The sequence below is a fragment of the Prionailurus viverrinus genome, chromosome B1, assembly GCF_022837055.1.
Source record: "Prionailurus viverrinus isolate Anna chromosome B1, UM_Priviv_1.0, whole genome shotgun sequence".
Lineage (NCBI taxonomy): Eukaryota > Metazoa > Chordata > Mammalia > Carnivora > Felidae > Prionailurus > Prionailurus viverrinus.
The window spans coordinates 142,859,908-143,148,265 of NC_062564.1; the positions used below are offsets into that span (position 1 = coordinate 142,859,908).

General features: G+C 37.4%; 2 protein-coding genes across 9 annotated transcripts; one reads left to right on the forward strand and one right to left on the reverse strand.

Annotated features, from left to right (window-relative positions):
- Positions 1-1,633: 1,633 nt before the first annotated feature.
- Positions 1,634-120,903, forward strand: CNOT6L (CCR4-NOT transcription complex subunit 6 like). Of its 7 annotated transcripts, none has more exons than XM_047855548.1 (12): positions 1,634-2,191; positions 46,068-46,189; positions 49,272-49,458; positions 50,693-50,778; positions 72,864-72,953; positions 84,093-84,161; positions 87,175-87,332; positions 89,392-89,546; positions 101,781-101,932; positions 105,929-106,156; positions 108,321-108,523; positions 113,496-120,903. In XM_047855548.1, the coding sequence occupies exons 2-12, from the start codon at positions 46,078-46,080 to the stop codon at positions 113,706-113,708; spliced, it is 1,653 nt and encodes a 550-aa protein (XP_047711504.1). In that variant the 5' UTR covers positions 1,634-2,191; positions 46,068-46,077; the 3' UTR covers positions 113,709-120,903. The 7 variants fall into 7 exon arrangements, with proteins under 7 accessions (XP_047711504.1, XP_047711500.1, XP_047711501.1 ...); XM_047855544.1 differs by lacking the exon at positions 1,634-2,191 and adding an exon at positions 2,356-2,480; XM_047855545.1 differs by lacking the exon at positions 1,634-2,191 and adding an exon at positions 2,431-2,551.
- A 135,524-nt stretch (positions 120,904-256,427) lies between these two features.
- On the reverse strand, positions 256,428-262,747 carry CXCL13 (C-X-C motif chemokine ligand 13). Of its 2 annotated transcripts, XM_047856381.1 has the most exons (4): positions 262,638-262,747; positions 260,675-260,807; positions 257,783-257,863; positions 256,428-257,262 (listed from the first exon to the last, which is right to left on the reverse strand). In XM_047856381.1, exons 1-4 carry the CDS (start codon positions 262,699-262,701, stop codon positions 257,238-257,240), a joined length of 303 nt encoding a protein of 100 aa, XP_047712337.1. In that variant the 5' UTR covers positions 262,702-262,747; the 3' UTR covers positions 256,428-257,237. The 2 variants fall into 2 exon arrangements, with proteins under 2 accessions (XP_047712337.1, XP_047712338.1); XM_047856382.1 differs by lacking the exon at positions 256,428-257,262 and having other exon boundaries at positions 257,779-257,863.
- Between the last annotated feature and the right edge of the window lie 25,611 nt (positions 262,748-288,358).

Consider the following 288,358-nt stretch of genomic DNA (forward strand, 5'->3'; position numbering starts at 1 on the left):
ATTTGAAGCATAAATCTTTGAGGATATGCCATCATTACATTTTTATTTTTCAAGTGTTTACTTCCCTCTTTTCTTCAACAGTTGGTAGTATTTCTCCTTGGGGAAGAGTGTGTGCCAAGGAGAAATGCTGTGGCAAAGTGCCATTCAGGCAGGTTTACTATTCTGGGCTCCTGAAGTGATTTGTTTCTTTGTTGCTTACAAAGTCAGAGATAACTATTCATATATATCAGCCTAGACTGAAGATGGTTGGCAATGAGTGAGGTTTCTTCCAGGATTAAGGCCATTTTGACATCTATCAAGAAGATGGAATGGGAGTGCTAGAGGGAAATAGAAACTTAACACAGGTGGAAAACAAAGAGTAGCCCACAGTCTTCTATGTCTTAAGGGGCTTCTTCAATCACTTTCTGGTGACAAAAATGAAAGTGGTGCAATTGTTCTTTTGCAAAGGTGGACTCTTTTGATGTCTGATCACTTCTGGCTAAATGATTATTTGTATTTACCACATCTTTCCCCCAGGAGATGGAGGCCTTTGGCATTCAATAATAAGGCCTAATTAATTGCAATCAATACAACATGCTTAGTATGCTAAACAACACATATTTTTTTTTCTTTTATTTTTCTGGAAATAACACACATTTATTGGGAAAAATATACTCTACACAGCTAATATACCCTTATGCTGCTTAAGTACACAAGTCTGGAGACTGCATTGAAAGATCGTGCAAAACTGCAATAGCACTGTTCTGCCTCTAGAGTTGGTATAATTTTTGGACTACCGGTGGTAAAAGCAGAAGCTGACCCACAAAAACATAATTAAACCCCAGAAATTTAAAATGTCAAGGCCACATTCACCAAGTAAACATTCATCTTTCTAGTTTACATTTGATGTTTTCATACCGTAGGGGGCACTGCCAAACAAACGTAATTCTATCGCGAGAAGGGAGAATTAGAAAATAAATACAACGGGGGTTATCGCAGAGCGTCACACGTTCTTTTATTTACTTTTCGCGACAAAACTTAACAGATGTTTTACTTTAAAAACAAACAAACAAACAAACAAACAAACAAACAAACAAACAAACATCGAAGAGGTCAGGAACCCTTTCCTTCCGTCACTTCATCTCACCTGGAGTCTCATTAGCTCTCCAGACCAGCGCTCGGCCCCGCGGTCAGGCAGCCTCTGGAGAGCATTCAGTAAACGGCGCGGAATCCAGGCACGAACACAGGGTGAGGAGGGTTCGCCAGTCTCTTCCCCACCATGGTTTGTGGACGTGGATTTTTGATACCTTACCAGTCTTCCCAGCTCGTCACTCAAGCCAAGAAAAGAGAATAAAAAAGCAATAAGGGTAAAGAAGAAAACGGGTAAGACTCCTGGCAGCCGCGCGCGCACGCGCGCCAGGACGAAACGCGGAGACTAGGAGGCGGGGCCGAGGCGCCGGGCTGGAGCTCCGCCTCCTTCCCCCTCACCCCCCCCCCCCCCCCGCGCAGGGGAGTGACTGACTCTCGCCAGCCCCTCCACGTCAATCAACCCTCCTCCTTCTCGCACTCTCTGCACCTTGTTATTAATCTCAATACCGATATCGCGCGGACGCCTCTCCCCCGGCCCTCGGGGGTGTGAACGTGTGTGAGCGAGAGCGAAGGCACCGAAAGCTAGCGTCTCTGTGCAGCAGCCTCGGGCCCGGCAGCAGCAGGCGCAGCTTCAACCCCCGCAGCGGCGACAGCCCCAGCGCCAGGAGGCCAAGGCCAAGGCCAGGCTCTGCGCCGCTCTCGGAGTAATTGCCGCGGCTTCAGAGGCTGCGGGGGCGCAGCTTCCTCCGGCGGGGGGCCTTCGCGTCGGCGGCCGCGGCCGCGGGGCCTCTCCTGAGTGCCCAGGGTCACCGTCCCCGAAACCCGGCGGCGCGGCCCTTCGTCCCCCTCCCCGCCCCCAGTCCGTCTCCTCGCTCCGGTCAGCAGCAGTCTTCCTCGCCGCCGCCTCTGCTGTTCCTCCGGCGGCCCGGCCCGGCCCGCCCGCCCCGCGTCCCCTCCGGCCGGTGCCTCTCCCCCCGGCGGGCTGCCTGCATGTCTTTGCTGCCCTCAGCCCCGCCGCCACCGCCGCCGCCGCCTCCCCCGCCGCCGCAGCACCAGCACCAGCAGCAGCCGCCCCGCCGCCGCCGCCGCCGTCGCCGCCCGGACCCCGGCGCGCTGAATGCAGGTGAGGAGGGGGCAAAGGCCCTCCGCGACCCCAGGCCCCGTCGCCTTTGCTTGCCCACCCGCCCGCGAGCCAGGTCCGGGCCCTGCCTGTCGCGGCCGCTTCCCTTCGGGGCGGGCGGGAGTGAGGCCCGCCCGTGGGTGTTTGTGTTTGCGTCTGCGGCCGCGGCTTCGGAGGGGAAGCATCTGTGGGGGCCTGGTGCGCGCGCGCGCGTGTTTGTGTGTGTGTCTGTTTCCCCTGCCGCGGGGAAATGGCTGCTGTTGCTCCTTCTGGGCCAGAGGAAGAGAATGAGGTAGAGTGTTTTTGTGCCTCCGAGTAGAATCGAGAGTGTTGGGAAGAGGAGCGCGTCCCCGGGGAAATGAGGTGGGAGAGGGACAAATGTGCGTGTGGGTGTGCGAGTTGGGACCCTGGCCGGCGGGGAGGCTGCCTGAGGACCCAGAGCGAGTGGGTGTGTGTCGGGTGTGGGGCTGACCCGTATCGCTGTCGGAGGCGGCGAAGGTTCCGGGGTGTGTGTTGGGGGTGGGGGGCGGGGGGTCAGCGCCCAGGGCCCTGGACTTTGGGGGTGGATTTCGTGTGTCTGGGACCCTCGAGTGGCGTGCCTCCCCCTACCCCCATTTTGTGGCTGAGGCTCCGGTGCCTCGCAGGTGAGCGCTGCTCGGGCTTCGACCCGGCCGGGGAGGGTGAGTGTGTGTGCGGCACACGCACGGCAGCCAGGCCGGGAGAGCTGCGGGTCGGGGCCGCGCCGCTGTTCCCGGGCCCGGCAGGAAGCGCGCCGGCCTGCAGCGCGGCCTAACCGCCTCGGCGCCCGCCCGCCAGCGCGCCAGCCTCCCGCCAGCCTTCTCGGACGCCTCCCGGGACGCCGGGCCCGCGGGGGCCCAGGGCGCTGCCTCGGGCCTGGGCAGGTGAGGGTCGGAGGCGGGACGCGCGGATTGCCGTCGCCTCGGCCGCCTCCGCGTCTGCTGAAGGGAGGCGAAGGCATATTTTGGCGTTCGAACTGCAAGCTCTTCCCCTAGCCGACGGTGGGACCCGAGGGAAAGTGAATCAAAGCAGTAAATCTGGTGAATACGCGGTGTCCAGATCCCTTCTCTTCATCTTTCCCTGAAGGCTGGGTGGAGGGACTAAGTGCACATTTTCAGTCTTCGTTGCCTGTTTTTTTCGTGGGTAAGATATATGTATGCATCTTTTTAAGATAAGAATTTTCTTGAGAGGCGGGGGCAGAAATGGAAGCTGGCTTCCCTGTTCTGTGGTGTTGGTGAGATTGGATCGATTTTGTACGTTTGAAATTGTTTTATCCTGCCTCCTAGGGGGAAAGGCGTGTACACGCCGAGCCGAGGAGGTCGGTGAGGAAGAGGAAGTTACTGTAGCTGTCATCGTCCTATTTAGCTTATAGGCTGTTTAGGTGGGTTGTTTTCAGGGAGTTTAGCTAAGCAGTTTGCACACGTTGGAAGCACAGTACTACATTTTAGGAGATACTACCTTATTGTCTCTACTTATCTTAATTGCCAATCAAGATAGTCGCTTACAAACAAGTTTTCGCTCAGTCTCTCAAACCTAGATCAAACAGCCTTTATTTGCTTACCCAGTGGGTGTTTCTGGAAGGCTGTTTTGCAGAATGGAACTGTAAAGCTCAACCTGCAAAGAGGTACACAGTGCATTTTAGACCCAAATATAAATTCGTATTTGGATAATTACTTGCTGATTTATTTTACTGCACCCTCTTTTCGTTTGCAGTTAGTTAGCTCATCTAGTTAAAGCCCTATGGATAAAGTCATGATATAGATTTGATCCTCGCAGACCATGCTGTATATAATGGCCAGATAGCTCCATTTCTAAACCTGGTTTCACAAAGAAATGTTCCAGGCTGTTCACTGGGAGGGAAGAAAAGGAGTGAAGGAGAGCTGTTTTCTAAGACCATTGCAGGAAAAACAACACTTGCAGTTAAATGGAAAAAAGGACTTGTTTTACAGACCTCAGAACTCTGGCTGTGCCCTATTTCTTAGCAGTTTCACCTTAGCAAGTTACCTAATGTCTGTCAGCCTCTGTTTTCTCATTTGTAACAAGGAGATAATACATTTATAGTAAGGATGTCCTGAGGGTAGGATGAGAAAACTTGTTGCGCACATAGTAGATGCTTAGTTAAATATTCTTCTTCCTGCAGCCCTGATTGTGGGCATTGAAACACATGTTTAAGTACAAATGCCCATTTGGTAACTGAGAACAATATTATGTAACTGTAAGTTAAAAAATCACAGTAGAACATTTCGGAGTCCTTCGATATACATAAGGTATATATAAACAACTCTTGATGTTTTATTTTGTCTTTTTCCTAGAAATAAGACTATCATTAAAGTAGCCTACTACATTAGTTTATAGAGGCTATCTAGTCATACTTTTTTTCCCTAGTATTTTTGAATAGGCCATCGCAGTTTCATTACTTTTTATGAATTCTTACTATGTAGCCCTGGAAATAGTACCTTAAGCTGTATACAGCACATACATGCTCCCATACAGTCTAGCATTAAAATGGATCAAGGAATCAGAGTTTACCTTTATACAAAAGTGTAAAATTGCTGTGTAATTCTTTTAGTTCATGTTGACTGATTTGGTAAACAAAACCCTCTTGGAATATTTTCCTGAATAGCTTAAGGAAAAATCCTCAATCAACTTTTAATAGCTTTCCATTTTTATTATTTTGTGTGGAGTCGTAAATGTGTTTTTCATTTCATTTTAATTGTATTTTGGTGGGAAAAAATGATTTGCAATTTAAGGTAAAGGCAATGGAGAAGTTGAAAGGATTTTTTTTTTCTTTTTTTCTTCTTCTTTTTTTTTTTTTTGGTGAGGGCAGGGTGAAGAGGATGTTGAGAGAAGTTTCATTGGTTTAAGTTTGTAATATCTATTTACTAATGCAGGGCTCCCAGTTAGGCCTTATTTATATTTATATCAGCAATGCTAAGATTAAAAAAAAACTAGTATAGTTCCAAAATTTCAACACTTTTGTGAAGGAGAGTAGAATGCAAAATATCATGGTTTTGTTAAAGTGTGTCTTATGGTTGTGTGTGCATTTACAGTGAACAGAATTAATCTGCCATATGGTTATATTTAAAGGAAGAATTAATTCTTCCTTAAGCATTATGAATGATAATAAAATGAGTAAATATACTAAAACTATAATTTTTAATACTTTAAAAACAATGAAATAGAAATTAATTTTGTCCTTAACTAGGGCAAACATCTGATATTACAAATTAAACATTATGAATTACAGTGTTTTAAAAACACTTCATAATTTTTTAATTTGAGAAAATTGAGGAAAACCTTTTTTGTTTTGGCTTTTATATTTTTAATGTTTTAAAATTTATCTATTAGATTTGAATCAGTTAACATACAGTATAGTATTGGTTTCAGGAGTAGAATTTAGTGATTCATCACTTACATATAACACCCAGTGCTCATCCTGACCAGTGCCCTCCTTAATGCCCATCACCCATTTTAGCCCATCCCCCCAGCACCTCCCCTCAAGCAACCCTCAGTTTCTTCTCTTTATTTTAGAGTCTCTTATGGTTTGCCTCCCTCTCTGTTTTTATCTTATTTTTCTTCCCTTCCCTTATTTTTCTCCCTTCTTCATTTGTTGTGAGGGAAACATTTCTTGGTAATCATGAAAGTACTGAATATTAAGACGTGGACAGTAAAATTTATTAACAGTGGAACTGCTCATTCTATCGTTGTTTAAAGTAATTATGTTACAACAAAACCAAGGTGGAAAATTGTTTTAAAATTTAATGTTACTTAAATGGGCTTCTAAACAGTCTTTCCAAAACATCCCTTATAAATGTCTTTAATTAGGGGGAATTGAAATACTTAAACTTGTGCACATATTACTTTGGATAATGTTAAGTAGAGTAATAAATACACCAGAATTTCAGTGGCTTCACACAAGTAAGTTTGTATTTTGCTCACGTGTAACAGTTCTGTGCAGGTGCTCCTGGTTAGCAGACTTGTTGCTTTCCTCTGTGTGGTATTTGAGGGACCCTGACTCCTTATATCTATAGATGGTTCCACCATTCTTTAGGGCCTTGGAGCCCTGCGTGTTGCTTACTGGCCATTTAAGAACTCCCAGAGTTAGTGACCAACATCTGCCCACATCTGATTGGTGAGAAGTTGTCACAGAGCCTTATTGGAATGCAAGGGAGATGGGAATGTAGTCCCCAGATGGTGGACAGCTTGGGGCATTTCATGATGTTGTTTTAGATGGTAGCATATATTTATGAAATTCTGTCAAAAAGGTGAGTTATAATACTTAAAAATTGCTTTCCATCTTCAAAGAGTAAAATTGGGCCCGGTGGGGTGAGAAGGAAGGAGTTAAAGCCACAAGAGGAGGAAGAGCTCTTTTCTATGAGGACTTTGAATGACAAGTGAAATCATGCTATTTAAAGAGAGAAATTTCACAGAGAACATAACAATTGGATTTTATAACCTTTAGTAGGTCTCTCCTTTACTGTCTAGTTATCTACTCATTGTGGTCTACTGGGTTCTGGCTGTTGGAGCTTTTTTCTCTTTGTACTTTGAAATCCGTTGAATTTCAGTTTCTGGGTTATAGTTTCTTGGCAAACAGAGTTTTGAATTTTTACTTTCTATTAGGATAAAATATTATTATTAACTTTAAGGAAATTTTGTGGACCTTACTATGTTTTACTGTTTGCTGTTGCTGTTTTTGTAATTCTAAAGTCATCTTAATATACGTGAGACTTAACCCTGAAAGAACAATAAAATCATCAAATAAACAACAAAGGTTTAATTATTAACTTTGTGCTCATGTTTCATGATGAAGATATTACAATTTTCTTTAACTGCACTAACACTGAGCCTTTTAAGGGAATTTTATCTCTAGATAACTTTAATTTTAATTGAATTACAAGTTACTCTTTCATTACTTAGGATTATTGTAATGTGAAAACTTAGTGCTGTGTTCTCCTTCACTTATTTTTATTTTGAACAGTTTGGTTAGGGATCTATAGGAGTTTTGGAAGGAAGGAAGACTTTTGAGTAGTCTTGTTAACTTCTCCCTGGTACAAATTTTTAATATTTTGCATTTTGAAAATTTAAGCCCTTATTTGAGGGCCCATTCTGTATCCATTATTATACTTGATTCTAAAGAGAAGTATGAAAGAACTAGAAGAAACCCTTGCAAAACTTGTAGGTTATGAGTAAAGGAGATAAAACATAGGATTTAGTTATTTCAAAACATTTAATGAACAAGCCCAAGTCACTACAGTATAAACTGTTTGCAGACATTCTGTGAAGGAGTAACATGAAATGGAATGGTGGGTGGGTCAGGGACTACTTAAATTGAGAGAATTTTTTTGGTAACAGCTTTTTTGAAATAGAATTCACTTACCATAGAAATAGCCCATTTAAAATATATAACTAGTAGTGTATTGTATATTCACAGTAGTGCAGCCATCACCACAGTTTTAGAACATTTTAATCACCTGAAATACAAATCCTGTATCCTTTAAAAGTACCCCCCCCCCCCCCCCCCGCCGTTCTCCCATATGCTTACTTCTAGGCAATCACTGATCTGCTTTCTGACTATATTCGCCTATTCTGAACATTTCACAAATGTAACTGTAGTGTAATATGTGGTCTTTTTCTTTATTTATTTTTTTTAACGTTTATTTATTTTTGAGACAGAGAGAGACCCAGCATGAACGGGAGAGGGGCAGAGAGAGAGGGAGACACAGAATCAGAAGCAGGCTCCAGGCTCTGAGCCATCAGCCCAGAGCCCGATGCGGGGCTCGAACTCGCGGACCGCGAGATTGTGACCTGAGCTGAAGTCGGACGCTTAACCGACTGAGCCACCCAGGTGCCCCAGTATGTGGTCTTTTATTACAGGCTTGTTTCACTTTGTTTTCAAGGTTTCATTCATGTTATAGTACTCATTCTTTTTATGGTTGCATAATATGCCTTCATATGGATAAATACTACATTTTGTTTATCAGCTAATGGACATTTGGTTTGTTTTTACTTTTTGGCTATTATATAAGTAATTCAGGTATGAACATTCATACACAAGTTTTTGTGTACATAGTTTTTAGCCCTCTTGAATATATGCCAAGGAATGGAATTGCTGGATCGTATGGTACCTCTGTGTTTGCTTGTTTTTAAGTTTTTTAAAAATGTTTATTTTGATAAAGAGCACAACAAGCAGGGGAGGAGCAGAGAGAGAGAATCCCAGCAGGAACCGTGTTGTCAGCACAGAGCCTGATGCCAGGCTGGAATTCACAAACTATGAGATCATGACCTGAGCCAAAATTAAGAGTCGGATGCTTAACCAACTGAGCCAATCATGCACCCCTTGTTTTTTTTTTAAAATTTTACTTTTTAAGTAATCTGTACACTCACTGTGGGGCTCGAACTCACAACCCCGAAATAAAAAGTTGCATGCTCCACTAACCAAGCCAGCCAGGCACCCCATGGTGCCTTTATGTTTACACTTTTGAAGAACTTCTGTTTTCCAAAGCACCCTTACTGTTTCACATCCCTACCAGCAGTGTAGGAGGGCTCCAGTTTCTCCACATTCTTGCCAACGTTTGTTATATCTGTCTTTTTGATCATAGCTTTCCTAGTGGGTGTTAAGTAGTATTTCATTGTGGTTTTGATTGCATTTCCCTAAGGATGCTGTGTCTTTTCATTTGCTTATTGGCCATTTGTATAGCTCTACCTATCATCTATCATTTATCTATGTACTTACATTTGAGAGATGTGTATTCAAATCCTTTGCACATTTTTAAATTGTTATTTATCTTTTGATCACTGAGTTGTAAGAGTCCTTTGTATGTGTAGAAAGTAGTCCTTTATCACATACATGATTTGCAAAAATTTCCCCCATTCCCCCATTCACAAAAAGTGTCTTTTCACTTTCCTGATGATGTCTTTTGAAGAATAAAATTTTTAAGTTTTGATGAAGTCTAGTCTAAGTTTTTGTTGCTTGTGCTTTTGGTGTCCTATCTAAGAAACCATTTACTAATCTGAGGTCATGGAGATTTATCCTTCCGTTTTGTCCTAGGAGTTTTTTTTAATTTCGGCACTTACATTTGATTTTTGATCCATTTTGAGTTGATTTCTGCATATGACCTGGTGTAGGGAGTCTGACGTGGATATCCAGTTGTCCCGGTACCATTTTTTTGCCCATTTAATTGTCTTGTTATTCCTCTCAGATCAGTTAACTATAAACATGAGGGTTTATTTCTGGACTTACAATTTTATTCCGTTGATCTATTTGATTTTCCTTATACCAAAGTACTGTCTTGACTGCTATATCTTTGTTATTGGGAAAGTGTGAGTCCTCCAACTTTGTTCTTTTTCAAGTTTGTTTTGGCTATTTGGGGTGTCCTTTATTTCCATATGAATTTCAGAATCTCCTTGTCAATTTCTATAAAGAAGTCAGCTGGAATTTTGACGGAATTTTGTCAAATCTGTAGATCGATTTGGGGAGCATTGCCTTAACAATACTGTCTTCCTGTTCACAAACATGACATCTTTCCATTTATTTAGATCTACTTTGATTTCTTTCAATAATATTTTGCAGTTTTTAGAGTCTAGGTTTTATACTTATTTTGCTGCCTTTATTCCTGAATGTTTTGTTCTTTTAGATGCTGTTGTAAATGTAAATGTTTTATCTTTGGGTTCATTGCAAGTGTATAAAGATACAATTGATTTTTGTCTATTGATCTTGTATCTTGTAACCTTGCTGAACTTAATAGGTCTAATACTGTTTTAGTTCATTACATAGGATTTTCTGTATAACAAAGGTCATATCACCTGTAGAGATAGTTTTTACTTCTTTTTTAATCTGGATGTGTTTTGTTTCATTTTCTTGTCTAATTATCTCGGCTGAAACCTCCAGGACCTTGTTGAAAAGAAGTGTCATGAACAGATACCTTGTCTTGTTCCTGATCTTGGGGGAGAGCATTAAGTCTTCCACTATTAAGTATGGTGTTAGCTGTGGGGTTTTAATAGATGTTGTTTGCTAGGTTGAGGAAGTTCTGTAACCAGTTTGTTGAATGTTTTTCTCATGAAGGGATCTTGGGGCATTAGGGTTGTTTTTGAGGGAAATACGGAATATGAATTACAAAAGTGAAGATACTGTGTCCAGTAATGAGGGCCTAGCTTTCCCTACCCTCTTTTTCCTTCTTCCTTATTTCCTCCCCTCCCTACTCCTTTATGTTCTCTAATGTCTTCCCATTGACCCATATGCACATTTGGAGGGTTCTTAATCCTTTTCTGAAGATTTTCTGAATAACTTACATCCTTGAGGAGCAGTGGAGAATATTGTTTCTTTTGAAAAACATTCAGTAAAAATGGGATGTTTTCCCCTGATTACATTAATAGCTAGTTTGGTGGGGGATACAAGAAGCAGAGAGAATACTGAATCATAAATGAAGATCTAATCATAGAATTAAAAAGATGGGAATAAACTTTTGTGATATCAAGGGTATGGTGTTTTTTGTTTTTAAGAGAGAGCGAGCATCCCAAGCAGGCTCTATTTTGTCAGCACAGAGCCTGACATGGGGCTTGAACTCACGAACTGCCAGATCATGACCTGAGTCGAAATCGAGAGTTGGATGCTTAACCAACTGAGGCACTCCAGCATCCCAAGGGCATGGTTAATGAAGAATTCCATGTTTACTTTGAACCTGGTTGTTACCAGACTTTTCCCCCAAATATTTCAGCATGAATAGTTTTGTTTTTGTAAGTTTTCTAAAAAACTTGATAGCTTTCTTAGGAAATTTTACTCTGCAAAGTAAGGTTATGTTTCAGTGATGTGATTACCCTTTAATTTTTGGGACTTCAATTGTATTTATATGCAGTTAAATTCTGATTCGGTAAATACTTTTTATTTTATCTATTTAGTTTAAAATTTTAATGTTTATTTTTGAGAAAGAGCACAAGCTAGCAGGGGAGGGACAGAGAGAGAGAGAGAGAGAGAGACAGAGAGAGAGAGACAGAATCTGAAGCAGGCTCCAGGCTCTGAGCTGTCAGCACAGAGCCCAACATGGAGCTCCAACTCACAAGCCATGAGATCATGGCCTGAGCTGAAGTTGGCCGCTTAAGCACCTGAGCCACCCAGGTGCCCGTCAATAAGTATTTTTTAAAAATGTTTTTTCTCTGCATGTTATAAGTCTCAGAAGTTAAGTAACTTTGGGTTTAGCCAAGAATCTTCCTGTTTACAAGTCAGAATTGCAAAGTGGTGATAGATTTTTTGTTTTGTATTCTCTTTTGTATGTAGTAGGATACATTTCATTTTTTTAGATCATGTTAAAATCTCATTGTAGATAAAAATTTATTTTTAAGTTTTTTGAAGAAATAAGTGGTTTACTTTGTTGTGAGAGACTCATCATTCATACTGAATAGATACCAGGTAATTTGAGGCTGTTCGTATGTATTTATTAATAATAGAAATTGGTGACACCAAGTAGAAGTTATAGCACTTTATCTTTTATCTTTTTCCCCCAAATTAGAGTCTCTAAATGAGTAGTGTAGATCAGAGTTCTATAATACTAATAACTATTAAGAGAATAGAACTAAATTTAGGATATACCAACTGTAAATGTCTCTTTATACAAAGACTTTCTTGAGATCTTTATATATTTATGGCTGTGTGACTATAATGCTTATATTTAAAGGAAAACCAAAAAAACTGGCATGAATATGTTCTGTTATAGGTTCATATTATTAGTTCAGTCTTCTGCAACTTACGAAATAATCTATTGTGAATAATGTACCAAATGATAATGTTGAAACAGTGTAAAAATTTTAATCACTTTAAAGTATAACTTACTAATAAATAAGAAGCTTCTACTGGCTATCAGCTATTGTATTCAGGGTTCTGGGTGATAGAAAGTTTGGAATAGTCTCTTCTAGGAAATGGAACAGATATTTATTGAGCTACTGAGTACTAAGGTTTGTGAAAGCCATCCGCTTCCCTTTAAGTGTGTCATCTAAATTCGTTTTCGTGAAATTTCTGTGTATTAGAGTATGATTCTTATTCTACAGGTGGTTAATAATGTGAACCCTTGGATCCTTTACTTCCTAGCTCTTGGGAAACTTACTTCTCCATGCTTCAGTTTTCTCATCTGTAATGAGGAGATAATAATAGCTCTTTCTTACAGGGTTGTGAGAATTAAATCAAGTAATACCTATAAAATTTTTTTTAATGTTTATTTACTTTTGAAGGAGAGAGAGAAAGAGTGTGAGCAAGGGAGGGGCAGAGAGAGAGGGAGACACAGAATCCGAAGCAGGCTCCAGGCTCTGAGCTCTCAGCACAGAGCCCAGTGTAGGGCTTGAACCCACAAACCGTAAGATCATGACCTGAGCCTAAGTTGGATGCTTTACTGACTGAGCCACCCAGGCTCCCCTCCCCTCCCCCCCGCCAAGTAATACCTATAAAGTGCTTAGAATAGTATGTGGCACATCTGTAGTAACAAAACAAAACTAAAAACAATATATGTTAGCCATTACTTTTTTTTTTTTTTTAATTGGGAGCCATACAAGTTAAATAACTTGACTCCAAAATGCTCCAAAATAAAATTCCTCTTTTATTACTTACACATATAAGGGATTTACGTAAGCAATTTATTTACGCCCAGATGAATAGTGAGTATAAGCAGTATATGCTAACTGACAAAAACTATTAAGTGCAATAACATACAGAGTACATATGGGTTGGTAATCTACAGGGATAAGGAGGAGATAGAAGTTGATCTCACCTTTATGGCTAGGATAAGGAAGAAAAGGAAAATGTAGTAGAACACTGCAGCATCCATTTTTGTTCCTTTAACTTCTATTCCTTTGTATACGTCATCACTAGAGAAATCCTTGAAAAATTCATTTGGCATTGCTTAAATCCCGTTCCTAAAATCCTTTAGTAATAGTAATAGTTACTATTTTTTGGTTGCATACTATGTGCTAAGGGACTTATATAGTGAATATCTTGGCTTTGTGGGTCACATTAAGATCTCTGTCCTATATTCTTTTTTTTCGTCGTAGTTCTTTATTCTTTCAACAGTCCTTAAAAATGTAAAACCATTTACTGCTTGCAAACCAAGCTGTAGTTTGCTGACCTCTCTGCTGGGAGATTTACATGATTTCTTGTTAGAATCTTGGCAAAATTGATATTATTAATCCCTATTTTATAGTTGAGGAGACTGAAGCTTAGAGAGGCAAATTTGATGAAATTCATTTAGCAAGGAAATGACAGAGCTCAAATTCAGATTTAGGTCACTGGAATTCCTAAACCTGTGTGCTTTCCAGGATATCCTGCTGCTGCTTATTTCTTTTAGAAGAAAGTGGAGATTTCATAGGATTATATGTAAGACCCATTATGATCTTATCCTTGTGTACTTCTCCAGTTTTATCATTTATTACTCCTCTCTCCTGAACATATTCCCTAGACTTGCCATGTTGAGTGACTGATAGCCCAGTTTATGGTTTGCATGTGCCTGTAGTATCGTACACTTTATGACTTTTTTGATAATTCACCTTAGATAGTTTCTACTCTAGGAAACCTTGCCTGATGATTGTTCTAATCCTTGCTTTAGGCCCTTTCTGTGCTTCCGTAGCATCCTGTGCATTCCTTTTTCATAATAATTTACCGGGTTGTCTTGTATTTACCTAGTTTCTGTTTCTACTTTTCTATTAAACTGTGAGTTTTTAAGGGCAGAAATACTTCACTTTGTAGCCCATGTGTTTATAAGGGTTAAATTCCTCCTGTGTATCAGTGTACTGAGTGTTTAGTATATATTAGGGGCTTAGTAACTGTTTACTAAATAAATGAATAATGGCATTGCAAATGTAGAAATTACATCAACAAATACATAGTAGCAGGCAGACAAGTCCAGGTTCAAGTAGGAAAGAGAAATTTAGTTAATTTCTGGTTAATTTCCCTAGCTTCAGTAGAAACAAGGAGGCTGATAAGGCAAATTGGAACATGATTATTAGGGAGGGGTTTGAATGCCTAGCTAGGTAAGGAATTTTAGTTTTATCCTAGGTTCAACTCTGGAGCAACCAAGTGGTTTTTACATCTGTAAATTGAGATTCTCTTATTAATGACTGAATTTTGTTATAACGTTTTTTAGATAATACTTCTAGGGCATAGCTATATATTACTTTTGATTACTCATAATTATCAATACCACTGTTAAACACATTCAGAGCATTGGGTGTTTTGAGCAGGTTGGTGGCAGGTTGAAATTATTTAAGAAGTTATCTGGTTGAGGTATGCAGAATCATTTGAAGTCAGAATGGGAGGAGGGAGGCTCTTTTTTAAAAGAGTTAAAATGCAAAGTGATTAAGTCAAGAAATAGATCTGTGTCAGTTGGGATAACTAGAGCTTTTAATAAAATGACACTGGTGATTGAATATGAAGGAAGAAGTCAGATGACTGAGAAACCAGAAGGAGGAGACAATTTGGGGAAGAAAATTATGAATTCAGTGTTAGACAAATTGATTAAAATTGGAATGATTTCTATTTTTGCCTGGATTTAGGCCCTAATTGCTTTATGCCTGAGTAATTAGAATAGCCTCATGATTGTTGTCCCTTTCTGCCTCTAATGGATGAGTGGTATATTTGGATACGGGTGGATGTTTTTGGTATAGACCCTTTTGCAGAAGGCTGTAGAGCCTTTTTAGAACAATGATTTTAAGCGAATAAAAGAAAATAAGATGAAAAAGGAACATGTTATATTAAAATACTAAAATATATGAAAACATTTGTGATATTGATATTGTGCCTTTTTGTCAATACATTTAAATTACAAGATCTAAATAACTACTATAATTTTGAAGTAGTGATATATATAGGTGATATCTCGAGATATTTGTAATAACTAATAACTTACGTTAGTGACCAAAATTACAGGTACTGCTAATATCATGGTAGGTGTTTTAGCTCAAATTGAAAGAGGTACTAAATTTTCATTAGAGATGAGTAGAAGTGGTGATGTAATTTTTTTTCCAGACACCAGGTTAGTAATCTTTGCTTGTATTATGTTCTGGTTTCAAGCTATTTGTGTATTTTTGTCATAGTACTATGCTATTTTTTTTTTTTTTTCAGGTGGCAACATTTTTTCATGTCTGCTTTTGGAAATAATATGTGCTCCCTAGATAAAAAAATGATACTGAAGACCATAATTTCCTGGTCATCTTATCTCATGGGAGATCAAAGACTGTTGGTAGTATGAACTGTTTTCTGTTTCTAGGCAATATGTACAATATATAACCACATAAACGTCCATAACTTACATGATTTTTAAATTTGCTTTCTGATTTAACAACGTATTATGGCCATTTTTTTGATCAGTAGATCTGCCCCATGCTTTTAAAAAAAATACAGCATTTTTAAAAAAGTGAGATACCACCATATTGCAAAAATCACTATTTTACAGTGTATACTTCAGTGGTTTTAGTATTTTCACTGTGTTGTGAACCACCACTGCTGTCTAATTTCAGAACATTTCCATCACCCTCAGAAGAAAACCTTATCCCTGTTAGCTATTCCTGTTTTCCTATTTCTTCATCTGTTGGCAATTACTAGTCTGCTTTTTCTCTTACGGATTTGCTAGGCATTAAATGTAAATGGAATCATACAATATGTGAATTTTTGTGTCTGGCTTCTTTCACTTAGTGTAATGTTTTAAAGATGATTTCATGTAGTAGCATGTAATAGTACTTCATTACTTTAAAAAAATTTTTTTTAAATGTTTATTTTTGAGAGAGAGAGAGACAGAGACAGAGTGTGAGCATGGGAAGGGCAGAGAGAGAGGGAGACACAGAGTCTGAAGCAGGCTCCAGACTCTGAGCCGGCAGCACAGAGCCTGATGCGGGACTTGAACCCACGAACTGTGAGATCATGACCTGAGCCTAAGCCAGACGCTTAACCGACTGAGCCACCCAGGCGCCCAGTACTTCATTACTTTTTATGGCTGAATAATATGCTGTTATATGGGCATATCATATTTGGCTCATTCATCTATCAACTGATAGACATTTGGGTTGTTTCCACTATTTATATTATATTATATTATATTATATTATATTATATTATATTATATTATATTATACTATATTATTTCAACTATTATAAATAATTCTGCTCTAAGCATTTATTAACATATTTTTGTGTGGACATAGGTTTTCACTTCTCTTGGGTATATACCTAAGGGTGGAATTACTGGATCACATGGCAGTTTGATTTTAATTTTTTGAAGACTGACAAACTTTTTCACAGCAGCTGTGTCATTTTACGTTTCCACACATTATGCTTTCTGATGGATGAATTGTAATCCATTTTATTGATGTGCTATAATTCAGTCCCCTACTGACTGGTAAATTAACTAATTTCCTTATTTTTGACAATTACCAACACTAATGCAGAGAAAAGACACATAAATGTACCTTCACACTTTTTTAAAGGATAAATTTCTAGAAGTGAACTTGCTGGATTACAATGATTACACATTTAAAATTTTGAAATATCTTGTTGGGTTACCTTTTAGAGATGTATAAAATTATATTCCCATCAGTTGTGTAATGGGATGCCTGTTTCCCCAAACTCTTATTCATGTTATTAATCTTTGCTATTCTAATAATAAAGTCATACACTTTAAAAAAAAATGTTATATTTCTGTTTACCTTTCTTTTGGCCAATCTTTTGTGATTTGCCTGATTATGACCTTTACTTCCAATTTTTCTGTTGGGGTGTTGACATTTTTTTCTTATTGATTTGTAAAAGCTGTTTATATTTTAGAAACATTGCCTCATTATCCATTATAAATGTTAGAGATTTTGCTCCAGTTTCCTCTTGATCTTTTGACTTTATGACTTAGCTCTTTGCCTTACAGACATTAGATTTTTTTTTATATTGTTTAATCTGCCATTTTTTAATAGTCTTTACTTTGTTTAGAAAAGTCTTCTGCACTCCAAGATTATAAGATTATTCTGCATTTCCCTGCAGAAATGTTTTACTTATTTGTTTATTTATTCCTCTATAAATGTTTAGAATTAAATTTGTCATGTTTTAGTAGAGGAATCTTGGATTTTGTGGTTGGAGTCATCCATATTCAGATTTCAGTCTAGTCACTTACTCAGTGAGGTGTTGGATGTTTCACAACTTCTCTGTACTTCAGCTTTCTCATAGGCAAAATGGGAATTAATATGTAGTTTTAATTTTAGTAAAATTAAATGTGATAATGTGTACAAATAGTCTAGCACAGTATCTGGACACAAACTGGCATTCAGTGCATGTTTTCTTATCTCTCCCACTCAAGTCTATCTTCTTCAGCCTATTTATAATCTGATTCAGAAGATGAGGGAAAAGTTTCAAAAGTAGAGGGTGGTCCTCAGTTTGTAAAACCAGAGAAATCATATAGGATGAGCTGACTGAAAAGAGGGTTGAAAATTGATTTAGTAATTTTGAAGTCATTTTAATAAAGAACATTTTTCATTTGAGTGATGAGAGGCAGCCATATTTTAATAGAATGAAGGCTAAAGCCATTCAACATACACTAAGGATGATTAAGAGTGTATGCATTATCCTCATTATATCTTTGAGAAATAGTTGTAACTCTTGTTTCTTTCATTGTTAGAATGCTGGTAAGAGGACAGGGATAGCAATACTAATACATATATAAATTGTAGACAAATTTAGGCCATTTTTACTATTAGTTGAAATTACAGTACTTGTAGCACATTTCACAGTGAATTCATCAAACCAGTCAAGAACTACCTCTCTATTTGGATTTTATTCTTAGTACCCCTTTTTGGAATTTACACACATTCTTTCATTACAGTTATTTGTAGGGACCCCTGGGTGGCTCAGTTGGTTAAGTGTCCAACTTCTGCTCAGGCCATGATCTCATGGCTCAGGGGTTTGAGCCCCGCATCGGGCTCTGTGCTGACAGCTCAGAGCCTGGAGCCTGCTTCGGATTCTGTGTCTCCCTCTCTTTCTGCCCCTCCCCTGCTTGCACACCATGTCTCTCTCTCTCTGTCTCTCTGTCTCTCAAATGTAAGTAAACATTTAAAAAATTGCAATTATTTGTAAACAATGTTATATATCCTTTGTGCAGTGCAACTTTAAGTGCATTTTAGAAAGAGAGGGGAAATAAATGTTTACAATACAGTAATCATTGTTTACATTTTCTTCATCTTTCCTAGACTATAAGATTTTTAGGGCAATGAACACAGTTCTAATAATTAAAAATAATGGATTTTTGACAGTTGTTTATAATGCAGGAGTTTTGACAAATGTTTATAAAGCATTATACTGTTTTTTTATAAAACAGCTTCAAAATAAAGTTTTAAATTGCTAATAAAAATGTTCATTTAGATTTTTCTCGAATGGAGAAATAATAGGTGTGCATTATGTGTAATTGGGTTTTAGAAAGTGGTTATCAAATTCTATTCCTTGATTCTGGGGTAACTGCCTGTTCCTAGTATGTTGCAAGTATACGGTCCTCATTTTGTTAGCCTCAAAACAAGAAGGAAATTCTGTATTGGTTAGCTTAGGAGGAAGGTAATGAGTTTAAGTAACAAAACAGGAAATTTGTTTCTCTGTGACCTTTAATGAGTTTGTGAGGTTGGCATTTTGACTACAGGATTGAAATTCAGAAGAGTTTTATATTTAGTTTGCTTTGTTGCTTTTGCAGTTATCTACTTGTCAAGGAGAAAAGTAGGAATCCAAGTTAAAGACTGCTACCTTTGTGGGGAAATGATGAACAATACTCTTCCTTCTGCTGACAAAATCTAGGTATCTGTATTTTATAATGGCTGGTTTTTGCTTTTACATAGGGAGGGCCAAAGTATCCTTTCCTGGAATCAAGCTTGACTCAAAGCCTTTGTAAGTTCTCTTATTTTTTATCCTTTTAAGCAACTATTTTAGGAACTGTTTTAAAGCTGACACCCCTTCCCTTCCGACCTTTTCCGCTCAGTACAAAGCACCACTTTCTTGGCAGTAATTTATATGAGTGGAGTGGGTACTCTCCTTAGGCATTTTTTCCTGCCAAAAAGTTAAGGATTAGCTCTATTGTTTGATGCTATCTGTTTTGGATCAATGTGAGTCAGCGTTGGCCCTGCCTTTTAAATTCTTTCATAATAAGGTGCTGGCACTTTGGAACCCTTTCCTTGATGGAGCTTTTCTTTGTGCCTTATCAAGTTTTAGAGTTTGGTTACTAAGGCTTTTCTGTTTTATTCCACTATTTTTAATGGATTCTTGTATTTACATATGGCTTTTCTAAATTATACACCCTGGTTTTCAGGTATGTTAAACTAGTTTTAACACCTTTAAGTGTGTATCTTGCTGAGTATATCTAATGACGAAGCATTGTATTATTTGATTCAGGTCAAAAGTGTGAGATAGTTTGATTACTCCCAGACTTTCATTGTTAGTCAAGATTTAATTAAGTTATTTTCTAAAGAAATAGAAAAGCTAAAATAATTAGAAGAGCTATTCAATATGAAGAGACATTCATTAGTTAAATTTTTATTGATACTATCAGGTTTAGTTTTCTAGTAACAGAAACCAGTTTCTTGAATAAGTGTTTATATTTTCTTGATGCAATGCAGCATTCTTAGTTCTGCACAGATGATTTTTTGCTTACATACACTCAAGACATTACATTTGTGAAATATTAAATTCTTTGGTTTTACATACCACTAGAGAGGCAGAGCCTGATATTGGAAGGTAGGAGAAGGAAAAAGGTGATTTTATTTCCTATGAAGTATTAGAATGTTACTTGAGGCTTCCCCCACCCCCCACTTTTAAACATGTTGGCTGAGTACAGTTTTTCTAATGGATTTGTCAACTTTGATAAGAACTCTCAATCGTTGATATGCTTACTTTTTAACAATGTGGCTTATCTAGGTGATCTATAATCTTTTTACAGATTACAGATGCCCTTGCATCTTGTCTCAGAGTCTGAACATATTTACTCTTTGTTTTTAGCAGCAAACATGTTTTCATTTCTGGTAGGTTTGAAGACACAGACTGTGTTGTGGATTCTTGTTTACTCACTTTCAGATTGCACAGTCAATTGATTTAGGAGAATACTTTGGGCAGTACTTGTTATTGATTGGCAATTTTAGGAGAATGCTTGAAGTAAATTTTCTGATATTGTAGGCATCCTTGTGAATATAATACTCTTGCTTTTGTTTTTTCTCTCTCCCACTTAACTTTGGTAGGTATACTGTAATGAAAAAGAGAAATTCAAATGAGAATTTGCACCAGTCAGATACAGTGACCTTTGATGATCAGTATGCTAAGGAGCATGCTGGAGAATAGACAAATGACTTTGCATGTTTATCCTTGAACACATGCCAGATATATTGGATAGATCTGTCTTGACTACATAATAGCATCTTAAGTACGTAACAGGGTGGAAACTTTGTTCTCCATCTGTGGCTTTTTTCTTGCTTATCTGGATATCTTACAGCTTCTAAGAGGGATGTGAGTACTATTGGAGTTAGGCTGACAGTGAATTTAGAGGATAAGACTACAAATAAAAAAGTTCCAAGCCATTTATTTATTTATTTTGTATCTGTGTTAGTGACAAAGTAGGAAATGAAAGAAAGAACTGCTAGCGTGAGAATTTGTTAGAGAAATGGGAACATGGTTTCTCTTGTGTTATCTCTAAGTTTGTTGAATGGTCAACTGCACAGTAATAGGTGTTAAGTTTGTTCTTCCCATGCCAGAAAAACAAACTGTTCTGAGTCACTATGTAGTCCATTCAGGTTACGTGGATTTAAGGTGTTAAGAGTATGATAGTAATAGGATTTCGGTATTCCTGGGTCTCTAGCCATAATATCATCTATCCATCTATCTTTGGGGTTTCTGAGGGGGCTATTCATATGAAAAAAATGAGAATTGAATTCTCAACTTTTTAATGTAGAAATTGTGCTGGACTATTTTAAAATCAGGACCTGTTTGGACCTCCTATGCTTCTATCCTCCCTGCTTCTAGATCAGTTTTTTAAAAAATCAGTTTCCCTAAAGAATCAGTTTGCTTAAATTATTAAAATTGTTTTCTTTTTTTTTTTTTTTTTAACAAAATTTAAATCTGGTGTAGTTAACATACATTGTTATGTTTCCGGTATGCGAAATGGTGATTCAATAAAAACTGTCTTCTTTTACTCAGCAAAATTATTTTGAAAGTTTTTCATGTTGTCATGTGTATCATCAGTAGGTCATTCCTTTTTATTGCTGAGTGATATTTCATTCTTGTATTTACTACATTTTGTCAGCCTGTTTGTAGACATTTGGGCTGTTTACAGTTTTTGGCTATCATAGGTAAGAACATTGGAGATCAGTTGAGTCTTTGGACATATGTTCTTATTTTTCTTGGGTAAGTATTTAGTACTGGGATGTCTGGGTCTTACAGGTATATATTTAACTATTAAAGAAGCTGCCAAACTGCTTTCCAAAGTTTTACTGTTTTTCCTTATCTTCAGTGTATGAGAGTTCCTGTTGCTCCACATTCTTACCTGTCAGCCATTGTAATATTAACCATTCTAGCAGGGGTGTGGTGGTACCTCACCTTTTCTGTTTTATGGATCATGCTTTTCTGTTATTTAAGAAATTGCTGCCAGACTTACAGTCATAAAGATTTTCACCTGTGTTTTCTTCAGGATGTTTTATAATTTTAGCTTTTACTTTTACAGCCCTCCTGTTTCTCTAAAACAGACATAAGGAAAACTCCTACAATCTAGAATAGTTGTGATTACTAGTGAATTAATAATACATGTAAATTAATACATGTTACATATTTTGAGTTAATTTTTGAATGTGGTGTGAGGTAAAGGTTGAGGCTTATTTGTCTGAATATGGCAATCTGATGGCTCTAGCCCTATTTATTAAATATTATCCTTTCCCTTTAGAATTGTATTGGCAACTCTGTTGAAAATTAATTGACCTTATACCTATGAATTTACTTCTAGATTCTCTTTTTGTTCTCAAATTGATCTGTTTACCTTTATGCTAACTTGTTGCCATGATTATTGTGGCTTTGTAATAACTCTTGAAATCATGTAGTATAAGCTTCTAATTTTCTTTTTCCTTTTCAAAGTTGTTTGTTCTAGGTCCTTTGTAGTTCTATGTAAATTTTATAAATTAAGAAAAAAATTTTTTAACGTTATTTATTTTTGAGGGAGAGACAAAGACAGAGCATGAGCAGGGGAGGAACAGAGAGAGAGGGAGACACAGAATCTGAAACAGGCTCTAGGCTCTGAGCTGTCAGCACAGAGCCCCACGAGGGGCTCAAACTCATGAACTGTGAGATCATGACCTGAGCTGAAGTCTGACACTTAACCCACTGAGGTACCCAGGCGCCCCTATAAATTTTTTGTAATGTTTATTTTTGAGAGAGAGAGAGACAGAGATAGTGCGAGTGAGCAGGGGAAGGGGCAGAGAGGGATAGAGAGAGAGGGAGACAAAGAATCTGAAGCAGGCTTCAGACTCCAAGCTGTCAGCACAGAACCCCATGCAGGGCTCGAACCCACAAACCCTGAGATCATGACCTGAGGCAAAGTCAGATGCTTAACGACTGAGCCACCTGGGTACCCCTCCATGTAAATTTTAGAATGTCTTGTCAATTTCCTTTTTTTTTTTTTAATTTATTTTTGAGAGACAGAGCGTGAGTGGGGGAGGGGCAGAGAGCAAGGGAGACACAGAATCCAAAGTAGGCTCCAGGCTCTGAGCTGTCAGCACAGAGCCTGACATGGAGCTTGAACCCACGAACTGCGAGATCAGGATTTGAGCTGAAGTCAGATGCTTAAGCCACCCAGGCACCCCTGAGCTTGTCAGTTTCTATAAAAACTACCTGCTTGGATTTGATTGAAATTTCATTGAATGTATAGATCGATTGGGGGAGAATTAACATCTTAACACTGTTGAATCTTCTGTTCTTTGAAGATGATGTATGTCTCCATTTATTTAGCTCTTTACTTTTTGTCAGCGTTGTACTTTTCAATGTCCAGATTTTGCACATCCAGCGTTGTAGTTTTCAATGTCCAGATTTTGCACATTTTTTTTAATTTGAATATAATTGACACATGATGTACATTAGTTTCACGTGTACAGCCTAGTGAGTTAATGAGTTTTATACTATGTTTGCACATCTTTTATCCAGTATTGTATAACTTTTTAAAATTAATAAAACATTTTTAATGTTTATTTGTTTTTGAGAGGGAGAGAGAGCGAGCATGGGCTGGGGAGGGGCAGAGAGAGAAGCACAGAATCCGAAGCAGTCTCCAGGCTCCCCAGCTGTCAACAGAGAGCCCGACCCTGGGCTCCAACTCATGAACTGTGAGACCATGACCTGAACTGAAGTCAGATAGTTAACTGACTAAGCCACCCAGGCGCCCCTCCAGTATTGTATAATTTTTGATGTTATTATAAGTATTAAAAAAAATTCAGCTTCTGATTGCTTGTTGTTTGCATCTAGAAATAAAATAGATTTTGGGGGTAATTCTGTCTTGTTTCCTGCAACCTTGCTGAATTTATTAATTCTAGTATCTTTTTTTTGTAGATTTTGTAGCATTTTCTGCATATATGCAGTCATGTTGCCCGAGACCAAAGATGCGATTGATTCCTTCTTCCAATCTCAGTGCCTGTTACATCTTTTTCTTGTCTGATTGTGTGGGCTACAGTATTCAGAACAAAGTTGAATAGAAATGAGAGCAGTCATCTTTGCCTTATTCTTGATGTTGGCAGGAAAGCATTTAGAACTTAACTATGAAGTATGATATCTGTAGCTTTTTAATAGATGCCATTTATCAGACTATGTTCCCTTTTATTTTTTATTATTTTTTATTTTATTTTTAAAAAATTTACGTCCCAGTTAGTTAGCATATAGTGCCACAATGATTTCAGGGGTAGATTCCTTAATGCCCCTTACCCATTTAGCCCATCCCCCTCCCACAACCCCTGCAGTAACCAACCCTCTGTTTATTGTCCATATTTAAGAGTCTCTTATGTTTTGTCCCCCTCCCTGTTTTTATATTATTTTTGTTTCCCTTATGTTCATCTGTTTTGTCTCTTAAAGTCCTCATATGAGTGAAGTCATATAATATTTATCTTTCTTTGACTAATTTCACTTAGCGTAATACACTCCAGTTCCATCTACATAGTTGCAAATGGCAAGATTTCATTCTTTTTGATTGCTGAGTAATTCCATTGTGTGTGTGTGTGTGTGTGTGTGTGTGTGTGTGTGTATATATACATACCACATCTTCTTTATCCATTCCTCCATCGATGGACATTTGGGCTCTTTCCATACTTTGGCTATTGTTGATAGTGCTGCTATAAACATTGGGGGGCATGTGTCCCTTTGAAACAGCACACCTGTATCCTTTGGATAAATACCTAGTAGTACAATTGCTGGGTCTAGGATAGTTCTATTTTTAGTTTTTTGAGGACCCTCCATACTGTTTTCCAGAGTGGCTGCACCAGCTTGCATTCCCATCCATTTTATTTTTTAAAAGAGAATTCTTTGATCTTAAATAGGAATGCTGCTTGGATTTTTCCAAATGCTTTTTAATCTAAATGTAGGTGGATTGTATTGATTTTTTGGAATGTTAGCCCTTGTATTCCTGAGATAAGCACCACTTGGTATGATGTATCATCCTTTTATATATTACTAGATTTGATTTGCTAAAATTTAAAAAAACATTTTATGTGCTGTCTGGTTTTGATATTAGATAACATTCACCTCAACTCTATGGAAGAGCTTGTAGAGTATCCTACTGTTCCTTCTCTAAAGGCTATCCAAGGTTGAGAACCACTGGACTATAGATGATCATCTATTTCCTTCTATTTCCAAAATTTTAATTCTGTTCTCATATAATAGGAGGTATACATGCTCATAAAGAACAGCTTCTATGTCTTATTATTTAATGAATGACCTCTTTGGAGATGGATTATCAGTAAGTTTGACACAGAGCAAGTTTGATGCTTGATTTGAATTTTTTAGTGAAGCAGAATTAACTCCAAGGAACTGAACATCTATAGGAGAGGGAAGTCAGGATTTACTATACTTAGTGGAATGCTAGAGTTGGTTTGAGCTGGTTTGAAAGAACCAGTTGTTACTATTTTGTTGTTAATTTTTCAGGAATTTTGCAAGCCAGTTACTGAATCCAACCTATTAAAAAGTTATTGACATAACAAAATTAAACCATATTAGAAGCAAATGCTGAAAACTCATAATTTCCTACTTATTTACTACTAATAATAATTTTGAGGTTATTTCCTTCTGAAATACAATATAATGATATGTTACTGGGCATCCTGTTGACAGCTTGAAATCTGCCTTTCAAAATTTGGAAATTTTGTACCACAAATACACATGGGGGTGTATGCACCACAGAAATAGGAACATGCTACAAATAGGGTTTAATTTGTTGTTGTTTCGGAACATGAGGAAATATTAATAATCCAGCTTATCTTTTTTCTCATGTACCATTACAAAATCAGTTATCTACTTGGGAATGAAGTAAATCTCTGCAAATTATAAAATAAGCATTTTACACTACACATTCTTTCTTTTTTTCTTTTTTAAATTTAAATTCCAGTTAGGTAGCATACAGTTTAATATAGCTTCAGGTGTGCAATTTATTTTTTTTCAAATTTTTATTTAAATTTCAGTTAGGTAACATACAGTGTAATATTAGTTTCAAGTATAGAATTTAGTGGTTCATCACTTACATACAACATTCCGTGCTCAACACAGCAAGTACCCAGCTTAAACTTTAATATGCTCTGAGTCTGTTGTGAATAGCACAAAAAATTAGGTAAACATTCTTGCAGTAATAGACAACCGTTGTCAGCAAAGAGAGTGCTCATATTTAGCAGCACCCATGACCTCTACTTACTAGGTGCCATTAACACCATTCCCCCAAGTTGTGACAACCAGAACACCAGACACTGACAAATATCCTTTAATGAACAAAATCACCGCTAGTTGAGAACCACATTTTTAGACAGGATTTCAGTGTGTGCTATGAGACTGCAATTTGTCATTTTAGTATTTCTTGGAGTCATGATAGTTGCATTAATCAGTATTTTTTAGACTGCCATGAGTTTTATGCAGATCTTTCTTACTTTCATGTTAGTACAGCTGCTTGATTTAGTTGTGCCTTCTAGATTGGTCAATTGGTGACTGCTCAAAATGATGGCTAAAAAAAAATTCTTTCTTGCCTGTATATGGGCCGGGGGGGGGGGGGGGAGGGGTAGAGAGAGGGAGACAAAGAATCCCAAGCAGGCTCAGCACTGTCAGCACAGAGCCTGACTCTGGGCTCGAACTCAAAACCTTGAGATCATGACCTGAGCCCAGATCAAGAGTTGGACACTTAACCCGCTGAGCCACCCAGAGCCCCCTTTTCTTGCCTGTATAGATGCCATGGATTTATGGATTTAGGCATCTAGGGACATTTTCAGTGGATAACACCAGGCCTCAAGGTTTTGGTCATTACACTTTGGTTTCAAGAAGAAGAGACAGGGAAACACACACTGATGATTTTACTTCTTATAGCGTGCTCAGAGGTGGTTGGGGAAACAAATATTTTCAATCTCAGGAAAGAAAATTATTATATATTTTTTCTTTAATGTTTGTATTTGAGAGAGAGCGAGTGAGCAGGGGAGGGGCAAAGAGAGAGTGAGACACAGAATCCAAAGTAGGCTCCAGGCTCCCAGCTGTCAGCACAGATCCCGACGTGGGGCCAGAACTCAGGGACTGCGAGATCATGAACTGAGCTGAAATCAGTTATTTTATTTGAGGAGTATTTTATTTGAATTAAAATTATTGAACTGAAGAATAAATACAGTGTGAAGTGTTATTGGTAGTATGTTTTTAAAACATGCTTTTAGATACAGTGTTTATGATTCAGATGTCTGTATTCTGGGAAGAATATGGTTTTGAATCTCTAAATTAAAAACATCTAGTATTTCCTTTAGATGCAGTTTGCTATATCAACATTTTTCATATTATTTTTTTTAATGTTTATTTACTTTTGAGAGACAGAGCACGAGCAGGGGAGGGGCAGAGAAAGAGGGAGATACAGAATTTGAAGCAGACTCCAGACTCTGAGCTGTCAGCACAGAGCCCGATGTGGGGTAGGGAGTCTTGAACCCATGAACTGTGCCAAACCCATGACCTGAGCCGAATTTGGATGCTCAACCTACTGAGCCACCCAGGCGCCCCTCATAATAACATTTTAAAAAATACTCTCACCCTCTCTCTGCTCCTCCTTCATTCATGCTCTGTCTCTCTATGTCTCTCAAAAATAAGTAAAAGTTAAAAAAAAAAATAAAACAGGCCGCCTTGGTCACTCAGTTGGTTAAGCGTCCAACTTTGCTTCAGGTCATGATCTCATAGTCCGTGGGTTCAAGCCCCACATTGGGCTCTGTGCTGACAGCTCAGAGCCTGGAGCCTGCTTTGGATTCTGTGTCTCCCCCTCTCTCGGCTCCTTCCTCATTCATGCTCTGTCTCTCAAAAATAAATAAAAGTTAAAAAATTTTTAAATAAAAATACTGTTACGCATGTATATGAGTGATCTATAGATGAAAAATATCCTTCATTCATAGCTTAAATAATGCTCAAGGAAAATCAGGTTAATTTCTGTAATCAAAATATTGGAAAAAGCTTCAGGAAAATATTATGAGTGCAACAGATGAATAAACCTTAGAGAAATTATATGCCACAGTATTACTTCTACGGTTTTAGTCTTTTAGTAACTATACATTTTGCAAAAATGCTTAAATATACTGCCTTTGATCAAGGAAAATATGGATGTTTAAATGGACAGTGATCTCTTTATGTAACTCATTTTGTGACTGTAAGTTTAAAATTACCTTCTTTTTTTTAATATGAAATTTATTTCAAATTGATTTCCATGCAACACCTAGTGCTCATCCCAACAGGTGCCTTCCTCAGTGCCCATCGCCCACCACCCCCCAGCCATCCCCCATCAACCATTAGTTGATTCTCAGTTTTTTTAAAATTACCTTTCTTAATTGGTAGAATTTCTTTTATTCATCTTTGCGTTTTTTAGACTACAAAATTGTTATTTATCTTCATATTTTGCAGGTGTCTGTAGGTAATATATAACTTTCTCAGTATTGATAACATCCTAGATTATTAGAATTATGTCAGTTTTTTTTTTTTAAGTGCCACGTGTGCATGATAGGGGGAGTGGCAGAGAGAGGGAGAGAGGATCCCAAGCAGGTTCCTTGCCGTTTGCACAGAGCCCAATTCTGGGCTCCCACAAACTGTGAGATCATTACCTGAGCTGAAATCAAGAGTTGGGCACTTAACTGACTGAGCCACCCACGCACACCTGTCAAAGATTATTTTTAAAAATGTGAAAGTTTCACGTGTATCTTCAAATATGTCAAAACCTTTTTAGTTTATAATTAAAAATAATAATGAAATACTGCACACCTATTAGAATGGCCACAAGCCATTTGCAGCATCAAATGCTGGAGAAGGTGTGGAGCAACAGGAGCTCTTTCATTGCTGGTTGGAATGCAAAATGGTGCAGTCACTTTAGAAGACTGACAGTTTCTTATAGAACTAAACATAGTCTTACCATATGATCCAGCCAGCAGTCATGCTCATTTGGTATTACACAAAGGAACTGTAAACTTATGTCCACACAAAAGTTTGCACACAGATGTATATAGCAGCTTTATTCATAATTGCCAAAACTTGGAAGCAACCAAGATGTCCTTTAGTAGGTGAGTGGATAAATAAACTCTGGATAAATAAACTCATGCACATTCAGGTAGTGAAATGTTATTCATTGCTAAAAAGAAATGAGCTATCAAGGCACAAGAAGCCATGGAAGAAGCTGAAATGCATATTACTAAGTGGAAAAAAAGTCAGTCTGATAAGGCTATATAATGTATGATTCCAACTGTGTAACATTTCTGGAAAGGACAAAACAGTGAATGCAGTCAAAGGATCAGTGATTGCCGGTTGTTAGAGAGGAGGGAGGGATGAGTAGGCAGAGCACAGAGGATTTTTAGGATAGTGACATTATTCTGTACAGTGCTACAATGGTAGATACTTATCATTATAGATAGGTCAAAGCCCATTGGATGTAAAATAGCAAGAGTGAACCCTATTGTAAACTATGAACTTTGGGTGGTGATGTGTCAGCAAAGGTTTATTGATTGTGACAGATGTACCGCTCTAGTGGTGAACGTTGATAGCGGGGGTGGGGGGGGAGGATACTGTGTGGGGGACAAGGAGTATACGGGAACCCTATTTGCTGCTCAATTTTGCTGTCAACCTGAAACCTCTCAAAAGTAGTTTATTAAAAAGTCCTTTCTTCCTATTATAATAACAATATATTGTCAGCATAGAAAAGTTAAAGAATATAGCTAAATAAGAAAAATAAAAATTACCCACAATTCTATCCTTCTTTCTTTCTTTCATTCAAGTTGGTACACATTTTGTGTATACAGGTTGTTTTTGTTACAAAGATGGGATTATGGTATATGTAATTAGTTTTTGTTTTCAGTTAGCAATACCTCTTGTATGCTTTCCCACTTACATTAGTGTTCAACAATTTTTAAAAATTGAATTAGTACCCATCTACAAGTGGAGAACAGATTGTTCTGGTTTTTAGAGAGATGCTTTTTAACTAAAAATAGATTACCAGTTTTCTGGTTAGGCTACAAAAAGTAAATATCCACACTATTACCAATCTAACATAGTGTTTCTATTTGGCATTATTGTAGAACTGTAGATTGGCACAAATGCTGGGCATATTAGAACCAACTGATAGATTTGGGGTAAACCTTATTTCTGTAGTATTTTATATCTTATGTAACTTTGAAAAACTGTCATTTAATGATTTAAATAATTCTATATTCTATTTAAATAATTCTATATGTTTAAGTAAATAATAGAATTTTAAGGTAGTTAAAGGAAACTTATAATAGGCTGTTACCAATATAAAAGTTACTGGTTTTATTAGAGGCTAGTTCTTTTAAAAATTTTTTCTAATTTTTTTATTTTTAATATTTTAATATCGTTTTTTTATTTTTAATTTACATCCAAGTGAGTTAGCATATAGTGCTGTGATGATGTCAGGAATAGATTCCAGTGATTCATCCCCTATGTATAATACCCAATGCTCATCCCAACAAGTGTCTTCTCTAATGCCCTTTACCCATTTAGCCTATCCCCCCCACGCACAACCCCTCCTGCAACCCTCAGTTTGTTCTCTGTATTTAAGAATCTCTTAATGTTTTGTCCCCCACCTGTTTATATATTATTTTTGCTTCCCTTTCTTATGGTCATCTGTTTTGTATCTTAAATTCCTCATATGTGTGAAGACATACGATATTTGTCTTTCTCTGACTGGCTAATTTCACTTAGCATAATACCCTCTAGTTCTATTCACATAGTTGCAAATGGTAAGATTTCATTGTTTTTGATTGCTGAGTAATATTCCATTGTGTGTGTGTGTGTGTGTGTAGTACCTGTACACACATATATATGTATACAACCACATCTTCTTTATCCGTTCATCCGTTGATGGACATTTGGGCTCTTTCCATACTTTGGCTATTGTTGGTAGCACCATTATAAACATTGGGGTGTATGTGTCCCTTTGAAACAACATACCTGTATCCCTTGGATAAATATCTAGTAGTGCAATTGCTGTGTCATAGGGTAGTTCTATTTAAAAACTTTTTTTTTTTTTAATGTTTATTTGTTTCTGAGACAGACAGAGCATGAGTGGGGGAGGGGCAGAGAGAGAGGGAGACACAGAATCCAAAGCAGGCTCCAGGGTCTGAGCTGTCAGCACAGAGTCTGACACAGGGCTCCACCTCACAAACTGTGAGATCATGACCTGAGCCAAAGTCGGTTGCTAAACCGACTGAGCCACCCAAGCGCCCCTATTTTTAATTTTTTGAGGAACCTGTATACTGTTTCCCAGAGTGGCTGCACCAATTTGCATTCCCAACAATAGTGCAAAAGAGATCCTGTTTCTCTGAATCCTCACCAACATCTATTGTTGCCTGAGTTGTTTATTTTAGCCATTCTGACTGGTGTGAGGTGGTATCTCATTGTAGTTTCAATTTGTATTTCCTTGATGATGAATGATATTGAGCATTTTTTCCATGTGTCTGTTAGCCATCGGAACGTCTTCTTTGGAGAAGTGTCTATTCATGTCTTTTGCCCATTTCTTCACTGGATTATTCTTTAAAGCAAGGATATACAATAATTTGGTTAGAGTTGGGGCACCTTATGTGGCTTAGTCAGTTAAGCGTCCGACTCTTGATTTCAGCTCGGGTCATGATCTCAAGATTTGTGAGCTCCTCTGTCGTCGGGCTCTGAACTGACAGAGCCTGCTTGGGATTATCTGTCTCTTTCTCTCTGTCCTTCCCCCACTCATATTTTTTCTCTCTCTTTCTCTGTCTCAAAAATAAGTATTAAAAAATTATGGTTAAGGTTGATTTTACTAACATTGTAAAGAATATATAGCTTCTTAGTTACTATTGTACATATTTTTGTCACCATTCTGGAATGACTGGCATCACTTCCTAACCATCACTAGAGAGTGCTTTCTCATTTATTCGTTTCAGAACTGTCCCCTGAGACGTAGGGCTTTATTATTTGGTATATTTCTTGCACTCTAATTTCCCCCCCTTCAAAGAGAATCATGAGGAAACTGAATTTTACAATATTTTTTCCCCTTAAGGTAATTCATTTGTCTATCTTAATTTTATGGAACTGAATTGGTATAGCTCTTTTGCTTGCTATATTTGATGTATCCATATATAAAAATTAGTGTCTTTCACTGAATAAGTATTAATTTAGACATTTTATGCTTTTAATGTAGCGATTTATGTGTCAATGCAACTATAGTGTTTTTCAGTAAAAATGTGTTAATTCTGAAATATTTGAATAGAAATTTGGGATGGCCTAATAAACATTTCTAAAACTATAGCCAAGTATCACTGAGTAGGAATTTTAAATGAACTCTCAGAAGCATAAATTTTGGAGTTTGTTGCATTTCTTAGGTATAAAATCATTCTTTCAGATGGAATAATCTTAAGTCTAGATTTCTACTTACATGTATTTCATGTATCTCATATTTGCATTTCACATATGTTTTTCAAAATCTGATAGAAGGGATTTATTTTAAACTTAAAAGAATGTATTTGTTGTGAGAGAGACAGAGCACGCAAGCAGGGAAGGAGCAGAGAGAGAGAGAGAGAGAGAGAGACAGAGCACGACCCAAGCAGGGTCTGCACTGTGAGCGCATAGTCCTACACAGGGCTCGCTCTCATAAACCATTAGATCACGACCTGAGCCGAAACCAATAGTTGGATGCTTAACCAACTGAGGCACCCACGCGCCCCTAGAAGGGATTTATTTTAGAGCTAGAAGCTAGGCTAGTTGCCGACTCTAAAGAATCCTCTACTTAGAGATAGTTTAAGTGGATTCTCTTAATTTCAAAGAAGACTATGAGTACACATTTTAGAATTGGATCTTATGCTAATTGGATCTGTTCACTAGTAATTATAACTGTGGTTGCTGGAAAGCTTGGGTTAAATGTGATGGCAGTCAGTGCTGTGCTATGGTTTGCTTTTCTGCTGGGAAGTGACAATATTTTTATTTATTTTTTAAAAATTATTTAAATCCAAGTTAGTTAACATATAGTGTAATAATGGTTTCAGGAGTAGAATTTAGTGATTCATCACTTACATATAACACCCAGTGATCATCCCAGCAAGTGCCCTGCCCTCCTTAATGCCCATCACCCATTTAGTCCATCCCCCCAACACTCCCCCCCCCCCCAGCAACCCTCAGTTTGTTGTCTGTATTTAAGAGTCTCTTATGGTTTGCCTCTCTGTTTTCATCTTATTTTTCCTTCCCTTCCCCTGTGTCAATCTGACTTGTCTTTTTCTGATTTATTTCACTTAGCTTAATACATTCTAATTCCATCCACATTGTTGCAAATGGCAAGATTTCATTCTTTTTGATCTCAGGAAGTGAAAATATTTTTGTATTTCCTATAAGTACAGAGCTGTTAAGGCATTTATAATGCCTTATATTATCAGACTCTGTAGAATCATGGGCCCATTTGGAAGTGTGACTAGAAGAAATGCTACTGAGCAGAAGAAAGTAAAGAGGAATGAAAGAAGGCGGCAACCAAGACTGGTAGTATCATGTTTATTATTAGACTGTCTTATGGCTGACAGATTTATATTAGGAAAATGATCTATAGGAAAGAGTCAGGAAAGCAAAACAGAAATTTGAACTTTCCATGGTCTTTCCTCTGCCCTCCTATATACAACACCATATCTCCATACTTAGCATGATAATTTTTAGCCACCCTCAACTGCTTATAATCCCCCTCTCTTGTGTGTGTTTGAGACAGGGGGAGGAGGGAGGGAGAGAGGGAGGGGTTTAACGTTTCAAATGACCCAGGTCACATAAGCTCTAATTGGCATCTATTAGTCAATAATAAAGTTGACTTATTGTGACTCTTTGATATTAAGTTACCAAGAGTCTGCAAAATGCTATGGATTTGTGTGATTTTACTTGCTAGTCAATTGATGCTATTTTTAGGCTAACATATTTATAAATGCCTTGAGAAGTTAGGGATAGGGAAATCCTACATTCCTGTTAGTTTATTTTCCTTTTTTACTCTCTTAGTGGTTTTTGGATGGGAAAGGAGTTTTTCCCCCCAACTTCTGTTTTACCAAGAGACAAGAAAGCTTAAATTACTGTGTTTCCTGAGTGTATTTCTGATGGCAATATTTTTAGTAATTATAAATTAACAGGTATATATCTAGTACATAAGAAAAAAATTCCCTTATTCCTTTTTCACTCTACCCTCCTTCCACCCTAGCCCCTCGCAGCCATTTACCAGTGTTGTGTCCCATTAGTTTTGATTATTCTGAAATGTGCTATAAATGGATTCATACAGTATATAGTCTTGAATGAGTTGAGATGCAATTGACATTTAACATTATATTAGTTTTAGTTGTATGGCATAATGATTTTATATATGTGTATATTGTGAAATGATTACCATAGTAAGTCTGGTTAACATCCATCACCACACATACTTAGATGGTTTTTTTCTTGTGATGATAACTTTAAAGATCTAGATCTTTAAAGAAAAAAAAATATATATATATATATTTTTTAATTTTTTTTTTCAACGTTTATTTATTTTTGGGACAGAGAGAGACAGAGCATGAACGGGGGAGAGGCAGAGAAAGAGGGAGACACAGAATCAGAAACAGGCTCCAGGCTCTGAGCCATCAGCCCAGAGCCTGACGCGGGGCTTGAACTCACGCACCGCGAGATCGTGACCTGTCTGAAGTCGGACGCTTAACCGACTGCGCCACCCAGGCGCCCCGAAAAAAATATATTTTTTAAAGTAGGTTCCATGCCCAACATGGGGCTACCACTCCTGACTCTATAAGCTCAAGAGTCTCATGTTCTACTGATTGATCCAGCCAGGTGTCCCTAAAGATCTATTCTCTCAGCAACGTTAACATACGTAGCATAGTATTTAAACTTTTTTTTTTTAATGTTTATTTTTGAGAGAGTATGTGCTCGTGCACACAGAGAGGCAAAGAGAGAAGGACACACAGAATCCGAAACAGGCTCCAAGCTCTGAGCAGTCAGCACAGAGCCCGAAATGGGGCTGAGATCATGGGCTGTGAGATCATGACCTGGTGCTTAATCACCTGAGCCACCCAGGCACCCCTATATAGTACAATATTAAGTCTAAGGTACCATGTTGTACCTTATCCCCAAGACTTATTTTTTTAACTGGAACGTTATACCTTCTGACCCCCTTTATTCATTTTCCCTATCAGTCTGTTCTGTCTACAGTTCATTTTTAGTTTTTTTAGATTCCATTTATAAGATCATACAGTCTTTGCCTGACTTACTTCACTTAGCATAATGCCTTTAAAGTACATCCATGTTGTTGCAAATGAGAAGGTTTTCCTTTTTATGGCTAAATAATATTTCAGTGTGTGTGTGTGTGTGTGTGTGTGTGTGTGTGTGTGTGTGTGTATTTTACCACATTTTCTTCATTTGCTCATCTGCCAATGGATACATAGGTTGTTTGCATGTTTTGGCTATTATAAATAATGCTACAGTGAACATGGAGGTGCAGATATCTTGTTGAGATAGTGATTTTGCTTCTTTGGATACACACCCAGAAGTGGAATTGCTGGATCATGTGGTAGTTCTATTTTTAATTTTTGAAGAATGTCTGTCTATACTGTTATCTATAGTGGCTGCATCAGTTTACATTTCTACCAGCAGTACACAGGGTTCCCTTTTCTCTGCATCCTTGCTAACACTTGTTATTCCTTGTCTTTTTGATGAGAGCCATTGTGGTTTTGATTTGCATTTCCCTGATGATTAGTGATGTTGAGCCCCTTGTCATATATCTGTTGATGCTTCTTGGAAAAATATCTTCAGATCTCCTACCCATTTTTTAACTGAATTGTTTTACCTATTGAGCTGTATGGATTCTTTACATATATGTTGGGTATTAATCCCTTATCAGGTACATGATTTGCAAATATTTTCTCCCATTCTATAGGACATCTTTTCATTTTGTTAGTTTCATTTACTGAGCAGAAGGTTTTTAGTTTGATGTAGTCCCACATGTTTTTTGTTGCCTTCGATTGTGGTGTCAAATCCAAAAATCATTGCTAAGACTTGTGTCAAGGGGCTTCCAGGAATTTTATGGTTTCAAGCCTTACATTCAAGTCCTTAATCCATTTTGAGTTGATTTTTGTATATAGTGTAAGATGCACATCCAGTTTCATTTTTTTGCATGTGACTATTCACTTTTTCCAACACAGTTTGTTGAAGAGGCTCTCCTTTTCCCATTGTATATTCTTGGCTCCTTTGTTGTAAATTGATTATATATGTGGGTTTGTTTCTGGACTGTAGTCTGTTCCACTGATTTACATATCTTTTTATGCCAGTACCATGCTGTGTTGACTGCTAAGCTTTGTAATATAGTTCAAAGTCAAAGATCGTGGTGCCTCTAGCTTTGTCCTTCTTTCTCAAAATTGCCTTGGCCATTCAGGGTCTTTTGTGGTTGCGTACAGATTTTAGAATTACTTGTTTTATTTCTCTGGAAAAGTGGCCGTTGGAATTTTGATAGCGATTATATTGAATCTGTAGATTGCTTTGGGATAGTATGGACATTTTAGCAATATTCTTCCAAACCATGAGTGTAGACTATCTTTCCGTTTCTTTGTGTCATCAATGTCATAAAGTGTTTGTTGTACTCATCTTTCATCTCCTTGGTTAAATTTATTCCTAGGTATTTTATTCTTTTTGATGCAGTTGTAAATGGGATTGTTGTCTTAATTTCTCTTTCTTATACTTATTAATAAAGTATATAGAAATGAAATAGTTTTGTGTGTTTTGTGTCTTGCAACTTCCCTGAATTTATTAGTTTGGCAGTTTTTTGGTGGAGTCTAGGGTTTTCTATGTATAATGTCATGTCATCTGCAAACAGAATTTTACTTCTTTTAAAGTTTGGATACCTTTTATTTTTCTTGCCTAATTGCTCTGGTTATGACCACGAGTACTATGTTGAATTAAAGTGGCAAGAGTGGGCATCCTGTCTTATTCCTGATCATAGAGAAAAAGCTTTCAGCTTTCACCATTGAGTATATTTGCTGTGGTCTTGTCATACAGCCTTTATTATGGTGAGGTACATTGTACTTACTTTGAGTATTGTAATGATATTTTTAATTTCTCCCAATGCATTTGACATTCAACTATGTTGTGTTTATCATTAGTTTGGTCCTTTTTCTAACTGAGTAGTATTTCGTTGTATGACTGTACCACAGTTTATGTAATTGTCAATTGAAGATCATTTGATTTTTTTTCAAGTTTGGGGGGCTTATGAATAAAGTTGCTGCAAACATTTACATATAGTTTTTTGTGTGAACATAAATTTTTCTTTTGCTTGGGTATATACCTAGAGATGAAATTGAAGGTTGTATAAAAGTATGTTTAACTTGATGAGGAACAATCAAACTCTTTCACAGTGGCAGTACTGTTTTGCTTTCCACTAGCAAAATGTGAGGGTATGTATGGGTATATGTATGTATGCATGAATATATGTGTATATATATAAATATGTGTTTGTGTATATAAACATAAACACAAAGACAGGTATGTGTGTGTGATATCCTTGTTGGCCCTAGTATTGTATGTGTGTAGTGATATCTCATTGTCACTTGAGGTTGAATTTCCAAAATGCATATAGTTGAGTATTTTTCATGTGCTTATTTTGTATTTGAGTATCTTTGGTGAAGTGCCTGTTGAAATCTTTTGCCAATTTTTTTATTAGGTTGTTTTTCTTAAGATTTTGTTTTGAGAGTTCCTTTTATATACTGGAGTGCTTTTACAGATTTGTGTTTTGCAAATAATTATTCTCAATCCTGGGCATGTCTTTTCATTCATCTCTCTTTTTTTAATTTTAATTTTTTATTTTTTAATACTACATCCAAATTAGTTAGCATATAGTGCAACAATGATTTCAGGAGTAGATTCCTTAGTGCCCCTTACCAATTTAGCCCATCCCCCCTCCCACAACCCCTCCAGTAACCCTCAGTTTGTTCTCCATATTTATGAGACTCTTATGTTTTGTCCCCCTCCCTGTTTTGATATTATTTTTGTTTCCCTCCCCTTATGTTCATCTGTTTTGTCTCTTAAAGTCCTCATATGAGTGAAGTCATGTGATATTTGTCTTTCTCTAATTTCACTTAGCATAATACCCTCTAGTTCCATCCACGTAGTTGCAAATGGCAAGATTTCATTCATTTTGATTTCCGAGTAATACTCCATTTTATATGTATATATATATGCGAGTGTGTGTGTGTGTGTGTATACACATAACACACACACACACACACATACCACATCTTCTTTATCCATTTTCCTCCATCAATGGACATTTGGGCTCTTTCCATACTTTGGCTATTATTGATAGTGTTGCTATAAACATTGGGGTGCATGTGTCTCTTTGAAACAGCACACCTGTATCCCTTGGATAAATACCTAGTAGTGCAATTGCTGGGTTGTAGGTTCCACATTTGTGGAAAATCTATTGGCTGTGTGGTTCTATTTCTAGTTTCTCAGTTCTGTTCCTTTGAACTATATGTGTCTATCCCTTTTCATCCATACAAAACTGTCTGGATTACTATATCTTTATAGTAAGTCTTGATATTAGATAGTGGGTGCACCCAAGTGTATATATTTTTTTCAAAAGTATTTTGGCTATTCTAGATTTCTGTATATAAATTTAAGAATTAGCTTGTTGATTTTTACGTGGGGAAATATTTTGAAGAGGTAAAAGATGACTTAAACCATGAAGGGTGGATAGAATTGGGCATCCACTGAAAGACATGAAAATGTATATATCAGAGGAACTAGAAAACACAAGCTACACCAAAAAAGTGAAAGGATAAAAAGGGTTAGGGGGAAGAAATCATAGTCCTGGAAATATTGATGTGAAAATTTTGGTCTAATTATCTCCCATTTTCTGCAGGATAATTAGATTGTGTTCGATATATTTAGATAAGTGAGAGGCAGTAAGTAAATACAAGAGGCATTAAAGCATAGTGATTGTTAGCTAGAGACTAAGACCTAATTTGGAATGTAAGAGAAGAATTGTAAGCTTTTGTTGTCCAAATCAATTACTGATGAAATAAAATGAAATGTGCTAATTATTTTGAAATTTTGAAGTGATTGGTACATTTATAATCTCAGGTCTCCATTTTTCCTTTTATTATTTATGTTTTATGTTGCTTTTGCTGTGTTCTGGTATTCCACATATGAGGGAAAATTTCAAATGTGCGGAAAAGTTCTATTCTGATTCTCTCCCCCCGCCCCCCGCCGCATAGTGCTTTCTTTAGCTGACAAGTAGACTATGCCCTCACTGCTTTATGGAGTTAGAAGCTTCTTTTAGTTATCATTGTGGATTAACATAAAGCTACCTTTGGATTACCTTTAGAAAGAAGTATAGTAACCATTATGACATCTCATTTTCATCCATGTATGCCTATGCATTTTGTTTGGGTAGGTAACTAGTTTGGCTTGGAATTTGAAGTAGATCCTGAAGAATAAACTGAATAGAATGAAGACACATTGAATTCAAATATTTTTATTATTATTATTATTTTTAGTAATGTCTACACCCAATGTGGGGCTTGAACTCATGACTCTGAGATCAAGAGTTGCATGCTCATCTGATTGAGCCAGCCAGGCATCCTGAGTCTAAATATTTTTAAAGACCAAAAGAATCCTTGTTACTGTTATCTAATTACTTGGTTTCTCAGTAAGGATCATAGAATAAACAATGTCGCAGTGTTAGAAGAGTATTTGCTATCACCTTAAATTAAATGTACTTATAAGTGTTTAGCCTCATTATCTTTGGTCCATTCCCCAATATTCAAACTTGGGGCACCTGGATGGCTCAGTTGGTTAAGCATCCGACTTCTGCTCAGGTCATGATCTCACAGGTCCCATGTGTTTGAGCCCTGCATCAGATTCCGTGCTAACAGTGTGGAGCCTGCTTGGGAGTCTCTCTTTCTCTCTGCTCCTCCTTCACTTGTGCTTTCTCTCTCTCTCTCTCAAAAATAAACCTTAAAAAAAAAGTAAATGCTTCCCTGTATTTCTTTGAAAAAACAATAAAACAAAAACTTGCCATTCTTGTCCTGGGAGCTGTAGTCTCTCTACTTGTCATTGACCATTCTGTGGATTACCTATTACATTTGGCCCTTGAACACCTCAGAGGTTAGGAACACCAATCCCCCCATGCATTTGAAAATTCATGTACTACTTTATATTACCCTAATAATGGCCTACTGTTGACTGGAAGCTTTACTGATAACATGAAGTGTTGATTAACACATACTTTGCGTGTTATATATATTGTATTCTTATAATAAAGTAAGCTAGAGAAAAGAAAACGGTATTAAGAAAATCGTAAGAAACAGAAAATACATTTTCCGTAGTGTAAAAGATCTGCTTATAAGTAGACCTAAGCAGTTTTTTAAGGGTCAGCTTCACTACCCTTTAGTTGTACTCTTTCAGAATAGTGACAAGAGGGAACAATGCAACTACCTGATAAGGGGGGTGGGGGGGGGGGGAAGGTAGTAACAAGAAGTGCCAAATTCTTTATAGCACTATTTGGAAGTAAACTATATATTCTATAACTTTATTTTAAAGCAGTGCTATGAAAATGGTATAAGCTACGTGAAGCCAAGGATGTTGTTGGTCTTGTTTACTTTAGAAGTCCTAGTGCTTGGTGTAATACATGATGGTAGTAGGTCTACAATAAGTATTTGTTGAATAAATGTTAAACTGGTCAGAAACATGAAATTCCAAAAACCTGAGGTTATTTTTTTTTTAAAATAAAATGACTTTACCATCATAAAACATGGATTTTGCTTTGTTTTGTTTAGTGTTTAGAGTGAGAGAGAGTCATGAAAACTTTGAGGTTCTTTTTGAGTAGGCTCCACACCCAGTGTTGGGCTTGAACTTACAACCCTGAGATCAAAAGTCGGATGCTCCACCAGCTGAGCCACTCCGGTGTCCCAAGCTTTGGGGTTCTTTTTGAATGTTTGCGTTATTACCATATATGGACGTTAGCTAAATATGTCATTGCAGATAAATGCCACCAGAGAGGCCCTTGTATAGACCTGTAGTGGGAAATGCTGATGAAATCATTATCTCAGGGTATGTTTTAAGCTCTTAAGTGTCATCAGTCTTTATCACTATGATCCTGCTGTATGCAGTGTGATTTGCTAAGGCACTTTTTTTTTTTTTTTAGTATCTGCTGGTGAGCCCATTCAGGGAAGGTATAAATTTTATATGGCAATTACAATGATTAAGAGTTCTGTATAGTTAAATATTGATGAAGAAATAAAAACTTCAGAAATGCTGCAGCACAAGGGTTAGTTTGCTTTATTAAAAAAAGTTGAACTGGGGCGCCTGGGTGGCGCAGTCGGTTGAGCGTCCGACTTCAGCCAGGTCACGATCTCGCGGTCCGTGAGTTCGAGCCCCGCGTCAGGCTCTGGGCTGATGGCTCAGAGCCTGGAGCCTGTTTCCGATTCGGTGTCTCCCTCTCTCTCTGCCCCTCCCCCTTTCATGCTCTGTCTCTCTCCCAAAAATAAATAAACGTTGAAAAAAAAAATTAAAAAAAAAAAAAAGTTGAACTTAGATTTATTTTCTCAGAAAGCAAAATGGCCTTAATGCTTAAGACCAGATGGGAAGGATGGATATTAGGTAGGTAGGTATTCAATAAATAACGAATAATGTGTTATTTGGGAATAACCTTTGGGAATAAATGTCAATATAATACAGATTTATCTGAGAATGTGTAAAATATAATAAATCATAGACATCTTGCTCTAAAAGTTAAGCAGAAATATCTAGTGTGGGCTTAATTTTGTCTTCCTCTAACTTTGGGAACCCTGCCAGCATCTGTATTTCTGCCAAAGATTACTTTGCAGACTACAGTTGAGATGACCAGTTAATATTTGTATGGAAATAAATGTATGTTTAATGATTTTTATTTTAGAGTTGAGTTAGAAGTCTCTGATTCATTATGAAACATTCTTTGGTGCTTGTAGCATTCTTTCTTTCTTAGACTGAGTTCTAAGTAATAGTAATTGTGGTGTACTATAAACTTGGATAAAATGACCTTAAATTTGGACAGGATGTGAGAGGGAAACTTTGGTTTAATACCACAAGAACTTACATCTTTATATGTACTATACAGGCTGCTCTTTTTTTAAGTTGTTCCAGATGACCACCTATTAACAGAAGTCCAGTTCTAGCTTTAAAAGTTTGCTCTGATTTGGCTCAGATAGATTTTGTTCTGTTTGGGAGCAGGGAGCAGTTGTGTTATTTTATTAGCTTCAGATATAAAATTTGAGATTTGGGATTCTTTAGCAATAGTGTATTTGGATGTATTTCATAAATACTTCGTAATATGCTGTTCATTGAAACGACATGATATACAGGTATGTTACATTTTTTTGTTTTGGAAGCTCCATTTAAAATTTTTCTAGGGCAGGGGGCACCTGGGTGGCTCAGTTGGTTTAGCATCCAACTTTGGCTAAAGCCATGATCTCACAGCTCCTTAGTTTGAACCCTGCATTGGGCCCTGTGCTGACAGCTAAAAACCTGGAGCCTGCTTTGGATTCTGTCTCCCTCTCTCTCTGCCCTTCTCCTGCTCTCCTACTCTCTCTCAAAAATAAACAAACATTAAACAAATAAAATACAAATTTCTAGGTCAAAGTAGCTCTAGTGTTATATATAATATTGCTTGTAATTGAAAAAAAATTGAAATACATTTTCTATGAAGTTCATATTTTATAAGTTCATGTGAGGTTTTTCCTGTGGAACAGAAGGGAAACTAATGAAAATCTTCACTATGTGGTAGTGATTAATCAGCTTTCAATGGTGGAGACTAAAACTAGTTTACTTTTAGGATAGTTCATGTAGGAACTAAGAAGTCAGACATAATTCGGTTCTTTGGCCAGGACTGATGGTAACTCTCAGAAATTTTGCACTAGGATCTGGGAAGGTCATGTAGGTGCTATGCTAAGATCAAATGGATGGAAAGTGGGTGGCAGGTTTAAAGAAGTTTATGTAGTTAGCATTTGGGGAGCTATGTGGAGTATTTTTTATAGTGTTGAAATAGGGTCGAAGACTGGAAAGTTAGACAGGTTGTGTTGCCAAAGGGGCTTTTATTGTACTCTGTTACAAGATAAGGATACCCAGTATAAATTAGGTTGATGTAATGGGAGGATCCTCTGGGAACTGATGTAAGATGTTGTAAAAATTAGAAAGTCATGGAAAAACCAATTCAAAAGCTTCCTGTTGAATCAATTTGAAAAAGAATATAGGGAAAGGAATTAGCTGTTAGGCTTTCCAAAATAAAACATTTCTATTTTTTAGATAAAATGTATTCATCACTCAGTATTTAAGTCTTGGAATGATGTGTATATGAGACTGTTAGAAACCACACTATCGGTGTCACATTTAAAGAGTTAAATACATTTGAATTAGTATTTTATATTTTAATTTATTTTGAAATAGGTTTTTGAGGTATGTCTCCAATGTGCAAAGTTGGTGATGAGGAACTGAGAGGGAAAAAATAAAGCTGAATAAGAGGCTTTAATATTACCAATTTCCCAAATTTGAATTCTCTAAGTCTTTAGTAGCAATTTTGAAAACCTGATGTTTGAGACAGTAGTGATCACCAGAATTGAAGACTCTACTAAGTTGCTCGTTAATCAACCCAAAAGTAAAATGTTACCACTTTAATCAGACTATTGAAATCTATATTCATTTTTAATTAAGTGCTTGTATTTTCATTGGCTTCCTAATCAAATCTGGAAGAGATCTCTGACCCCTAATATGGCAGTATTAATATTACTTTGGTTTTACATGTAAACACTGGTAAACGTTTCATGGATTTGTTTTCCAGGAACAGATTTTATAAATTTTAGTGGATTTAGGAAGATGGAAACTTGTGAAAAATTAAAAAAAATCATTTTATATAGTAGATGATTTCAAGATTAGAATTAGAGGGCCAGAAGAGATGGCAATTATTGACCTATATAGATTTTTAAAAATATTTAGGGAAATTGAACATGTCGATTAATTAGCATTTCCTGGGAATAATTTTTAGAAAAGCATTGACTGAAGATTGGCTGTGAGATGGAAAAAGCAGAAGGAAGGTGGCAGATTTTAGTATTACAAAGCATATATTCATTCCACAAATACATATTAAGGGCCTACTATGTGGAAGGAACTATATAGCAATATAAAAATGATATGCCTCCACACAGAAATGACTGATAGTCCCCTTAAGGAACATACCATCCAGTGGGAGCCATTATTAAAAACCACATTCAGTTGACCTCTATGTTTTATGAAAACGAATTAGAATTTTGAAACATTTGTTTTGCATATTTTGCAGTCTTTATTTTTTACCCATCCGCAATGTAGTTCATGGATTTTGTAGCATGTTGTTTGTGTGTTTTGGCTTTCCTTAATCTTGTGTTTTTGCAGATTTTCATATTAGTATGCAGAAGTACTCACAGAGGTACACATTCCTCATGCACGGTAGAAATTCTGAAAATCTTGTTATCTAAAAATTTTATTTTTTGAAGTATTTTATATAGGCTGAATGTGGTATAAATCAAGTTTTTTTCCCATGGAAAATTATCATATTCTTTGTGCTGTATGAAGATCCTGGGGATATGTATGGGAAATAAAAGGGTCAGTATGAACCAACTTGTATGATAAGATTAAAGCAGAAGGAAGGGCTTAACCTGGAAACTTGGAAGCAGACTACTGTTAAACAGATTAACAAATCTGGAAAACTTTCTCTTTTTACCCCTTTTAAAAGAGGAAAGTGACTATTTTACCTTCAGAAATATGAGTAGATTATGGTGTAGGAAATTTTGATTCTGTTCTTATAAACTAGCTTTGATTTTTTTGAAACATAGAATACCACTAATTTTTCTTTATTCTCTGTATATAACAAATTTCAGACCATGTGAAAGTAAATTACATTGAATTATAAATTCTAAACTTTAGTTGGAAACACTCTCAGATCGAGACACTTGGTTTTGGGGTGTGTGTATGTGTATGAAATATGAACAAAGAGAACCAATATACTAATAACAAGGCAACTTACAGATAGCATGTAGGATTTTAATTAGGTTCAGGGCTTTGTCATTTGCTATTATTGCTATATCTAAACTGGATTTTATTTTCTGCCAGTTACCAAGCAGTAATTCTTGTGTTGGACTCCTTGAATGGTTACTTTCAGTGCCATTTGTCATATGCTTCATACATTGCACACTTGAGGATTTTTATATCTAGTTTTTACCATTTGTGATCAGTCAGTGATTATTTTGGCAGTTACATGAAGAAGAGTATATAATAATACCAGTTTCAATTCAGTGGCATGGACACTTCTGAGAGTGAAAAGGAATGATGCTGCCTAAGAACAACAGGTTAAACCAAGACAGGCTCATACTAAGATATCATTCTGTGTGATGCTTTTGACTGCAAGTGATGAAAAACACAAGCTAAACTAGTTTAAACAATAAGTAATATATATTGGTTTGTGTATGCAAAAAGCCCAGTGTTCGGGAGTCCTACGGGTATGATTTGGTGAGGACTCTGGCTTTGTCTATTTTCTAGACTCTGACTTCTGTGGCTGGTTTCCCTTATAATCGTTGGATGGTTGCCAGTAGCAATCTGGGCTATATTCTTCTATGATTAGCAGGGTAGAGAAGCCTGAATAGAATGCGTCTTAAGCTTCATGGTTATTAGATACATCTGAGCTAATCTCTGTGACAAGAGGAATGTCATGTGCTGATTGTCTTAAATACAAAATATTTGAATATCACCGAGGCAAGGAGGACAGGATTACTTTGATATTGTTAGAGTAGTCAAAATCCATTCAGAAAACTGGTGTAGGGTCTGTCTGTTTGGGAAAGCAAGACTGCTAAAGCAAGAACGGGTGGAAGTTCGGGAAGCAACTACAAAGTTCAATGTGAAATGCAATGTCTTTGCTTATTCGCATTTTCCCTTATGCATCTGTTACTGAGTTCCTGCAAGAGCCTAACATACTGCAGACATGTTTTCTTCTAGTGAGAATTTCTAGTATGAAATGACTTAGCCTGGCAAGGGAAAAGGAAAAGAAAATTTACATCCCATTTTTCTTTTTTTCTGTGAGACTGTGGTAATTGTTGATTATCCTTTTTTTTTTTTAAACAGACTAATAGGGATGCCAAAGGAAAAATATGATCCTCCAGATCCTCGCAGAATTTATACCATCATGTCAGCAGAGGAGGTAGCCAATGGGAAAAAATCTCACTGGGCAGAATTAGAAATCTCGGGTGAGTGGAATCTGAAGCGTTTAATCCAGGATATAATAACAATAATGAGCAAGAATTGAGTATTGTATTTATTCCTATGTTGTACATTTGTAATTAGATGAACTAATTGAGAAAATAAAAGAGTCTGAGTACTGGTGTTTAATTTACCTGTGACTAAATATCTTTTTCCTGTTCTTTCTTTTGAAATAATACCTTGAGCCAGAGTTGGCATCTGAAATTGAGGACATTGGGAGTTTAGTTTCTGAGTAACCAGGTTCTTTGATATAATAGATTTAATTTTGGCTATTGCAGAGTAATTATTTTTGGAAATTGAAATCTTTGCCATTTTCCTATCATCTTAGTGTTGGCGTAGTAGGAAGCTTAGAAGCTGTTGATTCCAAAAAATAACTGTATTACATGACCTTTCATGTTTAGGATTTGTTCAGATAGAATATGATTCCTAAAAACTTATAGTCCTAGTGTACTAGTGAGAAAAAAATCAGACAAACTCAAGCTGAAAAACTCAAACTGCAAAATACCTAACCTAGTAATCCTCAAAAGTGTCAAGGTCATAAAAAACAAGGAAAGACTGAGAAACTGTCACAGACCATAAGAGACTAGGGAGACATGATGACTAAATGCAAAATGGTATCTTGAATTGGATCTTATAACAAAAAGATGGAAAAACTGGTGAAATCCAATATAAAATCTGTACATTAGTAATGTACCAATAATGTACAAAAGTAATGTACTAATATTAGTGTCCTGGTTTTGACAAATGTATCATGATAATATAAGAAACTAACATTAGGGGAACTGGATGAGAGGTATACAGGGACTCTATATTATCTTGGTAGCTTTTCTATAAATCTAAAATTATTATAAAGTTAAAAGTTTATTAAAAATAGAATATAATTACTGTTTTTTGTTTATTAATTGGTATAATACAGATAATGTAGAATGTGATACCCCTGTGTCTCTCCCCCCCCCCCCCCGCCCCCCACAGGCTTTCATTGGGAAGCATTAAACCCACATTATAGTGTTAATAGCAAGAATTACCTGTATATTTAGCTTAAATGTAATCTGGTGGGTAAATGTTGGTAATCAGAAGAGTGAATATCAGCAGATCCTATTGCGCTAACCCAGGGTTTCTCAGTTAGGCACTGCTAACACTTAGGGCCAGACAGTTCTTTGTGGTTGGGGGCTGTTGTGTGCACTGTAGGTGATTTAGCAGCATTCCTGGTCTTTACCCACTAGATGCCAGTAGCACTCCTCTTTTTTTTTTTTTTTAAAGGACATTAATTTTAACTTCATTGTAGACATGATAATTGGAATTTTGAATTTTTTTAATGTTTATTTTTTGAGAGAGACAGTGTGAGTGGGGGAGAGGCAGAGAGAGAGCTGTCAGTACAAATTCCCACATGGGGCTTGAACTCACAAACTGTGATATTATGACCTGAGCTGAAGTCGGATGCTTAACTGACTGAGCCACCTAGGCGCCTCATGATATTGGAATTTTGATAATGAAGATAGTTCTCCAGCAGTTTGGGTCCTTAATATGATAGTTAGCCACATATATGTTTAAATATAAGTTAATATTAACATGTTAATATATTAAGTGTATATTAAGTTTAAAAGGCGAAAGATTTATGTGATCTGAAGAGAAACCAGAGTATATATTAAGTTTAAATACATATGAATATTAACATGAGATATTACCATTTTGTAAATAATTCCATTAAAACACACATGGGATAAAAGGTCGCTGTAATACATATCAGTGGACATCTTAGGGACTATAATTTACATAAATTATAATTTTTTAAGCTGAAGTATAGTTAACACACATTGATACATTAGTTTCAGTTATACAGCATAGTGTTTAGCAGTATTCCCGGCCTCTACCCACTAGATGCCAGTAGCACTCCTCTGGTTTTGACAACGAAGAATGTCTCCAGAGTCCCAAAGTCCCTTGGGGAATAAAATCAAAATTGCCCCTGGTTGAGAACCACCTGATTAAATCCCAGGTAAGACTTAAATAAGTTTCTTTCACCACAGCCTCTCTTCACTTGAACACTTTCTTTCCTATTAAAATACAAAATCCTAGCTGGCACCTGAGCCTGATAATAGATAGCATGAAGGAACCTGTGACAGAACCCTGGACAGATCTGAGCTTGAGTTGACTGCTTGATAGCTGTGAAAAGTAACATGGACCATTTGACATTTTGTGGCCTCTATACACCTTCCACTGCTCTTTTAATCAAGATCTGTTGTTTCGAATGTGATATGTAATTAAATTCTATTTTACTTCTGTAAAGTTTATAAAATGATCTTCATATAAATTATTAAGATAATATCCCACTTTACAGCAGCTGCAGTTAGGTGATTTGCCCAGATCTATATAGCTAGTAAGTGGTAAAAATCAGGATTCTGAGATAGGTTTCCTGAATCTTTTCTAGTCCATGTGCTACAATAGCTGTCAGATGCTGACTGACTGATAAAGCTTAATGTGTGACCATTTTACTTGAGTATGTTGCACTTAATGCAAAATCTTAAACCAGAGTTGTTGATTGTAGCATCGAAAGCTGGGAACAATATCTCTTTTATGGGTAAAATGGTTTTCCTAATGGTCATTCTGATGTTGGTTCTAAATCATCGTAATTACTCTTGGTAATTTAAAGTTTGTAGAAGAATCCAGGCCCAAAATATGGACAAACCTTGCACTATTATTTTTAGTGGAGTATGTAAGAAATACTTTTGTTAGGACTGTGCCTTAAAATAAAATTCAAGACTGTTCTGTCACAAAAGCTTAAGTCAGCCTGATGTTTTCCTTGAGAACTCACCATCACCCTGACTCCAGGGGTCTCCTTATTATGCCACATCTCATTTAATAATGGGGAGTTCATGAGAAATAATGATTAGGCAAAAGTGACATGAAATTAAAGAACAGGTAGGTTTGGAAGCAGTCAAATGGCATTAATAGAAAACTAACCTCAAAGATGCAGTATCTGTATATTGCAGTCTCTTCTACCACTTTTTAGTCCTTGGAGGTTAGTCTTCATCCTGGGCCTAGAATTTAATGCTTCAATATTTTGCCTTTTAGGTAGAGTGCGGAGCTTAAGTACGTCACTTTGGTCATTGACACACTTGACAGCACTGCACCTAAATGACAATTACCTTAGTCGCATTCCACCTGATATTGCCAAGCTTCATAATCTGGTTTACCTGGATCTGTCATCCAATAAACTCAGAAGTTTACCAGCAGAACTAGGAAACATGGTGTCTCTCAGGTAAGGAAATATTACTGATATGACTCACTATATAGAATTCTAAATTTACCAAATAAGAAAACTATGAGATATTACTCCTCTTACAGTAGGATTTTGGTATGCATTTGAAGATCAAATGATAAAAATTGTCTAAACAGGGCTTGAGGTGGCATCCGTTGAACATTTCCTTTCTTTCAATTTGAAGCTTTCTAAGTAGAAGTGTGCTTGTCTTACCAATTTCTTTTAACAGCCTTGAGGTGGGTTGGGATTAAAATATTAGGTCTCGCTTTAGGCTCAAGCATGTGATAAGATAATCATAAATAATTGAGAAAATACTCTGATCTTGTAAGTAAACTTCTGGGAACATACCTGTTTTATAAGGTGAAGTATACTTAAATGTCACAAGTCCTTAAGGAAACCTTAGAACTTGATAGTAAATGGATTTATTTCTTGTCATTTAGGGTTCTTTAAGAATTTCTTCATAGGAAAAAATTTTGTAGGTCCCTTAAGACCTTGTATAAATGTTTTCAGTGTAGGCAGGTATTGCTTTTCTGTGTTTATTTGCTAAGTGGTAATTTTTTTTTCCGGCTAAGTAGTGATATTTAAAATTGCTGTCATGTGTTTAAAATTAAACATTTATATTTTAGAATCTTATTCCTTATTTTCTTAAAGTACTTTTTAGTCATCTAATAATATGGCTGTTTATTTTTTCTGTAATCTGGCCAAAATTTCAAAATTATAAGCTTGGATCTTACCTATATTATCCTATTATCTGTATTATGCTTTATTTTCTGTGGTTATGTCCTATGTCAGTGATTGTTCATCATAGTATCTTAATGTGATTACAGTGTAATCAGTTATAAGAATTGATAAAGGTGATTGGTTGTTACATTTTTCTGTGGAGTATACTGGATTCAAGGATACTGGTTGTCTTTGGATACAAAGAATATCTGTCACTTTGATTTGGGTAGGCATTTGAGTGAGAGAGAAAAGGGAATGGAGTTAGCCTGCAAATGATATGTAGTTCTTGCAGCTTTAGTAATCTGTGCTGGAGAATGAATAAATTATAGAAACATTGTTAACAGTTGTAGTAGTTACACATTTTGTACGTTTTTTGGATTGAATGTGTCTTGCAAGTAAATATAACTCATGGTATGTTAGGGAAGGCTAAGAAAGTAATTGTAGATATTAATAACATTTGATATATTAAACTTTTTTCTTTTCTTTTTTCTTTTTTTTTTTTTTTTTTTAACAGGGAATTGCTTTTAAATAACAATCTGTTACGGGTTTTGCCTTATGAACTTGGTCGGCTCTTCCAGCTACAAACTCTAGGTTTGAAAGGTGAGTGATGTTAGAAGATGACAGCGTTAACACTCACTGAGTATTGAAGTGTTGTGAGCCTTTTAAAGACAATTTTGGTTACAATATAGGTAAGGTTTTCGCATAATTTTGAGAATGTAATTATACTTTCTCTTGAAAGTAAAGTGGTTCTTCAGTATCAAATTGAGCTTCAGCATTTCATCATACTGCCATCATTTTAACAAATTTGTATGGGGAAAAATTTTAAATATAGTTTATATTTAATTTTCTGTAAAATTCTTACATTTCTTAGAGGAGGTATTTTAAATTGACACTGTAGTTCCGCCTGCCACCCCACCTATAAAAGAATGACTTAATAGGGTAAACCCCAGGCAGAATATTCCATATCAGGTTTTGATAGAGTAGATAAAATTGCAGTGACATATTGTTTGTTATAAGAGAGAAAACAACAGTAAAGATGACCTATACCTAATGAGAATGATTGTTCTGAATAAAGTATATCAATCCAAGATAGATGTTCCTTTGATAATCTCATCTCAGGCAGTTTGGGATGAAAGTCATTCTCAATTCATATTAATACTGAAATTTGTTATAATAATCTCTTATGGCATAGCATAGGAGGAAGGGTTTATTTTGATGTTAGAGGACTAAATACAGATGTACTATATTGGTTAAATATTTTACTCTGTGCTCATGAGGAATGGACATTGATCAAAGCCTTATAAAGCAAACACTTCCTTATTTTATTTTCCTTCTTCAAAGACAATTTGAATCTCTGAGAACATGTTCTGTTTGCATTTGCTTATGTCATATAATGGAGTATTAAGAAAGAAGCTTAAATATGAATTGAAAGAATCCTGATATTATTGGTTGACATGACAGAAATAGTATTAGATTTCCTTGTATAGTTAATCTTTTGTAAATTAGATAATTATATGAATGGTATGTCTTGTGTTTTTACTCTCTCTGTAGGACTTTTTTTTTTGATATTTTTTATCCTATATGAAGAACCAGGGGATACTTATATCTAAAATATTTTCTTGAAGATTAACCCCAAGGCATTTCATATTTAACTGTTGGGACATTTCACCTTAATCTCTGTATGCTGAATCTTATTCTTATATGTTAGACTTGAAACAGCCATCCAGCTAGAATTGGAATGAGTGCAGTCTGTTCTTCTCTATTAAAAAATATTATGAGGGCACTTGGGTGGCTAGTTGGTTAAGCATCCAACTCTTGATTTCGGCTCAGGACATGATCTCATGGTTTAAGATTAACAGCATGGAGCCTGCTTGGGATCCTGTCTCTCCCTCTCTTTTTGTTCCTCTCCCATTTGTGCTTGTGTGCTCTCTTGGTCTCTCTCTCTCTCTCAAAATAAATAAACATTTAAAAAAAATTACAGAATGTCATTTTTTATAATCTTATTAGACTCATGAAGTATGAAATTCACACTTTTGTACTGACCGTAGTAATTTTTTTGTCTCTAAGAATAACCATTGCTTCTTTTAACATCAATTAGAACAGCCATTTTTGGGGCACCTGGTGGCTCAGTCGGTTAAGTGTCTGACTTTGGCCCAGGTCATTGATCTCATGGTTCATGGGTTCGAGCCCTGCATCAGGTTCTGTGTTGATAGCTCAGAGCCTGGAGCCTGCTTCGGATTCTTCCTTCTTTCCTTCCCTTCCCTTCCCTTCCCTTCCAGTCCCGTCCCGTCCCGTCCCGTCCCATTCTTTTTTCTGCGCCCCCCCCCCCCCCCCCGTCATGCTCTCTCTCTCAAAAATAAACAAACATTAAAAAAACTAAAACAAAAAAAACCCCTCAAAACAGCCATTCTCTTCCTGCTAATATTGATGGAGAGCACATCAGTGACAAATGAATAATTTACTGTTGAACTCAGTGGATTTACCCTTTGTACAATGTGATGTTCCTGAAAATCCAAATATTCCCTATCTTACTGTTTCATACCCCACTCCATATTATCTCATGTAGAGACCTATTCCCATAAAATTTATACTAAGCATCAACTGAATGAATCATTCTGAATGTCTGTTATCTCCTTTGTCCTTCATCCATTTTACTAGTTAAAATCTTAGTCTTCCAAACTACTGTTTTTGGCTGGCCTTTGATCCTAGTGTCCTTTTGTTTACTGATTCGCATTTGTTAAAGTCTCTTCTTAGACCTCTAGTCCTTCAAATTGGGTACCAGCTCTGCCTCGTGAACTATCACTTAGCTTTGTTCATTCCTATGAATAAGTTTCTTTTTATTAAACTTCAGTTTGTTCTAAGGTAAATACCTATCTGCATTCCTTTTCTCTTTGAAAATCTATTATTCTGGTAGAGTACCACTTTCTCTTCAGGTGATCCAATACAGAAAAGCCAAGGAGGTTTATTATGCTAAGGAAAATAGAAATAAGTCAGTCAAAGAAAGACAGATACCACTTGATTTCACTCATATCTGGGATTTGACAAACTTAACAGATGATCATAGGGGAAGAGAAGGAAAAATAAGAAAAACAGAGGGAGGCAAACCATAAGAGGCTCTTAAATGCAGAGAACAAGGGCACCTGGGTGACTCAGTCGGTTGAGCATCTGATTTCGGCTCAGGTCATGATCTCCTGGTTTGTGTGTTTGAGCCCCATGTCCAGCTCTGTGCTGACAGCTCAGGGCCTGGAACCTGCTTCAGATTCTGTGTCTCCTTGTCTGTCTGCCCCTCCTCCACTCACACTCTGTCTCTCTCAAAAGTAAAGAAACATTAAAAAAAAAAAAAAATTAAATGCAGAGAACCAAGTGAGGGTTGACGGGGGTGGGGTAAACAGGTGATGAGCATTAAGGAGGGGACTTGTCCGGATGAGCACTGAGTGTTATATTAAGTGATGAATCACTAAATCCTACTCCTGAAGTCAAGACTACATTGTATGTTAACTAACTTGAGAATAAAAAAAGAAAAGAAACCCAGAGCCATTTCTGCTATCTTTCCAAAGTTTGAGATGGTAGAAACAGGATTGGTTTAGAAACAGGAATAAAATGTCCCTAATGAATGGTAGCTTTACATTCTAAGGAAGGTAAGACTTGAAATTTCCTAATCTGTTTTAGTACTCATAAAATGGCACTGTGTTTCCAGAAAAGGGAAGGGAGTGGAATGGAGCATTTATTTCACTTAGGGTAATACCCTCTAGGCCCATCCATGTTTTCACAAATGGCAAGATTTCATTCTTTTTTATGGCTGAATACTGTTTCTGTATGTATATGCCACATCTTCTTTATCCATTTACCTGTCAGTTCTCAACAGAGGTTATTTCCAGATCTTGGCTGTTGTAAGTAATGCTGCAGTAAACATGGGGTTGCACATATCTTTAAGGTCAGTTGATTTTTTTTTAGTAGGCAAACAACATTGCATTAGTTTAAGGTGTACAACATATTAATTCAACTCTATATATTAAGTTGTGCTCACCTCAGTGTAGCTAGCATCTGTTACCTTGTAACACTATTACAATACCATTGACTATATTCCCTGTGATGTACTTTTCATTCTCCTGACTTACCTGTTCTATGACTAGGAGCCTTTCCTCTTCACTCATTTTGTCCATTGGCAGTTATCTGGCAGCCATCACTTTGGTCTCTGTATTTATAGGTCTGATTCTGCTTTTTGTTTATTCATTTGTTTTCTTTTTTATTCTGTATATAAGTGAAATCATGTGGTATTTGTATTTCTAACTTACCTAGGATAATACTTTCTATGCCTGTCATGTCACAAATGGCAAGATCTCTTATTTTTAATGGTTTAGTAATATTCTGTTTTATATATATATATATATATATATATATATATATATATATACACATACACACACACACACACACACACACACACACACACACACCCTGTCTTCTTTATCCATTCATCTATGGATGGATATTTGGGTTGCTTCCATATCTTGGCTATTTTAAATAATGTTGCAGTAAACATAGGATTGTATATATCTTTTTGAATTAGTGTTTTCATTTTCTGGTAAATGTGCAGAGGTGGAATTATTGGATTGTACTAGATTTCTGTGTAACTTTTTGAGGAACCTCTGTACTATTTTCCTGTTTAAAATTTTTAAAAATTTAAATCCAAGTTAGTTAACATATATGTAATAATGATTTCAGGAATAGGATTTAGTGATTCATTACTTACATATAACACCCAGTGCTCATCGCAGCATGTCCTCCCTAATGCCCCTTGTCCATTCGTCCACCCAACACCCCATCAGTAACCCTCAGGTTGTTCTCTGTATTTTAGAGGGTTTGTTTCCCTCTCTGTTTTTATATTATTTTTTGCTTCCCTTCCCTTATGTTCATCTATTTTGTGTCTTAAATTCCACATGAGTGAAATCACATATTTGTTTTTCTCTAACTTACTTCACTTAGCATAATACACTCTAGTTCCATCCATGTTGTTGTAAATGGCAACATTTCATTCTTTTTCATTGCCAAGTAATATTCCAGTGTGTGTATACATACATGTAAACACACACACACACACCACACCACACCACACCACACCACACATCTTTATCCATTCATCAGTCGATAGACATTTGGGCTCTTTCCATAATTTGGCTATTATTGATAGTTCTGCTATAAACATTGGGGTGCATTTGCCCCTCCAAATCAGCACTCTTGTATCCTTGGATAAGTACCTAGTCATGCAATTGCTGGGTGTAGGATAGTTCTATTTTTAATTTTTTGAGGAACCTCTATATTGTTTTCCAGAGTAGCGGCACCAGTTTGCATTCCCACCAGCAGTGCAAAAGCTTTCCTCTTTCTGCATCCTCACCAACATCTGTTGCTGCCTGAATTGTTCGTTTTAGGCATTATGACAGGTGTGAAGCAGTATCTCATTTTGGTTTTGATTATTTCCCTGATGATGAGTGATGTTGAGCACCTTTTCATGTGTGTCTTAGCCGTCTGGATATCTTCTTTGGAAATGTGTCTATGTCTTTTGTCCATTTCTTCACTGGATTATTTGTTTCTTGGGTAGTGAGTTTATGTTCTTTATAGATTTTGGATACTAACCCTTTATCCGATACGTGATTTGCAAATAATCTTCTTTCATTCGGTTGGTTGCCTTTTAGTTTTGCTGATGGTTTCCTTTGCTGTTTAGAAGCTTTTTTTTTTTTTAATCATCTCGATGAGGTCCCAATAGTTCATTTTTGCTTCTGTTTCCCTTGCCTCCAGAGACATGTCAAGAAGTTGCTGTGGCCAAGGTCAAAGAGATTGTTGCCTGTCTTCTCTACGGTTTTGATGACTTCCTGTGTTTCATTTAAGTCTTACCTATTTTGAGTTTATTTTGTGTATGGTGTAAGAAAGTAGTCCATACATGTCTTCTGCTTGTTGCTGTCCCATTTTCCCAGCACCATTTGCTGAAGAGATGGTTTTTTTTCCATTGAATATTCTTTCCTGCTTTGTTAAAGATTAGTTGGACATACATTTGTGGGTGTATTTCTTTGTTCTCTATTCTGTTCCATTGACCTACATATCTGTTTTTGTGCCTGTACCATACTGTCTCAATGATTACAGCTTTGTAATAATATAGCTTGTAGTCTGGAATTGTGATACCTCCAGCTTCGGTTTTCTTTTTTAGGATTGCTTTGGCTATTCAGGGTCTTTTCTGGTTCCATACAAACTTTAGGATTGTTTGTTCTAGCTCTATGTAGAATGTTGGTGTTATTTTGATAGGGATTGCTCTGTACTGTGTTCCATAGTGGATGCACTAATTTACATTCCCACCAACAGTGTAAAAGGCTTCTCTTTTCTCCATATCCTTGCCAAAACTGGTTATTTCTTGTCTTTAGATACCAGCCATGCTGACTGGTGTGATGTGATAGCTCATTGTGGTTTTGATATGCATTTCTTTGATGACTATTGATGTTGAGCATCTTTTCATGTGTCTGTTGGCCTTCTGTATGTCTTTGGGAAAATGTATTTTCACGTCCCCTGCCCATTTTTAATCAGTTTTTTTTGGGGGGGGGGTGTGACTTGCAGAGTACTTTGTATATTTTGTATATGAAGCCTTCATAGATACAGCATTTACACATCTTCTCCTATTCATTAGATTGCTTTTTTGTTTCGTTGATGGTTTCCTTCACTGTGCAAAAGCTTTTTAGTTTGATATAGTCCAGTTACTTAATTTTGCTTTTGTTTACGTTGCCTGAGGAGAGAGAGATTCAGAAAGATATTAAAACCAGTGCCCAGGACTTGACTGCCTTTGTTTTTCCTTTAGGCATGCTATGGCTTCTGGTCTTACATTGAGGTTATTAAACCATTTTGAGTTTATTTTTGTGTGTGGTGTGAGAAAGTGGACCAGTTTTATTCTTTTGCATGTACCTGTCCAGTACTTCTAATACCATTTTGGAACTGATTTTTTTTTTAATGTTTATTTATTTTTGAGAGAGAGAGCCCGAGCAGGGGAGGAGCAGAGACAGAAGGAGACAGAATCCGAAGCAGGCTCCAGGCTCTGAACTGTCAGCAGAGAGTCCATGTGGGGTTCGAACTCACAAACCGCCAGATCATGACCTGAGTTGAAGTCGGATGCTTTAGCGACTGAGCCACCCAAGGCGTCCCGGAACTGATGTTTTAATGTAGTATGAGGGGGTCTCATTTAGAGACTGATGTAATCCTGTTTTTGTTCTATGTGTATAACCAACCATCTCACTATCATTTAGTGAATAGTTCTCCCTTTTCTCACTGATCATCAAGAAAGTCATCTATCAGCTATGGTAGGGTCTGTTTTTGGATCTCCGTTTTGTATGTTCAGAAGTCAGTTTGTCTAACCTTGCACTAATTACTACATTGTCATAATCATTTTTATGGCTTTATATTAAGACTTTATATATGGTTTGGGAATTCCCTTATGTTTTCCTTTCACAGTGTGGTGGTAGTCTGGCTGTCTTCAATCCCTCATACATAAGAAATAATTTATTATAGTTCACCAAAAATGTTGTTAGAACTTTGGGGCTGCATTGAATATGTAGGTCAATTCAGGAAGAATTGACTTTATTTTTATTATAATTATTTTTTATCATTATATTTTAAAATATAATTTATTGTCAAATTGGCTTCCATACAATAATACCCAGTGCTCATCCCAACAAGTGCCCTTCCTCAATGCCCATCACCCACTTTCCCCTCTCCCCCACCCCCCATCAACCCTCAGTTTGTGCTCTGCATTTTTAAGAGTCTCTTATGGTTTGTCTCCCTCCCTCTCTGTTTGTAACTATTTTTTTCCCCTTTCCTTCCCCTATGGTCTTTTTTTTAAGTTTCTCAAGATCCACATATGAGTGAAAACTTGATATCTTTCTCTGACTGATTTCACTTAGATTAATATCCTCTAGTCCCATCCACGTTGCTACAAATGGCAGGATTTCATTCTTTCTCATTGCCAAGTAGTATTCCATCGTATATATATAAAGCACATGTTCTTTATCCATTCATCAGTTGGACATTTAAGCTCTTTTTCCATAATTTGGCTGTTGTTGAAAGTGCTGCTATAAACATTGGGATACATGTGCCCCTATTAATCAGCACTCTTATATCCCTTGGATAAATTCCTAGTAGTGTTATTGCTGGATTATAAGGTAGTTCTATTTTTAATTTTTTAAGAATCCTCCACACTGTTTTCCAGAGCAGCTGTACCAGTTTGCATTCCCACCAATAGTGCAAGAGGGTTTCCCATTTCTCCACATCATCGCCAGCATCTGTAGTTTCCTGAGTTGTTCATTTTAGCCACTCTGACCAGTGTGAGGTGGTATCTCAGTGTGGCTTTGATTTATATTTCCCTGATGATGAGTGACATTGAGCATCTTTTTATGTGTCTGTTGGCCATCTGGATGTCTTCTTTGGAAAAGTGTCTATTCATGTCTTCTGCCCATTTTTCACTGGATTTATTTATTTTTCGGGTGTGGAGTTTGGTGAGTTCTTTATAGATTTTGGATACCAGCCCTTTATCTGATATGTCCTTTGCAAGTATCTTTTCCCATTCTGTACGTTGACTTTTAGTTTTGTTGATTGTTTCCTTTGCAGTGCAGAAGCTTTTTATCTTGATGAGGTCCCAGTAGTTCATTTTTGCTTTTAATTCCCTTGCCTTTGGAGATGTGTTAAGTAAGAAATTGCTGTGGTTGAGGTCAAAGAGGTTGTTGCCTGCTTTCTCCTCTAGGGTTTTGATGGTTTCCTGTCTTACATTCAGGTTTTTCATCCATTTTGAGTACAGTGTAAGAAAGAAAGCAGTCCAGTTTCATTCTTCTGCATGTTGCTATCCATTTCTTCCACCACTATTTGCTTAAGAGACTGTCTCTTTTCCGTTGGATACTCTTTCCTGCTTTGTCAAAGATTAGTTGGCCATGCATTTGTGGGTCCAATTCTGGATTCTCTATTCTATTCCATTGGTCTATGTGTCTGTTTTTGTGCCAGTACCACACTGTTTTGATGGTTACAGCTTTGTAGTAGAGGCTAAAGTCTGGGATTGTGATGCCTCCTGCATTGGTTTTCTTCTTCAGTATTACTTTGGCTGTTCGGGGTCTTTTGTGGTTCCATACACGTTTTAGGATTGTTTGTTCTAGCTTTGAGAAGAATGCTGGTGCAGTTTTTTTATTTTAATGTTTATTTATTTTTGAGAGAGAGAGAGAGAGAGACAGAGCATGAGTAGGGGAGGAGCGGAGCGAGAGGGAGACACAGAATCCAAAGCAGAGTCCAGGCTCTGAGCTGTAAGCGCAGAGCCTGATGCGGGGCTTGAACCCACGAACTGGGAGATCATGACCTGAGCCGAGGTCAGACACTTAACCGACTGAGCCACCCAGGCACCCCTGCCGGTGCAATTTTGATTGGGATTGCATTGAATGTGTAGATTGCTTTGGTTAGTATTGACATTTTGACAATATTTATTCTTCCAATCCATGAGCATGGAATGTTTTTCCATTTCTTTGTGTCTTCTTCAATTTCCTTCGTAAGTTTTCTAAGGTTTTCAACATACAGGTCTTTTAAAGCTTTGGTTAGGTTTATTCCTAGGTATTTTATTGTTCTTGGTGCAGTTGTAAATGGGATCAGTTTCTTGATTTCTGTAAGAATTGACATCTTAATATATTGAGTCTTCCTATCTATGAATTTTGGCATCTTGTCCATTTATTTAGATCTTAGTTAATGTCTTCAAATAAAATTTTATAATTTTCTGCACAGCTTTTGTATAGAAATACAAGTACAAGAAATACTTGTATAGAAATACAAGTAAGAAAAACTGATTTATAGTAAAGTTTTTGCCTAATTCTCATCCTTCTTAAAATTTGCCTGCAGATTCCTTTGGGTTTTGTATGCAGGTAATCTTTTAATGTGCTGATGGTGGTTTTGTTTCAAAATCTTCCGTGCTTATTTCTGGGTATTTTACTATAATGTTGAGTAGAAGTGTTAATACTGGGTGGGTATGTTTCTATTCCAAATTTTAAAATAAATGCTTCTAATATTTTTCCATTAATGATATTTGCTTTATAATTTTTAGTTTTTTAGGTTTTTTTTTAGAAGTTTTCCTTTTTAAAAAAAATTTTTTTTTTTAACTTCTATTTATTATTGAGAGACAGAGAAGACAGCATGAGTGTGAGCGAGGGGCAGAGAGAGGGAGACACAGAATGCAAAGCAGGCTCCAGGCTCCAAGCTGTCAGCACAGAGCCCAACGCGGGGCTCGAAATCACAGATCACGAGATCACAACCTGAGCCAAAGTCGGACGCTTAACCAGCTGAGCCACCCAGGCGCCCCAAGTTTTCCTTTTTTTAACAAAAAGGTTTATTATTCATTTTTGAGAGGGAGAGAGACAAGCTGGGGAGGGGCAGAGAGAGAGAGAGGGAGACACAGAATCTGAAGCAGGCTCCAGGCTCTGAGCTGTCAGCACAGAGCTCGAAGTGGGTCTTGAACCTACAACCTGTAAGATCGTGACCTGAGCCAAAATCAGACACTAAACTGACTGAACCAACCAGGTGCTCTGAAGCTTTCTTCTGTTTCTATTTATGCAAGTGCTGAATTTTATTAAATATTTTTTTCATCGATTATGAAATGATTATTTTTCTCATTTCATAGGTTGAGTTAATAAATTATATCTGTACAGTTTTTACTTTTTATTCCTTTTAAATGTTTTGTTATGTAATCTCTACACCCTCTTTTGGGCTCAAACTTACTACGGTGTGATCAAGAGTCACATGCTTTTCTGACTGAGCCAGCCAGGTGCCCCCATCATTTCCAATTTAACTACCCTTGTCTTACTGTGATAAATCCACCCTGGTGCTTTCATATGCTGGATTTATTTTGATAATATATGTCAAGGACTGTGAAAGCTTGGAGATTTTTACTCTTATAAGCTAATAAGTTAGCCAATTATTGTTTCATGGATAGTGGCAGAAGACAGTGAGACTCCTGGGTCAGAGACAAAGAACATTATGACTTCAAACAATAAGATGGGCCCAACCAGCCACGTGCTGTGTACACAGTGAGTTTGCATTGCACCTGCGTAGTTCGTCTATCACTCCAGCACTTTGGAAGGAAGAAGCAAATACTGTAGCAGGCAGCAAAAAGCTAGTCCTGATTCCCCAAAGGGCAAAGAGTTACATGGAAATATTACTATGGTTGCCTTAACCTATCTAGTTTCCAGTATAGCTAGCTATAGAAACTGCTCAGTATCAGACTGATAGGCCTCAGCATCTGTCATACTCACCAAGAATGAAGAGGGAAGTACAGGGTCCCTGGTGGACTGCCTCTCTCCAAAAAATTTCTGTTAGGAATTTTAAACATATGCTCATGAGCAAAATAGACCTGAATAAGATTCTTCCTCTGTCCTCTTTGAAAAGTTTGTATAAGATTCAACTAACATGTTCCTTGAGATAATTCTATAAATTATTCTATAGAGAATAATTGTATAAAGCTGTCACTGCTAGGTGTTTCTTTATGAAACATTTAATTACCACCCCAAAAATTTGTAATTAGAAGGATCATTGAAGATTTCTAATTGTTAATGAGTCAGTTTTGTTGGACCATATGTGTAGTATTGGAATTTGTTTGCTTTTTAATTTTTCAAATTTATTTGTATGAAAGTGGTCATAATATATATTTTGTCCACTAGATCAAATTTATTGCTCAGATTTTTTGTCTTTACAAATTTTTGGCTATTTACTCTTTTAGTAATTAAGGTACTTAATGCTAAAATTTCCACTAAAATTGTGGATTTGTTCATTCCCCCATTAGTTCACCCAGCTTTTGCTTTATAGCTTTTGAGATTATTTAATTATGTATACTGTATACTACTATACCTTTTGGTGAACAGAACCTGATATTAGGTAGTGAGCCTCTTCCTCCTTTGTTAGTATTTTCATCTTAGTCTTTTTTTGTCTAATATTATAGCTGGGCAAATTTTCTTTTGGTTAATGTTTGTCTAATATATCTTTTTTCATCTGTTTACTTTTAACCTTTCTGTGTACTTATGCTCAGGTGTATCTCTTGCAAATAGTATATAGCTGAACTTTGTTGTTAATCCATTCTGGCTTTATGTTGTTTTTAATGTGGGTTCAGATCAGTTGCGTCACCTATATTGTAATTATGAATATTTTTGTGTTATACTATTCTACCTTTTGATATCACACCCCCCCCCCTTTTGCCTTTCTAGAAATATTTTTTCCTTTTGTCTGTATACTTTTATTGCTTTGGAGTTAGTATGTTCTATTTTTAGATGTAGCGATTACTCTTGAAATTATTCCTTAAGTATATTTTTGAAAAAATTAAATTTTCAGCAACTTTTTTACTAAGTTACAATTTATAGTAGTGAAATTCACCCCTTTGGTGAATGTTTTGGTGGATGTTGTTTGTTTATAGTTTCATAACCCTCATCACAATTGAGAAATGGAAGTTTTCTGTCACCCCTCACTTCATTTGTGTTGCTGAAGTCAACACCTACTCTCACCTACTTTCTATACTACATGGAAACACACACTGCGTAGCCTTTTGAGTCTGGATTCTTTCCTTTAGCATAATGCATTAGAGATTCATCCATGTTGTTGTCTATAACAGTAATTCATTTCTGTTGCTGAGTAGTATTCCATTGTGTGGATGTACAACAGTTTTTTATTCACAAATTGAAGGACTTTTGGGTTTCCAGTTAGGGGTGATGAGAAATAAAAGCCCTGTGTAAACATTTAAAGACAAATTTTTGTGTGAAACAAGTTTTTATTTTCCTTGGGTAAATACTTGGGGTGGGATTGCCAGGTTGTATGGTAGATGTATGCTCAACTTCATAAAAAAAAAATGGTTTTCTGTAAGCAGCTGTATCATTTTGCTTCCTCACCAAAACTATGGGAGAATTTTAGTTGCTGTGCATCATTGTCAGCACTTGGTATTATCAATCTCTTAATTTTTGCCATTTTAATAGAATGCAGGGATATTTCATTTATTTCTTTAATAATGATACAATGTGTCTTTTCATGTGTTTATATATCTTGATTCAAGTGTCTATTAACATTGTTTGCTTAGTTTTATTATTGAGTTGCTTTTTTCTAATTACTGATATTTAAGAGTTTATTATATATTCTGGATTCAGATCCTTTTTTAAAATAAGTGTTTTGCAAATATTTTCTCCTAATCTGTGGTTTGTGTTTTCTGTTTCTTTATAGGGCCACTCTCCAACTTTGTGATTATTTTTCACGTTTGCTTTTATACTTCTAGATGCTATACATTTCTACATAAATTATAGAATCAGCTTATTTTTGCAAAATATCCTGCTGAAATCTTTTTTGGGATTGTGATGAACATGTAGATCAGTTTGAGGAGATTGAGTATCTTAATCTTGAGATTATGTTTTCCAATCTGTGAATACAGTGTATCTCTCGCGTTTATGTAGGTCTTCTTTACTCTATTTCTTTAATGTTATATAGTTTTCAGCATGAATATCTTACAAACACTTTGCTATATTTGTACTTATTTGATATTTTTGGTGCTGTTGTAAATGATACTGCTTTCTAAATTTCCAGTTACTCATTGATATTGTAGAATTAAAATGCAACTGATTTTTAAATATGTTGCCCTGTCTCTTGCAACATTTGTAAACACCTACAAAATTCTGTAAATAGACACTGTTTCATTTCTTTCTTTCCCATACATAGTCTTTTAATTTGTTGCCTTGTATTGGCTAGGACAGTATAAATACATGTGATGATAGTGCACATCCTGGCCTTGTTCTCAATTTTAGGGAAAAGCACTCAGTCTCTCACCATTAATTATATCAGTAAAAAGTTGTCAGGTGCATAGGTGCTTTTTCAGGTTATATAAATTTCCTTCTGTTTTGCATTTGCTTGAAAGTTTTTATCATTGATGGAAGTTGAATATGGTCAAATACTTTGTGTACAACTTTTGAGATGATCATATAATTTTTCTTTAATTTGTTTATGTGTTGAATTATACTAATGATTTTCAGATGTTGAGCCAACCTCTGTTCCCATTTTAAAAACCACTTGAAAAAAAAAACCACTTGGTCTTTATGTATTCTTTTTAATATATTGTTGGATTTTATTTGCTAGTATTTTGTTCAGGATTTATACATTAATGATCATAAGACATATGCTGTAATGCCTTTCTTACAATGTTTTTTATTTGATTTCGGAATACTGGTGACCTCATAAGATGGGTTGGAGAGTGTTACTAACACTTCTAAAGTGTATTTTATTTGTTTATTTTGAGAGAGAGCATGCACAAGTGGGAGAGGGGCAGAGAAAGAAGGAAAGAGAGAGTCCCAAGCAGGCACTGCACTACCAGTGGGGAGCCTGATGCGTGGGACTTGATCCTTCAAATTGTGAGATCGTGACCTAAGCTAGAATTAAGAGTGAGATGCTTAAAGGACTGAGCCACCCGGGTGCCCCAAGTGTTACTAGCACTTCTATTTTCTGGAATAGTTTGCATAATAACATTTGTATACTGCTTTCTTAAATTATTGGTAGAATTTTCCAGTAAAACCATATGGTCCTGGAATTTTCTTTGTTGAAAGTTTTTAACTATTTAGTTTCTTTCATTGATAAAGGACATTGAGATTATCCCTTTCTTAGTATAACTACTCCAGCTCTCTTTTCTGTTTGCATGGCATACCCTTTTCTGTTCTTTTACTTTCATTCTATTTGTATCTTTGAATATATAGTATGTCTTTTATGGACAGTATATAATGGATTATTTTTTATTATTCATTCTGCTAATCTCTGCATTTTAACCAGAGATTAATCCAGTTACATTTAATGTGTTTGCTGATAAGGTAGGATTTTTGTCTGTCATTTTACTGTTTTCTATGTGTTAGGTTCTTCTTGTTCCTCTGTTCCCCAATTAATGCCTTTTTGGTTAAATGAGTATTTTCCAGTGTACCAATTTAATTCCCTTGTTTCTTTTGCCTATATTATTTTGAGTTATTTTCTTAATGGTTACCTTAGGGATTACAATAAAAATCTTAGTTATAGTAGTCTAATTTGGATTAATAGCAACTTAATTTCAATAATATAAAAAACGTTGCACCTATAGCTCCATTTGCTTCTCATTTATTCTATTATTGTCATAAATATTATCTTTACATATTATATGCCCATCAACATAGATTTATTATTATTGCTGTATGCAGTTGTCTCTTAGGTAGATTAAAAACACTAATTGTATTTATGTTATCTTCATTTATACTTATGTAATTATCTTTATTGGCATTCTTTATTTAATCATATGAATTCAAGTTTCATTTCAGCCTAAAGAAATCCCTTTAGTATTTTCTATAGGACTGATCTAGCCACAAACTCATTCAGTTTTTATTTATCTGGCAATGTCTTAATTTCTCCCTTATCTAAGAAAGATATTTTTGCTAGATATAAAGTTCTTAGTTGACATTTTTTTTCTTTCATCACTTTGAATATGTCATTCTTCTGCCTTTTGACCTCCACAGTTTCTGATGAGAAAATACAGTGTTAATATTATTGATTGTCTGTACATGATGTGTTGCTATTTTCCTGTTACTTTAAGATTCTGTTTTTGATTTTCTGTAGTTTTATTATAATTTGTTTAAGTGTGGATCTCTTTCACTTTATTCTACCTAGAGTTTGTTAAGTTTATTAGATGTGTATATTAATACTTTTCATCAAATTTGGGATGCTCCTGATTATTTTTTCAAATTTTTTTGTTCTTTGCTCGCTTCCTCTTCTGGGTTTCCCATCCTACATAATGTTGGTATACTTCTTGTATGCTGGTATATCTTTAATCTCTGTTCATTTATTTTTCCTTTCTCCCCCCCCCCTCCCCCCCCGTTCTCCCAGACTGTTATAACCTTAGCTGGCCTGTCTTTAAATTCACAGGTCCTTTCTTCTGCCTATCCACTACTACTCTTGAGTCCTTCTAGTAATTATTTTCATCGTACTTTTCAACTTAATAATTTCTGTTTGGTTTCTTTTTTAATATTTTGATTTTTTTAATGTTTTTATTTTTTCTGGATTTATTGAGATGTAATTGAGATATAACAGTGTAAGTTTAAGGTATACAGTGTATTGATACACTTATATATTGCAAAATGATTATCAGCATACTTGTAGCTAACACCTCCATCTCATCACATAATTACCATGTATTTTTTGTGTTGAGAACTTTTTAAGTTTAACTCTCTTAGCAAGTATATACTACAGTGTAATTAACTATAGTCACCATGCTGTATATTAGGCCCCCAAAACTTGTTAATCTCCTAACTGGACCTTTGTAACCTTTAACCATTATGTCTCCTGCTTCCCTCCCCCCTAGCCACTGGAATCCGCAAGTATACTTGCTATTTCTCTGAGTTTGGCTTTTATCCAGGTGTTTGCTTAATGTGATTCTTAATGATTTTACTAGTTTGAATCACTGAGATCTGCCCATCTTCAGAAGAATAACAGTCTGTATTATCAGGGTAGACAGTGCTTATAGGAAAATGTAGCAGTAACCAAGAGAAGAGATGAGGTTGCTTCATTCTTTTTATCTTCCTGATTCTGTTTCCCTGTGCTTACTCTTTTCTCAGCTGGAGGTGACTATCCCTGAAAATTCCTCAATTGTTCTTATGCTGTCAGAAGTGGGTTTTTTTGTTTTGTTTTTCCTGAAAGATTTTCTTAATGCATTGTGGTTCTTTAAGTGGCTATCTTGGTAACACCAAATGTTGTATGTCAACTGAATGATCTTACATGAGTATCCACATTTATTGTCAGAAGAGATGTGAACTTTGTTTTGGCCTAAATTTTAGGAAAGTCAGTCCCAAAGCTGATATAACAAACATGAAACCTGTCCTACTTCCTTCCTGTTCCTGCACTTTGCTGAAAAATAATAGAAATTATTGCTTTTTAAAATCTGTGTTTATTTACCTAGTTTTAGAAGAGCTACTTATTTTTTTGAGGTATAATTGACATACAGTAATACTGTTAGTTTCAGGTATATATCATAGTGATGTGAAATCTTTATACATTATGAAATGATCCCCATGATAAGTCATTACCATTGATTGCCATACAAGGTATTATATTATTGGCTGTATTCTCTATGATGTACATTACATTCCCATGACTTATTTTGTAACTGGAAATTTGCTCCTTTTAATCCCCTTCATCTATTCTGCCTGCCCTTAATCCCTCCCACCTCTGGTAACCAATAGTTTCTTTCTGATATCTGTGTGTTTCTGTTTTTTCTTTAAGTTTTATTATCCAAGTATACTTGACATACAATGTTATATTAGTTTCAGGTGTACAGCTTGGGGATTTGACAATTGTGCACATTACAGGATACTCACCACAGTAAATGTGACTCTCTGTCACCATACAAGGTTATTGCAGTGTTATTGACTACATTCCCTATGGTGTACTTTTCATCTCTGTGATCTCCTTGTTTTATAACGAGAGGTGTAACCTCTGAATCTCTTTCATTGATGTTTCCTACCACTCACCCAGCTCCCCTCTGGAAACCAGCAGTTCTTTGTATATAAAGGTCTGTTTTTGTTTGTGTGTTCTTCATTTCTTTCAGATTCCACATATAAGTTAAATCATATGGTATTTTTATTTTTGTCTGACTTCACTTAGCATAATGCTCTCTAGATCCTTCCATGTTGTCTTAAATGGGAAACTTCATTTTTAATGGGTAAATAATATTTCATTGCCTACCATACCAATTTTTTTTTATTTGTAGATGGATAGTTTCCATATCTCAGCTATTATAAATAATGTTACAGTGAACATACAGGTGCATATATCTTGTTGATGTTTTTGTTTTCTATTTGGTTACTTTTTGTGATTTTGATTTCTTTTTTGATATTCTTTGTTGAGACATCATTGTCATACTTTCTTTAGATATGGTTTTCTTTAGCTCTTTGAACATATTAAAATAGGTTTTGAAAGACTTGTAGTATAGTCCTCAGGTACAGTTTTTATTATCCTCAGAGACAGTTTCTATTCATTGTTTCCGCCCCCCCCCCCCCCCCCCCCCCCCCGTTATAAGACATACTCTTGTTTCTTTGCATCCTTTGTAATTGCATTAAGAACTGGGACATTTTAAATAATGTGGCAACTCTGAAATTATGATACCTCCTATTCCCAGGGTTATTTGTTGTTTGTTCCTTTAGTGACTTTCAGAACTAATTCTGTAAATTTCATATTTTTTTTATCATGTAATTATATTGAAATCTCTCTTCAGTTTAGTGTTCAGTTAATGCTTAGGCATAGATCTTTTAAAGTTCCTGGAACCAGTGAATCTTCCAATCTTGGCCACGTGGCTCTTTGTGTGTTTTGGGAAATGCTGTCAGTAATCAGCCAAGAAGTATACCACTCTGCCTTAGCCTTTACTTCTTACTTATGCACAGCCTCAAGATCAGGAAAAGGTGAAAGTACACTATTTTTTGGTCTTTCATAAGCATATGCAGAGCCCCCACAGTTATGGTCTCCTAGAGTACCTGGAATATGTCAGAGCTTTTCAAACTCTTTTTTTTTATTTTTAATGTTTGTTTATTTTTGAGCAAGAGACAGAGTGTGAGCCGGGAAGGGGCAGAGAGAGAGAGAGAGAGAGAGAGGGAGACACAGAATCTGAAACAGGCTCCAGGCTCTGAGCTGTCAGCACAGAGTCTGATGTGGGGCTTGAATATGCGAACTGTGAGACATGACCTGAGCCGAAGTTGGAAGCTTGACAGATTGAGCCACCCAGGTGCCCCTATCAGAGCATTTCAGAACCCTTATTAAGCTCTTATCCCAAGCTTTTCTTAAGCATTTAGGTTAGTCTGTTGTTTGCCTTACCTGTTTCTATGACCTCAGGCAGCCGTAAGTTAGCATAAGTAAGCATTTACCAGTAATGGTTTCCTCAAACATGCCTTAACACTCTCCACTACCCTTCATTCAGGTTGAAAGCTTTTAGCACTTGGCAAGAGTCAAGGAACCACTAGCAAAGAAGTCAGAGATAAATGACTAGTCATTTGAATGAGGCTTTGAAAGGCTGGAGCTCAGTTTTGGTTGCTTCAGTGGTTGCCAAGCTGCCCTGGCAGTGAGGGACCAGAAGTTATCTAAACCCCAAAAATTACTGTCTTCACTGCTATTCTGCCCTTTTGTTCTTACGAAGGGGCAAATTTTTGGAAGTTCTTAGTCTGCCATTTTTGGCTTCATTTTCTATCCATTTCTGTTTTCAGTGAGGGGTGGTATTTTCTGTCTTTCAAGGAATTTGTCATTTTTTTCTAAGTTGTTGAACCTAAGGACCTAAAGTTTTCTTAATATTCCTTATCCTCCTAATGCCTCAAGGCATTAAAGAGGGCTGTTTCCTAATCTTTAATTCTTGATATTGGTGAGTTGTGTCTTTTTTTTTTCTTCTGATCAAATGTAGGTTTATCAAAAATTTTTTGCCTCTTTTTCAAAGTATCATGCTTTAGATTTGGTAGTAGTCTCTTGTTTTTCTGTTATAAATTTTATTGATGTCTCCTCTTTGTTGTTCCTTCTTCCTATTTTCTTTGGCATTCATTTGCTCATTTTTTAGGTTCTTAATTTGGAAGTTAAGTCATTGCTTTTAGATCTTATATTCTAAAATAAAGCTTAATCCTATAAATTTCCCTCTAGACACTAACTTAGGTACATCATACAAATTTTGATGATGTATTTTCATTTTAGTTCAGTTAAATTTCCTTGTGACTTTCTCTTTGACCCATAGATTACTTAGAAGTGTATAATGTTTAATTTCTTTTTTTTTTTTTTAATTCTTTTAATGTTTATTTTTGAGAGAGAGAGAACAAGAGCGAGCAGGGGAGGGCAGAGAGAGGGAGATTCAGAATCCGAAGTAGGCTCCAGGCTCTGAGCTGTCCACACAAAGCCATTGAGGGACTTGAACTCACAAATCATGAGATCATGACCTGAGCTGAAATTGGCTTAACCAACTGAGCCACCCAGGTGCCCCATTGTGTGTGTGTGTGTGTGTGTGTGTGTGTGTGTGTGTGTGTGTGTGTGTGTGAGTGATGTCTAATTTCAAAATACCTGGAGTTTTTTTAGTTCTCTGTTGTTGATTTCTAGTTTTATTATGGTCAGTATGCTTTGGTTTTACTTCTTTTAAACGTGTCACAGTTTGTTTTCTAGTCCAGAAAATGGTGTCTTGGTAAATGTCTGTGTACACTCGAAAAGATCATGTATTTTCCTCTGTATGAGTAATATATAAATATCGTCATATCGGTTGACAGGTTTTTCTCATTTCCATCTCTACTGACTTTCTGTTTACTTTTTCTGTTGATAACTAGTGGAGGAGTGTTGAAGTCTTAAACACCATTTTGCAGTCTTGGGAGATACTATTCCACTCTATTCCAGCTTCCATTCTTGCTAATGAATTTTATTACCATTACCGTGTTTGTTTTGTTTTGTTTTTAAGTAGCTGGTTATTTTCCCCAAAGGGTTTTAAAGCTTTCTATTTACAATTGTCCTTCACAAGTTTGCCGTACAATGTAAAATGAAATCCTTTCATGTACTTCTTTTTAAATTTTTTTTTTCAACGTTTATTTTTTTGGGGACAGAGAGAGACAGAGCATGAACGGGGGAGGGGCAGAGGGAGAGGGAGACACAGAATCGGAAACAGGCTCCAGGCTCTGAGCCATCAGCCCAGAGCCTGACGCGGGGCTCGAACTCACGGACCGCGAGATCGTGACCTGGCTGAAGTCGGACGCTTAACCGACTGCGCCACCCAGGCGCCCCTCATGTACTTCTCGCTATACGTTGTGCTTCTTCTGTCAGTTTATTCATTCTTTAAAAATTATCTTGTGAAAGTTTGCAGCCTTTTTCTATTTAAGTAATGTGTCTTCTCACTTCTCTTTAAACTGTCTTTCCAACAGGACTTGTTTCCTGTTGGCTGCCGTATGTCAGAATCTAAATTTTTTTTCCAGTTTTCTTGTTTTTATCTCCTGTTGCCTTTGGGTTTTCCCAAAGGACTCCGAGCTTCTAGTTCTGTTTACCATAATCAGCTGTTATTATACAGAAACAATACTGATGTGATTGCATGATGTGGAAGGGGAGGAAGAGTCCCTTTTTATGATTAGTTTTATGATTAGGTCTCAGTCCCATTAAAAATGGGCCTGAATTAGATCTCCTTCCTGTTCTCTCCACCCCAAATTAGGCTAGAGAGGGCTGGAGTGTTGGGTATTTACCTAACATTAAATGGTAAAACTTCACCTGATTATACTCATAAAATAGTTTGCCTTGCATGCAGGACTTGTTAAGGAGAGCATTACTCTTCCTACCAGAAGCATAAGGGGAATTTTTATCCAGTCTTTATATTAAAAACCTGGTCGGTCTCCTGGAAGTAAAACTCAGAGAATGTTGGATATTCCTAAGACTGTGTTCCTTCTTGAGTTTTTAATTCTCTAGTTAATGTCTTCCAAGCCTCTGACAATTTGTCAATTATGATTTAACCTGTTTCAGCTATTACTAGTTCCATTTCTGGGCTGCTTTATCTGGACTTTAGCTGCCACTAGGCTGTGATTCTCTGTATGTGCCTGTTTGTGTTTAGGGCAGCAGTTTGCCTTATGATCTTAACTGTGGGGACAGAGTGACAACTTCCAGCTTCTTTCTTTAGATGTTGAGCTAGAGACCCAAGTCCTATTCTCTGTTTCTAGAGCTCCAACTTAATATATGTTAAGATTTTTTATTTTTATTTTTTTAAAGTTTATTTACTTAATTTGAGAGAGAGCAGCAAGCATGACCAGGGAGAAGGGCAGAGAGAGAGAGAGAGAAAGAAGAGAATCCCAAGCAGGCTCTGAGCTGTCAGTGTGCAGCCTGGTGAAGGGCTCAATCTCACAAACCATGAGATCATGATCTGACTGGAAATCACAAGTTGGACACTCAACTGACTGAGATACCCACGCACCCCAAGATTTCTTATTCTAACTCACATATTTTTACTGTTTCATATTTTATATCTTTCTCTTATTGATGCATTTTGGATAGTTTCTTTGAATGTATTTTTTCTGCTCAACAATTTTATTTTTAGCTATAATCTGCCTAACTCATTGACCATGATTTTTTTTGCTAGTACTTTGAGTATATGTACTAAACTACCCAAATATTTTAGTATGCACCTTGACTGACTGATTCATTCATTCATTCATTCATTCATTCATTCATTTATTTATTTATTTATTTATTGATGGATGCACCTTTTTAATGATATCATTCATTCTTTCTCATACAGGACTATTTGTCTTTCAGTTAGAATATTGTCTTCAAAGATAAACAGAACTTATAAAGGTTAATTCATTGTGCTGATTTGTGATAATACTTCAGAATTGACTAAGTTTAATATATATGTTTACATATATAGGTGGTTTTGGCAAACCAATTGTAGGTAGCTAGTATAAACAGTGAAATCTGGAAAGAAGTAACTTTTCTGAAATTTTTCTTTATGACTGTCTTAAAGTATTTCTTTAAATTCACATAATTTCTTAAAATTAATGTAACATTAAATACTGTAACATTCACTTTAGAAAATTAGTATTTTGTTTTATTGCATACAGTTGTCTGGTCCTAACAATTGCAAGTCTTACAGATTTTATTTTTGTATTCTGATTTAGGCAATCCTTTATCACAGGATATTCTCAATTTATACCAGGACCCAGATGGAACCCGAAAGCTACTGAACTTCATGCTTGACAATCTTGCAGGTAAGTCTTAATGACAAAATAGTGAACTCAACATGTATTACTGCTAGCTTATATGTCACATGTTGCTTAAGAGCATCTGACCTTTTTTTTTTTTTTATAACTTTTTACAATTTTGGAGTTACTATATTTCATGGTAGTGGGACAATCTTTTCATATACCGAGTACTTTCTATTTACCAAGCAATATGTTACGAGCTTTAGTTATATTATTTAATCTCTCTAAAGAACCTAGGAGGTAGGAATTTTTACTGGTTGCACAGATGCAAGTTCTGAGATTCAGAGAATAAAATGTGATTTTCCCAAATTACACAGCTGGTTAATGCTGGAGCTGTGAACACAAGATTCTCTTGATCACAGGTACATAGTTATTAATTGTAAGCAGATTACATGGATCCCACACACTGTACACATTTTTTTGTGAACAAAATTACAAGTTTGATTCACTACACATTCGGGGAAATTTTGCAAGCAGGATTTTGATTAAGAACACCAAATGTATCTGACTAAAATAGTTGTATTCCAAATAGAAATTTTTGTAATATAAGAAGTCTATTAAGTATTTGACTTAAAACTTGTTTTTGCTTAAGCACTCAAAATATGAGTAAATGTATAGATGCTTGAATTCAGATATTTTTCTTGGAATAATGTCTTTCTAAAATATAGAATCCCAAACAGAGACATCTAGATTCCAGCCTCAGGCCATCATCACAATATGTTGTCTATACTTTTTTTAATTATCTCCATCATAGAAGACACCTACGTAAAAATTTTTTAAAAATGGTGATATTTACAATAATGTAAAACCAAATTAATATCATCGCAAATATTTTTGGCTTATAAAAACTAAAGTCGATTGATGAGAGATAATAAACTTGAGAGGTTCTTTCAGTAACAAATTAAGACTAGCTAAAAGTTTAATTCAGCTGTATATATAGTATGTGTACACTAATTCCTTTTTGCTTTAAAAATACAATTCTCCTTTGTCAATATAGATGTAGCCACTTGACCCAGTCATATGGCATGTGTTGGGGTTTGTGTGTATATAATTTTTAAGGAGGTCTTCAGTGCTTTAGATACGAGTCATTGTTGGCATATATGTTGCAGACATCTTCTCCCATGCTCTTGTTTGCCTTTCCACTTTCTTAATTTGTTTTTTGATGAACAGAAAACATTTTAACATAATTGAATTTATTGAGCTTTTCTATTATGGTATTGCTTTTGTGTCCTTTTTAAGAATTTTTCCCTACCCCAAGCTCAAGAATATATTTTCCTATATCTAAAAACTTCATTTTGTACTTGTAACATTTAGAGCTATCATCTTCCTAGAATTGAAATTTGTATATCATAGGAGTCTATATTCATAACTTTTCCATTTGACTTTGAGCCTTTTATGGGAAAGACTGTCCTTTCATTACTGTATTTTAGTGCCATCTTTGTGATAAATTGTCATTGTATGTATGGGTTTGTTTCTGGGGTTTTGTATTCTCTATTTAATTCTGTCTTTATGATAATATAACAGTGTCTTTAATTATGGCATTTTTATAAGATATCTTAAGATTCAGTAGAGTAAGCCTTCCATCTTGATTTGATTCTAAAGTCTAAGCTAGTTTTGCCCCCATCCTTCTTTACCCTGTATTTTCATTAAAATTATTAGAATTGGCTTTTCAGGTTTCTCCCCTCCCCCAAAATATAGGAATTTAGGTTGAGATTATACTGAATCTATAGATCGCTTTGGAAAAAATTGACCTGTTTACAACACTGGATCTTCTAATCTAGCAGTGTTGAATATTCTTTCATTTATTGTGCTTTCTCTAATTTCTCTTGATATTGAGTTTTAGGTTTCTGTGTAGTATTCTTTACATTTCTTATTACATTTATTCTAGGTATTGAAGTTTTTGATGCTCTCATAAATGGTCTTTTTTTTTTTTTTAACGTTTATTTATTTTTGAGACAGAGAGAGACAGAGCATGAATGGGGGAGGGTCAGAGAGAGGGAGACACAGAATCTGAAACAGGCTCCAGGCTCTGAGCTGTCAGCACAGACCCCGACGGGGGGCTCAAACTCACGGACCGCGAGATCATGACCTGAGCCAAAGTCGGCCACTTAACCAACTGAGCCACCCAGGCGCCCCATAAATGGTCTTTTTGAAAATGAATCTCAGTAAGATTATTATTGCTCATTTATGGAATACAGTTGGGTTTTGTATATTTATTGGTATTCAGACACCTTGCTGAACACTTGAAAGTGCCTTTGATAAATACATATTCAGCCATTTCACTAAAATCTTCTTAATCCTAAGGTATTTTTATTTTAATTCTACAATTGTGTCATTGCACATAACAACACTTTCATTACTCTCTAATTCTTATCTTTTATTTCTTTTTCTTGCCTTATTGTACTTGCTAAGATCTTTAGTAGGTGCTAACAGTAGTGATAATTTGTCTAATTTCAAAATTTATTAGCTTTTTGAAATTATGATTAAGTATGGCATTCACTGTAGTTTTTATATATATCAGATTAAGGAAGTTCTATTCCTAGTTAGAGTTTTTCATTTTTTAATATGAACAAATGTTAAATATTATCAAATGCTTTTTTTTCTTAAGATGAGAATATGTTTTCTGGCCTTTATGCTGTTAATTTGGTAAATGCATTGATTTTAATGCTATACCACCTTTGTATTAAATTCAAGTAGGTTGCAGTATAGTATTATCCTTTTTATATATCCCTTTATTCAGTTAGCTAATATTTTACTTAGGATTTTTTGCATGTAAGTTTAAGTGAGATCGATCAATAATTTTCCTTTCTTCAATATTCTTGTCAGGTTTTAGTATAAAGATTATACAGGCATCACAAAATTTATTTTCTGTTAATTGGAAGAGAATATTTATGATTGGTGTTTCTTAAATGTATGGTAGAATACATCAGAGTCTGGGGTTTCTTTGAAGGAAGTTTTCAATTGCTGATTTAGTTTCTTTAATAACTATAGTACTGTTCTGATACTCCATTTATCAGTTTCTGAAAGTTGTATTTTTTGGTAATTTTCCCATTTTATCTAAATCTTAATTTTTTAAAAAAATCTTCAAATTTATTTACATGAAGTTCAGAATATCTTTTAATGTTTATTTGATAGTGTTGTCTCTTTTTCATATTCCAGATATTAGTTATTTGTGTTGCTTTTATTTACTTCATGCATAGTCTTGCCTGCAGGTATTTAGCAATATTTCTTTGGGGGAAAAAAAAGAGCCAATTTTTAGTTTTAGTAATACTCTTTTATTATTTTTTTAACATCAGTGATTAAAAATTTTTTTTTTTAATGTTTATTTTCAGGAGAGAGAGAGAGAGAGAGAGACAGGGAGATGGGAAGAGAGAGACAGAGAGAGAGAGAGAGAGAGAGAGAGAGAGAGAGAGAGAGAGAGAATGAGCCAGCGATCGAGCAGGGGAGGGGCAGAGCCAGAGGGAGACAGAATCCAAAGCAGGCTCCAGGTTCTGAGCTGTCAGCACAGAGCCCAATGCAGGGCTCCAACTTGACCTGAGCCAAAGTTGGATATTTGATGGGCCATCCAGGCGCCCCTGATATCAGTGTTTTTTAAATCTTTATTCCTTGGACTTTCATCTACTGTTATTTTTTCTAACCTTTTAATATCTAAATCATTAACTTTTATACTTTGTTTTTTTCCCAAAGTATTTATTTATAAATCTCTCTTTAAATCTGGCTTTTAGCTGCATTCTTCAGGTTTCAATTTGTATTGATTTTTTATCATTCAGTTCCGTATATTATCTAATAGCTCTCATCATTGTTTCTTAGATTAATCAATTAGAAATTTCCTTATTTCTAGGAGATGTTTTGTCATTGGTTCCTACCTTAATTCCATTGTGGTCAGAGAGTAATTTATTTAAAAAAATTTAAAGATTTTATTTATTAGGCGGCATATGCTTAATTTTTCTAAGTGTTATGTATGCACTTAAACAGAATGTACATTCTGTACTTATTTGGTGCTGCATTCTATATATATTAGTTTAAGTTTATTAATTGCCTGAATATTTCATACTTGATAATTACTGATTTTTATTCATTAGTGATAGCTGTGTTAAGATCTCCCGTTTTGATTATAGATTTGTTTATTTTTTATGTCTCTTGCAGGGATCAAAAGGATTGATTCTTTTATCATGTAATGGGCTTCTTTGTTCCTAGTATTTCTTTTTTTTTTTTTTAACTTTTTTTTTTTTATACGTTTATTTATTTTTGAGACAGAGGCAGAGCATGAACAGGGGAGGGGCAGAGAGAGAGGGAGACACAGAATCTGAAACAGGCTCCAGGCTCTGAGCTGTCAGCGCAGAGCCTGACGCGGGCTCGAACTCACAGACTGTGAGATCATGACCTGAGCCGAAGTTGGACGCTTAACCTACCAAGCCACCCAGGTGCCCCTGTTCCTAGTAGTTCTTATTAATTACATATAGTGAGGGTTTATTTTCACATATCTTATCTTTCTGGTTATTTGTAATGTTTACCAGCTCATTATGTACTTCTCATTACTTTATTAATATAGCTATATGAAAATAGCTATGCAAATTCTTTTTGGTTAAAATTTGCACAGTATATCTTTTTCTCTTATGTTTAATGTTCTGTTTCCTTATATCTTAGTAATTCTGTCTTATTTTGGGTTTATTTTTTTTCTTGTTTTTGAAGTGAAAACCTAGATTTTTTATTTTAAATCCTTTCTATTTATAAATCCAAGTATGTAGCATTATGTATTTCCCTCTCAGAACTACTTTAGCTGCACCCTGCAAATTTTGATATGTTGTATTTTCATTTTCATTCTGTTTAATGTGTTTTTTTTTAATTTCCTTTGAGACTTCCTCTTTCATTCATGGGTTATTTAGAATGTGTTGTTAAATTTTCTGTTCTTTCTGTTACTCATTCTTTGATTCCAGTTTGGGACCAGTTGGAAAACATATTCTGCATTATTTCAGTTCTTTTCAGTTTACTGGTGTTTGTTTCATTGTCTTGGCTAATGTTACATGGGTGCTTGAAAAAGCAAATATTCTGTAGTTGGTGGATTGTTCTATAAATGTAAACTATGTTAGTTGGTGGTGATGTTCCATTCTTCTATATCTTTTCTAAATTTTCTATCTAGTGTTCTTATTATCAAATACTGACATTATAGTGTTGAACTCCCCAACTGTAATTGTAGAGATGTCTGTTTCTACTTTCAGCCCTGGCAGTATTTGCTATATGTATTTGAAGGTACATTGTTTGGTGTATACATATTTAGAATTACTACATAGTCTTGCTGAATTGAACCTTTTATTATTAAGTAACAACCTTCTTTTTCTAGTATTTTCTTTGCTCTTAAGTCTGTGTGTCCGATGTAAATGTAACCACCTACTTTTTTTGTTGTTGTTTCTTCCTAGCATGGTATTTCTTTTTCCATTGTCTTTCAACTTTACTATGTTGTTGTATTTGACATAAGTTTCTTATAGACAACATATAGTTGAGTCATGTGTCTGCCCCACAAGAGTCTGCTGTTTTGTATATTTAGATCATTGCATTTTTAATAATTAGCAATAGAGGTCCCTGGGTGACTCAGTCCCTTAAGCATCTGGCTCTTAATCTTGATTTAGGTCATGATCTTGCATTTCCTGAGATTGAGCCCCCAGTCATGAGGCTCTGCACTGATAGCACGCAGCTTATTGGGATTCTCTTTCTCCCTTCCTCTCTCTGTACCTTCCTGTGCACGTTCTCTCTCTCTCTTTCTCAAAATAAATAAACTTAAAAAAAAATTATTGATATGTAGCATTTAATTGTGCCATTTTAAAAAATTGTTTTCTGTTTGTTTCCTGTATGTACTTCCTTTGTTTATCTTTTCTTGGTTTCCTGTGGGTTACTTAAATATTTTTTAGGATTCTCCCTTGTTTTATTTGTGCTATTTTTGAGTATATTGTCTTCTATAATTTTCTTAATGTTTGCTCTAGAATCACAGTATACATAGTGTAGTCAACTGATAAAGGTATTTTATCACTTTAAGTGCATTATCGATGCCTTCCACTTGTGTGCCTCACACTCCCCACTTTTATTAAAATATGTATTTTTTTTCTTCTACCTGCACAGAGTATCACACAGATGTTATGATTTTTGCTTCAGCCATCAGCTATGACTTAAGAAGCTCATGTGGAGAAACATAATCCATTATGTTTACCCCTGATTTTACTCATTGCTTGTTCTTTCCTTTTTGATGTTCTGGTTCTTCTGTTACCATTTCCTTTCTGTTTAGAGAACTTCCATTACCCATTTTTTAAGGGCAGTTCTGTTAGCAACAAAGTCTCTTGGTTTTTCTTTTATAACAATTTTATTTCCCCTTGATTTCTGAAGGGTGGTTTTGCTGGATACGGAATTTGTGGCTTGACCGTTCTTTCTTTTAGCACTTGAAAATGTGCCGCTTCCTCTGACTACCATGGTTTCAGAAAAGAAACCTATTGTTCCGATAGGTAATGTGTCCTTTCTCTTTGATGTTTTTGAGATATTTTTTTTTCTGTCTTTACTTTTCAGTCTATGATATGTCTTGGTGTGGATTTCTTTGGGTTTATTCTACTAGAAGTTTGCTCACCTTCTTGAATTTGTAGGTTTATGTCATTTACCAAATTTGAGACATTTTCACCATTGTCTCTTAGAATACTTTTAAGCCTATGTTGTTTCTCTTTTCTTCTTGACTCTGATGATATGAATTTTAGAGGTTTTGTCTCTCAAGCTCTGTTCATTGTTTTCCCACAGTTTATTTTCCTTTAATTGTTCAGATGGAAGAAATCTCAAATTACTAATTTTTTTGGTTTTTTAATTTTTCTTGCCCTTTCAGTGAGTTTTGTTATTTTTTATTATATTTTTAAGTTCAGTAATTTCATTTTGGTCATTTTTTAAAAAGTAGAACTTCTTTGGACTTTTTATTTTTTCATTTGTTTCAGCAGAATTTGTAATTACTTCTTGAAGCAGCTTTATGATAGCTGCTCTAAAATCTCTGTCAGATAATTTCAGCATCTAAATCATCTCTGTGTTGATCTCTGATGGTAGTCTTTTCTGCCTTAATTTGTGATAATCCTGGTTTTTGGTGTGACCAGTGATTTTCAGTTGTACTCTGGTTATCTTGAATGTTATGTTTGGAGACTCTTGAAGCTTTTATTATTAAAAAAAATTTTTTTTGATGTTTTTTTTTTATTTTAATTTTTTTTTCAACGTTTATTTATTTTTGGGACAGAGAGAGACAGAGCATGAATGGGGGAGGGGCAGAGAGAGAGGGAGACACAGAATCGGAAACAGGCTCCAGGCTCTGAGCCATCAGCCCAGAGCCTGACGCAGGGCTCGAACTCACGGACCGCGAGATCGTGACCTGGCTGAAGTCGGACGCTTAACTGACTGCGCCACCCAGGCACCCCTTGATGTTATTTTTTGAGAGAAGGAGACAGAGCAAGGGAGCAAGGGAGGGGCAGAGAGAGAGAGAGAGACACAGAGACAGAGACAGAGAGAGGAAGGGAGGGAGAGAGACAGAATCCTAAGCAGGCTCCAGGCTCTGAACTGTCAGCACACAGCCTAATGAGGGGCTTGAACTCAATGACTGCCAGATCATGACCCGAGCCGAAGCTGTTCGCTTAACCAGATGAGTCACCCAGGTGCCCTTTGTTCCTTTTAAAATCAAATGTCAATTTTAACAGGCAGTTGCCCAGTTTAGGTTTAGCATATGGGTTCTCTTAGCCCTTCCAGGCTCAGCTGACAACCTCAGTGTGGGCAAATTAGGCCCATTGCTGCTGGTCCCTGGAGGGGTGGGATGTGTTGGCTCTCTTGGGCTCTGGTAGAGAGATTGCCATGAGCACTTTGGATTACCACCGCCACTGAGTGTGAGTTTCTCATGTAATACTTGTTGCATTTCTCCTTTTTGGCTTCACTGGCCAGAGGAATCAGGATTTTTTTGCTGCCCTTACCCAGCTGTCTACCACCCATTGTGGCATGTATGGGAGATAAAAATGGGAGGATTACTGTTTTATCACATTTTAAGTATAATTCTGAGAGATTACTATGTTAACTCCTGTCTCTTGTATTCATGAGGACACTTATCTTCCATATTGATCCAAATTCTGGTACTGTTATATCTATTAAACAGTGGTTTTTTTTTTTTTTGATGGTAGCCCATATATTTCTGTTCTTTGTCATATCACTGACATTGCAGTTTCATCTTAGAAATTAATTTTAAGTATATGTCCATATGAGTATATCATTCTCCTTGTAAGAAATGTTAAAAATTCCTATTAAGACTAGAATGTTTTTTGACCATTACCTTTAATTCCATGTTCCCTCCATGTAAGTAAACACACTTGTAAATTGGGTGTGTATTTGTGTAGATATTTTTCTAGACATTGATATGTAAAAATTACACCAGTAGAAATGTTATGGTATTACTTTTCATGCGTGTTTTTAAAATGTTTTTTAATAAAACATTTTATCATTGCATATTTTCTAATTGTTTTCATTCAGTTTTTCTTATATATTTTTCTATTTTAGCACACATGTATCTATCCCTTTTTTCTTAAACTATACCATAAATTTCTCTAAAATGAATATTAGCCATTTACCCATGTTTTTGCTGCTATAAACAGCAGTGTAATGAGTATCTATTTGAATGCTTTCTTAAAAATTTTTTAAATGTTTATTTATTTTTGAGAGACAGAGAGAGACAGCATGAGTGGGGGAGGGGCAAAGAGAAAGGGAGACACAGAACATGAAGCAGGCTCCAGGCTCTGAGCTGTCAGCACAGAGCCTGATGCGGGGCTCGAACTCACGAGCTGCGAGATCATGACCTGAGCCAAAGTCAGATGCTCAACTGACTGAGCCACCCAGATGCCCCTAATGCTTTTGTTTTTTTTAACTTGTTTTATTTTTTATTTTTTTAAATTTACATCCAAATTAGTTAGCTTATAGTGCAACAATGATTTCAGGAGTAGATTCCTTAGTGCCCCTTACCCATTTAGCCCATTGCCCCTCCCACAACCCCTCCAGTAACCCTCAGTTTGTTCTCCATATTTATGAGTCTCTTCTGTTTTGTCCCCCTCCCTGTTTTTATATTATTTTCATTTCCCTTCCCTTATGTTCATCTGTTTTGTCTCTTAAAGTCCTTATGTGAGTGAAGTTATATGATTTTTGTCTTTCTCTGACTAATTTCACTTAGCATAATACCCTCCAGTTCCATCCACATAGTGCAAATGGCAAGATTTCATTCTTTTTGATTGCTGAGTAATACTTCATTGTATATATCATACCACATCTTCTTTATCCATTCCTCCATCGATGGACATTTGGGCTCTTTGCATACTTTGGCTATTGTTGATAATGCTGCTATAATCATTGGGGTGCATGTGTCCCTTTGAAACAGCACACCTGTATCCCGTGGATAAATGCCTAGTAGTGCAATTGCTGGGTCATAGGGTAGTTGTATTTTTAGTTTTTTGAGGAACCTCCATACTGTTTTCCAGAGTGGCTGTACCCCTTGAATTCCCATGAATGCTTCTTTAGCAGATAGGGCTGAATCCAAGAAATAGCATTGCTGGGTCATAGGGGATATGGATGTTTAAAAATTTAAAAGATGTCCTCCCAGATAGCCCTACCAATTTATATTCTTATCAGCCACATATGCAAGTATTCATTTCTTATCACCATCACCAACTCTGGATATATTAAAAAAATTTTTTTTGTCAACCTGGATAAAAACATGCTGTCTCATCTTTTTCCTGATTACTGGTGAGATATAGTGTCTTTTCATGTTTTTGACTCTTTGGATGTTGTTGGTGAATACTATGCATTTTACTTATACTGATACACTGTGATACATTAATTAAAATAGATTAGTAATGTTTTGGGAAGCACCAAAATGTCAACATCACCATACATGTTTTATTTTGAGGATTCTTTGATTTCTGAATTTTTAACCATTTGCTGATAAGGAACCCCAACAACTAGAAAGTACCTTGTTTACACTGCACTGTATTTATATATCGGGCTTTCCATTTTTTACATAGTTGGCCATGATTGTGGCATGGCACTCCTGGCAGGCATGATTGTTTTCCAGGATTCAGTATGTTGATCCAGCTGCCTGGTTTGTTTGCCATCTTATGATAAGCTTCATTTCTTTCCTGGCAAGATATGGAATATGCAAACTAATGTTTGTTCCACTCTGTGAAAAGTATGGAAGCTAAAGCAGGCATCGTTTAGGTAGATGTTGGAATACCAAAATGCTCAGTAAGGTGAAACTTTAAAAAAACTTTTTATAGATGTTTATTTATTTTTGAGAGAGATAGACACAGAGGCAGGGAGAGAGACAGAGCATGAGTGGGGGAAGGACAGAGAGAGAGGGAGACACAGAATCCCAAGCAGGCTCCAGGCTCTGAGCTGTCACTACAGAGCCTGACCCAGGGCTTGAACGCACGAACCGTGAGGTCATGACCTGAGCTGAGGTTAAACACTTAACCAACTGAGCCGTCCAGGCACCCCTTTAAAGTGAAACTTTCAAGATCTTAGATATTCTGGGCAAAATTACTGTGGCTGGATGAAGATAAGAGTGTTTTGTTTTAAAGGAACATATTTCTCAGCCACTAAATACCCTGGGAAATCCACAAACTTGAATCCAATTATCCTGTAATTGTGAATGTTCTTAAAAGGAAGAAGTAAAAGCGGTAGTTAAATCTTGGTGAATTTTCTCTCATCTGGTACTTGGGTAGCTTTTAGTTCCATGGTATTGATAATCATATCTGAGTAATTAATGTTTAACCAATGCCTTCCTTTTTTCTCTATAATGTAGTTCTAATCTCTTGCTTTGCATGGATGTTCTAAAAGAGAAAGTTTAAAATCAAGAAATGAAGGCTGTGTAAGTGGAAATGCCAATTAGGACTTTCCTAATGTTCTTTTCACATTTTCATTTGTGTATTTTCTTCATAGGTCTCCTTAAACTTCTTTTGGCTTCTTTATATTTCAGTATTAGAATTTTAAGTCAGTTTGTGGGGCATTAAAACTGAAGAGACAACAGAAGTTGATTTGACATTTTTAAGTAAATACTACTGATTTTAGAAGACATGAAGTTAATGTTTAAAATTTTTTTCCCTTCAGTTCATCCAGAGCAGCTTCCTCCGAGGCCATGGATTACATTAAAAGAACGAGACCAAATTCTGCCATCAGGTAATTTTTTTTATTCTTCCTTGTAATAAAGCCTTCCAATTGAGTAAATAAATAAATAAGTAAATCAGGCCTTCCAAATGACATCTTCACACAGGGTATTGGATGACTTAAAAAAAATGAATTTTCCTCTGAAATTTTAAACTGCTTCAGTACTTTATCTTTCTTGAGTGGGTAGAGTGGCAGCACTTGGGAGAGAATAATTTAGACTGAGTTTATATTTGCTATATTGGAAACAAAATACGATACCAGGCCAGTGGTATAGTGATGGTAGAAGGTAAGTATTTGAGCAATTCAAGGATATGGTTTAGCATTTTTCGAACTGCAGTATTGTAGAAAATATAAATTTTTTATGTCTTTGTAGAGACCAGTAATGATTTGACATCATTTATAGTGGTTCTTACTGCTTATTAGACATTTTATAATTGGGAATTCTACTTACAATAAGTTATGAATTATTATTTACCCAAATGCCTTCTTTTTAACCATAAGAGTATATCTAATTTTTCATTATATCTAATTTCATTTTTTAAATTAACAAATGAAAACTTTATTGTTTTAATACCAAGGTTGAACCAATCACTGAATACCAACACTTTAATAATTTTTTAAGGCTAAACCAGGGAACTTATTGTGTACTTTTTAAGGCCTTCTGTTTGTGTTGTGTGTTCTTTTTTAAAGTCAAAAGTATTTAGAAAAAATTATATGCTTTGGTATTGAGAAACATCTTCATGGTTCTGTTTGCATTTTAGTAACACTGAGAAATATCAGATCTACAGTACATTTCTGTGTCTTCCAGAGTGCCTCTTTAAAATTTTAAAATCTTTCTGTGCCTCTTTAAAAGTGCAGAGGCAGTAATTTTAAAACTACCACACTCTAGAGCCACAGTGTCAGCCTATTCTAGGAGCCACTGTATCCGGTGTTATCACGAGTAACACTTCTATTAACAGGATACACATAGATGATCTGAGTAAAAGGAAAACTTTAGGTTTTCTACAGACCCTTAACTTAGGTGGATTTATTTTGTTTAGCCTTCCTTAATGTATAATTAATTGTTCCCTTTATGATACTAAAAACACCATTTTTCTGGTTCTTCAAAGTAATCCCTTTTTGAGTATGAGTGAACATAATCTTGCAGTGAAGCTTTCCTACTACTGCATACCTACTTTTCCATTAAGAGAAAGAACAACAGGGGCGCCTGGGTGGCGCAGTCGGTTAAGCGTCCGACTTCAGCCAGGTCACGATCTCGCGGTCCGTGAGTTCGAGCCCCGCGTCGGGCTCTGGGCTGATGGCTCGGAGCCTGGAGCCTGCTTCTGATTCTGTGTCTCCCTCTCTCTCTGCCCCTCCCCCGTTCATGCTCTGTCTCTCTCTGTCCCAAAAATAAATAAATGTTGAAAAAAAAAAATTAAAAAAAAAAAAAAAGAGAAAGAACAACAGAAACATGTTTTTTGTCAGTTATTGAATTTTAAAAGTAATGCATTCTTGGGTTTTCCTTATTAAAAAATGAGTATGAATTTTTCTTGGGATGTATTGTACTTTTCTGAGTAGAATCTGAGTGCTAAAATGTGCCTTTTACTTCTGGTGAGTAGGGAGATGTGCATAACAACTTCTGACAGTTAAGGGTGATTTATAGGCACAAAACTATAATGATAGTTTTGGAAGAATGAGTCCCAGATAGTTAAAAAGGTAACAGTGTACAAAATGGCCACCAGTCAGATGCCCAGGGGTCCATTGAACTAAGTTTCTCTTAATCCTTTTCTCATCATCTGAATCTTTACCAGCTTCAGTCAAGTAGTATTACTCATTAATTGGATTCCTCATCTTTTATTTAAGTGTGTCATTCTCAAGAATATGGACTTCCCATTATAATCACCTGGGATGCTTTTTAAAAATATGAATATCCAGACCCTATTATACTAAATTAGTCTTGACTAGGATCTTGGGTACGAACACTTTTCAAAGAAAACGCTGGACAAAGTGATTCTAATGGACTGCCTGGATAGAGAATTACTGATAAAAATCAGGGCTTTTCATACTAATGTATATGTGAATCATCTGGGGATTTTGTCAGCTTATAGGTTCTGACCTAGTAGGGTCTTTGTGGTACCAAAGATTCTGCGTTTTTGAGTTCCTAGGTGATGACTGATACTCTTGCTCCTCAGAACACATTTTTGAGTAGCAAGGATTTAAACCTTGGTCTCCTATTAGTTTGCTCACAGTCCTTTTATATATAGTTCAAGGGCATTTTATTTTTAAAAAAAAAAATTTTTTTTTTTCAACGTTTATTTATTTTTGGGACAGAGAGAGACAGAGCATGAACGGGGGAGGGGCAGAGAGAGAGGGAGACACAGAATCGGAAACAGGCTCCAGGCTCTGAGCAATCAGCCCATAGCCTGACGCGGGGCTCGAACTCACGGACCGTGAGATCGTGACCTGGCTGAAGTCGGACGCTTAACCGACTGCTCCACCCAGGTGCCCCATGGGCATTTTAAAATGAAAATTCAATTTCGGAAATGAACGTATGATTTGTCAAAAAGGATTCTCACAACTAAACTTTGTCCATATATTTCTGGCTTAGAGCAATATGAATAGTAAGAGGCCCCCAAACATATTAAATAATGGGTATTTTGTTAATAAAAATTAATGAAGTTAGAGCCTTTTAATGAACAGAACTAAAATTTACTTTTGTTCTACTTGTACAGAGCTTTGCTCAAAAAATGTCAAAAAATTAGCATTCTGATTTAGAATTTGAATTTTTATTAAAATACATTTCCTAAAAATCTAAAATATGAACTATATGTGTAATTCTAGTAAAAGCTCTTTGATGTGATGGACTGCAATGAAATTTTAGTAGGTCCAGTGTAACAGAATTTTGCCCAGGGCATCTCGCAGTGCTGCCATTGGGGCAGGTTTGTGTGCCATGTGTGCTTGTGCAGGGACGCATATGACACCTCTCTGGAAAAAGTTGCCTAATTTTCTCCCTTTTCTCTTTTGTTTTTTTCCTCCCACTTCTTAGCATCATTCACGGTTATGTGTTACAATGTGTTATGTGATAAATACGCCACCCGGCAGCTATATGGCTATTGCCCGTCCTGGGCATTAAACTGGGAATACAGGAAAAAGGGAATTATGGAAGAAATTGTTAACTGTGATGCAGATATCATTAGTCTTCAGGTAATACTATAGAAATTAAATTTTCTGGGGGCACCTGGGTGGCTCAGTCGGTGAAACGTGTGGCTCGTGATCTTGGGATTGTGAGTTGGAGCCCCACGTTGGGTGTAGAAAAAAGAAAATAACGAAATAATAAAATAAAAAAAATTTTTTCTTAAAAGATTGAAACTTAAAGGTGAACTTAATCTTATTTCTGGGAGAGAGCCTGTGTTCAAAACAAAACTCAAATTATTTTGTCTTAAAAAAAAAAAAGGATAATTTTAATAAGGACATAAGACATTTCCACAGAGGAACTGTTTTGCTAAAGGCCAGTCATCCACTTAAATGCATTTACTCTTAAGCGAAAATTGCATCCATTATTCATGTTAATAGTTCATCTTATGAACACATCACTGGTATTGCTGAAAGAGAAAACTGCAGAAGGTTGTGTCTTTTTAGACACAGATTCTGATGGAATCTGTAAAAAAAAAAAAAAAAAAAAAATTGTCCACTGTTCCTTAATGACAAATATTATAAACATTAAAAAATATTATGCTGTAAATAATGCATTTTTGTCTTATTTTAAAAACCTTCTCTGAAATTTAGACTTTCCTGTTATAACATTTTATTATGATGAATTTAATTGAAGCAACACCTTTCTGTTGAGATGTGTTTTATCACTTCTTTTCAACAGTCAGCTAATGAATAGCCAAGGTTTATAGGTAGGGTTTAGTAATTTTTTCTTAGCAACTTTCGAAAGAATATTAAATGTTTATGAAGTATTTAAAAATTGTAAGTGTTATAATTTCGTGGCTACTTTTCAGCGTAGCCTGAGAAGAAAGGTATTACTTTTTAAATACTTGGTTTTTTTTTAAACTAGAATAGATTGAAAATTTATCTTTATGTTGTTTATGGTTTATATGACTTCCTGGGAAATAATAAAAATATTCAAAAATTAAGTTTTCTTGTAAACACTGAAAACTGACATAGAATTGGGGAAGGAAGCAATAGACAAAGTTGGCTTTGTTGTGGTTACTTAATTGTCCTCTTTTTATTTAGTATTTATAGTAATAATAGCCTCACATTCCTCTAAGTATAGTTTGAAAAATAAAAACATCATAATTTTAAAAAGTATTTTTTTATTGTAATAGTAATTCCATAGTCTAAAATCTTTATCCTAGAGAAATTGAATATTTTGAAAAAATAGAGTGATGGGAGAAAACACCTAATCTCATAATCCAGAAATCGTTGCTGTGTTAAAACTTATGAAGTGTTTGTTGTACACAGATATTAAATTTGCTTTCCTATTTATTTACAGATATATTTTCAAAAGTAAAGTTGAGATCATGCTATTGTATTTAATGCACTTTCCATGGTAATAAAATTCTTCAAAACCAATTCATTATATGAGTATACATTTATTGAGTAACCATTTGTTCTGCTGTTGAACATTTAGGCTATTTGTAAGTTTTTATTATAAAGTCATGTTATAAGCATTATAGATAAATCACTGTGTTCACATATTATTTAATTTGGAAAGATTTGTTAAAAATATTTTATGGGTCAAAGAATAAAATTGTCTAGCTTTATATAATATTGGATTAGCAGAGACAATTGGGTGATTGGTATTCAGTCACCTAAAAATTCCTTAAAGTAGAGCTTTTTGTTGATAGATCTTAATCTTCTCACTTCTAAGTATCATTCCTTTCTACCACAGTTGAGAAAGATAAAATTACCTCTCTATATAAAATTTACTATTCCCTCCTGCTTAATTTATAATATGCCCCGTTTTGCCAGATTTGAGGAATTAAAATATAGTAGAATAAACTCTAAATTGGGACTAAAGAGACTTGGAACCAACTAGCTGTGTGTGAACAAGAGAATCATGCAAACATTTCGAGTGCTTTCAGGTTTAAAAGCTGCCATTGTCAAATGGCTCCTGCTAGCTGTAAGGGAAGATAGATAATATTTGTTATGTGAATTATGCTAACTTAGTCATATCTCACTCATAATGCTAAACATTTTTATATCTTGATTAGAGTTTTCCTCTGTCATGTCGATGACAACTTTTCTTTCACCTCAGGAAGTGGAAACAGAGCAATACTTCACTCTCTTTCTGCCAGCATTGAAGGAGCGTGGATATGATGGTTTTTTTTCTCCAAAGTCACGTGCCAAAATCATGTCTGAGCAGGAGAGAAAGCATGTGGACGGTTGTGCAATATTCTTCAAAACAGAAAAGTGAGTTAAGGAAACAAATAATAATAGTATATACTTAATTTAATTATCACAATTTGAAATTGTCTTTGATTTAACCCTATAAAATGAACAAAAAGCTAGAAAGCAAGTGATGTAAAAATTAAAGCTGTTACATTTCTTAGGCTGTGTCTTGGAAATAAGAGTCTTTATTGTATTATTCTTTATTTTTTATTACCAAATTACACTAGAAATTTTGAGAGTTATGCTTGAATATGGGGTTATCATGTTTCTAAATATATTTTTATGAAGTAAATAGTTTTCATGTAAATAAAAGGTAGTGTAGTGCCTTTTAAGATTTGAAATGAGTGATGTGATTTTCTTTCTGTGATTTTTGTTTTGACGGCTTTCTCAGAATCATTAGTTTTATTAACCTTTTTCATCTTTTCCAGTTAACATTTCGTGTATTTAATCATTTACTAAATGTTTACTGAATATTTGCTTTGTGTCAAGTGCTGTGCTAGTCAAATTAGGCACAAAGATAGACATGACATAGTTCCTAATGTCACTCAGAGCTCTAGTAGGAAAGGTAATCATATAAGAAAATAAAAATAAGATATATATACAATAGAGATCTGCATAGGTAGGTAAGAGAGGATGGAAGGGAGACAGCTTATTTAAGGATTGATTGAGATAGGACAGTGGAGAGCAGTCATTATCAAACACACAGAAAACATGATTTGTGTTTTTTCAGAGCTGTTAATGTCATTGATTAAGTCAAAAGGTGAAAATGTTATGAATGTGCTTATTAAAATACATAAATTATCTTGTAGAAGCTTCTGGTTGTGAAGTTGTATGCATTAGATGTACGACACTGCATTCCCTACTTGAGGGTGCAGAGCCACAATCTGTCATCTTTTGAGTGCTGGCTGAGCGGCTCAATGGTTAGAGGCACATTCTTTAGTTATCATCTTAAGGAAAAGAGAAAAGCACATTTTTTGCCTCAGAAAGGCTGCTAATTTTAGAGTGGAAAATTGAAGGAATCTCCAATAGAAGACTGAAATATGTAAAGTCTGATAGAGGTTGAATCCCTTGTTTAATGATTTGGGTTTGATACATTGGATAGGGAATCATCTACTTATAGGATAAGCATATAGATGTTTGTTACTATTTTCCAGTGTTGTCTCCCTTTTAATAACAGTTGTAACAAAGCCAGTTACATGTTTTTATTGATAACAGGCATACTTAACTAGCATATTATGTTATTTTAAGTGAGTTAAGCGAATTTGAAGATACTTGCCTACTTTTTCTCATTTGTACCTACTTTCCTGTCTTTTCTGTGAATTTTTGTTTTTTTTCTGTGAATTTTTAATATATTTCATTTTGGCTAATCATTAGTGCAGAGGCCTGCAGTATTTGACTGAGGTGAGAATATACTAAATTCTTCTAGTTGGCTGGTGATTTTTTTTTAAACAAATTATAGAATAACAATAGATATTACTTCAATAATAATGCTAGGCCTTTTACTTTATTTTCTTTTTTTTTTTTTTAAGTTTATTTATTTTGGGTGGGGGGTGGGGGTGATTAGAAATGGAGACAGATGGAGAGAGAGAATCCCAAGCAGGATCCACGTTGCCAACTCAGAGACCGATGCTGGGCTCAGACTCAAGAACCATGAGATCATGACCTGAACTGAAATCAAGAGTCAGAGCCTTAACTAACTGAGCCACCCAGGCGCCCTTCTCTTATTTACTTTTTAAAGCACCCCTCAGAACTAGGAGTAGAGCTATATCATCATTTTTATAGGTGAGGAAACCAAAGTACCGAGAGTAGCCTGGCTTGATAATCAAAGCTTTTAACCATGGTGCTAAACTGAATCTTTAGGTTGCTTGTTGAGCTTCCGGTATTACTTGTACCTCTTATACAGTTACCTTATTTGGAAAAATTGCCTTGAATTTGATGTTTGTTATCTGTGTTCATATACACATTTCCTTGAGACACCATAATTGAAAAAAGAATACTGATAATATTGAGATAAAACATCAGGTTCTTTTTCCATTTGCCATTGTTTCTTCTGGAAGGAAGATAATATAATTTTTATTATTCCCTTCATAGTTTGAGAGGAAAATCTAAAATGCCTTGATAATTTACTAGAGGTAGTTAAGATTTGAACTAACAATTATAACTATTATCTAGGAAATGTTAAACAGTTAAGTATTTTAAAAATTGATGTTTGAATTATTAAAAATGCTGCAAATTAGTTAAGAGATGAACACATAGGGAATACTTAGGTGCAGCATTTGGTTTTCTTCCCTACTTCAACTCTTTTTGTCTGAATAATAAGTAACATGGATTCAGTAACAGATGAATACTTTGAGTATAATACCTTATTGTATTCTCTTCTGAGCAGTACCAAATACTGTTGATGTCAAATGAGCTAACTATCCAATGCCAAACTATCTGAAATTTAACACAAAGTATACTACCATGCTTTTATTCTATTCTTTCTTCAGATTGGAGAGATAGTACAGTGCTAAGAAAAGAATTTTTAAGCCAGGTGGTTCTCCTATTTATGTAGCTATATAATCTTGAATGAGTCACTTGCCCTTTCTGGGCTTTTCTCCTTTGTATATATTTGTATATTGCCAGGTGAGATAATTTCTTTGTATAGTTAACAAAACTTAAAAGTCAAATGGTAGTTGTAGGAAGAGTAGTTCCAAATCTCATTTGCAAAGTATCATTCTTCTAAAACCAGAATATCTCATAATGTTTAACCTTCATAGATGACAGCTTATCTCTTCATGGGAAATGGTGGAAGGTAGGTAACAATAAATAGAAACTATAGTTACTGTTTTTTACAAAATACTGTAATAAAAATTTGTTAACCCATTTTGATTAAATTGTATTTTCTGAGAATTGTAATACAATAAAATAGTCCTTGTGTCATATTCATTGCAGTTTAATTTAATCATTGGGGCTTCAGAAGGCACTTCAAGATTTGGCAGGACCTTTTGGTCAACATTATGAATGTTTTTCAGGTAGATGCATGGGGATACCAGAAACGAGAAATTTCGATTCATAAAAATGCCAAAAGTCAGCTTTTGGTTTGTCCTTTATCTCAGTAAATATTATCTTCAGCCCAAAGGATTTTATGAAACATATATACATATATGTGTGTATTTTGTTGTGTGTGTATGGAAAGACTGTTAATATAGGTAAGTTTTTAGACTCAGAAACTTAAATTTCCTTTTGCCATATTTTGTCCTCTAGCCTTAACAGTTAGTAGAAATGGGCTTGGAACCAGATACATAATTTGAAGAAATTGAAAATGCAGAAAAATGGAGATGAAACAAGATCCAGATAATGACTTACTTGCTGTTCTCGAAGTTAGCAGTTCTGATCTGAACAGTTTAGCTTTGTTTCACATCAGTGAGAAAGGGAAATATGAGAACAGCCATTTTAGAACAAGTGACCATTACTGTGAAGAGACAGTCTCTTCCAGTAGGATTTAGAACTAGGTTGTCATGGTGCGCAGTCCTTGCTGTATTGTCTGTGCTTTCTAACCTGCTTCCAGTCTCAGAGGTACCAGGTAAGGCCAAGTCTTCGCTTTTCCTTCCTATGTTAATACAGTAGTTTTGTGCTTGAGAAGAGGGCACCCAGAGGTTATAGTTTCATTCCAAAATGACCAATCATGATAATTCTATCTCACTGGTTTCTCATATACTGATTTCCTCTGTCCTAGGTGGTGGTTGCCTTAGAATTCGTCTGTGTGATTTTTAAAAAATAGATTGTGATTTCTAGTTTATAATGTTAACTCTCTCATAAATTTAGTCTGGAACATAAAATTACTGCTTGGTGCCACAAATGCCACAATAGAGATAATATAATAACTGCTTCACCTAACTTGAGAGATTTATCTTTCTATCTTTCTTTCTTTCTTTCTTTCTTTCTTTCTTTCTTTCTTTCTTTCTTTCTTTTAAATGTTTATTTTTGAGAGAGAGACAGAGACAGAGGCAGAGTGTGAGTGGGGGAAGGGCAGAGAAAGAGAGGGAGACACAGAAGCTGAAGAAAGCTCCAGGCTCTGAGCTGTCAGCACAGAGCCTGATGCAGGTCTTAAACTCACGGACTGCGAGATTATGACCTGAGCTGAAGTCGGACACTTAACTGGCTAAGCCACCCAGGCACCCCTAACTTGAATGATTTCTTATATGGCTAAAATGATCAAGAATGTGAAAGTGGTTTCAGTGTTTCAGAGTTGTACAAAGTTATGTAGGATAGTACATAATCTACTTTTCTTCCCTATTTATCCTGGTCTCTAAGCTTACCTTTTTTAGCAAGTTATTTTCTGGCACTCCCATGATTATTTAAAGGGACCCAAGAACATATTTTATAGCATCTTATACTGAATATACAGTAAAAACTTCCATTTGGTTTAGGTTTAGGAGTGCTGGAATATGATCCAGAAAGGGTCATAGTTTACCTTGCTGTGGTTATACTTTTGACCATGTACCTTTTGTTCCTTTTGGCTTGTAAATGAATTCAGGGAGGGAATATTACTCAGGTCTTACAGATTGTTTTGTTTGCTCATAGTTGGCATTCACTGTCTCTCTCTACCATTGAATTAATTACATCACAAGCCTATAAAATTACTTCTAGATCACAGGCTAGTAAGAAATTGAGTTATCTCTTTGTTCTGTTTGAAGGGCTGTTTTGGACATGTTCTTCCTGTATTTGAAACATTCATCCTAATAATCTATCTCAAATCATGTGAAAAGGTGGGGTCTTTGTTTTTTTATTATATCAGTCTTTATTGTATATGATCTCTCTTGTGCCCATTTGCCTTTCTGTAAAATAACACTTTCAGAAAGGTAAATAGAAGACTTCTTAGACTAAAATAAAGAAAATAGCATCAGGAATAAAGCTTATAGCATATGTGTACTAGGTATAGAATAGGAGTACTAAAATGAATTGAAATAGAGGCACATTTAAAAGTTTTTACTCATTACCAAGGCCTGATGGTTTGGATTAGTGAGTGGAAAGCAGCTATAAACCAGTGTGTTTTTTTTCAAAACATTTAATAGAAGGAATGAGGAAGACCTCTCTATATGTCAAAATGTCACCTGTATGTAAATCTGTGAGACAAAAAGTAGAAGCAGAGTGGAGTGCACTGGCTGTGTTTAGGGGGGAAATTAAGAAGTAAGGTAACCAATTAAATTGGTAAGGTAATTTGGATGGAAAATGGAGAATAATTTCTTATTATATTATAAATGCATTATAAATGTAGTATAAAATATGAAAAGAAGACAAGCTGTAGGAGACTATGGCTATCTTCACTAGTGTTGGAAATGTTCTTAAGGAAGGTTACCTAAAAAAAGTTCTTGAGCTACAAGAGGCACATCTTACTTAATTCTCACTGTGAAGAAGGAACTTTCTTTGGTTCCTTAGTTCTCAACTATCTCTTTGGATCTTCAGCTATTGGTGAAGTAGAAATGACAAAACTTGAGCATGACTCTGTCCTCTTTAGTATTTATAAGTGCCAAGGAAAGGAGTATTAGTTAGAAGGACATATATACTCTGTTTAGGAAAACTGGTTTTGTTTTTCTGAACTTTTTGAAACCAAAGACATTAAAAAGTTGATACTCCAAGAAGACTGGGAAGTTATAAAAGTCAAAAGTGAGGCAATACAATAATTAATTATACCAGTTGGGAAGAAAGTTTGGAGAGGTGGTTGGAAGCATGTAATAAACTAAATAATTGTTCAGGATTCACTTTTATTTATTTTTAAAAATTTTTAATTTTTGTTTATTTTTGAGAGTCAGTGAGCGAGGGAGGGACAGAGAGAGAGAGAGAGAGAGAGAGGGAGACAAAATCTGAAGCAGGTTCCAAGCTCTAAGCTGTCAACACAGAGCCTGATGTGGGGCTTAAACTCACGAACTGTGAGATCACAACCTGAGCTGAAGTTGGACACTTAACTGACTGAGCCACTCAGGTATCCTGTGGGATTCATTTTTAAATGATGTGGTTTTTTTTTTTTTCCAATGGAGGAAAGTCAGTAACTAAGCATGTATTTTTATTTCTTTATTTAAACACTTAAAAAAATTTTTTTAATGTTTGTTTATTTTTGAGATGGGGGGGAGGGCAGAGAGAAAGGGAGACACAGAATCCAAAGCCGGCTCTAGGCTCTGAGCTGTCAGTACAGAGCCTGATTTGGGGTTTGAACTCACGAACCAAGAGATCATGACCTGAACTGAAGTTGGACACTTTTAACCGACTGAGCCACCCAAGTGCCCCCATTAAAAAATTTTTTTAATGTTTATTTTATTTTTGAGAGAGAGAGTGGGGGAGGGGCATAGAGAGGGGGAGACAGAATCAGAAGCCCTGATAGCAGAGAGCCCAATGTGGGGCTCGAACTCATGAACTGCGACATCATGACATGAGCTGAAATCAGATGCTCAAACGACTGAGCCATCCAGGTGCCCCTCAAATGTGTATTTAAAAAAATTGTTTTTAACATTTATTCATTTTTGAGAGGGAGAGAGACAGAGAATGAGCCGGCGGGGGGGGGGGTTGCAGAGAGAGAGGGAGACACAGAATCTGAAGCAGGCTCCAGGCTCCGAGCTGTCAGCACAGGTCCTGAAGCGTGGCTTGAACGCACGGACTGGGAGATCATTACCTGAGCCGAAGCCAGACACTCAACCACCATTTGAGCCACCCAGGCGCCCCTCAAGCGCATATTTTAAAAAGAAGTTGATTGAGAGGCGTCTGGGTGGCTCAGTTGGTTAACCGTCAGATTCCTGATTTCAGCTCAGGTCACGGTATCACAGTGAGTTTGAGCCCTGTGTTTGGCTCTGCACTGACAGTGCAAAGCCTGCTTGGGATTCTCTCCCTCTCTCTCTGGTGCTCTCCCACTCACATGTATGCATGTGTGTGCACACATGCATTCTCTCTCCCTCCCTCCCTCCAAATAAATAAATTTAAAAAAATTGATTGAACCTGTGATCTTTGCCAAGAAGGTTAAGAAAAAGCAGAGGCTTGGTGAAAGCGTTAAGGCAACAAGGATATTTTAAATACCATGTACTGTAAAGAAGGGCTATTACCCATTGTAGGTTGTGTAATCACTAATTGAGGATCAAGACAAAAAAGAAAAAAAACACCGGGTTTACAACTTCTGTTTTGCTTTCATGATCTCTATTGAGAATTATCTTCAAAGTGGAAAGACCAAAGTAAGACAAGTGAAGAGGAGATTGGTAAGGCAGGAGAGTCAGTAAACTGACTGAACTAGTTAGGTTTCCATATCAAGATAATTACACCTTTAGGTACTAAAAGATCTTGCAGAAGTATGACTACAGAACTGGCATGGGTAATCTATTATGAATGTTGCAGTATAGAAGTTCTAGGATGTTGAAGATGAATAAACCATCTCATTTTTCTAAAAGATAAGGTAGTTTGGTGTTCCCCTGTGGAAAGGAACAGAGAAGAAATAGAATTGGGCATAGAGAACAGAGTTGTGTTGCAGGCCTGAACAGCCTCAGAGGACTCTGCCAGCTGTAGCTTTGGAGCTGAAATGACCTGTGAGAGTTAACCCAGGAAGGACCCAAATCCCCAAACCTTTATCTTTTGCTTTTGATATATAACTGTATGAGGGCCGCTCCTAGAAGTACTTGACCTTGGATGAAGTAGCTCTTTGCAGCTGGAGCAATTCCTGGACAATTGATGAGGAAACTGGGCAGTGTGTTTCCATAATCACTCCTTTGCAAAGTCTCTGCAAAGTTTAGGATCAATAGGTGTGAAGTACCTGTAAAAAGTCTTGATACAACGTTGATCCTCAGTAATGGGAAGCATGTATTATTTTTATTACTGGTTCTGTCTTATTGAGAATTTCGATTATTTCAGAGAAGACCAATACATACACATAAGATGTGTGAAAACCAAAAGATGGCAGGGATATTTAATCTTCTGGAAAAAAAAGAATGGAGTTTTAAAGGGCCTTTAAACAGTAACTTCTTGGACATCAGCCATAGCAACTTTTTTCTAGATAGGTCTCCTGAAGCAAGGGAAATAAAAGCAAAACAAACAAACAAACAAACAAACAAAAGCAAACCTGGGACTACATCAAAATAAAAAGCTTCTGCACAGCAAACGAAACAGTCAATAGAACTAAAAAGCAACCTATGGAATGAGAGAAGATATTTGCAAATGGCATATCTGAAAAAGGGTTAGTATTCAAATATGTAAAGAACTTGTACAGCTCAACACCCAAAAAACCAAATAATCCAATTTAAAAAATGGCAGAAGACAAGAACAGACATTTCTCCAAAGAAGTGCTACAGATGGCCAATAAGCATGTGAAATGATGCTCATTATCACCTATCAGAGAAATACAAATCAAAACTACAATCAGATATCACCTCACACCTGTCAGAATAGTTAAAACCAACAACACAAGAAACAACAGGTTTTGGCAAGGATGTGGAGAAAAAGGAACCTTTTGCACTGTTGGTGGAAATGAATACTGGAGTATCCAATGTGGGAAGTAGTATGGAGGTTCCTCAAAAAGTTAAAAATAGAACTACCCTATGATCCAGCAATTGTACTACTGGGTATTTACCAAAGAATACAAAAACACTGATTCAAAGAGATGTATGCACCCCTGTGTTTGGAGAAGCATTATTTATAATAGCTAAGATAGGGATGTCTGGGTGACTCAGTTGGTTAAGCGTCTGACTTTAGCTCAGGTCATGATCTTGTGGTTCGTGGGTTCGAGCCTGCTTTGGATTCTGTGTCTGTCTGTCTGTCTGTCTCTCTCCCTCTCTCTCTCTCCCCCTCCCCTTTCCCTGCTCATGTGCTCATGCTTGCACTCTATCAAAAATAAGCAAACATTACAATAGCCACTATATGGAAGCAGCCCAAGGTGTCTATTGATTGATGAATGGATAAAGAAGATACACACATTGGACTATTAGTCATGAAAAAGAACAAGATCATGCTACTTGCAATGACATGGATGGAGCTAGAGAGTATAATGCTAAGTAAAATAAGTCTGAGAAAGACAAATACCATATGATTTCACTCATATGTTGAATTTAAGAAACTAGCAAAGGGGAAGAAAAAGACAAACCAAGAAACAGGCTCTTTACTGTAGAGAACAAACTGATGGTTACTAGAGGGGAGGTGGGTGAAATAGGTGATGGGGATTAAGGAGTGCACTTGTGATGAGTACTGGGTGATGTATGCAATTGTTGAATCACTATATCATATACCTGAGACTTAACACTGTATGTTAACTAACTGGAATTAAAATAAAAATTAAAAAAGTCAAGTTCCCTTAATATGTGAGTGGGTGTACTAATGAACAGAAATTCAAGAAAGGGTACTCAATAGAAATGAAGTCTGCTACTCTTAGATTCTTAAGGGAAAAGAAAGAGGAAGGGATAAAATCATTTGAGGGTACAGAAAAATATTTATATGCAAAAATGTTCAATAGCATTGGTTATAATAGCTCAACTCAGAAATAATTTAAATGTCCACCACAAATCAGTTAAATAAATTATGGTGAATCTGTAAAGTGGCTTATATAATATAATCATATGTATTGATTTTGAATAATAATTTATAGGGAAGTATCCCTTATAGAATGTTTACTAATAAGCCAAAATATAAAATTAGAGAGTATTATCTTAATTATATAAAAATATTTGTATGCAAATGCATGGAGAAAAGTCTAGGGAATTATATTGACTTGTTAATGGGGATGTTTGGTTGCAGATAACTTTGAATTTTCTTTATATTTTTTCTTGCTCCCAAATCTGTACAATAAACATATGTAACATAATAATGTTTTCCCATTTGTTTTTAAGCACCTATAAAATGCAGGACTGAAGAGACCTGGTTTAAGAGCACAAAAGACCAAAATTAGTTCTTATTTGGCTTATAATTAATATGGCTCTCCCCAAAGTGCAGTTTCTGTCTTTATTAACAAAAATAACCATCGCAAATGAAGAAGGCACTAGTTCATTGAGTTGTTCAGGTGAACAGCCATCTCACACCATATGTCATATAAGGAGTTGGCCATTTCTTTTAGTAGAAAAGACATAATGGTGTGATATTTAAAGTAGTGTCAAGTAGAAGAGATTCTGGGTTTTAATCTATATTCTTTTAAAGAACATATCTAGATCGAGCTTTATTGGGTGAAAGATAGAGGGAAACAAATTTTAGTTGATGGCAGTTGAGGGCATTTCTAATTATTACATACCCTCCCTCTCTCACAGGTACCTGACTTCAGTAGAAGTAAAGTATTCCAGCACTAAAAATATTACTGTTAAAACAGGGTTTTCACACTTTCCTACAGAGCCTTGGATTCCTATAAATAAATCTTAAGAGTTCTGTAAATATTTAGAAGGTACTTCAAAAACTTAGTACAAATAATTAAACTTAATTTAAAAATAACATATTCACCCAAATATTTCAAATATCAAATTTTAACACCATGCAAATTAATAACATGTTTTGGATATGCTGCTTGATAGACTTGTTTTGGTGCAGACCTGAATCAGATTTTGCTTAGGTTAGGTTTTCTGAGTTCAAGGTCAATTATTTACCACTTACATCTGTGTGTCTCCGTGAATCAGGATGTTTCTTAATACTCTGCAACCAAAACAAAATACAGAAATAAGTTGGATACAGAGACTTCTACAAGACTATAATCATCAGTACCCTCTGATTTAAAATTTTTATATTTGTCAAAACAGATTCATTGTTTTCAGTGATTGATTTATTCAAACACAATACTATAATTTGTTTTATCTATGGGAATATTGCCAGAAATTGTTTGAAAAACAATATGGAAAACTGATATGGAGGATGGTACCTATAGAACATATTTTGAATCTGCCTTCTTCTCTTTATTTCTCTTGCCTTAGTCCAAGCCACCATCACCTGTCATTTATACAACCTCAAAAACTTTGTTTGGTCTCATAATTCCCACTTTAGCTCCTGTAATCCATTCTTTACTAAGCATCTGGAATGATCTTAAAACATATAAATTAAGTAATATGTCCTTGCTTAGAACCTTCCATTATTCCCTTTCCTCTCTAACATCATTTCATAGCCTTCCATTATTTCTTCCTTCATGTTTTAGGTAAAGATCACCTCCTTAAAGTAGAGGATGAAAACTATGCTCCCTTCTATCACTCTGGGTTAGAAAATAAATATGATCTGACTTTTTATTCTTCTCCATGCGTGAGACCTTCAGAATTGGAGCAGGGAGTGGAGTATCGTTTGTCTAGCACAGTGTCCTGCAGCATAGTAAGACTTTAGTCAATATTTTTAAAGAGATAATTGCATATTTCTGTTTCAAAGCTAGGAGGAAAATGGGGTGGTGTAGGCCTGTTAAAAGGACAGAGGTGTCTACTCCACGTAATACTTAGCAAAAAGTAGTATATTTAGTAGGTTTTGGCCATTTATAAGATATTTTACAAAACTGATAAAACTAGGCATAAAGAGTTTAAATGGCTTGACCCAAAATCATACTGCTATTAAATTTCAGTGCTAGACTCAATTCTATTAAATACTATAAGTCTACAATACTTAATTTGTAAGTAAAGAAAGAAAATACTGTTAGTGCAGAAACTGTAGTCCCAGAGGGAGCCATTTTTTACTTTATAGAAGCTGTTAACCCTGAACCCTTAAATAATGTAACTCCAGCTTTCTGGGAAAGATAGTAAAGTTGGCTTCTCCTTAGTTGAGATAAGGGTGTGACCCTGCATTTTCTTGACAAATCTCTTGATGTGGTAAGAATAAAACTGCAAACAGGGTACATAGATTTTACTCTGTTATTTCTCCTTAATTTGCTGATTCAGTTAAGGTTGTGTTCACCTTTAAATACCAGAAAGTTCTAACAATAACTTAAAGAAACAGAAGAAGGGCAGTTTTCTCACACAAGTCCAGATATGGCAGTCCAGAACTGGTTCAGCTACTTCCCAGTCCATAGTGGGCTGGCTTTTGCCTTCCTGCTTCTCACCACATGGATAAAGGTATAAAGGGCAAAGGGATATATATATATATATATATGCCTTCTTTGCTACACAGCACTTCTAAGAAAGTTCTTAATCTGACTTCTTACGTTTCACAGGCCAGAGCTGATTGCATGGCCCTTTGCAGATGGAAGATGACTAGGGAGACAGTAAATTGTATCTGTGTCTTGTGCTCCCTCATTTAATGCCTTTTAGTATGATAGTCCAAGTATCTAATATCATAATAATAATGTGTTGTGCCTTTTAGATTTACTTTGGTGCAGAAGCATACAGTGGAATTTAACCAAGTGGCAATGGCTAATTCAGATGGATCCGAAGCTATGCTGAACAGAGTGATGACAAAAGATAATATTGGTGTCGCTGTGGTATTAGAGGTCCACAAAGAACTATTTGGAACAGGTGAGTGCAGTTTAAAACGTTCTTACTAAAAATAAATACCATCCCATGCTTTCCCATCTTAAACAAGTGCACAGACTATTTATTGCACAGTTATTTTCTTGTCTTTAAGGAAAGTTAAGGGAGATGGGTGGGAAAATAACACTATTGTGTAAACCATCATATATTTCTAGAGATATTACTTAATAGGTAATTTCTAAAAAGGAAAGTCTTTAATATTGCAATTAATTCCAAAAGGTTATTTGAAGTAGGAAATGCTTTAGTTAGGCTGAATTTGGAAATTATGATGAGTTGGTTCTATTTCGCCATATTTTTAGCTTCTTGAGTGTGAAATCTTTTGTCTTTAAGGTTAAGCACTTGGCAAGTTTTCTCTAATTTCTTTGTTACATCTCAGTCATTGTCAGGGTAAAAGCAGGATCTTTTATCTACCTGGTACTTATCTTTTACATTTTAGATTATTTATAGCTTCCTTCAAAGTCAGAAACTCAATATGTACTTTGCATATCCAAACCTTTTTCCCCCTTTCTGCTGCCTGCCTTTGAGCATTTCATTGTTTACTTAACTATTATATTTTAGGCAAGAGCACAGAAAAGATGTAAGACCACATTAGGGCTTTATTTTTAAACTTTTTCATGTACTTACTGTAGAAGAAAAGATTTTTGCTTTGGGTATTGATTTGTATTATTCAGACCATGCTTGTCAGACCTCCTTTTCTCTGTTCTTCAGTTTATCCCTCATCATACAATCTTTGATACAGAATTAAAATTTTTTTCTTCTTTTTTTTAGCCTTTCCATTTTTACCTACTTATATGTCCTTTCCAGTCCCATTCTTTCAAAAGTTTGGTACCTCTTTGTCTGGTAATGTGAAAATTGAGTTTCTTTGGAGTTTTATTCTCCTTTTACTTTTCAGAAGAGTAATTATAAATTATACCGTAGACACTTTTCACATTTTGAAATATGTCTCATAGTCCTATGAGGGAATTTAATATTATAGAAGGTGTTCATGGCCCCTTTGTTTTTAATAGTTTTTAATTTTTAATATAGTGAACATTTAGTCTACAGCCAGAAGTGACACTATAAAACTTCCAGGAAAGAATGGAGCTTAGAGAATTTTTGCCACAAATTTTTATATTATGATCAAATTGCATTAAAAATGACTATTTCTATGTTTGTAAATCATGTATCTGATAAGGGGTTACTCTCCAAAATATATAAATATCTCATAAAGCTTAGTAGCAAAACAAAAAAACAAAAAACAATCAGGTTAAAATATAGGCAGAGGGTCTGAATAGACATTTTTTCAAAGACAGAGATGGCCATCAGGCATATGAAAAGATATTCACCATCACTAATAATGAGAGAAATGGAAATCAAAACCACACTGAGATAGTTATAGTAGTTAGTGTGTCTATTATCAAAAGGACAAGAAATAACAGGTCTTGTTGAGGATGTGGAGAAAAGAGAACCCTTGTGCACCATTGGTGGGAATATAAACTGGTGCAAATACTATAGAAAACAGTATGGAGGTTCCACAAAAATTAAAAACAGAACTACCATATGATTCAGCAATTCCACTTCTGGATATTTATCCAAAGAAAATGAAAATACTAACTTGACAAGATATATGCACCTTCATGTGTATTGCAGCATTATTTACAATAGCCATGACATGGAAGCAACCTAAATATCCATAAAAGATGAATGGATACAGAAAAGGTAGTATATATGCACAATGAAATACTATTCAGCTATAAAAAGAATATCTGCCATTTGTAATGATGAGTTGACCTTGAGGGCATTATTTTAAATGGAATAAATCAGAGAAAGAAATATTGTACAATCTCACTTATCTATGGAATTTAAAGAACAAAACAAATGAGCAGAGAAAACAAAACCAAAATGTCAATTGTACCTCAATTTTTTTTTAAATTTTTAATGTTAATTCACTTTTGAAAGAGAGAGCACAAGCAGGGGAGAGGCAGAGAGAGAGAGAGAGAGAGAGAGAGAGAGAGAGGGAGGGAAGGAGACACAGAATGTGAAGCAGGCTCCAGGCTCTGAGCTGTCAGCACAGAGCCTGATGTGGGGATGCAACTCACGAACCGCCCCCCCAGATCATGACCTGAGCCAACTGACTGAGCCACCCAGGGTGCCCTCAAATTTTAAAAAATGACTCCTTCTGCCACATATAACGGACACTTCCGTTACTTATTACTCAACATTGAAGATAATTATACCTTGGTGTAAGGTGAAAGGAAACTATCAAAATAGTAGACTAGAAAGTTAGGTCTTTTTCTACAGAGTTTATATTTTCAATAGAAAAATTTAAGAGACATTTGTATAGATTTTTTTTTCATAGTTTCAAGTTTTTATTTAAATTCCAGTTAGTTAACATACAGTGTAATGTTAGTTTCAGGTATAGAATTAAATGGTTCAGCACTTACATATAACACCTGCTTCTCATCACAATAATCGCCCTCCTTAATACCCATCACCCATTTAACCCATCCCCCCATCTCCCTTCTAGCAATCCTCAGGTTGTTCTCTTTATTTAAGAGTCTTTTTTATGATTTGCCCCCCGACCCCCGCCTGTATTCATCTCTTTGGTTTCTTAAATTTGGTGTTTGTCTTTCTCTGATTGACTTATTTCACTTAGCATAATACTCTCTAGTTCCATCCATGTCATTTCAGATGGCAAGATTTCATTCTTTTTTGATGGCTGAGTAGTGTAACTGCTGTATCATAGGATAGTAATATAGAAATTTTAATAGAAAAATTAATTTTGCATGTTGACTAATATTACATTAGTATAAAAATATATAAAGTGAAAAGGTCCATATCTCATTCATACTCTCTTGTTAATTTCTTTACTCATTACTACATAGAGACTGTATGTGTATAGTTATATTTAAATGTATCATGTCACACAAATTGAGCTTTGTGTTTTAAATATTTTATGGATGTCTTTATTAACTGTTGTTTATGAATGTTAACTGAGTTTAATTTTCACAATTTTTAATGTTTATCTATCTTGTCTCCCATTTCAAAAGGTAATGCTTTGACAACATTTAAAAAATTTTAGGTGGTGGGGAAGAACCTTAAAGTTTTCTGGTTGAATATCTCACTTTCCAAATGAACCTGAGTACCAAAAAAGTTATGTGACTGGCCCAACACCAAAGTAAATACTAAAAAAAAAAAAACCCAAGTCAAAAACCCAAGTGTCCACATTTTGAAAGCACATTACTCTCTAAGTCTCCTTTTTAAAATTTATTTGGGTGTGTGATATGAATTTGTTTTGGTAGGAAACTTCCTTCCTTACGTAATTTATATGATATATATATATATGGTGTTACTGCCTTTTATTATGACCTATCACTGATGTGCTCAGGGAATGCATGGTGAAGGAGTACTGGACAGTGGGAAGAATTTAAATTTAAGGTTTAGGTCATTCAAATAACTGAAAAGCTGCCTCATTAGGTAATTGTGATCTTTAAATGACAGAGATATTTAAAGTACTTCTTTACAGCAAGAACTCATCAAATGAAGTACTAGAATCAAATATTGATTATATCATGATACAATTCTTAACTTGGGCATATAGAGCAGAAGTTGGCAAACTTTTTCTGTAAAGGGCCAGATAATTAATATTTGGACTACATGTAGTCTCTGTCACAGTCTTTCCAAGAAATTTTTGTAGAAATTTTAAAAAATGTAAAACCAGGCTTAGCTCATACAGGCTGTATAAAAACAGGTGGTGGGCCAGATTTAGCCCATGGCTGCAGTTTGTCTACCCTGATCTAGAGGAGTAATTCCTATGTAGGGATTGCCAGAATCTTAGCACATCAGCTTCTAAAAACTACGTTTTGAGATAAAGGGGAAGATATACATTAATGGGGAAAAAAATAAGGAAGAGGCTATGGATTTGAGGGAGAAAACCTTAAGATGCTGCTCTTTTGATACATAAAACAACCTTCTCCTCCTTTTTCTAATGTTTAAATTTAGGTATGAAGCCTATTCATGCTGCAGACAAACAGCTGCTTATAGTGGCAAATGCCCACATGCATTGGGACCCAGAGTATTCTGATGTGAAACTTATCCAGACCATGATGTTTGTCTCAGAGGTTAAAAACATTCTGGAGAAAGCCTCTAGTAGGCCTGGCAGCCCAACTGCAGATCCTAATTCCATCCCGCTGGTGCTATGTGCAGATCTTAACTCATTGCCAGATTCAGGTATTTATAACATCATTTCCTCATTGCTTTCAGTTTTACTCTAACTTCTCTTTGGAGGACCAGCCACCTCCCAACTTTTGAGTGGAGAATTTCTCTGCTAAATTAGAGAGTGTATTAATAAGACTCCTGGGAAGATAGGGCATGGGGTTAATTGAGAGTTTAGTAAAGAAGCTATTTATAAAGATGTGGACAGGGTTAAGGGACACAAAACGATGGGCGATGCAGTACTCTACCACTTGGGGAATTTGAGGCCCTTTACCACACCTTCACCTAAAGGTTTGGAAAGTGGTGGGAACTGCTGTCACAACTTGGAAAATGTAGTTCTAAGGAGAGGGTTATGTAGTAGGAGCAATGGCTTTAAGTTATAACTGATGCTGTCAATCTCTGGCATCAACAGAAAATGAGTCAGGGGGAAATATATATCCCTACCTCACTCTACTCTCCTGCCAGTGCTGCCCATTGACCAAATGCAGCTAGAAGCTAGAGTTGGAGGGGGTTTGTAGTTGTTGCAAGTAAAAATCAGCCTCCTGGAGCACAGAGTGTAATGGGGAAGAGGCAACTAGGAAATATTCAGCAGCAGGAGCTATCTAAGTTTATTAAGGTTGGCCACATTTTAGTGAATTCATTAAGTGATATATGAATGCTGATAATAGGTGCAGAAGACTGACCAACATTCTCCTTGGATTTGACATTACTTCTTGAGCTCCACTAAACTACTTTATGTCCTAACTAATTTTAGATCTTTGCAAAAAAACTAGTTCTGCATTTTAGATATTCAAGTTCAAATGTAAAATGTTCAGTTATTACTATTTTGCTATTACTGAAGCATATTCTAAATTTTATACATTTTCAGTAAGCTATTTTAAATTGTTTAGATAATCCCTCAACAATAAATGTGAAAAAACCCAAATGCTTGCAATTGGAAATTCATAAAAATCACAAATCTAGAAAATAATCTACTTTTTTCCTTAGTAAATAAATGCTGAAATCATTCTCTTACAAATGTTTGTCTTTAGCCCCTAACCCAATTGACACCTTAACCATGCCTTCTTTGCTAAGTTCTGTTTTTTTGAGTTGAAATGCTCTCAAGTATAAGTTTCTCCCATCTCAGTTAAGCCAGTGAGCTGTCATTTGAAAGCACAGCACGATGAGCTGATTCTGGAGCCAGACTGTCAGAGTTGGATTCGGTTCTACCACTTAGAAGTGCAATCTATGACTAAGTTCTTTATTTTTAAATAAGAGGGGAATAATTTTATCCACCGCATAAAGCTGCTTGTGAGGTTTAAGTGTATAAAGCAGTGCCTGGCGTATAATAAATGCTAGATAAATGATCACTCCTTTTCACCTCTTCACAGTACTGATACTGTGTTTCATCATTTATTCATTATATGTTGTTATCATTCCTGATCACAAATAGAAAGAGATGGCTGACCATGTTCACTGATCATCATCATCATTAGGGTTGTGATATATTTTTCATTTTACTTATTAAATGGAAGCAATGTATTTTTGAATGCTTCTACTCTCTTTAGCTTTTTAGACACATCTAATATTTTTGACCAAGTAGTGTATCTGGAGTATATGATGTTCTTTATAGTATCAGACTGAAAGAATTCCCTGTAGCTCAAAATAAAGAATATTTCATAGCTGAAACTATAAATATTGAAATGTTGAAGATGCAAGATCTATTTTTGTTATAAATGATTTTTTATTATGTATGCTATATTTTACATACTCCGAAAGTTGATTGCATGGAACAGTTAAATACTAAAGAAGTAGTGGTTTAGGATAATATTCTAAAAGCCTTCAGAGTCAAAACCTTCTTAGTGAATGCCACCTTGGGCCCAGGAATCATCTTTAGCTTGAAGTACCATTAAGAAAACTGAAGATATTTCTGGGTGACCCTGATGCTTTGCTCCGAAGTAGGCAAATACCCTTCAGTTTGATTTAACCATAAGAAATTGTTGGTGTTTGTTTATTTTATTGTTTCTTGTTTTGTTTTGTTTTGTTTTGAACTGTCACAAAAAGGCAGTTGCATATGGGTCAACCTAATAAAACCACTCTGAACCTGGTACATCCACCTGACCACAAAATTTTGGTCACAAAGTCTTACATAACGTCTAAATGCTAAATGATAGTATTTCTTCCTTCTTTATTCTGCTAGGTGTCGTGGAATATTTAAGCAATGGAGGAGTAGCTGACAACCATAAAGACTTCAAGGAACTAAGGTACAATGAGTGTCTTATGAACTTCAGCTGCAATGGAAAGAATGGAAGCTCAGAAGGGAGAATCACACATGGCTTCCAACTGAAGAGCGCCTATGAAAATAACTTGATGCCTTACACCAATTACACCTTTGATTTCAAAGTGAGTGACTGCCTCTGAGCTGGTATAGAAATTATTTCAAATACAAACATAGGGCAAGGAAGGTCTATATTATTATATGCCTAATTGTATAATATTCAGGAGTTTTTATATTCTCTGTCTTGGCTAACTTTGTCCCTAAATGTAAGGAGGTTTGTTATTTTTCTTTTTTGTTATTGCTGACTTGAGAATTTTTTGAACCCTGATTTTTTCAAATTTCAAGTAATATTGATAAATAGCAAAAACTTCCAAAATGCTCACTTTGTGCCAGGCACCGTTAAAAGCACTTTGTTTAAAAAAAAATTTATGTTTGTTTGAGAGCAGGGGAGGGGCAGAGAGAGACGGAGACACAGAATCCGAAGCAGGCTCCAGGCTCTGAGCTGTCAGCACAGAGCCGGATGTGCTTGAACTCATGGACCATGAGGTCATGACCTCTGAGCTGAAGTCAGATGCTTAACCAACTGAGCCACTCAGGCGCCCCAAAGCACATTATATTTTTTAATATCGTTAATCTTCACCTGTCTATACCATCCTTAAATTTCAGTAAGAATCTAAATATTAAGCATCCTGATTAGTTAAGTTCATCTTGAATGAATATATAATATTCTCTTAAAAATTTCTTAGTACATTCCTTCGATGTCTTGGTTACCTTTAAATTTTCCAAGTTTCTTTGGAAGATGAGGTTACAGAGGGTTGTACTTAGGGTCTGATATATATCCATGTAGTCAAACTATTACCTTCCCAGGCAGGAGAACAAAAGAAAGATACCTTTGCAGAATAAGAAAAAAAAATTTAGAGGGCCCATTGTACAAGACAAATTGTTCTTTAGAAAACGATTGATTGTAGTGGTTTTCTGTAATCAGGTTTACTTTCCCTTTGCCAATTTATCTGATCACTGCCTGTAGCTGTTTTATTGTTTGACTTTCTGGCATTTCAGGCCATCTATACCAAAATCTTATACTATCCTGAAAAAAATGCAGATTTTAGAAAGTCGTTTGGTATTAGAAGCCTAGAGGGAATATAATAAAAATACCAAAGGAAATTTTCAAAATGGGCTCTTCACACCTCCAATAACTTTTTTTTTTATATTTTCAGTGCTTGTTAGCCACTTTCTAAGGAACAAATAGTAGGAAGAAGAAAGGAAATTTGTGTGCTGATGGTATTAGTCAGCTTTTGTAATCATGAAGTGGAGACAAAAATTGCTTAGAAGAAAGTGAATCTAATTTTAGTATTTTTATGTTAGAGCAGATAATACTATCTCTAGCGATAGTTGCTTTTGTTCAAATCACTCATATGCAGTGATGTGCTGATAGATATTTAATAACCAGATTTCTGTAAATTAGAAGCCCTAACTTGTGGTGTTTGTTGATTTCTGTGGTGTAAGTATTCCCACTATGGTAGATTTCAAGCTCCCAAATAATACCATTGAATTCAGAGTTGAGATGAAGCACTAGCCTACTATAGCACACCGCTGGTCTTCCATAAGCTTAAAGGAAACTTCTAGATTTAATGATACACAGTTTGTTATAAGTTAATTGTCATCTTTTTGACTGTATTGATATATGATACATCTCTGCCAGCACAAGCCAGAAAACCTAAATTAAAGTTCCCTAAAATAAGTGTTTAATAATTCTACAGCTTGTTTTGGCAAGTGTGTGGTTCAAAAGACCAAATCATTTCTAAGTCATCTAGGCTTTGATAGAAGTTATTTTTTCCTTGTCCACAAAGTGAAAATTTGGGTTATTAAACTAAGCCATCTTTCTTAATCTTCTGAATTGTTTTAAAATCCTTTGTTGATACTTCTTCAAAAGATTTTACGTTTTTAATAATTGTATCAAAAATCTTATTGGGGCGCCTGGGTGGCTCAGTCAGTTAAGCGTCCAACTTCAGCTCAGGTCACGATCTCGCGGTCCGTAAGTTCGAGCCCGCGTTGGGCTCTGTGCTGACTGCTCAGAGCCTGGATTTGTGTCTCCCTCTCTCTCTGACCCTCCCCCGTTCATGCTCTGTCTCTCTCTGTCTCAAAAATAAATAAACGTTAAAAAAAAAAATTAAAAAAAAAATCTTATTGAACCATTTGCACTGTCCAAAGACGTACAGGTAAAGAACCAAAGGTACATTACTCAGAGTGTTTGATGTTTGAATATGTAGGATAGGATGAGATGGAAGGACAGTTATAAATCTCTGAGAGACAGGCATGTATGGGAAGATAAATATTCTGGCTGGTTGGCTAGATCAATGGATGGGATGAGGGGGTGGGATAGGATGAGCAGAGAACAAACTGTAAGGGCATTCCTAACAGAGAATGAAGCTTTTATCCAAGTAACAATGAATGTTTCAATTTTATACAAAGCATTTTATACCATCCCAGTATTAAAGGCAGTCAGTAAAAATAGGTAATATCAAATATAAAAATGTTATGTAATTAGTATTACATAAAGATCCAAATACAGTATTCTGTCATCCCATCAGTGGATTGTTGTTATTATCATTATTTTTTACTTGGCTTAGCATTTGTTTACTTTCTTGGTCCTTGATGAAGTTAGAAATGTAGAAAAGTGATATTTAGAACTCAGATTCATTTAATCTAGAACTTACTTGGAACATACCAAAGGGTGGGTAAGCAGTTAGGAAAATTACTTGTAGAACAGGTGTCTTAGTGATAGCTAACAATATGCACCACAGACTGTGTGACTTAGACTGGATGTGTAAGATCAGGGTACTGGCATGGTTGGGTTCAGATGAGGGCCCTCTTCCAGGTTGCAGACAGCTGTTTTCTTATATCCTCACGTGACAGAGAGGCTGAAAGAGCTCTCTCTGGGGTCTCTTTTTATAGAGCGACTAATCCCATTCATGAGAGTACCACCTTCATGACCTAATTACCTCCCTAAAGTTTGTACCTCTTACTGCCATCACGTTAGGAGTTAGGATTTTTGTGAATTTGGGGGGAACAGAAACATTCAGACCATAACACCAGATTCATTGAATTAACAGCTTAATTCAGACTTTCTACTGCTGCTGCTCTTTCCCCATCAATCTAAGGGTGTGCCTGAACCAGTTAATGAAAAGAGGAAGGACAATTTTCATATTTTGTCAAGTAGTAAGTCTGAAGTCTTTCTCTGTTACATTATGAAATTTATAATATACGATTTTCTCTTTTATAAGACAATACTTAGCATAATGCTAGCTCATAAATTATTTTCATCATTTTTACTTTTTTTCCAAATATAGTTTTATAGACTTACTATAGTTTTTCCTAATACAGACTGTTTTCCCACATTGTAGCCTTTTTTAAAAACAAGTTTGAGTCAAAAAAAGATTAAAAATCATTAGTTTAGTAACCTACTTTGTAGATATAACAATGTGTAAATGTGCATACATATGTACAAATATTTGGGTGAGTTTGTAGATATGATCTTGCTAATAAGGGTTTTGATAAGAGCTTTTCCTCTGGATGTTTCAAACTAAGAAAATAGGTACAAGTGATACCTCCAATTAAATGCATCTGACTTTCTGGAGTGTTTAACATCTTTCTTGGGGCCTATGTTTGCAAAGGATTCTGCAAGTCTAGCAGCTGATGTACATAATGACACTCTAATAAAGTGATGTGGGAGGTTTATGGAACATAAGTGACAGAATATTTCATTTGTGTTTTGTTTAGTTTATAGTTGAAAGAAAGGATGGTCTCATAAATGCTAGTAAATCTACCCTGACCCTTGTTACCCTTTTTCCTAAAATGCCACTGCAAAATTAGGCATTAGCCAAAATGAAAGGATAATACCTTGTACTCACATAATTTCTTAACTATTCGACTTGGAGTGTTAATGGCAGAAAATCCTTGGATTCAAGTAGGTACCTTAATTTGTGGCAAGGTTAAGGTTTGTAAATGTTCAGCAAAGCCCTCTTCCTCAAAAGAACTATCTCCTTAATTTGGTCATGGTCATGTCAAAATCAACCTGAGGTAATTATTTCCAAATTTCATAATAAATTTTTTTCACCAAAAGTTTTTTCTTTCTTTCTTCTTTTTTTTCTTAAGTAGCCCATTTCACTGTGATAACCATTTAAAATATTGCTGGAACTCATTATGTATAGCATTTGTAAGTAGATACTTCCAGATCTGGAAATATTTCTTCATACTTGGGCTCAGGCTCTCTTGATGTGGATAGGAAGAAATTTGACTTTACTGTCTTGTCTCCACAGCCTGGGGCAATAAAAAGCACTTCAGTTTTAAAGCTTAATGATCAGACAAACCAAATAAATCATCTAGTTCTCAGAGACAAAACTGATATAAATATATAGGGCCCTGCTGAATATTTTTTGCTAAGGAATCCAAAATTTACAGTATATTTATAGTTGTGAAAATGAGTATTCTAAAGAACACATTAGAAACGTTAACTGTAGGTAGTATTTTGTAAGTATGTAGCATATCTGGGAAAGCTGAACTAGAACTGGCAAATCTGAAAACATGCTTTACCATGGCTTTGTGTGTTTGGATATCTTGATGTGTAGATAATGGAAAATAATGCCAATTAACATTAAGAGAATTAATTTGAGTCCTACCTTTTCATTATGCATTTATATTAAAACAGCTTATTGTAAATGATTTAGTGTAGTTCCCATAATGTTTATACTGATGGATTTAATTTCACTAACCTAAGCAAGACATTTTTAAAGATGCCTAGACATAATTTGGTGTGTTTAGCTTCTCAGTTTGCTTACCACTTACGCACAAATGCAAGGCTTTATGACTCCAGTAGGGCCCTGTATTTCCCTACTTAGCCGTCTTTATTTCATGTCCTACCCACTGAAGATTTGAGCCTTACATGACCCCATTGTCAAGACAACAGGTACTACAAGTACAAGTTACTCAGGTATTTGGATTTTACAAATTATGGATTGTTTTTTATATATCTTGAGTTACTCTTTTTTTTCTAAGCATATTTTTTTTCTTTTTTCTCAATCCCCAATCTCTTTCCAGGGCGTGATTGACTACATTTTCTATTCCAAGACTCATATGAACGTGCTTGGTGTCCTGGGGCCTTTAGATCCTCAATGGCTGGTTGAGAACAACATCACTGGGTGTCCACACCCTCACATCCCTTCAGACCACTTCTCACTGTTAACACAACTTGAACTCCACCCTCCACTTCTGCCTCTTGTCAATGGTGTTCACTTGCCTAATCGGAGGTAGTGGAGTACTGCCCCGCAAAGACGGGGGGATCTGTTGCTATGGACCTGTACAGTTGTAAATCAAAGTATGTAGGAGTGAAGTATGGCCATCCTTAAGCTGCTTCTTCAGGTTCCTTTCATTATGTGTTTGCTCTAAGATTTTGTACATTTTTGTGCATATTGGTATCATTTGGCACTAGGGCTGGAACCAAAGTATTACTTTCCAAATTTTTAATTTAACATGTTTTTAAATTGGACCTTTTTCATATTATCTTAGAGTCAGCATTTGTAATTAATAAATCACCAATTCAAGGCCCAACAAGTGTATTTGTTTTTCCAAAACAAATACTTTCTTTTGAATGGTTTCAAATCAACCATTTTTGTAAAAGGTAATTAAAAAGAACTATAAATACAACATTTTAAACTGAATGATGGCATGCCTTGCAGGAAAAATTTCTTGGATTTCTGTTTTCCATTATAACAAACTGGTTTTTGACTCCCCAAGTCTTTTGCACATTAACAAAGCACTTAAATTTGCTAGATCTGTACATAAACGATGATATAGCCTTTAACCATAATAAGAAAAATTGAGAAATTAAAGGTGGTTGCACGATATGCTTTCAAAATCAAGCATTTAACAGTACATGACAGTTGGGCAAGTGCTGGTTATTTTTTTGTTTTGTTTTGAAGAATCACTCTGTATTTTGTTCCTCTATTAGTTGTAACCTCATTAGAAGTATTAATTTTAAGCCTTTCTCTCCAGTTTATTTATTGGGGAACAGTGGGTAATTTCTACTGCCACATATCTTGAAAATAGAATTTTTTTACATTTAGGATGCCCACAAAATTAGTGTCCAGTATTTTTAATTATTCCCATCCACCTTTTTCTGCCTGGTTGTGCTAAAAAGAAACAGATATTATATGATCTGTACGATTTTTGCAGTTATAGTCAAATGTTAAAAAACAAACAAAAAAAACCAGAACAACTGCTGAATGAAAAGACCCTGATCAAAGTTTTAAAAGGGAAAAGTGATACAAATATTTCATGTGTTTCCCAAAGTAGGGCAAGTGTCTGCTGGTTTTGGCTTTTTGAGGTGGAAAAGATTTTGGAGGGAGAGAGAACAGGGAGTAGTTGAAAACCTCAGATCATTTTTCCTGACTCTAGTTGCCAAATGGCCATTATATGCTTTTAATCTTTGTTTCTGTTGTCTGTCAGGGTTGAATTAAGAAGCTACTGGTTTATTCCCAACTGTTGATGCTCTTTAGAAACTTTGGAATCCTTTTTTTGCCCAGGAGGGGCCAGTTGAAAATCTGTGACTCAAGAGGCAGTGATCGTAATAACCGTTTTCTGGGGGAAAAAATTGGTTGGCTACTTGATGTTAATTATGGCACAGTAACAGGAAAAGGTTGTGTCTGTGTTTTTAAGTTTTTCTTTATTCTGCTTTTTTGCTGCTATAAGAGTTTTCTGAAATTTATATTTTAAACTTTTCATGCACTTTACTGTTTCTAGTCTCAAAATGTGATATTTTTAATAAACAAGAAATTTTCCATTATGTGAATGAAATTTTAAAAGAAAATAGCCTATATTTGTGTCTCACTAATATATAAAGTACAGGTCAAATTTAAATTATTTAATTAGTTTTAAATATATACAATTTGTCTCCTCTTTCAAACCTGACATCGTAGGCTGTTTTATTAGTCTTAAATGATGCATTTCCTTTGGTCATTTTATACTAATTTCTTCCATAGTAAATTAATCAGGCTATATAATATTTCCCCTGAAGGGTAATTTTAGTGGGACGAGGGTGGTGGGATGATGTAATGTCGTATATGGGATCGCATCAGAAGGGTTCTGTAAAGCCTAAACTCCCTTTTAAAAGTGCCTAGTGATAGAGGCGTTGTTTGTCATCTTTTATAATTGGAATGTAATTGTAGTTGAGTGAAGTTTGATGTAAATAAAATATTCTTTTAAAAATGGTAAAGTACCAGAATAAACAAACAGAAACAAAGAAACAACCCTTAAGGTGACAGATTTTCCTCAATGTGCAGGTATCCCTTCTTATATACCTCAAACATTCAACATCTAGCCATGCAAATTGATTACCTGAACCATAGTACTGGAAAGTAGAATAGCATGAAAAACTTAATTTTGTGGACATTACCTTTTTTTGTAATCAGCTACTGTATGTTTTATTTTAAATCTTTTGTTTTGGGTGGATTTTCTGCTCTGGAGGTATATGCACTAACAAAACATTTTCCTCCTTTCATATACGCATGTTAATTAGCAATGTGAGCAATATTTCCTACCATACTTCACTCCCGATATTTTTTGAGATGTTTGTATAAAATGGAATTTAAAGTTCACTTATGATTGTATATGAACCACAGAGGAGCCCATTTATTAATAAAAAAAACTTTTTTAATAGTTAAATGTAGAGGGAAAAAATAAAAAAAAAATTGGGAAACATTGTAAACAGCTTAAGTTTATTTTGTGTATGATCGAGGCACTCTGTTGCAGGAAGGTGTGTAATTGGGTTCTCTCTGCTTCCAAATGCACTCTTTCAAACCATTCATTATCCTGTGTATTTTTAATGTGGTTTTAGTAAATGTTGGTAGTAGCTCTGTTGAAGTAGGTAATTGTGTTATGTTTTGGGTGGCACACACACTTGGGGCATGGTAACCCAAATTTCATGTGCACGGTTTCCCTTTAGCCCACTGCCCAGATTTCACACACTTTCACCCTTTGTTCCCTTTGTAAAAGGAGTGGTATCTGTTTTGAGCTGCCAATTCAGATGATCAGAAATGCTGCTCTCCTCAGTATTGTCTTGTTAAAACGCATGCCATTTGGAACTTTGGCAGTGAGAAGCCAAAAGGAAGAGGTGAATGACATAGGGTATATATTCAATGAAAGTAAAATATTTATGCTTATATACTTTCTAGTTCTCAGAATAAGTTTAATAAGCTTTATGCCATGGGGCTGCTGCATATTTTATGTGAAGTTAAGAGAAAATTTGGGCATTTTTAGGTTGTGATAATGTGTTGTGTTTTTTTTTTAACTGTTAAATATGATTTCTGATCTTTGTGTAAGAACTGGAGTGTTCTTTAAATTTATTGAAACAGTGTTTGAGGAAGGGAAAACTGCACTGTTTGCTATTACAACAGTCCTACAAGTGCATGTCAAGTCACCCACTCTCTCAGGCATCAGTATCCGCCTCATAGCTTTACACATTTCGATGGGGAATATTGCAGCATCCTCAGGACTGACATCTGAGAAAGGCTCAAATCCACTTACTGCTCCTTGCTTGTTGACTTTGTTTTAAAATATTGTGCCTGGTGTCAACTTTTAAGCAACAGCACTGCCTAAAAGCAAGCAGAGAACAGAATCCCAGCACCATTCTATAGGCAACTTTTTAGAATTCAGATATAGTAAATCTGTTCGAGATTTATGATGTTTTATGTAAAAAAAATTTTGTACAACGTAGCTGAATATTTTTGTTTCATTTCTTTGATGTAAGGCGTGTGAACGTTCGTTTGAATATCACATGTTAAAGTCAGGTAATGGCACAATGGGTTCTGAGACCAGCTTCCCCCCCCTTCCTCCCATTTGCCTTGTTCCAAGCTCTTTCTTTTCAAATTACTTTTCAATATTCATAGGCAGATATTTAATTTTACTAATAAGCATCCTGTGTGAATGTATTAAAGAAGCCACTGTGTTTTAGTGTTATAGTTTGCAGAAGTATAAAGCTTCGTTCTTCTTTGTCCCTCTTATTTGGTATGTTACAGTTATGTATTGAATCACAGAGATGGGAGAAAGTTGAAAGATATCTAAGGCTCATATCACTTGATTCTACAGTGGGTTGTATTAGAATTGAGGATGTGGCACATTAAAACTGGAACATGGGCAAACATAACTATGTTCCATTTAAAAATTGTATTTCTAATTATCTATTAAGTGGGTGAAAAATTAAGTTTGCATTTGTATTCCCAAGAGTTTCTAAAAATCACAAATCCATCTATACTTTCAAATCAAATAGCAAGAAGTAGAATAGCACAAGACAAAATAGGTTAAATGTGTTCTTTGATGGAATCAGAGGCATATTGTTTTCATTCCTAATATAGGGCTAGATTTTCTAGCGAATTGGCTGTGTCCCAGTACTTACAGTACTTACTTGTTTCTAAGTCTTCTATTCTGAGAGATTTTAATAGCTTTGTAAAATGCACTGACTGATCAGTAGCTTTGGCCACAGAAAACATAATCAATTTCTGATACATTTGGCAGGCCATAGAATAATGGTTATATAGCAAGCAATGACTTTATGGCACGTTTTAAAAATAGCATTCAAATATACTTTTTGACAGAAATGTGAATTCTCACATTTATAAGGTATTCTCTTTCTCTCCTACCTGCCCTCCCCTTTAAACAAAAATCAACTTTCTAATATGTAGATTTGTTTAATCTTTTCCTTCTGAATTGTATCATGTTTATAGAACTGTGAGAATTCTAGGTAGACAAATTAGGAAAATCAGAGTATTTTTCTAAGCCAGGAACTTCAAATAAAGTTTTCAATTTGTAGACTGAGAGAACTTTTGTAGTTACGATTGCTTTGAGTGATTTTAATTTTTTTATGGCATCATGATCATCAATTTCAAATCCAAGTAAATTAGTACACCTTTAACCTGGCTTATTTACCAAAGTTGTAATCTGTTTAAGAACAGGATGCCAAAAGCATCTTTCATTTTACAGAACGATTTGGATATCTCTGTTGTATAAGCGTCATCTTAAAGTTTAAGGGTAAGAAGAAAAAAGGAAGCACTTACACTGCAGGGTGTTCTGAATACGAGCCACGAAAAGAAAAAAAGTTTTTTTTCAGGAAGGTGGTAAGGGAGAGCATGCATATTTCTTGTTTTAACCAAATACCTTCTTTATGTAAGGTTCTCTGTTGAATTACATAAGTCCTACGGCAAGAAATAGGGAGATACTAGGAAAAGCAAGCTTTGTTAACCTACTTAGTAATTTCTTTTGGCGTAGGTTTGTTTGGGTTATTCTTGGAACCAAAGGAAAACAGGCATGTTGAGGTTTTATTCGATGTATATTATGACATTGAAGTAATGGAATGTTTTTAAGTAAAATAGATTTTACTTTCAAAGCATATGAAATAAGGACATTTCTGCCTATTAAATGTTCATTTTTTATGGCACTTACTATAAATTCAGTAGCATTGTACTGAAATTAGAAATTGTGTTATCAGAAATAAATCATATTTTGAAAAAGGTATGTAAATGCCAAGTGATATGACTCTTTTGGCATAGTAGCTTGGTACATTCAGCTTTCAGAAACTTTGAGAAGGCATAGTTTGGCACCTATTAGTAGTTATTTTTCTTATAATCTCCCCAGATTTAGATAATTTCCCTACTTGTATGTGTGTCACTTTTAATTCTAAAGGCATAAGAATCATGGTAACTTTTAGAAGTGGTCCTTTCTTGCTCATTTCAGTTTTGTGTTAATTTCTAGTTACTGACCTATGACTGTATTTCCTTTCAAACCATCAGTGGTTATATGTACCACATTTGTTGAATTAGTTATCTTAAAACTCACACAATTGGCTCAGCGTTGATGTGTCAAACAATGGCTTTGCTTCTTAACAGGCTTAGTTTCCTGCTACTTGTTTCAGTGTTGATACAATAAGTGATGCAGTAGTCTGGGTGTGTATGTATTAAGAAGCTGTACTGTTCTTTCTCTGTGCTTAACTTGCTAAAAATATATTCCCTTACCTATGAAATTCCTGAGCGGTGCTCTGCCAACTTTTTTTTGGGGGGAGGAGTTTGGATGGCTGTATTACTGCACACTGGATCTGGAATTGTTCAGTGTTGTGAGTGGCAAATTTCTTAAACACCAGCAGCACTGAGAAGTGCACTATGGGCATTCGTACAGTTGTCCAAATGCAAGCAATTCTTTCATCTAGGAGAAGTTGAGGAATAGAGTTCATTGGAGTACTTGGAATATTTTGAGGAGGATGAACGTTTCAAATTTGGCTTTTTTACCTCTGGATGGGGTGGTATGGAGGGAGATTTTTTTTTTTTTTTTTTTTTAAAGAGAAAGCATGTTTGTACCTTCTCTTTCGGAAAGGCCAGGGTGTTGGTCATATTCACTATAGGTTAATTTATATCTTCTTTTGTGATTTCTTTCAACCATAAAACAAGTGCCAACTAATTGTCCACGAGACTATCTACTCTTCAACTCAATTTACCATTTGAATAGGGAAGGATTCATTTATTCTCATTATTTGGCATTAAACTAATTTATTATTTTGCATAAATTTGAGTAATTATGTGGCCTATAAAGTGTTTTTGTAGCGAATTTAATGGTTGGAAAGAAAAGCACTTGAGTTTAAAACTGAGCAAGATATTTTGGTAATTTTTCCCCTGAATACATAGTAGTTTCTATTGATGTCCCAAAACAAATTCTCCTGTTTTAGGTTGTATATTTACTTTGCTTTTGTCCTAAGAAAATGCCAAGCACTAAATCAATTTGTTACTGTGTTCCAATAATCAGTTTAAAATCTAAGATCTTTCTTTTTTCTTTTCTTTTTTCTTTTCTTTTTTCTTTTCTTTTTCTTTTCTTTCTTTCTTTCTTTCTTTCTTTCTTTCTTTCTTTCTTTCTTTCTTTCTTTTGAAGATTTAATGAAGTGCCATGTAATTGTAGCTAGTAGTGTTTAATGTTTAATAGACTGGTTCTGTGGTGTTCTAATCATTTAACACTCTGTCATCCTTGAGAAAGTGGTTCTTTCTTACTGAACACATTCTCTCTGACAAAATCACCAGCTGCTTTATTTTTCTATTTATTACAGTTAAACAGTTGATGAGGTCTGAAACTTGACCAAACTGCTCAGCTGAGATGTTTTTCCACAATAGACACTGTACAAATGTGCGTGTATAAGGACACAGTTGGGTGGTAGTATTTTTTCGTTAATGTGAACATTGATTAAACAAAGCAGTCCTGCCTTTTAAATCTTGTGGCAGCTCAGAAGGGAGGTGCTTAAGAACCTTAACTACTATGTCAGATGACAAAATACTTTTTTCCATTTTGGAGATTGGGTACTGCTCACACATGATGTATAGGGCTAAATATATGCTTGTTTCCTTGCACCTGTGTACTTCCTCTTCTCTCCCTCCCTTTCCTTCCCCTGTAGGCAATAAATGGCCATTTTGCAACTGCATACCTTTGTCTTGGTTTTTTACTCTTTATCTGTGCAGTATGTGTCTGCTTTTAGGTGAGTATATCTCTTGGAAAGTTGAAGTAGGAAGCCAAGGTAATTCAGGCAAAAAATTACAAATTTATGCTACATTTTTTTTTTCTCTGACGAACTGCTTAAACAATACTTTGTTTAGAATAGATTTGGAAGTTAGCTATATTTACGACTTGCTTTGGCTGAAGAAATCTGAGCAGAGAGGGACATGTGTCACTTCTGAGTGAAGCTTTAAGACCCAGTGTGCAATTTGCCATATTCCCTTCTCTTGTTTTGGTGATAATGTGGAAGCCTGAGTTGAGATCTACCTTCCCATCCTAGATCTTTGAGTGACTTTGATGAGCAGAGCTCCCCTGCCGCCATGCACAGAGCATGTAGGTTGAGTGAGAACTGCCAAATCTCAATGTCTTCACAAACTGAAGTTTTGTTATTGCAGTATGAGCTAGCCCATCCTGATCTACAGTCATCAGATCTGCCCAGTTACTGACATAAACCACTCTTAATTAATAGGTGGACCTCTCAAGACCCAGAGTAAACTCATTCAATAAATATTCAAGTATCTACTATGAACAAGCTGCTTTGGGGATATAAAGTTGGACAGGTTCCCTGTCTAAGTTCCATTTATGACACAGAAAACATCAAGGTATTTTAGTCATAGTAAAGGTATCTAAAATCTTAGAATCTTGGAAGGGGGGAGGGAAAGGGCACACAGTGAAATAATTAGTAATTTTGAAACTATGGGGATATTCAGTAGAAAATTGATTTTAAGACACGGTGTGATTGAGACCAGATTGTTCTTGAAGAGCATGAAACAAACTGAGCTATCCAGTTTAACAAGGGCTTAGGGAAGATAATGGCAGATTCTCCTGGAACAGATTGCGAACATTGACAAATCTCTAGGCTAAAAGCTCAGTACCTACGAATTGGTCCTTTTTACCCAGGATCCAATACAAGCCTGTCACTGACCCCAAGAACCCTCTCTTTTTAGAGGCCTTGATGTTGGCCAGCCTTTAGGAAGTACTCCAAAAGTAGAGTCACTTGAAGTGTATTTTGAAGGGACCAGGTGTTGAGACACTGGCTTATTAAGCAGATACTCCTAAAATAGTGCAATCAAGACACTCACCAAGTGTCCTTGCATTCCACCATGTGACCTTGATCAAAATGTACCCTTCTTGGTAAAATAGGTGTAAGAAATGAAATGATTCAAAAAGCAGACACCAAGACCAGCTTGCATATGGATCATTTATTTGGAGAAGTGATCCCAGCAAAGAGTAGGGTAGGAATAATGGAATAGGGAAAACCAAGTCAAGGGTACAATTTTGAGCTGAGCACCTCTGTGGGCAACTGGGGCGTAACCTTGCTATTGGCTCTTTGGGAGCTGACTAGAATGCACCTCAAAATTGTCTTCATGAGGGATGGGAGAGGAGAGTATGGGCTCCCATGAGAAAAGGGTGTTCATTCTTTTTCCTATGTTTGTGCATCTGTTGTGCTGAATCCAATATAATAGTGGATAAATGGGGCGGTGCAGAAAGCAAAAGGTAAAGTGCTGTTAAACTTGTCTGACATTGGTTGCCAAGCTATGATGTGGGTAAGGAATGAGCTGAGAGGATGTGAGGCAGAGCACAAGAGGAGTCTGACACGACGCACTCATCTCAACAAAATACGGAGTAGGAGAACAAGGTACAGTCCATTGTTGCAACTGACTCAGAGGCTATGATTAGTATTTGTCACCTTCTCTCTTGCAGATTTTACTCAGCTTTGCACCAGCACACCATTGGGTCTAGATTGCTTTTCTAAGGTTTGGTAATCCAGACCTTCATCCCCATGAGATGTTTTGTGCTTGTTGGGCATGTTTATGGAGTTTGCCCAGTCATCCCTACACATGAAAGAACCAAGAGCTGCCCCATGAATCCCTTGGATTCTAGATATGCTCATTCCTGCCTCCCATTGTGTAGCAGCAACCCTACCTTCTCATGTTAATATGATGTATCTTTTTTTTTTTTAATGTTTATTTATTTTTGAGAGAGAGACAGTGTGAGTGGGGGAGGAGGAGAGAGAGAGAGGGAGCCACAGAATCCAAACTAGGCTCCAGGCTCCCAGTTGTCAGCACAGAGCCTGATGCGGGGCTCAAACCCACGATCCATGAGATCATGACCTGAGTCGAAGTCAGCCGCCCAACTGACTGAGCCACTCAGGTGCCCCTATGATGAATTTTCTATACCAGCATTGTGAGCCCCAAATGACCCCTTCCTGGGGACAGCCTACGTCCAATGCCTGGGATGTTAATGAGTATTATTAAGGTTCAGTCTTAGTCCACCTCAGCACCTCTGAAGTGCCATCCCATCCTCAGAGTTTTCAACTAATTGCACATTAATCTCTATTTCAGAATATGCTTCCCAAGGAACACAACCTGCCACATCAAATTTCAAGGAATCATGCCAGCAGCAGGTTTTGACTGCCTCCAGGACTTCTTGCTAAGACTTAGATCTTGAATCACAGTGGAGTGCCACCGTGCCAATAAATTGTTCCTTATGCAGTCTTCCTTAGGTCTCTCAGATATAACACTTTCAAGATCCACTTCCATGTGTTTCTTTAGTCCTTGGTCATAATGTTAGCCCAGGCCTTGGAATTCTCTGGATGTGGAAGCTAGTTTCTTCTGGCTTAAGTGTTGTATACCTCTGCTCAGGCAGTGCTGTGATGTCACCAGTTACTGATCTCAAGTTCAAAGAGGGGAGGCATGCGTGGATCTTAAGGAGGACAAGCAGTCTTTTGGGGCACCTTCTGCAAGTAAGAACTTTGCAAGTCATGCAGGCAAAGCGAGGGTTTGAGGGTTCAAGGACATCTGGGAATTTGAACTTCTCTGGCTTTTCTACCAAATGTTCCCATCCCAGGTTTCTGAGTTTCACTTTGACAACCTTGAAGATTATGCTCATATTCATTGTGGCTCTGCTACTATTATATAAATCATGGGCCTGATTTTTAGCACTGTTTGCCCCATGGCTACTGAAATAATTATTAAGCACTGCCCTGGATTCACAGCATATCTTGAGTTATAGCTGGGTAATCTGAGCCTGTCATTTTATTTTTTCAAGATGTCTGAAGTCAGTTTTGAGAACCAGACAGCCCCGCAATTCTTATACTTAAAATTGTGCCATGCTATTTAAATGCTACTGCTTCTCATGTAGCCAGTGCTTCTCTTCCAACTGTACTTCAGATCTATCACCAGTGAAAGCATACTGGGGTCATCAACCAACAATGGAGTGACTACAGAGTGATCCAGGTCCAGAAGCATTTGCCTTGTTGGGCTACCTTTGTTAATTTTTGTCTTGGCCTAAGTTTCTCCAAAAGACAGCCTGGAAGATCTTGCAGGTAGTTGATGTTGGGATGTGGTCTTAAGAAACAAGAGAGGACACTAGGAAGAGTTGAACAGGGAAAGAGGGAAAGCCAGTTCAGTGGTGAGTTCTTGAGCTGATCACTTCTGTGAGCAGCTGAGGCTTGATCCTACCAGGAACCCTCTGAAGAGCCAAGTAACATGCGCCTGTAAGTGTCTATCTGAGGAGTGGAAGGGGAGATTTATCCATTGGATCCTAGGCTCTCTTGGTCAAAGTTCACTTACCTGGATGTTAACTCTCACATATGTTCAGGCTCAGCTTTTATCCTCAAATATGACTTGGGGATCTTGAACTTCTGTTAAAACAAGCCAAGGCAATGTACTTAAAGTTACAATAGCAAATGATAAAGTTCTTATTAAAATAAATTTAGAGAACCCCTGTGTTTTCTAAGCATATTATATATACTTGTATCCCTTTATTGTAGATCATGGAAAATATGTAAATTAATATAAAAACTAGAATTTACTCATATAGAGTTTATTTTGTGCCAGGCAATATTTATATGCTTTATATATAAGAAATCATTTAATCTTCACAGCAACCCAGTAATATATGTACTGTAATTCTCTTAATTTTTTCAGGTGAGGAAACAGGCTCAGAGAGGTTAGTACTCAATAGCTATGTAATCTTGGTCATGAGTTGGTATAGGAAACAGGAAAGGGCTCTGCAGCAGGTCAAGACTAGAGTGCAAGTGGCCCCTCCTATTGGGCCATGCAGAACTATGGCATTAGAGGTCCAGCTGCTGCTACACAGTGGGAGCAGGGAGGAATATATTTGGCATCTAGGTGAACATTTGGGTGACTCTTGGTATTTCCTTGCTCCATTTTGCTGTTAAATTGACAAGTGTAAGAATCATGGCCTGAAAAGGGCATGGTAACCAGGTTCTAAGTTACTCTACTAGATCAGCTACCAAGAGCAGTAGAGATGCTAGTTGAGAATGAGAGGAAGCCTAGGGTGAGTGGCTAGTGGAGGAGGGAGATGGTGAGTATCATTTGTAGCCATTGAAGAGCTGCAGCACAAAACTAGTTCTTCTTACTAATCTTTCCCTTGTAAGTTTTGGGGGGCAGAAGATGCAGATGCTTTCAAAATGTATTATATAAAACAAGTGACTGGGTGGCTCAAAGTGGTGTTGTGGTGTTCCCTCTTCAGGACTGAAACACTCTTTCATCTGAGAGGACTCTCCACTGAGAATGCTTCTGATAAGTCCTCTAGGTTGAGGAGGGACAACTGCCTTACCCAACATTATGCCCCATTCTGGGAGGAGTTACCCATCTGTGGCCAATGGCTGGTAAATGTAGGCTTAATAAGTTAATAAGCCTTCATATCAACATGTGACAATTCTGAATGGACATGGCCATCTCTAGAGTCCCCATGGCAGTGGTTGAAGTCTTTGTTGTGACTGCATTGATTTCTTTACTTCCCAGGTTTGATCCTGGCACTCTCCAAAAAACTTTCTGAATGCCAGTCTCCATCTCAAAATCTGTTTCCTGGAATATCCACATGGTAGGTAATTACAGTAGGCCTCTCAGATTGTTAGAATCTTAACTAAAGAAAACTATAGTACTTGACATATATGATAAGTTCCTAGTATGTATATGTGTATATATTTCATATATATGGGATATATTACATATATAAGTATATAAAACACTTAAAGAGGGGCAAAACATAGAAATAAACATGTAGCCCTTATTTAAAAGATCTGAACGTTAAATGGTGCAACTTATGGGGATTTATGGTCTCTATATGGATTTGGTTTAGAAGTGTCTATAATTAGAGATTGCATTAGTTAGGATTCAGTTGAAAAAACAGAAACGACTCTATTTTAGTCAAGATGAGTATAAGGTAGGGAATGAGTTAAATGGGGAGAAAAAAATGAAGTCAAACAGTGGATAGTAAGGCAAACCTGAGATTAGCAGCATCCAATAGCCACTATAGCCTTTAAGCCACTGGAAATCAGGAGAAGATGGGATTACTAGCTCCAAGAAAGTGGGTTTACCTGTCAGGAGCTAGAACCAAGGCAGGCACCGCCTGTGGGAGGTGGTGTCACAAAGGGAGGTTTATGTTTTGGGGCTGGGATCACAGAGAAGACTCAGGAGTCTGCTGGAAATGCTACCTGTAGCAGAAAGGCCCTGGCTTTCTTTCCCTTCTTCCTTACAGTTTTCTACCATGTCTCTCATTGGCTAAACCTAGCCAGAAGTGACTGGCAAAGAAGCCTGAAAAATATTGCTAGCAGGGGTATATTCAGAATAGAGGAAAGACTGAGGAATGCATGTGGGAGCAAGCAAGAAAATATTTAGCACACACTTTTTTATTCTGTATCTGTTCTCATGCTTCTAGCCAATTTTTTTCTTATACTTTACCTGCATTGTCTTTTTTTATTTAGTGTGGTAAAAAACATAACATTTGTTGTCTTAACCATTTTTAACTGTTCAGTAGTGTTAAGTATAGTGTTAAGAAATCATTGCTAAATCCAATGGCTTCCTATGTTTTCTTTTAAACGTTTTGTAGTTTTAGATCTTACATTTCGGTCTTTGGTCCATTTTAAGTTAATTTTTGTAAATTAAGTAAAGTTTATTAACCTTAAGTAAAGGTCTAACTTCATTCTTTTGCATCAGATATTTATTTTTCCTTGAAAAGGAAAAGTCTTTATTGAAAAGACTGTCCTTTCCATTGAGTGGTCTTGGCACCCTTACCAAAAATCATTTGGCTGTTTACATGAAAGTTTATTTCTGGGCTGGCTCTCTATTCTGTTCCATTGGTCTAAATGTCTGTCTTTGTGCCAGTACCACAATGTTTTGATTACTGCACCTTTGTAGTAAGGTTTGAAATCAGGAAGAGTGCATCTTCCAACTTTGTTCTTTTTTTTTTTTTCAACATTGTTTTGGCCATTTAGAATCCCTTGAGATTCCTTATAAATTTTAACATAGGCTTTTCTATTTTTTTTAATGTAATTGAGATTTTATAAGGATTGCATTGAATCTGTAGATCACTTTGTGTATGGACATCTTAACAACATTAAGTCTTCTAATCCATGAACATAGAATATCTTTCCATATATTTATATCTTCTTTTATTTCTTTTGACAATGTTTTGTAGTTTTCATCGTGTCTCTTACTTACTTAGTCAACTCCTAAGGATTTTATCCTTTTTGATGCTATTGTAAATGGAATTCTTTTCATAATTTCCTTTTCAGATTGTTCACGGTGAATGTACAGAGGTGCAACTGATTTCTGTGTGTCAACTTTATATACTGTTGACTTTCTGACTTCATTTATTGGTTCTAACAATCTTTTACTTTTGTAGAATTTCTAGGGTTTTCTACGTATAAGATTATCATCTGCAAATAGAAATAATTTTATTTTCTCCTTTCAAATTTAAATGCCTTTTATTTATTTTCCTTGCCTAATTTCTCTGGCTGGAACTTATATTACTATATTGAACAGAATTGGTAAAATTGAACATCTTTCCCTTGTTTTTAATCTTAGAGTAAAAGATTTCAGTCTTTTACCTTTGAATATGGTGTTTACTATTGGTTTTCATATATGGCTTTTATTATGTTGAGTAGTTTCCTTCTATTCCTAGCCTTTTCAGTATTTATATCATGAAAGGATGTTAAAATTTGTCTTCCTTAAGTTGTAAAGTTAGATTGTTGTTTTGAGCTTTACAAAAAAAGAGAAATCATAGCTATAAATGTCTCCCTTAGTACTGCTTTTATCACATTCCGTAAGCTTTGGGGTGTTGTGTTTTTATTTTCATTTGTCTCTAAATATTTTCTAATTTCCCTTGTGATTTCTTCTTTGTTCCATTAGTGGTTAAAAATGTGTTGTTTAATTTCCACAAATTTGTGAATTTTCCAGTTTCACTTGTTGATTTTCTAAGTTTGTCCTGTTGTCTGAGAAGATAGTTCATATGGCATCTATATTGACCTATTGCCTCTGGCCTCCTAAGTTTCTGATGAGAAATCTCTTGATAGTCTTAAGAGTTTCTCTTTGTGTTTGGCTTTTGAAAGTTCATTGAGCTTCTTGGATGTTTATATTTATGTCTTTATTTTATTTTTAATTTTTCAAAATATTTTTGAGAGAGAGAGAGAGAAAACGAGTGCAAGTGGGGGGGAGGGGCAGAAAGAGAGGGAGACACAGAATCTGAAGCAGGCTCCAGGCTCTGAGCTGTCAGCACACAGAGCCCAACATGGGGCTCGAACTCAAGAACCATAAGATCATGACCTGAATTGAAGTAGGATTGTTAATGAACTGAGCCACCCAGGTGCCCCTTTGTCTTTCATCTAATTTGGGAAGTTTTCACCCATTATTTTACCCAAATATTATATGTTCCCCTTTCTCTTTTTTTCTGGGACTCCTACAAAGTGGATATGTTAATCTGCTTGATGGTATCCCACAGGTCCCACAGGCTTTTTTTTTTTTTCCCTTTAATTTTTTTTTACCTTCCTCAGCCTTATAGTTTCCATTGTCCTATCTTCAAGTTCATTAATTCTTTCTTCTGCCTGCTCAAATATGCCTTTGAATTCTTATAGTGAACTTTTCATTCCAGTTATTGAATTTTTCAGCTCCATAATTTCATTTTAGTTTCTTTTTTGGTTTTCTATCTATTTATTGATATTTCCAATTTGTATATACATTTTTTCTTTGCTTTATTCACATTTTTCTTTGTTCTTTTAGCATCTTTAAGACAATTGTTTTAAAGCTCTTTATAATAGATCTGCCACCAGGGCTTTTTCATTTCTGTGGTGTTGGTTGTGATCTCTCCTCTTTCATTTGTGATTTTATCAGTTTGGGTCCTCTCTCTTTTCTTTTTGAGAAGTCTGGATAGGGGTTTATTCTTTCAAAAAAACAGTCCTTAGTTTCATTGAACTGTTCTACTGTTGTGTTTTGTTTTTTTTTTATTCTATGTTGTTTATTTCTGCTCTAATCTTTATTATTTCCCTTCTTCTGCTGGCTTTAGGCTTATTTGCCATTGCTTTTCTTGCTTTTCTAGCCCTTTTAGGTGTAAGGTTAAGTTGTGTATTTGGGAGCTTTCATGCTTCTTCAGATAGGCCTGAATTACAATGTATTTTCCTCTTAGGACTGCCTTTGCTGCATCCCAAAGGGTTTGAACTGTCATGTTTTTATTTTCATTTTTTTCCACATATTTTTAAATTTTTTCCTTAATTTCCTGGCTAACCCATTCATTCTTTAGTAGAATGTTCTTTAACCTCAATGTATTTGAGGGCTTTCCAACTTTTTTCTCATGGTCAATTTCCAGTTTCATAGTGTCATGATCTGAAAATATGCATGGTATGATCTTGATATTTTTGTACCTTTTATGGGCTTTCAATATGCAGATATCTTTAGGTCTAAATGAGTCTCTTTTTTAAAAAATATATTTTAAGTTATATTTATTTATTTTGAGAGACAGAGAGAGAGTGGGGTAGGGGCAGAGAGAGAGAGAATCCCAAGCAGGCTCCGTACTATCAGTGCAAAGCCCAATGTGGGGCTCAAACCCATGAACTGTGAGATCATGACCTGGGCCAAAATCAAGGGTTGGACACTTAACCAACTGAGCCACCCAGGCACCCCTAAAATGAGTCTCTTACAGGCAGCATATAAATGGTATTTTTTTTTTTTAAGTCTATCCCAATACCCTATGTCTTGATTGGGGCCTTAGTCTATTTACATTCAGAATGATTATTGAAAGATATGAATTTAGTGCCATTGTGTTTGTTATCTATAGATTTTGTGTTTCTGGTGATGTTTTCTGGTCCTTTGCAGTCTTTGCTGTTTTCCACTTAGAGTCCCTCTTAGAGTTTCTTTTTTTTTTTTTTTTTTTTTTTTAATTATTTTTTTTTATGAAATTTATTGACAAATTGGTTTCCATACAACACCCAGTGCTCATCCCAAAAGGTGCCCTCCTCAATACCCATCACCCACCCTCTCCTCCCTCCCACCCCCCATCAACCCTCAGTTTGTTCTCAGTTTTTAACAGTCTCTTATGCTTTGGTGCTCTCCCATTCTAACCTCTTTTTTTTTTTTTCCTTCCCCTCCCCCATGGGTTCCTGTTAAGTTTCTCAGGATCCACATAAGAGTGAAACCATATGGTATCTGTCTTTCTCTGTATGGCTTATTTCACTTAGCATCACACTCTCCAATTCCATCCACGTTGCTACAAAAGGCCATATTTCATTTTTTCTCATTGCCACGTAATATTCCATTGTGTATATAAACCACAATTTCTTTATCCATTCATCAGTTGATGGACATTTAGGCTCTTTCCATAATTTGGCTATTGTTGAGAGTGCTGCTATGAACATTGGGGTACAAGTGGCCCTATGCATCAGCACTCCTGTATCCCTTGGATAAATTCCTAGCAGTGCTATTGCTGGGTCATAGGGTAGGTCTATTTTTAATTTTCTGAGGAACCTCCACACTGCTTTCCAGAGCGGCTGCACCAATTTGCATTCCCACCAACAGTGCAAGAGGGTTCCCGTTTCTCCACATCCTCTCCAGCATCTATAGTCTCCTGATTTGTTCATTTTGGCCACTCTGACTGGCGTTAGGTGATACCTGAGTGTGGTTTTGATTTGTATTTCCCTGATAAGGAGCGACGCTGAACATCTTTTCATGTGCCTGTTGGCCATCCGGATGTCTTCTTTAGAGAAGTGTCTATTCATGTTTTCTGCCCATTTCTTCACTGGGTTATTTGTTTTTCGGGTGTGGAGTTTGGTGAGCTCTTTATAGATTTTGGATACTAGCCCTTTGTCCGATATGTCATTTGCGAATATCTTTTCCCATTCCGTTGGTTGCCTTTTAGTTTTGTTGGTTGTTTCCTTTGCTGTGCAGAAGCTTTTTATCTTCATAAGGTCCCAGTAATTCACTTTTGCTTTTAATTCCCTTGTCTTTGGGGATGTGTCGAGTAAGAGATTGCTACGGCTGAGGTCAGAGAGGTCTTTTCCTGCTTTCTCCTCTAAGGTTTTGATGGTTTCCTGTCTCACATTTAGGTCCTTTATCCATTTTGAGTTTATTTTTGTGAATGGTGTGAGAAAGTGGTCTAGTTTCAACCTTCTGCATGTTGCTGTCCAGTTCTCCCAGCACCATTTGTTAAAGAGGCTGTCTTTTTTCCATTGGATGTTCTTTCCTGCTTTGTCAAAGATGAGTTGGCCATACGTTTGTGGGTCTAGTTCTGGGGTTTCTATTCTATTCCATTGGTCTATGTGTCTGTTTTTGTGCCACCTCTTAGAGTTTCTTGCAGGGCTGGTTTAGTGGTCACAAACTCCTTAAGTTTTTGTTTGTCTGGGGAAGTCTTTATCTCTCCTTCTATTCTGAATCCCAGCCTTGCTGGATAAAGGATTCTTGGCCACATATTTTTCCTATTCAGCACATTGAATGTTTCATGCCACTCCCTTCAAGCCTGCCAAGTTTCAGTGGACAGGTTTGCTACTACCCTTATGTGTCTACCCTTGTAGGTTAAGGACCTTTTGTCCTTAGCTGCTTTCAGAATTCTCTCTTTACCTTTGTATTTTGCAAGTTTCACTATGGTATGTCATGGTGTTGACCTGTTTTTGTTGATTTTGAAGTGAGTTCTCTGTGCCTCTTGGACTTGGATGCATGTTTCCTTCCCCAGATTAGGAAAGTTGTCAGCTATAATTTGTTCAAATAAACCTTCTGCCCCTTTTTCTTACTCTTCTTCTTCTGGGACTCCTATGATGTGGATATTGTTTCATTTCACAGAATCACTTAGTTCTCTAATTCTCCCCTTGTGATTTAGTAATTTCCCTTCCCTCTTTTTTTCAGCTTCATCATTTTCCATAATTTTATCTTCTATTTCATCTATTCTTTCCTCTGCTTCTTCAATCCTTGGTGTCACTGTATCTAGTTTATTTTGCTTGGCATTTTTTTTTCATTTTTTAATTTATCCTGACTAGTTCTTGGGGTCTTTGATCTCTGCAGCAAGAGTTTCTTTGCTGTCTTCTATGATTTTTTCAAGTCCAGCTATTAGTCTTATGACTGTTACTCTAAATTCTTGTTCAGATACATTGTTTATATCTTTTTTTGAGCAAGTCTCTGGTTGTGATTTCTCCTTGACCTTTATTTTGGGGAGAATTCCTCAACTTGTCATTTTGGCTAAGTTTCTGTCTTTTGAGTGTTTTAAAAGCTTGTTATGTGTTCTGCACCTGAGAGTACTACTGTATTAAAAAGGGCCTGGGACAGGGCCTGACACTCCTAGAAGTGTCTGGTGTATGCTGTGTGCACTCTGCTGTTGTGTTTTGGATGCTCTTTCCCACTTGTCAGTCCTCTGCAGAGCTCTTCCTTGCTTGCCGTGGTGGAGTGTTTGGACCTTTAACTAGGTGCACTTTGATTTGTCTGTTGAAGTAACTCTGGGGGGGAAAAAAAGGTGGGGGGAGCCTGATCCTAGAAAAAGAAAAATGAAAGGAGAGAAAAGAAAACCAAATATAGAATAAAAAAACTATAACGCTGATTCCAAGGAAAGAGAAAGGAAAAAAAAAAGGAAAGAAAAGAATAAGAAAAAAAAGAAAGAGAAAAGAAGGGAAAAGAATAGAATAAAAAAGCCTGATTCAAAGAAAAAAATATATATATATATATAATAAGAGATGACAAAAAAATCAGAAACTATGAGCCTGATTCCAAAAGAAAAACAGAAGGAGGAGGAAAGAAAGAAAAAAAGAATTGTCTGTTGGTGCCTGGGGGTGGTGATTGTGCTGGTCTGGAGGAGAGGCTGGCTACGTATTGGGTCAGTAAGTCTTGCTCCAGTAAATAAGCAGTTGTTAGGCATGGAGGGAGCAGGGTTTGGGGTAAGTGGGTCCCACCTCCACTGGGGGCCACTTCACTGCTCTCTGAAGTCCAACCATGTTGGTGATGGTGGGAAAATGGTGTCACACCCCAATCTCTCCTTCCTGGACTGGGGATCTCAACCCATGCTATTCAGGTAGCCCTCACAGAATAGCGAGGGCAGCTCGGCCAGGTCCTTTAAGACTAACAGTTTTGAATCTCAGCCATGCACCAAGGAGAAGGCGCAGGCGAATTGTGGTGCGGGGCAAACTGGGTCTTTTTCAGAAAGTGTTTCTGTTTATTTCTTTCCCGTTGAATGAGCCATACTTTCCTGTTTCTTTGTATGCTTTGTGATTCATTTGTTGTTGCTTTTGAAAACTGGATATTTAAATGTATAATGTGGTAATTCTGAAATCAGATTCTCCCTTTCTCCGGGGTTTGCTGGGTTTTGTTTTGTTTTTGTTTTTTGACGGTTGTAGGCTATTTCTGTGCCACAGATCAGCCTGAGGTCTTGATGTGTTATTAGATCTTTTGTGAGCCTGTGCCTTTCCCTAGGCATGCAGGGTCATTTTATAATTTTAGCTGTAGATATGGTTTTTTTTGAATGTCGTAGTCTTTAATGTTCTGGAGGCTCCCAGAAGGAGAAAAAGAGAAAAATGAAAGGGGGGGGGGATTCTACTGGCCCTTTAAATACCTTGGAAGTCCCTTCAGCCAGAGCAGGAGGGCTTGCAACTATGAGGGGAGTTACCATAGCATTGGCTATATTACTTTGTTTCTTTGCACTGCTGTGATCAGAAGCAGCACTCAAAGCACAGATCACCAATATTTGAAGGACGGGATTCTTTTTGCTCACCCTGGCTCCAGAGAGCTGTGTGTACTGCTGCCTGCCATATAGCTGGGGCGAGGCAGCAGCTACTGTGCTAGGACCTGACATTGACCAAAATTAATCACACTTTGTCTTCCAAAGCCTCTCCCGGAAGTTGCAATAGTCTTCAATAGGCTCCAGAGTTCTAAAAACTTACATCAGACAATTTTCTGCCAGTGCAATTGTTGTCTAGGTGGGGAGACAGATTCCTGGTGTTTTCTACTCCACCCTTTTCCCAGGATCCTCCTCCACTTCTAACTATTTTTAACATCAATGTGACCACAATCTATTGCTGATACAGAACAGGATGCAACTATCCTTTATATGAATATGCTCCCTTCACCAAAGAATTTCTTAATACTGTGGTGAAAGGAATGTCTTCTGGACGATTCAAATTGAGGGTATGGTTGGGAGCGGCTAAGCAGTTTGTATGTTATGAATCTACTCCAAATTCCCATCTCTAGGATTCTCTAGACTCCTTAGCCTATGCTATGCTACCCAGTATGGTATCTACTAGCCTCATGTGGTTATTGAACACTTGAAATAATGATTTTAAATATATATATTGGATTCAGATATGGGTACTAGAAAATTAGAAAACATGTATGTGGCTCACATTATATTTCTGTCTGGTAACGGTGTTCTTCAGTGTGCCAGGAAAGTTCTTCCATCTCTACTTTATACCTTTTTAGGTTTATTTTACTAAGCTAATAGGTGGTTAATGCTACCCCTAGTGCTTGAGCCAACACATTGAATCCTGAATTCCAGGTAAGTATAGCTTTGTCAATAAATTCAATGTGATCCAATCTTTATTTCATTCTAAATACTCTTAGAATATATTTTTCTATGGTCTGAATGATTGTGTCACTCCAAAATTTATGTTTAAATTCTAACCCCCCAAAGATGATGATATTAGGAAGTGATGCCTTTGGGAGGTAGTTAAGCCATGAGGGTGGATCCTTCATGAATGGTACTAGTGCCTTATAAAAGAATATCCAGAGAGATTCTATGCCCCTTCTACAATGTGGGGACACCTTAAGAAGGTGCCATCTATGAATTAGGAAGGGGGCCTTCGCCAGAAGGTGACCATATTGATACCTTGATCTCGGACTTCCCACCTCCAGAACTGTAAGAAATAAATGTCTGTTGTTTATAAGCCATCCAGTCTGTGGTACTTTGTTATAGCAGCCCAAACAGACTGACATTTTCTCATACATGCTCCCCATATTTCTTTCAATACAAATTGACAGAATTCTGCAACCCCTTTTGTGTATTTTCTATCTTTTATTGGAGCAGGTCCTCACTTTTCCATCTGGGCTGTGTTGGGTGGAACTCTTGTTGTGAGACTAGAGAAAATGATGGGTGGTTAGCATGGCTTCTGCAGAGATTAAGCATTCTCTTCTCAGGCAATTGCCACAAATGAAGTCATGTAAATGTTTTTATGCAAGTGAAAATTGGGGTGTTGACTTGGCCAGTTGACAAGAGGGGAACTGCTTCTGCTAAGTAGGAAGGTCCAAGGAGTTGGAGAGTTCACAGGCTCTACTGTCTACCCAAATGTCACCATCCAAAGTCTCAGTGAAACACTCTTTCCTATCCAGGGCCCTTAACTTAGCATAAAATACTTTTTTTCCTAATGTATTATTTATTTTTTGAGTGATAGCATGAACAGGGGAGGGGCAAAGAGAGGGGGATCCTTCAGAGCGAGGATCCGAAGCGGGTTCCTCACTGATAGTGCAGAGCCTGATGCAGAGCTCAAACTCATGAACTGTGAGATCATGACTAGGGCTGAAGTTGGATGCTCAACCAAGTGAGCCACACAGATGCCCCTTAGCATAAAATACTTGATAAGAAATTTAACTAATATTGCGGCAAATTTGAATCCTGTATTATTAAGACTTGGGCCTGATTTTCAGCCATGTCTGTCCTATGGCTATAGGACTATAGAATGTGACTACATAGCTTAGGATTTTGTCTTAAAACTTCAAGGTGTTAGGGTTATCTTTGTGAATACTCTTAATAATTCTTGTTAATCAAGATTATTATAATGGTTGAGTGTATCAGTTACTTAAACAAAGCCTCGTCTTTACCCTGTACTTTGTCTCAAGAAAACACAGCTTATAGTTGAAGTAACTATGATGTCACTAATGCCACAAATTACTAGTGTAAGGTCTTCACTGCATTTGTCAAACAGATGATAACTCAATCCCAGTTCCATGTTGAGTATCAGTCTCCTGTGACCATTCCCGGTATGAAGACTGTATCGGTAAGGAGCCATTCAGGGAAGTAGAAACCACTCTGGATATACACAAACAGAAGAGATTCAGTGCAAGGTATTCATTACACAGGTAATGGAAGAACTGAGAAGCCAAATAAGTAAATACTGAGGCAATCCTGAAGTTGGGAAAAGCAGGGAACTGCTACCATCATTTTGGTGGATGGAGTGTAGGGGGGACAGAGTGCTACCAAAGCTCAGAAACTGGGCTATATAGTAGGAGCTGGAACCTCTCAGTGGCAATCTTGTAAGATCTGAAATACATAGGAATGATTGTCCCATGGGAGCTGATGTCATGGAGGAAATAGCCACTGCCAGGGATGCCACCAAAGCAAAGAAAGAGAGGGCAAGATACCCTGGCTTTTTCTCTTCTCCCACCTGCATATATCCCAGCAAGGCTTCCCATTTGCCAAGTCTAGTAAGATGCCACTTGTCAAGAGAGCCTGGGCAATGTAGACCCTGAGATGTAGGCAGAACTAGGGAAGATTGGGAATGGATCTGAGAGCAAGCAGGAAGATGACCAGTTCAAGAAGCATATCCCTTTCCTTTAACTGTGTACACACTCAGTGGGGTGGTGGCTTCATAAAGATGATATGGTACAGACCTTGCTTCAGAAAAGCTTGCAAATATATGGCTGTATTTATGTCATTAGTATTAACAGCATGAATAGTAGATGGATTTTGTAGCATTATTTCCTGGTAGGACTGCCTACATATTTTTTATATATAGAAGAAATTATCATAGATATCTTATGGGAGGCATGAAATTACTTAAAAGAGCAAGCTTGTAAATAAGATTCTATCTAAGCAGTTCTCCTTATTCTGACTACTTTATACAAAACTTAGCCTGTTAAGTGAGAAAATAAGAAAACTCAAAGAACAACACACACCTTCCCTCCTGTAAGCTTGGCTTTCTTTAGTAATTTGTAACTACATAGCCAAGGTGATCTGTCTAAATTTAGTAGTACCACAGATGTGCTATTAAACATACAGAGAAAAATAGTATGGAAAATCCTGCTTTAAGATACTGATTTCTGTGGAAACTTTAATCTTTATTTTTAGTATTTCCACATCTACAAAATATTCTATGGAGGGAAAAGGGGTTCCCTTCTTTTAAGAGTCTTATTCAAAGCCAAAAATACTGTTGGGAAACTTTTTGCTTAGGCCTTTAATAGTTTGTGGACTGTACCTACCAAAAATCAGATAAATTTGAAAAGTTTGCATTCTATATCAAGCTTCAAAAAAAAAAAAAAAAGGACTTTGTGTTTTGAATATGTGAATTCTTTACTCTGTGATCAGGAAGTTAGACTCAGGCATTGAATTAATAATCCATGGAACAGCTTCCATTTTTTTTCCCTCCAGTGGAAGGGAAAAAGTTTTGTTTGAGAGGCTGACAGTGTGAGAATGTACCACTTCTTTTAATGCTCCAGACTGGGTTTCTCCTCGACACAATTGGCCAGTTATTTCTGAAGAGCTGTGGATGCTATCCACACGACCAGGTTCTCCAGTTGACATGGGAATGCCTTCCATTAGAACGAGGGGATAGCTTTGGTAATCACCATAAACCTCTGGCTTTACAAACAGCTTACAAACCATGTGACATTAAATATTGGATTCAGTACGAAGAAGGCAAAAATGAATGTTTCTTCTACTCTCTTGATGAAGGCCAGCACATAGGCATACTTTTGGGGAAAAAAAAAATAGAGCCATTAGGAGATTCATAGGGAAAAGTTAGGGAGGTGAGAGGATACCAAAAACTAGGTTCTTTTTGCAACTTCGTATTTTTGGAGTTTCATCTTTGCATAGTGCAGTCCATGTTTATTAAATTAATTCATTAAAGAAGACTTAGAAATATGATAGCCCTTCAAATATTGGAGAATTATTACCATATGGAAGAATAATTATCGAGACCCTCTTTAATAGCCTCCCTTTGTTCTTAATTTTCCTCCCCTTAAAAACACACTGAACAATAAATGCAAGAGTTTAAAAATTTTTAGAAATGTTTAGGAATTGACTACATAGGGACTTCCTTGCTACCATTCCTGGAAACACCGTAGGAAAAAATATGGTTTCTGTAGATGAACAGGTTAGATGACCACTAACTGACCACTAGTTGGCTTCCCAACTCTGGCACTAAGAATTATAGAATCTTCAGTTTTCACTGTTATTCAGATAGTCATGTTCATATTCATTAATAAAAAGTATCTTGAAAATATTCAAAGAATTAAAATATAAGTGGGGCTGAAGGAAACATAATGACAAATTTATGTAATAAATTGAAAAAATATATATAATTGAATAAAAATATATAATTGAAAAATAGTTGAACTCTTGACATAATTAAGCCTCTTTCATTCTGCAGAAAGTTCATTACCCTCTCATCTTGAAGGAGAAGGTGGGAAATAAATTTGACAATGAAGGAAAGGGAAGACGACTTGTTTTTTTTTTCCTTCATGTCTTACTCATGCACTCATTTTTTTTTTTTAAGTTTATTTATTTTGAGAGAGAGAGAGCGCGTGTGAGCGAGCGCACACATGCATGCTTGGGGAAGGGGAAGAAGGGCAGAGAGAGAGGGAGAGAACCCCAAGTGAGCTCTGTGCTGAGCAGGCTCCATGCTGTCATAGCAGAGCCCAATGCAGGGCTGGACCTCACGAACCATGAGATCATGACCTGAGCCGAAATCCAGAGCTGATCTCTTAACTGACTGAGCTACCCAGGTGCCCCTACTCTTTCAGAGAAGCGTGTTAGTGGAGTAGTGAACCCAGAAGCCAAATATCTGCCAACTCTTAAGCATCAAATCACTGACCTTGGTCCTCATTTTATTGTACACTTCTGTCACATTCAATCATGATAATTCTGAGAACTTTCCATTTTCTTGGCCTTTGTGAACCTTCAGAAGAGTTGAAAAAGACATGGGAAAAACCATTTCTTTCCTATCTATCTTGTTCCTTTTCTTTCTCTCTCTCTCATACACTTGAATTATTCCAAGCATCAGCCATACTTGCTTCCTTTCCTATTCATTATTTCAGCCTTCATTTTTGCTTAGACGACTCCCATGTCTATCTCCACCCTTGATCTCTTTCTTTATTTTTACCCCTCTGTTTCTGACTGCTTCTCTAGAAATTCTTGGGCACATCTAATTTCACTATATTCCAAATTAAATAAATCTTTCCATTATTAGTCCTTTTCCTCCTCTTGGTTTTTTAGGTAACGTAACAGATTCCAGTCAAGGTTAGTCTATGGTTTGGGGAGCTGTGGAAAGAAAGAGGTCAATCAGATATATTACAGATGTGTGACCAGTTGGACTTGATAACTAATATCTTCCTCCAAATAATATCCGTGTTATTAAGTACATACCCATTATTACTAATTTAAGTTGTACAGAGGGTCATTGATAGACTATTTACTTTGCTGTTTTATAGTTTTACTTATAAGGGACTTCTAAAAGTTCAGTACTAAACTCCATCTGTCAACTCTATTTATTATGATTCAGGCTCTTAATTGTCTCAAATTCACCTTCTTCCGTTCTGTGGATATCTGGGAACTTAATCGCCACAGTTTGGGTGGTGGTGGTGATATGTGTATGCTTGCTATAGTGTAAGGACAATATATAGATAAAGGACAAGGAAAATTTTATCAACTGTAGACATTCATAAAAATGGAAAACTTATCAAGGAATTAATTGAGTCTATAACTCTGGTGCCTCTCCTCTGTATACTTCTTCCTCAAATTTCAAGCCACAATGAATGGAGTTTGTTATTGGCCTACACTGACCTTCTTTTTTTTTTTCTCTAATGTTATCTATGGGTATTCCTCTGACAAGATAACATTTTGAGTACAAATGGAATAAATGGAAATGGTTCTTTGTCTGACAGGGCTGAACTGTGTTTTAAACATCTGCTTTCTAAATACCTATTAAAGAACTCCTCCAAGTAGATGCCATTATCTATCCATGGAAATACTCAGCTGTCTGGAGGGACAAGTGTAATATCATATGGTCTCTCAGTGTTTCTTGCTGTGTCCTGAAAACAAATGCTAGAGAGAGAGAAATAAGATCCTTTCTGCTATATATGCCAAAGGCCTGAGAGTGCCTTATATTATAGTTTTTAAAAGCAAGTGTTGTATTTACTGGTCTATTTGCCAGAATTAGGCAATTACTATACACAATTCTAATCTTGCCTGTCTGAAAATGAAGTTGTGGGACTGTCCTGTTTTAATAGAATTGTGTACTCATGGGCAACCAGTTTTTCTCTAGTGACGGTGCCCTGTGTTTTTCTCAGGGATTCAAGGAGGAGAGTCTTATTGGAAAGAAGGAACAGGAGAACTATTTGCTGTGTTCTGCATTTCTGCTTCCCTGATCTGTGACTCAGAGAGGTGTCAAGAAGAGGGTCTGGGATGACTTTGAGAAGAAAGGAGAGAAAGTAGTTGGTTTTTTAGTGGTGGTGATGTTGAAGAACTGGTAATAGAAGAAAGTTCCAGGACCTGGTGGAAGCAATAAAAATGGTTTATCCCACATGTTGGTTGTAGGTTTATGCTAGTTAACATGCTATACCCACAGCACAGCTATTGTATTTGCACTCGTGTTATAACTATGAATATGTAACAGCTTTTTTTAAATCAATAGCAGTTTTTTAAAAATGTTTTTCAGAATGTATATGCAGGAAAAATAATTGGATAAAAATACCTCTAAATGGTTACTATTTAATTCATTTTTATATTCTACTTCTTTTCCATTTAAGATTATACCTTAGGCATTTCTCCAGGTTAATAAATACACTTCGAACCCACAGAATATTGGAAAGCCGTTTAAAATGTTTTAGTTGTGTTATCATAGGGCTAAATTTTGTATTGAATACATAAATTGCTTCTAATATTTTGCTATTATATATCTCTGAAACTAACGTAAAAGTGCTAAATGTCTTCCTTGTCAATATCAAAACTTTGCTGACACTGAGTGGAATTGCAGAGAGGCATTAAGATATTACATGACTCATACCTAGTCACATATGGAAGCTTGGGTTTCCAAGCCACCTCCACTGTTAAAACTCAGGAAGCCAAGGGTTAAACTCCTAGCAGATGGTGCTGCTGCTCATGATGCTGCTGACTGAGCATTCCAGGAATTTAAAGACTTGCTTAAACAGGGTTAATACATGGCCTGTGGGAAGACAGCTGGTCTGTAGCAGAATTAGAGGTCAGGAGGTGAGCCACATTTCCCTGAAAACAGAGGACTCACAAGAGCCAGAATCAGTGAAAGCCATTTAGGGAAAGGAAAAAGTAGAAAGGTTTTATTTAAGGGAGTAATTGAATGAGAGGGTAGATGGTGCTAGGGTAGAACAGAGTAACTACTAAATATGGAGGAGAAGGATGGGAGCATGAAGGACGAAAGAGACAAGGGTGGCAGTACACTGCCCCCACAGCCTCCACTCTTGAGATGTGGAAAGAGACCATACCTCCAGCTCATTTCCTAACCCCAACATTCGTTGATTGACTTATGTTTTTGCCAGTATGTGGATGTGTGTTAGGAGAGCTTTGATCTTGCCAGGCTGTTAGATATTTAACATGGCTAATTCGCTCTTTAAGAGGACCCAGTGGGATGTTATCAAGCTGGAAGAAGATATTAATGTCTTAGAATTAAAATCTCATCAAGGACAGTGACTGACATCTATTGCAGCCCAAATTCTGTCAATGCCTTGAGGATTTATTCTTTGTGGAATGCTTTGTAGATACTGTAGGGGTTTGAAGTGAAAAAAAAAAAATACTCAGCTCCCAGGTAGTTTATTATGTAACAGAAGGGTGGTGGATGACAAAATTAGATTCACCAGGACCTATAATACAAGGTGACTAAGAAACCTGGTACAGAGAGAATGATAGGAAGTTCAGAAGTAAGAAAGAGACAAGAATCAATAAAAAAGACAGTTTTTTTTGAAGGATGTAGGAAAATATTAACAAAGATGTAGGAATGTATTAAAAATGAAAGAAATCACATAAGCAAAGGTACAAAGGGACTGTCCCCTTCCCCGCACCTAAGCATGCATATATTTCATCTTAAAGTACTCAGAGATCTCTTTATGGAATAAGTCAACCTAACTTCAATTCTTTTGTAAAATAGTGTTCCATTAATGTATTTTGAAAATTTTTAATGTTTATTTATTTTCGAGAGACAGAGTGCAAACAGGGGAGGGGCAGAGAGAGAGGGAGATGCAGAATCTGAAGCAGGCTCAGTCTCTGAGCTGTCAGCACAGAGCCAACTTGGAGTTTGAACCCACAGACCATGAGATCATGACCTGAGCCAAAGTCAGAAGCTCAACCAACTAAGCCACCCAGGAGGCCCTCATTAATATATTTTGAATATTTAAAGACTCAGTTTTTGCATGGCCTACAGAATGATACAAGGAAAGACTATGGGCTTTAATGCTAGACAGATTTGGTACCAAATTTTAATCTATTTCCTAGCTGTGTGACCTTGAATAAATTACTCACTATTTCTGAACATTTTTTTATCTATAAAAATTGGGAATATAAGAATGAACTTGAAAGTTGTTGGAAGAATTAAACAGGAAAATGTTTTAACACAACTTACTTGGTAAAGGCGGACATAGCACCCTTGTGCTGTCTGGACAGCCACTTGCTGCCTCCTTAATAACACCAGAGGGCGACATCATCCCATTCTTATATCAAAGGCTGCAGGCGTGAGAGCCTTCTTTGCAGATAGGATTTTTCTAAATGCCTAAGCAAGGGAGGAAGCAGAAACTGTACTGCAGAATATGAATGAGGCAGTAAGAGAGAAACCATGCAAGGTCTTTGGAGCAGCTGCTGTGGCCCTCTATGGCAACAACTGTGTATAAAGATACCATCAGAAGTCACTATTCCAGCCCTCTATTTCTGCCAGCTGGGTTGGGAGTCTTCTGGTAGTAAGAGAGCAACAGAACCTTGGATTGGGCATCTGATCGACTTGATTACTACTAGAAAACCACGGTGCTTATATGATATCTCCAAAAAGGCTGTTGAAATTTGTTAGCTACAGAGGCAGAACTATGGTGACCGTGTATCCTGGTTTGCGACTACAGTCCTGGGTTATGCCTGGCATAATTATTAATAGGGCCCCTTTTATTCTCAAAGTGTCCCACATTGAAGGATGAGTTACATGGCCACCATACTCAGAACATTAGGAGGTATACTCACTAATAGTGTGATCTGACCTAGTAAGAGTCTTCAGGTGAAGTTAAGACCACACATGGACTTTGGGCTCAGAAAGTGACAGATGTATCTGAGTTAAAATCCCTGCTTTGTTTGTGTGTCATTAGCAAGTTATCTAACCTTTATAAGCCTCAGTTTCCTGATGGATAGATTAGACATAATAACAGAACAGGAATGCATTGTATCATCTAATCCTAATTAAAGTGCTTACCAGCATCTTTGGCATGAAGCAGTACATGGTAACTATCCTTGTTATTTTTAAGATTCATGATAAGATTCAGACTATCTCCTTAGCTGTATTGGTGGAAGAAGGGGGTGAAGAAATTGAGGACCAAAATAAAATGAGTTGTTCAAGGTTATAAGACAATTATTGAGCTGCTCAAGATCAGAGCCAAAATGAGCACCAATTTCTCAGAACTCTCTGGTGCACCAAGATGGTTGCTATTTCTATGGAGATTATTCAAGGTTAAAGAAGTGACCCAGTTTCTGTCCTGAAACTTGTAGCAAATACTGAACATATTCTGCAGCTTAGAGGACAATAGATATTTGGCTACTGCATTTTTCTTTGTATTTTATTGCAAAAGTTTCAAACATGAATATGAATAGAGAATCTTGTTGTTTTTCTTAAATTTTATTTAAATTCCAATTAGTTAACATACAGTGTAATATTAGTTTCAGGTATACAAAATACTGATTCAACACTTCCATACAACGCTCAGTACTCATCACAGCAAGTACACCCTTTAATCCTTATCACCTATTTAACCCATCCCCCTACCAACCTCTCCTCTGGTCACCATTGATTTGTTGTCCATAGTTAAGAGTCTGTTTCTTGGTTTGCCTCTCTCTTTTTTTCCCTTTGAAGAGTAGAGAATCTTGTGATGAACACACCAGTATATTGACCTCTATCAAATCATGCTGTTATGTTGTACTTGCTCAAGTCCTTTTTTCAAAGAAACTAAATGTCACAAATATAATTAAGGCCTCCTGTTCACTCCCCTTTATACAAGCCTCTTCCCTTATATATTACATAGTGTTATTTAGCAGGCTTTAAACAAATGGTCATAAAAATCCCTCTGCATTTTTTTTGTTTTGCTTAATATGTTTTTGGAATTTTTCTGTGCTGATAAATGCTATATAGCATGCCATTATATGAATGTTCCACAATTCATTATCCACTTTTCTCTTAACAGGCATTTTGGTTGGTTCCAGTTTTCACATGTGTGAGAATCTCTTTAGGGGTTATACCCAGAAGGTCTTAGGGAATGAGTATCTTCAAGTTTATTCAATGTAGCCAATTTGTTGAATATTACCGAAAGTTTTCCAAAGTGGTTGTTTCAATTTTCGTTGTATTTGACATTTTTTGCCAGATGAAAATATATTAAAAAAAAAATCATAGTTATTCCAGTAACAAAGGAACAGAAAACTCATGATAGTTGTGAAGTATATGTGCACTTTTAAGAAATGAAGAAATTGATATTTATTGAATGCTTATGATGTGCCAGGCCTTTGCCAAGTGAATTACATTTGTTTCTTTAATTGCTTTTCAATCAGTCCCCTCACCTATTAGCCACCAAATCCTCCTCTACATCAAAAACATCTCTTAAATTCATCCCTTCCACAATTTCTTTAAGAAGTTTTTGCAAAAGTACAGGTGACTCCCAGCTGAGCTACACCAGCTGGTCTCCCTGTTTCTAGTCTTCTCCCTTGTCAATCTATCCTTTGCACAAATGGGATCTTGTCACTGGCCTCTGTGTAAATGTTTTAGAGATTTTCCATTGACTAGAGGGTAAGCCTCCACCTGTTTGGATGGGGTCAGAGTTTGAAAGGCCTTCAATAATGCTGGATTTTTCCAACCTCAATTCCTTCCCATCACTTCAGCCTTCACTCTTCTGCCACAGGAGATGAACTAGTTCCCCAAATAATTCATGTCCTTTTCAAACTGGGAAGAGCATAAGCAAAGCCATGTTTGAATGTTCTCTACACCACCCTCATCTCAGGCAGATTCGCCATAACTCACAGCTTTGAGTGATTCATTCTCTGGAGTAGGTTGGAAAGGAGTACTGGAGGAGGCTTGCTTCAGAAAGGAAGATCAGTTGAATGACTCACTCTGTGTCATGGATATGGAAACCACATAACATGACTTAACCAAGACACTTTAAAAAATGTGGTAAAAAACATAAAATTTACTTTCTTAACAGTAGTGTTTATGTACATTGTTGTGCAACAAATCTCTTAGAACTTTTCACCTTGCAAAACTGAAACTCTATACCCATTGAACAGAAACTCTTTTTTTCCCCTCTTCACCCCCTGGCAAGAACCATTCTATTTTCTCTTTCTAGAAGTTTGGCTACTTAGATACCTAATAAGGAATCATGCGTGTGTGTGTGTGTGTGTGTGTGTGTGTGTGTGTGTGTGTGTGTTGACTGGCTTATTTTGCTTAGCATAATGCCCTCAGGGGCCATCCATGTTGTTGCAAATGGCAGGATTTTCTTCTCTTTCAAGACTGGATAATATTCCATTGTATGTGTATACCACACTTTTTTATTCATCCATCCTTCAATGGATATTTAGGTTGCTTCTACTTCTTGGCTTTATGAACATGTGTGTGCAAGTATCTCTTTGAAATTTTGTTTTCAGTTCTTTGGATATATATATTCAGAAGTTGGATTGCTGGAACCTTTATACTGTTTTCCATAATGGCCATATCCATTTACATTCCCACCAATGTTGAGTAAGAGTTTTGATTTCTCCACATCCTTTCCAACACTTGCTATTTTCTGTGTTTCTGATAGTGGCCATCTCAATGGGTATGAGGTGATATTTCATTGTGGTTTTGATCTGCATTTCTCTCATAATCGCTGATGTTGAGCATCTTTTCATATGCTTGCAGACTATTTGTATATCTTCTTTGGAGGAATGTTTATTTTTGCAATGTTTATTTCATTGGCTGTTACAGAAGTTTTAAAATTGATGTAATGCCATTTGTCTCTTTTTTCTTTTGTTGTCTGTGCCTTTAAGTGTCATATCCCAGAAGTCATTACCAAATCCAAAGTCATGAAGCTTCTTCCCTATGTTTTCTCCTGGGAGTTTTATAGTTTCAGGTCTTATGGTTTTTCATCCAATTCGAGTTAATTTTTTCTGTGTGGTGTAAGGTGTATGGTAAGGATCTAACATCATTCTTTTGCATATGGATATCTAGTTTTCCCAACACCATTTGTTGAAGAGACTTTTTTTTTTTTTTTCCCCTGCGAGTCTTGGCACTCTTGCAGCAAGTCATTTGACCTATGTGAGGGTTTATTTTTGGGCTCTTTATTCTGTTCCACGGGCCTGCATATCTATCTTTATGCTAGTGCCATAGTGTTTTGATTGCTACAGCTTGTGGTAAGTTTTAAGTAAGGAAGTGTAAAGGCTTTAGCTTTGTTTTTCTTTCTCAAGATTGTTTTGGTTATTAAGGGTTCTTTGAAATTCCATCTGAATTTTAATATTTTTTCCTTCTATTTCTGCAAAAAACTGCTCTTAGGATTTTGATGGGAATTGCATTGAATCTGTAGATTACTTTGGGTAGTAAGGACATTTTAATTTTTTTTATTCGCTCATTAATTTTTAATATTATTAAAACCTCTTTTTTTATCACTATATGAAATTTATTGTCAAATTTGTTTCCATACAACACCCAGTAGGACATTTTAAAATTTTAAATCTTCCATTCTATGAACATGTGTTGTGTTTCTATTTATTTGTGACTTCTTTCAACAATGTTTTATTTTTTATTTTGGTGGGCGGGAGGACACATTTGTTTTATTACTAAAGTATAATTGACATACAGTGTTATGTTAGTTTCAGGTGTACAACATGTTACTCAATGCTCACCATGATAACTGTAGTCACCATATGTCCCCATACACTATTATTACAATATTATTGGCTATATCCTTAGAGTACTTTCATCCCTGTGACTTATTTATTTTATTACTGAAAGTTTGTACCTCTTAATCTTCTTCACCTGTTTTCCCATCCCCCACTCTCATGCCCTCTGGCAAAAACCAGTTTATTCTCTGTATTTAAGAGTCTGTTCTTTATTTTGTTTGTTTTTTAGATTTCACATATAAGTGAAATCATATGGTATTTGACTTTTTCTATCTGACTTGTTTCACTTAGTGCAATACTTTCTAGGTCCATCTTTATTGTCAAAAATGACAAGATTTCACTCTTTTTTATGGCTGAGTAATATTACATTGTGTATATATACACTACGTTTTCTTCATTCATCTGTCAGTGCACACTTGGGTGGATTCCATATGTTGCCTATTGTAAGTATTGCTGTAATAAACATAGGGCTGCATATTCTTTTTGATAATAGTGGTTTTTTTTCCCTTGGGTAAATACCTAGTAGTGGAATTACTGGATCATATGGTATTTCTATTTGGGGGGGGGCAGGGAGGATCCTCCATACTGTTTTCCACAGTAGTTCATCAATTTACATTTCCACCAACAGTGCACAGAGTTCCCTTTTCTACATATCCTCACCAACACTTATTTCTTATCTTTTGGATACTAGCCATTCTGACTTGTATGAGGTGATATCTCATTGTGGTTTTGATTTGCATTTCCCTGATGATGAGTGATGTTGAACATCTTTTCATGTGTCTGTTGGCCATCTGTATGTCTACTTTGGAGAAATTTCTATTCGGGTCCTTTGTCCATTCTTCAATTGGATTGTTTGGATTTTCTTGGGGTTGAGTTTTATAAGTTCTTTATATATTTAGAGTATTAACCAGTTGTTGGATATATTGTTTGCAAATATCTTCTCCCATTCAGTAGGTTGCCCTTTTGTTTTGTTGATTGTTTCCTTTGCTGTGCAGAAGCTCTATTTTGATGTAGTTCCAAGAGTTTATTTTTTGCTTTTGCTTCCCTTGCCTGTGGAGATATATCCATAAATATGTTGCTAAGACCTATGTCCAAGAGATGACTGTATGTTTATTTTTAGGAGTTTTATGGTTTTAGGTCTCACTTTTAGGTCTTTAATCCATTTTGAGTTTATTTTTGTGTGTGGTATAAGAAAGTGGTCCAATTTCATTTTTTTGCATGTAGCTGCCCAATTTTCCCAGCACCATTTGTTAAAGAGACTGTCTTTTTCTTATTGTATATTCTTGCCTCTTTTGTCAAAGATTAATTGGCCATATAGTTGTGGGTTCATTTATGGGTTTCTTTTCTGTTCCATTGATCTGCATGTCTTATTTTTGTGCCAGTACCATACTGTTTTGATTACTAAAGGTTTGTAGTATAGTTTGAAATCTGAGATTGTGATATCTCCAGGTTTGTTCTTATTTCTCAAGACTCCTTTGGCTATTCAGGGTTTTATTTTTGTGGTTCCATACAAATTTTAAGATTATATGTTCTAGTTAGGTGAAAATGCTATTGGTATTTTGATAGAGATTGCACTGAATCTGCAGATTGCTTTGGCTAGTATGGACATTTTAACAATAATAATTCTTCCAATCCATGAGTATGATATATCCTTTTATTTGTTTGTGTCTTCTTCAGGTTCTTTCATCAGTATCTTATAGTTTTCAGAGTATAGGTCTTTCACCTTGCTTAAATATATTCCTAGGTATTTTATTCTTTTTGGTGTAATTGTAGATAAGATTATTTTCTTAATTTCTCTCTCTGCTACATTATTATTAGTGTATAGAAATGCAATAGCCTTCTGTATATTGCTTTTGTGTCTTGTAACTTTACTGAATTCATTTATCAATTAGAATAATTTTTTATTGGTGTCTTTAGGAATTTCTATATAAAGTATCATATCATCTGCGAATAATGACAGTTTTACTTAAGAATTTGGATGCCTTTTATTTATTTTTTTATCTGATTGCTGAAGGTAGGACTTCCAATATTTTGAATAAAAGTGGTGAGAGTGGACATCTTTGGGAAAAGCTTTCAGTTTTGTTGTTGTTTGTTTGTTTGTTTGTTTGTTTATTTATTTAAAATTTACATCCACATTAGTTAGCATATAGTGCAACAATGATTTCAGGAGTACAATCCAGTGATTCATCCCCTACATATAACACCCAGTGCTCATTCCAGCAAGTGTCTTCCTTAATGCCCCTTGCCCATTTGGCCCATCCCTCTACCCACAACCCCTCCAGCAACCTTCAGTTTGTTCTCTATATTTAAGAGTCTCTTATGTTTTGCCCCTCTCCCTGTTTTTATATTATTTTTGCCTCCCTTCCCTTCTGTTCATCTGTTTTGTATCTTAAGTTCCACATATGAGTGAAATCACGTATTTGTCTTTCTCTAATTTTGCTCAGCATAACACATACTAATTCCATCCACGTTGTTGCAGAAGGCAAGATTTCATTCTTTTTGATTGCCAAGTAATACTCCATTGTGGATGTGGATGTATGCCACATCTTCTTTATCCATTCATCTGTCAAGGGACATTTGGGCTCTTTCCATACTTTGGCTATTGTAAATAGTGCTGCTGTAAGAATTGGGTGCATGTGCCCCTCCTGTATCCTTTAGATAAATACCTAGTAGTGCAATTGCTGGATTGTGGGGCAGTTCTATTTTAAATTTTTTGAGGAACTTCTGTCCTATTTTCCAGAGTGGCTGCACCACTTTGCATTCCAATAAGCCATGAAAAAGGGTTCCTCTTTCTCCAAAAAACTTTCAGTTTTTCACTACTGGGTACTTTAAACAATATTTTATAGTTCATTATATACATCTTTATACACAGCTTGATTAATTTGGTTCCTAAGTATTTTATATTTTTATGTTATTGTAAATTGGATTGTTTTCTTAATTTTCTTTTCAGATTACTTTTTGGTAGTATATAGAAATGCAATTGATATTTTGTGTTGATTTTGTATCCTGCAACTTTCCTAAAATCATTTATTAGTCCTAACAGTGTTTTTGTGGAATCTTTAGGGTTTTCTACACACAAGATCTCTGTCATCTGCAAACAGAGATAATTTTACTTCTTCCTTGCCAATTTGAATGTCTTTTTTCTTGTATTTTTGCTTTGGCTAGAACTCCTAGTACCATGTTGGATAGGAATAGTGATAATATTCATTCTTCTCTTGTTTCAGATGTTAGAGAAAAAACTTTTAGTCTTTCAATATTGAGTATGATGATTACTATCGATTTTTCACATATAGCTTTTGTTATGTTGAGGTAGTTTCCTTCTATTTGTAGTTTTCTGAGTGTTCTTTAAATCATGAAAGCATGTTGAAATTTGTTAAATGTTTTTTTCTGAATCAATTGAGATAATTGTGTGGTTTTTGTTTCCCTTATTCTATTAATGTTGTGTGTTGCATTGATTAGTTTTTGTATGTTCAAGCATCCTATCATTCCAGGAATAAATGTCACTTGGTCATGATTTATAATCCCTTAAAAATGCTGTTGAATTTAGTTTTATAGTATTTTGTTGAGTATTTTTGCATCCATATTCATTGGGGATATTGGTCTGGATTTTACTTTCTTTATAGTATCTTTCTCTGGCCTTGGTATCTAGACAATGTTGGCCTCAAAATATGTGTTTAGAAATGCTTCCTCCTTTTCAATTTTTAGAAGAGTTTGAGGACTGGTTTAATTCTCTAAATGTCTGGTAGAATTCTCTAGTGAAAATTTAAGTCCAGGGTTTTTCTTTGTTAGGAAGTTTTTGTTTACATTCAATTTCCTTACTAGCATTAGGTCTGCTCAGATTTATTTATTTCTTCATAATTCAGTCCTGGCATGTTTCCAAGAATTTATGTATTTCCAGGTTATCCAATTTGTTGGCATATAATTGTCCATAGTAGTCTTTATAATTATAAAATATCATCAGTTGTCATGTCTTCTCTCATTTATGATTTTTGTCATTTGAATCTTCTTTTTTCTTAGCCTAAGAGTTTGCCAATTTTGCTGATCTTTTCAAAAAACCATCTCTTAGTTCCATTGATTTTTCTCCTATTTTCTATTCTCTATTTCATTTATGTCTCCTTATCTAATCTTTATTATTTCCTCCATTTTTCTAATTCTGGATTTAGTTTGTTCTACTTTTTCTAATCCCTTGAGGTGTAAAGTAATGTTGTTGAGTTGACACCTTTTGTCTTTTTTTAAATGTTCATTTATTTATTTTTGAGAGAGAGGGAGATAGAGTGTAAGCAGGGGAGGGGCAGAGAGAGAGGGAGAGAGAGAATTCCAAGTAGGCTCCTTGCCATCAGTGCAAAGCCCGATTCAGGGCTCAGTCCCACAAACTTGAGATCATGACCTGAGCCAAAACCAAGAGTTGGATGCTTAACTGATGGAGCCACCCAGATGCCCTGCTTTTTTCTTTAATTTAGGCTTTTAGTGCTATTAAACTTCCCTCTTTGTACTGCTTTCACTGCATCCTGAAAGTTTTGGTATGCTGTATTATAATTTCCATTTATCTCTATTTGTCTCAAGATAATTTCTAATTTCTTTTTTAACCTATTTGTTGTTCAAGAGTATGTTGTTTATATACCACATATTTGTGAATTTTCCAGTTTTCATTTTGCTATTAATTTCTATTTTTATTGTGACTGGGAAAGATATTTAGTATTATTTCAGTCTTTTAAAATTTGTTAAGACTTGTTTTGTGGCTTAATATGTGCTTTATCCTAGAGAATGTTCCATGTGTACTCAAGAAGAATGTGTATTCTACTGTTCGATGGAGTGTTCTGTTAAGTCCAATTGGTTTATATATTGTTCAAGTCCTCTGTTTTCTCTTAGGTGGCTGGTCATCCATTATTAAAAAGATATGGAAATCTCATTATTATTGTGTAACTGTCTATTTCTTCCTTTAATGCTTTCAATGTTTGCTTCATAGATTTGAACGCTCTGATTTTAGGTGCATATATTTCCATTTTTTTAAGTTTATTTATTTTGAGACAGTGCATGCATGAGAGCAGGGGAGGGACAGAAAAAGAGGGAGAGATCTAATCCCAAGCAGGCTACATGCTTGTCAGCATGGTGCCCCATGAGGGGCTCAATCTCATGAACTGTGGAGCTGAAATCAAGAGTCTGACAGTCAACTGTGCCACCCAGGCACTCCTAGGTGAACATATATTCATAATTATTGTATCTTTCCAATGAATTGACCCTTTTATCATTACATCATGTTCTCCTTTGTCTCATGGAAGTTTTTGTTTATTGGTTTGTTTGTTTATATATTTATTCATTTATTTATTAATTATGAGAGAGAGAGAGAGAGCGAGAGCACACAAGTAGGGGAGAAAGGCAGGGAGAGAGAGAGAGAGTGTCTTTAAAACTTTTTTTTAAATGTTTATTTAATTTTGAGAGAGAGAGAGAGAGAATGTGAGTGAGGGAGGGGCAGAGAAAAAAGGAGACACAGAATCCGAAGTGGGCTCCAGGCTCTGGGCCATCAGCATAGAGTCCCATGTGGGGCTCAAACTCACTAACTGTGAGATCATGACTTGAGCCAAAGTTGGACACTTAACCTACTGAGCCACCCAGGTGCCCTGAGAGAGAGGGGGAGAGACAGAGAGAGGGGGTGGGGGAGGTGAAGGAGAATCTTAAGCAGGCTTCAACATGGGGCTCCATCCCATGACCCTGGGATCATGACCTGAGTCAAAATCAAGTGTCTGATGTTCAACTGACTGAGTCACCCAGGTGCCCCAAGTTTTGTCTATTTAAAATCTATTATGTCTACAAAGTATGCCCACTCCTCTAAGTTACCATTTGCATGGCTGTCTTTTCCTTCCTTTCACTTTCAGCCTATGTGTGTCTTTATATCTGAAGTGAGACTCTTATAGACAGCACGTAGTTGGATTTTTTTTTTTTGAGAGAGAGAGTGAGAGCCCAAGTGAGCGAGGGGCCGAGAGAGAGGGACAGAGAGAGAGAGAGAGAGAGAGAGAGAGAGAGAGAGAGAGAAGCGGGGCTCACCCAGGGCTCGTGATTTTTTGTGCTCACCTGAAGTGAAGCTCCAGTGATTAGCCGCTCTATGTCTTTTGGGAAGTTTAATCCCTTTATGTTTGAAGTAATTACTGATAAAGGCTTACTATTGCCATTCTGTTAACTTTATGTCTTGTAGATATTTTGTTCTTTTGCTATCTTCCTTTGTGTTTTGTTGAGTTTTTGTAGTGCCAACTTTCTCATACTCTTGATATTTTCTTTGCAGTTACCAAGGGATTATCTAAAATATCTGATAGTTGTAACAATCTATTTTAAACTGATAACAACTTGACTTCAATTTCATACAAAATCTCTACTCTTTAACATTCCCCCCTTTGTGTTATCCATGTCACAAATTACATCTTTTTATATGCATATCTATTAACATAGTTTTATAGTTATTTTTAGCTTTTATAGTTTAAATTCTAAACAGAATCAAAAAACATTTCTATACCACCACTACAATTTTACAGGATTATGTATTTGTGTATTTAGCTGTCAGAGAAAGGTAAATATTTTTGTGTGTGTTTGTGTTGCTGTCTAACATCCTCTCATTTCAACTTGAAGGGCTCCTTTTAGCATTTTTTGTAAGACAAGTCTAGTGGTGATGAGCTTCCTCAGCTTTTGTTTATGCAGGAAAGCTTATTTCTCCTTCATTAAAAATTTTTTAAAACATATTTATTAGTTTTTGAGAGAGAGAGAGAGTGTGTGTGTGTAAGTGGGAGAGGGACAGACAGAGAGGGAGACACAGAATCTGAAGCAGGCTCCAGGCTCTGAACTGTCAGCACAGAGTCTGCCCTGGTGCTCGAACTCACAAACTATGAGATCATGACCTAAGCCAAAGTTGGATGCTCAACTGACTGAGCCACCCAGGTGCCCATCTTTCATTTTTGAAGGACAGTTTTGCTGGATATAAGATTCTTATTTGGAAGATTTTTTTCTTTCAACACTTTGAATATATTACCACAGTCTCCTCTGTCCTGCAAGGTTTCTGCTGAGAAATTTGCTAGATAATCTTATGGAAGCTACCTTGTACATGAAAAGTCACTTTTCTCTCGCTACTTTCAAGATTTTCTCTTTGTCTTTCACTTTTGACAATTTGGTTATAATGTGTCTTGGTGTGGGACTTTTTGGATTCATTTTAGTTGGTATCTCTTGAGCGTCTTGAGTTCAGATGTCCATTTTCTTACTCAGATTTAAGATTTTTGGCAATTATTTCTTCAAATAAACTCTTTACCTCTTTTTTTCCCCTCTCTTTTCTTTCTGGGATTCCTACAATACTCCACCAATACTCCGATAAATCGTCTTCTTTGCAGTGTCCTATAAATCCCTTAGGTCTTCTTCACTTTTTTCTTTGCTTTGCTTTGCTTTCTCCTTCCCTCCCTCCTTCCCTCCCTGTCCCTCTTTCTTTTTTCTTTTCTTTTCTTTTTTTCTTTCTTTCTTTCTTTCTTTCTTTCTTTCTTTCTTTCTTTCATTCATGATTTTGTTTGTGAGTGATCTCTACACACAATGTGGGGCTTGAACTCACAACCCTGAGATCAAGAGTCACATTCTCCACTAACTGAGCCTGTCAGGTGCCCCTCTTCTTCACTTTTCTTCATTCTTTTTTGTTTTTACTTCTCTGACATAATAATTTCAAATGACTTATCTTGGAGTTTATTGAATCTTCTGCTTGATCAAGTCTGCTTTTGAAACCCTGTAGTGAATTTTTCAATTCAGTTGTTATATTCCTCAACTCCAGCCTTTCTGTTTGGTTCTTTTTTATAGTTTTTATCTCTTTGTTGATATTCTTACTTTTGCTAATGCATTATTTCTTCATTTTTTTTTATAGTTATCTGTGTTCTCTTAGAGCTCATTGACCTTTTAAAAGAGGGTTATTTTAAATTATTTTTTTTCAGGTAATTAATAGATTTATTTCTTTAGGGTCATTTTCTAGAGATTTATTTTGTTTCTTTGTGCCATATTTTTCCTGTTGCTTCATATGCTTTGTTGTATTTTTCTGGGATCTGGTCATTTGAAAGAATGGGCACCTTTTCCATTCTTTATAGACAGGCTTTGCATAGGGGAAGACCTTCACCAATCAGCCTGGCTAGAGATTCCGGAGGCCTCTGAAGAATTTTCGGGGGTTGTTTCTTCTGGGCTTGTACATATAATTTCCCAGTTAGAGAGATTTGCCTATTTCTTTTTCTGCAGTTCATAACCTCTTGTTCCCTCTGATGTCTATCTGAATTGCAGGTTCTCAGGTGCTGCAACAAGCTACTGAGTTCTCCTTGGTTCACAGTATCCCTCAGACGTCCAAAGTATGTCAACTCCCTGTCGCTGTTCCAAATTGGATTAGACAGAGACAAGTCCTTGGTAGCACTTGAAAAGCTGTAATGTTAGATGGTATTCTATACTTTCCCTCTTGAGGGAGAAGCCATGAGTTGGGTATTTTATCCTGATCAGGCTGAGCTGTGCCAGCTTGGTGAAAGGGTTACCTTGGGTAAAAGGCAATGGCTTTTCTTACTCATTTAAACACAGCTGTTCTTGCCTCTACACTTGCCTGGAGTACTGTAACTTCTTCACCGTTTTCTGGAGTTCTCAAAAAGAACCCTTGTATCATTTGTTAGTGTTAAGTTGGTGTCTCTGTGGGAGAATGAGGTCTGGGGCTTCCCATGCTGTCTTCTGGTTGATGTCACTCCTAACTGGAACACTTTTTTTTTTTTAATTTTTTTTTCAACGTTTATTTATTTTTGGGACAGAGAGAGACAGAGCATGAACGAGGGAGGGGCAGAGAGAGAGGGAGACACAGAATCGGAAACAGGCTCCAGGCTCTGAGCCATCAGCCCAGAGCCTGACGCGGGGCTCGAACTCACGGACCGCGAGATCGTGACCTGGCTGAAGTCGGACGCTTAACTGACTGCGCCACCCAGGCGCCCCTGGAACACTTTTGAGAGTGAACTTTATATATCATATAACTTGACTGGACACTTTTGAGAGGGGTAGTTAAAATCATTAAAATTATATAATTTTTGGAATTTATTAATTATGTAAGATATCGGCTTTGTTACATTGGTAGGCCTATAAAATATCTCTATTTAAACATTTATAATAAAAATATATACTTATGTTCAGCCAAAATATTACAACTGCAAAAGCCAAGTAAATTCATCTTGAATGTTGAAGTTTTAAACTGAGTTTGCAATGACATTCATAATAATGAGAGCTTTTTCACTTTCATTGTAATGAATTTTCAGCCCTGGTTCCCTGCAATGGAAGAAAATGAGTTTTAATTGGACTTAACCTAAATGCTTTATCTTTGAAGTATCTGTAGACTTTAATGTAAAACTGACATAATTTAACACTTTGAAAAGTTCTTCTGCTATTGGAACCAACACATCAATAGTTCTTACTTTAATTCTGTACATACGAAGAACACTTAGAGTTGAAAATGAACAAAATAATTTATAAATTTGCTCCAAATAACGTCATGCTTTATCTGGAAATATATAAGTACTAACCCCTGAAGCTACATGTGTTAAATCATCTTCTTTGGGCACAGTTTTTATATAACAACTAACTTTTTTTTAGAAGGAATTACATTGTACTTTTTAAAATGTAATTTAAATTTTTTAATGTTTATTTTTGAGAGAGAGAGAGAGAGAGAGAGAGAGAGAGAGAGAGAGAGAGAGATACAGAGAACCTGAAGTAGGTTCCAGGTTCTGAGCTGTCAGCACAGAGCTCAATGCAGGACTTGAACCCACAGACCATGAGATTATGACCTGAGCCAAAGTCAGATGCTTCACTGACTGAGCTACCCAGCTGCCTCTGTCCTTTTTAAAAAAGTAATCATTCAGTTGAAATGTAACTTATGTAATTCACAGGAAAATAAACAGATTGTAAATATCTCAATAAATACTTTGGCTCTCGGGCAAGATGGCGGCTTAGGAGGACGCTGGGCTCACCGCACGTCCTGCTGATCACTTAGATTCCATCTACACCTGCCTAAATAACCCAGAAAACAACAGAGGATTAGCAGAACGGAGTCGCCGGAGTCAATAAATACTTTGGATCAAGAAATAGAACATTAGTATCACCCGCCCCCCCCCCCCCCCCGCCATCTCCCACTATTATACATCCTTCCTCTCCAAGGGTAATCCTTATCCTGATACCAAACACTATCATTTATGTTGCTTACTTTTTTTTTATTTTTTAAAAATTTTTTTTTCAACGTTTTTTATTTATTTTTGGGACAGAGAGAGACAGAGCATGAACAGGGGAGGGGCAGAGAGAGAGGGAGACACAGAATCGGAAACAGGCTCCAGGCTCTGAGCCATCAGCCCAGAGCCCGACGCGGGGCTCGAACTCACGGACCACGAGATCATGACCTGGCTGAAGTCGGACGCTTAACCGACTGCGCCACCCAGGCGCCCCTATGTTGCTTACTTTTAAACTTCACATAAATGGCTTTTTTTTTTTGCTCCTTTTCCTCAATATTTGTGAAATTCATCCATGTTTTATACAGTAGGAGTTGGTCATTTTTCTTTGCTGTAAAGTATGCCTATGTGCAAATGCAACAATTTACTTAGCTGTTTTCCTAAATTTCTACTATCTCTTTTCAGTTTTGACTGTTATGAAAAATGCTATTATGGACACTATTGTACCTTTTGGGGTGCTTATGTACTCACTTTTGTTGACTATACGCCTAGTAGTAGAGTTGCTATGTCATAGGGTAGCCATGTGTTCAACTTTAATGGATACTGTGAAACAGATGCTTTGCATCTGGATTGCTCAGACTCAATTTCCTATACACATTTCACATATATTTCACCTGTAATTTCACATATTCCCTCTCTGGAGGCCCAGTAGCTTCAGGTATCTCAGAGGCTGGGCCATAGGACACTGCATAATTAGTTGATACACTGAGTTGCCATTGAAGACAGCAGCATGAAATACTTCCCTCTTCTGATTTCTTTGTAGGGAAAGGGTGAACTTGGTTAGTCCCTCCCAACCCCTGAAGCCCAGGAAGGGAGGAGTCACAGGGCAAGAGAACTGCTAGTAAATAAGAGGGAGTCTGGAGACTGGTATTTTCTTTCCTAGTTGCTCTTTGCCACTGGTCTTGTTGACCTGCTCTTACCTGAGAAGGGGAAAAATTGAGAAAGAGGTCTGAGAAGACACAGTGTGTGATAATGCAATCCAGGAAGGAAATTTTTATATACAGGTTGGTTCAGAAAATGGATCTGGCCCATTTCCATATATTGAAGAATTGGGACCATGGAGCATAGTTGAAATTTAGGCTTGCAGGCTTGTTGTTCCAGCAGGGGGCAAAGGGGCATGCACATCAGAAGAATATGGTATGAGGACACCAGCTGGAAAATATGGCTGAATCTCCCAAAGGACTACCAAACCTAGACAAATTACTTGGAATAAATTCCTCACTAGTGAACCTGTTAGGCACTGGTTCCCCACATCATGTCTATGGATCATGGATCCATGTCTATGGATCTATGGATCAAACTTGATCAGTGGTGCTGACCAAGAGAAAGGGAACATCAACATTTCTTGGGCTGTTCCATAACCAGATGTCTTTTTCTCTGACTCCACTGGGGTAAGACTCAGAAGGAGGGAAATTGCAGGGAAGGAAGATGTGCTGTGAAAGAGTGTTCCACACACAACACCCATACCTGCCTAAGCTATAAGTCTAGTTGCAAGGTAGGTAAGGGGAGTGTCTATAAAATAAGTGATTAAACTTTAAAAATAAACAGAACTGAGTCTTAGAAAAAAATATTCTGTTATAATAACTGGAAGGGACAGCAAAGTAGGGACTAGGATGGAGATGATACTAAGGGTCCCACTACCCAGTAAAAAGGAGGATTAGCAGAGCAGAAATGAAAATATTTACTGGAAAAATAAAACAGTTCTATGATTATATCCAAGTTGTTGAGGCTAATGAATCAAATACATTACATAATGTGACATAAATTACTTGGCTAATGTCACCTGCACCAAGAAGACAAGGCCTGCAGCTGGTTTTGCCCTCCACTATATTTCTATGCTCATCATAGGGCCTGGGACATAGCAGATGATGGTTCATTATTTGGGGAAAGGGCAAAATGAATGATCTGTTTTTCTCACTATTGTTATTATATGCAGAGTTTTTAGAGATAAACTCTCTCTGAAGGCAATCAACTGTGAAAATATAATACCTTAAAATTCAATTTGCATCGTCTTTTGAAAAATCTAGCTTTGTGTCTAAAGTCAAAGAAGTGGTGAAAGTAAAAATTACAGAGATTTTGCTTTTCTTTTTTAAAGTTTGTTTATTTTGAGAGAGAGAAAGAGAGGGTGTGAACAGGGGAGGGGCAGAGAGAGACAGGAAGAGAGAGAGAGAGAGAGAGAGAGAGAGAGAGAGAGAGAGAGAATTCCAAGCAGGCTCTGCATTGACAGTGAGGTTTGATCTTATAAATCATGACCTGAGCCAATATCAAGAGTTGGACATTTAATAGAGCCACCCAGGTGGCCCTAGAAATTCTGCTTTTCAATTGGAAACTAGTATTAGTCAATCTAAAATTTTAATTTATTACCTAAATTGAGAAAAACTGAACAGGAAAATGGGATTGGCAAATAAAAGAAATAATTTATTTTGTATGTCTACAAGCTTCTTTCCAAATTGGTTTACTTTGCAATGGGGAGGAGATTGGATTATCAAGAGTTGCCTATTGCTACTCAGTTTGAACTGTATGGTATTTTTATTATATTGAGAAAGACTTTTCCCAAGAAAATCCAGTTACTAATAGCATAAATAACAGTGGATTCCAGCCAATACCAGAATGGGCAATACAATTGGCTAGGATGAAGCTTTCATCTGTTTAAGTTTAGTGTGACCCAGGAATCCACCCACTTTTGAGGGGGTAGAATACTATTTGGGGCATTTAATTACAAGACATTAACAGAAGCTTATCCTACAATGATCTTATTTATAAGGTAATTATATGGCATGGACTCAAAGATGTTTTTACAGCAAGGTTCATAACAAGTCATTAATATTCATTTTCCTTAATCATCTATTAGGGTGCTATACTAGAATGACAACATTTCTCTTTTTTATTTTTAATAAACCTTTTATTTTAGAACAATATGCATACAAAGAGTTCCCGTATACTCTGCCCCAGTTTCTCTGTGGTTAACAACTTGTATTAATATGGTACATTTGCTATAATTAATGAGCCAGTATTGATGTATTATTAGCTTAAATCCACAATTTATTCAGATTTCCTTAGTTTATTACCTAATGTCATTTTTCTGTTCCAGATTCCCATTCAGGATGCCACATTACATTTAGTTGTCATATTTGCTTAGGCTCCTCTTGGCTGTGACAGTTTCTCAAACTTTCCTTGGTTTTGCGGACCTTGAGAATTTTGAGGAGTATTCACCAAATGTCCCTCATTTGGGATTTTTCTGTTTTTTTTTCTTTTCTTTTTAAATCATTACTAGACTAGAGTTGGTGTTTTGGGGAGGAAGGCCACAGAGATAAAGGGCTGTTCTCATCATATTATGTCAAGTAACGTGCTATCAACATGTCTTATTGATGGTGATGTTGACTGGACCACCTACTTGATGATAGTATTTATCAGGTTTCTTTACAGTACAGTTACTTTTCCACATCTCCATATCATACTGTTTGGAAAGAAGTTAGTTTCACCTATTTTTTTTTTTAAGATTTTTTTATTTTTATGTAGTCTCTACACCCAGGTTGGGGCATGAACCAACAACCCTGAGATCAAGAGTCTCATGCTCTATTTACTGAGCCAGCCAGGTGCCCCTAGACTCACCTACTTTTTTTTAATTTTTATTTTTTTTAGGGCAAGTCTTTTTTTTAATATATTTTTTTTAACGTTTATTTATTTTTGAGACAGAGTGCGAGTGGGGGAGGGGCAAAGAGGGAGGGAGACAGAATCCCAAGCAGGCTCCAGGCTCTGAGCTGTCAGCACAGAACCCCACGCAGGGCTCGAACCAATGATCTGTGAGATCATGACCTGAGCCAAAGTCGGATGCTTTTAACTTACTGAGCCACCTAGATGCCCCAAGTGTTTTTTCTTAATTAAATTTTTTTTTTTTTTTTTAGCGATAGAGAGAATATGTGAGCGTGTGCGCGCACAAGTCAGGAAGGCGCAAAGGGAGAGAAGAAAGAAAAACCTTAAGCAGGCTCCACACCCAGTGCAAAGCCCAAAATGGGGCTTGATCTCAGACCGTGAGATCATGACTTGAGCCAAAATCAGGGGTCCAATGCTTAACCGACTGAGCCATCCAGGTGTCCCTAGATTCACCTACTTTTGAGAGAAGCTCAAATTTCTTTAAAATTCCAGTTTTTATATTAATTTTATTCTGGCATTACCTTCTGGACCATGCCATATATGGGTATGCACTTATGCACAAGTGTTCACACACAAATTCTCTCTTCTTTCTTACCTCTACACAAAGCGATCCAAAAAGTTCTACACAGAAAGATCTCAAGGTCAAAATCCAGGCTACCAATAAGATCTTCTCTATATGCCAGAAACTTATCAAAGACTATGCACTGAAACCAGGGATTGGAAAGGGAAGGTTTTTTTTTTTAAAAGTTTTTATTTAAATTCCATTTAGTTAACATACAGTGTAATATTAGTATCAGCTGTACAATATAGTAATCCAACACTTCCATACTATACCCAGTGCTCATCGCAAGTGCACTCCTTAATCCTCTTAAAGGGAAGTTTTAAAAAATTATTCAGGAACATTAAAAAATGAAACTCAAAGATGAAACTCAGAGATGAAGCAAATTGCTAACTCTTGTTTTCATAGACTGGAAGTAAAGTGATAATAAAATATGTATCCCCTGCTTTTCTTCTTTATTAAGGAGTAAGGGACCTGCAAGACTCCAGTGTGGAGTCATGTTTATGTTTATGTTAATGTTAATGTCAATGGCTAATGGTTTTTTTTGTTTTGCTTTGTTTTTTTTCTAGAAACCCCTGACCTGCTAACTTCTATTTCCATTTGGAAACTGGATTCAGTGATGAGTGAGTCTTGGGGGAGAGAAAAATAATTTCCCCTAACCCTACTTCTCAAAGGAGGACACACATTCACCATTTTTATTCATTTTTTTACTGTTGGCAATTATGCAGAATAAAAAAGTAGTATTAAAAAAAATAGCAGCAAAATGCCCTCAAATACAATAGTTGGCCTTCACTGAAATGAAGGCAGAGAAGTCCTTTCATAGCCACATTTCCAAAATTCCAGCTGGCAGATTGTTTCAGTCTGTTTTTAGGAACACTCTCTAGATTAAATTCTGGATCAAGTTCTTTATTACTTAGGTAGACATAACTAGCAGCAGTACTAATGCAAATCTACAGAGGGTCTCTTCCATTTTTGGAGGGAGATGGGAATGGGCTTTTCTATTCCTGGCATCTAATCACTTGGGTAAGGAAAGAAATTCCCTTTGGACTTTCAGCCCTTAACTTTAACTTCAGATTTCTTTTTTTTTTTTTTATTTTTTTAAACATTTATTTATTTTTGAGAGACAGAGAGAGACAGAGCATGAGCAGGGGAGGGGCAGAGAGAGAGGGAGACACAGAATCAGAAGCAGGCTCCAGGCTCCGAGCTGTCAGCACAGAGCCTGGCGCGGGGCTTGAACCCACAAACCATGAGATCATGACCTGAGCCAAAGTCAGACGCTTAACTGACTGAGCCACCCAGGTGCCCCATTAATTTTAGATTTCTAAGCTGACTCTGAATCATTTTCTTCATTCCTCCTAGAAGCCTCAGTAGAACTAGCTATTAACCATTCTCCCTTATTTTCTGATACTTTGTTGATATAAAATGAGCTAGTAGAGAGGATATGGTTGATGATAATTGAGAAAAGGAATACTATGTGGCATTCTATAGAATAAATGCATTCAGGATTTGTAAATTCTGTAGGAAATGGCCCTGAAGGAAAAAAAAAAAAAAGGGTCCCTTATTCTTCTCATACAGGAAGAACTGAGAAGAGTATAATATAGCACTAATAGAAACAATATGAAAATATTATTATTTCAACAGGCATTCAGCATAAAACTACCAATGGAATATTTCACATGTTTTTTCTTACTAAGTCTTTGAGATTCAGTGTGCATTTTATACTTATATCACATCTCAATTTAGATGCTACATTTTCAATGGTTAGAATGAAATAGTCCAACTAACACAAAACTGCATTTAGCAGAAAATATTTTATATTGCTTCAGTTTTTATGTTCAAATTAATTATGCTTAAATAAAACTGAAAAATTTAATTCCTCAGTTATGCTACATATTTTTCAAGTACTCAATAGCCACATATTGAGTAGCTAGTGGCCACCATATTGGACAATTTAGGCATAGATTGAGATACAGAGCCCTTTTAAGTTGGAGAATGAGAGTTCTTAAAGGTGGTCCCTACTATCTCTGCAAGACAGAAGTCAAGAGTCCTTGTTGAGAGTTAGAGAAAAGCCTGTTGGTTTGTGGCAGAGCTCTGATGTAGCCAGTGGTTTAACTAACTGTGTGGTGGAACAGCTTACCACTGTGGTTGTGAGACTTCCCTGACACTACTGGGCAGTACAGGACCAGGAAAAATCCACAAGGGTGGGTTTCCTGAGACTTGGGAATTCTTTTTTTAAATTTTTTTTTTTTCTTCAACGTTTTTATTTTATTTTTGGGACAGAGAGAGACAGAGCATGAACGGGGGAGGGGCAGAGAGAGAGGGAGACACAGAATCTGAAACAGGCTCCAGCCTCTGAGCTGTCAGCACAGAGCCCGACGCCGGGCTCGAACCCACCGACCGCGAGATCATGACCTGAGCCGAAGTCGGACGCTTAACCGACTTAGCTACCCAGGCGCCCCGAGGCTTGGGAATTCTTAAGGAAGGTCTGATACAAGATCAAGAGGGTAAGTGAATCTAGGATGAAGGTATTGCAAAATTGAGATTGTGGACCAGGATGTGAGGAAATGACTGAAATGAGGCAATCAGGTTAATAGGGAGTTGTGAAGGGACAGGAGGGGTAATGAGGGCAAAGTGCTGGCTCAGTGTTGAGGTAGGATAGTGAGGTTGGAGAGAGGGTTTTCATCACCTGAAACTATTATAGAATGTCAAAATGGGCTCCTCCAGTTGAAGCAAAGGTGTCAAGTATCCTCCTTCACTATCTAAATTCCTCCACGTGATTCTAGAACAGTGTCAGTATACTAAGGGCTATGGATCAACTCTGGCCACCACTGTTTTTTGTAATTAAAGTTGTATTGGAAGACAGCCATGCTCATTCATTTATGTTTTGTCTGTAACACAACTGCTTTTCCAAAGAATCATTTTGAGAGCTTAACATATGCTTCCTGAAATTTGGATGACACAGGAACTAGTTCCTGAGTTGTTCCTGAAAGAATGTCTCATGGAGAAAGCCTAATTAAAGGGTGGCTTGTTAGAGCAAAGGGGAAAGGTCCACAGTGGCAGTGTTATGGACCTAATATAGTGACTGCTCTCCTCTTCCTCACCTTCTCCATCTTCTTCTTCTTCACAGCTTTATTTTGCTATCAAATTCACCCTCTTCAAGTATACAACCCAGTGGATCTTAACATAGTTACAACGTTGTACAACTCTCACGATTATCTAAATGTAGAACATTTCATCTCCCCAAAAACAGACCCTGTACCCATTTGCAGTCACTCCCATTCTTCCCACTCACCTATTGTAGTTAACCACTAATCTACTTTCTGTAACTATAGATTTTCCAATTTGGGACATTACATATAAATGGAATTATACAATATATTGCCCCCCGCCCCCTTTCTTGGTCTGGCTTCTTTCTCTTAGCATAATATTTTTGAGGTTGATATACATTATATCACGAATCAGTCCTTCATTACTTTTCATGGCTGAATATATTCCACTGTGTGGATATACCATATTTTGTTTATCTATTCATCAGTTGAGGAACATTTGTTCATTTCTGATATTACGAAGAATGTTATGAACGTTTGTGTTTCAGGTTTTTGTTTGAATGTCTATCTCAGTTCTCTTGAGTATATATCTGAGTGTGGAATTGCTGAGTCTTATGTAACTTTATGTGCATCCTTTTGAGGAATTTCCAGACTGTTGCAAAGCTGCTGTATCACTGTACACTTCCACCAACAATGAGAATGCAATGTGTGAGAGTTGAGATTTCTCCACATCTTTGCCAATGCTTCTTGTTGTCCATCTTTTTTTTATGATAGCCAGCCTAGTAGATATAAAGTGGTATCTGATTGTAGTTTTGATTTCCATTCACTAATGATATTGATGTTGAGCATCTTTTCATGTGTTTATTGACCATTTGTACATTTTCTCGGAAGAAATGTATTCAAATCCTTTTGTCCATTTAAAAAAATTGGATCATTTGTCTTTTTGTGGTTGAGTTATGGTTAACTGTTTTGGGGTTATCTTAAAGGATTTCTGCCACACAGGCCTATTGGGAAGAGTGAGAAGATCAGACTCCAAGAGGCCACCAGAAGTCAGAGCCTGAGAGCTATGTTGTGTGTGACCATAAGGAGGAGACATCATCTTTGCTAAAGGAATGTAGATGAAAAGCACTAAAGAGAAAAAGAGCACTAAAGAGAAAAAGAGCCAGAATTTAGGCATGAAACAGATTTCAGTGGCATCAGTGTAATAAGACTTCTCCCTTCCACCTCCCTCACCTTCCCTAGGGGTCAAAATGAGTGTCTAATTAACCACTAACAGGGGGAGGAGGTAGAGGGAAATAGTTCAAACAGTAGTGGGGAGAAAATACTTGAAAAGACTGAAAGAGTGAAGTTTTGATTTAGATTTAATTGAACTTTTTTACTAAATCAAAGATGAACCTATTTATTAACACCTGAGAATAACCAGAAAAAATAATGGGATCTGCCTGAAATTTCACTGAACAAGCTCAATGGAGTCAAACACAGTTGTATGAAAATAAACGTTATGCTAGTTTTTAATGTCACCCCTACTGAATCCAGCTTGTGTGATAAGCCAGTTATAAGATCTTAGAGCTACTCAGCACCCAGTATAAACCTCTAAGACATGACTGTTTATAGGGGGGTGGTACGGAGGCACCTAGGTGATATGAATTAGAAAGAAGGAAAAGTAAGAAGCTGGGAGGCCAGGATGTTGGCTGGATGGTCAACTTAGATATTGTATTCTATATACAGGATAGTAAGAAGTGTGGTAGAAATGAAAACTGAATTTGACTTCAAGAAAGCTGAGGGATGGTCCTGGAGGCTGTGGACGACAGCCATAGAAATGTTGGGAGAATCCTATATGAGCAGAGTAAGTGGGATTATTGATAAATATTTTGAAGCTATGGTCTGGAAGCTTCAGTGAGTAGTATGCCAACCACATCTTGGCTTGGTTTTGGGTTAGACCGGAGGAAAGGAAGGTGATTAATTGAGAGACCTGAGGAAAAAAAGAAAGTATGTGGACAGTTAATAACGTTTGGAAAGGAATAATGAAAGAAGGGTTGCTGATGAGAAGAAGCAAGGATAAGGGACAAGTTTAGGGGCAGGGATAAGGCCAAGAGGATAGCAAGGGCAGGGTCTAAAGAGGTCTGTGCAGAGGAGCCAATGATTTTATGGATGAAAGGGTTGGGGGAAGGAGCAGGCAGACAGAGGAAGTGGGAACAATGAAGCTGTTGACAGAACTACTTGGTCCTAAATTTTCCATTGTATATTTGATGTATTGGTGTCATCAACCTGCTCATATGAATAATGACTCTGTTAAGTTGCACCCCCTAAATGCCAAAGCCAAGAAGAACTTTGGGGTTTCTCTGAGTAGTGATTTTTTTTTTATTGTGAAATTCTTCAATTTGAAAAAGGGACTTTCCAGTGGAAATAATAGACTGTAAATTGTTTACTTGGCAAAACACCATTAGACTAAGCTAAGGACCTTCATACACAAGCATATGATAACAGAAGTTTACCTGCCAAGTGCTTTCATAATGAGATGGTAGGGAAATTTTTCCTGACTTGCAAAGCAAAGAAAGTATTCTGAAAGATACTGTATTTTATAATTAAGGAAAACACAGCCATGAAAAGTGGGAACACAATATTGGTCAATTAATGAATAAACTGGGTGGGGATCAAACAAAAGACTAGTTGCAATAGTTTTAAGTTGTTAGCTTAAAATTGATCTATCCTTAATATTGGAACAAATTATTAAAAAAAACATTTCTGGGCTGTCTTGTTTAGATTATTGCTTCAATTTACTTTGCAGGGTGTACTTAGTGCTAAAAAGGGATAGAGGGGGAAAAAGGAGCAGAGAGTGATAATTAAAGCACAAAAATACTTAGATGACATTTTATCAAATATGTAGGAAGTTTATAAAAGTTTGCTTCTGCTGCATTTTTATGTTTTATTTTCTTCGACTAAAGTGTACCTGTTGAATCTCGATCTTCCATCTAGCACTGCACCAAGTGCTCTACACGATTCAGTGGAGGTAGAGGCATGAAACTTAATTTTATGGAGCTTACATGCTCGAGACTAACTACATGAAGTGCCACAAAGAGAGAACAATACAAGAGGCTTTGAAATAAATTACTTAATTGAATGTGATCATGCATATTGACATAAATGAAAAATAACAATTTCATAGTTAAAGCAATTGTTAGATTATAATAAGATGCAGAATGTATCTTGCAAGATGCTATTTTGTAACAATTGCCAAAAAATTGCCCTTGACCATATCTGCTAAGGCCACATTCTAACTCAAACAGAGGTAAGAAATCCATCAGAATTGTTTCCTAGAGTTTGTTCCATGGAACAGTAGTATCCTGAGATGTCTTGAGAAAAAGGATTCCATGGTCAAATTTAAGAAATGTGGCATACCATGTCTCTTTCTTGGGCAATTATAGTAACATTTGCATATTAGGGTGCTGAGAAATCCTGCAGCAAAGAACTCATGTTAAAAGTGTACAGTCCTATACATCCCAAACTTATTTGACTATAGAACCCTCTCTATTTATAATCACCGAACCCACTTTGGCAAATGCTGTGTTAAAGGATACACATGAAATACTCAGGATTTGATGACTTCGAAAAGCAAACAAAGTAAACCTAATTTGCACTTGGACAAGGGGTTTATTTATCAATATTCTGAATAGAATCCAAAGCTCTAGTGGCCTAGCCTCTGCAGAGCCATAAGAAGTGAAAACAGATATGACTCCAGGTGCTTGAGAAATAGTATAGACCTTTACTGTGTGTGTGTGTGTGTGTGTGTGTGTGTGTAGTGTGTGTGTGTGTGTGTGTGTGTGTGTGTGTGTGTGTGTGTGTGTGAGGGGTTATATAGCATGCCACGTAGAAGACTTCCCACTGATTTTCTCTAAATATCTACATTTTCTACATGTCTACATTCACCCAGTCATTAAAATATCTCTCCTGCTCTATTTTTATACACGTTTCTTCCACTATTTTGCTGCTCAAGCCTGTTTGCTTTTTTCTTCATCTCCACTCTTTTTTTGACCCACCTTGCAGCTGGTAGTGACTGCTAAGACTTGAACCTACCTGGTAGCTATACTATTCCATTGTGAGGCAGTTGTTGAACTCAGAATCTCCAGTCCTCTTGTTTCTCTTGCTCTCAGTGGAGGGATATAAGGGGAGCCCCTTGTCAGTCCTCTTCTTCCTTTTACTCTCAAAGCTTTTCTTATGAGGTTTTACAGAACATTTTTAGTGATGAGTTCCCCGTTATCTAAGACAACACATCTAATTGCATCGAATGTCCCTAAAGTATTTTAATTTTTAAAGTAGTGCTAACAGTTCTCCGTTATATCTGATTGCAAGCCAATTCCCCAGGAATATCTACAAAATTTTTGCCAGATTCAGATCTATAAAATGGCTTCTATTCTGCATTTAAACTTAGAAAGGATTTCCCCTTTCTACTTCAAAAAGATGATAAATTAGCCAGAAAATTTGCCTCCTCACTCAAAGCCACAGAAGTAGAAGTCGATGAAGCTGAAAAATTAAGTAAAGCTATAAAAGTGGTTGAGTCCTTGTGTAGGAGATAATGGCACCCCAGGTAATGGAAGAGGACATAGTGCCATTCATGGAGAGAGGCCAGGGAAATGCTCCATAACCCATGCCCTTTTCCCCCTACCAACTGGGTCTTAGAAGGCGATGTAGGCCCAATGATAGGCTGATATCATCACAGTGTTTAAGTCTAACGGACATAAAGAAGGGATAGCAAAAATGCTGCAGACCCTCAACCTCTGGGCATTTCTTCACCCTGACCTTACCTCCTATATCCTGAGAACTGTGTGGGGTGAAAAATGCTTATTTGAGACTTAGCCTATTAAATCTGATTTCACACAAGGTATATAAAAATGAAGTGATTAAAATAGAAAACTCAGTAGTAGAGATGAATTCCAAAGTGCATGCAGTTGAAAAACAAATAAATGATCTAGAGGGTCAAATTAATTAAATCTCCCATAAAACATCATACAGAGACAGAGAGAAAGAACTGGAAAATATGAGAGAAAAAAATGAAAAGGTTATAGTTGTAATGTAAACATCTGTATTTTTACAAATATTTTTAAATGTTTATTTATTTTTGAGAGGGAGAGAGAGAGAGAAAAACAGTGTCAGTGGAGTCAGGCAGAGAAAGAGGGAGACACAGAATCTGAAGCAGGCTCCAGGCTCTGAGCTGTCTGCAAAGAGCCCAATGTGGGGCTCAAACTCACGAACCATGGGATCATGACCTGAGCCAAAGTTGGATGCCCAACTGACTGAACCACCCAGGCACCCCTAAAAATCTGTTTTATTGTACAGCTAAAAAGATAATAAAAGTATATATACAAAGAGGAAAAATATTTGAGGAGATAATAAACCAAAAAGGCCCTAGATTTAAAGAAATCAAAAGACCTCAGTTTGGAAAGTGTGATTATAGAAGTCCCTAGATGCATTATATGGTAAAATTTTAAAAATCAAAAAGAAAAATAAAATTCCCAAACTTCAAGAATAAAGAGCACCTAATAAGAAACAAGAATCAGAATTACAACAAACACATACTGGAGACAAGAAACTATTCTGAAGTGGTAAATGTAAAGAATATCAAAACCACAGTTTTATAACCAGCTAATCTGTCATTTAAGTTGGGAGTAAAATAAAGATATTCTCAGCTGTATATGTCCTTCCAAGGTTTGTCCTCTTTGTAAAATTTTTAGAGGGTTAATAGAGGTTTACTATTAACTGTAGTAAGAAAAATGTAAAGTGGCAAGGAATTAATCTAAGAAAAATGCACAAGGCCTTTTTCTTTTTTTTTTTAATTTTCTTTTTTATTTTTTAAAGATTTGCATCCAAATTAGTTAGCATATAGTGAAACAGTGATTTCAGGAGTAGATTCCTTAGTGCCCCTTACCCATTTAGCCCATCCCCCCTCCCACAACCCCTCCAGCAACCCTCTGTTTGTTCTCCATATTTATGAGTCTCTTCTGTTTTGACCCCCTTCCTGTTTTTATATTATTTTTGTTTCCCTTCCCTTATGTTCATCTGTTTGTCTCTTAAAGTCTTCATATGAGTGAAGTCGTATGATTTTTGTCTTTCTCTGACTAATTTCACTTAGAATAATACCCTCCAGTTCCATCCATATAGTTGCAAATGGCAAGATTTCATTCTTTTTGATTGCAGAATAATACTCCATTGTATATATATACCACCTCTTCTTTTTTTTTTTTAAATTTTTTTTTCAACGTTTTTTATTTATTTTTGGGACAGAGAGAGACAGAGCATGAACGGGGGAGGGGCAGAGAGAGAGGGAGACACAGAATCGGAAACAGGCTCCAGGCTCCGAGCCATCAGCCCAGAGCCTGACGCGGGGCTCGAACTCACGGACCGCGAGATCGTGACCTGGCTGAAGTCGGACGCTTAACCGACTACGCCGCCCAGGCGCCCCTACCACCTCTTCTTTATCCATTCATCCATCGATGGACATTTGGGCTCTTTCCATACTTTGGCTATTGTTGATAGTGCTGCTATAAACATGGGGATGCATGTGTACCTTCAAAACAGCACACCTGTATTCCTTGGATAAACACCTAGTAGTGCAATTGCTGGGTCATAGGGTAGTTCTATTTTTAGCTCTTTGAGGAACCTCCATCCTGTTTTCCAGAGTGGCTGCACCAGCTTGCATTGCCACCAACAATGCAAAAGAGATCTTCTTTCTCCGCATCCTCGCCAACATCTGTTGTTGCCTGAGTTGTTAATGTTAGCCATTCTGACAGGAGTAAGGTGGTATCACATTGTGCTTTTGATTTGTATTTCCCTGATGATGAGTGATGTTGAGCATTTTTTCATGTGCTAGTTGGCCATCTGGATATCTTCCTTGGAGCAATGTCTATTCATGTCTTTTGCCCCTTTCTTCACTGGATTATTTGCTTTTTGGGTGTTGAGTTTGATCAGTTCTTTATAGATTTTGGATACTAACCCTTTATCGGATATTTCATTTGCAAATATCTTCTCCCATTCTGTCAGTTGCCTTTTAGTTTTGCTAATTGTTTCCTTCTCTGTGCAGAAGCTTTTTATTTTGATAAGATCCCAGTAGTTCATTTTTGCTTTTGTTTCCCTTGCCTCTGGAGATGTGTTGAGTAAGAATTTGCTGTGGGCAAGATCAAAGAGGTTTTTGCCTGCTTTCTCCTCAAGGATTTTGATGGCTTCCTGTCTTACATTGAGGTCTTTCATCCATTTTGAGTTTATTTTTGTGTATGGTGTAAGAAAGTGGTCCAGGTTCATTCTTCTGCATGTTGCTGTCCAGTTTTCCCAGCACCACTTGCTGAAGAGACTGTCTTTATTCCATTGGATATTCTTTCCTGCTTTGTCAGAGATTAGTTGGTCATACATTTGTGGGTCTGTTTCTGGGTTCTCTATTCTGTTCCATTGATCTGAGTGTCTGTTTTGTGTCAGTACCATACTGTCTTGATGATTACAGCTTTGTAGTACAGCTTGAAGTCCAGGATTGTGATGCCTCCTGCTTTGGTTTCTTTTTCAAGATTGCTTTGGCTATTCGGGATCTTTTCTGGTTCCATACAAATTTTAAGATTATTTGTTCCATCTCTGTGAAGAATGCTGGTGTTACTTTGATAGAGATTGCATTGAATATGTAGATTGCTTTGGGTAGTATCGAGATTTTAACAATATTTGTTCTTCCTATCCAGGTGCATGGAATATTTTTCCATTTTTTGTGTCTTCTTCAATTTCTTTCATAAGCTTTCTATAGTTTTCAGTGTATAGATTTTTCACCTCTTTGGTTAGATTTATTCCTAGGTATTTTATGGTTTTTTGTGCAACTGTAAATGGGATCGATTCCTTGATTTCTCTTTCTGTCACTTCATTGTCGGTGTATAGGAATGCAACCGATTTCTGTGCACTGATTTTATATCCTGGAACTTTGCTGAATTCATGAATCAGTTCTAGCCATTTTTTTGGTGGAATCTTTTGGGTTTTCCATATAGAGTTTCATGTCATCTGCGAAGAGTGAAAGTTTGACCTCCTCCTGGACAATTTGGATGCCTTTTATTTCTTTGTGTTGTCTGATTGCAGAGGCTAAGACTTCCAATTCTATGTTGAATAACAATGGTGAGAGTGGACATCCCTGTCTTGTTCCTGACCTTAGAGGGAAAGCTATTAGCTTTTCCCCATTGAGGATGATATTAGCATTGGGTTGTTCATATATGGCTTTTATGATCTTGAGGTATGATCCTTCTATCCCTACTTTCTTGAGGGTTTTTATCAAGAAAGGATGCTATATTTTGTCAAATGCTTTCTCTGCATCTATTGAGAGGATCATATGGTTCTTGTCCTTTCTTTTATTAATGTGATGAATCACTTTAATTGTTTTGCAGATATTGAAGCAGCCCTGCATCCCAGGTATAAATCCCACTTGGTCGTGGTGAATAATTTTTTTAATGTATTGTTGGATCCAGTTGGCTAATATCTTGTTGAGATTTTTGCATCCATGTTCATCAGGGAAATTGGTCTATAGTTCTCCTTTTTAGTGGGGTCTCTGTCTGGTTTTGGAATCAAGGTAATGCTGGCTTCATAGAAAGAGTTTGAAGTTTTCCTTCCATTTCTATTTTTTGGAACAGTTTCAAGAGAATAGGTGGTAACTCTTTCTTAAATGTTTGGTAGGATACCCCTGGAAAGCCATCTGTCCCTGGACTCTTGTTTTTTGGCAGATTTTTGATTACTAATTTGATTTCCTTAGTGGTTATGGGTCTGTTCAAATTTTCTATTTCTTCCTGTTTTAGTTTTGGTAGTGTATACGTTTCTAGGAATTTGTCCATTTCTTCCAGATTACCCATTTTATTGGCATATAATTGATCATAATCTCTTATTGTTTTTATTTCTGCTGTGTTGGTTGTGATCTCTCCTCTTTCATTCTTGATTTTATTTATTTGGGTCCTTTCCTTTTTCTTCTTGATCAAACTGGCTAGTGGTTTATCAATTTTGTTAATTCTTTCAAAGAACCAGCTTCTGGTTTCATTGATCTGTTCTACTGTTGTTGTTGTTGTTTTGTGGTTTTTTTTGGCTTTGATAGCATTAATTTCTGCTCTAATCTTTATTATTTCCTGTCTTCTGCTGGTTTTGGGTTTTATTTGCTGTTCTTTTTCCAGCTCCTTAAGGCATAAGGTTAAGTTGTGTATCTGAGATCTTTCTTCCTTCTTTAGGAAGGTCTGGATTGCTATATACTTTCCTCTTATGACCACCTTTGCTGTGTCCCAGAAGTTTTGGGTTGTGGTGTTATCATTTTCATGGACTTCTGTATACTTTTAAATTTCCTCTTTAACTGCTTGGTTAGCCCATTCATTCTTTAGTAGGATGTTCTTCAGTCTCCAAGTATTTGTTACCTTTCCAAATTTTTTCTTGTGGTTGATTTCGAGTTTCATAGTGTTGTGGTCTGAAAATATGCATAGTATGATATCGATCTTTTTGTACTTACTTAGGGCTGATTTGTGTCCCAGTATATGGTCTATTCTGGAGAACATTCCATGTGAACTGGAGAAGAATGTATATTCTGCTGCTTTAGGATGAAATGTTCTGGATATATCTGTTAAGTCCATCTGGTCCAGTGTGTCATTCAAAGCCATTGTTTCCTTGTTGATTTTTTGATTAGATGATCTGTGCATTGCTGTGAGTGGGGTGTTGAAGTCTCCTACTATTATGGTATTATTATCGATGAGTTTCTTTATGTTTGTGATTAATTGATATATATATTTGGGTGTATCCACATTTGGCACATAAATGTTTAAAATTGTTAGGTCCTCTTGGTCTATAGACCCCTTGATTATGATATAATGCCCTTCTCTTGATACAGTCTTTATTTTAAAGTCTAAATTGTCTGATATAAGTATGGCTACTCCAGCTTTCTTTTGTTGACTATTCACATGATAGATGGTTCTCCATCCCCTTGTTTTCAATCTGAAGGCGTCTTTAGGTCTAAATTGGGTCTCTTGTAAACAGCATATAGATGGATCTTGTTTTCTTATCCATTCGGTTACCCTCTGTCTTTTTATTGGAGCATTGAGTCCACTGATGTTTAGAGTGAGTACTGAAAGATATGAATTCATTGCCAGTATGATGCTTGTAGAGTTGGAGTTTCTGGTGGTGTTCTCTGGTCCTTTCTAATCTTTTGTTACTTTTGTTATTTATTTATTTTTACATATACTTTTTCATCTTTTCTCCCCTCAGAATGTCCCCCTTAAAATTTCTTGCTGCGCTGGTTTAGTGGTCACAAACTCCTTTAATTTTTGTTTGTCTGGGAAACTTTTTATCTCTCCTTCTATTTTGAATGACAGCCTTGCTGGATGAAGAATTCTTGGCTGCATATTTTTCTGATTCAGCACATTGAATATATCCTGCCACTACTTTCTGGCCTGCCAAGTTTCTGTGGATAGGTCTGCTGCAAACCTGATCTGTCTTCCCTTGTAGGTTAGGGACTTTTTTTTCCCTTGCTGCTTTCATGATTCTCTCCTTGCCTGAGTATTTCGTGAATTTGACTATGATATGCCTTGTTGATGTTCGGTTTTTGTTGAATCTCATGGGGGTCCTCTGTGAGATTCAAGGGGGGGGGGTTTCCTGGATTTTGATGTCTGTGTCTTTCCCCAAGTTAAGAAAGTTTTCCACTATGATTTGCTCACATAACCCTTCCACCCCTGTTTCTCTCTCTTCCTCTTCTGGGACCCCTATGATTCTGATGTTGTTCCTTTTTAATGAGTCACTGATTTCTCTAATTCTTAAATCGTGCTCTTTTGCCTTAATCTCCCTCTTTTTTCCTGCTTCGTTATTCTCTATAAGTTTTTCCTCTATATCACTGATTCTCTGCTCTGCCTCATCCATCCTTGCTGCTGCTACATCTATCCATGATTGCAGCTCAGTTATAGCATTTTTAATTTCATTCTGGCTATTTTTTACTTCTTTTAACTCTGCAGAAAGGGATTCTAGTCTATTTTCGATTCCAGCTAGTATTCTTATTATCATGATTCTAAATTCTGGTTCAGACATCTTGCTTGTATATGTGTTGGTTAAATCCCTGGCTGTCGTTTCTTCGTGTTCTTTCTTTTGGGGTGAATTCCTTTGTTTTGTCAATTTGAAGGGAGAAAATGTATTAATGAGGTAGGAAAATTGAAATTAAAAAAATTAAAATTAAAAAAATTAAAATTAAAAATTAAAAATACACACACACAAAAATCGAATAGATGATGCTAGATCCTAGGTGTGTTTTGGTCTGGGTTTTGAAAGTGGTTTTACAGATTAGAGAAAAAAAAGCGGGGGGGGGAGAAAAAGAAAAAAAGGAAATCGTTTGAGAATTTGAAAAAATGAATACACTGAAGTAGACTAAAATGAGATGATGGGGGTAAAATAGAACTTGAAAAAATATACACAAAAGTAAAGAATATAGTAGAAAAAAATTAAAGAAAAATATTTTTAATAAAAATTAAAAATAAATAAGAATTTTTTCATTTTCTGTATTTAAGAAAAAAGACGAAAAAAAGAAAAGAAAAGAAATTGTTTGAAAATTTGAAAAAGTGAATACACTGTAGTAGACTAAAATAAAATATGGGAGTAAGACAGAATTTGAAAAATATTACATAAAAGCAAAAAATATAGTAATAAAAATTAAATTAAAATATTTTTAAAAGAAATTGAAAGTAAAAATGAAGTTTTTCTCTTTCTGCATTCAAGAAAAAGAAAAGAAATGAAAAAGAAAAAAGAAAAAAAAGGAAATTGAAAATTTGAAAAGGGGAGTACACTGAGTTAGACTAAAATAAAATGATGGAAGTAAAGTAGAATGTGAAAAATTTTACATAAAAGTAAAAAATATAGTAATAAAAATTAAAAACTTTTATTTTTAATAAAAGTTGAAAATAAAAATGAACCTTTTTCTCTTTCTGTATTCAAGAAAAACAAAAGAATTTTAAAAGAGAAAAAGGAAAAAGAAAAAAAAGAAAAAAATTAAACAGATGAACCTGCTAACAGATTGCATTAAGACTGAAATTGCTTCGTTTTCCCCTAGAGGTCAGTCTATGTAGCTCTTTATAGTCCATAAATTAAGCTGGTGGTGAGGCTTGTGGTCTTGAGGAGCAAAGTTGGCCTAGTTGGGCGGGGCTCAGTGTAACAGCTCCACTCTCCACTAGATGGCACTGCCAGCCTATTGGGGTGCACTGTTGCAGTGCTCATAGGTGCATATGCGCATGCATGGGATCGGTGAAAATGGCTCCACCCAGCTACCCAGTCTGTTCTCCCGGATCAGCAATCCTGCACTGGTCCTCTGTCTTCAGCTTTCATCCACTCCCGCTTTTTCACTTTGTGACCAGGCCCCAGGCAGTACCTCTCTCCCGAGTTTTGTCTCAGGTGCAGCTGTTTTCCCCAGGCCCTTACTTTGAAGGACTGCAGCTTTGATCCGTTCCACCCCTCTCCCAGAGGGTCTCACCGAGCAATGGCCAAATGAGCAATGGCCGAATGTCGGCTGCACCCAGGAACGCCCGCTGGACCCTGCTGTTGCCGGTGCCCCGAGACTGGGGCCAGGTGCCAGCCTGTCCCCCCAAAAGTTCACGAGACAGTGTAGCAGCAGCATTTCAGGGATTATGGAAAATCACAACACACATCTGGCACCAGGCTTCACCCTCAACGACCTTGCCCCAGCACCAGTGAATGTGGCCACCTTCAAGGGTCTGCTGGGACCAGGTGGCTTCAACAATCTCTACCAAATGTCCTTCCAGCAGTGGAACTGCTTTTCCCCTTGTGGCCCGAGAACCTCCCGGACCCCACTCTGTTCATGGGGATTTGCCCTTCCCACCAGAGCACCACCAGGTATTGAGCTGTGGAGTTGCAGCCTTTGCGCTCTCCTTGTTTACAGTTTTAATGGAATTTAAACACTCTCCTTTCTCCTTTCTCCTTTTTCCCTTTTTAGTTTAGTCCCTGCGGCTGTTTCCAATTTTCCACTTTCTCTCCAGCTGCTTTGGGGGAGGGGTGCTTTTCCCATATGCTTGAGGAGCGAAGTTGGCCTAGTTGGGCGGGGCTCAGTGTAACAGCTCCACTCTCCACTAGATGGCACTGCCAGCCTCCAGTCTCCATCCTTCCCCAGTCTCCATCCTTTCTCCCCCCGCAAAAGGGGTTCCCTACCTTTCATGGCTTCTTGCTCCCCAAGTTTAGCTCTCCGTGCCATGTACCTGCTGAATTCTGTGGTTCAGGTTGTGCAGATTGTTGTGTTAATCCTCCAATCAGTTTTTTAGGTGTGTAGGATGGTTTAGTGTTGGTTTGGATGTATTTCATGGACGTGAGACACACAAAAACTTCCATGCTGTTCCACCATCTTGGCTCCTCTCCACAAGGCTTTTTAAGAGAACAATTTAAAGTTATGCTATGTAATATACAAAAATATTGGCATATGTGAAGAGATATTCCCTATTCTTAGATAAAACAAAGTAGTATTATAAATATTTTAATTCTCTCTAAGGTAATTGATAAATCCAGTCTAATTTCAACTAAAATTCTAACAAGTTGATTTGAGAAAATTAACAAATTTATCCTAAATTTAGAAAAATAAAGATCCATGGAAGTTGCTAAGCCAACTCTGGAAAATATGACAGATAATAATAGGAATACTAAAAGTTATACTTGAAAAATAGTGAAAGATAAAGAGTCCAGTGGAACAAAATAAAGAGAAAAGAATATAATAGAATGGAGTCAAGAAATGTTACACACGAGTATTTGTTATATGATAAAAGTAACTTCACAATCAATGGGGAAATTATAGACTGTTTCCAAATAAATTTGTGTAAAGTAACTTACTATATAGAGAAAAGGTTGGGTACCTGCCATACAAAATATAAAGGCAAACCCCAGATGTATTAAAAACATAAATGTGGGGTGCCTGTGTGGCTCAGTTGGCTAAGTGTCCAACTTCAACTCATGTCATGATCTCACAGCTTGTGAGTTCGAGCACCGTGTTGGGCTCTGTGCTGACAGCTCAGAGCCTGGAGGCTTCTTCAGATTCTGTGTCTCCATCTCTCTCTGCCCTTCCCCTGCTCACCCTCTGTCTCTGTCTCTCAAAAATAAATAAACATTAAAAAACATAATTGTGAAAAAAAAACATAGAGCTGATAGTTGAAAGCATAGGATAAAATTTTTTTAATTTTTGGAATAGGAGAGGTCTTTCAAAAGAGTCTAAAGGCACAGCTGTAGGGAAACATGTTGATGGAATTGACTTCATCAACTGTTCCATGCAGGACACCACAGACAACGTTCATAGACAGCAAATTGGGTTGACATTGTCTGTGGCAGTCATGTACCAAGGGTGTGAAACAGGATGGGTAAGGGTGGAGATTAAATCTGAAGGCACAGAGAATATCCAGAACACTCTTTCTTTTTCTCACTTCCTTTTGTTCTCATATATGTGTACATATATGTGTTGATTGAGTTTATTATACAAATTTTAATAACTTGATATTTTGACAATTTTGCATATATTTTATAATTTTTATTGTAGCTGAAGAGTGTGCCAGTAAAACAGCTATTTAGTCAGCAGCTGTAATGAGATCTCTCGCAATGCTATTCCTTTAGAGTCACGAACCTTAGCTTTGTAGGTTCAATAATGATCTTACCACTGTAACTCAAGAACAGTTGGTCTCTTTAGAACAGGTTCTTTCCAAGTAAGAGACTGACCTAATAACCAGAATGTCTCTTAATTTTTTAACAGTTATGAAGGGGACCACATACTTTGTGGTATTATGATAGGGAAAGGTAGGATAAAATAGGCAGAGAGAGAAAGGCTCGGACCCGAGGTCTCTGGGTGGGGAAAAATATTTTGGAACACTTCTGGGAGCATTTGGCCACAGCAAATCCCCTAGGGTGTAAGGTTCCTCTTAAGAATGTAACAGGCACCACCTACTCCCCCTCAGGTTCCCCTTAGGAATTTGACAATCAAAATACGTCAAAAACTAAAAAAAGTAAACCATGAAACTCATTTTATATGAGGGTGAGTATGACCATAGTCTGACTACTCACACAATGGAGTTGAGCCAATCATTAATAGGCAACCCAGCACCTAGAGTTATCCAGCCAGTAAGGGTAGAACCTGAGAAGGAACAAGGGGGAACAAAAGGGGGGCCAATCAGAACCTTATGAAACAAGGACCCTTTCCTATAGTTGTGGGCATTCACCTTTGAATGCCCCCTCTCTGCAAAGAAAGCTTTCATACTATTCTTACTTTCTAATCTTATACTCTAATAAACTTTTCCTGCTGCTTATTTTATTCTGTGTCCACCTCTTCATTCTTTCAAACGGTGAGACAATGAACCCCTGGTATTGAGGTAAAAAATCCTGCAATAGTATCATTGATAATTAACTTCCTCATACCAATGGGTTAGTTTACAGTGATTGAAATAATCATGTTTACTCTTCTGAGCAGCATCTTTTAAGCATCAAGACACCTGGGATATCAAAATAGGTAGTAGTAGAGAGAGGTTCCGTGCAAGCCTAATAAATCCCTCTTAAGTGATCTATGGCCTTCTTTCCCCACAGATTCAGTCTCTCTCCTGTGGACAGTGCTGGAGGGATAAACTCTAGGAAACACTTGACTCTCATTTATCCTTTTCCAGCTTGACCACTTTTCTTCTGTTAAATTGTCCATTGTTTTGGAAACATGAATATCCTAAGCTGTGCAGTGTGGGAAGAAAATGGGAGCCATCACAATGACAATGTTTCCTCAGCTTAGCTATCCCCACTTACTGTGAGATCTCCTGCCCTCTAGAGTCTCTTTGACTTATTGCAAATCTCATGCCCTCTCTTCTGAGAGTTCCCAAGATACCACTTACATATGGTTATGAATACATTTTTACAACTTCTGGTGACCTCTGAGGTCACTACTGTTCCTAAAACTGAGGGCTGCCATCCACAAAACTGATGTCTGCACTAAGAGCGCTATCCCTTACTCAAACGTTATCTTCCATTGCTACTGAATTAGTTGGCACCTCTAAGCCACAGGTACACTTGGGATCATGCTGAGCCTATCACATAAAACTCTGTTGCTGCCATCTGGGAGTTGGCTTGGTGGTGTCATTGCTATGCCTTTAACGTTGGCTATCTATTATAATGCCCTGGCTCCAAGTTGTACTGGGTCTGTTCTGCTATTCAATGAATCCAGGTGAATCTCTGACTTCCACACCTGTGTCATACTCCTATGCTGTTCCCAAAACAGCATGGCTTTATGATTCTAACAATATAAATAGATACTTATGTGCCCAATAGCTCGCAAGTGTGGACATGACTCCAAGGGGTTTGGATCAGAGAACAAATTCAAGTGCTCAGACGAGTTCCCCTTCAGCCTGATAATATTTTTATTGGATAACATTTGTGCCTTTATTCTCTCCTTCCTTAAAGTGGGTTCTTTCCTAGAAGCTCCTTCTTTAGTAGATAGTCAACATATATCTGAAGAAGTCTGAATATGGGTTTAGGCTCAGCAGGCACCACACCATTCTCTGGCTCCACCCCACCCAATAAATACACAAATTCTTATATGTTAACAGTTTTCTGGAAAGCATTTTAAGGAGACTTCTGAATTACAATTTCATTCATTCTGTCAATTTTACTGGAAAACCTTGCCTTTTATTCCCATTATCTTTCTAATCTTATTTTTGTTTTCTGCTTTTTTCCAATTAATATTATGTCATAAATAATTCTTACGTTGTTACATAGTTTTTGTTACTTTTTTTCCCAATGGCTGTATAATACTCATCAAATAGTTGTAGCATAATCTACTTACCATTCTTCTATTATTAGAAATTTGTATTGCTCTGTTGGGTTGTGTGTTAGAATAAGCTAGGTTATGCCATGGGCAACAAACAGCTGCAAAATATAAGTTGTTTAAGAGACAAAGATTTATTTCTTGCTAATGCAAAGTCATCTGTAGATCTAGATGGCACTTCAGGGCACCTGTCTTCTGTGCAATGGCTCAACGATCTAGGCTGCTTTGATGTGGTTTTCTTTGAGTAAGAAGCTTTCTCTCTAATCACAGAGTAGGAGAAGAGGGCTATAAAGTTTGTGTGGGCTTTCACTGCCATATCCCAGAAGTAATACATATGTACTTCCTTCACAGCCCATTGGTCAAAACTAGTTACTTATCCCTCTCTGACTGCAAGGGTACTAAGCACACTGGGAGCCAGTAGAACAAGCCAAGCATGGAGTGAACCAATGGACTAGGGGGCTGAGCATGGAGGGTGTCTAATAGACTATTGGGTAAGCATTACTGTCTCTACCACAGGTTGTTTATAAGACTTTTTTTTTTGATTTTAAGTAATCTGTATGCCCAACACGAGGCTAAAACTCATGACCCAGAGATCAAGAGTCACATGCTCTACTGACTGAGCCAGCCAGGCAAGACCCCCTTTTTTAAGACTTTTATTATTTGCATTTATTTTTTTTCCAACTTTATTGTGGTATAATTGACATATAACATTGTATAAGTTTAAGATGTACAGTGTGTTGATTTGATCCATTTATGTATTTCAAAATGATTACCACCATAGTTTTAGCTAACATCTCCATCCTGTCACATAATTACTATTTCTTTTTGTGGTGAGAACATTTAAGATCTACTTTCTTAACAACTTTCAAGTATATAATATGATATTATTAGCTATAATCACCATGCCATATATTAGGTCAACAGAACTTGTTAATCATATAGCTGGAAATGTTTACACTTTGACGTCCATTTCCCCATTTCTCCCACGCCCAAGCCCCTGGTAACCATCACTCTATTCTTTGTTTCTATGGGTTCAGATTTTTACATTTCATAGATAAGTGATATCATACAGTGTTTGTCTTTCTGTGTCTCACTTATTTCACTTAGTGTAATGTCCTCCAGATTCATCCATGTTGTCACAAATAGCAGGATTTCCTTCTTTTTTGTGCCTGAATAATATTCATGTGTGTATGTGTGTGTATAATACAATATAACATATTACATATTCTTTATTAATCTGTTGATAGACACCTGGGTTGTTTCCATATCTTTGGTTATTATGAATAATCCTGCAATGAACATGGGGGTGCAGATATATCTTTGAGACCCTATTTTCATTTGTTTCAGATATCTACCCAGAAGTGAGAATGCTGAATCATATGGTAATTCTATTTTTAATTTTTTGAGGAATCTTCAGACTGTTTTCCATAGTGGCTGAACCAATTTGCATTCCTACCAACAGTGCACCAGGGATCCCATTTCTCCACACTCTTGCCCACATTTGTCATCTCTTGTCGTTTTGATGATAGCTATTCTAAAAGGTGTGAGGTGGTACCTCATTGTGGTTTTGATATGCATTTCCCTGATGATTAGGGAATGAATATATTTTCATGTATCTGTTGGCCATTTGTGCATCTTTTCTGAAAAAAAAATGATCATATTCAATTGTTTGGTTTTTGCTATTGAATAATATGAGTTCTTTATATATTTAAAAATTTTTTAATGTTTTTATTTATTTTTGAAGGAGAGAGAGAGACAGAGCATGAGTGGGGGAGGAACAGAGAGAGGGAGACAGAGAATTCGAAGCAGGCTCCAGCACTGAGCCTGACGCAGGGCTTGAACTCATGAACTGTGAGATCATGATCTGAGCCGAAGTCGGACGCTTAGCTGACTGAGCCACCAGGCACCCCTAGCTCTTTATATATTTTAGATATTAACTCCTTATCGGATATATGATTTGCAAATTTTTGAGAAAATTCCACAGATTGCCTTCATTCTGTTTATTGTTTCTTTTGCTGACAAAAGCCTTTTAGTTTGATGTAGTCCCCCTTGTTTGTTTTTGCTTTTGTTGCTTGTGCTTTGGTGTATATGATCATTTCTGACCACAGTTTGAAGTAGCGGTTGATATTCGATAATAGTTTGGTCTTAGGGACCAAGGAGAAAATAAAAACAACAAGAACAGCAACAACACAAAGCAAAGTGGAATATGGACCATATATGTGTCATGAAGTCCTTTTTAATACTTAACTCTGGAGTTTGAATACCTCTAAGATTTTGTGAAATCCATTTTAGGGAAAATTGAGGTTAGGGATGATAATAAGATGCCCATTTCCTCAGATTCAGTTCTTACCGGGCTCTTTCCTTGCATGTATTACATAAATAACCTCTCTCCACACAGGGCTGTTTGCTGTCACACTTTTTCTAAAGTTCCTTTTAACAGGCTGAGGAGGGATACAAGTGATGCCAAAGTAAGGAAAATTACCTTTGCTTCTAATTGGCATTACATGGTAGAGAAGATTTATTGAACTATTTACAAGATTAATTGAAAATTAAAGAAAGACAAATGTGAGAGTTGTTTTTTATTTCCAAGAAGAAAAGCTTATGAGTTGTTTTGCTTTGTTTCAAGTTGAATAATTGCACATTTTTTCTAGAGTGTCAAGGTGCTGAACACCATTCAGGAGAGTAATAAGTACTTATGTTAATTTCGCTCTTCCTCTCAATAGAAGCTTAACTTTTAGTTGATCACTTAGCAATCTTGCTAAAATACTCATTAGTAGTTACAAGTGATAAAGTGACTAAAATCTGGCCTATGCTATATAAATGGAATTTCTTGTAAGTCACCTGAAAGGTGTTCAAATGGTTTTTTTCCTTCCTCTATCCTGTTGCTGGGAACATGGACCTATTGGCTGGATATCTAGGTGCACATTGGATTAGGAGAATGAGGGCAACAGTTTAGGGATGGCAAAGAAGCCAGAAGGAGCTGGAGTCTCTAATGACTATTTAGGTGATGTTTAAGTTTGGGACTGTCTATTCTGGACTTCTTTTATGTGAAGGAAAAAGAACTATCTAGCTCTCTTGAGTCACTTTTTCTAATATCTGTTACACAGGCAAACCTAATCATAACTGATACAAATATTGAGATTATTATTTTTATAAAGCAATCATTTTTTTAAATGTTAATTTATTTTTGAGAGGAGGAGAGACAGAGGAACTGAAGTGGGCTCTGCGCTGACAGCAGAGAGCCCAACACGGGGCTTGAACCCATGAACTGTGGGATCCTGACCTGCGCCAAAGTCATATGCTTAACTGACTGTGCCACCCAGGTGCTCCAAGATTACTTTTTATGTTTAATACAAAAAATATAGAATTTATTTGCAGTAGCTTTTATTACTATTTTTTAATGAAAGTGCATGGGAGAAAGATATCTTCAGTTTCTAAAAAGTTAGTTAATGAAATCCATATAAAAGAAATGAATCTTGACTTCTACCTGACATCTGACACAAAATTCAATTTGAAGTGAAAAAGGCCTAAACAGGAAAGCACATTATCAATTTTTAGGAGAAAACACAAGAGAATACCTTTGTGACTTGGGAACAGGCAAAGATTTCTTAGAACAAAAAAACAATAACTATAAAAAGAAAAGCTGATTCAAATTATATGTTATCAAAAATTTAAAACTAAACTTAGTCTCATCAAGAGTCTTCACTATAAAAGAGTGAACAAGCCACAGAGTTAGAAAAGATATTTGCAAAACAAATATCCCACAATGGAATGGTTTCTAGGATATGGAAGGCACTCTTGTAATTCAACAATAAAAGGCAATAAAAACGTGAACAAAGATTTGGATTGACACTTCACAAAGGAAAATAATGAATATCCATTAAGCACATAAAAGCTGTACAATATTATTAGTCATCAGAGAAATAAAAATTAAAACTATAATACTGTACTACTACCCATACGCTAGAATGGCTAAAATTGACAACACTGACAATACCAGGATTTGGCAAGAATATGGAGCAACCAGCACTCTTGTACATTTTTTGGAATGGATGTGAAAAGACACAAACATTTTTATTTCTACCCAAGAAAAAGAAAAACAGGCATTCACAGTTAGACTTGTACAATAATGTTTTAGCAGTCTTGTTAATACTAGCCCCAAACTGGCTATTTGGAAACAAACCATTAACTAGTGAATGGTATATGCATAAAATGAAATACTACTTAGCAATAAAAAGGAACAAATACAGATACAGGCAACAAAGTAGGTGAATACTAAAAACATTATAAGGAGTGAAAGAAGCTTTCTTTGTGAAGTGTCTGTTAAAGTTGTTTGCCCATTTTTGAGTTGGGTTACGTGTTTTCATATTATTGAGTTGTAAAGTTCTTTATATATTTTAGATAGAAGTTCTTTGTATTGTGAATATTTTGCATACCAGCATTTGGCATATCTTGGTGAGTATGTTACATACACTTGAAAGGAATGTGTATTGTACGGTCAGTGGATATATTATTCTGTAAATGTCAACTAAATCAAATTGACAGTGTTTTTCAGATTTTCTGTTTTCTGACTGAATTTTATCAAAGTAGATAAAATTCAGTAAGAATATAAATACAATTTGTATTCAGTAAGAATAAAATAAAATTGTTCCGAGACAGGGGCATTCATATAGCCAACTATGACTGCAAATTTTTCTTTTTTCTTTTTCCCTTTGGATTTCTCAGTTTTGTTTCACGTTTTCTGAATCTCTCTTATTAGGTGCATAAACATTCAGGGTTGTTATGTCTTAATAAACTGCTGCTTTTATCATTATGAGATATTTCTTTTTATCACCAGTATTACCCTTATTCTTGAATTGTATTCTATCTGATATTGATATAGTCCAATCAGCTTCCTTTTGCTTGCTGTTTGCTGTTATATATTTTTCCATCCTTTTAATTTTAATCTATTAGTACCTTTACATTTTAGGTGCATATTTTCTAGACAGTGCTATGGACTAAATTGTGTTCCCCAAATTCATATGTTGACTGTATTTGGAAATAGAGCTTTCAAAAGATGTACTTACTGTTAAATGAGGTCACAAGGGTAGGGTCCTACTCAATGGGACAAATGTCCTTACAAGAAGAGGAAGAGATAATAGGGATGTTTGAGCACAGAGAAAGGTCATGTGAGGTCACAGAAGAAGGTGGTTATCTGCAAAAGAAGGAGAGAGGAATCAGGTCTAAGAACTGTGGGAAAATAAATTTCTATTGTTTAAGCCTCCTCAGTCTGTGGCATTTTGTTTATGCAGCCCTAGCCGACCAATGTAGAGAGCATATAGTTTTCTCTTGTTTTTTAATCTAATCTGTGAATTGCTGGTTTTTACTCAGAGCGTTGATACTTTACATTCAGTATAATTCTTGGTTTGGTTTGAGTTATGCCTACATCTTGATATTTATTTTCACTTGTTTCTTCTGATTTTTAAAATTACTTATAGTTCCTTTGTTGCTATAGTAGTAGTATTATTATTATATAGTGTACTATAGATTACTATATAGTAGTATATAGGATTACTATAATAGTACTCTACTATATTCAGCATACAATAAAAAATTACTGTATATGAAAATAAACAGGAAAATGTGACCCATAGTAAAGAAATATCTGTCATGATTAAAAATAAAAGTCATGTGTTACTTTTAAATTATAACTTTTTTTGATAGAAATAAAGAAAACTGTAGAAATCTCCTACCAGCATTCAAGATTTTCTGACTAGGACCACATAGCAAGTCAAAGTTGGATCTCAGATACAGCTCAGAAATATGTTCTGTTTTTCTGATATATTGCAGTCTATAATCATGGTATACCATCAGACTCAATTATATATGTAAGCCCTGTTTCCAAATTGAATAAAAATTCAATGAAAACTATCACTTGAAACATCATTCTTTAAATTACTATAAATCCCTTTTTTTTCTGTTTCTATCTTCTACTCAATTTTCAGATTTTTCTTTGAAAAATCTCTTAAGTACTTCAACTGAAAACTTTTATAATAAGCCTCTGATTTTATCGAACTATATTCCTTTCTAACATTTTATAATGAAACAATTTTAATCTGCTAATTGTGGTAAAATGTATATAGCATAAAATTTACCATTTCAAACATTTTTTAAGTGTACAGCTCAGTGACATTAGTTACAAATAGTGGTTTATACATTCAGTTAAATACTATTCAAAAATAAAAAAAACAGGTGACAAAATATGGATGAATCTTTAAAATATTGTGTTAATGATGTTAAATTTATGTTAAAATCCTGTTTTTCTCTTAAACCTTTAACGTTATCATGTGCTAATTTAAAAAAGGAAATCAATGCTATAAAAAAATCCACTTTAATCCCATTTTACCTAAGTGAAATTCTTCAAATAATCTTATATGTGGACAGTAGTTCCAGAGTTGTTGCTATGTTCCCTAATTTTATAACAGTTCCTTTATTTAAATGGGAATTTCAAAGGGCATGGGAGAGAAGAGGGTCTAGCTTCCATATTGCCTGACACTATTGTGCTCTAGCAATGTTACTTTAAGCAATATTTTTCCTTCAGAAATTCTAATTCCACATAGCAACAGACTGTGACTTTAAAGGATTTAATCCAAATGTGTGAGGCCCTTTCAGAATGGTTTTGTGGCCTTTGGATCTCAAAAAAATAAATAAATGAATACATTAGCTTTTAAAGTACCATAGTCAGGTGGTATGATATGAATATTGAATTAAACTCAAGATGTACAGACCTTAATTGTCATATTTTTCAAGAATGATTAATGATATGGGAAAATATTTATAATATGATAAAAGCAGTATATAGCCTAGTATCTTAGGGTAAGTTACTCAAATCTCTCCAATCATAATTTTTCCCATGAAAAGAATGTTTAGGAAACTAACATTAAAAGTTAGTATAGAGATATTTATCATCCTATCTCTTTTACAACCATGAAAAGTTCAGAAGAAAGAAATATTTGGTGTAAAGCTTTTTTTTTACACAATGGACGTTCCACAGTGTCTAGATCCAAATACAAATCTAATCTTCCCTAAATTCTACCATTCTTATAAGATGGTGTAGATTGTGGTGGTTAAGAGGTTCTAGAGCTCGGCTTGGGTTTAAATATTAGCTTAACTGCTTATTTGTTGTAAATCCTTGGTAAATTTTTTAAAATCTTAAATCTAAATTACTGAAGTTTAAATTCTGAGGTTACTTACCTGTAAAATAGGGGCGATAATAGTACTTTCCTCATAGGACTGTTATGACAATCAGATGAGTATATACAAAACACTTAGAATAGTGAGTGGCACATAGTAAGCTTTAAACAAATATTAAGTTTTAAAATAATAACTGCCCACTCATGCATCTTTATGAAGTTCTAGTTCAGCAGCTTCTAAAATGGGGCCCGGTGATCCCTGCCATTCTTCATTCATACTCATGTGTAATCCCCTTCCCTTTAGTATGGGGCTGATGATTAACAGAATATGGGAAAAGTGATGGGATATCACTTCTGAGATGGAGTTGTAAAAGATTATGACTTCTGTCTTGCTTGAATTCTCTTTTTCTGACTCTTTTCACTTACTTGCTCTGAAAACTGCCATATTGTGAGCTGCCAACAGCTGGTAAGGAACTGAGGCCCCCAGTCCAACAGTCTGCCAGGAACTGAATCCTGCCAACAACCATGGAAGTGAGCTAGGAACAAGACTCTTCCCTATTCAAGTCTGGAGATGATTGCAGTCCTCTGACACATTAAATGGATCCTCGTGACAGACACTGAGCCAGAGGACTCAGCTAAGTTGCATCTAGATTTCTGACCCTAGAAACTGTGGCATAATGTTTGCTATTTTAATCCACTAAGTTTGGATAATCTGTTAGGCAGTAATACATGACTAACACTAAGACATATTTTGGTACTAGAAGTGAGGTGCCTTAGTAACATATATTTTAAAAACTTCAGAGCTTCTTTGGGACCAGGGAGTGGGAGGAGGCTGGAAAGATTTTGAGGTGCACAATAAAGGAAACCTAAGTTGCCTTGAACAAATGACATTAGGAATCAGGACCTTGAGGATGCTGCCTGGGAGGGATCAAAGAGAAGTGAGAAACATGCCATTGGAAGCTGAAAGAATCCTTGTTATGTACTGGCAGAAAAACTGTCATTTGCATTTCTGTGGGAAGCAGAAAAAGTGCCCATGAACTTGGTAATGTAAGCTGAGGAGATTTCCAAGAAAAGTGTAGAAGGTGCTTTTTGCTGCTTATAGTAAAATGCAAGAGGCAAGAATGGTTAATCAGAAAAGAGACAGAGATGGATGATTTTGAAAATCTCTCCTCCTCTCCAGAGAACAAAAAATGCTAAAAGTAAGAAATGGCTTCTAAGTACTATCAAGAAAAATAGTCTAAAGATAAAGCCGAGGAAGTAGCTGTAACATGTTCAGACTTCAGAAAAATTAAAGGACCAGGCATTATTCAGTGCACAAAAGTCCACTTAAAGAGATTAAGCATGTATCTCACAGTACTTCTCCAACAGTGGGCCTACGAGAAGCTTACCCTTCTCAGACTTTTCAGCAGGAGCCCAGTACAGCAAAGAGTTTATCTAGATTTATGGGTGCAACATTTGTCTAATGGTATGAACACCAATGCATTTCACGGAAGCCCTACAAAGTTTTTGAGAATGCTGTATCCACATAAATATTGCTGGCTTGGACTAAAAGGGGCAGGGACAGGACAAAATGAAAAGAGGCAATTGGCCCTCCAAAATTCTACTGGTGGGAAGCAGACTAAGAAAATTATTCAGCCACAAACAAGTGCTACTTTTCGTGAAAAAGGAAGGATGACTCAAAGGGTGGAACAGTAGCCCAGAGAGTAGAGCTGAGAGCCATGGAGAATTATTCTTGGGCCTTGAAAACTAATGGAGGAACATAGAACATCCAACAGTCCCCTTATTGGATTTCAGAATTGTTATGGACGGTGACTTGTGTATTTCATTTCCTCCCTTTTTTTGGAGCAGGAGTATCTATAGTGATTATTTTATGCCTGCACCATCATTGTATTTTGGGTGCATATGAGGCAGATAACTACATCTCTAGTTTCACAGATCTACAGATTGGGGGGAACTGTACTCAAAGGAACTGTATTTAAAGAGATACACCCAAGCAATCTCATCCACACGTGGATCTTATTTGAATGAGAAGATTATGGATTTTGACACCAAAACACACTGCTCAGGTAGCTGTTCTCTTTTATATATTCATTTACTGAAGCACTTATTGAATGCTTACTGTTTACAAGTCTCTGAGTTACATTCAGGGTATTCAAAGTTAAATAAGACATGGTTCCTTGCTTAAAGTCTGGTGGGTAAGACAGAGAGATAAACCCGAGATACTATCATAGGGAAGTAAGTACTCATAGTGATATGCACAGCATGCACTGGGAGCAGAACAATAGCATCTAAATTAGGGAAGCCAGGGAAGGAGTTCTGATGAGGGGATAACCGAGACAAGTCCTGAGGGAAAAGTAGAAGTTATTCGTGTTGAACTATGTGAAATTTCATTCTTATAGTGTAGAAATGGTTGCTTATTGGCAATTTAATGTGGTCCAAACTGGTAGGTAGGTGAGGAATATTCTAAACAGAAGACTGCCAGTTGAGTATGATAAATTCAGCACAAATAGGTTTATCCACACTTGGACTTTTTCTCTTATGATGAGTTCATTGTTCCTGCTTTTGTCTATTATTGTATAAGTTACTAGCTCAGGAGCTTGAGATGTTTCCTGTGCAGACCTTGGAGCAGACATTGTGTGAAACATCCCAGAGTCCCACATAGGAGCAATCAGGGTGAATTTTGTCTGATTCTATTATCACCACTTCAATGTTGACAGAAGAGAGCTGGGTGCTCTCTCTATACACAGGTGGTACGTTTGTCCTGGAAGGGAGAACAATTCCAAGGAAAAGCAACCATCCTGGGGAAACTGTTGAATATGCATTCCAAAATATCCACCATATTATCATATCCCGTCGTCATTAGCCAGCTTCCAATAATTCCATCTTTAGTATTATTGTGAGGAGGCTGAAAGTGGATGAAATGCTGATCATTGAGTCTCACATTTTTTTTTCTTAAGAATATGAATCACAAATGACTTTGCACAAATGGTATTTTTAGAGTGGCTTCATATAATTTTCATTGAATATTTAGACTCTTCACCCTGTTAATAGCTTTGTTTGGCTTAAGAAAACTATAATGAATACATTGGATTTGTTTGTTTGTTTGTTTGTTCATTTGTTTTTGTGTTTTGCTTGGGAGTAGTTAAAGGAAAATGGGTGGTTTTGTTTTTCAAAATGGGGTAGGGTTTGCAAAAAAAATGCAGGGAGCAAGAGGACATATATACAACAAAAGGGAGCCATAATAAAAATATTGGGAACCATTGACCAAGGGGAAGAAAAACTGTAACTACCTTGGTTCTCTGGGGAGGGGGGATCCTCCATACCCTGGAGGATGAACTTATAGTTTTCAAGGCTGAAGAATTTCCTTTTTTTCTCACTTAAAAAAAAAAAATTCAACTTATTTGCCAGTGTTTTCAATTCCAATATTGTGGTAGAAATGCCTGAAGAACTGTCAACATTGATTTGGCTCAAGCATCCCTGGCTGGCTTCCAGCCTGAACATGGAGGGTCCTGGTTCTGCCTGGCACTGGCCTCAGACCACATGGGAAGTCACAGAAATAAGCACCCTGGCTCAAGGAGGGGAGGGGAGCCTGTTCTGGCCCCAGCCTGGACTTAGTTTAGTTGTGGTGGGGCCTACCCTCTGACAGAAACTGGCAGTCTTCAATTCCCACTGAAATGACATTAAAGAAAAATTTAAAAAGGCAAAAACCCAAGAGCAAAGATACTGAGAGAAAAAGGCAGCTGTATAACAAACAGACAAGTGGTAATTGACTTAGTGGGCCAGGGAAGGTAGATCATCTTTGAAAGTGAAGGAAACACTGAAGAGGAATAATTCATTCCATAACTTCACATAAGAGATGTGAAAAAGAACCCACATCGAGGCGTATCATGATGATATTTCTGAACCCTGAGCCAAATAGGAGGTATCTAAACTTCTCAGATTTTAAAAAGAAAAGGAGCAGTGGGACGCCTGGGTGACTCAGTCTGTTAAGCATCTGACTTTGGCTTAAGTCATGATCTCATGGTTCATGAGTTCGAGCCCCACATCGGGCTCTCTGCTGTCAATGCAGAGTCTGCTTCAGATACTCTGTCTCCCTCTCTCTCCTCTCCTCCCTTGCTCACATGTGTTCTCTTTCTCTCAAAAACATGTAAAAAAAGGAGCAGAGATTATTTACAAGTGATCAGTGCATAGAATCATATAAAATTTGTTCATACTAATGCTGGAGGCTGGAAGTTGAAAGAAAAATGTCTTTAAACTTATGAGAAAATAATTCCAACCTATAATTTGATACATATACAATAAAACATAAAGAATGGTATAACTAAGCCATTTTGATATCAATGTCTTAAAAAGTTTCCCTTCCTTTTTAGAAAAATATTGGAGGATATGCTCCAACAAAAGGAGGGAGAAGTCAGTGGATTCAAAATGGGATGGAGGTAAAGGACCATTGTAGGATGGCAACTGTGTAGCAACCCAGCCTAGATTGGAATGAACTGGAATGAAAAGTTCAGGACAGATGTAGCCAAGAAAAAGAAAAACTGACTGGTTATCAGACATGTTTGAAATTATTGGAGAACAATCCTTTTTTAGGGAGTTTGGAGATTAATAAATGATAAAAACATAGCAAATAAATTGAACAAAGACAATGATTAAATCTGGGGAAAACAAAACAGGACAGACTGTAATCAAAGTATCTATATGGACTTTCTGTGACTAATACTTAAAGTCAGAATACTATTTTTAAATTTATTTTTATTTTTATTATTTATTTATTTATTTAATATGAAATTTATTGTCAAATTGGTTTCCATACAACACCCAGTGCTCATCCCAACAGGTGCCCTCTTCAATACTCACCCACCCTCCTCTCCCTCCCACCCCCTATCAACCCTCAGTGTGTTCTCAGTTTTTAAGAGTCTCTTATAGTTTGGCTTCCTCCTTCTCTAAACTTTTTTTTTCCTTAACAAAAGACCATGGGGAGGGGCAGAATAGTATTTTTAAAAATATATACCTTATTGTCAAATTGGCTAACATACAGTGTGTAAAGTGTGGTCTTGGTTTTGGGGGTAGATTCCCGTGGTTCATCACTTACATACAACACCCAGTGCTCATCCCAACAAGTGCCCTCCTCATTTTCCCCTCTTCCCTACCTCCCATCCACCCTCAGTTTGTTCTCTGTATTTAACAGTCTCTTATGGTTTGCCTCCTTCCTTCTCTGTAACTATTTTTCCCCTTCCCTTCCCCCATGGTCTTCTGTTAAGTTTCTCAAGATCCACATATGAGTAAAAACATATGATATCTGTCCTTCTCTGACTGACTTTTTTCACTCAGCATAATACCTTCCAGTTCCATCCATGTTGCTGCAAATGACATGATTTCATTCTTTCTCATTGCTAAGTATTCCATTGTATATATAAACCACATCTTTTTTTATCCATTGGTCAGTTGATGGACATTTAGGCTCTTTCCATAATTTGGCTATTGTTGAAAGTGCTGCTACAAACATTGGGGTACATGTGCCCCTATGAATCAGCACTCCTATATCCCTTGGATAAATTCCTAGTAGTGCTATTGCTGGGTCGTAGGGTAGTTCTATTTTAATATTTTGAGGAAGCTCCACACTGTTTTCCATAGTGGCTGCACCAGTTTGCATTACCACCAACAGTGCAACAGGGCCCCTTTTCTCCACATCCTCATCAACATCTGTAGTTTCCTGAGTTGTTCATTTTAGCCACTCTGACCAGTGTGAGGTGGTTTCTCAGTGTGGCTTTGATTTGTATTTCACTGATGATGAGTGACATTGAGCATCTTTTCATGTGTCTGTTGGTCATCTGGATGTCTTCTTTGGAGACATGTCTATTCATGTCTTCTGCCCATTTCTTCACTGGATTATTTGTTTTTCGGGTGTTGAGTTTGGTAAGTTCTTTATAGATTTTGGATACCAACCCTTTATCTGATATGTCATTTGGAAATATCTTTCCCATTCCATTTGTTGCCTTTTAGTTTTGTTGATTGTTTCCTTTGCAGTGCAGAAGCTTTTTCTCTTGATGAGGTCCCAATATTCATTTTTGTTTTTAATTCCCTTGTCTTTAGGGATGTATCAAGCAAGAAATTGCTTCAGATGAGGTCAAAGAGGTTGTTGCCTGCTTTCTTCTCTAGGGTTTTGATGGTTCCCTGTCTCACATTCAGGTCTTTCATCCATTTTGAGTTTATTTTTGTGTATGTTGTAAGAAAGTGGTCTAGTTTCATTCTTCTGCATGTTGCTGTCCAGTTCTCCCAGCACCATTTGCTAAAGAGACAGACTTTTTCCATTGCATACACTTTCCTGATTTGTCAAAGATTAGTTGGCCATACATTTGTGGGTCCAATTCTGGGTTCTCTATTCTATTCCATTGGTTTATGTGTCTGTTTTTGTGCCAATACCACACTGTCTTGATGATTGCAGCTTTGTAGTAGAGGCTAAAGTCTGGGATTGTGATGCCTCCTGCTTTGGTTTTCTTCTTCAATATTACTGTGGCTATTCGGGGTCTTTTGTGGTTCCATACAAATTTTAGGATTGTTTGTTCTAGCTTCAAGAAGAAGGCTGGTGCAATTTTGATTGGTATTGCATTGAGTGTGTAGATTGCTTTGGGTAGTATTGACATTTTAACAATATTTGTTCTTCCAATCCATGAGCATGGAATATTTTTCCATTTCTTTGTGTCTTCTTCAATTTCCTTCATAAGTTTTCTATAGTTTTCAGCATACAGATCTTTTACATATTTGGTTAGGTTTATTCCTAGGTATTTTATAATTCTTGGTGTAATTGTAAATGGGATCAATTTCTTGATTTCTCTTTCTGTTGCTTCATTATTGGTGTATAAAAATGCAACTGATTTTTGCACATTGATTTTGTACCCAGTGACTTTGCTGAATTCATGTATCAGTTCTAGCAGCCTTGAGTCTTTTGGGTTTTCTATGTAGAGTATCATGTTGTCTGTGAAAAGTGAAAGTTTGACTTCTTCTTTGCTCATTTTGCTACCTTTTATTTCATTTTGTTGTCTGATTGCTGATGCTAGGACTTCCAACACTATGTTAAACAACAGTGGTGAGAGTAGACATCCCTGTCATGTTCCTGATCTCAAGGGGAAAGCTTTCAGTTTTTCCCCTTGGAGATAATATTATCTGTGGGCTTTTCATATATGGCTTTTATGATGTTTAGGTATGTTCCTTCTATCCCAACTTTTTTGAGGGTTTTTTTTAAAGAAAGGATTTGTCCATTTGTCAAATGCTTTTTCTGTATCTATTGACAGGATCATATGGTTCTTATCCTTTCTTTTATTAGTGTGATGCATCACATTGATTGATTTGTGGATATTGAACCATTGCTGCAGCCCAGGAATGAAACCCACTTGATTATGGTGAATAATTGTTTTTATATGCTGTTGAATTTGATTTGCTAGTTAGTATCTTGTTGCCAGTTTTTGCATCCATGTTCATCAGGGATATTGGCCTGTAATTCTTTTTTTGTGGTATCTCTGGTTGGGAAGCAAAGTAATGTTGGCTTTATAGAATGAGTCTGAAAGTTTTCCTTCCATTTCTATTTTTTGGAAGAGCTTGAGAAGAATAGGTATTAACTCTGCTTTAAATGTCTGGTAGAATTCCCCAGGGAAGCCATCTGGTCCAGGACGCTTATTTGTTGGGAGATTTTTGGTAACTGATTCAATTTTGCCGCTTGCTATGGGTCTGTTCAAATTTTCTATTTCTTCCCATTTGAGTTTTGGTAGTGTGTGGGTGTCTAGGAATTTGTCCATTTATTCCAGATTGTCCAGTTTGTTGGCATATAATTTTTCATAGTATTCCCTGATAATTGCTTGTATTTCTGAGGGATTGGTTGTGATAAATGCATTTTAATTCGTGATTTTATCTATTTGGGTCCTCTCTCTTTTCTGAGAAGTCTGGCTTGGGGTTTATCAATTCTGTTTATTTTATTTTTTTAAAAAAGCTCTTAGTTTCATTGATCTGTTACTGTGTTTTTGGGTTTTACATTGTTTATTTCTTCTCTGATATTTATTATTTCTCTTCTTCTCCTTGCTTTGCGGTTTCTTTGTTGTTCTGATTCTAGTTCCTTTAGGTGTGCTGTTAAATTTTGTATTTGGGATTTTTCTTGTTCCTTGAGATAGGCTGGATTGCTATGTATTTTCTTCTTAGGACTGCCTTTGCTGTTTCCCAAAAGGTTTGGATTGTCGTGTTTGCATTTTCATTTGTTTCTATATATTTTTAAATTTCTTCTTTAATTGCCTTGTTGACCCATTCATTCTTTAGTAGGATGTTCTTTAACCTCCATGCATTTGGAGGTTTTCCAAATTTCATAGCATTGTGATCCGAAAGTGTGCATGGTATGATCTCAATTCTTTTCTATTTATTGAAGGCTGTTTTGTGACCCAGTATGTGATCTGTCTTGGAGAATGCTCCATGTGAGCTCAAGAAGAATGTGTATTCTGCTGCTTTAGGATGAAAAGTTCTAAATATATCTGTCAAATCCATCTGGTCCAGTGTAACATTCAGGGCCATTGTTTCTTTATTGATTTTCTGTCTAGATGATCTTTCCATTGTTGTAAGTGGAGTATTAAAGTCCCCTGCAATTACCACATTCTTACCAATAAGATTGTTTATGGTTGTGATTGTTTTATATATATGGGTGCTCTAGAATTTGGTGCATAAACATTTATAATTGTTAGCTCTTCTTGATGGATAGACCCTGTAATTATGATATAATGTTCTCCTTCATCTCTTGTTACAGACTTTAGTTTAAAATCTAGTTTGTCTGGGGGCGCCTGGGTGGCGCAGTCGGTTAAGCGTCCGACTTCAGCCAGGTCACGATCTCACAGTCCGTGAGTTCGAGCCCCGCGTCGGGCTCTGGGCTGATGGCTCAGAGCCTGGAGCCTGTTTCTGATTCTGTGTCTCCCTCTCTCTCTGCCCCTCTGCCGTTCATGCTCTGTCTCTCTCTGTCCCAAAAATAAATAAATGTTGAAAAAAAAAATTTAAAAAAAAAATCTAGTTTGTCTGATACAAGTATGGCTACTCTATCTTTCTTTTGACTTCCAGTAGCATGATAGATGGTTCTCCATCCCCCTCACTTTCAATCTAAAGGTGTCCTCAAGTCTAAAATGGGTCTTTTGTAGACAGCAAATAGATGGGTCTTGTTTTTTATCCATTCTGACACCCTATGTCTTTTGATTGGAGCATTTAGTCCATTTACATTCAGTGTTATTATTGAAAAATACGGATTTAGAGTCATTGTGTTATCTGTAGGTTTCGTGCTTATAGTGATGTCTCTGGTTCTTTGTGGTCCTTGCAACATTTCACACACAGAATCCCCCTTAGGATCTCTTGTAGGGCTGGTTTAGTGATGAACTCCTTCAGTTTTTGTTTGTCTGGGAAAACCTTTATCTCTCCTTCTGTTCTGAAAGACAGTCTTGCTGGATAAAGGATTCTTGGCTGCATATTTTTCCTATTCAGCATATTGAAAATTTCCTGCCACTCCTTTCTGGCCTGCCAAGTTTCATTAGATAGGTCTGCTTACTACCCTTATGTGTCTACCCTTGTAGGTTATGGCCCATTTATCTCCAGTTGTTTTCAGAATTCTCTATCTTTCTATTTTGCCAGTTTCGCTATGATATGCAGTGCAGAAGATCGATTCAAAGTATGTCTGAAGGGAGTTCTCTGTGCCTCCTGGATTTCAATGTCTGTTTCCTTCCCCAGATTGGGGAAATTCTCAGTTATGATTTGTCCAAGTACACCTTCAGCCCCTTTCTCTCTCTTCTTCTGAACTCCTGTGATCCAGATGTTGTTCCATTTCATTGAATCACTTACTTCTCTAATTCTCCCCTTGTGGTCCAGAATTTTTTTATCTCTCTTTTTCTCAGCTTCATCTTTTTCCATAATTTTATCTTCTGTTTCACATAATGTCCCCTCTGAGTCTTCAATCCTCACTGTCACCACCTCTAGTTTATTTTGCACCTCATTTATGGCATTTTAAAATTCATCATGACTATTTTTTAGTTCCTTGGTCTCTGTGGCAATAGATTCTCTGTTGTCTTCTATGATTTTTTCAAGCCTAGTGATTAATCTTATGACTATTATTCTAAATTCTTATTCAGTTATATTGCTTATATCTGTTTTGATCAATTCTTTAGCTGTCATTTCTTCCTTGAATTTCTTTTGAGGAGAATTCTTCCATTTCATCATTTTGGCCAGTTTTCTGTCTCTTATGTGTTTTAAAAGCTTGTTATGTGCCCTGCACCTGTGAGCACTATTGTATTAAAGAGGGGTCATACACTGTCCAGGGCTGTTCAGGAGGTGTTTTTTGGAGAGTGTTACTTGCTCTCTGTTGTTGCGACTTTGGTTACTTTATCTCCCTGCTTGTAGTGATGGTTTGGACCCTCCACCAGGTGTGCTTTGATTTGTTCATTTAGTAGCCCTGGAAAGGAAAACAAAGAAACAAACAACAAACAGAAAACAAAAAGAAGCAAACACACAAACAAAACAAAAACAAAAATTAAAAAACTAGAAACACCAGCTACAAGTAAACAACAGGGTGGAGACTGTACTAATGGAAGAGCCCTTATCCCATATAAAGAGAGAAATTACAGGGGTGGGGGAAAATAAAATTTAAAAAAATTGACCAGACAGAGAAACTATATGGCTTAATTCAGAGAGAGAAAGAAAGGAAAATAAAGAAGGAGGTGCAGAACATGCATCAAGAGAATAGATTAAACATGTCTGCTTAAAAAAACCAACAACCAGAGTAACCTGACTAGAGGAGGGAAGAGATAAGAAAGAGAAACTGAAGGAAGAATATATGTATATAATAAGAGTTGTTTGCCAATTAACTCAGGCAGTGTAACAGCGCTGGTCTGGAGGAGGTGCTGTCTGGTTCGTCAGCGTCAATCCGCCTCCAGGTACCAGGCACGGAGGGGCGTGGTTTGGTGTAGACGGGTCCTGTGGGCCCAATGTTGGTTCCCTGAAGCCCCACCTTGTTGGTGATGGGGAGAAAAATGGCGACACCCCTGTCTCTCCTCCACGGACCAGATATCCCAAACCGCTGTGTTCAGGCTGTCCTCACTGTGCCCCAGGTGCAAATGAGGCAGTTTGTCCCACTCCGCGACTCCTGTGCCTCCCTGGTTCTTGGCTGGGATTTAAACCCTGATGTCTTAAAGATTTACGCTTTGTGTGCCTGGTTCCAGGGAGGAGCCGCCCCACCACCTCACAGTGCCTCACATGCAGTTTGTCCAGCTCCATCAACTTCAGCCTCCCTGGAGTTCAGCTGGGACTTAAAGCCCAGTGTCTTGAGGTTCCAACTCCGTCAGCCCCGTTTTCAGGTAAGTGCTGCTCCTTTGAGCAGAATAGACACCTCGTTCCCACAGCACTCCAGGGAGGGTGTCACTTTCTCCCACTGTGGACTGCACCTTTGAACTAGCCACCAAGCCTGGGGCTGGCTCCCTTCCTCCCCAGGTATGAACAGGGCAGCTGGGCCCAATCTGGAGAAAGCACTGAAGTTAGAGATTGGATCTTTCTCTGTCCCAGTCCGTGGTGTTTCTCTTGTCCAAATACAGTCCTATGCTTCCCCAGCCTCTCTTTCTCTTCCTTTTGTCTCTCTGCAGAAGGGGATCCCTCCTGTCCATTTGTTTTATCTCTTCCCAGTTTGCAATCACTCACCTATGGCCTGTTGGTTTGTCCTGGTGGGTCCCTGGAAGTGTCTCTGTCACTTTGCTGCCCGGACTCCTGGAGTTCAAAGTCCTTTGGCCTCAATACTGCTTTGTTTGACAGATGAGGGAACTTTGGATCCCCCTACTTCTCTCCCATGTTGGTCCCTCACTCAAGTCAGAATAGTATTAACACTAAATATTCAGCTAACCAAATGTCATAACTAAATAGGAGAATCAAGATGCTGGAAATTGTGTATATGTGTTAACTAAGTCCTTACCATATGTAGTTGGACCAAAAGCCAATAAACAATCAATAATAAAAACCTAAAAAATTAAGAACATAAGCATGCTATTTAGAAATATGGAGCTAAATAAGAAAAGACATAATAAAAAGAGGAAATTTTAGGCGTTTCTGGGTAGTGAGAGGCAGGGGTGAGAAACTTAACATAAATCTTGTAGAACTATTTTGGTTTTCTAAACCAAATACATTTTTTTTTAATTTTGAAAATAAAACAAAGATAATTCTAATCAGAAGGAACAGGTTTTCATAAAATATTCTGACTCATCCAGAGAGCTGTATCATGGCTGTAACAGAGGTTGGATGAGGGAGAGTTACAGGAAATGACAAAGTCAGGAGACCCAGCTTATAGAGCCATATGCTGAGTTTAGGATTTCAGCCTTAATCTTGGAAGATATGAAGGCTACCAAAAGATCTTAAACTTGGGAATGGCATGGTTTTGGTTATTTTAGAAAGGTCAATCATGAAAGGTCAATAAAAGAAAAATTATTCTATTGCCCCCATGCTCCTGATAGACAATGTATAGTGCTTGGGAGAGGTGATTCCTTAGGATGTGGGTATCTGTGTCCTCAGAAACTGATTGTTCAGAGGTTGACTGGGTAGGTTAGTGCTATGAAAAGCATCAACACTAAGTTCTCTCCTATGGGAAGTTTACAAAAACTTCTTAAAGCTTGTAAAATCAGTGCAAGGAGATTCTGCTCACTGGCTGCAAAGCCCTGAAACAGGTAGGATGTCACAATGGGAGCCAGGAAGAAGGGATTTCATCAGGAGCAATGGTACACTCAAGACAATAGCTCCAAATATTAAAATGGGAAAATTGGCAAGGGTGATGTACAACTGATGTTTTTGTAATGTCAATTAAAATATTTGTCTTCTGGGGCACCTGGGTGGCTCAGTCGGTTGAGTGTCTGACTTCGGCTCAGGTCACGATCTCAAAGTTTGTGAGCTCGAGCCCCACGTCGGGCTCTGTGCTGAAGCTCAGAGCCTGGAGCCTGCTTCAGATTCTCTGTCTCTCTCTCTCTCTTTCTGCCTCTCCCCTGCTCATGCTCTGTCTCTCTCTATCTCAAAAATAAATAAAACATTAAAAAAATATATATTTGTCTTCTTATCCAGATGGCCAACAGGCACATGAAAAGATGCTCAACATCACTCCTCATCAGGGAAATACAAATCAAAACCACACTGAGATATCACCTCACGCCAGTCAGAGTGGCTAAAATGAACAAATCAGGAGACTATAGATGCTGGTGAGGATGTGGAGAAATGGGAACCCTCTTGCACTGTTGGTGGGAATGCAAATTGGTGCAGCCGCTCTGGAAAACAGTGTGGAGGTTCCTCAAAAAGTTAAAAATAGATCTACCCTATGACCCAGCAATAGCACTGCTAGGAATTTACCCAAGGGATACAGGAGTGCTGATGCATAAGGACACTTGTACCCCAATGTTTATAGCAGCACTTTCAACAATAGCCATATTATGGAAAGAGCCTAAATGTCCATCAACTGATGAATAAAGAAACTGTGGTTTATATACACAATGGAACACTACTTGGCAATGAGAAAGAATGAAATGTGGCCTTTTGTAGCAACGTGGATGGAACTGGAGAGTGTTATGCTAAGTGAAAGAAGTCATACAGAGAAAGACAGATACTGTATGTTTTCACTCTTATGTGGATCCTAAGAAACTTAACAGAAGACCATGGGGGAGGGGAAGAAGAAAAAAGTTAGGGAGGGAGAGAGCCAAACCATAAGAGACTCTTAAAAACTGAAAATAAACTGAGGGTTGATGGAGGGTGGGAGGGAGGGAAGGTGGGTGATGGGCATTGAGGAGGGCACCTGTTGGGATGAGCACTGGGTGTTGTATGGAAACCAACTTGACAATAAATTTTATATTAAAAAATATTTGTCTTCTGTAATTCTGAACATGTAGAAATGAAAAGCAATGTGAGTGGTAGATGGCTGGTATGGCGACAGCACACAGTTTGTCTATGTATATATTTCCACAACAGTGTGCTTAAATTATGTTAGAAATCATAAACCTATAAAGAAATTAGAAAATATAAGCTAATAAACAAATATGTACTTACTAACTGTAGTAGATGTCATGAAGGAAATGAGCAGGGACAAGGCTGATTTTGTGGCTCTATAATGCACTTGGTTGGTTTTTTAAAATAATTTTATTAAAAAAACTTTTTTTTAGTTTGCTTTTTTTTTTTTTTGAGAAAGAGAAAGCAGGGGATGGGCAAAGAGAGAGGGAGAGAAAGAATTTCAAGCAGGTTATCAGCACCTGATCATGACCTGAGTTGAAACCAAGAGTTGGGCGTTTAACTGAGCAACCCAGGTGGCCCTAATTTTATATTTTTATGTAATCTCTACACCCAACAGGGGGCTTGAACTCATAACCCCGAGATAAGACACACATGCTTTACCAGCTGAGCCAGTCAGGCACCCTTACAATGTACTTGTTGCCTGGGAGACTTGCCATTCTATTCCCAGCATTTCTACTCTCTAGGCTCCATCTCCACACAACACACTTTCATGTCCCCATGGCTTTGCTCAAGCTCTTTCCTCTACCTGAAAAGTCATTTTCCTTTATATTTACAAGTATAAACACTGCTTAGTCTTCAAAAACCCAGCAGATTTTCCCTTGTCCAGCTGGTAAGAGTCAAGCCCTCCTCTCTCAATCCTGTTGTCACAGCTCATGTTACATTTTACCTGGCATTATATAGTTACTTCCCGGTGAGATGATGGGCAGCTTAAGAGTGGGGACTGTGTTGGGGCACCTGAGTTGCTCAGTTAAGTGTCTGACTCTTGGTTTCAGCTCAGGTCATGATCTCACAGTTTTTGGGTTTGAGCCCCATATTGTGCTGACAGTGTGAAGCCTGCTTGGGATTCTCTCTCACTCCCTCTCTCTGTCCCTCCCCTGCTCTCTCTCTCTCTCTCTTTCAAAATAAATAGATAAATTAAAAAAAAAAGAGTAGGGACTGTGTTTTACTCATTTCTGTTTCTCCCTATAGCTCTGTATGTAGGAGTTTAGTAATGCTTGGCTGAGATCTCCAAGGCCATCAAGTTCAAATGAAGAAACTATGAGTTATACTCATGAGTATGATTTGCTCTCTCAATTCCCCATGGAGGCTGCCCTTAGCTGCCTCAAATAGGTGAGTCAGCTTTGTTGCTGATACTGCCATGGAGAAAGATGGCAGAAAAGGTGGGCAGGGTGCCTTCAAACTCTTGAGCATAATGCCTTCAGAATCTTGGAAGAAACAGAGGTGCTGAAATTTGGAAGGCGTAGGGAAGGAGTAGCTAAGGCTGCCTAGGCTGGCCTGTGCAGAATGCATAATTTCACTGCTTTTTAAAACCACACATTCCTATTATGTCAAATTGATTGATTTTCAATCCTGGTCCTGGTTCCAGGAAATACCTAGAAAAGCCATGACTCATTATTGTACCTCTGCAGTATTATAAATACTCCATTTTCCAGCACTATCATCATCTGAAACTCAGGAAGAGATTCTGAAGCTAAGTCATTGTACTGAGGAAAGTAGGAATGAAAGGGAAATTCTGGATCAATCTTAATTATATTAAGGCAGAATTTACTTACTCAGTGGTGTGATTTTTAGAGGCTCCCACCCCAAGTTTCCCTACATCCTGGATCCATTCCTAAAATTTTAGATTTTTATCTCATGATAATAAAAATTTTAATAATATTCCATATCTGGAAGATACAGTTTTATATTTTATATTGTTCTGTTAATTTGAACATGCTTTGAAGTGAAGTGGAATGTATTTTATAGAATCTGTCATTGAGAATATTTAATTTGGTTAAGAAGATGTTTCTTGATAAGCCACTTGGGATAGAAACAAAGATTTGGAAAAGGTTCAAGTGTAGACAGAGTTTCCCAGTGCAGGACAAGGGGAGAGTTTTTTCTAACTGTGCTAAGAATTAAAGGGAAAAGTAAGGTGAGTCAGAAGCAGAGAAGGTGGAGCTAGGCTCAGATATGTTGTCTGAAGTTTGGCTTCTATGCAAGTGTACTTGTTTATTGAATCTTTAGAAATTTACACTTAGAATTTTTTGCACAGACAAAATTAAACATGTAGCTTCTACTTTGAACTTTAGGTGAAATAATGCTCAGAAACCATGTAATTTTTATAACCACTTTCATGTGCTGTAATCAAATAATTGGATGTATTTTTGAGGATTTATCTACTTGCTCAAAGGTTTATGTGTGAAGGTAGCTGAACCAGGTGTGAAAACGCTGAAAGAATATTTTTTTTTTCCAGGCCAATGAAACTTTAAAGGCAACATCAATAGATTTTATCATCTAATTGGAATTTCATATCAATGAGGACACCAAGAAAATACTGAAAAAGGTACAATAGTTGGAAATGACAATTGTGAAATAGCCTATATGTCTCATCAAGTTGAAGTCTAGGATGATAATCTCAATGTAGTGTAGCAGAATATTGGAGGTAAATATTACTTAGTGAGCTGGGATTAATTTTGATCCTTCCCATCTGGCCCAAGACATACATTAACAACAAGCTGCCTGTGATGTAAATCAGATCCCAGGGCTCACAAGGCCTATCCACAATGGGGGAATAGCAGACACATGTTGTTTGCACAGCACCTCTCTCTCTGCACAGCCACTTGATCCCACACCTCTTATCACCTATTCAGTCCTCTTGACCTCAGCTGTCTCTGGTCCTGGTTCTGCGTGGACTCCAATGGATCTCACATGGGAGCAATCTGACAGTGCCGTGCTTTTCTGCTTATACTATGAAAGTTGTGCCTTCCACCCTTGGGCTCCACTGCACAAATAAAAAACTTTTCCATAAGTAAGCTAAAAAAGTTTTATCACTCATAACTGGGATCACTGGCTAACACAAGGGAGAAAATGTAGTGTGTCAGCTCCATTTAAAATGTTATCTTAATCCTCATCCAGATTTGAGAAGTGGAAATTTTTCATTCTGTTTTCTAGATGAAGAAACTGAGAATCAGCAAAGGTAAGTAGCTGGGCCAAGCTCACATGGCTCTTAATTAATAGAACTATAACTTGAACTAGGTCTGTCTAACTCTTAACACATTATTATTTTCACATAGCTTGTTGCCTCTCAAATACGGATAAGCTAAATAACTGAAATTAAATGCATAGGGTTTTTAAAAATTAGGATAAAGCCATTATCCAATTTAATAAAATTCAACTTTAAAAAGAGCAAAGAGCCACCCCATAGAAACCCAAAAAACACACAAAAATAATTGTGTAGTGGGGGCAAGAATGGAGAAGTGAATGTGGAATGAGAGTCAGGAAACTTGAACTTCAACCCTGGTCCTGCCAGTGATTGGCTGTGTAGTCTCAGGTAAGTCCCTTAAAGGCATGGAATTTAGAACAGAAAGAGACCTCAGATTACATTTTGTTCCATATGCTTGCTTGCCTTTTAGGAAACTGGTACCCAAGCATTTTCAGTGAGGTTTGGCCAACGTTGTGGCAGAGGGTGGTGGTGTCTCTTGGAAATATTAGTGGCCAAGGTGATTAATCTCAGGAGACAGCAGTCTTTCCCCCTTAACCTCTTCCTACTCTCAGGTTATTCAATTGTGTAATTCTATACCATGGGAGAAAATTTTTCCTGAGTCCATCTGATAAATACTAATTCAGACTTCTCTTTCATGCTTTTATTCCCCAAAATCAATTCTGTTGAATGAGACCCTTTCTGATACATTAACAAGCAGAATAGCAAACACCTATATAGTTTCACTGTGTGCCACATACTGTTTGTGATTATATATAGTGTAACATGTAATAATAATATATTAATAATTATATTATTATAATTATAATTGTTTTTTAATTAAAAAAATTTACATCCAAATTAGTTAGCATATGGTGCAACAATGATTTCAGGAATAGATTCCTTAGTGCCCCTCACCCATTTAGCCCATCTCCTCTCCCACACCCCCCAGTAATTGTAAAATATATATATTTATGCTTTTGGTACTTACAACAGCCGAATGAGGATAGTGCTATTATCACACTCATTTATGGATTAGGAAAATGAGATATGGAGAGGTTATTTGCCTAAGATGGTTCAGCTGGCAAGTAGTCGGAGACCTAGGGACTTCCTTTCACTGTGCCAAGGATATTCTGTGGGGCTTAGCTTTTTTAGGCCTTAGTTCTAATCTGTGAAAGGGGATGCAAACAAAATTTTGTTATTTCTCTATCTTGAAGTAATGGATGCATTCACTGTGGTGCCAGAAATATGTAACTTATTCTGTATTGTCTTTAATATTTACTTTTTGAATTAAGCTTTCTTGGAACTTCTCTCTCACTATCTTGTAATCAGTAGGCAACCAGTGGGCAAAGTGGGAATGATGGCGACACTTCAAAGACTAGATCCTCAAACTAAATTAATTAATTAAAGTTGTGTGTCTTCCTCTTTGTTTTCTTTCCCAACATTAGGATCAGATGACAGAACATAAACCACTTTTGGCCCTGTCTTTACTCTTACATCTACTAGTGTATGATCTTGGCAAGACTGTTAACCAACTTGGATCTTACTCTTTCTTCATCTGGAAAGTGGGATAATTTGGCTAGATGACTTCTGCTATTTGTTCTGACTCTGAGAGTCTATAATTCCATCATATTTTCTTTACAATACTTAACTTTTTTTTCTTTTTTTTTTTTCTTTTGGAGACAGAAAGAAAGAAAGAGAAAGAGGGAGAGTGAGTGGGGAAGAGGGGCAGAGGGAGAGAGATAAATCTTAAGCAGCCTCCAAGCTCAGTGTGGAGCCCAACATGGGGCTCAGGAATTAAGACTCTGATGCTTAACCGACTGAGCTACCCTGGTGCCCCTAGACATATTTCAATTTTTTAATGAGAAAAGTTAATAAGGGGAAGAAAGAGCACCTGGGTGGCTCTGTTGGTTAAGCATCTGACTTTGGCTCAGGTCATGATCTCATGGTTCATGAGTTTGAGCCCTGCATTGGGCTCCACACTGACAGTGCAGAGCCTGCTTGGGATTCTCTCTCACTCCCTGTCTCTCTACCCCTTCCCGTCCCCCACGTACTCTTTCTCTCAAAATAAATAAGTAAACTTTAAAAAAAGAATTTAAAAAAATAAGGGGAAGAAAATATTTCTCAGGATAGGGTGAACCCAAGACAAAAAGCAACAACTTGTTTGAAGTCACACATCCCTGAGCACACTCTGGTATGTTGACTTTCATTTTTCTTCCCCATATGGGGAAGGGCTCCAATGGAAAAAAAAAATTAATGTTATCTTGAATAAACAATGCTAGCTGCTCATATAACTCATGTTGATACTTAAAGGAAAAGTCTTGATTAGAGAGCTAGTTTATCATTGTCTCAATAATACAGAACAATACTATATTATCATGCAAATTCCATATGACAAAGAGAGGACTTCTGGGGTTTCTTCTGTTCTTCATTGGGAAACTAGAATCAATACTCATTGGCAAACAGGAGTGAAATATTAATGATTACTGCTGAACATGAACCAAATATGTGGTGGTCAAATCTTAAGATTCATAGAGTAGCTTATTTTGTCTATCAGACAATAAACAAATTAGAAATGTGTTTTTCTAGACAAGCCTACAAGAGCATTTTTTTCTTGTTTTTAATAACCAGTTCTCAAGGAATAGACACCACTTTTCACCAACGGCATAAACACAAAGGCTGTAGAGTATAATTGCACTGAATGATTATTTAAAAATCCCTTAGTCCTTCAAATAATAATGTTAACTACCCTTATGAAAAATTAGCTATGCCACCTTCAAGGTGAGATAGGATGAAGTGAAAAGGGAATAGGAAATTCATGACTGGTCATTTGAGGTAGCCATGATGCCAGTCAAACTGCCATTCCAGGGTAAAGGCAAATGGAATTTTGGATATGTAAGAGCTCATGAATTGATGTTTCCAAGGGCCTTTCTTAAGAGATATGCTAGAGGGCAAACTTCAGCCAACCAAAAGGCAGATGGAAAAAGGACAGGCAAAGCAATTTTTTTCTACTATTTCTGCTGCTAAAGGAAGTTTATAACTTCATGCTGTTCTGAGCTGCATCTAAACAGTATAAGAAGTCTGTCTGCTGTCACACTGACAATGACAGTGATAGTGTCCATGCTGTCACAATATCCCTGGTAGTTTATACTTGTCATAGTATATCTATTTTGATAGTTCAAGAAAATAATACTGTGCACAAAAATCACAAAGCATGGAAAATCAGCCAATGCAATTCATGCAGTGTTCTATAGGACCCTCTAATCTGGGTGAATATTTGAATGAAGTGACTGCTAATATCCTTTTCACCAGTGATATTTGATGGTTTTATGGCTTTTTGACATGGCATAAATTACTCAAAACTTTGAACTGATTGTCACCACTTCCTTCTCAAACAGAGGAGCTATCTCAAAAGGAGGAGATACACACTGACATTTTTCAACCAGCTAAGCCTCTCTGCCCATGAAATAGAATCACATTATAAAGGTTGACTGAGCCTTGGGATACTCCTAATTTGAAAATTTTGGGAAAGGTCTTTGGAAACCTTTTCAATGGTTTGGGGCAACTTGAGGGTAGTCCTTATGATTCCCAACCTGAAAAGACCTTATAAACCATTTATTTGAATTCTACCATTTTACAGAAGAAATCGAGGGAGAAGAGATTCAGAAGACTTGACTATAAAGTCCTATTGGAAGCAACCTACTGAGCTAGAGCCATATCAAGTCCTTTTTGCCTCCTGCACCAAGGGTTGTTTCAAATCTCTATTTTCCCCAAGTTCCTGAGTGTACCAACTTCCCCTTCACTCTCAACAAATGAATAGGCCTCCCTTCCACAGAAAAAATAGAAACTGTAAAACAAAAAATTTTTCAATTTCTTGCTACCAGCTCTGAATGGACAGCCACTTTTTGCACCTTCCCTACTGTGAAAGACAAGAGGAGGCCCCCTACTGTTAGATGTTGTGCTGTGTTACCATTTTCTCAGACTTGCCTGGAGCCATTAATTGCCTCATAGGGATCTTGGTCAACTGGTTATACTCTTACTCTGCTGTATCTTCAATCTCTTCTCTCTATTGGCTTTTCCACACTCAAGAAAACTTCAGCTTTAGCAGTTATGTTATTCCTTTTAATAAAAAGAAAAAATAAGATTTGAAGTAAATATGTTCAGATTTGTTGATTCTGGTGGTGGGTACAATGGAATTTATTATTTTAAACTCTACCTTTTATATCAATATTTTTTTTCTTCAAAAAATGAAAAAACCCCTGTAAGCATGTTATGGTCTCAGTAAAGATCAGAGACTATAACTGCAAAATAATATTCATCCACAGGGATTATACATAGCCACTGCTTTGTATAATTTTCACACTGAAGAAAGTTTTGGGCCCTGCTGACTGAACTTAAAAAAAAAAAGGAAAAAGAAAGAGAAAAGTGAATTGGAGAGAGTGTTCTGTTTACATTTGAGTAGGGAACTTCCAAAACTCCACTTTGGCAGCTGTGGGATGATTTAATTATAGGTGGTCCATAAAACTAGCTGGAAGTGATCATTTGGAATTTTAAAAACCTTTTCAGCAATGTTACTGAAAACATTATTAACCACCATAAAAACATAAAGAATGTCAAAGTTTATCCATTTATTGGATTCTCAAATACCTATTGGCAACTAGTATGCAAGACAAAATCAATGAGAAGGTGGATCAATTTTGTATTTTCTGCTATTATATTATTTCTAATTTCATAAGGAAAATTTCAACTATTCTAGAAAAAAATATCTTACTTTGCCATTCCCAGATCCACAAAACCCTCCTGTTTTTACCCATTCTTTCCTCCTTTCTTTCTGTTGGATGAAGAAACTGACCTCAATCCTCATTCAAGGCCAGTTTCACCCCCTGGGCCTGAGCCTTCCTTTCTCCATTCTTTCTGGGAACTCTATTCCATGTCTTGTTTCTTTTCTCTGTCTCCAATCTTTGCCTCTCCATTAGGTCATCCCCATAGTATTTAAACTTGTTTTCATTTTTGTCTCTTTAAAGAAATTTCTCCATTGAACTCACATTCATCTTGAGCAGACCTGTAATCTTTTCTCTTACCTTCACAACCAAACTTCTTGAAAGGAAATTTCTTAAGGAAAAAAAAAAAAAAAACAACCAACCAGTAAGTGTCTACTCTTGCTGTCCCCATTTCTTCAATCTCTCTCATTCCTCAACCCAGTCCATCTGGCACTGCCACCAGACCATGCCTCCCTGTTTTACTATTGACCTGAGAGTCAGGACATTTAAGGGTGAGAAGAAAGCAACTTTCTTCTTTGTTAACATTTGTCTCCTCAGGGCTTGGACAAAATCTTGGGCAAATACCATAGTTTTTCTGTTTATTCTCAGGGATTAATAAAGAATTTAGTTTTTTTTCCCCGAAACAATCAAGATTCTTTATTAAACCAAGCCTGAGAAGCCTTCTATAAATTACCCAGTTGGAGTAGATGTTGAGGGATAATAAAAGTACTTCAAAAAATATACATTTGGAAGAACGTTCTTCAAGCTGTGTGTGGGCGTCTGTGATCTTTCCACCACCCCATGTGGAGGTAGGGAAGTCCTGGGAGTTGTGAGGCAGTCAGCGCCCTCAAGGTGAGAATTGGTACAATATGTCTTGTTGTATCCAAACTTTGGTGAGTCAAGCATTTCCAGGGGCAGAGACATAGACATCTTTGCTTCTGCCTGCATTGAAAGTGCATTTAACCTGTACTCAATTTCAGGGACAGATGTCTCAAGAACTTCTCCCCGGCCTGAGCCACTTCTAGCCCAAATAGCACGTTCCTAGGAATTTGAAAATGGCACCCCTTTTCCATACAGATGGAGACCTGCATCAGGGCATATGGCTTGGAAAATGGAGCTTTAGGATGGCTTTCAAGCCTCATTCCCCATGCTCCCATCCATCCCTGGGTATCTTTGTTTATTCCATCCAAAAGTAACTCCATAACTTCCATATGGCTTCTGACTCTGGAGAAAGAATGTTTGTTTATGCAACAAATATTTATTGAGCATCTATTATGTGCCATGCTCCATTCCAGATGTCGATATACTCCTTTACCTCTATCAAGCAGTAAATAAGATCAGCAAGATTTCTGTACTCTTAGATGTAGAAGAAGAAAGGTTCCAGGCAAATTGCAGGAGTGTTGGCAGTTTTAGGTTGAGTTCGCCATCTGTTGTTTGTGTGGCTGGAATTTGCTACCTGGCTCAAGAGACTGGAGTTGAATCCATGCTGAGCCTCCATACTTGATGAGGACATGATACAGTCATTTGCACAGCTGAACCAATCTTGTCACTCTCAAGTGTGAATATGAAAAAGCCAATGACATTTGACTGGGTGATTTATAAGCCTTCTTTCAACAGAACTTCTCCCTCACACTTATAGAACTTGTCTAGATACCAACCACTGAGGTTCAAATCCTTTTCTGCCATTTGCTACTTTTGTGATCTCATGCCACTGACTCAGTCTTTCTGAAGCTTGGTTTTCCAACCCTGTAAAATGGCACTTGTGATAGTACTTACTCAAGTACTGCTGTGAAGACTGGATGATAAAAGTTAAATGTTTTCATCCCATTGCCTAGGACACAGCTAGCATTCAGTAAGTATATTGATGATGATGATGATGATGACGACGATGACAACAGATGATGATGGTGATGATGGAGATGATGGTGTGTATATTTTAGGGATACAGCCATTGCCTTTTCCAGTGGCAGTTTTCCTCTTTTTATGGAGAGTGTTGCCGCAGCTGCCAGATGTTCATCAACTGGTAAAGAATTTAGTTTTTGAGAGATTAAAATGTTTCTATTAGATGGGATTAGAATTTTTTTTCCCTCTAATCCAAATTAAAGCTTCTCCCTAGCTCAGGCCCGTCTTAAGTGGAAAGTCTGTAGTGAGGAAAGGGCATGGGTGGCTTTTGCAGTATCTTTCTTCTGAAACTTGTGCTCTACTTACAATGCCTTCTTTTCCTCCTCCAGGGTTGGTGCATAAAAATTCTTACCTGACAGGTGTAGTTATAATCTGGCATTGATGGTTATAGAAGGTATCTTCATCTTTTTAAAATTTTTTTTTCAACGTTTTTATTTATTTTTGGGACAGAGAGAGACAGAGCATGAACGGGGGAGGGGCAGAGAGAGAGGGAGACACAGAATCGGAAACAGGCTCCAGGCTCCGAGCCATCAGCCCAGAGCCTGATGTGGGGCTCGAACTCACGGACTGCGAGATCGTGACCTAGCTAAAGTCGGACGCTTAACCGACTGCGCCACCCAGGCGCCCCAAAGGTATCTTCATCTTATGCATTTGAGAGGATAGAGTCTAATCCTTAGGTTTTATACACATACACATACATACATATCACAACATACATACATACAACACACACATAGACACATGCAACATACACACACACATAACATACACACACACACAAAACATACACACAGACATACCCGTTTGAGTCCCTAAAGATTTTATAAAGAGGTTATATGTATAAAGAGGATATCTATCTATCATCTATCTATCTATAGAGAGACAGAGAGAGACACACACAGAGACACACAGAGAGACACAGAGAGAGACACACACAAAGAGACAGAGACAGAGTGAGTTTTATTTTAACAAAAATAATTTTATAAACAGTGGGATTAAAAAATGGGCAGAAGACTTGAATAAACATTTTTCCAAAGAAGACATACAGATGGTCTGCAAACACATGAAAAGATGCTCAACATCACTAATAATCAGGGAAATGCAAATCAAAACCACAATGAGATATAGCCTCATACCTGTCAGAATGGCCAAAATAAAAAACACAAGAACAATAAGTGTTGATAAGGATGTGGAGAAAAATGAACCTTCTTGCATTGTATGTGGGAATGTAAATTGATATAGACACTGTGAGAAAAGTCTGGATATCCTACAAAAAAATTAAAAATAGAAATAACATATGATCCAATAATTCCACCATTGGGTATTTACTTAGGGAAAACAAAAGCACTAACTTGAAAATGCACCCGTATGTTTATAGTAACATTATTTACAATAGCTAAGACATGGAAGCAAACTAAGTGTCCATCAATAGATAAACAGATGTAGAAAATGCATGTGTGCGTGTACACACACACACACACACACGCACACACACTGGATTATTACATCACCATGAAAAAGGATGAGATCATGCCATTTGAGGCAACATGATGGACATAGAAGGTATTAGGCTAAGCGAAATAAGTCAGACTGAGAAAGACAAATACCATATGATTTCACTCATAAATGGAATCTAATAAAATGAATAAACAAACAAAAAGCAGAATCAGAAGTATAAATACAGAGAACAAACTGATGGTTGCCAGAGGGGAGAGGGTGGAGGAGTTGGGTAAAATGAGTGAAAGAGAAAGAGAGATACAGAGCTCTAGTTATGGAATGAGTAAATCACAGGAATAAAAAGCAGAGCATAAGGAATACAGTCAATATTATAATAGTGATGTAATAAGACAGATGGTAGCTATACTTGGGGTGAACATAGCATAATGTGTATAAACTTGTCAAGTCCCTAAGTTGAACATCTGAAACTAATGTAGCATTCTATGTCAACTATACTGAAATTTTTTTTGTCAAGTAATTTTCTAGGTCTCATTCTATCTCTGTCACTTAAAGGCCATCCATAGATGGGGTCCCAATATTTGTCTTGCCCACTTCGCAGGACTGCTTTAAAAGTTCCTTGAGTTAGCTCATTTAAATATAAATTAATAAGCTAAAAAGACTACATGAGTCTTTGCTTAGTTGAAATGTTATTATTATTATCATCAAAATATACTTTCCAAGTACAAAGGATCTGCTATCATATTTGCCCCTTACCTTGGATCTCTGGATGCAAGGGGGGAACGAAGTTTAAATAAGGATGATGATGAAACTAATACAATTACTTTGTTTTCTTTCTTGAAACTGAGGCATCACTGCCTTGAGAGAAAGTAGGAAGGTAATCATTTTGGCTTTTTGTAGAAGTTTTCTTTAGCCCCCAAGATCATAATCCCTGAATAAGGCCAGCCCTGCCTGCTTACCACCATTTTTCTAAGAGAGCTCTGGCAGTCAGCTAGCTCTACCCATTTCTGGTCTCCACTTTCTCTTCAGGCTCAGCAGGTTGAAGGTTGAATTTACCACAGGTACACTATGGTTGGGTGAGATATCCTATTTCATTTCCAGGACCTGTGTTGGGAACAATAATGAAGCAGGTCCATTGGGCCTATCATAAGCAAGATAGCATGAACTTTCAAGTCATTTTTACTGGGTGACCATGAGCAAGCCATGTAGCCATGTAGCCATGTAGCCATGTAACAGAGATCATTCCCTTTTCCATTCCAGATCCATTCTCCATCTTTCTTTGCCCTGTTTACCTCCATCGAATATGGCAACTGGGCTACATTTCCATGTGGTATCTAAATGATTTAACCAATGGGGGAAACTGGCAGGAAATCTAAGGGCAGGGAATTGGTCCCCACTCCTTTGAGGCAGGGCCATGATTTTGGCAATGGACCTCTTCCACAACTCCAGCTCCTGCTGGTTCCCTTGTTGTTCCTTTTCACTCCCCCGCAATTATATAAAGTAGGCCAAAGGAATTCTTCATTAAACACTTTATTTAAATGCTTGAAGGAGGTCATTTTCTTTTTTCCTGCCAGCACTCAGATTGATATAAACCTCTATAAGCCTCACTTTTCTCATCTGTCATAATATGGGTATAATAAAAGAAACCATTTCACCGGGCAGGGTAAGGGTTAATCAAGATAATATTTATAAAGTACTTAATATACAGTAGGCACTTAATACTGTATTTAAAACTCAGTAAGTATACACTTAATACAAAGTACTTTACTGAGTACTAATACAAATGTATTAATATTACAAAGTATTAATACTGAGTATTAATGCAAAGTACTTTACTGAATATTAACTCAGAAAATACTAGCTATTGTTATTATCATTATTACTGGTTTGGGCCACTGCTGTCTAAGAATTAATTTGAAATGGCTATTAGCAGATTACAAAGTCCAAACCCCTGTATTTCTCAACATAAATAATCTTTACTTGCCTTGTCCTCCTCTGCTTCCTCGGCAGCCTTCCATGAACTGAATCTTTCTGTTTCTTTTGGTGTGTGTTTGACTTTCTCAAGGCTTCCATTGGTTGAGACTTTTTTCAGTCCATAAAGCATAAGGTTATTCCATAATTTCTCTTTAAAAAAAAACAACAACAACAGATGATGACAGACAGATTCAGGGGTTTGGGGTATAGTAGACAACTGCAAGGATTTGAAGTTTCAGTAAGATGAATGAAAATTCCAAAAACTGATCCTGACATTCTTTCCCAGTAGCCTTGAGTAAGTTATTTTATTCTTTCTAACACATTTCAGGGAGTGGGAAAATGAATGGGGAATGATTGGGAAGATGGATTATGCTCAGAAGAGGCGGAATTAGTGGGATTAAGTACTAAGTGTTTTTTACTCTCCCACTCAGGATATAAAAATTGTTTTAAAAAAAAAAGCTCTGCAGAAATGGAGCGTGCTCTTAAATACCAAACTTGTCATAAAAAATATCAAATAGAGTAGCATGGCCTTGTTCAACAGGCATTTTAAAGATGCTAATAATAAGCAAACTCCAAGAGATCCCAGTGATTCCAATCAATCACCACGGTGGCTGTCACTTTGTTTCCACTTAGACATATTGTAGTTTGAAACCAAATTTAAATATTACCCATATGGGAGCCTTTTAGAAACCTTCTCCGATGATTTCACTGAAATCAGAACTCATAACATTAATTTGGCCTCTCACAGTATAGCCAAATCCTTCATGACAGCTGAAGGATTGTCATGTCCTTTATGACAATAGCAATCCTTTGTGACAATATATAATCCTTCATTAACACCTCCATGACAACTTTTGGATTTATGTAATGTTACTGGATTTTTCATGTAAATTTAGATTCATTTATTTACCCTAAAAATATTTTTTTGAAGAAAGGGCAATGGAAATTTAATTGTGCCACATGTTTCACATTCCTTGACTCCTCTTGACAACCCCATGAAATAGGTACTATTACCCCATTTTATAAGTGATGAAATGGTGATTTACAGAATTTCAGTAATGTAGCTAAGGTCATAGAGCTGTTGAGTGGCAGAGCTGATATTTGAGGCCCAGTTTTTCTGGGGAAGCAAAGTGGCCCCCAAACCTATGACATTCTTCCACATCAAACATGAGTAAGACAGTTCCTTTCCTCAAGAGCTATGTCTGCCCTTCAACCCAGGAACCAGTGAAATGCTTGTGGGTTTGTAAAATATGGTCCTGATGGGCCTTTCCCCACAGCAACCCTATCACACCCATCCATACTATCTCCCAGTGCTATCTCATATACTCCATACCAAGAATATATTATCACAAGGAATCATTATCTCATGGCCTCAAACTGTGCTGCTTTATTCCAACAATCTTCTTGGGTCCATTTCTATTATTATTCACAAACATAATTTAGCCTTTCTCCCCATCAATAGAAATAACCCATATGGCTCCGTATGATCTCTGTTGCCAACGATGGCAATGTTCCTCTTGTAACCTCTACACTACTGGCAGTCCACTTTTAGGCTAATGGCTTCTGAGATGTTTTACCTGATGGTGTTCTCTAGCTGCAGGAGCTTCCTCAGCCTATATACAGAGAAGGAAGAAAGTGCGGGAGTGTTAAAACCCCCAGAATAACCCCAGTGAAGGGTAAGAGTTGGTGGATAAATACTCTGACTAGTTTCTCAATGGAAAAATTCTGAGGCATGTTCAATATAGTCTCTGAGAGGGACCCTCAGGAGACGGAGCCCTAGTTGTCCGCAGTAGTAATGTGCTTGTCAGTACAACTTCCTTCCCTGTTCTTTGCAGGTTGGGACCTTCAGGAAACTGACTCTGAGAAGATTAGTGTCAAGGAGATTTACTAGAAAGTGCTCTCAGGATTAATCAGTGTAAAGAGAAGGGAAGGCGGGAGGGCAGGTTGGACCAAGAGAGAAATTGAACAGTAATGTAATTATATAAAAAGCATCAACTGACTCCACAAGGGGATCTGAAGCTGGGATGGCTCATCATAGTTATCTGAGCTGGGACAAGGGGCTAGGCCATAATATCCCTGCACTGACAAGTTATTATCAAATTCAGTCTGTCCTTGGGAAAGAGGAGTAGTTTTGTGAGGTAGATCTCTTCTTACACTGAAGGCAATATTTGGAGATGGCTAAGGGCAAAGCAGATCTGGGGGTGGAGGGGGAAGGTGCAGTGTTCAGCAGCACTCCTAGCACCTCATTTAGCCATGGAGAGGGATCTGAGCAGTGCATCAAAGCATTCACTACACCTATCCTGGGGACTGTCCGTTATAAGTTAATGGCTTGCTCTGCCTTTGCTCCACTCAGATTCACTTTATCTAAGTTGTAGAGCAGCTCTTCCAGGATTCTAATGGGCCTCTTTTCCTAGGGTAAATTTATAAGAGGAAAGTTACAGGGATGAACCACAGCCCCTATAGCGCTAATATCAAGGCCATGAATGATGCCCATTTTCTCTTTCCTCTACTCTCCATTGTGGTTTTTCTCATTCTTGAGGGCTCTTAGCCTGTTCGCCATTCTGTTCTCAAGCTATAGCTATCGCAGTTGTTCATTTATAGGCAAAATTGGGCAAAGGAATACCAAGAAATGCCTAAGTGAATTGATTGGGTGTCAAAAATATTTCTAATATGCCTCTTTGCATGTGTAAAGGAACCCTGACTTCTCTGACTCCCTTCACCCCTACCTCCCCAAGATAGTGACTCTTCTTGCTTGCTTGTCCTTTGAAATGAGTATTTTAAAGATCCCAGAAGTTGCCATAGCTGAAATCTAATTCCATTCATGCTTTATCTCCAAGTAGAAACATTTTTCTTTTGGGGAACCATTATATCTAAACACACAGGGCATAGAGATGCAAGGATGGGAAGCAAAACATCCCTAAGAGGGTCACAGGGAATAATGATAAGTAGCACCCTGCCTACTCCTACCCTTTGGTTTCTAGAACCAGATATACTCTTTATGCTGGAGACACAGCACCATATAGTGGTAATATACTTAGGCTGTGTACTGAATCCTTGAGTGTGACTCATTCTCAGAGTCTGTTGTCTCTGAGCAGCATCTCAGATGTGCCCTCAAAGGCCTTCTATCACTGTATTAGACTAGCAGCATCTATGTGGCATGATATGGGATGGTACTAACAGATCCAGTGGTCATGCATTCAATGCCACATCTTGTTTTTTATAAAGGAGGCTCCTTATTCTGATGCAATGTTATGTGGATCACGTATTCTATAATTCCTTGTTAGTGGTGCTGGTTAAGTCCCTATGGGCAGTGAAGGAGAAGCTTCACCAAAATAAGTGTTGATTCCAGTCAAAATGAATTTCTGCCTCTTCTAGGATAGAGAGGGTCAAATGTAGTTACTTTGGCACCATGCAGCTTCTCAAGGGATGGTGTTGAATCAGGAGTTCAAGATTGGTTTTTGTTGCTGTTGGGATAGTCATTTGGTAGCAGCAATATATAGATCAGCATTGTTGAATGGGAGGCCATGCCATTGATCCCATGGAGATTATGCCAGTTCCTTCATGTACTCACTGTGCCAGCACTCAAGTGGCCAATGACAGAAGATGGATGATGTCATCTGACTAAATCATTCTATGTACTTGGTTGTACATAGAGAGTATGTACATACAGGAGAGAGAGTGCCTCTCCTGTAGTGGATGTGCTTTGATGGGTATTAACATGTCATGCAGAGTTCTTCACTGTCTGTGCTCACTCTCATAGATCTATATGCTCCAAACCCAGACCTTCATGTATCCTGTCTTCTACTTTTCTCCTTCCCGACCTCTGACAAACTGTTAAACCAGTCATCATGAGTCCATGTCATAGTTCAGGCTGCTATGACAAGATACAATAGATTGGCTTAACAACAAACATTATTTCTCACAGTTCTAGAGGCTAGGAAATCCAAGATCAAGGTGCCAGCAGATTTGCTGTCAGAAGGCCCTCTGCCTGGTTTACAAATGTCTGTTGTCTTGTAACATGGCCTTTCTTGATGTGCGCATGTGGAGGGGGATGGTGGGGGGAAGGAGGGAGAAGGGGATCTTGTGTCTCTTCCTCCTTTTATAAGGGCATTCATCCCATCAAGAGGGCCCCACCCTCATGACCATTGTGTGCCAGTCTCAGCCTATTGATAACCCTATTGATAACCAATGTTGTGGTTGTTCCAGCTCTTGTAGTTCCTATTAGGATTGCAAGACACCCTTCAGCAATAACCTTTAGGAAATTGAAAAAATACAGGTTTATTACTGGACCTGGAAACTACACAGCACACCTGGAGCCACACAGTGAGGTTGCAGGTAGAGAGAAAGAGAGAGAGAGAGAGAGAGAGAGAGAGAGAGAGTGCTGCAGGGGCTTGGGATTCTGTTTTTGATGGGGTTGAGGGTGGGGGACCTAGGGTTTCTTGAGCAAAAGAACAACAAAACAAAAAACAAAAAACCCACAAAACAACTGTCAGGGTTAATGTGACAATGGCCAAATCTAGTGTTTATTACTTCCCAAAGCCCCATCTCCAAATACCATCACATTGGAGACTAGGGCCTCACCATATTAATTGTGGGTGGACATATTCAGTCCACATATATTCTAACTTTGGGCTACTTTTCCTTCCACATGAAGTGAATGATCAAGGACACCATTCAAAACTCTGTTCACTGGGACATTGGGAGCCTTTCCCTTTATTCCTGTCTTTCAAGGCCACCCATGGACGGAGCTATAGTGCAGCCCCTGTCAATTTTCAGCATATTTAGTTGACATATGTATGAAGCAACTTCAGCTTTTATCTTCCTCCATAAGTTGTTTATGAGGAATCTCCCTCAACCCATACGTAAACATGCAGACATGGCCATAGGTGTGAGTTGAGGGAGAGGTACTGGTGCAATATCAGTGGATAACAAGAGGGCCTGGGACACCTGATTATGTAGCTTCTCCCCTCCAAGCTCTGCTCATGCCTGGTCTTGGATGTGCCACTCCCATCTTATAATCCATTGCTTCTGGTCTTCCTTGACCTTACAAGGTATGTGTCTGACAGAACCTAACTAATGATGGTAGCTCTGGCCGCATGGTTACTTGTTTTGCTCCATTGCTAACATGGTTCCAATGCATTTCAGGAATTTTTTTTTCTCAAAAGTATATAATTTTCTACTGCAGATGTCATGGCCTTGCTCCTGAACTTGCCTAAAGGTCTACATTATGATCACCTGTGAAGGCTTGCCATAAACTCCGTAAGGTATTTTTTCCACTACAGATACCACTAACACCATAAAGTCTGCTGGGTCATATGGGTCACATGTATTGCAGTTGTTGAATGTATTCATGCTCAGCTGACATCCATCCATTCAACTAATATATTGGCTGGAGTGATGTTCTCAGATATGGAATATTCTCCCTCCAGAGACCTTAGAAGCCCACTTAGAAGCATTGCTCTTCCTTCTTCATGGTGGGAAGTGCATGATGCAATCATTTATCCTTTACTTTGGAGAAGTGCTGGCATGTCCCAGACCACAGGATTACTAAACATTTCATTGGTAAGGTTGACTCCTAAATCTCCATGTTTTGTCTTACCCTTTCTGGAGCACATGTGTCTTAGTAAGGTTTTTAACATACTTGCCACTTGTCACTCATTTAGTCAGATTAGCATGACGTCATTAATATAGTGGGCCAGGGCAAAATTCTAGGGGAATGTTAGATTATATTATGACAGAGGATGGGAAAGTAAACCTAGTACTGAAGCTAATTTATAAATATAGTAATTATAGTATATGGTAGTCTGTTCCAAGTGAATGCTGTTTCTGAATCTCCTTTCTGTTGGGAATGGAAAAGAAACAATTCATCAGACTAATGACTGTATACCATGTGGCTGAGGCCTTGTTAATCTGCTGTCAGAGATACCACACCTGGGCCAGTGTACAATTAGTGTAAATATTTGAGCAAACTTGCAGAAGCTATTTTAAGGACCCATCTGGCTTCTGTATAGGCCAGATTGGTGAAGGAAATGAAGATATGAGGGGCTATAACTCCTGCATCCTTTAGGTCTTTAAAAGTGGTACCAATCTTGCTTCCAATTCTGTCTCTCTCTCTCTGCCCCTCTCCTGCTTGTGCTCTGTCTCTCAAAAAATAGACGTTAAGTTAAAAAAAAAAAGAGTGGTACTAATCTTTAATATTTTCCTCATGATGCTGTACTTTTTGATTTATTGTATTGCTGGATTGTATTAGGTGGGGATAGTAGGGGAGTTTCCACTTGATCTTTCATGCTATAATAGCCCTTATACCACAGGCCAAGGAACCAATGTGGGGATTTTGCCAACCTCCAAGTATGTCTGTTTCGATTATATATTTAGTAACTGGGAAAATAACTACTGGGTAGGTCTGTAAACTCAGTGAACTCACTGACTGGATCTGGGCCGTGATGGTGTTTCACATGCCTGGGTATCAATGCCACTCCCGGTATCTAAGAGTTCCCCAAATATGTGGGTGTTATTCTTCCTCCTGTATACAGTTTTCTTAGTAAACGGTCTGTTTGGAGTCATCTTGGGAAAATCATTTCCATGTGCACATCTTATGATGTTGCTGCGTCTTTTTCCCTGGGGAGATGACCTTCTTCGGCCAGCAATTCATGGGGCCAAAAATGGGCTCAGAGCCAAAAACTGGGCAAGAGATTATAACTCTTTATTGTGACATCTGACCTGAGCCCCCTGTCTGTCCTTCTTGATTTTTCTTTTTTTTGGTAATATAGATTGAGCAATACCTTTGTTGGCAGCCCATCTATCGTGCCCATATGAATGACATGTTCTATGAACTATCTCCTTAGGTCCTATAATTCAGCCCCGAGGGCACAACAATGTCCTTACTGCATGTTATAACTTTGCCCTCCTTGTTTCTGGTGGTTAAGTGCTACCACCTCACTTCTATTATTTCTGAAAGCTATCATCCCTGTTTTTTGTCAGGGAGCCCAGTTCTGTCACAGCCTCTGTTACAAGTGCCTAGCCTACAGTGCAGAGAATCTCAGGGATGCTAGAGGCCTTCTCAGCTGTATCCCTTACTGTTTTAGTAAACTGAACACCCTCCAGCCCTCCCACCACACATAACTGTGAGGCAGGGTTTCCTGTATTACAGTGTATCCAGTCTAGCATGGCCACCTTTCCAAAACATTTGATCCCTTCTTGCATTGTCTGCCACAGCTTATTTAGCAGTTCTACTTCATTTAGGAGCTAGAGAAAGTGACAACCCAGATTCAAAACCATCCAGAAATGTGCCTGCCTTGGGGTCTTTGCCATGGTGTTAAATCCTTTATCTCAAGAAAGCGTTTCCATATAGATAAACTCTGCCTTATTTCACTTTATGTCCTACCAGCCCTTGATCTGACACTTTCAGAATTTACTTTCATATATGCTCTCTCAGGTCTTAATGGCACATGTTAACTAGGTCCTGCAGGTCCTCCAGGGTATAGTTCCTTTTCTCCCTTAGCAAACCTTACATTTGTGTTGTGATCTATTGTAGCTACTGATCTGGTCCAAGAAGAAGTGGGGCAGAGACCAAAGGAGGCACACATTATCTTGCAAAGCCAGGAGAATATGATGATTCCAACAGTGCTGTCCATCTCTGCAGGTTCAAGACCCCAGTATATTCTGAGGATTTAATGTTTCAAGCACATCAACCCTAAAGTTCCCATCTCAATTTTTAGGATCCCATTATTGCAGGCTTCATGTTGCTAGATTGAGAGTTCAACTTTCTCTGGAATTCTGCTATTATGATTAAGTCCTGGACTGGGTCCTCAGATTTCCCTACTGTTTGCCAGCAGGGCAGGAGAATCTCTTAATGTGCTCCAAAGAGGCCTTCTGGTTTTCTTATCTAAACCTTAATTGCTGGTAATCATTTTGTGTCTTCTGTCAACTTTTTCCAAATCATCGAATGCTTCCAGCAATAGCCATCCAATTCCATTTGTCTTAGAACTATGAATCCCCTCTTATTTCTTAAGTGCCTGATATATTGCACTTCCTAGTTCATATTCTTTAACCATTTTGCCAGCTGTTGGTGATGAGAAGTATTCACAGTTCCATTGCTACCTTGTTCAGGGGCTGGTGGGTTCCCTGTGTGACCAGTAATGTGATTTTCATTGACAGATGGCTGGACATGATTCAGCTCTAGAATCTCTTTTTTAGACTCCACTTCTAACAACTTCTGGCACCTACCTTTGCAGATCAGGCTCCCTGGCTAAGTATACTGATAGGGAGATTAGAAAGCAGAACATTTATTTGGGAGTATTTTGGGATTTAAACCTACAGGGGAAGAGAAGTGAGTAGGATTAGCAGAGGGAGAAGTTGAATGGGAGGCAGTTGCAGCAAAGGTGTCCATGACCCCATAGGAAGTTCTGAAGCTGGGATGACCATTCAGATTTGTTGGGAGTTAGGGAGATAGGGGTGGTATATAGACTCTCTTGCATCAACCAGTCCTTGGGTACAGGCTGCTCCCAGGAAGGGAGCATGACTGTGGTTAAAAGCAGTTCACAGACACTGCCTGCTGCATACCCAACAGCTGAAGGGAATAAATGCTTCAGTTCTGAAGGTGGATCTGGTGGCTCAGCACAGCCTCCGTACTGTATCACTTCCCCAGTCTCACCACACTGCCTGGGTGACTGCTAGAATAAAGTACTTTCACCCAAATGGTTGATCAGACACAATTTCTGGTGAACCCTTGAACTAAAATGGACTTTCATGAGGCTAAGTAATTTTAAGACAGATATTGTAGTAACAAACATAAAGATTACTAGTTATCATAGTAATAGCTAACATTTAGAGTATGTTTTATAGATCATGATTCATAATCCCACTTTCTTCATCTCTAAAGTGAGGGTGTTTGACTAGATGATTATTAAGATACCTTCCAACTCAAATGTTCTACCATCTTCTCTTCAAATTTATTTTGGTTTTTGCTTTATTTTAGAGAAATAAAGTATGAGAAGACAAGAAGGGCAGAGGGAGAGAGAGAAAAATAATCTTTTTTTCTTTTCTTTTTTTTTTTTTTGAGAGAGAGAATCTTAAGCAGGCTCCATGCTCAGTGCAGAGCCTGACTTGGGGCTCAATCCCACGACCCTGGGATCATGACCTGAGTTGAAATCAGGAGTCGGCAGCTCAGCCCATTGAGCCACCCAGGCATCCCTACCATCTCCTTTTCTGCTCAAGCTCATATCACAACATAAACTCCCTGCTCCTGGGGCTCTGTGCCTAATGGCAGAAAGGTAGGGTAGGAATGTCTGCAAAGTTTGGCTTCCAGGCTTCATTTCTTTCCAAGACCACTTATTCTGTTAAAGCAGAGACATGGAAAAAAACTTCCCCCCTCCCCGTCCTCCCCTTCCTGCAGAATTCAAGGGGTTGAAAATAGTGCTGGAAAGTCTTCTCTGTTCTACTGAGGTCAGTGGTTCTTGGGGAGGAGGTAGAAGTGCCTTATAGGTGGGATGTTGGTGACAAATATGCTCCCACAAATTTCCAGTTATTAGTGGTATTTAGTGGCTTGGGGCTAGAGATGAGAAGCATCTCCTAATGTACAGCAAAATACTCATTCCAGCAATAAGAATGCTAGCAGTGCTCCTGTTGAGAAACCACAGAAAGATAATCTGTAAGTCTTCACTTTCTACCTTCTATAAAGGAAAAGCATCTCACATACATACAATCAGCTGTTAGGGAAGTTGTGGGGTTGGGGGGGGAGGTAGCAGAGATGATCCACCTTGTGGATTTCTATATACATAGACTCATGTTTGATTTATTCACATTCAGTTCAGCACATAGAGGACGCTGTGAAGACACTGCTCTGGAATTCTGCCCACAAACTTTCTCCACTCTGTAAGGTTGTGCACAGCTATGAGTTAGCATGCAGCAAGCTGGGTGTCTTCCAAAATGTCTTAAGGCAAAGGAAGAGATGATTTATAAAGTAGAAGAGTCCTTCATTCAGTTCTCACTGCTCCTTTGAGGTTAAAATAATAAAACATACTAATTGGAAGGACAGTAAACGTTGATGGCATGGATGGAGATATTAGTAGTGAATACAGAGAAGCTTTTTTATTATGCCAGAGACTTGGTGAACTTCCTTCTTCTGGTTAACTTAGTTTGCATTTACAGATTTTATCAATCCTTATCAGCTGTGTTTTAAAGAATATCACCCAACTAATAACAAATTCCAGCCAGATAAAGAAGGAGCCAGGGTGCTACTCTAGTTATATAGAACCAATGACAGACTTTTAGTGAAGCCTGGGTCATGATTTGGAGAAAATCAAGTTGCCAAGACATTTTCTCTGTTTCTGAAGTACATTTGGAGTAGTGCAGCATTTCAGTAGGATCCTAAGAGATCACATGTGGCTTTTCTCTACACTAATCACAAAAAGTTATACTGGAATCAAAGTATTTAAATTGCTGTATGCTCTAGAACTTGGTTTGACTCTGCACTCATTGTATTTAATTAAGAGACAAGACACATATTAAAGTGTTCCTGACTAAATCCTGATATCACATTAGCAGCTTCATGATAAAAGGGAGCTGCTTTTTACCATAGTCAGTAAAGTTAATGTCTGGAGGGGAATTTTTGAGTATAGAAAGGACAATTAGTGGTTGCTTAGGTTTAAAATTAATATTGTTTTCAAGTTTTTGTTTTTACCAAGTTTGTCTATAAACATTATTCTAGTATTTATGTAAATATTAATAATTTCTTTCAAGTGATGTTTAATTAATGCTTAACTCAGTCCAGCAAACATAACTTACCTTAAACAGGCTTATTTACTAACTTGGTTGGAAATTGAAATATAGTCCATTTTTTCCCTAGGTATTTAAAATGCTTGGCAAGGCAAAATCACAACTGTAACAAGTCTTCCTGACTATTTGAGAACATCTTGTAAATCAAATACATAAAATTATAAATTTCTTCATATTGAATTTTCTTACATACTCTAAAATGCTTTAAATTAAAATTAAATAAATATTCAGCTTAAAATCACAGACTTAAATTAGTTATATACTTTAAGTTGAAGTCTTGTTTCCATGAGAGGCCAGATTCTTTTACTTTATAAATACATGAGTTTGATTTATTCTGTCATCTCTAAAAATATAGTTCTAAAACTTCTTGGCTTGTAAAATCACTTCCCTAAATAAGAAGAGCTCATTCAGAAGGCCAAATGCCGTGGTGGAAATAAAGTGGATGGATCCCAGAGATGTCATGGAGGTGGGGACAATCTGCTCTTGATGAATGGTTTAAAGAGGAAAGTTAGGGGGACGGGGGGTCAAAGCTGACACGTAAGTTTAGTGTTAGTGGATAGTAGTGCCAAACTTTACTGAGATAGGAAGTATCAGAGGAGGAAAGGAAGTGGGAAAGGGTAGCAATATGAATTTTAGCACTGAAAGGTGCTTTAGCAGTTGTCTAAATCACTCTTCTAATTTACAGGTAAGGAAACAGACTCGGAAGTCAAGAGATTTCTTTTTCTTTTGTAAAAAAATTAATTCAAGTATAGTTAACATACAGTATTAGTTTCAGGTGTGCAATACAGTGATTTGACAATTTTATACATTATCCAAGACTCATTACCTAGTGTACTCTTTTTTTTATTAATTTTTTTTAATGTTTATTCATTTTTGAGAGACAGAGTACGAGTGGGGGAGGGGCAGAGAGAGGGAGACACAGAATCTGAAGAAGCAATCAGGAAGCAGGTTCCAGGCTCTGAGCTGTCAGCACAGAGCCCATCACGGGGCTTGAACTTACAAACTGCGAGATCATGACCTGAGCCAAAGTTGGACACTTAACCATCTGCACCACTCAGTTGCCCTGACATAAGTGTCCTCTTATTCCCCATCATCTATTTAACCCATCTCCTCCCCCATCAACACTGGTAACCATATGTTTGTGCTCTATAGTTAAGAGTCTGTTTTTTGGTTTGTCTATTTCACTCTCTCTGTTTCCTTTGTTCGTTTGTTATGTTTATTAAATTTCATGTATGAGGGAAATCATATGGTGTTTTTCCTTCTCTAATTTCACCTAGGTTTATACCTTCTTTCTTTACCCTTGTTGCAAATGGCAATATTTCATTCTTATTTTTTATGACTGAGTAACATTCCAGTGTGTGTGTGTGTGTGTGTGTGTGTGTACCACATTTTATTTATCCATTCATCTATCAAAGAATACTTGGGTTGCTTCCATAATTTGGTTGTTATGAATAATGCTCCTATAAACATTGGGGTGCATGTATCCCTTTGAATGAGTATTTTCGTATTCTTTGGGTAAATACTCAGTAGTGGAATTACTGGGTCATATGGTAATTCTATTTTTAATTTTCAGAACCCTCCATATTGTTTTCCACAGTGGATGCACCACTTTGTATTCCCATTAATAGTGCACAAGGGTTCCTTTTTCTCCATATCCTTGCTAATACATGTTGTTTCTTGTGATTTTGATTTTAGCCATTCTCACAGGTGTGAGGTGATATCTCATTGTGGTTTTGATTTGCATTTCCCTGATGATGAGTGATGGTGAGTATCTTTTCATTTGTCAACTGTATATCTTCTTTCAAAAAATTTCTATTTAGATCCTCTGCCCATTTTTAAATGTAATTATGTGTGTGTGTGTGTGTGTGTGTGTGTGTGTGTGTGTGTGGAGTTATAGAAGTTCTTTATATATTTTGAATACTAAACTTTTATCAGATGTGTCTGATAAAGGTTTGCAAATATCTTCTCCCATTCAGTAGGTTTGCTTTTAGTTTTGTTGATGGCTTCCTTTGCCTACAGAGGCTTTTTATTTTGATGTGGTTCCAGTAATTTATTTTTGCTTTTGTTTCCCTTGCCACAGGAGGCGTATCTAGAGAGGCTTGCTACAACTAATGTCAGAGAAATTACTGGCTGTGCTTTTTCCTAGGATTTTTTTTATGCTTTCAGTCTCACATTTAGGCCCTTAATCCATTTTGAATTGATTTTTATGTATGGTGTAAGAAAGTGGTTCAGTTTCATTCTTCTACATGTAGCTGTCCAGTTTTCCCAACACTATTTGTTGAAGAGACTGTTCTTCTCCCATTGCATATTCTTGCTTCCTTTGTCAAAGATTAATTGATCACATAATTGTGGGCTTATTTCTGAGTTTTCTATTCTTTTCCATTGACCTATGTGTCTGTTTTTGTGCCAGTACCATACTTTTCTGATTACTGCAGCTTTATAGTATACCTTGAAATCCGAAATTATGATATCTCCAATTTTGTTCTTCTTTTTAAAAATTGCTTTGGGTATTTGAGGTCTTTTGTGAGTCCATGCAAATTTTAAGATTATTTGTTCTATCCTGTGAAAAAATGCTATTGGTATTTTGATAGGGATTGCCTTAAATCTGTAGATTGCTTTGGGTAGAATGGACATTTTAACAATACTTGTTCTCCCAATCCATGAACATGGAATATCTTTCCATTTGTTTGTGTCATCTTCAAGTTCTTTCATTAATGTCTTATAGTTTTCAGAGTACAGGTCTTTTCCTTCCTTGGTTAAGTTTATTTCTAGGTATTTTATTATTTTTGGTGCAATTGTAAATGGGATTGTTTTCTTTATTTCTCTTTCTGCGCTTCATTATTAGTGTATAGAAACACAATGGATTTCTATAAGTTGATTATGTATCCTGTGGCCTTGCTAAATTCATTTATCAGTTTTCATAGTTTTTCGGTAGAGTCTTCAGGGTTTTTGACATATAGTATCATGTCATCTGCAAACAATGAAAGTTTTACTTCTTCCTTACCAGTTTGGATGCCTTTATTTCTCTTTGTTGTCTGATTGCTGTGGCTAGGACTTTGAGTACTATATTGTATAAAAGTGGTGAGAGTGGACATCCTTGTCTTGTTCCTGACCTTAGGGGAAAAGCTGTCAGTTTTCACCATTGAGTATAACGTTATTTGTAGGTTTTTCATAGATGGACTTTAATATGTTGAGGTATGTTTCCTCTAAATCTACTTCATTGAGAAATTTTATCATGAATGGATGTTGTACTTTGTCAAATGCTTTTTTCTGCATCTATTGAAATGATCATATGGTTTTTTTTCCTTTCTCTTGTTAATGTGATATATTACTCTGGTTGATTTGTGAATACTGAGCCACTCTTGCATCTTGGGGATGAATCCCACTTAATCATGGTGAATGATTTTTTAAATATATTGTTGAATTTGGTTTGCTATATTTTGTTGAGGATTTTTGCATGTATTTTCATCAGAGATATTGGCCTGTAGTTCTCTCTTTTTTGTAGAGTCTTTATCTGGTTTTGGTATTGGGGTAATGCTGGCCTCATAGAATGAGTTTAGAAGCTTTTCTTCCTCATCTATTTTTTGGAATAGTTGAGAAGAATAGGTATTAACTCTTTTAAATGGTTGGTAGAATTCACCTGTGAAGCCATCTAATCCTAGAATTTTGTTTGTTGGGAGATTTTTGGTTAGTGATTCAATTTTGTTATAGGTGATCGGTCTGTTCAAATTTCCTATTTCATTCTGATTCAGTTATCAGAGGTTATATGTTTCTAGGAATATATCCATTTTTTCTATGATGTCCAATTTGTTGGCATATAGTTTTTCATAATATTCTCTTATAATCCTTTGCATTTATGTGATGTCAGTTGTGATTTCTCCTCCTGCATTTCTGATTTTATTTATTTCAGTCCCTCCCCCCCCCCCCCGCTTTGTCTTTTTGATGAGTTTGGCTAAAGGTTTATCAATTTTGTTGATATTGCAAAGAACCACCACCTGGTTTCATTGATCTATTCTATTGTTTTTTAGTTTCTATTTCATTTACTTTGCTCTGCTGCTTTTAGATTTTGTTTGTTCTTTTCTAGCTCCTTTAGGCATAAGGTTAGCTTGTTTATCTGAAATTTTTCTTGCTTCTTGAGATAGACCTGTATTGCTAGAAACTTTCATCTTAGAACAGTTTTTGCTGCCTCCCAAAGATTTTGAACCATTGTGTTTTTATTTTCATCTGGATCCCTGTATACTTTGATTTTCTCTTTGATTTCTTGGTTTACCCATTCATTGTTTAGTAGCATGTTATTTAATTCCCATGTATTTGTGCTCTTTCCAGATTTTTTTCTTGTGGTTGATTTCTAGTTTCATAGTGCTGTGCTCAGAAATAGTGCATGTTATGACTTTAGTCTTTTTTAATTTGTTGAGACATCTTTTATGGCCCAACATGTGATCTATTCTGGAGAATATTCCATGTGCACTTGAAAAGAATGTGTTTTCTACAATTTGGGATGGAATGTTCTGAATATATCTTTTAGATCCATCTGGTCCACTGTGTCATTCAAAGCCACTGTTTTGCTGTTTATTTTCTGTTTGGATGACCTATACATTGATGTAAATGGAGTGTTAAAGTCCCCTGCTATTATTATATTACTATTGATTAGTTCCTTTATGTTTGTTAATAGGTGCTTTATGTATGTACCGAACTTCTTTGTTGGGTACAAAATTATTTACAATTGTTATATCTTGTTGGATTGTTCCCTTTATGATTATGTAGCGTCCTTGTTTGTCTCTTTTATAGTGTTTTAAATTCTATTTTGTCTGGTATAAGTACTGGTACCCTGGCTTTCTTTTCATTTCCATTTGCAGGATGAATTATTTTTTACCTCTTTACCTTCAATCTGTTTGTATCTTTAGTACTGAAATGAGTTATTTGTAGGCAGCATATAGATGGGTTTTGATATTTTATCCATTTCATCACCCTGTGTTTTTTTATTGGAGAGTATGGTCCATTTACATTCAAAGTAATTATTGATAGTTATGTGCTTATTGTCATTTTGTTAATTGTCTTATGGTTGTTTTTGTAGTTCTTTTGTTTCTTTCTTGTATTTATCTTTGCCCACATTATTTGCTGGCTTTCTTCATGATAGACTTGGATTCCTTTCTCTTTATTTTTTTGCATATCTATTACTGGTTTTTTATTTGTGGTTACCATTAGGTTTATATATAGTATCTTACGCATATAACAGTCTAAGTTGATGGTCATTTAGGTTTAACTTATTCTAAAAATATGGACTTATAATTTCTCCTCCTCCCCCCTCTTCCTGTTTTAGGGTATATGGTATCATACTTTACATTCCTTTATTGTGTGAATTCCTTGACTGTGTTTTTTTTTTTTTTTTTAATTTATTTATTTATTTATTTATTTATTTATTTATTTATTTATTTATTTTATGAAATTTATTGACAAATTGGTTTCCATACAACACCCAGTGCTCATCCCAAAAGGTGCCCTCCTCAATACCCATCACCCACCCTCTCCTCCCTCCCACCCCCCATCAACCCTCAGTTTGTTCTCAGTTTTTAAGTCTCTTATGCTTTGGTGCTCTCCCATTCTAACCTCTTTTTTTTTTTTTTTCCTTCCCCTCCCCCATGGGTTCCTGTGAAGTTTCTCAGGGTCCACATAAGAGTGAAACCATATGATATCTGTCTTTCTCTGTATGGCTTATTTCACTTAGCATCACACTCTCCAGTTCCATCCACGTTGCTACGAAAGGCCATATTTCATTTTTTCTCATTGCCACGTAATATTCCATTGTGTATATAAACCACAATTTCTTTATCCATTCATCAGTTGATGGACATTTAGGCTCTTTCCATAATTTGGCTATTGTTGAGAGTGCTGCTATGAACATTGGGGTACACGTGGCCCTATGCATCAGCGCTCCTGTATCCCTTGGATAAATTCCTAGCAGTGCTATTGCTGGGTCATAGGGTAGGTCTATTTTTAATTTTCTGAGGAACCTCCACACTGCTTTCCAGAGCGGCTGCACCAATTTGCATTCCCACCAACAGTGCAAGAGGGTTCCCGTTTCTCCACATCCTCTCCAGCATCTATAGTCTCCGGATTTGTTCATTTTGGCCACTCTGACTGGCGTGAGGTGATACCTGAGTGTGGTTTTGATTTGTATTTCCCTGATAAGGAGCGACGCTGAACATCTTTTCATGTGCCTGTTGGCCATCCGGATGTCTTCTTTAGAGAAGTGTCTATTCATGTTTTCTGCCCATTTCTTCACTGGGTTATTTGTTTTTCGGGTGTGGAGTTTGGTGAGCTCTTTATAGATTTTGGATACTAGCCCTTTGTCCGATATGTCATTTGCGAATATCTTTTCCCATTCCGTTGGTTGCCTTTTAGTTTTGTTGGTTGTTTCCTTGGCTGTGCAGAAGCTTTTTATCTTCATAAGGTCCCAGTAATTCACTTTTGCTTTTAATTCCCTTGCCTTTGGGGATGTGTCCAGTAAGAGATTGCTACGGCTGAGGTCAGAGAGGTCTTTTCCTGCTTTCTCCTCTAAGGTTTTGATGGTTTCCTGTCTCACATTTAGGTCCTTTATCCATTTTGAGTTTATTTTTGTGAATGGTGTGAGAAAGTGGTCTAGTTTCAACCTTCTGCATGTTGCTGTCCAGTTCTCCCAGCACCATTTGTTAAAGAGGCTGTCTTTTTTCCATTGGATGTTCTTTCCTGCTTTGTCAAAGATGAGTTGGCCATACGTTTGTGGGTCTAGTTCTGGGGTTTCTATTCTATTCCATTGGTCTATGTGTCTGTTTTGGTGCCAATACCATGCTGTCTTGATGATGACAGCTTTGTAGTAGAGGCTAAAGTCTGGGATTGTGATGCCTCCTGCTTTGGTCTTCTTCTTCAAAATTCCTTTGGCTATTCGGGGCCTTTTGTGGTTCCATATGAATTTTAGGATTGCTTGTTCTAGTTTCGAGAAGAATGCTGGTGCAATTTTGATTGGGATTGCATTGAATGTGTAGATAGCTTTGGGTAGTATTGACATTTTGACAATATTTATTTTTCCAATCCATGAGCAGGGAATGTCTTTCCATTTCTTTAAATCTTCTTCAATTTCCTTCAGAAGCTTTCTATAATTTTCAGCATACAGATCCTTTACATCTTTGGTTAGATTTATTCCTAGGTATTTTATGCTTCTTGGTGCAATTGTGAATGGGATCAGTTTCTTTATTTGTCTTTCTGTTGCTTCATTGTTAGTGTATAAGAATGCAACTGATTTCTGTACATTGATTTTGTATCCTGCAACTTTGCTGAATTCCTGTATCAGTTCTAGCAGACTTTTGGTGGAGTCTATCGGATTTTCCATGTATAATATCATGTCATCTGCAAAAAGCGAAAGCTTGACTTCATCTTTGCCAATTTTGATGCCTTTGATTTCCTTTTGTTGTCTGATTGCTGATGCTAGAACTTCCAGCACTATGTTAAACAGCAGCGGTGAGAGTGGGCATCCTTGTCGTGTTCCTGATCTCAGGGAAAAAGCTCTCAGTTTTTCCCCGTTGAGGATGATGCTAGCTGTGGGCTTTTCATAAATGGCTTTTATGATCTTTAAGTATGTTCCTTCTATCCCGACTTTCTCAAGGGTTTTTATTAAGAAAGGGTGCTGGATTTTGTCGAAGGCCTTTTCTGCATCGATTGACAGGATCATATGGTTCTTCTCTTTTTTTTTGTTAATGTGATGTATCACGTTGATTGATTTGCGAATGTTGAACCAGCCCTGCATCCCAGGAATGAATCCCACTAGATCATGGTGAATAATTCTTTTTATATGCCGTTGAATTCGATTTGCTAGTACCTTATTGAGAATTTTTGCATCCATATTCATCAGGGATATTGGCCTGTAGTTCTCTTTTTTTACTGGGTCTCTGTCTGGTTTAGGAATCAAAGTAATACTGGCTTCATAGAATGAGTCTGGAAGTTTTCCTTCCCTTTCTATTTCTTGGAATAGCTTGAGAAGGATAGGTATTATCTCTGCTTTAAACGTCTGGTAGAACTCCCCTGGGAAGCCATCTGGTCCTGGACTTTTATTTGTTGGGAGATTTTTGATAACCGATTCAATTTCTTCGCTGGTTATGGGTCTGTTCAAGCTTTCTATTTCCTCCTGATTGAGTTTTGGAAGAGTGTGGTTGTTCAGGAATTTGTCCATTTCTTCCAGGTTGTCCAGTTTGTTGGCATATAATTTTTCATAGTATTCCCTGATAATTGTTTGTATCTCTGAGGGATTGGTTGTAATAATTCCATTTTCATTCATGATTTTATCTATTTGGGTCATCTCCCTTTTCTTTTTGAGAAGCCTGGCTAGAGGTTTGTCAATTTTGTTTATTTTTTCAAAAAACCAACTCTTGGTTTCGTTGATCTGCTCTACAGTTTTTTTAGTTTCTATATTGTTTATTTCTGCCCTGATCTTTATTATTTCTCTTCTTCTGCTGGGCTTAGGCTGCCTTTGCTGTTCTGCTTCTAGTTCCTTTAGGTGTGCTGTTAGATTTTGTATTTGGGATTTTTCTTGTTTCTTGAGATAGGCCTGGATTGCAATGTATTTTCCTCTCAGGACTGCCTTTGCTGCGTCCCAAAGCGTTTGGATTGTTGTATTTTCATTTTCATTTGTTTCCGTATATTTTTTAATTTCTTCTCTAATTGCCTGGTTGACCCACTCATTCGTTAGTAGGGTGTTCTTTAACCTCCATGCTTTTGGAGGTTTTCCAGACTTTTTTCTGTGGTTGATTTCAAGCTTCATAGCATTGTGGTCTGAAAGTAAGCATGGTATAATTTCAATTCTTGTAAACTTATGAAGGGCTGTTTTGTGACCCAGTATATGATCTATCTTGGAGAATGTTCCATGTGCACTCGAGAAGAAAGTATATTCTGTTGCTTTGGGATGCAGAGTTCTAAATATATCTGTCAAGTCCATCTGATCCAATGTCTCGTTCAGGGCCCTTGTTTCTTTATTGACCGTGTGTCTAGATGATCTATCCATTTCTGTAAGTGGTGTATTAAAGTCCCCTGCAATTACCACATTCTTATCAATAAGGTTGCTTATGTTTATGAGTAATTGTTTTATATATTTGGGGGCTCCGGTATTCGGTGCATAGACATTTATAATTGTTAGCTCTTCCTGATGGATAGACCCTGTAACTATTATATAATGTCCTTCTTCATCTCTTGTTACAGCCTTTAATTTAAAGTCTAGTTTGTCTGATATAAGTATGGCTACTCCAGCTTTCTTTTGGCTTCCAGTCGCATGATAAATAGTTCTCCATCCCCTCACTCTCAATCTAAAGGTGTCCTCAGGTCTAAAATGAGTCTCTTGTAGACAGCAAATAGATGGGTCTTGTTTTTTTATCCATTCTGATACCCTATGTCTTTTGGTTGGCGCATTTAATCCATTTACATTCAGTGTTATTATAGAAAGATACGGGTTTAGAGTCATTGTGATGTCTGTATGTTTTATGCTTGTAGTGATGTCTCTGGGACTTTGTCTCACAGGGTCCCCCTTAGGATCTCTTGTAGGGCTGGTTTAGTGGTGACAAATTCCTTCAGTTTTTGTTTGTTTGGGAAGACCTTTATCTCTCCTTCTATTCTAAATGACAGACTTGCTGGATAAAGGATTCTCGGCTGCATATTTTTTCTGTCTAGCACCCTGAAAATCTCGTGCCAATTCTTTCTGGCCTGCCAAGTTTCAAAAGAGAGATCAGTCACGAGTCTTATAGGTCTCCCTTTATATGTGAGGGCTCGTTTACCCCTTGCTGCTTTCAGAATTTTCTCTTTATCCTTGTATTTTGCCAGTTTCACTATGATATGTCGTGCAGAAGATCGATTCAAGTTACGTCTGAAGGGAGTTCTCTGTGCCTCTTGGATTTCAATGCCTTTTTCCTTCCCCAGTTCAGGGAAGTTCTCAGCTATTATTTCTTCAAGTACCCCTTCAGCACCTTTCCCTCTCTCTTCCTCCTCTGGGATACCAATTATGCGTATATTATTTCTTTTTAGTGTATCACTTAATTCTCTAATTTTCCCCTCATACTCCTGGATTTTTTTATCTCTCTTTTTCTCAGCTTCCTCTTTTTCCATAACTTTATCTTCTAGTTCACCTATTCTCTCCTCTGCCTCTTCAAGCCGAGCTGTGGTGGTTTCCATTTTGTTATGCATTTCGTTTAAAGCGTTTTTCAGCTCCTCGTGACTGTTCCTTAGTCCCTTGATCTCTGTAGCAAGAGATTCTCTGCTGTCCTGTATACTGTTTTCAAGCCCAGCGATTAATTTTATGACTATTATTCTAAATTCACTTTCTGTTATATTATTTAAATCCTTTTTGATCAGCTCATTAGCTGTTGTTATTTCCTGGAGATTCTTCTGAGGGGAGTTCTTCCGCTTGGTCATTTTGGATAGTCCCTGGAGTGGTGGGGACCTGCAGGGCACTTCCCCTGTGCTGTAGTGTATAACTGGAGTTGGTGGGCAGGGCCGCAGTCAGACCTGATGTCTGTCCCCAGCCCACCGCTGGGGCCACGGTCAGACTGGTGTGTGCCTTCTCTTCCCCTCTCCTAGGGGCGGGATTCACTGTGGGGTGGTGTGGCTCGTCTGGGCTACTTGCACCGTGCCAGGCTTGTGATGCTGGGGATCTGGCGTATTAGCTGGGGTGGGTAGGCAAGGTGCTCGGGGGCAGGAGGGGCAGGCTTAGATCGCTTCTCCTTAGGTGATCCACTTCAGGAGGGGCCCTGTGGCAGCGGGAGGGAGTCAGATCCGCTGCTGGAGGTTTGGCTCCGCAGAAGCGCAGAGTTGGGTGTTTGCGCGGAGCGAGCAAGTTCCCCGGCAGGAACAGGTTCTCTTTGGGATTTCGGCTGGGGGATGGGCGGGGCTTGACTGTGTTTTATAGATATACTTAATTTTAGTGCCTTTGTGCTTCCAACTTTTCTTACTCCTACTTATGGTATTTTCTTTCCATTCACAGAATCCCCTTTAACCTTTCTTATAGGTCTGGTTTACTGGTGATGAATTCCTTTAACTTTGTTTAAAAATGCTTTGTCTCTCATTCAATTCTGAATGATAGCCTTGGTGGATAGAATATTATTGGTTACAAGTTTTTGTTTGTTTGTTTGTTTGTTTGTTTTTGTTTTTGTTTTAGCACTTTGACCATATCATGATACTCCCTTCTGGCCTATTAAGTTTTTATTGAAAAATCAGCTGATAGCATTGTGGGGTTTCCCTTGTATATAGCTATTTTCTTTTCTCTTGTTACTTTTATTTTTTTCCAAGTTTTTATTTAAATGCCAGCTAGTTAACATACAGTATAATATTAGCTTCAGGTGTTAAAATTTAGTGATTCATCCTTCTATATAATACCTAGTGCTCATCACAAGTGTCCTCCTTAATACTCATCACCCATTTAATCCATTGCCCCACCCACTTCCCCTCCAGCAACCCTTAGTTTGTTCTCTATAGTTAAGAGTCTGTTTCTTGATTTGCGTCTCTTTTATCCCCCTTGTGTTCATTTGTTTTGTTTCTTAAATTACATGTATGAGTGAAATCATATGGCATTTATCTTTCTCTATTTCACTTAGGATAATACTCTCTAGCTCCAACCATGTCATTGCAAATGGCAACATTTCATTCTTTTTTATGGCTGAATAATATTCTAGTGTGTGTGTGTGTGTGTGTGTGTGCGTGCGTGTATACCACATCTTCTCTATCCATTCATCAGTTGATGGATATTTGGGATCTTTCCATAATTTGGCTACTGTTAACAATGCTGCTATAATATAAACAATGAGGTGCATGTATCCCTTCAAATTAGTGTTTTTTAATCCTTTGGGTAAATACCTAGTAGTGCAATTGCTGGGTCATAGGGTAGTTCTATTTTTAACTTTTTTAGAAACGCCATACTGTTTCCCTGAGTGGCTGCACCAATTTGCATTCCTACCAACAGTGTAAGAGCGTTCCTCTTTCTCTGCCTCCTCACCAACATCTTTTGTTTCCTGTGTTGTTAATTTTAGCCATTCTAACAGGTGTGAGGTGCTATCTCATTGTAGTTTTGATTTGTATTTCCATGATGATGAGTGATGGTGAGCATCTTTTCATGTGTCTGTTAGTCGTCTGTGTGTCTTCTTTGAGAAAATGTCTATTCATGTCTTCTGCCCATTTTTAAAACTGATTATTTGTTTTTTAGGTGTTGGGTTTTATAAGTTCTTTATATATTTTTGATACTCTTTCTCAGATATGCCATTTGCAAATATTTTCTCCTATTCTGTAGGTTGCTTTTTAGTTTTGTTGACTGTTTCCTTCACTGTGCAGATTTTTATTTTGATGAAGCCCCAGTAGAAAACTGGGCAGCAACGTGAAAAAGAATGCAACTGGACCACTCTTTTACACCACACACAAAAATAAATTCAAAATGGATTAAAGATCTAAATGTAAGACAGGAAACCATCAAATCCCAGAGGAGAACACAGGTTCTAACCTCTTTGACATTGATCACAGTGTCTTCTCATTAGATATGTCTCCTGAGGCAAGGGAAACAAAAGCAAAAATAATCTCTTTCTGCTTTTAAAATTCTCTTCTTATCACTACTTTTTGCCATTTTAATTAATGTGTGTCTTGGTTTGGACCTCCTTGGGTTGATTTTGTTGGGGCCTCTCTGTTCCTTCTGGATTTGGATTTCTGTTTCCTTCCCTAGATTTGGGGGGTTTTGTGCTATTATTTTTACAAACAAATTTTTCTTCCCTCTCTTCTCTCTCTTCTCTTTCTGTCATCTCTATAATTGAATGTTATTATGCTTGATGGTGTCACTGAGTCCCCTTTAATCTATTTTAATTTACTATTATTATTTTTTCTTTCTCCTGTTAAGCTTGGTTACTTTCCATTACTCTGTCCTCCAGGTCACTCACTGATTCTTAGGCTTCCTCTAGTCTACTATTTATTCCATCTAGCATATTTTCAATTTCAGTTACTGAGTTCTTCATCTCTGATTGGACCTTTTTAAAATGTTTTCTATCCTTTATAAAGGATCCCACTATGATGCTCTACTATTTTCTCATGTCCAATGAGTATCTTTATTCCTATTACTTTAAATTCTCTATCAGACATATTACTTATCTCCATTTCATTTAGGTCTCTTGCTGTGATTTTGTCCTGCTCTTTCATTCAGGATATATTCCTCTGTCTCATTTTGTCTAACTCTTTGTTTCTGTTTCTATGTGTTAGGAAAGTCAGCTATGTCTCTTCCTCTTGAGAGTAGTGGTCTTCTGAAGAAGAAATCCTGTAGTTCCCTGTGGTACAGTGTCCCCTATTCACCAGGACCTGGCACTTCAAGGGTATCTCCTATGAGTATTGCATGTGCTCTACTATTGTGGCTAAACTGCTGTTGCCTTTAGTCCAGTCATCTGCAATGGATCTCTCTGCCTCTTGTGGCCAGGGTTTGGGCCCTGAGCTGTTAGTCTGGGGCCACCTTGTGTTCCACTTGTGTCAGACAAGATGTTTGCCAGAGCTTCAGGGTACTATCCCTATGTTGTCCCTGAGAGGTTTTTGTTGGTGGGTGGGGCTTTCAGTCAGACCAGATGTTTGCCCCTAGCCCATTGCTGGGGCTGAAATTGTACTGGTTTCTTTGATTGTCTCTCTTCTCTTTAGGGCAGGAGTCACTTTGGAGTGGTGCAGGTCCCTGTTGGGTCTGCTCGCATACTGCCAGGCTTGTGATACCACTTTGGATGGATTCCTGCCAAGGGTGTGTTGAAGGGAAGGCATGGAGTGTGTGATGCCAGCAAGTTCTGTGCATGTGTGCTTTATGTAGGGACATGCAGCTGCCTGGGAAAACTCATAGTGAGGACGATGGGTTGGAGGGGGCAGATCCACAGAAGCATTTGGGAACAGGGCATTGTTAGCAAGCTAGGTGGAAAGCTAGCCCATCATTCCCACAGATGTTCATGTGTCTAGGCTGGGGGCTTGGAGAGGAAAATGGCTCCCACCAGTGGAGAAGTTTTCCAAAGATCCCTGTCTTGGAGAAGTTTTCCCAAAGATTCCTGTCCCTCTAGCACATGCTCTGAGATTAGTATATATCCTTCCCATATATCCCAGGCATTTTTTAAACCATTGCCTTTTTCTCAGTGCTGTTTATTTTGCTTCTCTTTAAAGGTAGGGACTCAGTTTCCTTTCACCCTCCTGATTCTCCCAGAACTGAGCCTGTTGATTTTTAAAGTTCTAGGTGCTAAGCCCCACTAATTGTAAGAACTCACAAAGCCAGACCCTTCTCATGTTCAAAGCCAAATATTATAGGGATTCATCTTCCTAGTGCAGGTCCATGACTGGGGTGTCTGGTGTGGGTCTACTCCTCTCCCTTCTCCATAGCCACAGCATCCCTCCCTCCCACAGACAGTCCCATGGGTTCATTTGGCTCCTAACTGCATCTCCACTCTTATTACCCTCCTTGATATGGCCTCTTCTCTACATTTAGCTGTGGAGAGTCTGTTCTGCTAGTCTTCAGGTTGCTTTCTGGGTTATTTACACTGATGTATGAGTTATCTTGTTTTATTTGTGGGATGAGGTGAGCCAGGGTCCTATTCTGCCACCTTCCCTGAAAGCCTAAGTGATTTCTTCTTCAATAAGAAAGCTTTTTCCAAAAAAGAAAACTTTTTCAATGTACAGCTAGACAGTGACCCATTTATTTCTCATTTTAGTATTTCTGTCTCAAAAATGAACAGAATGAAGTGAAATCCTTGAGAAATTGTTCTGTCTTGCAAGTACTGGATTATGTACAAAGCAGATAGTAGAAAAATTGTTTCCAAGATTTCACTCACAATTTGATATGATACAAAATAAGGACTTTAAAAAAAACTGTAAGTCAAGCAGGTACAGTGTATGAACAACAAGCAAGCTGTCATTTTCCCTCTAGTAAAATGCCACACTCTGCCACCAACTCCACAGGTTGGATATGAATATGAATGCTAAATGTCAAAATCTACAGCTTGTCCCAGGATTTGAGGACACAAAGAAGCATTTGTGTTGTTAATATATGTTGACTTTAGCATTGCCAAAAACCAACCTCAGATTTTGGCCAAGGTTTTCTGAAAGTTACATAAATTTTTCACTTTGAATTGGCTGGATGATCTTATTAGTCACAGACTAACACCAAGTTTCCATTTCTGTTCTGAGGAAATCAAGAATGCAGAGCTGGACCTCAAGGACAATTGAAGAGGCCAAAAAAAAAAAAAAGAGTTAATAGACTTCCTCAATTTTAATCTTCCTTAGAATTTTAGCTTTTGCTGGGTGGGGGGGAATTCTGCCTGGTTCTTCTCATTGTGACAAGAGACCTAGAGGGATCTTCAAGGTCCCTCCAGCCAGTAGAGTTTAGAACTGGCCACTCTCCCTGCCTTTCCCACAGTAGCACCACAACTGGAGGTAGACCCAACTACCTGCCTCACCCAGCCACCAGGTGGGCTCCTTCAAGGAGTCAATACACAAGAGCACCTGGGTGGCTCATTTGGTTAAGCAGACAACTGTACCCTAGGAATAAGCAATTCTTCAACAGTGGACTATATGATGAAAATATATGTATTTAGACTTCATTAACTTTCATTATAATGAGTCATAATTGAGAGAGTCCTTCACTGCTCATGTAAAATAATTAAATGAGATTATGGTATGTGGAGTCTGCCTGCTAGATTTCAAATACCAGAACTGATATTTAGTAGCTATGTGACTCTGGGCAAACTTTTTAACCTCTTTGAACGATTGTTTTCTCATCTGACCCCTGCTGGATGTGTTTGGTCAATAAGGGTGTGGGGTATGGAGAGGAGATTAGAGGATGGGAGCAAATAGAGGTAGAAGAATTTATTTCCTCCACTCCTTTTTAAAACCCAGTTCTTGTTGTGGCTGATCCTCAATGCCTATAGTTCTTATCAAGTAATCTAGTTTTCCAAGCTGTAGTTCTCCAAAGTCCTTCCATAACACCATTTCCTTCCTTTCCTCCTTCTCATTCCTACCTCTTGGCTTAGAGTGGAGTAAAAATGGGGTGGTTACTAGTCCTTGGGTGCCTGAACATTTGTTATTGGTTCCCTTAATCCTGTCCACACCTCTGAAATACTTAGTTTATTGTATTCTCTTCAAAGTTCCAGCTAAGCATACTGTTTCCTAATGGGACCCTAAATGACACAGCAAGTAAGAATTTAATAAATGTTAGTCATCTTATTTTTTAATTTTTTATTTTATTTATTTATAATATGAAATTTATTGTCAAATTGGTTTCCATATAACACCCAGTGCTCATCCCAACAGGTGCCCTCCTCAATGCCCATCACCCACCCTTCCCTCCCTCCCACTCCCCATCAACCCTCAGTTTATTTTCAGTTTTTAAGAGTCTCTTATGGTTTGGCTGTCTCCCTCTCTTTTTTTTTTCTTCCCCTCCCCCATGGTCTTCTGTTAACTTTCTCAGGATCCACATAAGAGTGAAAACATATGGTATCTGTCTTTCTCTGTATGACTTCTCTCACTTAGCATAACACTCTCCAGTTCCATCCATGTTGCTACAAAAGGCCACATTTCATTCTTTCTCATTGCCACGTAGTATTCCATTGTGTATATAAACCACAATTTCTTTATTCATTCATCAGTTGATGGACATTTAGGCTCTTTCCATAATACGGCTATTGTTGAAAGTGCTGCTATAAACATAGGGATACAAGTGCCCCTATGCATCAGCACTCCTGTATCCCTTGGGTAAATTCCTAGCAGTGCTATTGCTGGGTCATAGGGTAGGTCTATTTTTAATTTTTTGAGGAACCTCCGCACAGTTTTCCAGAGTGGCTGCACCAATTTGCATTACCACCAAAAGTGCAAGAGGGTTTCCGTTTCTCTACATCCTCTCCAGCATCTATAGTCTCCTGAATTGTGCATTTTAGCCACTCTGATTGGCATGAAGTGGTATCTCAGTGTGGTTTTGATGTGTATTTCCCTGATGAAGAGTGACGTTGAGCATCTTTTCATGTGCCTATTGGCCATCCGGATGTCTTCTTTAGAGAAGTGTCTATTCATATTTTCTGCCCATTTCTTCACTGGATTATTTGTTTTTCAGGTGTGGAGTTTGGCGAGTTCTTTATAGATTTTGGATACTAGCCCTTTGTCTGATATGTCATTTGCTAAAATCTTTTCCCATTCCGTTGGTTGCCTTTTAGTTTTGTTGATTGTTTCTTTTGCAGTGAAGAAGCTTTTTATCTTCACGAGGTCCCAATAGTTCATTTTTGCTTTTAATTCCCTTGCCTTTGGAGATGTATCAAGGAAGAAATTGCTGCAGCTGAGGTCAGAGAGGTTTTTTTCTTGCTTTCTCCTCTAGGGTTTTGATGGTTTCCTGTCTCACATTCAGGTCCTTTATCCATTTTGAGTTTATTTTTGTGAATGGTGTGAGAAAGTGGTCTAGTTTCAACCTTCTGCATTTTGCTGTCCAGTTCTTCCAGCACCATTTGTTAAAGAGACTGTCTTTTTTCCATTGGATGTTCTTTCCTGCTTTGTCAAAGATTAGTTGGCCATACGTTTGTGGGTCTAGTTCTGGGGTTTCTATTCTATTCCATTGGTCTATGTGTCTGTTTTGGTGCCAATACCATGCTGTCTTGATGATGACAGTTTTGTAGTAGAGGCTAAAGAATTGAGATCATACCATGCACACTTTCAGACCACAATGCTATGAAACTTGAAGTCAACCACAGGAAAAAGTCTGGAAAACCTCCAAAAGCATGGAAGTTAAAGAACACCTACTAAAGAATGCATGGTTCAACCAGGCAATTAGAGAAGAAATTTTGAAATATATGGAAACAAATGAAAATGAAAATACAACAATCCAAATGCTTTGGCATGCAGTGAAGGCAGTCCTGAGAGGAAAATACATTGCAATCCATGCCTATCTCAAGAAACAAGAAAAATCCCAAATACAAAATCTAACAGCACACCTAAAGGAAATAGAAGCAGAACAGCAAAGGCACTTCAAACCCAGAAGAAGAAGAGAAATAATAAATATCAGAGCAGAAATAAACAATATAGAATCTAAAAAACCTGTAGAGCAGATCAATGAAACCAAGAGTTGGTTTTTTTGAAAAAATAAACAAAATTGATAAACCTCTAGCCAGGCTTCTCAAAAAGAAAAAGGAGATGACCCAAATAGATAAAATCATGAGTGAAAATGGAATTATTACAACCAACCCCTCAGAAATACAAAGCAATTATCAGGGAATACTACAAAAAATTATATGGACAACCTGGAAGAAATGGACAAATTCCTAAACCCACACATTTCCAAAACTCAAACAGGAAGAAATCGAAAACTTGAACAGACCTGTAACCAGGGAAGAAATTGAATCAGTTATCAAAAATCTCCCAACAAATATGAGTCCAGGACCAGATGGCTTCCCTGGGGAATTCTACCAACATTTAAAGCAGAGATAATACCTATTCTTCTCAAGCTGTTCCAAAAAATAGAAAGGGAAGGAAAACTTCCAGACTCATTCTATGAAGCCAGCATTACTTTGATTCCTAAACCAGACAGAGACCCATCCAAAAAAGAGAATTGCAGGCAAATATCCCTGATGAATATGGATGCAAAATTCTCAATAAGATACTAGAAAATCAAATTCAACAGCATATAAAAAGAATTATACACCATGATCAAGTGGGATGCATTCCTGGGCTGCAGGGCTGATTCAACATTCACAAATCAATCAATGTGATACATCACATTAATAAAAAGAAAAGAAAAGAACCATATGATCCTGTCAATCAATGAAGAAAAAGCATTTGACAAAATTCAGCATTCTTTATTCACAAAAACCCTTGAGAAAGTTGGGATAGAAGGAACGTACTTAAACATCATAAAAGCCATTTATGAAAAGCCCACAGCTAATATAATTCTCAATGGGGAAAAACTGAGAGTTTTCCCCCTGAGATCAGGAACACAACAGGGAAGTCCACTCTCACTGCTGTTGTTTAACATAGTGTTGGAAGTTCTAGCATCAGCAATCACACAACACAAGGAAATCAAAGGCATCAAAATTGGCAAAGATGAAGTCAAGCTTTCACTTTTTGCAGATGACTTGATACTATACATGGAAAACCTAATAGACTCCACCAAAAGTCTAGAACTGATACATGAATTCAGCAAATTCGCAGGATACAAAATTAATGTACAGAAATCAGTTGCATTCTTATACACTAATAATGAAGCAACAGAAAGACAAATAAAGAAACTGATCCCATTCACAATTGCACCAAGAAGCATAAAATACCTAGGAATAAACCTAACCAAAGATGTAAAAGATCTGTATGCTGAAAACTATGGAAAGCTTATGAAGGAAATTGAAGAAGATACAAAGAAATGGAAAAACATTCTGTGCTCATGGATTGGAAGAAGAAATATTGTTAAAATGTCAATACTACCCAAAGCTATCTACACACTCAATGCAATCCCAATCAAAATTGTACCAGCATTCTCCTCAAAGCTAGAACAAGCAATCCTAAAATTTGTATGGAACTGCAAAAGACCCCGAATAACCAAAGTAACATTGAAGAAGAAGACCAAAGTGGGAGGCATCACAATCCCAGGCTTTAGCCTCTAATGTTAGTCACCTTAAATTTGTAGTGAGAATGTACTCATTATTAATTTTGCTTTTTCCAGTAACATCCTGGAAAAATACTAGTGTCCTAGTATCATGATATAATTTTATTATTTAAAATTCACAAATTCACTGGAATTTAAGCGGAAAATATTTTTTTTTAATTTTATTTTTTAAATTTACATCGAAATTAGTTACATATAGTGCAACAATGATTTCAGGAGTAGATTCCTTAATTCCCCTTACCCATTTAGCCCATCCCCCCTCCTACAACCCCTCCAATAACCCTCTGTTTGTTCTCCATATTTACGAGTCTCTTATGTTGTGTCTCCCTCCTTGTTTTCATATTATTTTTGCTTCCCTTCCCTTATGTTAATCTGTTTTGTCTCTTAAAGTCCTCATATGAGTGAAGTCTTGTGATATTTGTCTTTCTCTGACTAATTTTGCTTAGCATAATATCTCCTAGTTCTATCCATGTAGTTGCAAATGGCAAGATTTCATTCTTTTTGATTGCCAAGTAATACTCCATTGTATATATATACCACATCTTTATCCACTCCTCCGTCGATGGATATTTGGGCTCTTTGCATACTTTGGCTATTGTTACTAATGCTGCTATAAACATTGGGGTACATGTGCCCCTTTGAAACAACATACCTGTATCTCTTGGATAAACACCTAATAGTGCAATTGCTGGGTCATAGAGTAGTTCTATTTTTAATTTTTTGAGGAAAAAAAATTTTTTTTTTCCAGGGTGGCTGCACCAGCTTGCATTGCCACCAACAATGTAAAAGAGATCCTCTTTCTCCGCATCCTCGCCAACATCTGTTGTTGCCTGAGTTGTTAATGTTAGCCATTCTGACTAACAAATGTTAGCCATTCTGTTAATGTTAGCCATTCTGTGTGAGGTGGTATCTTGTGGTTTTCATTTGTATTTCCCTGATGATGAGTGATTTGAGCAGTTTTTCATGTGTCAGTTGGCCATATGGATGTCTTCCTTGGAGAAGTGTCTATTCATGTCTTTTGCCCATTTTTTCACTGGATTATTTGTTTTTTGGGTGTTGAGTTTGAAAACTTCTTTATAGATTTTTGATACTAACCCTTTATCTGATATGTTGTTTGCAAATGTCTTCTCCCATTCCGTCAGTTGCCTTTTAGTTTGCTGATTGTTTGCTTCTGTGCAGAAGGTTTTTATTTTGATGAGGTCTCAATAGTTCATTTTTGCTTTTGTTTCCCTTGCCTCTGGAGATGTGTTGAGTAAGAAGTTGTTGTGGCCAAGATCAAAGAGGTTTTTGCCTGCTTTCTCCTTGAGTATTTTGATGACTTCCTGTCTTACATTGAGGTCTTTCATCCATTTTGAGTTTATTTTTGTGTATGGTGTAAGAAAGTGATCCAGGTTCATTCTTCTGCATGTTGCTGTCCAGTTTTCCCAGCACCACTTGCTGAAGAGACTGTCTTTATTCCATTGGATATTCTTTCCTGCTTTGTCAAAGATTAGTTGGCCATACATTTGTGGGTCTGTTTCTGGGTTCTCTATTCTGTTCCATTGATCTGAGTGTCTGTTTTGTGTCAGTACCATACTGTCTTGATGATTACAGCTTTGTAGTACAGCTTGAAGTCCGGGATTGTGATGCCTCCTGCTTTGGTTTTCTTTTTTCAAGATTGCTTTGGCTATTCTGGGTCTTCTCTCATTCCATACAAATTTTAGAATTATTTTTCTCGCTATGTGAAGAATTCTGTTGTTACTTTGATAGGGATTGCATTGAATATGTAGATTGCTTTAGGTAGTATTGAAACTTTATCAATATTTGTTCTTCCTATCCAGGTGCATGGAATATTTTTCCATTTTTTGTGTCTTCTTCAATTTCTTTCATAAGCTTTCTATAGTTTTCAGTGTATTGATTTTTCACCTCTTTGGTTAGATTTATTCCTAGGTATTTTTATGTTTTTTGGTGCAATTGTAAATGGGATTGGTTCCTTGATTTCTCTTTCTGTTGCTTCATTGTTGGTGTATAGGAATGCAACTGATTTTTGTGCAATGATTTTATATCCTGGAACTTTGCTGAATTCATGAATCAGTTCTAGCAGTTTTTTGGTGGAATCTTTAGGGTTTTCCATATAGAGTATCATGTCATCTGCAAAGAGTGAAAGTCTGACCTCCTCCTGGCTGATTTGGAGACTTTTTATTTCTTTGTGTTGTCTGATTGCTGAAGCTAAGACTTCAAATACTATGTTGAATAACAGTGGTGAGAGTGGACATCCCTGTCTTTTTCCTGATCTTAGGGGGAAAGCTCTCAGTTTTCCCCATTGAGGATGATATTAGCGTTGGGTTGTTCATATATGGCTTTTATGATCTTGAGGTATGATTCTTCTATCCCTACTTTCTTGAGGGTTTTTATCAAGAAAGGATGCTGTATTTTGTCAAATGCTTTCTCTGCATCTATTGAGAGGATCATATGGTTCTTGTCCTTTATTTTATTGATGTGATGAATCATGTAAATTGTTCTGCGGATATTGAACCAGCCCTGCATCCCAGGTATAAATCCCACTTGGTCATGGTAAATAACTTTTTTAATGTATTGTTGAATCTGGTTGGCTAATATCTTGTTGAGGATTTTTGCATCCATGTTAATCAGGGTGGAAAATCTTAATATTATACAATTATATTAGATTTCAATGACAATCATCAATTGGTTTATATCTGTCAGCATTTCCAGTGCACAATGGTAGTTATAAATATGGTGAGATTCTACCTTCTCCTAGTCATATGTTCTAGGTAATATGGTAAAGAAATATTTTCTAAATATTCCAAACAAATTATGTGCTGTACAAGATCTCCTTCGTTTTGCACAAGAGTTGCTTACTGAATATCGGGATGCTGTGTGGGAGACAAATACATGAAAATTGGATTCTCTGTCTCCAAGAAATTTATAATCCAATTAGAGAAATAGGATGAACATGTGAAAATTTATTTTTGTACTATTATAATAGTAATAAATGAGATAATTAGAAGGCATTCATCCATTCATTCACTCATTTATTCATTCAACAAATATTTCTTGAACTCCTACTATGTTCAAGGCCATAACTGATGCTAAGGATACAAGGATGAACAAAACCAACACAGTTCTTGATCTCATGGAGTTTATAGCCTAATAGAGAAACATATATTTATTACATGGTCACAATAACGAGTGTCTTATTAGTGATTGAGGTAAATGCTCTTAAGGATTTCTGTGAGAGCATATCACAAAGAGATCTAACCTAGGCTGGAAGGATATGGAAGGCTTTCTTGAGGATGTGACTGTTAAGCTTAGAAATGAAACAGGAGTGACATCATTTGAAATGCATGTTATAAGGATCACCTTAGCGCGTTAGAGAGAGATATCAGATGGGGTGGAGGATACACACAGCTTTAAGCTACTTAGTTACTTCAGGTGAAAATTGATGGCATCTTGGTATAAGGTGTTGGTAAGGATGGAAGGTGGGGACAGATTTGGGGAGTATTTACAGAAATAGGTCAACAGAGTTTTGTTATGAATTGGCTATGGAGCTGGTAGTCATTTACAATTAATTTTTAAATGAATCTTAGTTTTGCCTCTTATAAAATCGGACAATTGTGGACCTCTTACTAAGGAAGGTAGTGCTGGAATTGGACCATGAATTTTGGTCCTTGACATTGAGTTTTTGAAGTACCTTTACAAGATGCAAAGTGGAGATATAGCAGTCATTTGGGTAAGATAGAATGAAATTTACAGGAGAATAGGGATGAAAAATTTAGAGTCATTAATGTTTACATGGTCACAAAAACTTGGTCTTAGATATATCTCAGAAAATAAATAGTGATAAAAGAGGAGCTGTCACCTTTTCTATATTTGACTGGCCAGGGAGAGAAAGTTGAGCCTGAAAATAAGACTGAGAAAGAATGGCCAGAAAGAGAAGGAAATCTAGAAATGTGTTGTTCTGAGTGACAAAGGGAGTGATTGTAACTGCAGTAGTCCTCCTTTCCCGAAAAAAAAAAAAATGAGTTCTGTAAGATGAGCATGAACCCTTGATCATTGTACTTGTCAACTATGGCAGATTTAACATTTTCCCCATTTTTTTTACTCTTCTCTGTACTCATGTTCTTTGCCATATGGTTTTGCAGTTCCACTAAAGTGAAATAAACTTTTTGCCCACTGATACTGGGCCAAGACATATGACTTGCTTTGGCCAATAAAATGTGAGTGGAAGAAATAGATTCATAATTCTGAGCCTTGACCATAGAGGCATAGCATATTTTTGTTCACTTCCCTTCTGCATTTGCCTTCACCATGAGAAGAATATGCCCTGAATATCATCTGATACCTCCAAAATAAGAGACGTATGGAGTAGACCTGAACCAAACAAATGGCCTGAATTGAATTAATTCCAAAGTCACTCTTGTCAGCTGAACCTCAGCTCAACTAAAGACACATGAACAAGAAATAAATGTTTTTGTTGTAAGCCACTGAGCTACATAGCACTTTTGCAGAAATAGCTGACTTAAATGGCTACAGTGGTCATTGGTGACCTTACTGAGAGTTGTTTTGGGGTAGTGAGGAAGTGAAAGCCTCATCTTGAGGGTGCTACAGAGTGAGAAGACCTGGGGAAGTGGAGATGTTGAGTATAGACAACGCAAGAGGTTTGGCTGTGATGGAGGTGAAGAAAGGTAGGGATGATAGTCAGAAAAGGGCCAGGAAGAATTTTTTTGTTCGTTTTTGACAGAGACTAAAATATGTTTAAGTGGTATGCAGATGGAACTGGGAGGAAGTGCTTGATTATAGAAGAAAACAAAAGTATGGTTAATGACTCCTGAGATAGTGAAAGGGGATGAGATTTAAAACAGGTAGAGGGATTGGTCATGGAGGAATGAGGAGGAGAGTTACCTACTCTGATGTAGGAAAAGGGAATTGATAAGGGGGAGATTTGGGTAGACTTGTAGATCTGTTGGGAGAGAATTAGAAGGTGTTCCATCATCATATCATTTCAAGTAATTTACTACTTTTCTGTCAAGGAGGGAGAAATAGTGTCCAATTAAAGTTAAGCTAGAAGACACATCTGATCACTTCCCAAATTAAATGGATGATAAATAAAGAACACATCTGTTTGTCTTGCTCCTTCATATTACCGTCCTTTAAAGGTAACACCTCATGGTTTGGCTTGGCAGGGAGTACAGGATCTGAATGTGGACAACTACAAAACATTGCTGAGAGAAATTAAATAAGTTTTATATAAATGGAGAGATGTAGTGTGTTCATGTCTGGAAAGACTCAGTATTATTAAGATTCCAATTCTTTCCAAATTGATCTATAGATTCAATACAATCCCAGTCAAAATTGCTTTGGGGGGAAGGTAGAAATTGACAAGGTGATTCTAAAATTCATATGTTGTTTTCACTCTTATGTGGATCCTGAGAAACTTAACAGAAGGCCATGGAGGAGGAGAAGGAAAAAAAAGGCTAGAGAGGGAGGGAGCCAAAACATAAGAGACTCTTAAAAACTGAGAACAAACTGAGGGTTGATGGCGGGAGGGAGGGGAGGGTGCGTGATGTATTGAGGAGGGCACCTGTTGGAAGGAGCACTGGGTGTTGTATGGAAACCAATGTGACAATAAATTTCATATTAAAAAAATAAATAAACATTTAAAAAAGAAAAAAATTCATATGTAAAAGCAAAGGGCATGGGTCCAAAATAATTTTGAAAAAAGACAATGTAGGAAGTCATGATACTGAATTTTAAGACTCACTATTAAGCTGTACTAATCAAGACCATATGGTGTTGGCATGAAGATAGACATATAGATCAATACAACAAGTCCAGAAATAGAACCATACATATATAATCAATTTCTTTTTGATAATTTTGCCAATGTAATTCAATGGGGAGAGTCTTTCACATAAGGTAGGTTTCTACTCTAAATGCATGGTTCTGATAAGCACATTAAAAATTGTTCAACATCATTAGCCATTTTAATTAAGACAAATTAAGATCATAAGAGATTAAACATTTGCTAAAATATCTAAAGTTTAAAAGACTTTAAAGTTTAAAAGACTTTACATCTTTCTGTAAAGATGTAAACTGAAATTCTCATATATTGCTGGTGGGAATGCAAAATAGTAGAGATACTTTGGAAAACAGTCTAGCATCTTCTTATAAAGTTAAATATGCATCTACCATATGACCCAACAATCTCACTTCTAGGTATTTACTCAAGAGCAACAAAATCATATGTTCCTACAAAGACTTGTGTGTGAATGTTGAAAGCAGTTATATTCATAATAGTTGAAAACTGGAAACAATTCAAATGCCCATCAACTGGTGACTGAATCAACTGTGGTATATGCATACAATGGAATAGTAGTCAGCAACAACAAAAAAAATTAAACCACTGATATATTCAATAACATGATGAACCTCAAAAACTTTATGCAAAGTAAAAGTAGCCAGACAAAAAAGATGCATACTGTATATTTCCATTTATATGATATTCTGGAAAAGGCAAAATGATAAGAACACAACAGGGACTGGGGTTGTAATGAACTGAATGTTTGTGTCTCCTCAAAATGTGTATGCTGAAGCTCCACCCTCCAATGTGATGATATTGGGAGGTAGGGCCTTTGGGAGATAATTAGCATCAGATGGGGTCATAAGGGTGGAGTCTTCATGAACAGGATTGCCAGAGAGCTCACTTCCCTCTCTGTTCTCTTTTTTGTGAGGCTACAAGGAAAAAGTTATCAGTCTGCAACCCAGAGGAGGGATCTCACCAGAACCCAATCATGTTGGCATTCTGATCTTGGACTTCCAATCTCCAGACTGTGAGAGGTAACTTTCTGTTACTTATAAGTCACTCATCCTTTGGTACTTTTCAGTAGCAGTAGAAACTGACTAAGACAAGGGCAGTTTGAGCTAACTCACTGAACATTTAAAGAGGGTGAATTTTATTGTATATAAATCACAACAATTAACCTGATATTTAGAAGAAGAAAACTCCCCAGATAACTCTAATGTATTATGAGGGTTAGGGGCCCTTATCCTAGAACAATGTTTTTCAAACTTGAATCACCTGGAGGGATTGTGAAAGTTTTTCTTTTTTTTTCCCGCAAGTGTTTACTGACACCAACCAATTCTCCAATTCCCTGATGCCAACTGGGTGTCCAACAATTTAATTCAATTCTGTCACTATCTGTAGTTAGCATAGACCCCACAGGTTAAAGGCTCAGTCCCACAAAACTACTCCCACTTTAGATAATAGCTGCAAATGGGGTTCTCAGGCTATTTACATTTCTTCCTAGCTGATTACATGTTCTGAGATTCCCACAATCCTGCTTCAAGTTTGATAATTTCCTGGAATGACTCATAGAATCCCGGAAAGTGGCTTACTATTACTGGTTTATTATAAAAGATACAACTCAGGAACAGCTGGGTGGAACAGATGCATAGGATGAGGCATGGGCAGGAGGGGGGTGGGGGATATTGTTTCATGTCCTCTCCAGGTGTACCACCCTTCCAGCACCTCAAGGTATTTACCAACTCAGAAGCTCTCCAAACATTATTGTTTAGGGATTTTTAATGGATGTTCCATTACATAGGTGTGATTGATTAAATCATTGGCCATTGATGATTGAAAATCTCCAGCCCCTCTCCCCTCCCTGGAGGTCAGAGGTGAGGCTGAAAGGTCCAATTCTTTAATCACGTGGTTGGTTCCTCTGGAAACCAGCCCCCATCCTGAAGCTATCTATGAGGTAACCAATGGTTACCTCACTAGCATAAACTCAGGTGCGGTTGAAAGGGGCTCATTCTGAACAAAAGACAATCCTATGAGTCAGGAAATTCCAAGGGGTTTTGGAGATCTGTGCCAGGAAATAGAGTTTTTGTTATATCACAGTTTATTACAACTCTGGGCCCAACCCCTGGGTTTCTGATTCAGTAGGCCTGGAGAGGGGCTTGAGAATATGTATTTTAACAAGTATCCAGATGCTGCCAATGGTGCTCTTCAGAGGGACTATGCATAGAGAACTTCTGTCCTTGAGGGTCACAAAATGATGTGATATCTCTTTCAAATATTACCCTTCTGACCCATGGGCTTCCTCTCCTTCTCAGTTCCACCAAGTTTTCTGTAAACCAACACATTCATTGTGTTTAAAAGTACCACCGAACTTTACCTCAGAGCAAAAAGCCTTGGGGAATGTACCAATCCTTACACAGAGTTGGAAGCAATAAAATGACACATCTCAGTGACAGGGAAGAGTTGTAAAAAGGAAGGCAATAGAAAATGGAAACCACTAAGGCAGAACTCATACAGCTGGGCAAGCCATGTCCAGGTGAGGTAGGGCTAAGCCCCTTCAGGGGTTAGAAAGGAGAATTCTGCTTCCCTTTGACATAGAGAATCTTTTCCTTTGGGCTTCTACCAGTAAGATGGGTTTGAGTAGAGCAATTGAGGCTTGGCTCACTTTGTGAGAGGTTCCCTGTGTTATGCTACCAAGAGCTCCCTGCATAGCTTGGCCTTCTAACTCCTGCACTTTGTTTCCCAGAGTTGAACGTCCTGCGTTGGCCAGCATTAACTTGTGTTTTCCCTTCAGTTCTATTTCACTCTGGATTTTCATTAATTTAATTATGTATGTTTGCATGTATGTGACCATGGATTACCTGAATTTTGCCTTACCATTTCATTATTCTGTCTTTCTGAACCCAAACACGCTCAGATCAGCTAATGATCACTTTTCCTCAGACACTCATTAAATGGCTCAACAAGTTATCCTGCATTTAACTGTGGGTTAAGATCCCTGTCCCCAATCAGACTGAACACCTCCAAATCTACTGTGACTTTTGAGAAGCTGGTAGTTGTGTGGTAAGGAAAGCAAGTTTGAGAACCCTCCCTGGTCCTGTTGTTTCATTTCTAATCCCACATTTGCCCACTGTCTTCATGCTGTCTTCTCAACCCAAGGGAGGCTTGGATCTTCTGGAACTTTGATTGGCCCTGAAAAAATGGTGGACAAAGGGGCTGAGGTAAGAAATACATATATTTAGGAGTCAGGAGGCCCTGGGTTTGAATTCTGGTTTTGTCTTCTTACTAGTTATGTGATTTGGGGCAAGTAAATGTTCACTTGCATCAACTTCTCCTTCTGTAAAATGGAGCCGGTGATGTCTACTCCCTATAAAGTGTGGTCAGCATTGTGTGGTGATTAGAAGTATGCACTCGGCGTGAGTTTGAATTTTGATTTGTTGTTTAGTAGCTGTAAGGCCTCGAGCAAGTTATTAATCCCTGTGTGTCTCAGCGTCTGCCTCTGTAAAATGAGGGTGACATGAGTAGCTGCCTCATAGAAAATGGTAATAGTTCTTATTTGAGGATCCTAAATATTCATCTAGCTGCATTCTCAAAGACCAAAACAAAACTAAAGAGTGATGTGATTCCTGACCTCTAAAAGTAGAAGTCTGGAAAGTGCTAGAATGCAGGATTTTGATGGCATTTTATGATCCATTTTATGATTCCTGTTGTAGACAACAGAAAAAGTAGCATTAATAGGTTCTCTTTACTCCCATCCAAGAAATCTATTTAATAAAATAAATCAAAAAATAAAAAAGAGAGAATTGAAAGCAGAAGCCAGATATAGCTTTAAACCTGGGTGTGCTTGGAGTGGGCCCCCCAAAGCGGCAAGGGGAATGAGGGGCACTAGGGCAGTGGAACCCAGCCTACTGGGAAAGCCCAGCCCTGATGGGAGAGCCAGGCTGCCTCCAGGGAAGGAGGGGATGGGGGTTTAAGGGTCTACTTCTTCTGTTTGTCAAACCCAGTGAAAAACTTTGTCAAAGCAAACATTGGAGACTTTAAGAACCAATATAAGTGAAAATAGGTTTTGGTAAGAATTTGGAAATCTCTAGAGGAAATAATGATGAGTATATCAAGGAAAAGAAGCTCTCATAGTCAAGCATTTTCCCCCTGTGTTAATATCAGGAATAACTTCACTCACCCATTGCCACATAATTTAAAACAACTGTAAAAGGCAAGCATCATGCAAGCAAAAATTAACATGATGAAGTCCTACTTTTCATTGTGATGAGTCAGAGTGTCTAAATTTGAGCAAATGCTCTATTAAGAATGAGTTCCTCATAATTAAGTAAAACGTTTACTTGAGTTTATTGAATAGCATTAGATCAACAGGAAGCATTAAAGAATCAGGTACCAGAAACCAAGGGGAAAAAAAAGTCTGTGCAAAAGATATGAGTAAGAAAAGTTCATCAAAGCAAATGTATAAAAGAAGACATCTGAATATCAGTTTTTAAATGCTTTTCCTGAATATTCTACGAATTTAAGTCTGGAGATTGTTGAATGTTTTTAGTTTTTGTCCAGGACAGTAAATCTCGTAAAAGAACTCTTTCGAAAGAAAAGGACTCCATTTTTTTCAATAGTGAGCTTTTAAATGGAAGATAGCTACTATGAGAGCCCTCTGTCTCTTATGAAATTCCCTGGGTTTCCCAGGCAGGTTTCAGTCCCTTATGGAATCCTGCTTTTCTTATGGTGTGAAATGATTGAAATGAATTCCATCATTTCCTTCTTAACTCAAGCCACATGTTCAGATTTGAGGTTTAAATTCTTGTTCCCCTAGTTTCTAGGAAAATTTAGTGTAAACCAGAGGTATACTATTCAAAGAAACCGGTGTGATTTATTACTAAGTATCCTCAAGGAAACTTTCTTTCTGATTGATAAAAATGCAAAGTCCAAGTGTATAAGGGTACTATAATTTTTAAAAAGCTCAAGTTGGCCGCATCAGCTTCTGTAAGCTTATTTAACATATATTTTCATGCTTGCTTATATGGGGAAGTTCTTTTTCTTGGAAAGACTCAGCCAAATACAAAACTAAAACCCAGAGCAGGAGGAGGGGCATAGGCAGGTGTCCTTAGAAGGGATATTGGCATCAGTTGACTCTTAAACGCTGGAGCTCATGGAGTTGAAACAGCACTTTTTCTGTGAAATAAAAACAAAAACAAGAGAGTCATATTCACAGAGAGACTTAGTAAAAACTGGTTTTCCTTAAAGATATCAAACAAGGACTGTTGTGCATATTGACTTTCCATTTAGTTTATTGAGCTACTGAAATGAGTCACCCTTACTCATTTGAAAAGTAATAATAGTGAAGAATGGATATTTGTCTTGGGAATTTCTCATAAATTTAAAATGGTCCCCATTTAGGGGCTTCTAGGTGGCTCAGTCGGTTAAGCATCTGACTTCGGCTCAGGTTATGATCTCATGGTTCGTGGGTTTGAGCCATGCACCGACCGGGCTGTCTGCTGTCAGTGCAGAACCCACTTCAGATCCTCCCTCTCTCTATGCCCCTGCCCCAGTCGTGCACTCTGTCTCTCTCTCAAAAATAAATAAACATTAAAAACAAATAAATAATTAAAATGGTCCCCATTTTGACTACCCATGAAAGGGAAGCCCTTCAGTACAAATTGGAATCTGAAAACCCTTGGGATGTCTGACTTACCTCTGTAACATTTTTATTAATTTTAGTATCCATTTAGCTTGAGGGTTCAAGCATACAACTGACTTATTCTTCTTCCAAACTCTGAGGGGAAAGAAAAATAATAAAAATAAGGCAGTGTTACATTTTAGTCAATCCGGCCCTTAAGGAGAGTGGAGTAGAAAAATATTCCCGGATGAAGTGAAATTGGAGGTGGGCAGTTTGGGATCTGTGTGTGAGCCAGTGGAGCTGAAGATGAGGTTAACAGAATCTTACGTGTCAGGGGTTAATGCTTTGCTGACAATCTTTACATGAATTGGAGGTGGACCAAATAGCTGACTCTAAGATTGGCTCACTTCTAAATCTATATCACATTATCTTTATGTCCCATAAAATAGATGGTTGTCTGTTGAGCTTGGGAGAACAAAATAAACGATAGGAAACACTCTCTTGAGAAAATTTTATTTGAAAAGCAGATCCAATGACATTTAATGTGGGAGAGGTTACAGAGCTGATCGCTCCGAGTGCCCCTGGCATTTTGTTGAACCTCTAGTTAGTGAGGCTTTCACTGCTCTGAGAGATTCGATAACAACAAAAGCAGCAACAATAATAGCTAATATTGATCAAGCACTTACAATGCGCCAATCACTATCCTCAGCAGGTAACATGGATTATGTCAATCTCACACAAGTCCTTTGCTAGAGAACTATTATTTCCTTACATTTAGATGAGGAACCTGAGGTTTAGAGAGTTTAAATAACTTGCCCAAGATGGCACGACAAATGCAAGAGCAGGGCAGCATTCGAATGAAGGTTATCTGCCTCCAGAACCCACACTTTTAGCCACCACTCTACATGGGCAGGATCTGAATAGTTATCAATAAGTGCCAGACACAGTGCTGAATGTTTTACCTGCAGTGAAAGATGTGAGGTCTCCTAGGTGATAGTGACCAGGGACACTCAACCCTCTATCGGGGTGACCTCTGAGCAAAACGATTTCTTCACCTTCACCTTAGCAAGAAGGATCTGTCCATCTAGCTTTGAAACTCCACCCTTGTAAATGAATCTTAGAGAGGTCAGAGGTCACAGCATTTTGGGGTTCTTGGGCAGAGTCTTCCAATTTGGTTTTTGAGTTCATGAGGGAAAATAGATTTCTGACCATCTGGACTCACAGCATTTTTACCCTGATTGCTATGTATTTCTTGTAATTTCCAGCTTTTGTTTCTATATCTGGTTAAAATTCAGAAATACAGAATTTGGTGACAAGATATAAAATCAAATTTTTGCCCCTTCAAAATGATTATTGTTAACGAAGAGAAAGTTGGGGTGCATTGCTTCCTCAGGTTGAGAGGTAAGAGACTTGACTCATGACAGAGGAAATGTAATAAAAGAGAGAGAGAGAGAGAGAGAGAGAGAGAGAGAGAGAGAGAGAGAGAGAGAATCTCAGGTTTCTATGCAGCCAGAGGAACTGCTCTCAAGGTCATGGCTGGACTTCACATCTCTGAGTTTGAGGCCAATAATTGTGGGTTAGTTAGAACCTTCATCAGTGAAGACATTAGGAAAAGTATAATGCCTTTTTAATGAAAAATTTTTGCACACATTTTTGATATCCCATATTTCTTTTTTACAAGTTGAACACAACTAGTGCGACACCCAAAGCACATATCAAAATGGGACAAACAAAAAGTGGCTGATTACAAACATATCAAATGTCTAAAGAAGTACAGGGGCAGAGCTGCTAGTGAGAGTAAAGTCAGGAAATGTGGAGAAAGATGCTGTGCCTAATATGTCCACGAGCTGTGGATGCTTGGCTCATAAAGATAGATCTAGGAAGGAGAAATCAAAGTTCCAAGTAGTGATACACAAAAGATCTATAGGATTATTTAAAAAATGCAGTGTAACAATCCAACATTGCTTGTACCTGTGCTCTATGCCAGGTAAGGGATAAAGCATTGGGAGTAGAGAAACAAATAAATCTGATCCCTGTCTATAAGGAACTTATTTCTGGTGAGAGAGAGAATGGAAGAGAGAAAGAGAGCCACAAACCTGATTGCTTCAACACAGTGATGCTATAATAATCACAGCTAACATTTACTGAACATTTGTTACGTTTACTGTTGTGCCAGGCACTATACTAGGGGCTTTGCATGCAATGTGTAAATTCTCATTTGATGTGCCATGGAAAATGTTATGATAGAAGTATCAACAGATTTCTCTGAAAGTACTGAAAAGGGTCACAGAAACAAGAGATCATGCTATTTCAGTTAAAGAAAATACCTATTAAACTTCTTGCAGCCACAGCTGACTCCATAGCCTAACTCTTCAATCAGAGTAATGGTATCAACGTTGGTAGATCTTAAAGCTAAGGGACTGTCCCATAAAATAGATGTTCAGACCAAGGACTGTAGTGGGTACTTATTTTCTTGCTCTTTAACTTCTGGGGAACAAAGTGTCTGCTTCTGCTGGTGATTTGAATTTGGTAGGAGAGAAGAGGCTTGGAGGGGGAACACCTCAGTGGAGTCCTGGTTCTGTCCCTTTCTAAGGGTTTGCCTCAGGGCAGTTGGTTAACCTCCCTAAGCCTCAGTTTCTGCACCTGCAGAGCAATGATAACACTAGACGTAACTTAATGTCTGTTAAAGGAATATGATGAATGAATGTGAATAAAGCACTTATTAACTCAGGGCCGCTGCAAAGTAGGTACTTAACAAATATTATTGAGTCCCATTATTAGCTTGAGAGTTGTTAGCAACTCTCAAAATCAATCCCTTTGAGATTCTTGAATAAGAATACTATGCTGTACATATGAAATTAATGCAACATTGTATGTCAACAATACTAAAAAAATACTATATGGCAACATTTGATCTGATTTTCATTGGGAGAAAAGAATCACATACATTTTTCTCCTGCAACTTACATGATTTCTTTGTTTGGGCACCCATTCCCAGGAGGCAAGACCTGAAGCTTTTCAATGAGTTGGATGGGGATAAAGGCTGAGGTCTCTTGGACGCATTTACACTTTAAGTTTGTGTTAAAGGCCTCCAGAACACCTGTAAACACAATCAGTTATTTTAATCCCTTTGACATATAATTCATAACTTGAATTTAATTACTAATCTTTCATACGGTGCATTTGAAGATTTAAAAATTTCAAGTTGGCGCTTTCACCCAGATGCTTTTAGTTTGTGTATTTCTGCTTGTCTTGGCTTATTTTCGAACATTTTCTACCAAAACCTTAAAAATAAAATTAGCTTTCTAAAAGTACGACACCTATTGAAATTTGTGATAGCATTATATTGGTGCTCAGGTGATTGTATAATAAAATTTGAGAACCACTGCTCTGGGGACTTAAAACTCACTTATAATTCATACAGTGTAAAATCAACTGATTTGATCTTCCCTCCAAACGCATAAAAACCAAAGACATGAATCCCTTACAGTGTCCCCAGAGTAGTAATAAGCTGTTCTCATCATGCTCACCACCCCCTTCCTTGTCTCTCCAAGGAAACACCACGGGAGATATATATACATACATATATATATATCTACATATATATATATATATACACATATATACATACATACATATATGTGTATATATATGTATGTATATATATGTATGTATTTTAATACGATATATATATACACACATATATACATATATATGTATATATATACACATATATACATACATACATATATGTATATATATATGTATGTATATATATATGTATGTATTTTAATACGAGATATATATATATATATATATATGTATTTTAATACGCTGGTCCTTCATCTCGGTTGCAAATTATTACCAACGAAAGCTGATAATAAAAATTCAAGACTATTTTTATTCAATAACAGAAGTCATTAGTACTAGATACTTTTATAAGTTACTCTATCTCATGTATTTTAATGAAGTCTACCCTCTTAAGCCCAGTGTCTAACACAATGCTTGACACATATTTGCAAATAAAAGGGCCCTGGTTCTCAAGGCATTTACAATTTGGTGGACGAAACAAATGAACAAAAACTAAAATGTCACAGAATGTTGTATTTCACACCCGGGATCCAAACTACATGATGGGAACAGAGGACTTTGCCAGGGCAATGGGACAGCTTTATGGAGGAGGTGAGAGATGAAGTTCTTGAAGAATAAAAATAGCACGTGAAGCAAAATAATTGAAAAACAATGCCTTACGCTTTAAGAGCAAAAATTTGTTTTTTATACCTGAGCAGACTATATCATTCAGACTATATCATATAAATCCAAGGCACATGCCTTGGATTTCCTCAGCTGTATAAAAACTTACAACTTCAACTAGATGTTTATCTATTTATACAATCGTCACCCCATTTAGACTTGGAAGTCTATGTCTTTGCAGAAAGCATGTACTTAAGTACCCATGTTGTGCTTACAGTAGCTCACGTCAGAGCTAGCCAAATAGAATTGCACCAAACGTTCTCTGCAGGAGACCAACCTGTTGAGGTCAATTATCTTTAAACCCTATAAAGGGTTTAGTCGGAAGGGGTAGCACTGAAAGGCAGAGCCAAGAAGATATATACATGGAAAGAATTAGTTATAGCAGAGCTGAATCTGAAAAAGACCAGGAATAGACAAACCAACGATAAGTCACACGGACGCTGAACTTCAGTATCTCTATCTATGGATAATTATCTTAACAACATAAGTGTCTCTAACCTCTAAGAGTTAAATCTCTAAGCATATTACTTTTAGAAACCTAGGAGTACTTAGGTAATCTCCCCCTTCCCATTTCAGTCATATTGCTCCCCATTTTTTAATTAAAAAAAAAAAGGAAAGAAATGCTGAAGACTATTTCTGCTCAAAGCACAATGAGAAGATAAGTGAAAGTTCTCACCATGGACTGGAGTGATGCTGTAGACCAACAGCATGAGAAGCAGAAATCCCAGGGAGAACCTCATTCTGCCTCAAGGTGGAGTTCAGACTTCAGCTCTGAGTCTAAACTGTGGGTTCTGAGGACAGAGATTCCTATTTATTTATACCAGTGAGGGCCCTCCCACTGCCTGTGTCTCCAATAGGTCAGCTGTGTCATCAGTTTTAAAAGTCCCCAAATATTGCTGAGCTTGCTTTTTTTTTGAACTCCCCTTGCAAATTTTATGAATTGGCTTCAAAGCACTTTAAGTATAATGAAATATGTCTTACAAATATAGATTATAAATGGCAGGGATGCTGCAGAAATTTGGGGGTGGGGAGAGAGGGAAAAGACATCAGACTGGAGGTTCTACAGGTCACTGTGATTGTGGCTTTGATTGCTTCTCTCAGTGAAGGGTCAGCAGGCTTCCTCAATGACATTTGTTTTGTTAATTTTTACTTTTTTAAATGTTTATTTATTTTTGAAAGAGAGAGAGAGGGAGAGAGGAAGTGGGGGAGGGGCAGGGAGAGAGGGAGACACAGAATCCAAAGCAGGCTCCAGGCACTGAGCTGTCAGCACAGAGCCCAAGGCAGGGCTTGAACCCACGAAACACGAGATCATGACCTGAGCCAAAGTCAGACACTTGTCCGACTGAGCCACCCAGGCGCCCCTCTCAATGGCATTTGAAAGCATGTGCCAGGAAATCAGGGAACTCTGTGGAGCACATCCTTGGGCCGTTGGCCCCTGTAAGAAAGTCTAACCTTTGGCAGATGCTTAGTAAATATTTGCACACCTAATGAATGTCTCCTTACATACAGATTTCTATGCTGACTAGGTTACTGTATTCCTGCCAGACTTTCCCACCTTTTATTTTATCATCTGAAATATATAATTACTTATGTAATTTGGTCATTGTGGAAATGCTGGAAGGGGGCAAGTATGTGTCTCCTCATTGGTGTGCCCGTGTCTCGATGAAGGGAGGGAGGCAACAACTTTGAGGAAGAGAATCTTTCAGTCTCAAGTATGCAGGTTATTGAGCTTTAGAACCAGGTGTCAGTGGAGGGTGTCATTAAAATTTTATCTGATACTGAACTCAGTATTACAGTATGTTTCACAAAACATATGCACAGTTCGTTTTTGATCCTGCCAAATGAGCCCATGTGGACAAATGAGCTTATAGCCTTAACTCACTTGCTAGGAGTTCTTTGACTAAATAAAAGAAATAAAAGCATGTGGACAATAGGTGGTCTGGCATAGAGTACCACTGGGCTGTCCTGGGAGTATACAAGTGTGGATGTATGAAACCAGACTCATCAAACCACTGAAAACTCAGTTATGGTCTTCCTGGTGTGGTTTCCTAAACAATTTGGTTTTTGTACTCACTTAGCATTGGGGATGTTTAGCATCTTAGATGTTCCATGATGTATGGGGTGGGGGTTGTGGTAATGTCACACGACCTTACAACAAGTGGTTTTCCTCTTGGCCTGAATGACTGCAGTGACTACTGAAAACTCATCAGTGTTGAGGCAGCCTATCCCCTTGTTTGTGCAGTTTTAGTTGTTAGAAAGTTCTTCCCTATGTATATGTGAAAGCTGCTTCCTTAGTAGTTCAGTCAGTTTCTCCTAATCCAATACTTCATCACTATATGAAAACAATTCTAAATGCCCTTTTATATGATAACATTCCAAATATTTGAAGACACAGTGTGTGTCCCTCAGGAAGCACAGTTGGGTCCCTCAGGAAGCAGACAATGAGATGGATGTTGGAGTGAAAGAAGTTTCTTTTCTGTTGTTTTCAGGATGACTCCTATAGTAGGTAAAAGGGCAGGGAGCAGGAGTGGGCAGAGAGAGCCTCAGACTGCAGTGCTGATCTGACAAAGTCTGTGACAACTTCATGGAGATACCCTGAGAAAAGACTATCTATTAGAGGAGCCCATAATGCAGAAATATCCAGGTCCTGCAACCCCTGCCATACTCAGTCACTGGGGCTTCTCAGAAACAGTATGGTCTCTGGTAGAAGGCACAAGGAGATCCCGGAGATATTAACAGCTGGAGGCTGTCAGCTGACTGTACTTTTCACAGCCGGCCAGCAAGTTATTTCTTTAAGGGACATCTGAGTACTGAACTTCCATAGCTGTCACATAGGGCTATTAAATAGAGGTTAAGAGCACAAGCTATGGAATCACCCGGTCAATGACTTTGGACAGGTCACTTAATTTATCTCTGCCTTATATTTAGTAGCTTTCACATGGGGATAATACTAATTTTAAAGGATTTTTTTGGAGAATGAAATCATTCAGTACATGTGGAGTTCTTGGTAGAGCGCCTGACACATATAATATATTCAATAGATAGCCTGTCTGTCTGTTCATCCGTCTATCCATTCATCCGTCCATCCACCCATTAACGGGTCTTAAGTAACTTCTGCTCTAAAACCCGCAAAGACACACTTCGAAGGCAAATATCTCTAGGTCCTTTAACTTATAACACAGTTTGAAATTCTCTCAACTTCTTTCCACCACTTATCTTCAAAAAGAGAAAGGTTATCTTTTTGAAATCTGTTGGGTCTTTTTCATTGTTTCTCCTAAATCATGACTGCTCTTCCTTTTGCCTTCCCATACTTTCACTGAGTCACACACACACACACACACACACACACACACACCCGTGTACACACATATCTGAACGCCATAGTACCCCAAGTATGGCTTGGCCAGTGCAAACTAGAGGAGGCCCATTACCTCCTTTGTCCTAGGCACTGTTCTATTAACGCCTTCCTAGACTGAATAACATTATTCTGGTCACTTATACTGAGTACACAGGCAATAAATTTTTTTTTCTTTTGAAAATGGCCAATTTCTATGTCTCACTCATTTCACTCTTGTGCCATTTGATCTTGGGAACTAAGTGTAGCAGTTTTACACTTGCCTCTGTTGTATGTACTGTATATCTCCTTGTTAGAGCAAAAATGAGTGATGCTGACAATAACAGGAAGAATATAGGGACAAAAGTACCTAAAAGAGGACTCTGAATAAACCCAGGAAATTCCACAATTGTTAAAATAGGACCACTGGGTCAGGGAGCTAAATCCAGAGCAAATCTAAAGTTTGATTTTGGTCTTTTTAATGCCCAGAGTTCTGGATTTAGCATATACTGACAATAGGAGCCTTATGCCTGCTTCCCCCAAGATAGGATTGGCGGTTGGGCAGCTCTCGGGTAGCCCAATTGTTCTAGAAGTTTCCAGAATGAGTCTCCATGATCTCATTTATGGTAGGGGTATAAATTTCAAAGACTTTGAATCCAAGAAGAAAAGTTTGAACCAATGGATTTAGGGCCCAAATGGATTTTATTTTTAAAATAGCTTTTATGGATACCTTTGTTTAAAAATATAAAAATACATAACTTGATTTATACCCTGATTTTTATGATTGGATACATAAAAACAGGAAAAATGAGAAAATTATGGGGAAGGTTTTCCTCCCTGACTTCGGAAATAAGCCAGATTTTCTCCTCAGACCCAAGAAAAACTGAGGAGTTTTGAGCACCTTAATACTCATGGTCCATGGACCAGCACCATCAGCTTCATCTGAGAAGTTGTTAAAAATGCAAAATCTCAGGTCCTGCACTTTAACAAGATTTCTAGGTGATTTGAATGCACCTTAAAGTCTGAGAAGCACCTGTAGCAGAGCATGAGCCACACACACATTCAAATCGTCTTCAGAGACATGCTTGCCCAAGTAATCTCCTCAGGGTATGATGTACAGATATCCCTGAGTGAGAACATCCAGGACAAACGTGTCCACTGAGAGCTAAGTGCAGAGCAGTGATATCAACAAGAAAGACACTCCTTCCCAAGACATGAAGAAATGAAATGTCACTAAAATAGAGAGGTGGCAAAACTGGCCAAAGTATCTACCAATCTAGCAGGCCAGTAGTCATTGAACAGGGGAGCTCTGGTAGAGTTAAAAATTCTTACAATGTTTAGTAGTTTGTAACAAAACAGGAGGTAAGACAAAGGTCACTCGGACCAAACTGAGAACATTTTCTTTCATGCATTTAAAAAGCAACCCAAGTAGAAAATAGAAACTTACTCCGTTCTGTTAAGTGTTTTAACCTTCTGAAAATCTGGCATCTATTTGCTTCTGATAGATTGCTGGTAGGTAAGAGCCCAAGTTCTGAAATCAGACCATCTGGGTTTGTAACCCCCTCCAACACTCACTTGCCTTGTCACCATCCCCAAGGCTCAGGTCCTCCTGTATCAATAGGATTATTTACTGTAATACCTTCTTAGAGATTTGTGTAACGAACACAGTACCAAGAAAGTGCTTTGCTTGGTGTTTGGGCAAATAGCAAACATTCAATAAATGTTAGATTTTTTTTTACCTTTGTGAAAACACAAAAATTTATGAGATTGTATTGTATTATATTTTGATAAGAATACAACATGAGATCTATCCTCTTAAAAATTTTTTTAAGTGTACCATACAATATTGTTGACTATAAGCATAATCATGTACAACAGATCTCTAGATCTTATTCATCTTTTTTAAAAAGCAACTTTGGCTTACTTTGTGAGTCAAGCTCTTGATGTGAATTAAAATGTCTCTTAGGTTTCCGTTGGACATTTATGATTCCTTCAGTTTGAAGGTCCTCTGGTCAAAAAGCTGTTCCTTATTGAGACTGATCACCCACACTTCATATCTACCCACTTTCAACAAAAAAATATTGATCTATTTCCCCTAAGGAGATAGATATGGAGGTTTGTATTAGTTATAAATGTACTGAAGTCTTTTTTTAAAAAAATTTTAGTGTTTATTTTCGACAGAGAGAGAGCACAAGCAAGGGAGGGAGGGCAGAGAGAGAGAGAGGGAGACGCAGAATACGAAACAGGCTCCAGGCTCTGCACTGTCAGCACAGAGCCCAATGCAGGGCTCAAACCCACGAACTGTGAGATCATGGCCTGAGCCCAATTCAGATGCCTAACCAACTGAGCCACCCAGGCTCCCCTAAACGTACAAAGTCTTACCTAGAAGGTGTTTTACCTTTTGCCATCAATTTCATCTCAGCTGAATTGCTTACAACAGTCTGTTGTTTTCCAAATAATGGTTTCAAGACCAGTATTTGTGGAAAAAGTATTTTTCAAAGATAGTTAAATTAATATTTCAAGTTTTGCTCAAGTTCAACTCAAATACGGTGAACCAGAGACAAAGCTAAAATGTGCCTTCAATTCAAAATGGTGATTTGCAAGAAGACTGCTAGGTGGCAGCATTACTTATGAAAACAGCTTGCTGGAAGGGGAAAAAGGCCAGTCCTCAGGTAAAGACCCCGGAGTGCTGATAAGAGTGCTGTGCTGTGTATTCTTTCAACGTTCAAATCATTTATTTGATTTGGTTTGTTGCTTTCTAAAGCTATATTGTGAGATTTGAGATTTTTTGATTAGGCTGAAATGTTCATCAAAGAGGGGAGAAAAACCCCTAAAAATCTGAAGTAATCCAACAAATTCTGGGCCAAATCCAACTTCCTGGCCCCAAGATTGCAAAATCAGATGCCTCAGTGCTCTGGCATGCAATCACATTGGGCCTGGAGAGCCCAGCAGAGCTGGGTGTGAACCTTCTACGCTTAGAAAGTTTTCAGAGAACAGTGAAGCTACCACATACCAATGTCAAAGTGTAGTCAAGTTTTCCAGCCTTTTAAAGCACACCACCACGAACATTAGCAAAACAGTCACCTTGTTTCTTTCATTGATTCCCTAATCTATATGTTAATTTTCTCATCTGCTTTTCTCACCGAGCATACATATCTTTATGTTTTAACCACGTATGGAGTCCTGGATGTTATAAATATAAATCAATGGTTTAATTTTCCAGCAAGAGCACCCCTATTTACTTTTGAAAGTTTTTGGCATATCACTCTGTCCTTTTAACAACTGCTGATCCTCAGCCCTCAGGTGTATCCAGGCAGTCCTCTTGGCCTTATATTCCTTTTCCAGCGTGTCCCCTTTGTCTAACCAGACGCTAAGCTCCTGTTCTCACTGGATACTCTTTCCCTAGGCAAGCATGTCTTTCCCCTGCTTCAAATTGAGATATAAGTCCACTCACATTGGTATCTATCCAATAGCCTACTGGTCATTACTTCATAGAGGCCTTTTGGGTCTCTCCAACCCATCATATTCAAAACTGAACTTAGTCTCTCCAAAACCTGCTCTACCTCCAATATTTTCAGTCTTAGTGAATGGTATCATCATCCACCTAGTTGCTCAGAAGCCAGGAAGTCATCTTTCCTTCATTTCCCTTAATCTTGGTCTCCAATAGTTGCCACTTATATCTTTTACAGTGTCTTGGCTTTGTCCACTTTTCTCCACTCTCACTGCCACTTCCTATGCCAAGCCACCATTGTTTATTGTTGGAACTACCATGGCAACAGCCTCTCTTCCCATCCCTATTTTCACCCTGCTGCCAGTCATCTTTTCAAAACACAAACCTGATCATCTCACTGCTCTGCTTCAAAAGCTTCTCACTGTCCTTAGGTGGCTAAGTCCTTACATGGATCTTGGCCTCCTCTCCAATTTCATCTCCCCTTACTCCCTTGCTCTCTACTCAACTTTTCAGGTGGATTTGGGAACCCTGTGTAATCCCTCTGCCTTCCACTAGGGGTCTGAAGTTCACAGGTTGAGCATCTTCTGCAAGGACTCCAATGTTGTATTCTAAATGGATACTTTCTTCCTCATTGTCAGTACCTTGATATTTTACATGTTTCCTTCTAGCTCTACTGCTATGGCTTTATTTATATTTATTCTAAATAACAGGGTGTTGTAGATGGGCTAGAAATGGAACATGGATATTTTTGAAGCTTATAATTAGGTAATACCTTACCTTCCTCCTGAGTAGAACATGTTTACTTTGGACTCTCAACTTGTTGGTGTATAATGAAGAATGTTTCCTCCAATAACCTTGACTCTAGTATATTGACACTTGCTTTCCTGCTATTTAAGGCATCTTTCGCTCAGCTTAATACCTTCTAGGTCCATCCATGTTGTTGCAAATGGCAAGATCTCATTCTTTTTTTTATGGCTGAGTAATACTCCATTGTATGTATGTGTGTTTATATCTCTATATCTGTATCTATATATCTATATCTACATCTATAATCTATATATATCACGCCTTTATCCATCTATGGATGGACACTTAGGTTACTTCCATATATTGGCTATTGCAAATAACACTGCAATAAACATAGGGGTGCATATATCTTTCTGGATTTGTGTTTTCATATTCTTTGGGTAAATACTTAGTAGTTGAATTACTGGGTCATATATTATTTCTGTTCTTAAGTTTTTGAGAAACCTCCATACTGTTTTCCACAGTGTCTGCACCAGTTTGCATCCCCACTAACAGAGCTCCAGCTTTCCCTTGTCTCCACATCCTTGTAAATGCTTGTTATTTCTTGTCTCTTGGATACTAGCCACTCAGAGGAGTGTGAGGTGATATCTCATTGTAGTTTTGGTTTGTATTTCCCTAATGATGAATGATGTTGAGCATCTTTTCAAGTGTCTGTTGCCCATCTGTGTGTCTTCTTTGGAAAGAGAAGGTCCTTTTTCAGGTCCTCTACCCATGTCTAATTGGAATTTTTTTTTTTTTTTTGGCATTGAGTTTTTATAAGTTCTTTACATATTTTGTATATTAATCCCCTTAACTGATATATGATTTACAAATGTGTTCTCCCATTCAGTGGGTTGTTTTGTTGATGGTTTCCTTCACTGTGCAAAAGCTTTTTATTTTGGTGTAGTCCCAATAGTTTATTTTTGTTTTTGTTTCCCATGCCTCAGGAGACCATTCTAGAAAAATACTGTGAAGGCCAATGTCAAAGAGATTACTGCCTAAGTTTTCTTTTAAGATTTTTATGGTTTTAGGTCTCACTTTTAGGTCCTAAACCATTTTGAAATTATTTTTGTATATGGTATGAGAAACTGGTCCAGTTTCATTCTTTTGCATGTAGCTGTCTGGTTTTCCCAGGACGATTTATTTAAGAGACTGTCTTTCCCCATTGTATATTCTTTCTCCCTTTGTTGTAGACTAGTTGACCATATAAGTGTGGGTTTATTTCAGGCTCTCTGCCCAATGGAACATTTCTGTCCTGTTGACCTATGTGTACATTTTTATGCCAGTACTATAGCTTGGTAGTATATCTTGAAATCTGGGACTGTGATACTTCCAGGTTTGTTCTTTTTTTCTCAAGATTGCTTTGGCTATTCAGTGTCTTTTGTGGTTCCAAACAAATTTTAGGATTATTTGTTCCAGTTCTGTGAAGGCAACATTTTTTTTTTTTTTTTTTAGTATGACAAGGTCCATAAAGAAGTATCATGGGGTATGGCTTTATTTAGTCAATTCTCTATCCCCACGCAAACTGAAAGACTATTTGGGACCATTGATAGATGATTGGAATGCCAAGCTGAAGACACTCTGTGTGATAACATCTCTGGACAGAAGCATGCTTATTTGAAGTCCAGAACTTATTGTCTTAGGAAGTGGGACAGAGAACTGGGTAGAGGTCATTTCCCCTAACTGTGCTACAGATGATAGTAAAGGTCCGAGACTATGAAGGCTCAGGGTGATAGAGCAGCATCCTCAGAATGCCCCTACAGTGCAGCTGTGATGCATCCTGGCAAAGAAGCTAGAGCAAAAATCACTGACAGTCTTATTACACATTTCCCAGAAATCAGTAGGGTGCTTCTTGGGGGCGGTGGACAGAAGTCCTATAGACAAGCAAGTCAAAGTCTTAGAAGTGCGATATCAATACATACATGGCTACGTTTATAGTCAAACGCTGTGGCTTTCACACTTTTTTGCTGCATTCCTCTGTGAGTCATGAACAAAGAAAGGCTTATTAAATTTCCTTCTATGGCTCAGTTTTATTTAGGGTCCATGCGTGAACTAAATCACTATCATTGCTCTGTTCTTGCTTTCAAATGCACAGACAATTGAGTGTCTACTATATGTCAGGCATGCAATATGCATTAAAAAAAAAAAAAGGTGTGGCCCATGCCGTGTGAGAATCAGCCAAAAATTTAGTACCTTTACTGCATGCACTTGGGTTTCTAAGTGCAACACACGCTGGCCCAGAGTTTAAAAGCACAAATTAGCATTACTTTTACTCAGGGTGATTGAAATGTTCTAGTACAATTTTCTTTCTTTCTTTCTTTCTTTCTCTTTCTTTCTTTCTTTCTTTTTTTCTATTTATTTTTGAGAGAGAGAGAAAGAGAGAAAGAAAGAGAGAGAGCACAAGAGAGTGAGGGCAGAGAGGGGGAGACACAGAATCTGAAACAGGCTTCAGGCTCCGAGAGCTGTCAGCACAGAGCCCAGTGTGGCGCTTGAACCCACAAGCCACAAGATCATGCCCTGAGCTGAAGTTGGACACCTGACCAACTGAGCCACCCAGGCTCCCCAACACATTTTTTCCCCTTAATTATGAAACATAAGAGGTCTTAGTAGAGAACTCAAAAGCAGCAGCTGTCCATACTAAATGAACAGAAATATGAGTCATGTCCATAGACCTTCTATCTACTTCAGTGATACGCAAAAAGTTTTTGTTTCGTTGGTTAAAAAAAAGTACTGGTAAATGTTTTATTTGTTTGTTTTTTAAATATTTATTTATTTTTGGGGCGCCTGGGTGGTGCAGTCGGTTAAGCGTCCGACTTCAGCCAGGTCACGATCTCGCGGTCCGTGAGTTCGAGCCCCGCGTCAGGCTCTGGGCTGATGGCTCGGAGCCTGGAGCCTGTTTCCAATTCTGTGTCTCCCTCTCTCTCTGCCCCTCCCCCGTTCATGCTCTGTCTCTCTCTGTCCCAAAAATAAATAAACGTTAAAAAAAAAAATTAAAAAAAAATATTTATTTATTTTTGAGAGAGTACAAGCCGGGGAGGGAGAGAGAGATGGACTGAGGATCCAAAGCAGGCTCTGCGCTGATAGCAGCCATTTGTGGGGCTTGAATTCACCAACCGTGAAATCATGACGTGAGCCGAAGTGGGACACTCAACAGATGAGCCACCCAGGTGCCCCTGTGCTGGCGAATGTTTCTGGAAATAGTTCTGATGTATGGCATTTGCTACCCACGTGAGTTCACTGAATGTGGAGTTGGGGATTGATGAGAAATCGGAGCTCACTGGCACTGGCACACCATGGGACCTGCCTGTCAATACAGCCAGAGCAGTGTCCCTGGGATCCATGACATGAAATGTTTATTCTGTGCCTTGACACTCATCTTAGCGGAGGCCTGGGCGGGCTGTGCTGCTGTCTACAGGTGAATGTCTGCAAGGAAGTTTTTGAGCTATTTTGCTGCCCACAGCTCTAATGACAAAGATGACAAAATGGATGATTTTGATTCAAGTATCAGTAAACAATCCCTATTTGTGGAGGAGACAAACTCTAACCTTGTCCTCCACAGAAGTAGTGCTACAAGGGCCTTTGCCGTGGCCTCAAGGCATTGGGAGTAGCTCTGAGCACCAGGGTTTCCAGGCAGAGGAGAAGCTGGGCCTCAAGCCAGTTGTCTAAGAGCTCATCCCCCTTCCCTTCGTTGACTTGCTCTAGTAGTCTCCTGAGATACTCAAACTAGCCCTTCCGACTCAAAATCTGGTATTCTTACCGTTAAGCTGAGCCTCAAGCACTTGCACTGCGGTTCAGTGTTGCCAGGAAGCAGATGTCACGTCTTAAGGAAAAGCAGCCTTGCCTCTATGACACGGCTTGCAGTGCGCATGCACATCGAACAGGAGCACTGCCGCCCTTCTGCTCGTGCACAGAGTGACACTGCTCTTCCTAGTCCCTTCAGCCAGCCCCATCTCTGGGTTCAGCCCCAGATACCTGTTAGGAAAACCTCTGGCAGCTGTCTGTCTGCTCCCATGTCTGGGGCAGTACTGGCCTCCCCTCCCCTCCACTGGTTGAAGGCAGAGCTCTCTATCCGGGTGCTGATACCACTGTGGCACGCCCTCCTTCGTACAAAAACAACCTCTGTCTTCAAACACTCTCACCTTTTCCCTGGAATCAGGAGACCTAGATTTGGAAGCTCACTGTTCTTGAGCTGACTACTTAAACTCTGAGCTCCAAATTTTCTCATCTGTGAGAAGGAAATAACAGCTGTCTACATGAGGGTGACATAGGAAATTAATGTATGTGAAAGTATTTCATAAAATATAAAATGATTTTGAAATTCAAGGTATTTTACTATCTCTCCATTACTGTTTTTGTGTTTCCATTGGCTTTAGTTCCTGAGATCAACTTCCTGAAAGCCACATGAATTTATCAGCTTGGCTTTGGAAGGCTAGGTCTCCAGGGAATGCCACTCCGTCATCATGTCAGCACGAGTGACGCATCTCCAACTCTGGCGTGACTCCCAACAGGGGGCACATATGGGAGATGACATGAGGCAATGATTATTGCTCCTTACTGTAAATTGGAGGTGATTCTATCTACTCCTTGAAGCTTAGTTGGCTCCTAAAATGTTTAATTGGTGCTTTGACAGTTTTGTTTTAACAGAAAGTGATTCATAATAACACACAATCGGGGAAATGGAGCAAACTTTCAGTTTCTACTCATCTCCTCTGGTCAAAAATTTATCTTGTTGGTTTGAAGAAGAGTGCCCAAGACCACCCAAATCCCAGGGAATGATGGAAGAATAGAGCCTGAAGAGAGGGGTCTAGAGGGAGAGGAAAGAAAGATATGAGTTACAATTACAACTTTGCTCACTTGTTTGTAAGTCATTAACCTCTCTGGATTACTTAAAGTGAAGCTGAGCATAACATAATGTACATTTAGGTGCTCAGAATTCAAAATTTCTTGTTTTGGAGAAATATCCCACTGTGTGTCTTGGGGGACAGTAAGTTCTCATTTCCACTATGGAATCTGAAAAGGCTCCTAGTGGTCAGGACATAAGAGCCAGGATGGCAACCTTAGTGATCTCACCCACAGCTTTGAATCTTGAGTGATTCAATGTCTGTGTTTTAACTGGCCTGCCCGTGGCATGACCTCAGCATGGTTCCTGCTGCCCAGTTCCCGTGGCCTCCCCTGATTTTGCAGCCTCCCTCTGGATTCCATGGCTTGTCCAATATGCTTCCAATTATTTCTTTAGGTAGCCAGAATTGTTTTTGTTGCTCCTGTATGTCACTGACAACCTTGAACTCTGTATAGAAGGACATGATTCTGTTTTTTGTAGAGATGAAAATTTAGAGCTCAGAGTCTAAGTGGTCAGTTAAAGATGAATGAGCTCTCTGATTTAGGTGCCTTGATTTTAAAGTCCATCATTCAGCAGTATTTGCTGCACATCGACTGTGTGCCAGTCTCTTTGCTGGCATGAAGAACATTGTGGTGAATGACATGAATAGAGCAGAGCAGGGCCATGTGAACTGTGGCCTGGGTTCTCTAGGTATCAATACCATTTGGGAGCACTTATACACAAGTGGATTTCACAGTCCCACTGACGGAATCCAAATTTATGGGGGTCAGACTAGAAAAGCTGCATGGTTAATAAGCTCCCCAGGTTCTGAGGATCTAATAATGTGCAACATAGCGAGTGTAGTTAACAGTACTGTATTATATACTTGAAGGATGTTAAGAGACTCGATCTTAAATGTTCTCACCACAAAATAAGATATGGTAACTATGTGATGTGTTGGAGGTGTTATCCAGTGCTGTGGTGGTGATAATCATTTTGCAATATACAAATGGATCAAATCAACACATTGTACATTTTAAAGTTGTACAATGTTACAGGGCACCTGGGTTGGTCAAGTGTCTGACTCTTGATTTCCGCTCAGGTCGTGATCCCATGGTTGGTGGGACTGAGCCAGTGTTGGGCTCTGTGCTGACAGTGTACAGCATGCTTGGGATTCTCCCCCTTTTGTCTCTCTGCTCTTCCCCCTGCACACACACTCTCTCTTTCTCAAAATAAATAAATAAAAATTAAAAAAAATAAATTTATACAATGTTTTATGTCAATTACATCTCGCTTGAAGAAAAGAAAAAGCTCCCCAGGGGATTCTGATTCTTGGCAAAGTTAGAGAACCATTCCTAATATGGTGATATCAGACATAAATAGTCTGAGTGCATATACACAGTAAATAGTATGAGATAGGTAGGATTGCTTACAGATGAACTTTATATAGCATTAAAATCTTTTAACAAACTCTTTCTAGTCACAAAACAAAAGGACCAGCCCTGTCCTGGGGTTTGGAAAATAGAAGCACACTCGTTCTAAGCCCCCTGAATTTATAATGCTCTCAGTCCTGCCCCACAGAATTAATATGGGGTATGGCTATTGAAGAGGGGCTAATTCATGGGTTACTGTCATGCCAACAGGCCTTATCTTAGCTGTTTGGTTTCAAAGCAAGCAGTAGAAAAAGGAAGGAATTGCAATGTTACTTGTGTCCATGGAATGTGCATTCTTTAGGCCTTTTGGAGGTAAGCTAATGATCAATATTTTGATACTGTGTTTAGCTTTATTAAATTATTATGCCAAGTGCACTTCTATTTAAAACCATTCATTTTTTTTTTTTTAAAAAAAAGGAATAATACTTGTATTGGCTGAAATTAGTGAAGAGTTCAAACTTCCCGTAAATTGCCTCTGTGATTCCCCCACAGCCATCAGCTTCTTTGAAGTGGAATGGTAACTTGAATAAGCACTTTTGACCTTGGCCCACACATTGTTCTGCTGGAAGGACAGACTCTGCTTTACCTTTGACTGTTTCTTTCTCCTGTGGAAACTGGTTTCTAAAGACAAAGAAGAGACATTTCTCTAAGAGGACATTTTGGACACGCGTGGTAAGTTGTTAGCAATTTACATATAAATTTGGAAGGTGATTCTGGTTCTGAATTAAAAAATATATCGTACCATCTCCTGGAGCCACTCAATGTAAAGGTCTCTGACTTGGAAGTTCCCTGCAAACCCCAAGGGGCTGTGACCACACTTTAATAAAAACCATCTTCTATGCACTTCAATCATACAGCAAATTTACATGGGCCATGAACTTTTGCTATGCGGGAGATGTGAGTGTGGGGAACGTATATGCAGGTGTTGAGGGGGATGAAAGAGTGAAGAGCGGTATCCTTCTTGTGATGCAAGCACAGGCGGTATGTCTGTGTGTTGTCTACTGAATTGAATGAACCTTCTACAAACTTCCTACACTGAATTGATAGAAAAGGAACATTCGATAGATGAGGCCTTTCAAAAGTTTTCAGTTGAAAACGCCAACATCTTTCAAAGTCTCTCTATGACTCCGGCAAAGCAAACAGCCTTTCTCAAATATTTGCCAATGCCAACTCCATGCCAAGCCCTCGGTGTTTGGCCCTGGGGTCAGGAAGTAAAACTTTGACACAACTTTCAAAAATTTCCTCTACCCCTCCTACCATCAAAGCAAGATCCTTGCAAGCACTTCTGTAAATTACAAAATGTACATGGCCCATAATAATCTGTAGCCTTTCCAGCCACAGGAGCCTGAAATAGAAACTTAGACAGATTGAAAATAGAAGTGTCTCAGAAGAAATTGCTTCAACCTTGGAGGGGATATTTTCATTTCTGGTAGTTGTAAAAGGGAACCTTCTAACTTCATCTCCTTGGGTTTGATTTACCTACATTACTTCATTTAGTGGTTTTAAGGGCAGTGTGCAGTGATTGCTATGGGAGTGTTCAGTTTGGCTCTCATTTTTTGAGGTTGGTGTCTTGGGGGTGAGCAGAACCTGTGAAGTTAACCCAGGAAAAAACCTGAAGAAAGAGGGTCCATAAGGGCAGATGAAGACAATGGAGGTGAGAACCAGATCCTCTCTCTCGGTCTAAAGTAAACTCATAGTTTAAAGGACAGAAACCCTAGTGACACACACACATGCCAAAGACAAAGAAGTAAAGAATACAGGTTTAAAAAAAAAACAACTATATTTTAAAGTAGGTTCCACACCCAACGTGGGGCTTGAACTCATGACCCTGAGATCAAGAGTTGCATGCTCTACCAACTGAGCCAGCCAGGCTCCCCAAAAGATTACAGGTTTTAAATAATTTTTCTCGTGTGCTCTTTTGGCTGGCATCAGCACTGTCAGTCATGAGTAAAGCTAAACATCTTTAAAGGCTGAACTAAGCTGACTGGAGTACAAAAACACTAATGATGCTTAACTGCTGGAACAGTGACTCTCAGAGGTGGGTAGCAGGTTTGGTACCAGAATCCCTGAGGGTCGGGACCAATCTTCTGTGCCTGCCCCAATTGTAGTGATCCAGTTTTCTGAGTTGCAGTTTGTCTTATACCCCGGGGGTGTTAAGAATCAGTAGAATAAAATATGTATCCAAATTCAAAGTAACATATGATTGTTCATTGGAGCTTTTTCTATGAAGAACACAGTGGTGGAGATGGGGGAACAGCCCTCTTGGAAAATTAATGTAGGAGTCACAACATTTAACTGAAGAGACTTTTTCTCTTTCCTGAGTCTACCAAGGGTAAAAAGAGGAAATAAAGATCATACAAAAGAAGCAAGACAGAAATCCCCTTGGCCACCGATGCTAGGGCCCTACTTCATTCCAAAGGCCTTTACGGAATGGTTATGAGGCTGCGAAGGTGGGTACAGCATTCCTTGAAAGCAGCTGAAAAGGATGGAGAGGTGAAGAATGCTGTTAAAAGTCCATGCCAGTCATGAGGGCCAGCTCCTCTATCCTGTTCCCTCTGCAGTCAGGAGTGGAAGTTGGCCTTGGCTTCAACTTGTCCACACTGCCACCATCCCTTACATGACCCTACAACCCCAGCCAAATGGACCGGGCAGTTCCATGCTCACTGTCCTTGCCATCACTGGGCAAGGAGTGCCAGAGAACTGAAAAGACAGACCTGGACTTGATTCCTGTCTCTGCCTCTTATTAGATAGCTTTGGGTGTGTTACTTGCTTTCTTTGGAGACTTAGTTTTCTGATCTTTCAAATGATGGCCATTGGACAATTAAATGAACTGAAGGAGGTAAAGTATTTGACACAGCACCTGGAACAGATAACAGCCTTTGTGAAGATTCCAATTAAGTAGATTCTTTGTCTCACTCCTTTGAGCCACTGTTCTACCAAGTACCCACCCACATTATTGCATTCACCCCTGAGGAAGGCAACCATTTGTTTTTATACATCATTTGTATACATTATCCTTAGCTAGACTGTGAGTTCCTGCAGGAAGAGGTCAAACCTTACAGTTTTGTATTCCTCACACTGTAATTAGAACATGCTCAATGAAAGTTCATGGGATCCCCTGGTTCCTCTGCTGACTGAATGCATAAGTGAATGAATGGGATGGGGGATGGGGGAGAGGAGAAATGAAACTGGAGGTTTTCATTAATAGAGGGGAATGTTCCAACATAGCATCCTTTTCTTGTTTTGACGGGTTCAGCAAATAAGGCAGCAGGTTTACCGGATTTTATTCTGAGCGCTGTTGACAAGTTTGCGAATAAAGGAAGTCTAGGGTGTATTTACTTTTAAAGAGCCAGGCAGGGATGCCTCCTAGACTTTCAATACTAGGCTGCTGAGTTGGTTGTGACTAAGAAGAAGAAACCTCAAGCTGCCAGGACACACTGTGGTTTCTCATTATCTGTCACCTGCTGGAGAGGGCAGCGTCCCCCGCCTCTCACATTTCAGCAGTGCCTTGCCGCAGTGGGTCTGCAGTCGTCTATGAGAGCTGTGCTAGCTAACCAGCCTTCGTTCTTGCCCAGTTTTCAACTGATGTCTAGATCCTTTACTTCCCTGGACTTTCTCCTGCCATACAATTATCCCTCAAAGTGTTCCTGGCCAACACTCTTCTCACACGAAGCTAACGGCTCTAACAGTTGAGAAAATGAATTATTTCTCTGAAACCAGGAAAATATGGCTGCTAAGCAATGAGCGAAAAAGCTATTCTTTCTCCACTGTCAGAGACCCTGTTCTGAATATGCACCTCTGGTGAGCCACTTTGTGTAGGTAATTGCCTAGTCTCTTGCCCAGGGCACTTGGTCTTGCTGTCCCTGTGGACAGAGGGGAATTTTAGATCATTGATACATATTGCCCATTGAATTCTCTTAAGCTCATATTCAGGTGTCTTGGCATGAGATACACAGTAAGCCATGTATAAAAACTAGACCATGATATTCCGTATTATTGCCCAGCCAGAGATACTGAAACCTTACCAAGATGTAAAAAAAAAAAGAGAGAAAGAAAGAAAGAAAGAAAGAAAGAATCCTGCCAACATCTTGATTTAAAGAATAGCCCTCTCTTACTAACCTTAGTAATCTTGTTCCTTTAAAAAAATTAAAAAATGATTTCATTGTGTCCCTTTGAAGGAGGAAGAGCAAAGTCTAGCCCAGGATGACCATTGGTATAGTCTCAGGCCTTGTGTCAGGAAATGCACCAAATTTAGACTTTAACCTTCACTTCAAATGAGGTTTTACACACTGACACAGGGACCCAAGATGGGAGTGAAAGGTTTTTTTTTTTTTTTTTCATCCAACTATAAAATTGTCTCATTATAATACTACACAACCTGAAGTAATTTTTATGTTACTTTGTAACAGCACAATTGTGTTAAGCTTATATATTTTACAAGTGTTAATTTATTAAATGCAGACACTTAAAATACACTCTATTTTTATCACCTTGTTTTGACAGGTCCTTGTTAAATATACCGGGGCTCAACCTCTGGGAAGTGCTGCCTGTGAGTGGCATCTGAGGCCTCGGGAAAACTTCCAGGTATGGATTTCATGTGTCATGATCCTACTTGCTGCATGGCCTTATGGAGGTGGAAAGGCTCTCAGCCAACTGCGGGCTTATTACATAGAGCTTCTCAAATGTTTCGTGCCGAAGTATACGTGGCCAGTTATTTTGCCATAGAAGTCTAGTTCTAAAAAAATATCCTTTAAGCGAGTATTGTTACATAATAACAACAATTTTTTTTTTAACGTTTATTCAATGTTGAGAGACAAAGACAGGGGCAGAGAGAGAGGGAGACACAGAATCCTAAGCAGGCTCCAGGCTCTGAGCTGTCAGCACAGAGCCCGATGTGGGGCTCAAACTCACAAACCACGAGGTCATGACCTGAGCTGAAGATGGACTCTTAACCAACTGAGCCACTGTGGGGCCCCAATGGTTAGCTAATAATGAAGAATTTGTCATTGAACGAGGTGTAAAATGCCACAGACTTGGTGTTTACTGGATGGAGCAGCTTCTCTTTCCCTGACCTCATGTATTTGAATAGAAAGGAAACGGAATGTCAAAGGCTGCTCACCAGACTGCCTAATTACCTTTTCTGTGTGTATTATGGGAAAATATAGTGTGGGTGAGGAAGTTTAGGAATCAGTACTGCAGCTTCCTGGACAGTAAATAGCAGCCAACGGCATCAGCACCAAAGTGCTCTGCTGACCTTGAGATTTATCATAATTTAAACATTTTTTGAAACTTAATTTGTCCTTAAGTTCAATATTCCTGACCCATGTCATCCAAGTCCCCCCGCCCCTGAGCATCCACACTTGGAGAGAAATTTTATTTTTTATGTTATTATTTTATGTATTTTTTAATCATTGAAGTATAGGTGATATACAATGTTGTATTAGTTTCAGTTGTACAACATAGTAATTTGACAATTCTATACATTATTTAGGGTTCACCACACTAATTGTAGTCACCATCTGTCACTATACAATGTTATTATAATATTCTTGACTAGATTCCCTATACTGTGCATTTCATCTCTATCATTTATTTATTTTATAGCTGGAAGTTTGTAACTTTTAATCCCCTTCACCAATTTCTCCTAACTCCCCATCCCGCTCCCCTCTGGCAACCACATTTATTCTGTTTGTTTGTTTTTTTTTAATTTTTTTTTCAACGTTTATTTATTTTTGGGACAGAGAGAGACAGAGCATGAACGGGGGAGGGGCAGAGAGGGAGGGAGACACAGAATCGGAAACAGGCTCCAGGCTCTGAGCCATCAGCCCAGAGCCTGACGCGGGGCTCGAACTCCCGGACCGCGAGATCGTGACCTGGCTGAAGTCGGACGCTTAACCGACTGCGCCACCCAGGCGCCCCCTTTTTTTTTAATGTTTATTTATTTTTGAGACAGAGAGAGACAGAGTGCAAGTGGGGGGGGGGGCAGAGAGAGAGGGAGACACAGAATCCGTAACAGGCTCCAGGCTCTGAGCTGTCAACACAGAGACCGATGCGGGGCTCAAACCCACGAACCGTGAGATCACGACCTGAGCCGAAGTCGGACGCTTAACTGACTGAGCCACCCAGGCGCCCCTATTCTCTGTTTTTAAGAGTCTGTTTTGCTTGTTTGTTCATTTGTTTTGTTTTTTAGATACTGCATATAAGCAAGAGAGACTTTGAATAATCCAAATAGTAAGATTGAGACTTTTATTAAATAAAGTAACCACCAGCTTTGGTAAAGCCTCTACTTTCAGTGGCCTGACAAGGGTTCTGAGATAACAACGATGCTGCAGGATGGTGGTGTGATTCAGGACACTCTTTTAGAAAAGCTTGCAAGGGGTTCTGGGCTTATTACAACATCGTGTGCTCAGCCAGCTGTGTGTCTTTTCATTCTGCAGTCTTTGGAGAAGGAAGAATCTTTAGAGCGTATAATAGGTTCTGCAAAGGTGTAAGTTATAGCTGTCATTAAGGCAGCTTTAGGATTGAGGATAATTGGATTTTAAATGCCTCCTATATCTCCTGTCTTTTGCCATTAAGCAAAGCCTAGGGTAAAGACAGCAGATCAGAGTATCCCACTTCTCTCCTACCTCTTGCCTAAGGGGTGGAAGTCCTTTACTGGATTTTCCATCTCCTTTCAGGCAATTATTTTCTTGCCACAACTCTCCCAGACAGTCAATGAGCTGGATGTTCTGGGCCAATAATAAACTTCATCTCTCTGAGCTAATTCCTTGCCATTCCTATGCCCCAGAAAGTCCAATTCAGTCAGGGCTGTCTTCAGTGAATTTCTCCACACTGTTAAAAATCTATCTTCTAAAGATAATTCAGATTTTTAGAAGGCTTTGGAATGATCTGGAATGACTTTTTTGTTTTTGGTCAAGTTCTGAGATTATTTTGAGTTCAGGTGGTAATTAACAAAAGAGTATTTTCTCTATTCTCTGAATATTGGAACAATGTCAGCATAAAATGATAAAAGGCTTGGAATGGTCTTCTTTCTTGTTCTGAGCACATATTGGTTTTATCAACTATCTTAATGAAGACAGGGCATGTTGGGGAATGGCAAGTAGACCAAGGTGATTTGAACAGAATTGGGTGGTGGGAAGAGCTGGATAGGTAAGGGTTAACCAGTGGTTGGGATACAAACCCTGGGTATCATCTATTGTGGCCACACCACAGTTTTTGAAGAATAATATTTAACGACTATTTTAGGCCATTCATCTGTGTGTTGGCCTAACCTTGAATGCAGTGTCCTAAATCAGTGACATGGGATGGACCTACACCATGAAGCCCCTCTTGCTCCTCTACTTTAGGACCTCAACTAGATCAATTTCAATGGCATCCTTGGCCCATTTCCCCAGGGTCCTACCTTGGCTGTCACTTATTTTGTTTTAAAGGGTGAAAGGGGGTATGGAGGGAGAGGATGTACCATCTGTTCTTTAGAAGGGCTCACTGAAATCTAAAACAACAGTAACAAAAAACAAAAACTAACAAACATGACAAAGCAGATAAACAATAACAACAGGTACCAAATAAGCCCACCTAGTCTCTCTGAAGAGTACATTTCAGATAGATGGTTATCCTCAATGCCTTCATTACTTCTACCAGGTACTTTCCCCTGTGGCCTACAAAGGGCCTTAATGGAGATGAGCATATTGTGCTTTCTCTGCGAGTCAGAGGGCACAGTCAGTGTAACATCATAATTTATATGCTGTTCAATCTGGTGAAGTAACAACAAAGCCTTATAGCTTTTTATATCCTTACTGCAAATGCATCTGGGATCCAGGGAAAGGGCAACTCAGTACCACCAGGTATGTAAGAAGTGCTGTACGAAGAGGCCCTAATTGAAATACAAAAGGAACTGCAAGGGAAGGAGTAGTACATTCTGAAAAGGTTGAGGGAAATTACTTCTCCATCCTTTACTTTTCTGTCTTCAGTATCTGAAGCAATGGATTCAACAGTGGTCATGATTGAATGCTATTTGTCAAACCATAGGGTGGCAGGAACTAGGGAGGAAGGAGAAAATTCTGTCAGCAGATAAAGACTGGGAAGATATCTCTGAGGGATTTTGCATTTGCACTGAACTCTTTTCAATTCCCAAAGGGCTGAGGTTTGGGACTAAACCTAACCAGGTGGTCCAGATGGACAAAGAGTGAACCACAAGAGCAACTTTTGTTCTTCTAGCTCAAGGCTTCAGGTATCTTTTCTAACAGGCTCCTCCACCTAGCTCTAGTTCTTGCATGGTCTCCTGACCTGAGGGAGGGGAGAGGGGGGAACCTGTCTCAGCCGGATTACTCTGTTTAACTGAAAGAAAGTGTTTCAAGCCTCTGCTCCTTAACATAAAAAACTCCAACCCTGACAATACAAGGCCAACAGTATCCTCAGCCATCACCTTGATATGAGTACTTTCTTCTTGAGTTTGGAGGAAGGGGGAGAAAGACTTGAGATTTTCTGATGATTAGATGGTATCCCAAAAGTCTACATGCCTCCTGTTGACTTAAATCTCTGTGGAATCCGTCAGCCATTAACTCTCACCTATCCTACATTAATAGATGACTCACTGCAATCTCTCTCTCTCTCTCTCTCTCTCTCTCTCTCTCTCTCTCTCTCTCCTCTCTGGCTCTTGTGCTAATTCTCTATAAAATGCAGCAGGATCATTTTTTTAAAAATTGACGTGATGGTGTCCTTTCCCTTGCTTATAACTTTCCATGCCTCCCTATTGCTTTTAGGATAAAGAACAAAACTCTTACCATGACTTAGAAGACCCTATCAAATCTCTCTAGCCTTACCTTGTATTCTCTTTGTTCTTCCTGCATGCTGCTTGCTGTTGTTTTGCCTGAAATGCCTTCTCTCTCTCTCTCTCTCTCTCTCTCTCTCTCTCTCTCTCTCTCTCATTCTCTCTCTCCCTCTCTCCCCCCTTATCTTCTATGAGAGGAGAAGCACAGGATAAGTAGAAGTTAACTGGACAAACAACTTGCCCATGAACATCTTCCCTGATCCCACTACCCATCTCATCAAGGTCACCTTCCTTGTCACTGTGTGGTTTCTAAGAATTATGCTCTTTCTTTTGGAGTTCTGCCCAGTTGAAAAGTGTACATCCATGTAATTCTCCACCAGACTATAAACTCTATGAGGACAGGGTCTTGTTTGTACCCAGGGCCCATGTGGTATAGTGGCTGGTTATGATTTCAAATCCACTTGTTTGTGACTCAAGTGAAGTTGCTTTTGTCTAAAGGTGAAAGTGTTTACATTGAGGAAGCTGTTTCAGGATGTTGTCATCTGTTGTTGATAAGCACTCAGTAGCTCAACTGTTGTCAGGTGCCTTTGGGGACTTATAAGTAGAACATATGGAAGAGTGGGTATGATGTAATACTCATTTAAACTTTAAATACCAAGAATTTGTGGGGACTTACCAAGAGTGTCGGGTCTGGGACAGGCTACCCTTTGCTGATCTAAATAGCTCTCCAGGGACCTTGAGGCAGTAACTCCTGCTGTGGCAAGGAGAACCTTTGCCTTCAGTGGTAAAAGCCATGCAGCAGCATGGTGAAGGAGATAATTTTGTCTGCCAACACCAGAGCCTTCATTCCCTTAGGATTGTGCTCTAGCAATAAGGGACTTTTGCTTTGTGCTGGCAGCTGGACGTCATCTCTTGGTTGGCTAAGCTGACTCCTCCAAGAACCAACTTGTAGAAAGGTACACCTCACCTAAATTTGGACTTTGTTTCTTTCATCTCCCTTTTATCTGGAACAATAGTGTAATTAATCTGTCATTGGTTTGGAGTATGTCATTTCTTTATTGGCTTATTAAGAAACACTTTCCTGTATGCTATTGGTTTATGAAATATTATTATAAATTGTAATTCCTGAAGTGAAACTGTGTTAAATAAATTATTGACAAAGATAATCTCAGTGTCTAAGCATAATTTTCTCTGAATACAACAGCCCATCTTAGTTAATTATTTGTTGAACAGCCTAATATATATAGGGAGGGGAGTAGTCCTTGCGGAAGATCCACGAAATGTCAGAACTCTGGTGAAATCAAAAGGAAACCCATTTTCTTAGAGTTTTAAAATGCTGGGGCACCTGGGTGGCCAACTCTTGATTTCGGCTCAGGTCATGATCTCACAGTTCATGAGTTTGAGCCCGCATCAGACTCTGCGTTGATGGTGCAGAGCCTGCTTGGGATTCTCTCTCTCCCTCTCTCTCTCTGCCCCTCTCCTACTCACATACTCTCTCTCTCTTTCTCAAAATAAATAAATAAAGCAGAAATATTTTTAAAAAAAGGGGGGGTGGCTGGGTGGCTCGTCAGTTAAGCCTCAGACTTCGGCTCATGTCATGATCTCAGTTTTTGGGTTCATGCCTGGCATCGGTCTCTGTGCTGACAGCTCAGAGCCTGGAGCCTGCTTCAGATTCTGTGTCTCCCTCTCTCTCTGCCCCTCCCCACTCATAACTCTGTCTCTTGCTCTCAAAAATAAATAAAACATTAAAATTGTTATGTTAGGGGAATAATGATGATTTTTTCCATTTCTATTTTTTCTGTATTTTCTGGGCAGAACAATGGCAAAGCATTGAAGAAAGAATTAAGAAAAGGGCATTAGACTTCATGACTTACTGCCCTTTTCTAATGACCTTTAGTAGAAGATTCAGTAGAGTAATGAAAACCAAAATTATCAGCAAAGGAGTAGGAAGGAAAGAAATGGTAGTGAATATAGATTATACCTAACAAGTTTGTAGGTAAAAATAAAGCGGAATGATAAAACAGCTAACCTGAGAAAGTAGCAGGATCAACAGAAGGTTGTTTAGTTGCATGAAATTTTTTATGCTAATAGAGACCAGGAAAAATCTATAGGCTGAAAGGGAAGAAGGTGGTGGAAAGAGACCATAGAGGTTTGTGAGGTTTTTGTCCTGAGAGAAGAGAGAAGAGAAAAAGTATATGATACCTAATGCATATTCAATAAATAATAACATGATGGACCAGTCAAGTCAGCAGGATGAGGTGCCTGGGAGAGCTCAGGTCTCATCTCAGGGGTTCTAAGCAGCTAAGATCCAGCCACTTGTCCCTGTGCAGGAATATGGAGCTGTTGATCCTGGAGATTATGATCTCAAGACTGGATTTTTATTTGAGAACCCTTTTTTAAAAAATTTGATGACTGATTTAAACAGAAGTTAAACAAAAACACCAATATTCAACCAACTGGCAACCACTTGAAAACCTGTATTTTAGTACATGTTTCTCCAGACCATAGTTGCTAGCATGGTATTTAACAGTTTTTAAGGACATAACATTTACAAATACAGTTTACTCATTTAAAGTGCATGGTTTAGGGGCGCCTGGGTGGCTCAGTCGGTTAAGCGTCTGACTTCAGCTCGGGTCATGATCTCAAGGTTCGTGAGTTCAAGCCCCGCGTCAGGCTCTGTGCTGACAGCTCAGAGCCTGGAGCCTGTTTCAGATTCTGTGTCTCCCTCTCTCTGACCCTCCCCCGTTCATGCTCTGTCTCTCTCTATCTCAAAAATAAATAAACGTTAAAAAAAATTAAAAAAAATAAAGTGCATGGTTTAGTTGTTTTAAGTAAATTCACAAATATATGCGATCATTACCACAGACAATCCTAACATATTTTCATCATTAAAAAGAAATCCTGGACCCTTTAGTTATCACTTTTCTATCCCCCTACTTTCTCACCCCTAAGCAACCACTGATCTACTTTGTGTCTCCATAGAATCACCTATGCTGGACACTTCATTTCAGTGGAGTTGTTTATTATGTGGTCTTTTGGGACTGGCTTCTTTCACTAGGAGATGGTTTTTTTTCTAATCTTTTATTCATTTTTGAGGAGGGAGGGAGAGAGAGAGGTAGGCAGAGAGAGATGGGGAGAGAGAGAGAGGAAGACAGAGGATCCAAAATGAGCTCTGTGCTGACAGAAGTAAGCCCTATGCAGGGCTTGAACTCATGAACCACATGACCTGAGCCGAAGCCAGATGTTTAACCAACTGAGCAACCCAGGTGCCCCAGGAGATGGTATTTTTTAAGGGAAAAAGTAGGAACATGAAAAATTTGGAAAGCTTTTAATCTCAGTGAAAGGGAGAGCCAACTTGTCCTAATACCAAGGTGAGTAGGGAAGAAAAGAGTATGTCAAGGTTTAAAAACACATCCTTTGGAAATGAAGGAAAAGCAAAGCCAGATAAAAGTCCTGAAGGTATTCTGCAGCTGCAGGTATAGGACACACTCCTCAAGGATCAGTCTGTGTGAAAACTTTGATTTTGATCATCTGTACCAGGGCTGAGAGACTGCTGGTATGCACAAGCTTGGCTGTATCAGTAGTTTGCACAGCTGAGGACTGGTTGGATTGTGCCTGTGCCCTGCTTGTGGCTAAAAGATATAAATATCACCCTGAGTTGCACAGATGTTCTTCAGGATGTTAGCTTTGAGTAAGTCCTTGCTTCTAGTTACTAGCATTGCTTAGAACAAGCAAGAAAAGAGAGAGAGAGAGGGAGAGAGAGAGAGAGAGAGAGAATAATCTAAGGATCTTGGGTGCCTAACT

Coding starts and splice junctions, on each gene's coding strand:
- CNOT6L (XM_047855544.1), top strand. Junction 49,459..50,692: donor GGAAACATGGTGTCTCTCAG/GTAAGGAAATAT, acceptor TTTTTTTAACAG/GGAATTGCTTTTAAATAACA. Junction 87,333..89,391: donor CAGATATCATTAGTCTTCAG/GTAATACTATAG, acceptor CTTTCACCTCAG/GAAGTGGAAACAGAGCAATA.
- CXCL13 (XM_047856381.1), bottom strand. CDS start 262,701: ATGAGGTTCTCCCTGGGATTTCTGCTTCTCATGCTGTTGGTCTACAGC. Junction 260,808..262,637: donor CAGCATCACTCCAGTCCATG/GTGAGAACTTTC, acceptor TTGTGTTTACAG/GTGTTCTGGAGGCCTTTAAC. Junction 257,263..257,782: donor TTAATAAAAATGTTACAGAG/GTAAGTCAGACA, acceptor TTTATTTCACAG/AAAAAGTGCTGTTTCAACTC.